The sequence below is a fragment of the Lutra lutra genome, chromosome 11 (genome assembly GCF_902655055.1).
Source record: "Lutra lutra chromosome 11, mLutLut1.2, whole genome shotgun sequence".
Taxonomy (NCBI): Eukaryota; Metazoa; Chordata; class Mammalia; order Carnivora; family Mustelidae; genus Lutra; species Lutra lutra.
In genome coordinates, this window is record NC_062288.1 from 9,553,899 (window position 1) to 9,842,256 (window position 288,358).

Here is a 288,358-nt window from a genome sequence, read left to right on the forward strand (position 1 = left end):
ATTGAGTTCCGCTAATACCTATTATACTTGTTCATAGGTCCCTATACATTGCATAATTTGATTAATGTCTCTTCCTCAATGAACTATAATCTTGGGGGGAGGGCATGGAGATTGCTCATCATTGAGTCCCAGGGACAAGCACAACATTTTGCACAAAGATGATATATGGGTTTTTGTCAAATTTATTTCTCAAATAAATAAAATCTTTTAAAAAAATAATATCTTTTTTTAAATTTTTTTTTAGTAAAATCTTTTTAAAAGGCGAGGGACAGTGCCTTCTTAGCACAGTAGGCAGCGCGTCAGTCTCATAAAAGGCGAGGGAGAGGGGTGCCTGGGTGGCTCAGTGGGTTAAAGCCTCTGCCTTCGGCTCAGGTCCTGATCCCAGGGTGCTGGGATCAAGCCCCGCATCGGGCTCTCTGCTCAGCGGGAAGCCTGCTTCCTCCTCTCTCTCTGCCTGCCTCTCTGCCTACTTGTGATCTCTGTCCGTCAAATAAATAAATAAAATCTTAAAAAAAAAAAAAGGCGAAGGAGATTTGGTGTTATCAGTAGAGAATATGTGTCATTTATTTATAAGGCAATAAATTTTTTTTTAAAGATTTTATTTATTTGACAGAGCGTGCACAAGCAGGAGAAGTGGCAGCAAAGGGGAAAGCAGGCTCAGGGTCCCAGTGCTGAGATTTGATCCCAGGACCCTGAGATCAGGACCTGAGCTGGAGGCAGATGCTTAACTCAGGTGCCCTAAGGCAAAGAACTGTTTATCTTTAGATGTCTTTGACTTTACAAAGCTGAGTCATTGCTAATGACTTTTTGTTGTGATTGTTGCTAATTTGCTAAATTGTATTGCCCCATTAACTTTCAATTCCCTATATAAAATAAATTCACATTATAGAAATTTAAAATAAGCTTTATCATTTTTTTTTAATTTGGACAAAAGTGCAGTTAACACGGCAGCCTAGTCTGTGCTAAATGCTGTAGTATTGACGGCAATTTTGCATAGATCTATGATCATGTCATCAGCTCCAGGCAAGTCTCTCCTACTCTTACGTCCAACTTGTCTTTCTCCAATAAGAGAGATTTCCGAAGGCCTGAAGTCCATCCTCAACAGATTTAGGTTGCTAGAGATGGTCCAGCATCCGGCACTCCTTATCAGTCTGCCTGGTTGGGGTGGCACTGACCCGTCCCCAGCTCTGGGAAGGGCGAGTGACCCCTGTCTGATCAGAGTACAGCTTCCCTTGGCCAAGGTGACTGGCACACAGACGGACCCAGGCAGGCCAACAGGATCCAATTCTATTCTCTGAACTGAGTGGGAAGGAGAAACTCTGCTTGAGAGGAGAGAGCGTGCCATGGCTTTCTGCCCTCTTGCCCCCACAAGATGAAAATGGAGCCAATACACAGAAAAGCAAAAGTGGGAGACGGTGAGATGATGGCACAGGCATAATTTGAGTGTGAGTGCCAGCATGGATCTAGGGCAGGGGTGAAACTTTTTCTGTAAAGGGTCAGCTAGTAAATAGGTTAAGTTTTGTGGGCCCATGGTCTCTACCCGTGACTACCCTACTGGCCTCGCAGCACAAAACAGCCACAGACGATATGTAACCTAGTGAGCAAGGCTGTGTTCCCAAAATTTTATTTACTGGATGCTGAAATTTGAATTTCATGTAATTTGTATGTGCCCTGAAGCATTCTCCATCTTTTGATTCCCCCCGAACCATTTAAAAAGTGCAAAAAAACCATTCGTAATTTGCTGGCTTTACAATAGGCCATGAGCCAGACTGGCTCCCAGACTGCACTTGCCAATGCCACTTGAGGCTTTTCAGTAGCCCGTAGCCCAGCTTGTAAATTCTCTTTTTTTGCCTTAAATCAATCAGAGTGTGGGGGTTCTTCGTTTTGTTTTTTTTCTGTCATTTGCAAGTGAAAGAGTCCTGAACTTATCCCACACCTGGAATTTAGTTTCTCTTTCTTTTTGGCTTGAACAGTTCAGAGGTCTAGAAAACTCCTAGAAATGAATGTCTAAGAAACTCTTTTCACAGGAGCTAAGGTGGGAAAAAGTGTTTAATAGTATCTTAGCGGGGGAGTTGTAGGAAAGCTGGGACTTCCGAGATGCCTCGCTTCAACATTCATATGAAAAATTCATTAGTAAAAATAACAATGCAGTTTGTTATATATTTACTAACTTAAAAAAAATACTAACATAAGAACCTGAAATTGGAAGAAAAGAACTTATTTCAGTATGGTGTATTTGTGTTTGACTCTTTCCAGATCAATCTCCCCTGGCTAGAAAATACTATATTTTAACATTAATATTTTCACAATGGTCTCAGGTGGAATTTATTACCAACCCAGAGCATATGGCTGACACAGTTTTTGTTCGTTTCTTTGTTTGTTTTGAATATTTTATTTATTTATTTGACAGAGAGAGATCACAAGTAGGCAGACAGACAGAGAGGGGGAAGCAGGCTCCCTGCTGAGCAGAGAGCCCAATGCTCGCTCTGAGGTGCTCGACCCTGAGATGACCTGAGCCAAAGGCAGAGAGGCTTAATCCACTGAGCCACCCAGGAGCCCCATGGCTGACAGTGTTTTGAACAGTAACCTACCCTCAATCATCTACTGCTAATTCCGGTGTTCTCTGTCAGTCTGCATATATCTTTCTTTCTGCCAATAACCTCTTTATTTGTCATTAAGTTGGTTTCTGGTGTGTTAAAAACTGATCATTTAATTTATTTATTTATAATTTTATTTATTATTATTATTAATTAATTAATTTTAATTTATTTTTATATTATTAAAAATCTTTTTTTTTTAAGATTTTATTTATTTGACACAGAGAGAGGCAGTGAGAGAGGGAACAGAAGCCTAAGGAGTGGAAGAGGGAGAAACAGGCTTGCAGCCAATCAGGGAGCCCAAGGAGGGGCTCGATCCCAGGACCCTGGGATCATGACCTGAGCTAAAGGCAGACGCTTAACGACTGAGCCACCCAGGCACCCCCCATCATTTAATTTAAAGCAAAGTAGCAACAAAGAGAAATGAGCAAATATAAAAAATTGATCTCTATGCTAATAATTAACCCGATATGCTCTACAAGCTTGAAATACATGCTTTAAATTACTTCTGAGAAGAGGAAATTGATTTTATTGCCACAATGTGACTCCTGAAGTTGAAGCTTTAATTACCCAGATGTGCAAACGAATGATGAAAGGAGGTTTAAATCCTATTGAGACACTAACAGGGCCTTAACCTTTTACAAAGTATCCACAAATGACACCTTGCTCTTTGTTCTAGCCTAACAAAATCACTGCTTACATGTTTGCATCTTATCTCTCAGGAAGACAATTTTTATACTTAACATTGTTGTCATTATCGCATCCAAACTTCTGCTCATGAGGGACGCCTGGGTGGCTCAGTCTGTTGAGCATTGGAAAGGCTCAGGTCATGATCCCAGGGTCTGGAGATGGAGCCCTGCCTTGGGCTCTGGGGTCAGTGGGCAGTCGGCTTGAGATTCTCCCCCTCTGACCCTCCCACCCTCCCGCCGCCCCCCTTGCAGGCTCCTGCACACACTCTCTCTCAAATAAATAAAAAATAAATAAATAAATAAATAAATAAATAAATAAATAAAACCTTCACATTTCTGCACGTGTTTCTATTTTAACTCGCCATTGAAATTCTGCATTGCTTCCTGTTTCTACAGTCTTCACCGTGACCATTTTATTGGCAACATTATGTTACAAAATATTACATTTCCTTTATAGAGCAAGCAGAAAGATTGCATTTCCTTGATGTTCTAGAAAATGCTTGGGCCGAATATTCCCACGGGGTCTCCGAATCCATTTAGAAGCCCTGAGGACCTTTTAGGAGTTCCTTCACCATTTCCTCCTTGGATAGGAAGCAGTCCCTTCTTTTTTTTTTTTTTTTTTAAGATTTTATTTATTTATTTGACAGAGAGAGATCACAAGCAGGCAGAGAGGCAGGCAGAGAGAGAGGAGGAAGCAGGCTCCCTGCTGAGCAGAGAGCCCGATGCGGGACTCGATCCCAGGACCCTGAGATCATGACCCGAGCCGAAGGCAGCGGCTTAACCCACTGAGCCACCCAGGCGCCCCGGAAGCAGTCCCTTCTTGATTTGGTGACTGTTCTCTCCGGTCCAGATCCTATAGGTTGTTCATCTACTTTATGGATATGCCAAAAACAAAAGTAGTAATTCCATTACAAGTCCTTTAGCTAAATATAGATTTCTTACATTTAACTAAAGGCGGTTGTTACAATCAGAGCACCAAGCTCATCCTCTGTGAAGACAGACTTGGTGGGGGTGGATGTGACCTGAGAGGTTTCCTGACTTCACAAGCACCTCCCCTTCTCCCCTTTCCCTCCTCCCCTCTGCCCTGCAAACTGAGAATGGTCAGACCTCCAGCTGGGAGGGCAGCCAGTGCAGCAGCAGCAGCCTTGGTGAGCTCAGGTCTGGAGCCAGTATCCCTGCACTGCATAAATAGCACATTTTCTTTCATCAGGTCACTTCCAATCGAGGACGAGTCAAGCTCCTCTGGTCTCTAAACAGTCAGAAAGGAGGTGTGAACAAATTCTAAGCAGCAGGAACATGAGACTGAGGACTCACCCAGACTGGGAAGGCCAGGAGGGCAGGCGGGCCTCTCCCGTGTCATTTTTGAGTGATCCAGTTCTCTGCATAAAGGCTAGGTTATGACAGGTGCAGGTTGATGTTCCCCCCTCCCAGGTTAGATGGCAGATGGCACGCTTTGGTGTGTCATTTGTGTATTTGTCCCATACGTTGAAAGGTGACATTTGGATGAATGTGACATATTGTATTGTTGCCTTAATTGGGTCTATACATTTTTAAGATCCTGAAGTGGGTTGTTTTTGTTTTTTGTTTTTTGGGTTTTTTTTTGTATTGTTCTCAAAATTTTAGAATGCTACTGTAAAGGAATAAATATCTAGCTTCACCCTAAACGCACTGGCCCTATGTATCTATATCAAAGCCACTGAAAAGTGATTAAGTTTTCTCTTCTTTGATTCCCAAGAAAGAAAAATATTTTTCATATCTATTGGTTTTATTCCCATTTGAGTCATACTTTCATGTTTCATGTGCCACTTATTTGGATGGGTTTTGTTTTGCTCTTCATTGTCATTTATAATTCTCTTTGAATCCTTCTCTGGGGGCCCCTGGGTGGCTCAGTTCTTAAGCGTCTGCCTTCGGCTCAGGTCATGATCCCAGGGTCTTGGGATCGAGCCCCTCATGGGGCTCCCTGATCGGCGGGAAGCCTGCTTCTCCCTCTCCCACTCCCCCTGCTTGTGTTCCCTCTTTCACTGTGTCTCTCTCTGTCAAATAAATAAATAAAATCTTTTAAAAAATAATTTAATGCATTTTTCTCTGGTTATCTTTCTGTTCTGTCCTTCTCATTTTAGATTTTTATGTATGGATTGTGCTCCATTTCCTTTCATATTTTCACCTCAGTTAGGTGGTAAATATCCTTATTTTTAATACCGTGTATATTTACTTTAAGCTCTTATAAAAATATTACTTTTTATATCTAGTTTATCAAATATATTAGGGATCCTAACTAGGTTGGTAATTAATGTTGTAATTTGTGTGTAGTTTTTCTAATCTTTATTATTTTCATTTCAGATACAGTTTAAAGATTTTATTTATTTATTTATTTGAGAGAGAGAGAATGAGAGAGAGAGTGAGAGAGTATGAGAAGGGGGAGGGTCAGAGGGAGAAGCAGACTCCCCGCTGAGCAGGGAGCCCAATTAGGGACTTGATCCCGGGACTCCAGGACCATGACCTGAGCCAAAAGCAGTCACCCAACCAACTGAGCCACCCAGACGCCCCAATTTCAGCTACAGTTTAATATTTTTAAGTTATTTTATTAGTGTTTTATGAGAAATAGAGTGTGCAGTTTCATTAATATTTAGTATGTCCATGTTTCCTCAAGAAGTCTGAAGAAAGTGCACCCCCCCCGAAGAGAGATTGATCTCCAGTCTTAATTTACCAATTAACATCACATTCTTTTTTTTTTTTTAAGATTTTATTTATTTATTTGAGAGAGAGAGCATGAGCGAGGAGAAGGTCAGAGAGAGAAGCAGACTCCCCGTGGAGCCGGGAGCCCGATGCGGGACTCGATCCCAGACTCCAGGATCATGACCCGAGCCGAAGGCAGTCGTCCAACCAACTGAGCCACCCAGGCGTCCCTTAACATCACATTCTTAATGCTTAAACAGAGTGTAGCCACTCTTCTGGTGAAGTCCAGGTGACTTGTGTTATAAATGAGTCAACGTTATTTATTACAAGAGGCATCCACTAGGAACTCCTTTCCTATTGTTTTCTTGGGGCAGGTTGAGTCATGGTAAGGAAACAGCAGGATACACAGCCCTCCTGAGCTGTCTTAGTCATGCCAATAACTGTTATCATGTCCAATCTCACCTCTAGATTCCATCCAAACGGAAATTATAGCAAGTCTGAAACATCAATAAAGATTATTGTTATGTTAAGCTTTTAGAGTTTGCAAAAATACAACATTATTTAGAGCAATGTGTCACCAACCTCTTCCCTTTTCTAGCTGTGGGCACATACATGGAGAAACGAGGGTAAACACAACTGTAGCATCTGAATGTTTCAAGTTGTCGCCAAGACACTGTGTAAAGAACATCTGCTTTACCTTAAAATGCTTAGTTATTCCTTGCCAATGATGGCAGAATTGTTGTGGCAGCCCTACCAAAATACAGCAACTTGAAGGCAGACATGATACAGCAACAGAAGAGGAAAAAGAAGCAGTGAAATAAGCATTTGCCCAGCAACTCAGCAGTTCTGCTCCTAGGTATTTACCCAAGAGAAATAAAAACATATGTCTACACAAAGACTTGTACCTAAATATCCATAGCAATTTTATTGATATCGATAATGAACAAAAATTGGGAACAACCCAAAGTCCAACAGCAGAGGAATGGATAAACAAAACATGGCTTATCCATACAATGGAGTCCTAACTCAGTAGCACAAGGAACAAATTACTCATAAGCACAACAACATGAATGAATCTCAAAAGCCAGACACAAACTACGTCATACTGTATAATTCCTTTTGAAGTCTAGATTCCTTCTGAAGTTTTAGAAAATGCCAATTCATCTATAGTGACGTAAGGTAGATCAGTAGTTGCCTGAAGCAAGGGACAAAGAGAGGGGTCTGCAAGGGAGTACGTGAAACCTTCTGGGGGAGATGAAAATTTCCCCTCTCTCTCTCTCTCTCTCTTTTTTTAAGATTTTATTTTTAAGTAATCTCTACACCCATTGTGGAGCTCGAACTGACAACCTCGGGATCGATAGTCACACACTCCACCTGCTGAGCCAGCCAGGCATTCCAAAATGTCCCCGTCTTGATGGTGGTGGTGACTTCACAGAGGTTTGTAATGTCAGCAGTCATTGAGTTTTGCACCTTATTTATTTATTTTTTAAGAGTTTATTTATTTGAGAGAGAGAGAGAGAGAGAGAGAAAACAAGAGAGAGCACAAGCGGGGAGAGGGAGAAGCAGGCTCTCCAGATGCAGGACTCGATCCCAGGACCCTGAGATCATGACCTGAGCCAAAGGCAGACATTTAACCCACTGAGCCACCCAGGTGCCCCCTGAATTTTACACTTTAAACAGATACAGGTTATCCTATGTAAACTATACCTCCATCCAGTTGATAATAATTTATTTTAATAGGCAAAAGATTTAAAACAGATACATCACAAATGGTCAATAAGTACATGAAAAATCTCATTAGACAATAGAGAAATGCAGATCTAAGACATACAGGCCATTTAATGCATACATTTTACTGCATGCCGGTTGTACCTTGATTTTTGAAGTGCAGATCTTAAAAAAGAGAATTAAAATAAATTTTCTTTTAATATCAGAAATAAAACACTCAGAAATTTCACTTGCAAATGTGTGAAATCAGTACTCCAGGTTATTCCTCCAGCATTGCTTGGAAATACTCTAAATGTCTTCCCATAAGGAACCAGGAAAATAAATCACAGAACTCACATGGGAGGAAACACAGGGCTATGGCAAAAAGAATCCCATTCATGTACCTGCACGTTCTATGTAGCAGATTAACCCCTCCCCACTGGAACATGCTCTGGACTTGCTTCCAAGACAGTAGACCAGGCCACTCCTCTCTTTGCCCTCTCCTCCTTATCTCCTGTTTTACATTGGAGGCCCCAGGGCTCAGGACTCTAATCATTTGTCTGTAACCTGTACATTCTCTACTAATCCCATTATGATCTCTTTGGATCTCAAGACTTTGAGTAGTATCTGTACACTGATGATCCCGATTATTATCTCTCGCCTGGACCTCTGTCCTAAAGCCCAAACTCCTCAATCCCACTCCTTACCTAGTATCTCCATTTGAAAATCTAAAAGATCTCACGTAGGCCAAGTTCAAAACCGGATTCTTAGATTTCCCCCTTCCAAACCTCTCTTCCTCTTCTGTTTTCCATATCAGAAAAGACTACCATCTCCTCCTACTCGCCGACCAGGGCCTTGAGGTAAGCGTTGGTCTTGTGTTTCTCTCATGACCCAGATTCAACTGATCCGTAATTTGTGCCCGCTCTTACACTCGAACTACAACCAGAACCTGGCTACGTGTCATTACCTCCACAGCACCCAGCCAGGCCCACGTCTCACCTGGGTTATTACAGCAGTTTTTTCCCTACCTTCATTCCATGCTGGACACAGCCCTTGCCCCAGAAGGGATCCAGTTACGACCCAGGTCAACCATGCATGTCACTTCTCTGTTCAAAGCCTTCCAATTTTTTCTCCCTTTACTTTTTAGTAAAAGCTGAAAGGACTACAACGTCCTCCCAAGGCCTGGCGGTCGCCTTGCTCCTCTGACCTCAGCTCCCGCTCCTGTCCCACTTCCCACTCCATTCCAGCCATACTGGCTTTCTTGCTGCCCCCTGCCAAAACAAGTCCTCCTCATGCCTGAGTCACTGACTCTCCTCCATGCATTCAAATGCTCCCTTCTGGGGCGCCTGGATGGCTCAGTCGGTGAAGCGTCTGCCTTCAGCTCAGGTTATGATCCCAGAGTCCTGGGAGGGAGCCCTGCATCCGGCTCCCTGCTCAGTGCAGGGCGGGGGGTTGCTTCTTCCTCTCCTGTTCCCCCTGCCTGTGCTCTCTCTCTGTAAAAGAAATAAATGAAATCTTTAAAAAAAGAAAAAAGAAAGAAAGAAAAAAAAATGATCTCTTCTCAGTGAGGCCCTCCACACCATTTCACTTAAATTCATTGCCCTTCATGCTCTTTCCTTCCTTTGTTGTTCTCCGTAGCACTTAATCCTGTAACATATGTGAGTACTGGCAGTCTGCCACCCACTGGAGTATGTACTGGGAGCTGTTTGAACAATCTGGGGACGGAACCGTAAGCAGGGCTCAGCACACAGAGGTCTCTCGACCAAGTGCGTGTGTATGGTGATGATGTCTAAGGAGCTGACTGCACGTGTAACAGGAACTCACTGAAGGACATCTTTACTCACTTTTCTCCTTATTCCCAAACAAGATATGCAAAAGAAGGCAACAGTCTCCCTAAGTCTCCATAGCTGGGTTTCCCACTCGTATAAAGGTGACAAATCAATGAACTGTCTCGGGGGTGGTCACCAGAAGAGCATCCCGGCTGCTGCTGGAGAAAAAGAACTGGTGGTTTCTGTGGTTAAAGCACCTCGGAGGACACTTGGGGGGGCTCGGTCGGTGAAGCATCTGCCTTTGGCTCAGGTCATGACCCCCAAATCCTGGGATCCAGTCCCACCTGCGTAGGGCTCCCTGCTCAGCCTGCCCCTCCCCCTGCTTGTGTTTGCTCTCCCTTCTCCGCTCTCTGTGTCAAACAAATAAAATCTTAAAAAAAAAAAAAAATTTGAAAACAGGCCTTGGAGAGGGCACGGCATCCTGGAGCTGGTCCTGGTTTGTCTGTTCATAGCAGAGGCCTAAGTCCTCTGCCTTGGGGTCAGGTTACATTCTAACCAGAATCCTGGAACTAGGAAAGGGTTTTTTCCAAAGGCATTTTCCAAAGGTAGTCTCTTCCCGTCTCCTGTGCCCATAGAGAGAAGCCTGAGCTTAAACACATCATGGGAAAACACATCATGGACCAGACTGGTCCATGAAACTGCCCAAAGCCACGGAATTTATCTTAATCTGTTATGGAGAACTTGGGGTCATTAGATCTTCCAGGGATAGGTAAAGGTGTTGTACGCCAGGAAAAACACAGCTGGCTGACCTACCCAAGGGCTGGCAGTAGGGGAACCACAGGGACCGGGTGACAGGGAGCAGATGAGAACATCTCTGCTTCCCAGTTTCAGCAGGGTGGGGAGGTTGTTTCCACCAGATTTGGCCATGGACTAGGGCGAGGGGAATGGGTGCTGGAGGAGAGACTTGGCTGTACACCAAAGGAGGCTGACCAGGAGAACCCTGGCTCTGTGTAGGGTGATCCTAAAGCAAAATAACACGCTGGGGAGGAGAGGCATCTCTGTGCGTGGCTGGGGAGCCCCGCATCTTGGGGCATGCCCTCTCTGGTGGCCGGCCAGGACCCCTGTGGTGGAGCTAGGAGCTCAACCCACTGCTTCTTTGGTTCCCTGAGGCCCCAGGGGTCCCCATGGCCCACTCAATGCCCAGCTGAAAAAGAAACTACCCCAGCCAGCTTCCCTGGAGATATCTGGGACCTCCCTCTTCTGCAGGTGCTGGGCAAAAGACATTGCCGGAAATCTAACTCACAATTTCAAAGAGAAACTTGAGAAACATCCCACGTCTCAGAAAAGGAGGCGGGGAGGGAACTAATATTCCCCTTCTCCATCCTTTGGAGAGCAGGGAGCGCCCCTCAATTCTCCCTGGCTCTTCCTGCTTCCAAGCCCTCATTTAAAAGTGAAAGATCTACAAACGGACAAAAAAAGCTCCCCAGGAGGAAAAAAAAAAGAAAGAAAGAAAGGCGGGGGGGGGGGGGGGGCAAACATAATAAAAGGAAGGAATTACAAACACCATACATACATATCCCAAGGTGTGGCTCAGATGCTGGGCCAGCTTCCCACGCATCTCAGGTGAAGCTCTCCAATGTCAAAATCCCACAGAAATCCTGGCCAAGTTTCCCAAGGGCAAGTGCCTCTAGTCTGTGCAGAGGCCCTCGGAGCGCTACCAGCCTCCTCCTGCCGCGCTCTGCACTTGGCCTCCAAACCCCACCGCTTGAATACAGCTAACTTTCACCTTCACAGCTGCTCTAAGATCGCAAGATCAGTCTGGAACCCGAGACTTCTCCCCACCCCCGCCCCACAGGAAGGGAAGTAGGATTGAAAGCAACCTTTGAAAAAAGGCCATCGGGGAGCTATTGTGCTGGGCAAGGCCTCCAGCCGGGCTCGGAGAAAGTGCCAGTTGATGGAGTACAGCGCGTGGTCCCTGTGAGCCCGGCCGTCCGAGCGTGGGTGCCAGCCGGCAGTGGGACATTCATTGCCCTTTTTTCCCTGCAGCTGCTACAACAAATAGCCGTTCCTTTGAAGGCCAGGAACAAGGCTGGTCCTCCAAGTTCATAATTAGAAATCTCACAGAAAAATTGCTGCTGCTAAGTCATGCCATGGGGAAGGGGGTCTCCTTTTCTTAAATTTAAAAAAAATGACGAATTCTACGTCTCGATTGTTTGCGGGACCATGAAGACCAACTAAGGGATAAGTAAGCGTAAGGGGGTGCGCTGTGTGCCGGGGGCTCAGAGCGGAGCCCGTGAACGGTCTTGGTCTACTGCTCTGTCTGCATGTATGGAAAACTCGGGGAAATGAAAGAATGTTACGTATGCTCCCCGTGGCTCCAAACACACAAGGACGTGGCAGTTTTTGTCAAGGGCTATGTGCTAGGTGCTTACATGATTTCAAGCCGTAACAGACCCGTGGGGCCAACATTTATGACAATTTACAGAGGAAAAAAACCATGGCTTTTTTTTGGTTGGCAAGGTTGAAGAAATAAAGCATGCTTGAGCTCGTATTTAGTTAATGACAATTTTTATTTTTTTAAGAGTTATTTATTTATTTGACGGGGTGGGGGGGATACAAGGAGGAGTGGGAGAGGGAGAAGCAGACTCCCCACTGAGCAGGGAGCCCGAATGTGGGGCTCGATCCCGGGATCCTGGGATCATGACCCGAGGCCAAGGCGGACACTCAACGACTGAGCCACCCAGGGGCCTCTAGTGAATGGCAATTTTTAAATTATATGGTTACTTCATGTCTCCCTCCACGGTAAATGTGTGTGTGTGTGTGTGTGTGTGTGTGTGTGTGTAGTGTATATATGTAAATATACAGAATATTAACATGTGTACATATTGATATATATATTGTTTTTAAGCAAACAAGCTTGAGCAATGGGACCCACCTCAAAATATCCATAGGCCCTAGCTGACCAATGGGCTGCTTAACAACTGGGCACAGTTACCCAAAAAAGGAGAATTCTGTCTGTCACCATACCTCCTCATCCTCCCGCTTTAAAAAACAGCCCCACCCACGAACACATGGCAGACAGTCTCTCCTCGGCCATCCTGTGTGCAGCTCCCTTGCTGCATATCCAAGACGCTTCCATCCTCCATCTCCTTGTTCGCCTCCCGAGCCACGGGCTTCCCTCTGATCATCGCCCCACATCTGGGAACCCCACATCCGATCGAGAGTCACCCCATTTAGGTACCACCTATATATGTTACAAACATATATATGAATGCTTATATATCAAACAGAAAACAATTTAACATAAAGTATGCATAAAATATGTAAATATTTAATTAGGGGGTGAACACTTCTTGTTTTAGTTAAAGCGTGTTAGGGTATAAGGGAGTAAGAAGCCAACTGAGGGGCACCTGGTTGGCCCAGTCGGTTAAGCGTCTGCCTTCCACGGTCTCAGGGTCCTGGGATGGAGTTGGGCATTGGCCTCTCTGCTCAGCAGGGAGACTGCTTCTCCCTCTGCCCTCCCCCTCCACTCCTGCACTCACTCTTTCTCTCCCAGAAAGAAATAAAATCTTTAAAAACAAAAATCTGAAAATCCTGATAGCCTGACAAAGGGATGACTTTCTCCATTTTTCTTCACGGCTGTTATGTAGATGTCACTTACGTGTCCGGCAGAAGGGTCTGCTACCTGTCATCGGTTCCGTTCCAGGCCCAGGCTGAGGAGGAAGCCGCTCTCTGGAGCATGACCAGCCAACAAGAAGGAGGGAAAAGGTGTCTCAGGGAAGCCTACCCAGCTTCTGAGAGCTTCTATCCAGAAGTGACACATTTCCCTCCATTAACGTGGCATACAGCTGACTGCCAGGGGACCAGAAAGTCCCATCTTCCCTTGGGGCTTGGGGTAGCCGGATCCTGAGGGACACACTCTACATTCCCCTGCTGGGCTACAAGGTATGGTTCTCCAGTGAGATTACTCAGAAGGAAAGGCAGTAGGCACTTGCAAATCATCTTACCAGATAACAAAAGTAAATGTCACTGTCAGAATAACTCTCAAATCTCCAATGTCACAGTGTTCTCCCCAAATGCAGACACTGAGAATTTATTTTTGTAAAAGAATAGTCAAACATCCTATTTTGGGTGATGTTTAGAAATCAGTGAAATCGATGATTAAGGTAGAAAGGCTCTTATTCTTACACACACACATCTGGTTAGTCTAGGTGACCTTTTGCAGGCTGACCGTAATTTCTAGGAGAGAAGGAACTGGTGACTGACCTCTGTCTGCCTGCCACTGCACACTCAGTGAATGTGGAGTAAATGCCACTTACTCCAGCTGCGAGTTTTAGCACAAGCGCTAACAGCCCGGAGAACTCCTTTGTGTTTTATTTTATTACAGAAATGTTATGTATTAATCCTTCCCTTCCCTGAAGCAATTCATCGGAACCAGGTGCTCACCCTGCCATCTGAAAAACGGCAGGGCCCTATCTCTGATGTCCCTCCCCAGTCTAAGCAGAAGCTCAGGTTTTCTTCTGGCTCAGATCTACAAAATTAACAACTGTAATAAAGCCTCATTTTCCATTCAGAAACAGAAAAGCAATTAACTTCAATTTCTCGAGCCCTGTTGATCATTTTTAACCTGCAAACCCCACCACCATCTAAAAATGCCACTCTGAGGGGCACCTAGCTGACTCGGTCCACAGAACCTGTGACTGTTGATCTCAGGATTAAGTTCAAACTTAATGTAGAGATGTAGAGATTGCTTAAAAACAGAAAATCTTAAAAAAATTAAAATGCCACTTTGAATCTAACTTTTGGAGACGTCCTTAAAAGTGATTTTCCCTTGTTTAGTGCAGATAAATCTTTTATTCGCTGCATCTATAGTCTTCGTAAAGAATTAAGTGACCCAATTCTCTTAATTTGTGAAGTCTCCTGACTTCCCATTTAGAAGAATAGAAGCTTGACCATAGGACTTTGCCATGTGACCTTTATCATGCAAGAAGAGACATAATTATATTAATTAAAATAATTAAGTTATGAATAGCTAAAATACCTCAAAATGTCTCTAGGTGCTTCCTAATAATGCACCTATTCTACCATTTATTATAATTAGAAACAGATAAGCTGGGGCGCCTGGGTGGCTCAGTGGGTTAAAGCCACTGCCTTCGGCTCGGGTCATGTTCCCAGGGTCCTGGGATCGAGCCCCACGTCAGGCTCTCTGCTCAGCAGGGAGCCTGCTTCCTCCTCTCTCTCTCTGCCTGCCTCTCTGCCTACTTGTGATCTCTGTCTGTCAAATGAATAAATAAAATCTTTAAAAAAAAAAAAAAAAGAAACAGATAAGCTGGCCAAAACTTGCTGATTTGCAAGATAAGCAGTAATATTTAGCCCAGGCACTCTCCTAAACCCCCACCTCCTACCCCCGAATTTCGACCACTGCCAGTTCATGGTCAGATCATGGTACATGGTTATTGTACATACACCAACCATTGAGAAGCAGGTCTTCTTTCTCTATCCTACAACAGGACTCTGTATAAACAATAATTTATAATTGTTATATAGGTAATATATATATCAATTATATATAACAATATATAAATTAAAATGGATATATATGTATATATGTGTGTATATATACATATCAATTAAAATACATGCCCGTAGAATGTCAACCATGATGATGGTATAAGTGTGAGCGTTGATAAACATGTACGTTTTTGAAAAAAATCGAAATGTGCTAGAATTTGAAATATGCTAATTTAAGGTGAGGTCTGTTGTGACATACAGTGTATTCTGACCTCTGGACCAAAATTTACCAGCAAATGCATATGCCCGCAGGTAAGGTGAGTGAGAGCGAGCTGGAAGGAGAAGGGAAGGAAAACCAGAGATGAGAATCAGACCCACCGCAGGGTTGACATGAGTGTTGTTTGAGCGGGAAGGGGGCGGCGGCAAACCTGAAAGCCTGCACTGGCCACACAGGGTCCATGAACTGCTGAATCACGCTCGGTGGTGTCGGTGTTGAGTCGGAGACACGATATCCTTTCTGAAGGGGCAGTTGTCACCCAGCATACTGCCATGTGGCTTCAACGCAAATGCAGTGGACCAGCACGTCCCAGGTTTCAAAAGAAACACAAAGTCCATATTTTATTTTTTTAAAGATTTTATTTATTTATTTGACAGAGAGAGAGACAGTGGAGAGGGAACACAAGCAGGGGGAGTGGGAGAGGGAGAGGGAGAAGCGGGGAGCCCAAGGCGGGGCTCAATCCCAGGATTGTGGGATCATGACCTGGGCTGAAGGCAGACGCTTAACGACTGAGACGCCCAGATGCCCCAAATCCTATTTGAAATGTGAAATGTCCTAATTTCTAAATGTTGCCATTAATTCAATTAAAAGAAATACTGAATGGGCCACACAAGTCTTCAGGCCACCAGTTGCAATCCGGAGGCTAATGTTTCTGGTCATAACCATCCCTGACACAAATAGTCATACCTTGGACAAAATTATTTAATCTCAGTTTTTTTTTTTTTTTTTAAAGATTTTATTTATTTATTTGACAGAGAGAGATCACAAGTAGACTGAGAGGAAGGCAGAGAGAGAGAGGGAAGCAGGCTTCTTGCTGAGCAGAGAGCCCGATGTGGGACTCGATCCCAGGACCCTGAGATCATGACCTGAGCCGAAGGCAGCGGCTTAACCCACTGAGCCACCCAGGCGCCCTTAATCTCAGTTTTAAACCTTTAACCTGGGCAAAGCATTGTGTAGGGGCCAGAAACTTCCTACGAGATCCCTGGCAAAGTAACTAACAAACGTCTCAACGACGCCAGAAACCAGCATTCTGAAATGCGATCCTGCTTTTTAAGCATGACGTAACCCTCAACCCCTAGAGATAACGAAGAATACTAATGACAGATAATGCTAATAAGAATACTAATGACAAAACAATGCCTCGTCAGTTTTGTGTCAGCGTATTATCTCTGAAGAGGCAGCTTCTTCCCTACTCGCCAGAGATAGGCCTGGATTCAGTCAAATGCAAATAACTTGACTCAAAGGGAGAGAATAAATAGCTGAAGAAAGGTCCTTACCAGCCCTGCCCACCCCCCCATCTCAGCAGGGGGCCTCCTGATGCCGCTGACCCTTCCCTTACAGAAATAGGTGATTAGGTGATGCCTCTTCACAGTACAAAATTGCAAGGTATAAAAGGACCATTGAAAAATAAGCCTCCTTCCAACTCCTACCCCAGCTAATTCTGGTCCCCAGAGGCAACCCCCTTTGTTACTGCATTTTTGCGTCTTCTTAAAATATATCTTCAGAAGAACTGTTGAATGCACAGCCATCGAAAAGGGAGCCCGTTTTAGAAATGCGTGTTCCTTCGGAATTTTGGGCTGGGAGGGACCTACCTCTGCCCTTCATTCACGACCTCGCTTAGTATTTCTCCTGCATACCAACCTTTCTAAGGATGAGAAACATTTCCACTCAGAGGCAGCTCATTCCACTTTTAGATAGCTCTGGTAGTTTCCTAAAGATTATTTTTAAAAAAATGTTGAAATCTGCCAATCTGGTGTTTCTTCCCTCACCGCTCTTTGCTTTGCCCTCAAAGGCCAGGGAAAACAGGTGGTCAAATGCCTCTCGCCTAAGAAGGAACTTAAAACATTTGATGCCCTCTTTTCTTTACCCTGTCAAATAACCCGCTTCTCCTCCCTTCCCACAGAATGTGTGGTTGCAGGGGACTCACCACCATGTTCTTCTAGAAAAGATTAAACTCTTACTTAAAATAGAAAGTTCAAAAAGAGGAAAACTGCTCATCAGAAGAGCAAAACGGTTTCCGATTTGTAGCTCGCAAAGGGAAAGAACAGGCTGTTACAAAAATTGATAGGTCATATGAAATTTAGTATGGGAAACACTACCGTCTCAGTACGTCCCCGCTAATACGATGTGCATGGATGCCTTATCCAGCAATGTTTCCAGCCAAGCAGAAATGTGGGTTGTAGCTTCTCTGAAAACTTTCCAAGACACATTCTGAGATAGAATTTGGAATCCTGATGTCTCTATTCAAAAAGTTGTAGCATCAGAGTGAGGGAGAACATGGTCCGGATTTGGGCTCGAGGCTGGCTTCAGGGCTCGCAAAGTCTACTTTGGGACATTGGCAAAGTTATTTATTTAACCTTTCCAAGCCAGTGTCATTTTGCAGTGTCATCTTGATATAAAAGGCAAGCGAAGTGTAACCTAGCTCATGGGGAGTCAGATGAGCTAATTTCCGATCAGTCCTTAGCATGGAGTCGACGCTGACCCTGCTTATTCCTATGGCGGTCGCCTTTGCGTGGGATGTGGCGTGGCACATGCCGTGGCAGCTGTCTCTGCAGACATTGGGTGCCTGAGAACCCTTTACGCAGGGCCCCAGTCTGGGCACAGCTCTGTTCTCTTAAGAGGATGCCAAACTTGCCAGATTGGCCATATGGTTTTTCACCTGACAAGTAACACATACATCACTAGACTCCACGTACCTGCCGAAGAGTACCGAATCATCTGGGATGTCACCCCTTCCATCACAAACTCACAGGAGAAACTCAGACTTGACATAGGTATCCCAGTAGGATGTTAAGGCCATCCATTCGTGTCCATTCCTTGGGATCAACCCAGGGCCGGATGGTGTGCCTGAAGTGTCCCCGGCCTCCTTGAGTAATTGTTTTCCTAAAGCTTGGCTTCCTGAGATGCCATCAGAGCAGATCAAAGGTTGCTGGGACAAAATATCACTATAAAGGTTAATACTATGACAAAGCAGTGGCCAGTGAGAACTCTGAAGTCTACACACTTCTTTGGAGGGGCCCGTGGAAGAGATTGCTATACAGCCTTAACAATTAGCTGTAGCTCTGGGGAGCCTTAAGCGTCTGCCTTCAGCTCAGGTCATGATCTCCAGGGTCCTGGGATCAAACCCCACATCGGAAAGCCTTTTTCTCCCTCTGTCACTCCCCCTGCTTGTGTTCCCTCTCTCGCTATGTCTCTCTCTGTCAAGTAACAATAAAAAAAATCTTCAAAAAAATTAAAAAATAATAAATTAGTTGTATCCTTAATCGACTGGTGTTTTAACATGTGGACCCTATGATTTGTGCCATCCCTCGGATTTCCTTGACAGAAGTGTCAGAGCCAAATCTGTGATCTTGTTAAGTAAATGCCCAGGACGTTGTTGTGTGTAGATCTTCTGTAAGACTCACTTTCAGATCGATCCTCTGTTCCACTGTGATGTTTCTGGTTCTGGTTTGCTCTTCTCCAACTTGGGTTACTTCCGTGGTCGTGTTTTTTTGCAAATGGCTCTAAGTCCTGTTTGGAACGTGGGGAGGAAACCAACACGCGGCCTGCAGAATCTTCATGGCCTTCTTCACCCAGGGCCTAAATGAGTCCAGAAGGCTCAGCGGTTGTTCTGAAGACAAAGGAACAAACAAGCAGAACTCTACATTCAGAAGAAAAAATGCAGGTTCTGTGGATATTGAGGAGCCCTGTGTTCTGCACCCTTCCTCCAGCAGCAGGAAAGTTCTGGGCTGTAACTCCACTTACTCTAGGTGGGTGATTTCTACCTCAAACAGTGGGGAGATCAGAGCTGAACCAGGCCTGAATGTCCCTAGTGAATCTTGGGAGGAGAGGAGGGAACCTGGTTGTAGGACAGGGCCAGAGGCTATCCGTCCTGTCTGGGAAGGAACCGTGAGAATAGGTCCCCCTTTTTTGAATAGCCTTTCTCCTGCTTGAGTTACCTGGTCGTCTCAGGGCAGCTGGGCACCTAGCTTCTTCAAAGTATCTCCCCAGATGTTCGTGTTAAGCCTTTATTCGAAGTGTGTCTTTGGTGAAGTAATTGACCACACGTGCTAGCGTTTTAGGTACTCTTGGCTGGTTCCCGGCATATGAAATGCTGTGCACTCTGGGTACTCACGCATTCATTCAACTGGTATTTTCCAAAGCCCCTTCCTGAGCCAAAGATGGGTTCCCTTATTTCGGTCAATTTCTAGGGTGCTTGAGACTTAAGAGCTCCAACTCCGACGCTTGGCACTCCTGCCAGGCGTGCACGGGGAGGAACACTGGGCTGCCAGACCAGCTTCAAACCCCCATTAGGATCCTGGGGTGCAGTGGAGGAGTTGGGGGCCAGAGTAAAGCAATGGTTTCCCAGCCCTGCTCTTATCCGGCCTTGGGCCTAAGGCGCGGCCAGTTTGCCCGGAGATGATGAAAGTCTTCTCCTAAAGTTGGAGGGACGGAAGGTGAAAATGGGGGGCCCTGGTGCAAATCTGACTCAACGGAGGTTGGGTCACTGAGTAACTGTGCCTGTCTACGAGGACTGGGTCCGGAGGGACAGCGCAGGGAACGTCCCCCTCGGAAATGAGCTCCTAAGGGCGCCGGCTCCGTTCCCGGACGTCGCCTCTTCTCTCCACCCCGGGCCTCCCCGGTGCGCTTGGACCGACAGAGGCCACCGCCGTCCGCCGCCTCTCCAGCCGGTGGCCGCCTGCGGTCCTCGCCGCGGACTCTTCCTTCTCCTCGCACGCCGCTCCTCGGCTCCTCCCGATCCCTCCTCCGCCGCCTGGTCCCTCCTCCTTCCAGCCCAGCCTTCCCGGCCCCCGCCCCCGCGAGCTAGACGTCTGGGCAGCCCCCGGCGCGGCGCGGCCGTAGCAGCCTCCGCCCCCGGCACGGTGTGCACGCCCGCGGTCAGGGCGGCCCGAGCCCGGCGCGAGTCCCGAGCTGGTCCCGAGCGAGCCCCGGCGGCTGCCGCCTCCCAGACCGGACGACAGGCGATCTCCGCGTCCACCCGAGTCCCGTCTCGCTGCCGCGGCCGTCCCCGCGCACGGCCGCCCGACTCGGTCCCGCCTGATTGCGGAGACCCCGAGCCGGCGCTTGGGGGCAACGATGCGACCCTCCGGGACGGCGGGAGCCGCGCTCCTGGTCCTGCTGGCCGCGCACTTCCCGGCGAGTCCGGCGCTGGAGGAGAAGAAAGGTAAGGGCGAGTCCCGCCGGCCCCGCGCCGCCTCCCAACGCGCCCCGACCCGCAGCCGGCCCAGCTCGCGCTCGCGGCACCGGCTCGGCGTCCCGCGCCGCCCGCCCCTCCTTTCCTGTTTCCTTGAGGATCAGCTGCGCCTCTGGCCGGGACCGTGGGAGGAACTGGACGTTTCGTTTCTGGGCTGGGCGATCGTTGAGGCGGCCCAAGACCGGAGGCTCCGTGCGCGGGGCAGCGGGGCTGCGGACGGGGTGTGGGAACCACCGGCCGGAGCTCGGCGCCCCGGAGCGCTCGCAACTTTCCGTCCTCACTTTCCTGGCCTCCTGCGCCGGGTCCGCCTACGGAGGCAAGAACTTGGCGCGGGGCGGCTCTGGTTCCCGCAGCGGCGGCTGCTCTGGTTCCCGCACGTGCGCCCCGCGCCTGTCCTCCCGCGGGGCCAGGCCCGGCCCGGGGCGCGCGCCCCAGGCGCTTGGGGAAGCTGGGGAACGACCCCCCGGAATCCGTCTCGCTCACTCCTCGGGCCTCCTGGGACGGGCGGCTTCCGAGCCGACCCCGCCGCGCGTCCTCCCTGGACCCGGGTCTCGGACTTGAGCCGTGGCCAGCCCGGGGCAAGGCCTGGGTGCGTCGCAGGACCCTGCAAGCCCTTTTCCCAGGTGTGGTGCTGCAGCCCTGAGCTGAGGGGCCCGAAGGTCTCGTGTCTGCCTCTACCTGGGGCCGCGGGGAAGGAAAGGCGTAGTTTCCTCCTAAGCAAAAAAGGGGGTGCGGTCGGGCCCGCCCCTTGGGCGCAGACCCCCGACGCTTGCCCTGCTCTCGGTCCTTGTGCAGGTAGCGGAGGGGGAAACCCATGCTCCTGGCCAGCCCAGAGCTCCCTCCTAGGCGTCCACGCCCCTCGGGCTTGTGGGGTTTCGCTAAATCGTCGCTTCCCGGGAACTTGTGAGATTTGCCCCCACCTGCAGCCCTTTGGTTGCGGATCCTGGCTTTAAGGTGCAGCTGGACCCAACGGTGGGACCAGCAGCGGCGGGACAGCTGGGTCCTGCAGCCGAACTTCATAGGGCGGTACCCATCCTGGTCAGGTCCCTACGGTTTGTCAAAAATAAGGCTCACACCAAACTTTCCTACTCAACATCCCGAGATTTTCTCTTTGAGATGTTCCTTTTAGCTCTTTGAAGAGTCTGACTTTGGGCCAACCAGCATTTTAATTTTTTTTTTTTTTTTAAAAAAAGGATTGCTGTCCATGGTTCATGGGTGCCAAATGTCCAGACTGAACATGAGCGAGTCTGGCTTCGTGACTACCGGCCATAAACCCACTTGACATGAGAAACATGCCTCAGAAGGTTTAATTACACAATTTCAAAATCAAGCAACCCGGGTTCCAAGAGTCAGGTCTGTACTTGCTGTTGATGTCATTGGCATAGGGAGTCGGGGTTTGGTGCTGAGCGAGTTTGTTAGGGGAACATTAATGCATAAACCAGTGGTTCCCAAACTTTGTTGGATGTAAGAATCTCTTGGGATTTTAACAAAACAAAACGATATCTGGCTCCGCACCCCAGACATTCTGATTTCATTGGCCTGGGATGAGCCCTGGGCATCGGGGTTTTTGAAAAGCTCCTCTGGTGATTCTGTGGGGCAGCCAGATTTGGGAGTTTTGGAAAGATGACCTGCCAGTGTATGGGACATATAATCTTTTGGAACATCTGGAATGTTAACAATCTTGCAAAATATAGGAAAGAGGAGGTGGGGGGTGATTTCAGTAATAAGAGGTTAGTTTTTTCACTGACAGAGCTGGTGGAAAGCTCCGCGTCCTTTAAGGGGTCTGAAGGGCTCCCCTTCATCTCTGCGGGGAGTCCTAGGGACCTGCTCCTGAATCAGCCGACGATAGAGTCCTCTTAGGCAGGCGGCATCTCTCCCTCTCTGCTACAGGGGACCCCTTCTGTATTTTAAATTGACTCTTGGAGCACCTCCAAAGCACCACTTTTTTTTTTTTTTAACTCCAGAAGTGTTCACAGCTCTTTGCTATTACCCCTTTGAACACTGCTATTAGTGCCTTGGAGATTTGTTTCTGAGAAAAATATAAATACCACTTAATTTGACTGTCCTGTATTTGCTTCGAACAGAATGCTCCTGAATAAAATTGTGAGAGTAGGCGAACAAATGTCATTCTGTTAGAGTAACGTTAAAAAAAAAAAAAAAACAGTTTTAAGGGGTAAATTATTAAAAACGTAGAATGAGATATTTTTATAAAAGGCGTTGAAGACCCATGTAAGATTCAGTGTGTTCAAGAAAATTTGCTCATTTTAGAGAGACGTTTTTGGTTCTAAGATATGGTATCTTCCATTCTGATTGCACTTAATACTGTCAAACACTGTTTTCAGTGTCCTTTTAATACTTAGGTTAAGCATATGTAGTGGGTACTCTATTTATAAAATGGGAAACTGAACAGAGAAGTAAAGTAACTTACACCTTTAGTAAGAAGCAGAGGCAGGATTCAAACTCAGGCCTTCTCCGCCTGGGGTCCTGCCTCAACCACCTGACTCCACCTGCTTGTGTGAGTTCTGTTTTTGGAAGAGCCAGCTCTGGTGTGTGCAATCACCTCATGTCCAATGCTGCGAGCCGGGGAGGAAAAGGACCAGGGAACCGGCCCCTTAGACTTGGTCTCGGTGTGAAACTTGGAGCCAACGTCAGTTTGGTGGTCTAGATCCTTGGTCATTTCCTCATTGGTCGCTCTGCTTGCCTTCTGTGGGGGCAGCTCTGTCATCAGAGCACGAGGGAGCCTGGAGATTGCTCGGGGATGGTTAAGCAAGCCCCTCCCTCTTGCAAAATGGAGAGGTCAAGGTGTTATTCTAGAAGAGAGCCTGGGTGGTATTCTGGACAGTGCAGGCATTCTCCAGTGGGGAAGCTGTCCTAGTGCCTCCTCTGAAGACAGTCTCGATTCAGTAGATCTGGGCTCTGTTGACGAGGAATAAAAGAGGATTTTGAATTCTATCCCAGGTGAAGAACCCCTACCCTTTTCTCTAGGGAGTTCAGATGTGAGGATGCCCTGTTCAGTCCTGGCCGGAAGCCAGGAGGTCTGTCTTCTCGTTCCAGCTCTGTGTCGAGGCGATCGTGTCACTTACCAGTTCCAGGCTCCCGCGTCCTCATTTCTAAATCCAAGGAGTATTTATTGAGGGCATAGAATGTGCCAGACATGAGTTAAAAGGGGGCAGGGGTGATCTTAGTAGTTTCTACCATTGCTTCCACAGTGGGATTCCTTAAGTCATTAATGAAGTACAGATGATCCTCGATTTACAATGGTTTGTCGTACTTTTTTTTTTTTTTTTTGAGATGGTGTGAAAGCAATGCACGTTCACTGGAAACTATACTTGAAATTTTAATTTGGCTCTTTTCCCCGGGCTAGTGGTAACATGGTACAGTCCTCTCCCGTGATACTGGGTGGAGGCAGCGAGCGGCAGCTCCAGTCAGCCCCGCAGTGACCAGGGTCAACAGCTCACACGCTGACAGCCATCCGTTTGTCACTTTAAGGACAGAATTCGGCAAACTACATGAGCTGTTCAACACTTCCTATAAAGCAGACTTTGCGTTAGGTTTTATCCACCTGTAGGCTAATGTGAATGTTCTGCATACATTTAAGGTAGGTTAGGGTAAGCTATGGTATTTGCTAGGTTGGGCGTATCCAATGTCTTTTCAACTTAAAATATTTTTAATTTATAATGGGCTTATGGGGACACAACCCCATCATAAATCAAGGAAGGTGCGTGGTAGTAAATTGCTTTCCAGATCTGAAAAGGAGACCCACGGTCCTTGTATCTGTCATGTACTCAAACCCGTATGGCTCTGTCTAGCAGTAGCTGGTTGATGGCTCCGGTAGGTTTCTGACCATTATTTCTGGCTTTATGCATTTAGTTCATAGTCTCTGATTTTTCAGAAACTCATTCTGAAGTTTGAAGAAGCTGATTGCCAAAATCCATTGTGCTGCTTGATTGGACTTGGTCCACGTGACAGCGCTAACATGTTTTGAAATGTTTAAGAGGTAGTGTCAGTGAAGATGAAGCAGTCTACCCTGTTTAAAAAGAAAATACTCTTTTTTTTTCCCCCTTTGATCTAAGCTTCAGGACCAGCAGCTAGTGTCTGAAACTTTCCTAACAGGAGTGGCAAACCAAGTCCAAGTATTAAATTGATGATTATGAATGTTGAGGGAAGAGAGCCCCAACACTGGAGCCCGAGGCCCCAGAATTAGGATGGGATCAGAATGCTGAAGGACCCACCTGGGAATCATTTGGCCCTTGCCCCATGGCTTGCTGTGAAAGTTGTGTGTTTGTGTGTGTTTCTTTTAATTTCTTTTATTTCTTTTTTTTTAAGATTTTATTTATTTATTTGACAGACAGAGATCACAAGTAGGCAGAGAGGCAGGCAGAGAGAGAGAATAGGAAGCAGGCTCCCTGCTGAGCAGAGAGCCCGATATAGGGATAGAACCTGGGATCCTGACCCGAGCTGAAGGCAGAGGCTTAACCCACTGAGCCACCCAGGCGCCCGTGTGTGTGTGTGTGTGTGTGTGTGTTTTAATTTGGACTTAATACAGTAGAAATGGGCTGATTTAAAGTTAGGTTTTATTAATAGGGGTATGTTTTGAGAAAAGCTCAAAGTTCTAGAATGACCCACCCAGGCATTGTTCCCACGTATACAATTTCAAAAAAACAAGACTCTGCTCCTCAGATCTGTACTGAACTACTTAAGTTTTGTTTTCTTCTGTCACTTTTGGACATTTGAACTTATCCCGAGAAACATTTTTGGCCTCAGTTATCACTCGCTTGTTCTTAAAACATCAACACACGTAGGGAATAGAATATAAACCTTGTTCTCATGGGCCATTCCTACTGACATCATAGCTTCTCTCTGTTCCTTCTTTTTCATTTTCCTCCTGAAAGGTTGTCTTTTCTAGACAATCCCAACAGTTGGCTCTTGGCATAACATCTCAGGGTAGTCCGCCATCCAGCCTATGGGTATGAGCAGGTTAGTTTGAATGCAGGCAAGGAGCCAAGCTTTTGTCAAATAACCGGTTTGACTGAAATTTTCACTTCTTCAGAGTCATTAGGTGCAGTCTCCTTCCTACACATTCAGATAGACACACTCAGTACAGTTGTCTAGAAAGTTCCCGGAGCCAGCTGGGAGCAGGAAGGGTGTTTAGGGCCAGTGAGCAGTGGTGGCTTGTTTACTTAGCCCTGTTAGAAACTAAGTGCTGGGTTTGACATTTTAATCTCTGCAGGCCCTAAAGTATAATATCAAATGCCTGAGAGTGTTGACTAAGCATCTGTGAATTGCATAGGCTTAAAATAAATTCTACTCCTACCAAATTTCAGCAGCTTGCTTCAGAAAGTAGTATGTGGAAGTGAACACAGGGGGATAGAATTTCCTTCTCCGCTCCAAGTTCTATCCCGTGCTGGTGGGCCAGCACACCTGGCCCTGATTTAGTAGAAATAATTGCATAAGTTAACCTCTGTTGTTTGTCCTTTGAGTATAAGGACACGAAGTGCTACCTATTACAACTTGGGCTTTTATTTTCTTTGTGTTTGAGCCACAGTGAGCAGTTTGCTCTGTCCTGTCTGCATTTGGAGACTTAGGAATGAATCGGGTTCGGTGCTTGCCCTTTAGTCGGTTAGGGGAAGAGAAATCTCTAGATAACAAAGTGTGAAACAGTGTCACAGAAGCAATGATAGAATTCTGAACGGGATGGAGTGTTCTGGTATTATTCTTCACTTTTAATTCCACCTGGAGAGGGGGTCGGCTATCGCCCCAAGCTGTGGGTGTTTCCCTGGAGAAGTCAAACGAAGGCATCCCAAGAGTAGGTCCCATAGTAGCAGAGGCCCCAGGAGCCCTGGTTATTCGGTGCGATGGGAAAAGAAGGGGAAGATGGGGAGGCTACACCTTACAAGAACTTCACTGTCCCCCGCTCCCCAAGAGGAGGCTCTCGGGGGGAGGTTAACCTGGGAACCGGCCGGATGGGTTGGGTGCTTGAGACCAAGGACTCCAGCAGGAGTGGGAGTGGCCTGCAGAGGCAACAGGGAAATAGGGAGCTGGGCGAGTCCTGCCAGCCAGGAGAGATGCGGAACGGGAGAGCAGGGAGCGTGCAGGACGAGTGACTCAGGCGGACCTGGAGGCCGTTAACGTGTAACCAGTACGAGACCTAGAGGATCCCAGGTGACACCAGGGTTCTGCCCTGAAGTCAGGATGAAACACCGTTGTCCATCACGGGGGCCGTGAATGCCCCAGGAGGAAGAGTGGGTTGGGTGGACGTGGGGTGCTCCGAAGGGAAAGGTGAAGGGTCGGTAGGTAGAGCAGACGGGTCCGGAGCCCAGGAGAGCAGTGTGGCCTTGACTTGTCATTTGATGTTTCCATTGCAGGGGTTGTCTTTGGCCATAAAATAACCCAGCCCCCAGCCTGTCTCCTGCTCCCTGGCTCCGGCCGCGTTGACCAGGCTGGGCTCTGGGTCACCTGCTGCTTTCTCTGCCCGGCCGCTGTGGTTGGGTCCGCAACCCGAGGAGTTGCGGTTAGAAGTGAGCGATGAGCAACACAGAGCATCCGAGAGCCCTGGGAATGCTCCTTGTATCCCGCCACGCGTCCTCAGATGGGAGTCCCCGTTTCTTACGGCAGCATCAGATCGCTCGGTTTGTACATTAGTGACTGAACTGAAAAGACAAGGAGGTGAATTTTTTTTTTTTTTTAAGCCGTAGCTTTTGAACCTTAGAATCACGTGGGGGAGAATGCAGAGGAGGATGCCTCGCAGCACCCTAGACCAGCCGAGTAAAATCTTCCGCGGGGACGGAGTGGCAGCACACACGTCTTTAGAAACTGCTTAGGCAGTCCCGAAGAGGGCACCAAGTGGTGTGTGTAGCTGTGGCAGAGAAGAAATTTTGTCATTGTTCTCAGACTCCTGTTGCTTACTCATTGCCTGAGCTTCCTGAAGGTCCAGGAATGATTTGATATTTCCGTAGTAAATCAGTCTCAAAGTTGAATTTTTTTTCCCCATGAATTCAGGAAAAGCCTATTACAGTGGCTTTCAGGGTTTGTTTCCCAAGAGAGCCACAGCAGCCCTTTGACGCTGCTAGAAATGCACATTCCTGCATTCCGTACCTGGACCTCTGAATAGGATCCTTATGGGGTGGGGCTTACAGGCTGGGGACGGGAGCCTTCCAGGAGATTCTGATGCACACCAGGTCTAGAACCACAGACACTACACGCAGACCTCGTGCTGGGTTCTGGATCTACGAGAGGGATAAGATAACTGCTTATCTTCAAAGCGCTCACATTGGGAAGAGCTGAACAGGGAGACAGGAAGAACCTGTGTAATCCAATGTCTTAGAACAGAGGTGATTTGGGATTTCAGCGACAGTCCCCAAACAGGGTTAATCCTATTTCTGTGATGAGGGCAGTTTCTCGGAAGAGTTAAGCTGGATCTCAACAAGGAGACTTTGTCCCATCTCCAGGCAAAGAGAAAAGAATGAGGACGTGCTGGTGAACTTGCTGCCCGTCCCCCCCTCCAGCAAGCCCACCATCAGCGGTCATCGCATAAATGTGACTGTCTTATTAGAGCACCTGCTAAGGTTTTAGAATTTCCTGCTTTATTTTCCTAAATGACCACAAGGAAACTTGCAACGTCAAATGTTAAGTGCCTGAGACATGACACATTTTATCTTTTAAAATGAAAATGGCCTTTTTTAAACTTACGGCCGGATGTGAAGAATCTGGGTTATAGTTGATAGTTTCCGCATTCTTCCCAGTAGCATAATTTGACCCTACAGCTGGTTATGAATAAGAAAAATGATTCCTTGATGTACTTTTTTTTTAAATTTTATTTATTTGACAGAGAGAGATCACAAGTAGGCAGAGAGGCAGGCAGAGAGAGGAGGAAGCAGGCTCACTGCTGAGCAGAGAGCCCGATGCGGGGCTCGATCCCAGGACCCTGAGATCGTGACCTGAGCCGAAGGCAGTGGCTCAACCCACTGAGCCACCCAGGCGCCCCTCCTTGATGTACTTTAACTCCTACCACAGAAAACAGACAAAAGTCGTCATAATTTTAGACATAGTCAATGCACGCTGAATCTCATGGAAGTCAGAAAATGTCTCACATGAAGTGAGCTACTGCCACATGTGTTAGAAGACATCCGTGTCCTGATTCGCTGGGGAAAATTGCACAGACTTACCTGTTTCTTGGCAGAGAGCATTCGGAAACAGGTGGATTTATAGTGAAGAATGAGTATTGTTGGTTGTGCTACCTTGGGTACCTATGCCTTTATGTAACAGGGAGTAGAGAAGTGGTTCTAGACCCCTGTACTTAGCAGTGGTTTTAAGAACATTTTGGAAGGATTTTACTTTAAAACTAGAAACCTGATACCTGAAGGTGTACCACTGTGCACACACGGGGGCCTGCCCGTCCTGGATAAGGTCATGGTTGCCTTAGTTGTGTGTCCTTACACATGATATAATGATATCATTATAACTGAAAGTTCCTTTCTTTCACTCCAGGTTTTGCAGAAAATTGATGCATTGTGTATAATCTCTCCGACATGACACACTGATGTTTTAAGGGGAAAAACTGTGCCTGTTTTAGTTCCTTTGCCCATGCTCATAAACTTACCACTATTCCAGAGTCTGGAATAAAAACAAATCACGTCTTGAATCTGGGCTAGTCCTCAAGGATGGGCATGGGTGCCTGGAAATGTTCTTACCGCCGTAAATGAGATTTCAGAAAGGTTTTCAGAAAGATTTTTTTTTGTAACGTCAAAAAACCTGGGTTATTTACTAGCAGACATTGACTACCTGACAACTGCCAGCTTGTCTGTGTTTACAGGCATCTCCTGGTTCATTCTTCTATATCACAAGCCATAGCAAAGAGTTAAATTGCACTGAGCAAGATCACTTAGACAAATTATTTGTGTGTGTTCTAGTACTAACTTGCGAGATCTGTTTTTAAAAGTATATTTTAATATAGTATCAGAAATTTAAATAATTATCATCTTTTTACCATGAAAAGGAAAAAAAAAAAAAAAAAACCAGAACACCCACCCCCCACCCCATGCCAGCGTCATCTACTTTTGATTCCAGATGAATGTCAGGAAAATGAAAGTGGTTGTTGAAAAATTATTATGCCACCTGTTGGCTTTTAAGAGACTGATTTTAAGGGGCTTTTACCTCTGATGAATTTCAGAACATTTTCTTGGCTTTGATTTGCTGCAAAGTTAATAGAGAATCAGAAACCTTATCCTTGTAGTTACTTCTTGATTTCTTTACCTCTGCTGGCATTTCCTGGTGGTTTAATAGACTGTATGCACGCAGTGTATTTATGAGTGAGAATAATGTATTGCCTTAATCTTTCCTCCCTCCCTTCCTTCCTTTCCCGCTTCCTTCCTCTTTCTTTTTTGCACGCTGTTACGAATCAATCTTCACCAAGAAAGAAAATTTTGATGTATGACTGTGAATGAAAAACTTTGACAAATGACTGCAAAATTATATTATGTAATTTCTTAAAGTTAGAATGTCAGAGATATTCAGTGTTTATGATCAGTTTTTATACAAATATGAATAGACATGTATCATTCCTTCAAAAGTTGTATTGCTAAAGGAGTCTTTCTTAGGACGTGGCTTAATGCATTTTCCCCCATGCAGTCTGTTGTTCGTTATAATAGAGAAAACAAGTTAGAATCTACCTCTCCAGTTTCCGCTTCCATAAAGTGACTCAACTAGATGGTTTGATGGCTTCTTGCAGCTGCAAACATCCATGAAATTAAAAGCAAACCTAAATGCGTGCAAGATCCATATTGAAACTTACAGATCGTAAGTGTGCTCTGTGATTGAGATGCTAAAAGACTGATGTCATAATAATAATAACACCTTGCTTTTGTCTAGGACTTTACCGTTTACACAGTGCCTTCACCGCCATCTCTCCAAGCTTCCTAAGAACCCTACGGGGATGGGGACACGTATCCACATTCGAAGGTTAGGGACTCAGGCTGTCAGCAGTTCTGCAGTTTGCCCCTGGTCACCGAGCTCATTGACACTGAGCTGCCGGGAGTTTTCCTGCTATAGGGCAGACTCCTGACACCAGTATCAAATGTCTCCAAAACTCTCTTTCCTCCTCCTTTAAGACACTGTTGCTTTTAGCCAATGGATGCCTCCTCTCCCTGGTAGTCCTATTCCTGAGTCAAAGACTAACAAAATACTCTCAATTTTTTTGTTACGTTTCTGTCACTTATATAACCAGTGCCCCTCATGATTTTGGTATATTCTGCTCCAGTTTTGTTCTTTCCCACTTTTTCTTGTGATGAAGTCTTTGGGTCTTTGTTTTTTAAGAGGACAAACTTAACAAGTTGTGGACACTCCAGGATTGCTGGTTTTCTATATCAGGTCCCTTATAAGAAGCCATTCTGCCTGACATTATATTTGGAAGCACTGACTTTAAGGAGAAATGATTACAGAAATCCCCTCTCACTTAGAGGACCTTCCTTGTTTGAATGAATCGAACCGGCAATGGGACCGTTCGTAGATCTCTCACTGATGGTGATCTACCTTTTCCAAAAGAAATGTCAGAATACAGTGTTTATTTTCCTCCACTGGGAAGGAATGAACTTTTTTTTCTTATTGTTTATTTCTAACATAGTGGAAACTTCAGCAGAACTCCGGCAGAAATTCCCCCCTCCCCCACGAAGGTTTATATTTCTTAATTATAAAGCAGAGTAGAAAGAATCCCCTATGTCAACGGGATAAATGATCTGTAGTTGTCATTGATGTCGTGGAGTTTTGGAGAATATCATTCAGAGAAAACATTGATTTTTTTTTTTTTTTTTTTTTTTTTTTTAGAGCCGAGTCTGATGCGTCTCTTATTGAATGAGCAAACCCTCCCAGTCAGCAGGCAGTTAGAGTATTGATTTTCAGGGCTTGCTTAGTAACTGGCCTCTATGCATTGCATAAGTTATTTGGGCAAAAGCTATGCCACTTCACCTTCAATCAACAAAAGTCCGCCCAGCCGAGGCAGAACAGAAGGTTGAGCAATTTGGTGAAATGGGTTGCTCAGTTTTTCACTTCACTTTTGTCTTCTAAAGACTTTCTCTCTCTCTTGTTTAAATGCAAACTCAGTGATGTGCCTGGTTTGGAGGCAAGGCATCGATTGGGAAAAGCCCAGATGGATTGAAGACCTGGGTGGTTATCGGAGTCCATCTTCCCTCATGCCAGAGTCTTGTTCTTAAAGTCTTGGCTAGAAAAGCTAGGCTTCGAGAGTGTTGGGCCATGACTGCTACATATTCATTGTGTTGCCCAGTTGCAAAAACAAAACGTTCAAACGATAGCCAGGAAAATCAGTAGTCATGAATTCAAGGCCTGAACCACGCTAATGAAGCCAATGGAAACGGGGTGCCAGGGTAGGGAAAGTTGCCAATAGTGTATATATACTTCTTTTGCTACTTGGGGGATTTTTTTTTCCTTTCCTTCTTGGGCCTTGTTTTGGGAGGAGGTCAAACTCTATTTCCCTTCTAGGCTTGCTTTCTCTTCTCTAGTGATAAGGGAAGAGGTAGAGCAAGGTGGTAGCTACAGGTGAAGCTGCCGTGTTGGTCAGCGCAGGTGGTGAAGCCACCATGTTGGTCAGCACAGGTGTCTGAATGCAAGCTTTTCGTTTAGCCGGAGTTTTATAGGCTGGGGGACTTTTGAACACTATTTACAAGGTTGAATTCTAATTAAAAGTGAACCACTAGGTACCACATAGTGTAACAAGTGTAGTCCTGATCTCATGGTTGTCACATGTCCTGTTCACAAGCTGTTCTGCTAAGCCCACAAAAGGCCTTGACTAAGTTTAAGAGTAGTTTTAAATAATAGTAATTATTACATTATTTATAAAATAACAGTAATTAATTAACACCCAGTGATTTTGAAAGGACCCACCCAACATGGCAACTTGGTAGAGTCCTCTTAGAGGTGGAGCAAGAATGGTGAGCTCAGTAAGCCCATCTCTGTCTGAGGAAGCAGCATAGCATAGCGGTCAGGGGTTCTGTGCGCCCCTCAGGGAACAAAGTCTGTCTGCAGATGAATCTTCTCACAAAGAGAGTTTGACTGGGTGAAGCCTCACCTGTGCACATTTCTACTGAGCCTTCCAATACGGGGTAAGCAGAACCTGGTGTGATCTGGATTGGCTCTCCTATTTGGGGGGCAGGGTGCCTCATGATGTGAGTGACCAGGGTAACACTTCCAGAGCAGCACAGGATGACTCCAGAGATAGGTGACTGCTTGGTCTCCTGGCCATCTTGTGGGCAATGGCATCTGTCTGGCCCTTGCGTTCCCCTGTACTCCCTGTTGGTATTACTTTTTGCAGAAGATGCTTCCAGTCGCTTATCAGGGGGGTTTGCCCACCTGCTGGTCTAGGTTCTCCCCAAGAATCTCTGTCCCTTTGCATTTTTTTCTGGCTGTAAAGTGGGATGTCACTGATTTAAAATGGGGAAAATACCTCAGGGTTTCATGACTCAGAGGAAAAGGGGCACTTCCTCAGTTGACTACATTTTTGGGGTACAAGACGTGACCAAGCCAGAGGTCAAAAAAGCCACCTATGCCAATTGTTTAGGGCCCTTGGCGTAACTCTGCTCTTAAAACAAAGGCTGCTCTAGGCGGACCTTTGGGAACTTGCACTGGTTCTAAGTGTGTCTGAAAGGATCATGTCTATAATTTTCCCAATGTGAACATTATTTTAATAGGCTAAAGAATGCATTAGGCCACTGATTCTAGACTAATCACCACTAACATTTGATGGATGCTTTTGTTGTTGTTGTTCCAGAAAAGGCAATAATAACCTTCTTATATCTGGCATCTATTTGATGTTGAAATATTTTGAAAAACCAAAATGTACACATGGGACTAAAATGAGTATACAGAACAGTAAGTATACCAAAAAAGTCTCTAGACCTGTGGTGTGGTGCTTTTCTCTGGATGGAGCAATGCATTAAGGCCTTGCGTCCTCCACATGTACAGGGCCGTGCAGGACGTCACAGACGGGGATGCTGTCTCTGGACCCAGGCCCTACTTTGGTTGCAGGGTGCTGCTGGCCAAGTTGAGCAACTCCTAGGAGTCCTGGTTTCCTCATTGGCAGAATGAAGATACTAATGGCGCTTATCTTGGGGCACCTGGGTGACGCAGTCGGTTAAGCTTCTGACTCTTGGTTTCGATGCCGGTTGGGATCTCAGGGTGGTGAGACCGAGCCCCGGGTTGGGCTCCATGCTCAGCAAGGAGTCTGATTAAGCCTCTCTCTCCCTCTGCCCCTCCTCTCATGCCCCCCCCTTCTCTAAAACAGATAAATAAATCTTAAAAAAAAAACAATGGCACTTATCTCATGGGGCTGGAGAGAGGATGGTGACGGGATGATGTGTGGAGGAGGAAGCACCAGGCCCGTCCCTGGAGCACATTCCAGAACAGGTGGATATTATCAGTGTTTGAAGCGCTGACTTGCACTGTGACCGCTGCCCCTCACCATGACCCTAATGATCCCTGTCGTAGGTGTAGAGGAACCTGGGTTGAGGAAGGTCCTGTCACTTACCCAAGGTCATCTGCCAAGGAAGGGTAGGCTCTGGCCTCTGACTGGGGAGCTTTGCGGCCGCATGCCTGTGCCCCAGATGTCTGCCCTGCCCTTGGGCCCTCCTCGAAAGGCCACAGGGCTCAGGCAGGGGAAGGCTCAGTTTGCCTTGCCTCCTCGCTCCCCATCTCGGGACTCCCAGAGCACAACTGCTTGACCCCTCTTTCCTTCCATGGTGGGTCTTACTTTCCCTTAAAAGAGGGTGGTTGTTTTCCTGCATGGCTCTGGGCCAGTCTTCGGGATGGCCCTGACTTATTCCTGCACTGTTTTTACTTTCAGACTTGTTATGGCTAATGTGAAGGCTCCTGTTTTGTCTGTTTTCTCCTGCTCATCCTTCTCCCCTTCCATGGCATACATGGCTGCAATGGGCACGCACGGTTTCCCCGTCCAGCCTTTATGTCTTCTTCATGTTCCCCAGACACCTGGACAATCTCACAAGGAGGGAGGCAAACACCCTTGAGCCCTTGGCCCTTTGCAACAGTTCAGCTCTCTAAAGAGCGAAAATAATGGGCCTGCATTCTCTCTTTTAATTATTACATGATCTAAAATTAATTAAGCTGTTTCAGGTAATGCTTGGTGCACTGGGGTTTTGAGCCTCTGCCTGCCCTTTCCCAAGGACTGATCCTTTCTCCCAGGACTCTGTCCTCAGAACTTCCTTTGGTTCCTGTTCTTCCCCTGGTTCATAATCACAGGGCCTACAGGTGTTTATATGGACCTCGAAAGTACGAGAAAGTCCGTCAGTCTCTGTCGTTGTTTCCAAATTTGCAAGGGAGCAGACTGGTCACGAGTTAACATACACTAGAGACTTGCTGTTTCCTACCCCCACAGTATCTTAAAGTTATTTTTAAAGTTGTTTTATATCTGCAAGTAAAAATAAATGGCTTTTGCCGCAAGAAACACCAAAAATGGAAAAGCTAACAGTTCAAAGATGATCATTTATCTTGTAAGAACCGCTAGCAGCCCAGCTGCTTTATTAAACAGTGAGACGATTTATGAGATTATGTGATTTACAAATGGGTTGAAGGGTGGTCTAACCTTTGGGCCCATTTTCTGCATCCGTGAGCTTTCTGGGCTCACAGCAGCGTAGTCGTGGAGATGGAACGTGCTTGGAGCACTGTATTTGGAAACATAAGAGACACAAAGGGAAGAGACTCTCACCACCTATATGTAAGGCTCTGGGGAGGCAAACTTTTTTTTCTTTTTGTGCATTAACTTCATGGTTAGCATTTATTTCGGGGGTCAAAGCAGCGGGGTGTGAGGGTAGGGTAGGGGGAATGTGTGGTTAGAAAGGAAGAATGAAGAAAGTTAACTATCATGCATACACTAGCCAGTATTTTTAAGCACTTTCAAAACGGTTTCAAAACACATTGTAGAGTAGGTATTTGTTTGAACTTAATATTTTGATCTTCTTTTCAGTATTTTTTTTAGAAATTAACAGAGAAGTTAAGGTTTTTTTAAAATTGCTGTAGTTCTTAGAAAAATCATACTAAAAACAAAATGCTGACCATGTTATATAAATAAGAATAGTGGTTTGCTGCGATAGCAAAGCTTTTTGTTACTAGCTTTTTATTTTGAAAGAATTACAGATTCACAGGAAGTTGCAAAATAGGCACAGGGAGGTCAGGTCGGCGCAGCCTCTCCCCAACCTCTCCCAGTGGTAACATCGTAGTAAGAAGTTTTAAATATTTTGTTTGACATCTTTACCTAATACTGACCTAGGCTAAGTGCTCACTGTTTTAATTAGCTAGTGAGATGATATTACAAAAATCATCGTCTTCACAATACTGTTTAGAAGTTCCTTTTTACGTTTTCTGGTCTTTAACATTTGGAGGCAGGAATGAGGAAAAGGGAAGGGAGGAGAGAGGAAGAACATAGGTAGGCAGACAGACAAACTGAGAAACAGAGATAGAAAAACAGTATAGAGGTTCCTCAAAAAAGTTAAAAATAGAACTGTCCTACAACCCGGCAATCACATGACTGTGTATTTACCCCCAAAATGCAAAAATACTAATTCGAAGGGGTATGTGCACCCCAACATTTATAGCAGCATTATCTATAATAACCAAAATATGGAAATAGCTCAAGTGTCTGTCAACTGAAGAATGGATAACGGATAAAGAAGATGTGGAGCGTGTGTGTGTGTGTGTGTGTGTGTGTGTGTGTGTGTGTGTGATGGAATAATACTCAGCCATCAAAAAGAAAGAAATCTTGCCATTTGCAATGACGTAGATGGAGCTAGAGTTTATTACGCTAAGTGAAATAAATCAGCCAGAGAAAGACAAATACCAAGTGATTTCATTCATATGTGGTATTTAAGAGATAAACAGATGTACATAGGGGAAAGGGAAAAAACAGAGAGAGGCAAACTGTATGGGAGACTCTATGGAGAACAAACTGAGAGTTGCTGGAGGGGAGTGGGTTGGGGACAGGCTAGATGGGTGATGCATATTAGGGCGGACACTTGTGATGGGCATTGAGTGTTGTATGTGAGTGATGAGTCACTAAATTCTACTCCTGAAACTAATATTACACTATATGTCAACTAACTAGAATTTAAATAAAAAATTTGAAACAAAAAAAAAAAACAAGAGAAACAGACTGGAGAATGGGTTTTCATTCATTGACTGGACAAACCAAACACTCTCTTGTAGTTTTGGGTCCGTTTACATAAGCTAAGTTTATATTCTATTCAAATCACGAATGGTTTGAGTTTCTGTGTATGTACCACCTGTTCAGCCTGTGTTTGTTTTCATCTGTTTGTCCTAATTGGCCTTCTTTATATTAAGTGTAGGTACCCTAGAGGAGGTCTTCTGGAATGCTGATGATTTTTTTTTTATTAGATAGTAATTCCACAGACATAATCATTTGGTAAAACATTCACAGAGCTACACAGTTTTGGTGTGTACGCTTTTCTACATTTACATTATACTGCAATAAAAGTTTTAAATACTGTACTCACAGTCACTTCGTGGAGATTAAAACCTTGTAGGCTAGGGGCGCCTGGGCGGCTCAGTGGGTTAAGCCTCTGCCTTCGGCTCAGGTCATGATCTCAGGGTCCTGGGATCGAGCCCTGCATCGGGCTCTCTGCTCAGCGGGGAGCCTGCTTCCCCCCGCCCTGCCTGTCTCTCTGCCTACTTGTGATGTCTCTCTCTCTCTCTCTCTCTCTCAAATAAATAAGTCTTAAAAAAAAAAAACTTATAGGCTAACGCTCATATTTTATAAGGAAATTCAGTATCTCAAAGAAGGTATCAGATTGCAGTCGAGGCGATGCACTTATTCTGTTTTAGTATATATAACCCAAAAAATGGCCCTTTAAAAGTGAGACTCCTCTTACTGCTACTTCAGTTTGCTCTAAGTTACAGGTTATTTTAAAACTAGGGTGAAAAAGAGTAGCCTGGTTCTCCTCTTTTACCTTTACCCCTAAATCCCTGGAGGGAAAGCCTTTCGTAACAGGTATTAACCAGCTGCAGAATCTTTGCAGAAAGAGTGTCCTCTGTGGGCAACTACAGCTTCCTTCCCTGTTTGTGACTTCCCAGGGTCAGGCTCTTATGGGGCTATATTCAGACCGACACAGGGGAAGAGAAGAGAAAGTGAATCCCAGGGTAAAGGAAAGTTTCCACTTCATTCAGAGGGCGCATACCCACACTGCAGGTCCTCTGGTGGAGTTTCCAGAGCCTTCCAGCTCTCCTGGCATTCTGAGCCCCAATCCTCACAGCTGTTATATCGCATAGCCATAAACCATGTTTGCAATATAGCAGGGCAGTTTATTTCAGTAGATTGGTATAATTTGGCAGAATCTTGTGCACATGTTTCGTTTTCAGTTTGGTTCGACTTAGTAGGCGTGCATTAAATATTTATTGCATAGTGTATATGAAAAAGCTGCTGGGTGCTGGGTTACATGGAAAATGTCATCTGTGCCCACAAGGAGCTGGTAGTCCAGAACCCCGTTCATTCTGTCACATTCATCAAAGTGAGAATTTCGTCTGATGTGGTTTGTGAGTACTTCAAAACTGAAATGGTCACAGAATCCGGAATGTGTATATATGACTGTTAAGTATAAAAAGATAATTTTGCAGAACCCCTTATAGCTTTCTGAGAACCTTGGACATACTTTATCTCATTTGAATAATCATGTGAAAATAGCCTGAGTTCCCTTTTTGATCTCTTGATCAGGGAGATCCCACTGATAAGGAGCCTCTGTGCCCACAGAAGGACTGAAGTAGCTCTGAAAATCTGTGTACTGTCTTCACGTTTCTAAATTGACATCTAGGGGTACCTGGGTGGCTCAGTCGTTAAGCGGCTGACTTCAGCTCAGGTCATGATCCTGGGGTCCTGGGATCGAGCCCTGCATCAGGCTCTCTGCTCAGCAGGAAGCCTGCTTCTCTCTCCCACTCCCCCTGGTTGTGTTCCCTCTCTCGTGTGTCTCTATCAAATAAATAAATAAAATCTTTTTAAAAAATTGACATCTAAAATTGTTTTAGATGGTGGCTCATTTGGTTGAGCCTCTGCCTTCAGCTCAGGTCATGATCCCAGGGTCCTGGAATCAAGTCCCGCCTCAGGCTCCCTGCTCAATGGAGAGCCTGCTTTCCCCCCTCCCTCCCGCTCCCCCTGCTTGTGCTCTCTCTCTGTCTCTGTCAAATAAATAAATAAAATAAAATCTTTAAAAAAAAGACCTTATTTAAAAAAATAATAACATAAAATTGTTTACCATAGGCTTGATAGCTATAAGAGATATTAATTTCAGCCATTTAAAGCAGCTAGTCAGTGGCTTTTCTGCCAGATTGATTCTGACTTTTTTGGGGATTGATTTTTTTGCCAGAAAGATTGACTTTTTTTTTTCCCGATTAAATAAAACAAAACAACGTGTTAATGCTTTCCTCTAAAGATCTATCTCCGTTCTGAACGCGGGTTCTAAGGTGGGTATTTGACCACACGGATGGGAAGATGGGGCAGAGGCACACATCGGGAGGCAGTCGCCTTCAGCCTCTGCTGAGCGAGGCTGCTGCACCCTGCCGTCCCTTTGTCCTGGGGGCCTGCTGCACTTCTGGTGGGAGGCAGGCAAGGAAGAGGACGGGGCAGCAGGAGGAAAGCCTGGGGCACGGCATACGCAGGCAAGTTGGCTGTAGGGAAGAGCACAGGTAGACGTGATACCCTGGCCGTTGTCCTGGAACCCACGCTCCCTGTAACCCTGGGTCCTGCAGCCCGCGGACGGCAACAGGGCAGTGGTGGGAAATGACCATTGAGGAGGCTGGAGGAAACACCTCCCTCCCGGGGCACTTGACACTGACCTCCAGTGAAGCTTCCCAAAGACGAAGGGCTGGTACCCCATGCACTGAGCGCTGCCCACAGGTCCCCCGCCTTGGCCCAGTGTCTGTTTCTACCGCAGCCTGGCCTTGAGCACCTGCGACGGGTGCTGACCTCTGCTTGCTTCCAGGATGCAGACTTTTATTTATGCTGTATCAGTGAGGCTATAAGGAAGCAGTGGGACGTTTATAAACCTGCTCCAAGAGCATTTCCTCAAACAGAGCTGCGAGTCTCCCCATGGGGAATGGCCTGAGCGTTTTATACTATTTTAAAATGTTGTTTATTCATTTTTGAGGGTAATCTGAATTCTTTTGAACTTGGGCACAGACCAAACCATTTTATAGCGATAAATCACGATCACCCCACCACACTGTGATATTCTTCTCAACAGTCACTTGTAACTTAAGGAAATTAAGAGGGGAAAAGGGGAAGCTGCTGTTTCATATTGGCTCACATATTTGACATGTGTTCCCTCCTCTTAGGTCACTCACTCCCGCACAGCCCCATTGTCTGTTGCCTGAAAACCGTTGCCCCAAATATTTTGCTTGGTTTTCTGGTTGTTTACAGCCCGGAGATAAGTCTGGGACCATTTTAGTAGTTGCTAGAAGCAGAAGTGTGTGGCTGACATTTTAAAACTTAAAAACTTCGTTCTACAGTCAGTGCCTGTCCAGTTGGGGATCTGTGGAGATTGTTTTTCTGGAAGAAAAAGGCCAGTATGTTATGAAATTTGAGAAGAACCACCATAAGGTAATATACATCCTACAGGTCATGGAGCTCGGAGGAGTGAGGAGATGGGCCGTCCTGTTCTGCGTAGCACGTAAGGGAGCTGCTCATGAAATGCTGGGTTGGCATTTGGTACCCAAAGTGAAGTCAGGACAGGGAGTGGTCTCTCAACCATATCCTTCAAGGGGAACTCGGGAAACAGGTGTGAAACGGTAGAGATGGCCAAGAGCAGAGGCCTGAAGCCAGTTCAGACAGCTGAGGAGATGTAATGGCGAGAAGAGGAACCGTAGGGCCACATCTGCCTCTGTCGGGTGTGGGGGAACAGGAAGAGGTGGTCAAAGGCACATGGATGTACACCTCATTTCACATCACATCCAGGAGGAGGAAGACCCTCTGTCTGTGGAGGTTTCCACAAACTGAGCAATCATTAGTTTCTTGAGATACACGTTCATTTATAGAGAGAGTAATAATGGAAGGTCTAGGGATACGCGAGTATGTAGATATTTAAGAGCTAAATTCTGTGTATCCACTTCCCTTCGTGTTCTCTTGTGTTGCTACACTGGCTGCTGAGGAAGCCTGAGCTGCACCCCAACAGACAAGGGACAGGAACTGTTCCTAAGCTGTTGAGAGTGAGGGGCTGTGGAGAGGACAGCTGGGACTCTCTATGAGTTGGCTCTTTTCTAAACCTGCTAGTTAAGCTCTGGCCCATGACTGTCCGCTGAGTTCATCCACTGATGGTGAAGCAGAAATTTAGAGTTCTCAGAATGTGTCACAGTTTATATGCATGTGTTTGTAAACAAGTTTTTGTACAGTTTAGAATCAGGTCTGCCTCCACGGGGGTCTTGTTCCAACAGAGAAAGTTGCTTATCATCAGGTTTGGTTGCCGGGATGCCTGGATTGTCTGCATCAGGCTTGGAATGTGAGGTCAGAAGAATGTCCCCCCACCCCAGGAAAATAGAAAGAGTAGATTCTACCTCTGTGGCTGTATTGCCTAAATTATTGCTTATGAACTTTCTGTAGAACTATCGTTATGTCTGTGTGTGTATGTATATCTCCTGCCTTTCTTCAAAGAAATATTAATCCTGAGACTCACAGCTAATGTCAAGTAGAATTCACAGGTAATAAGAAAAAGATGAACTTGGAACATCTGCATAACTAGGCAAGTCCTCTGCCTGACGTCACGGGAACATTTTTCCATCGGAGAGCAGCTTTGGTACGTGCACCAGGGGTGGCTGAAGACTTTTGTGATTTATGTTAACCCATTGCTATCTTTATATCAGAACTGATGGGAAATATGACAAAACAAAATTTGAAAGTGCTTCCTAAACTTTTCTTTTCTCTGCATTTCATCCTCGGATAAGTCAGTCACCGGAGAGAGAACTTTCTTTGTTTTTGTTTCTCGGGGTCTACTTAGTCAAACATGTTTTTTCAACTGCTGTGTTTTGGGGACAGCCTGCCTTTTCCCAGAAAACCCCAGGTTAACATTAGGCACTGGATGTTTATCTGATCTTGTTTACTGGAGCATGAGAAATTTGGTAACCTTTGTATATACTTTATGCTGTTAACTAGGTAAGAGGTCACTGGAACATTTAGAATTTCCCTATAAACTTCTGAAATTGTCAGGTGAAGTCCACTATGTCTGTCTCAGAAGATGTTTGTCACTCATTTAGCGACAACATCAGCCAAGCAAGAAAGAATATATGTGGTTCTTTTCTGGAAATGCGCGTTCAGTGACAGAAAGCCTGACGACTTTTCCAGAATTAACAAAGGCGGTCTGGACTGTTCACAGTTGCTGGGCGACCTTAGTAAATTCCATCTGAGCCTCTGTTGGGTAAATGTTGTCACTACACGTGTGATGCTAGAGTCATGGATTATGAGTGTGTGTGTGTGTGTGTGTGTGTGCGCGCGCGCGCGCGCGAGCCTCAGGTACCCTGAGCTGCTTTTATGACGTCTGTTGCATGGTCGTTGTTTACATTCTGGTATGGGAGTCTCACTAGATTGTAAGCTCCGTGCAAAAAGGAGCTGTCTGGTTTATTCAGCCTCATAACTCACAGCACCACACCGTGTACGCAGTGGGCACTAAATAAATACCAGTTGCATGCATTGAGCGTATCTAAGGTATAATTGCATTTCATATAAACCTCTGAAATCCTAACACATCTTTATTCACTGGTAAGCATGAATATATTTTAACAAAAGGAGGGAGAGACTTTGTTTGAATGAGCAAATTAGATTATAATAATCTCAGTTCATGAATTTCCTCACTGGCCTTCTTTATGCTTAATTTGTAGTATATAGAAAAACCAGCATGTCTAACGGAGTGTGACAAGTGTTTTCTTGTTTTACGTTTCAGAGAATTCATCTCTAAAATAAAGAGCATGCATTGGTTTAAAAGTACTTTGAAGGAATTAGTAGTTGGATTAAAATTGAATTAACAAGGAAGAGTGCATCTTAATTTCATGCAGTCATGATTAGATGTCTTGATATAGAGCAGTCTAAGAGTTATTTGCAATATTTACCATCAACCAAACAACACAGGGGTATAGATCTCTTTTTTTTTTTAAATTAAAATTAGTAGAAAGTATCAGGCAGTTCAGAGAAATGGATCATCTCCAGAGTCCTCGCAGTGATTAAAGGAGAACTGTTTTTACGTTGAATATGATAAAGCGAGTTTAAGTGCATAATAAAAGGTCATGACCGTGATAACTCCTAAATAGTACATCAAAGAAAAATAAGTTCGACTCTCATTTACTTGGAAATAATCATTAACTGTAACCTCGAGAAACACTATGAACAGGGAGCTTTCTGCCCACCAGAGTGTTATAAAAGTCAGATGGCTGGGGGCCGTTTCCTAGCGACTAGAGGCAGAAGTCATGTCCTATGTGTCTGTGTGTCTGGAACTGCCCAGAGTTGGCACAGGGATGATAGAGCCATAGGTACTAAATGAGGAGTTATTAGTGAAATAAAATGAGTGAAATCTTAAAAACCGAAGTTTTGACTGATCAACCAGGTGATAATTTGAATCTTCAAACCAAAAGACATAAAATTGAAGGAATCAGAAGAATTATTTAAACAAATAATGATAGTGAGTCTAGAGAGGAATATTGGTCTTGATTTTGGACATACAAGTTTATAACAAATGATTATTTTTCATTTTACCTCTGGAAATGTAATTTAGCATTGTAAATGCCTTTATTGGGATGCAGAGGCTGTCTGTAAACTTCCTTTTGCCGTTTTTTTTTTTTTTTAATAGACCAATACATTTAAATGTCAAAAAATTAGGATGAACTGTCGTCCTTTAGAAATATGAAGCACACCCCTCTAGGAGGGTACATTCTATCTATTTCAAATAGAGTTGTATCCTTCAAACTGCCCTTTAGTGGCTGAGTTCTATATGCAAGGTGTTACCCTCAAAGTTAGGACTTCAGATGTGGCCTAGGACTTGAGTCACAGATCAGGTTACTGCCTTTCAGGAATATGGAGGTCTAGACCTGTGATTGTCAGCTGGGGACAGTTTTGCCCATCTCCCTACACGTCCCCAACCCCCACCTTGGCAATGTGGAGGAGTCTTTGATTTCCCCCCAGGGGGGGTGTTCCTGGTGTCTAGTGGGTAGAGAGAATGTTCTTTATTGCATAAGACAGCCCCCCACCACAAAGGATGGTCCCCACCCCAAGATGTTGGCTGTGCCACCCCCGTAGGACCCCCCGGGCTAGGTGGAGCCAACCACATTCAGCTCTTACTTCCCTGTCTTCTTTAACAATGCAATAGAATGCACTTGTCTCCTTTATTCCTCTCGCTTTGGAGTTAATGATTCCTTTGCCTGGGTTCTGCGTGTGCACAGAGGCGCGGCAGCCTGCTCGGAGCTTGGCATTCCTGACGACTCGCTCCTGCCAGCATTCCAGCCTCACCTGCGGCAGCTTGTCCGACCTGAAAGCTTACCAAGTGAAAGCAGGAGTCATGCAAAGACGCCTTCATTATACTCACTCGTAAACTTGCTTGAAAAGGAATCAGTGAGGCCCTGGGAGTTAAAAATTGGCTCCTTCAGTGTTGTAGAAACAACATAAATTTAACATAAAACATGTGCTTTTCTTTCCCCTTCTTTTCCCCCATTCTGGCAATGTAAGAGTGCCATTTGGTAAAGAAACCTTTCACCACACCACTCTCTGAGAACCAGAAAAAAAACCAGCTCGGTTGAGGCCAGATGTGTCATGGAGAGAAGGTAGCTGCTCCAGTCCGAATACCCTTTCTCTGCCCAAGGGTGAAAATGCATTTAATAGTTTGAGTTATACAAGCGAACAGTAAACGTATGCTTGTTCTTGCCCTGTGGTCTGCCGTTTGTGCTAAGGTTTTAGATTACTACACCTAATGGCTTAGCAGAGGGAAGGAAAGCCTCTTACCAAGTCAAAGTCATCAGGTCAGGGTCGTCCCCGACCCCCAGATCCCCCAAGGGTTGAGAGGTCCCATGCCTTTTGCCATGCCTAAAGGGAGTTACCAGAGTCTCGTAACAGAGTCACACACCTGTGGGTGTTCCCGTGGTATTTGCACAAGACAGGGGACATCGGTCCTGTTGGAGGCCAGCTTGAGAAACAGATGTGCTTGTGAGCGGGAGTTGAGTAACACTGCTCTTTCCTCTATAATTAGGTGAGTAACCTAAAACACAATTTCTTGAATTTTATAGTCCCATCCTATAACAACGCCGGGCATACACCTGGTACTCAATAAATATTTGTTGGGTGAATGAATGAGTTCAGGACTAGATGGCATCTTGGCCCAGTTCTCTCATTTAACAGGGAAAGAAACTCAGGGTCCACAGAGGTGCTATGATTTCAAAGGAAAAAGGTTGTCTTTGTGGTCTGTGGTCTATGTGGCTCTGTGAATCACGTGCTGACACAGGACCCTCCTGGTCCTGCCCCCCACATTCTTAAAAAGGGCCTCCAGAATTGCTTTAGCTTTCCGTTTCCCCAAGTCTGCATCACTCCCAGTTGAGAAAAATCTAAAGAACGAAGAGTCAGGGCATTGAAGACCTCAGTATAACTCATAATTTTAAAACAATGAAAGAGCTATCTCCTAATGTTTGGCTCCATTAAATAAGATTTTTCAGGAAGTTTGAGTTTATCGTATGTATTGGTTACTGCTCTATGTAAATGCGACACAGGCATTCCTCTCTGTATAAGTTAATAAGCTCTCGAGACCCAAACATCATTTTTTAAACAAATTGGACACATTTTAATCCAGCTTAGTATGACGACAGCCAGGTCTGTAACTTAATTTGAACTTAATTTGAACTTGTGTATGATGTTTTTTATCCAACAAAAGAACCCAGTTTTCCCATCAGTAAAAAGGAGAGGTTAGACTGCTTGGTAGCTAAGGTACATTCCAAGTTGAAGAAAAGTAGCCTAAAGGGAGGGTTCTGGACAGTGTTCGGAGGGGCGCCTAGAGCCCCAGAGTTAGTACCGTCACTGTGCGATCTAGGGGAGACACCTCCGACAGCCTTAGTTCTTTGCCTGCCACTGGGACCCAAGGCCACAGGCTGTCATGGGGATTCAGAGAGGTAGTACATGAAAAGTACGTGGCATATAGAAGGTGTTTGATGAATGTCAGCCCTTTAATGCTACTGCTGCTGCTGTTTTTGTTGTCATGGTTCTAGATCACTGCCATCCAATATGGCAGCCGTGAGCCACATTTGGTCGCTCTTGGACCGTTGAGATGTGGCTCGTCCAAGCTGAGATGTGCTGACAGTGTAAGACACCTACTGGATTTTGAAGACTTAGTATAAGAGGAAGGGTGTTAAAAAAAACCTCATTGAATGCTTTTCTGAACTAATGATACTTTGAAATAAAAATATTTGAGACATTGCATTAAGTGAAATATCTTGTTAAAATTAATTTTGGCAGTTTCACTTTTGTTGTTTTTAAGGTGGCTGCTAGCAAATTTTTAAATGATGTATGTGGTTCTCATTGCATTACTAGTTGACGCAATGGGCAGTACACATGGTGAGGTTCCCAGAACGTGCTGCGTGTTTCATTATGACCTGAAAGTATCTCCTAGTCTCCTCTGCTTCCAGCTCTTGCAAGTTGGACCTGAATCTTTTATTTTTTTAGGCTTTATTTCTCTGAAAGGTTGGCCAAGACTGGAAAAAGAAAAAAATAAGCATCTAGGCAAACATGAATTTAATTTGCTTTCTGACCATTCTGTTCTGGCCAAGAGGAAGTACTATCTAGGCATGAATCTGCCTCCAGTAATTGAAGGGAGATCCGACCCCTTATTTTTCAGAGAGCCCACTGAGAGCACGTGGCACTGAATTTGCTGGGTTATCCTTCATGGCAATGGATATTGTTATCAAGGGTAGCACTTTTCTTGGTGCTCCTTCAATCAGTGGTTCCCAGCTGTAGTCCTTAGACACATGTTAGTCTTAATAGATGTTCTTGGGGGAAAAAGCATTCTGTAGTCAATACGCTGGAGAGGACTCTATCTACACGACCACTCCTTGTGTACATTTCATATTAAAGATTCTGAAAGGTCCTGCAGTAAAGAGACCCATCTAACATGTTGCAACTCACAATTACTCAAGTTTATTTGACTGTAGATCATTTTTTCAAACAATATCTGTAAGACACATCCCACAGCCCATATGGAACACTGTTTCAGAAACACTCTTAAATAACGAAAAGGATCCATTCACCTGAGGAATGTTTTTAGGGAGGGACAGGTGGAAACAGTTTCTCTGAAAATGTTTCCAAGATCACTCTTTACTGATTGTCTTTGTAGGAAGAAATCGCTAATATGGGTCTCCAAAAGGTGGGAAAGTGAAAAAAAACAAGAGGAATTGCTGTCTTGTAAATACGTCAGCTTTTTGAAAAAGAATGCCTTGTTTAGATAAGTAAAATAAAACATTACAAAAGTTATGCCTTACGTTTATATTTATTTATAGTCTATTTTCTGCAAATGGTTGAGACATAATCATAATTCATGAGAGTATGAGAGCTGCAAATATGATAGGGCCATTCTTGCAAAATTGTAAAGTTACAAGAATGCAGTCACAAAGGAGTAGAAATGGCTTTGCTAGCATCTGGAGGCTAAAGGTGGAGAGCCAGCCCTGAGCCTCACAGATACAGGGAAAGCCTTTGTGGGTTCCTGGTCCCCACTCCAGATGTGGCCTGATTGCTGCCTAAGTCACTGTGTACAAGGCCAGCTCTGGGAGCATCTCCTGGGAACATGTAGTTACTGCAAATTTCAGTTTAGAAGATTTTGCCTTCCTGGAGAAATTGTTATGCAGAAAAACTTCTTTAAAAAAAAAAGGGGGTGCCTGGGTGGCTCAGTGGGTTAAAGCCTCTGCCTTTGGCTCAGGTCATGATCCCAGGGTCCTGGGATCGAGCCCCGCATCAGGCTCTCTGCTCAGCAGGGAGCCTGCTTCCCGCCCCCTCTCTGCCTGCCTTTCTGACTACTTGTGATCTCTGTCTGTCAAATAAATAAATAAAATCTTAAAAAAAAAAAAAAGAGAGAGAGAGAGAGAGAAATGGAAATCTAATGCCTATAAAGAAACCTTTCAAAGCTTTGTTTGCTTTCAAACAAACAAACAAAAATTTTAAATGGAAAATGCATGGGACTCCTGGATGGCTCAGTCGGTTAAGCACCTGACTTTGCAAAGCTCAGGTCACAATCTCCGGATCCTGGATTGAACTCCGCATTGTTAACTTATTTATAAATAAATATATTTTTTTAAAAAAATGGAAATGTACTTGATCCAGCCTACTGTTTTCCAAAGATTAAAACCGAGGTCAAAGAAACTGAAATAAAATGGTGTAGCTGAGGTTAATTTCTAGGGTTAATTTCTAAAATATATAGGGAACTCATAGAAATCAATAGCACCCCCCCCCCATAATCCAATTCAGTATGGGCAAAGGACCCAAATAGATATTTTTCCAAAGAAGGCATATAGATAGTCAACAGGTACATGAAAAGATGCTTAACATCACTAGTCATAAGGGAGATACAAATCAAAACCACAATGAGGGATCACCTCACATCTGTTAAAATGGTTATTGTCTGAAAGATGAGATAAATACTGGGGAGGATGTGGAAGAAATGGGTTCTTTTTTTTTTTAAGACTTTATTTATCAGAGAAAGAAGAGTGAGCACAAGCAAGGGAATGGCAGGCAGAGGGTGAGGAAGAAGTAGGCTCCCCATCAAGGTGAGGGGGGATGTGGGACTCGATCCCAGGACCCTGGGATCATGACTTGAGCCGAAGGCAGATGCTTAACCGACTGAGCCACCCAGGTGCCCCAAACAGGGTCCTTTTGTACTGTTGGTCCGAATGCAACCTGGTGCAGCCCCTATGGAAATTCAAAAAAAATTAAAAATAGGACTATCCTATGACTCAGGAATTCCACTGCTGGGTGTATATCTGAAGGAAATTAAATCAGAATCTGAGAGAGATGTCTGCACTCCCGTGTTCATCGCAGCATTCTTTGTAACAGTGAAGATACGGAAACAGCCTGTGTCCATTGACAGATGCACGGATAAAGAAAAAGTGATACCATGGAATATGATTCAGCTCTAAAAAAAGAAGGAAGTCCTGTCATTTTTGACAACATGGATGTCCCTGGGGGCCATCATCCTAAGTCAAATAAGGCAGAGAATGACAAATATTGTATCTCACTTATATGTCAAATCTTTAAAAAAAAAAAAAAAAAAAGTTGAACTCCTAGAATCTGATAGTAGAGTAATGGTTGCCAGGGACTGGGGGTGGGGGAAGTGCGTGATGATAGTCAAAGTGCACGAACCTTGAATTATAAAATGAAAGATGTCTGGTGGTCTGATGCGCAGCATCAGATTTTATTATTGTAACGATATTTAACGATGTATTATTGTAACGATAGTTAACAATACTGTATTGTACACTTGAAATTTGCTAAGAGGACAGATCTCTGGCGTCTTCACAAAAGAAAAAGAATGGGAGGTGATAGGTGGGTTAAAAAAAAAAGAAATCTGTATGCTGAATCATCTAAACACATATTATGATATGGCCATAAAGTAATCTGTCAAATAAATTCACTAACATACTCATTAACTAGGAAAATATCCCATTGGGGAGCAGAAACTTCTCTTTCTTTTGTAGCTCCTCATTTTCTGTTTCTTATTACAAACACGTATGAATACACTCTCTGCGCGTTATAGTTAAGTAACATTTATTAGAGGGATGTTTTCAAACTGTTTTTTGCAGACAAGGAATGGTCATCAAAAATAGACCTTCCTGCTCTACCAGGTCTGCTGACTTTTGAATAGGTAATGAGGGATATTTGTAAGAAGTTTTTAAAAGGGCATATGCTCTATTCTGGGGTGTCGTGTGAGTCATAGGTGACAGCATGTGTGTTGTGTAAAGCCGTGTGAGCTGGTATCTGGGTCCTGCGAGGAATGTGAGTTATAAGCAATGATGAAGTTGGCGCAGTTTAGGTAAACACAGCTGGGACTACCCCATGGCCTTTGGGTGACCTTGGACATCACTGTAATTCACCTTTGGGGATGCTCACATGCTTTTTTTTAGCATGATAGGACCTTCCATGATGCTTTTCAAGTGGCTCTGTTTGTTTGGTTTCTTTTCTTTCAGTTAACAGACTTTCATGGGATGAATAGAATACAGTGGTTAAAGGCATGTCTTTTACAGACAGACCAGGTTCAGACAGGGACTGTGGCTCACTGGCCTTATGACCTTGGCCATGATAGGCATCAGATTCTGCAGCTTCAGAGTGAGGGTAGAGCCTTCGCCTTCTGTTGGAGCGGTGACTGGGACAGTGCGTGCTGCTCGGGACTGACGTCCGTGGCGATCACGGGGCCCCGTCCGTGGCACAGTCAGGCCAAACACAGCAGCAGCCGGTCCAGAATTTCAACAAGGAGAAAAATGAAGTAAGGGGCCTAGAAGAGATTTCCGTTTTTTGAATGACTTTAAGAATTAAAAGAGCATACGGTGCTGATGACTCCAGGAAGGAGTTGTACATCAAGCCTGACCTGTCTGTTCATGAAGGGAAATCCCGACCATTAACATGAGCGCTGTGAACCGGCCATTCACACACATCCCATCGAGGCCCCCCCCCCCCCAGGATCGCCTTTTTCTGGTGATAAGTAATTCCCAGACTTTCCGCTCTGACTTTTGGCGCGGACACCAAGCAGCCCTGGGTGTGTGTCCTGCTCTCTAGAACACCTTCTAAAGACCAAGAGGGGTATCTTTGGCTTTATGGGCTGGATGTTTGAATTGTAATATGAAGTGACCATAAAATCAACCGACCGTGATTACCGCCCGAACTTGGAGCCACTTCAGTTAAATCTTCCCCTGAGTGCCCTGTGATACTGGTGATCGCCCAGCTCCCCACTCGGTATCTGGGAGACAAAGGGTGACCCTGTGTTTAAAATCAACTCCAAGCAAATTCTTGCTCTCCCTGCCTTTTGAGGCACCAGATTCTCTGCAAACAGTGTGACCGTGAAGGGTACATTGTCCTGGCTGTGCTTTCAATCACCCGATGCTTGAAATGTTCTCCGAGTTTAAATTCTGCAGGGTTTATTTCACTCGCCAAATGCTTATGACTGTGTCAGTTTCAACCAGCCTACCTTCCTAGAAAGTTTAACAGTCTTTATTTAACTTTTTAAAAAAACGAACATTCTCTGTTGTGAATGTATGGTGTGTCCACGTCCCCCCCCCAACTCTGCACAATTGAAATTGAGCACGTGTGGATGTATGTGATATGAGAGGTAGTCAACGGGTCTCAATGAACACGCAGACGTGCACACACGCTCACAACTTGACAAGAATAATAAATCTGAACAGCGGTTTAAAATCCTTCTGTTAGAAAAAAGTACTGTGCCAGTATTTTTATTAGCTGTGAAAGATCAGGGAAAGTGTGTGACCAGAATTGGATCATGTGTCTGGTGGCTTTTATAGACCTGGTCGCCACCTTCGGCACTGGTGTCCGCAAGGGAATGTGGTCAGAAGACCATGTGACAAGTTCACAGAGAATCAGGACCCAAATCCAGACCTTTAGACCTTAGTTGCTTCTGTAACATCGGGAAGAAGAACATCGCGTAGGAAAACCCCCAGGCTACGCGGATACCAGAAGCCAGCAGACTTATTTCTTACTAAGAAGACATTCCTGTGGCATCGACTCACGGAATGGCCGGCTTTAGTAATCGGGAGCCCAGGTATCCTGCAGTTACATCAAAGATAGACCTAGAAACTCAAAATGCTATTTTGAAATAATATTTTCTTTTTTATTTGAGTGTTGTTGACACAATGTTAACGCGAGTTTCAGGCGTACAACAAGGTGATTTCAACATCGCTGTACCTTAGGCCGTTAGCCACCCTCCGTCACCATATGTCACTATTAGTGTCATTGCCCATCCTCCTTACGCGGTAACTTTTACTCCTGTGACATATTCATTCCATACCTGGAGGCCCGTATCTCCCACTCACCTTCACCCACGTTGCTCCTCCCACCCCAGCCCTTCCCCTCCGGCAAACCATTACTTTGTCCCCTGTAGTTATAGGTCTGTTTCTGCTTTTTGTTTGTTTCTATATTGTTTGTTTCTCTATATTCCCCATGTGAGTGAAATCATATGGTATTTGCTTTTCTCAGTCTGACTTAGCATAATACCTTCTCGGCCCCTCCGTGTTCATGCAAATGGCCCGGTCTCATCCTTTTTTACGGATGATCCTTTTTTGCTCAAGTAATATTTTCAATTCTTTAAAATAAGCAGTAGTGCTGTCTCCTTTTACTATTATGCTTTAGCGAGATGAAGTGCTTGGATCTTGCTAATGCAGTACAGTATTATGTGACTTTTCATGCTCACACTGGTAAAAGCATGAATTCCATCCACATTATAAATCATAATACGATGTTTACAGATTGACCCTAGGAATAAGGATCGTTGATCTCTCCACAGAAAGCTCTACCCCATGTTTATAACCTTTGGCTGGAAGCACAGAGAGTAGAATTTTGATATGGCTTCAGTACAGGGAAAACTTGAAACGACTGCACTCTCCTGCCCCAACACATTCCTCTACCAAAGCCCTCCCATCTCCATCATTTCACCCTCAGCACAAATCCGTGGAGACCTCTGTGGCCGCCCAGACATCCGTCCCATCCCCCGCCCCGGTCCACCAGAGCTTCTAAGCCCTGGGCCTTGCTTACATCAGCCTTTAAACATCTCCCGAGAAGGAAATTTGATACTTCTTTCGCAGTTTGTTTTTGACAATTGGGGATTAGGTGTTTCTTCACATCCGGCTTCGCTTTCTCCTTCCTTCCTCCTGCAGACCCTTTCCTCATCAGCTCCTAACGGAGGCCCCTCACTGTTCTGTGCTGCTCCCGGCCCTGGCCGGCCACTGTGTCCCTTCCAGGGGTTGCAGGAGCCAACACCGCGGGGTCCAGCAGGGCCTGTCCTGGGAACGGGCCGACGGGGAGCAGGCAGAGCTCTTTGATTTATATATGGATGAACCCAAACAAAATCTGGACTGTGTATCCACACGATCAGAGGGACACAGATCCCTTGCTTACACGTGGTGCAGAGGGCAACCTTTAAAACTAGCCTGGGGCTGGCATCTGGGCATCGTCTTAACTGGAGAACCCCCACCTATGGCCTCACACCTACATTGTCTCTGCAAATGCTGCTTGAATCTTTTCCCTTCCTGCCCCTGACTGGTCTCAGCGGAGCGCTGTGACAGCCTCCCAAGTCCTCTTACAGCCTCCTTCGACCAGCTCCCCCCTTCTGTCTGTCTGTCTGTCTGTCTCAAGCTATTTTGAATTGTGATGAAATACACATAACCCAAAACAGGCCATCTTGACCGTGTTAAGTGTGCAGCTAGTGGCCAGAGCCCAGCTGCACCGTTGGGCAGCCATCGCCACCGTCCGTCCACAGAGCTCCCTTCACCTTGTCCCCACGAAACCACAGCCCCTGGTGCTTCCCTCCCTGCCCGCTCCTGGCAACACTGTTCTACTTTCGGCCTCTAGGATTTTTCGCTCCTCTGGGCACCTCGTGTGAGTGGAATCCTGCAGTATTTGTCCTTCTGTGCCTGGCTCATGTCACTTTGCACGATGTCCTCAGGGTTCATCCGTGTCAGAGCAGGTATTGGAATTCTCTTCCTTTTTAGGGCTAAATAGTCCACTGTACGCATTCACCACGTTTGGGTCATTCGTGATCTGTCTCTTGATACTTGGGTGGCTTCCGCATTCTGGCTGCTGTGAACAACGCTGCTTTGAACGTGGCTGTCCACTATCCTCTTTTAAAGCCCAAATATGATCACGTCACTCCTCGGCCGAAAATCTTTGACAGCTCCCGGCACCTGTGGCACGACATCCAGGATCACCTCAGTTTGCTCCTGCCAGCCCTCTCTAGGTCTTCTTGCTCGACCGTCCTTGGCCAGGCCTTCCATTTTCAGAGCCCTCTGCCCGGGTCCATGCTCTGCCCTCCATCTAGAATGTGTTTCCGGCATCTGCCCGGTGAAATCTTATTTCTTCTTGGAACAAAACAAGACCTAAAGAGCTCAAGTGTCCTGGCCTCGGGCAGGGCATCCAGCAGTGCCCAGGGCCCTCTCCACATCCGTTCTTCCGCTGTCACACCTTCAGGCGCATCCATGTGTCTGTGTCGCCTCTAGGATCTGAGCTCCTGGCGGGTGGGCAGACCGTCTGCTTCGTTTTGGAAATCCTAGAATTAGTGTATCCTCTTCCCTGATTAAGGGACAAACTTACTGGGACTAACTCACTTCAGCAGTGTGACAGATGGGACAGAGCCTGACCCCCAGGCGAGCTGTTCTTGTCATTTTGCAGACCCTGGTTGCTGCCAAGGTCAGAGGTCTTTGCATGAGTGTGCCTGGTCACCGGGCACAAGAGAAATGATCCGTGTGGCAGGTGTGACTCTAGGACCCTTCTACACAAAGATCGGGTTTTAGCCTTTTTTGGTCACGTTAGGGTCGTGAACCTCTGAAGTCTGCTTGTCCACTGTTAAAAGGAACTTTTCAAGAGCTGCCCTTATGTGCTCTGCCCCCCCCCCCCACTGCCCTCCTCTCCAGTGCACTGTCCATGGCTCCCTTGGCTCTGGCCTCCCTGGCCACTGCTTACTCTGTCAAACCAACGTTCTTACTCTCGGGGCCTTTGCACAAGCTGTTCCCTCTGCCTGGAAAGCTCATGTTCTGAGTCTTTAGTTGTAGGATCTTTCTCACCTTGCAAGGGTATTTGTTTGCCCTTTAAACGTCTCTCCAGCCAGACTGTCAATGCCACGAGGGCAGAGCTGCTGTTACCCGCTTCTTTGATCCGCGAACCCACAGAGCCCAGCGCTGACTAGCAGCTCACTTGACACGAAATGCACTGGGTTGAAGTGAAAGAACCTGGATCCCCAGCTCTGTGGCACCTCCTTTAGCTGTGTGAGTTTCGTCGAATACCTCATTCTCCCTGGGACATAGTTTCCTCTTCTGTAAGACATGACGACAGTCCCCCTCTCTGGGGTGACTTGGAGGACGCACGTGGAAGGGCACTGAGCCAGCGCCTGCGCAGTTAGGACAAGGAACAGCCAGTTCCAAGCCCTACAAGGGAGACTTACACGGAATTCCTCCCTCGTGCACAACTTACTCATGAATTAAATAGGGGTGGAGACATCATTTCTCAGGAAGGGATAGTGTCAGCCCTGACTGGATTGTGCATCTTGGTCCTTGATGTCCTGGCCCGAGTCCTTTTTAACCCTTGCCGTTCTTCAGAAATCAGACTTTTCTTTCAACAGTTTCGGGAATCTGTCCATCAATTTTTACCAATCATTGTCATTATCAGTGATTGTAGTTATATTAGTAGTAATAATAATAATAATAATGAGAGTAATTCTGCCCCATGCTGGCTGTGTTGTGTTGTAGTAAAAAACAGATTCCATGCTGCCCTCCCCAGAAGCCTCGGGGAGCGTGTCATGCTCAGGTGTGCGGATCGTGGGGGGATGAGGACAGGCAGAGGCGGGCATAGAGGGGCTCCCGGCCTCCCCTGCATTCGCAGCTGAGCTGTGCTGGCCAGACTTTCGCACAGGAAAGTTGAAGTAAGTGGCCCAGAATCAAATGTTGGGCAGGGCTGTGTGGTGAGGAGGGGGCGAGCTGCCACATTGTAACACCACCGACAGAGGTGACTTTTCCAGAAAATGAGCTGGTGAGAACTCGGGCTTCTCTTGGGTCTCCTTGACTTCAGGTCAGCTCCCCAGTGTTCCTGAAGATAGTGAAGTGGTGAGGAAAGGAAATCCCCTTATTGGAAGACGCCACACACACCCCTCCCCGTACCGTATCTGAAAATAGTGCCCGTCAAACATTTGGGGGGTGAGAAAGACGTTATGGTAGCTTTCTCATTCGCAGCGGATATCTGCCTTTCTTAAGTCAGGGAGAAAATGCAACCCATTGCACATTCTTCAGGGCACACTATTTTAATTATTACCAGTTTAATGTGTGTTTTGCTTATTTAAGGAAAATCCCTGCGGTTCCCTGACATGCTTCGGTGTCATAATTTTGTGTCTGAGTAAATAAGACTTCACAGCCGGGCTCCTGCAAGATCTAATCCTTGGGGCTGGGGAACCTCCTTGACCACTGGGTAGAGGGGGCCTGTCTCTAGCAATGAGGCCAGTCACAGAGCCAAGGTCACCGTTGGCAAGAACCAAGTGTGTTCTCAGTTCCAGAGGATGGGGCCCGGTCGGCAAACGTGTGTATCTGTGGCATTCCATTTGCCTGTGGCAACTTTTCAGGACCCGCAAGTTGGGTGTCTTTTGGCCTTCCCTGAAATGTTCCAGTTTTAGCAGTCACCGGAGCTGCCTCCACCCCCCGCCCCCCAACCCCCGTGCATGCTTTCCCTTCCCGAGAGGTTCACAGAGCGATTCCGGGATGACAACGTTTCATTAGAGAGCTCCATTCGCACTGCTTTCCGTTTAGGAACAGTGCTGTTGGGGCGCCTGGGTGGCTGGCTCAGTGGGTTAAAGCCTCTGCCTTAGGCTCAGGTCATGATCCCAGGGTCCTGGGATCGAGCCCCGCATCGGGCTCTCTGCTCAGCAGGGAGCCTACTTCCCCCTCTCTCTCTGCCTGCCTCTCTGCCTACTCGTGATCTCTGTCAAATAAATAAATAAAATCTTTAAAAAACAAAAGAAACAAACAAAAGAAACAGTGCTGTCCACCTGGGTTGAAGGGACAGAAAGCAGGCAGCAGCCGTGTGCGGGGAGGCCTGCGAGCCAGGAGCTCGGAGAAGCCATCCTGAACCTGTCCCCGTCCCCGGCAGACCTGGGAGAAATGTGGATTATGTAATTACTTACTAGTTTCCCAGGGCCGAAAAACCAAGGCTACAATTAAAATTCGAAGGTTGATGGACCCTAGAATTCCTGCCTCCCTCGCTGGGACAGGCCTGTGCCATCCACTCCCCAGCCCAGCCTCCCCTGTGTCCCAGGTGACCTCAGACGGGCAGCATGTTTCCTAGGACGACATTTGATTCCCAGCCATTCCCTTGAGGTGATTCACATGAGCTCACAGTCTTTTTTTTTTTTTTTTTTTTCTGAGCTCTTAACTGATCCTACAGTGAACTAGTTTTGTTTGGAGCAGACAAAGCCAGTGCTCAAGGGGCGGTGATGATTTCTTCAGTCTCAAGGCAAAAGTTTTCATTTTCCCCAACTTGCAAAAAGACAGGTACCCTCCCTGCCTCTCAGTGGAATGTTTTCCATTTGCACTCCCAGTCGCTGAGTACGGTACATGTCAGAAACTCCTGTCAAGGCTGGGAGAGGAGAACATTGCCTAGTGGCTGCCTGTTCTTACTCACTCCCTGCCTTGGGTTCCCTACCCTCCCACTTTCTGGAAGGTCCGATCCAACCTGCTTCCAGGTGACATTTCCATTTCACTACCTCAGACCACCTGACCTGTGTCCCTCAGCTCCCCCCAGGGCCCGATGCCTTGTAAGAACGCATCTGTGCCCCAGCCTGCAGCTAGGACCTAGGCATTCTGGTCTGGTATTCAGTGTCTGCGTCTGGGTTCACATTCCTCATGAGGCTATGAGTCCTGCGGTTCTTCATGACATTATTGCTGTTATGTTCACGGCAGGATCCCTCCCACCCCCAGCCTTGAACTTCCCCTCCTTGTTCTAAATGCTCTTCTCCAGGCTCACGTCTGGCCCACAGAAGGAGAGCTGGTCCCACCGGCCCAGGTCCCGGAACCACTTCTAGTCCAGCTGTGTAGAGGGATCTCGTCCTTCAGTACAGTGGGGGAAGTTCACCCCTATTCATTCATGCACCTGAGTCACGCACTGGAGCCACCCAAGAGGTCCCCAGTTCCCCTATGAGAACAGTCTCGGGTCAGCCCTCACTGTCTTCCATATGACTGGCTCAAATGCGTCCTCCTCATCTCCCCGGGTCTGTCTGAGAGCTTCCGTACGTTGCTGCTAGAACCACCTCTAGAACAGAGGTTCGCAACCTCGACTGCATGTTGGGATCCCTTGGGGAGCCGGGAGACATCGGCTCCCGCCCCTGAGGTTCTGCCATAGTCGGTCTGGAGTGGGGCCTTACAGGAATCTTTTGAAAGCTCTCCAGGAGGGACTGTGTAGCTGGGATTGTTCTAAAATGCCACTCTGATCATTTTACTAACTTTGTAACTTTTTGTAGTAGCTCCTTTTAATCTGAAATTCAGAATGGAACATGTCTGGAGTCGGGATATACATTTCCACTTGTGCGTTAATTCATTCAGCCCACAGGCATTATTTAAGAACAGTTTACTATAGGTGTAGATTACATGAGATATGCGTAATCGTGCGCACGACTATTTTCCTCATAAATGCGTGACAGATGGGTCTGTCCTTGAAAGGATCCACACCTGGTCGTCCAGCTTCCCCTCTTATCTACTTCCCTGAACAATCCCACCAACACACACACATGCACACACACACATGCACATGCGCAAACACACATACACACGAGGATCCATGTTACCTACATTGAACTTTGTCTTGAAGTCCCTTAAGTTTGAATGATTTACTCTTTTTTTCCCCCAAAGATTTTATTCATTTATTTTTTTAGAGAGAGCGCACACAAGGGCATGGAGGGGGGAGAGGCAGAGGGAGAGGGAGAGAATCACAGGTTGACTCCTCACTGAGTGTAAGCCCAACATGGGGCTACATCTCCCAACCTTGAGATCATAAGCTGAGTCAAAACCAAGAGCTGGACGCTTAACTGACAGAGCCACCCCAGTGTCCCACCCAGGTATCCCACTTTTTTGTTCCCCTGTCTTTTCTCTTGCCAATCATATTTCCACCCACTTGAGCGTCAGATTTCACATGCTTAGTATGGAGCTCAACACACCTGAAGGAAGGAAAGGCAGCTTCCAGGAGCCTCACTATCCTCATTTGTATAATAAAGCCTTGGGTTGGCCAGTCCACTGGGTTTCTCCAGCTCGAGCCTGAGTTTGCGCTCAGTAATTCAGTGACTCTGCGACAGTTTGTCGATTAAAAAGAGAATACAGGGGGTGCCTGGGTGGCTCAATGGGTTAAAGCCTCTGCCTTCGGCTCAGGTCATGATCTTAGGGTCCCGGGACTGAGCCCCGCATCGGGCTCTCTGCTCAGCGGGGAGCCTGCTTCCTCCTCTCTCTCTGCCTGTCTCTCTGCCTACTTGTAATCTCTCTCTGTTAAATAAATAAATAAAATCTTAAAAAAAAAAAGAGAGAATGCAAAAGGTGAGTTAGATCCTTGGTTTAGAGCAAATGACTCACAGAACATGGACAACCAGATAGATGAAAGCAGACTGAATACAGGCATCTTGTAATTCTTTAGCAATGCTGGTCACTGGAGAGTTTTATGGAGAAGATTTAAGGAAAATGAGAGTTGCCCTGGGATTATGTGTAGCTAATATCTGGGAAATTAAGGAGCTTGTCTGATGTGTCATCGTCAGTAAAGCAGCTGGCAGAGCTACTTATGTAATTTCTGTGAATAATCTTTTCGACCTAAAGATTTTATTTCCACTGATTTTCAAAGTGGCGCTAGCTAGTCAGGACCTGCCCCCCAGAAATACGCTTTGTGCCCTTCTGAACAAACTCACTTGAACGTGACGTGAGACACGATGGAGTTTCAGCTCATTTGTCTGTCGCGGTTCCCATCGCACGTATCGCCGGCACTCGCTGCGGTTTCTTTGCCTTTGACAACACGCTGATAAGTGATACAGCTAAGTGTCCAGTTAACATGGAAAAATTTAATTTCAGGTTCACTTGGAGGTCGACGTTCTCGCGTTTCCTTAATATGTTTGTCGCCCAATCATCTTATGGAAAAGTGTCAGCTTTTGGTGTGGAAATAATTTTCTTGAAGGCAATATTTGTCGAATGACTGACGGAATGAAAAACACCGATTGCGTAAGTGTGAGAAAGATCTGGGTGTTTTAGTTGGCTGCGAGTTCCATGTGAGCCCACAACGGTGTGACGTGGAGGCTGGAGTACGTTAATAAGAGCACAGTGTCCTGAATTCAGGAGGCGGTCTTCTGGCCAGTGCCATGTGCTGGGCACAACACATGTGCAGCGCCCTGTGTGACTCAGGGCATGTTTTAAAGGGACTGCTGCCTGCCGGAGCTTGTGATGGGGGCAGTGGCTGGGGGGGTAGAGAGAGTCCGTGTAAAGAGTGGCAGAAGGCGAAGCAATTCTCCGCACGGTGGACAGACTTCTGGGTGCTGGGAAAGCTGTCCCCCAAGTACTGGAGATGCCGGGAGGCGGCGAGTCGAGTAGGCTTATCCTCCTGGCTCATCCTCCTGGCTCCAGAGTGGAGAACTGAGACAAACGGTGTGAAGTTGGAGGGAGGCAGATTTTGGATCCACATAAGAAAGAATTTCATAAACAGCTAGCATGATTCCTAAAATGGAATTTGCGGTTCATAAATCTGTGAATGCCTCGCCCTGGAAGCCTTGAAGCCAAGCTGGGATGGGAGTTGTTAGTAATCTCCTCTCCCCAGCGGAGATGCCTGCCTTCACTCGCGCGGGGCTTCCTGGCCTTTAAGCATCTCGTAAGTGAACAAACTCAGGATTTCAAACAAGCCGTTTTTATTTCTGGTAGTTTCTGCAGCTTGGATTTCTCAGTAACACCGTTCAGTACAACTCACCTGCTCTTCTGCAAATACTATAAAAAAGGGAAGATTTTTGGTTCGAGTGAAACTGGAGTGCCAGAGAAAGGATATTCATGGTGGGCGTGGCTCTTCTTAAGTATTTCATTGGATTTCCCTTTGAACTGATGCTTATGTGCAAAATGCAGTTTCACCAGCTTTCTTCTGCATTTGAGTCATTTAATGTAACATCTCAGGCCATGATTTTCTTTCTTACAATGAGGGCGGAGCTGGAACATTTGAAGGTCTTGTGGTCTGCATCCTGAATGCTGCCAGGTTGGTAGCCGGTGGTATGGTGCATGTCCCAGGAAGCCAGGGGGAAAGACACTCTTGCCTTAGGACAGTCATGGGACCTCTGTTTTGTGGGCAGCACTACCTGGTGAAGAGTGCCCGAAGATTGATGACATAGAGGCACTCAAGTTCATTTCACTTAAGAAATGAATTCTTTTTTTTTTCTTTTTGAGGAAATTATTTTTATTAATATTGTTAAGTCGTACACCAGAAAGCTGCATATTTAAAGTTGTGGGCAATTTTTTTTCATTTTATTTTATTTTATTTCAGTGTTCCAGGATTCATTGTTTATGCACCACACCCAGTGCTCCATGCAATACGTGCTCTCCATAATACCTACCACCAGGCTCACCAAACCCCCTACCCCCCTCCCCTGCAAAACCCTCAGTTGGTGTCTCAGAGTCCACAGTCTCTCATGGTTTGTCTCCCCCTCTGATTTCCCCCAACTCCTTTCTCCTCTCCATCTCCCCATGTCCTCCATGTTATTCCTTATGCTCCACAAGTAAGTGAAGCCGTGTGATAATTGACTCTCTCTGCTTGACTTATTTAACTCAGCACAATCTCTTCCAGTCCTGTCCATGTTGATAGAAAAGTTGGGTATTCATCCTTTCTGATGGAGGCATAATACTCCATTGTATATATGGACCACATCTTCTTTATCCATTCGTTCCGTTGAAGGGCATCTTGGTTCTTTCCAGTTTGGCGACCGTGGCCATTGCTGCTATGAACATTGGGGTACAGACGGCCCTTCTTTATGTTACATCTGTATCTTTGGGTAAATACCCAGTAGTGCAATTGTACGGTCATAGCGTAGCTCTATTTTTAATTTTTGGAGGAACCTCCACACTGGTTTCCAAAGTGGCTGCACCAACTTGCATTCCCACCAACAGTGTAAGAGGGTTCCTCTTTCTCCACATCCTCTCCAACAGCTGCTTACTGTCTTCTTAATTTTGGCCATTCTGACTGGTGTAAGGTGGTATCTCAATGTGGTTTTGATTGAAATCTTTTAAAATAATTGATCAAAATTGCCTAAAAGCAAGTGGTAGTTTTGATACTAACCAGATCAAGAATTGCCTGTATATAGTATATGAAACAGTACGTCAGTTAAGAATTAGACTGGGCACATGTTGATTTAGTAGTCTAAAGAATAAGTGTCGGGAGGACTCTAACCAAAAAAAAAAAGGAAAGAAAAAAGAAAGAATGAGGTTTTCATTGATGGCAAAGCTGAAATAAATCTGTAAGAATCAGAATTTTAACCCTTCTTTTTTCTGTTGGGCTTGGTGTTGTGTCCTGAGGTTTTCGATGTGTGAGTGGACACGGGAGTCCCATGCACACTAACATGAAACACTGAAATGAACAAAGGATTAAACGTCACCTATAACATTCTGGGGGACAAGTCTTCCAGACACAGATCATGCAGCTAAGCTTTCCAGAGGACACAAGGACCAAGAAGCAAGTTCTCTCGTTTGTGATTTCCCCCACTTCTCTGTGCTTAGCAGTGGTCGTCCTCCCTGGTCGCATCAGGGTGGGAGTGAAGGACCTTTCTCTTAAGTTCCTGGAGCAGTTTTAAAGTTTCTAGAAGAACTGAGCCCAAAGGGTTCTTGCATACCTGCTCTTCCTCTCCAAACCTTCCGCTTTCCCCTTTTATTAAGTCCCACACCAGCAAGGTGCATTTGTTACAATTGATGAGCCAAGATTGACACATTATTAACGAAAGTCCAGGTTCCCATGAGGGCTCGCTCTTGGCCTTCGTCTTGTGTCTTCTGCGGCTTTTGAGAAATGTCTAATGACACGCGTCCACCATCACAGGATCATACAGGATCGTTTTCCTGCCCCCAAAATCCCTTGCACTCATCTCCATCTACTCCTCTCTTTCTGCTCCAAGCCTGCTGGTAACCACTTAACCTTTTACTAAATGTATTTATTCTTACACTTTGTGTTACTGTACACTTACTGTATTTTGACAGTGTGAAACCACTCTGCCTGTCATAAGTGTTCCATGAATCTTTGTGGAGTATTTGCATGAATGCATGAATAACCAGAGTTTTGTAAGACTTCTTATCCGTTACATCATCATCATGAGAAAACAGCACTCTCACAGAGATGGACTGAGGAGACGCTGGATGTGCTCTTGACCTAGATAGCTAGCCGGTTCTGGGTGAAAGTTGAGTGGAGGAACCGAAAGCCAGCTCTCAGTTCCAGGCACTGCTGAGCAGATAGGGGCTGGGAGCGTATCTGCTGGCAGCTTCAGGGGATTACGGGCTAATCTCTGTTAGCTACTATTAGCTAAACACACAGGTGCGTGAGAAAGACTTGCAGAGAATCCCTCTGCGCACCCCACCCCCAAGAACAATTCCATTCCTTTTCTTTTTTTTTTTTTTAAGATTTTTTTTAAAAAGATTTCATTTATTTATTTGACATAGACAGAGCAAGAGAGGGAACAACAGGCAGGGGGAGTGGGAGAGGGAGAAGCAGACTTCCTGCCATGCAGGGAGCCCGATGCGGGGCTTGATCCCAGGACTCTGGGGTCATGACCTCAGCCAAAGGCAGATGCTTTAACGACTGAGCCACCCAGGCACCCCTAAAGATTTTATTTTTAAGTAATATCTACACCCAATGTGGGGCTCAGACTCACAACCCTGAGAACAGGAGTCACACGCTGTACTGACTGAGCCAGCCTGGTGCTCCCAGAGGAACAGCTTAATTCGAATTTATTTCTGTTGCTTTAAGTTTTTTTTATTTTTTTCAAGTGCACAATCTTATGAATTTTTAATGATGGAGTTCTCATTGATAGTCATATGATTTTATTTCATTAATGTGTTCTAGCTTGTTCTACCTTCCTCTTACTGGGCCAGTTTGTGTGGTTGTGTGATAGTTCTGTCTTTAAGAGTGCGTAAGTTGTCTTACATACAATTATTTTTCTCTTCTGCGTTATTTCCATGTGGTATATAGTTGAAGAAGTGAAGCTAATGCAATCTCATGATAAATTTTTGAGCTTCACAATGTCACACCGATTTTCAAAGTCCCATCTTTTGGGAGGAAAGTATACTGAGGCACCAAAAAAACTTTCCAAATTGACCTTTTCTTAGTATCTTTTCCATTTATCTTTGAATATGGAATACCTGACTATTTCCAGAACCCAGACTCTAATAAATACCCCTACATAAGTATGGCCACCGTGGGTTTCTCAATATTTAACCTCCATTTCAGGAGAGCATTTTATAACTTTTCACCTTGTGTTTTGGGAGCCATAGATGGTTAGGGGCAGGGGGACGGCTGTATAGTAGACACCACACTTTAGGTGATTATTTGGGGTCAATCCCAGTGCAACAATGCAATTCCCTCTGAAAAGTAGGTGAGTAGGTTTTTTGGAAGTCTGGAAGCTGTATGGCCTGGAGAAGAAGCCTGGGCTTTGGAGCCCAAGAGACCTGGGCTAAATCCCCATCCTGCCTATTATCAATCACATAATCGTGTGATCCTTGAAAATCATGTGCTTGTTTTGGTTAGCATAGAATGGAAGCTCTGTAAATTATTTTTATTCTCAATTGTTATATGGATGTGGTCAAATCTGTATTTTATCTTCCACCACACAGCAGTCTTTTAAAGTGAACCTGGGGTGCCGGGGTCACACCATCGGTTAAATGTCTGACTCTTGGTTTCTGCTCAGGTCATGATCTCACAGTCCTTAGCTGGGACCCTGCGTCAGGCTCTGTCCTCAGCACAGAGTCTGCTTGACATTCTCTCTCCCCTCTCCCCCCACCCCTATTCTCTCTCAATCTCTCAAATACATAAATAAGTCTTAAAAAAAAAAAAAAGTGACCCTAAAGAAGGTAGATGTATTTTGGGAATTATTCCTTGTGCTGTTTAAACAAGGTGGTGTGAGCCACAGGCAAGGCACCCATGAGCTGCTCCTGACCACATTTCCACCAGCAACATTTGTGTTGAAAAACAAAATGTTCTGCCGTGAACCATTTAAAATGAACCCAATGGATTTTTGTTCATTTTATTACTAGGCCACTTAGTAATGCACGTTAGGTCTCTTGTGTGTGGATGGGGATTCTGCCTTTTATGTAAGATATGTGTTGCAATCCAGTGTTCAGGTCCCAGGCCTGGGAAGTTTACGGCGCCTTTAGAAACTGGCCCACCCACGGTAAGGAAAGCAATTGTCCAAATGTAGATAGCTTTTCCTCCCACTGTTCTCAGCTGTTTCCAATTAGCCCCAATATCCATAACCCCGGGTTGTGTCTTTATCAGTCCAATTCTCCCATGTCGATGCAAATTTTAAACCACAGAGGGAAAGGAGACAACAATGAATATGCTTTTATAACATAGCTTTCCCTTTAACTGCAGCTCTGGTACTGCATAAATTTCTCTTCTCTGATTAAACTAGTGCTTCACAGGCCAGATTCGGTGTGTGTGAGGCAAGCCTTTCCCTGCCACGAGTGAGGGTCTCAAAGGATGCCAGAGGGATAAATCACCACATAAATATAAACATATCTCTGTGTGAAACTTCATTTTCCATATGCAAATTTTTGGAACCAAGACAAATGGAACTGAGCCAAAAGACTGAAAAAGGTAGACCAGCTATGACCTAATCTCCTTAACCTACTATGGAATTTATTATGACTTGATTGGCACAGTTTATGTGGCATTCAAGAAATGAGTCTACTTAAGTATTGCAAACACCAAAATCACTAAGGGTATGGTTTTTGGAGATGAGTGGTTTGGACTGATTGTTCTCAAAAGATCGAGTGTTTCATGGTCACTTTTCATTGTAGGCTGGAATAGGGGGGCAGGGATCCAATTGCCCAGGGTGATGGAGCTTTATTCTCTAATTTAGGGGAATTTAGGACCCAGGAGAGGAACTCAGTGCTGGAGAGATAAGTGAAAAGTAATAAATCCAGCTTTTAGGAAGAACAAGAGAGCCCCAAGGCTAGAAGCTAGGGGTGGAATGAGGGAGGTGAGGAGGGACTGTTCTCAACCTAAGTCTCAGCCCCAGCACCAGCAGCTTCTAAGACTTAGTAGAGAAGGAAAATTCACTTCTGAGTTCTGTTTAGTCTTCAGAGACATGATAGGATGGAGGCACATTATCTCTTGCATTCGTGGTCCACTGTGTACTAAAGCAGGAGTTTTGGCTTTGGATGTGTATAAGTCTAAATTAGAGTAATATGTGGACATGAAAAGGTTAAACAGCAGAGAAACAAAGGACTCCACACCCCATGTACCCTTTCTTAACCCTTTAGTTGAGATCATAGCCCTACTCGGTCACATCAGTGGATAGATCATCCCAACAGAAAATCAGTAAGGAGACATGGGCCTTAAATGGCATGTTGGACCAGGTGGACTTAACAGATATTCAAAGAGCATCTCATCCAAAATCAACAGAACACACACTCTCTTCCCAAGCATCCGTGGAACATGCTCCAAGATAGATCATATATATATGTTATACCATAAAACAAGTCTCAGTAAATTTAAGAGGATTGAAATCATATCAGACTTTTTTCCTGATCACAGTGGTTTGAAACTAGAAATTAATTACATAAAGAAACTTGGGAAAATTACAGATAAGTGGATATTAAACAGCATGCTACTGAACAACTACTGGGCTGAAGAAGACATCAAAAGAGAAATTAAAAAAAAATACCTTGAGAGATATTAGAATGGAGATGGAGCATACCAAATTTTATTCTGTGCAACAAAAGCAGTTCAGAGAAGGAAGTTTATAGCGATGATAGGCCTACCTCAAGAACTGAGAAGAGTCTCGAGTAAACAAATGAATCTTACACCTCGGGGGACTAGAAAGGAAAGAACAAACAAAGCCACAAGTTAGTTAGAAGGAAAGAAATAACAGAGCAGAAATAAATAGGGGCCAAATAAATCTTAAAAAGTAAATAAAAAAATAAAAGGGGCACCTGGGTGGCTCAGTCATTAAGCATCTGTTCAACGCAGGTCATGATCCCAAGATCCTGGGATTGAGCCCCATATCAGGCTCCCTGCTCAGCGGGGAGTCTGCTTCTTCCTCTCCCTCTCTGTGTGCCCACACACACACATTCTCTCTCTCTCTCTCTCTCAAATAAATAAATAAATCTTAAAAAAAAAAAAGAAGGAAAGAAATAGGGGCTGAAAAGACAATAGAAAAGGTCAGTGAAGCCAAGATTAGGCTCTTCGAAAAGATAGAATAAATTGACAGACCTTTAGCTGGACTCCTTGGGGGCAAGGTGTGTGTGGGGGGGAGGATCCAAACAAAATCCAAAATGAAAGAGATGTTACAACTGACAAAGGATAAAGGATCATTAGATAAAGGGTCATAAGAGACTGCTATGAGCAATTGTACAAAAATAAACAACCTAGAAGATGTCCTAGAGACATCCAACCTCAAATCATACCAAGAGTGAATCATGATGAACAGAAAATCTGAACAGACTAATTACTAGCAAGGAGATTTGATCAGTAATCAAAAACCTCTCAACAGACAACAGTTCAGGACCAGACAGCTTCACTGGTAAATCTACCAAATATTGAAAGAAATAATACCAATATTCCTCAAGCTCTTTAAAAAAAAAAAAAAAGTAGAAGAGGAGTGAATTCCTCCAACCTTATTTTATGAGGCCAGCCTTAACATGACCTTAAAACTGGACACGGACACCACAAAAAAGAAATGTAACGGCCAATACTCCTGATGAACATACATGCAAATATCCTCAACAACATATTCACAGACCAAATTCAACAATACAATAAAAGGATCAGACAAATCAAGTGGGATTTGTTCCGGGGATGCAAGGATGGTTCAACTTCCATAAATCAGCCAGTGTGATACACCCCATTAACAAAATGAAAGGTAAAAATCATATCATCTCAGTATATGCAAAAAAAAAAAAATTGACAAAATTCCAACATCCGTTCATGATAAAACTCTCAACAGAACACTTGCAAAGGGAAGGTACCTCATTATATTAAAGGCCATATATGAGAACCCCACAGTGAACTTCATACCTAGCAATGAAAAACTGAGTGCTTTCCTTCTAAGAGCAGGGACAAGATGAAGATACCCGCTCACTGCTTTCATTCAACATAGTGTTGGGAGTCCTAGCCAGAGCAGTTAGGGAAGAACCAGAAATAAAAGGCATCCAAATTAAGAAGATGTAAAACTGTCACTAAGTACAGGTGACACGATATTATATATAGAAAACTGTTAAAATCCCATCCAAAAAAATGGTGGAACTAATACACTCATTAAAGTTGCAGGACAAAAAAAAAAATCAATACACAAACATCTGTTGTGTTCCTATACACTAATTATGAACTATCAGAGAATTTAAGAAAACAATTCAATTTACAGCTGCCTCAAAAAGAGTCATGAAATGCCTAGGAATAAATTGAACCATGGAGATGAGAGACTTGTGTATTGAAAATTATAAGACATTAATGAAAAGAACTGAAGAAGGTACAAATAAAGGGAAGGATATTTTGTGCTCATGGATTGAAAAAATTAATGTTGTTAAAATATCCATACCATCCAAAGTAGTCTACAGATTAAGGGCTTTTCTTATCAAAATTCTGATGGCAGTTTTCACAGAAATATGATACACAATTCTAAGATTTGTATGGAATCATAAAAAACTCTACATAGCAAAAGCAATCTTGATAAAGAACAAAGCTGTAGGCATCACGCTCCCTGATTTTAAACTAAATTACAAAGCTGTAGTAATTAAAACAATATGGCAGTGGCATTAAAACACAGGCCCATGGGTCATGGAGCAGATTAGAGGATCCAGAAATAAATGCACATATATATGGTCAATTAACTTATGACAAAGAAGCCAAGAGTGTAGTGAGGAAAGGACGGACTTCAATAAATGGCCCTTGGAGATGTGAACACCCACATGCCAAAGAATGAAACTGGGATCTTGTCTTCCAACATATACACAAGAACTAACTCAAAACCGATTAAAGACTTGAATATAAGATCTAAAACCATGAAACTCCTAGAAGAAAACATAGGCAGTAAGCTCGTAGACCTCAGTCTTGGTGATGATGTTTTGAATCTGACCATATAGATAGATAGATAGATAGATAGATAGATATCTGCTCTGCAGGCAAACAGCCTTGTATCACTGCACATTGTTTTTTTAATTTTTTTTTAAAAAGACTTTTATTTATTTACTTGACAGAGCTCACAGGTAGGCAGAGAGGCAGGCAGAGAGAGAGAGGGAAGCAGGCTTCCGGCTGAGCAGAGAGCCTGATGCGGAGCTCGATCCCAGGACCCTGAGACCATGACCTGAGCTGAAGGCAGAGGCTTTAACCCACTGAGCCGCCCAGGTGCCCTGCATTGTTCAAGAACAAAAATTGAACTGAGTAAATGGAGCGAATGTAAAGATCTAATTAGCCTTATTTAGTGATTGATGAATCGGGGCTTTATCCCCTCTAACAGATAGATAGGAGCCCTGAGAAGTGGTATAAAATGGAAGCTCTTACAGGTAGGAATGGGGCAAGATCAAGAGGAAGAAAAGAAAGGGTTGTTTCAAGCAAGGTCACCAGTGGGAAGGGCAGGGGATCTTACCAGGCAAATTACCATGTAGCTGGTGCTGATCAGGAAATTCCAAACTGATGGGCTGAAACGGCGATGAGGTTAGGTATTAAGTCTGGTCGGGCTTAACATAAGCAACTCCATTTTCAGTCTATTTCTTTTTCACAGCGTTCACATTATTTTACATGCAGGTAGGGGGTGGTGGTCTTGTGGATTCCCAGCTGCCTTCTTTCTTTCTCATTTCTTTGGAAATGCCAGAAACTGACTTTTGGCATCCTTGCAGGGCTGCTTAGAATGTAATGCTGTGCTCTGTGCTTGGAAATGTGCTTTTCATGCACAGTTTATGGAGCCGGGGCTCATCTTACCATGTTGTGGATGCTTGTGTCATGGCAGCCCCTGGGCTTTGAGCCCATCATTTCCTCATTTTAGTGCTTCTAATTAGCCTCCAAAGAGACACCATGTTTCCTTTTCACGTGATCCCCCCGAGGATCAGAGAAGTGAAGGGATTTCTCTAAACTCAACAGAGCTAAAACCCGAGCCCAGGGCTGTTGCCTGCCCAAGTGTGTTTACTCCTCTCTACCATGTTGCTTCTCCATTCTCATCAGCTAGGGTCAGATGGAAAGAACAGATGGGGTCAAGTTTCAAACAATGAGAGAAATTAAGGAATCTGTGCCCGGAAGCAAGGATGCCTGCCCTCATTAAAACGGGCTGCCTTCACCTCTTCTCATTCCCGTCCTGTTCTGCCTCTTGGCAGTTTTTCTCTCCCCCACGTTTCCTCCTTGCTCTGGTTTGAAACCTCTTCCCTGGTGAAGTCATTAGGCCCAAGCTATTATTTTACTTTGGTCCATCATTTAGACCGAACCACATGTGCTGATGTGATTATGGAAATCTCTGGACAGCCGTAGAATCGTGGAGAGGTTGAGTATATGTATTTGAGATTAAAAGACCAGGTGTGGGGGAGGAAATATAAGAAACCCAAAGTAGATTTTTAAAAAATACCAAACCTACACTGATGGAAAAAGCTCTCTTCCCACGAGAGCCTCTCAAAGTATCTTACCATTGACACACACCGAGGCTGCCGTGCTCAGTCCTCTGAGCTGACGCCATCTTGAAATCAACTGGAGGACACAGAGCATGGGCCAGGCTCGCAAGAAGAACATCATGGGCACAGAAGGCAGGTGCTGATTTCAGGTTCAGATCCATGTCGTGAGGGGAGCAAAGCAAGTAGATGGGGTGATCTAGGAAGGTGTGCTGTCCCTAAGAGAATAGACACAGTGCGGTGGACCAGTGCCCCTCAAGATAGGAGGTGATTCTTGTCCTGGATGGTAGATCCCAACTGTTCCCTTCTTAAACTAAACAATAAAGCTAAATTAGTGCCGTGGTTCTCAAGATTACTTGCTTAGTACGACACATCTGTCTTGTTTTCCTTGGCTCTCCACCTCCACATGCAGACCTCAGAGAATAAAAATCTTAATGTGAAAAACTGCCACGGTTTTTCATTGCTGATGGGAATGGAAGGTAATTCCTTTCAGTATTCTTATTTCAGAAGTGCCAGAAAAATTGTATTAAGCATTTTAGGTTTATTTGCCTGAACGTAATAGATTTATTACTATTTTTTAAAAAAATATATGCTGTAGACCCATAAATACAGAGAACAAACTGGAAGTTGTCAAAGGTGGGGGGAGTGGGTAGAATGGGCGAAGGGGAGTGGGAGGTATGGGCTTCCAGTTGTGGAATGAATAAGTCACAGAGATGAAAGGTACAGCACAGGGAATAGAGTCGATGACATTGTAATAGCATTTTATGGTGACGGATTGTAGTTGCACTCACGGTGAGCCCAGCATAAACCATGGACTTGTCCAGTGGCCATGTCGTACCGTTGAAACTAATGTAACCTTGTTTGTCAACTATATACTTCGAGAAAAAACAAAAACAAAAAACAAAAAGAAGTTGTGTCTTTCATGGACCAAAGAAACTTCCAAGCCCCGGTGAACATCAATTTTTGATGTACAACAGGGATACAGTTCTTTATGTCCTTCATATTTAGATTTTATAAAAGTCCATGCAAGCTTATATATAAACCAACAGATAAAGAATGAATGTTTAATAATGGGTTATGTGTGTTATTCTCGGGACATATTTGACTGTCAGAAGCAATTTTAATTTGTAATAATTGTGTCGTGTTCTTCCCCATCAGAAAGCCACTTATGCAAGCTTTGCCATCACACCAGGGAAATAATTTAATGGAGTGTTCATTGCAATTTCACGAGTCCGAAATTGGATGTTTTTTTACCGAGCAGCCTGTATTGCTTTGTTAAGGAGGATGTATTACTATCCAGACCTCCAGAAAGAGCCCCTCTGCTTTTTTGGAGTCTGCTTTTTTTTTTTTTTTTTTTTTTTTTTAAGAAGTACAGCAAATTTTTTTTTTAAAGATTTTGTTTATTTATTTGACAGAGATCACAAGTAGGCAGAGAGGCAGGCAGAGAGAGAGAGAGAGAGAGAAGGGGAGAAGCAGGCTCCCTGCTGAGCAGAGAGCCCGATGAGGGGCTTGATCCCAGGACCCCAGAAATACAGCAAATTTTAAAGTGATCCACTGGTGGTAAGCACTTTCTTTTTTTCCTGTTGGGTCCTTCAGATTCTTAGTCAATACCATTTGCTCTTATTTTAGGTACAACTCAAGCCTAGTTAGAAACCAGAAACACAAGTCCACAGCAGATTTTGAAAGCTTGACAGAAGCTTTTTAAAAAACAGGTAGCCAAGCAATTGTACAGCAAGGCGAAGGCTATCTCACAACACAAGCATAGATTTTCTCGTTAAATTTTAGCAATTCTCATGTCAAATTCTGCAACAAGGGAAAGGTCAGGGGATAAAGGACATGATGGAAAGTAGACACAACCTAGTAGGCGAAGTCATTTGTGTAATGGCAAACATCACGCACGTAGCAGGAGCCCCAAAGACCTGTGTGCCTTGGCACTGCTTAGACACTGTAACCGACCGGTACCAGCACAGCAAAGTTCATTGGCATGCCATACCACAAAACAAGTGTAGTGACATTGCAAGGCATATAGCAAAGGTTTTAGATATGCTTATCCAGAAGCATTAAGTAAGCCTCCTCAAAGCTCACAAAAGTCAACCAGAGTTATCTAGAAGGTGACTTTTTTTTTTTTTTAAGATTTTATTTATTTGACAGATCACAAGTAGGCAGAGAGGCGGGTGGGGGGTTGTTAAGCAGGTTCCCTGCTGAGCAGAGAGCCTGATGTGGGGCTCAATCCCAGGACCCTGAGATCATGACCTGAGCTGAAGGCAGAGGCTCAACCGACTGAGCCACCCAGGCACCCTAGAAGGTGACTTTTTTTTGGCGGCGGCTTGATCCATAATAAACGGAAAGAGCCAATGAGGGAGGATTTCCCCTTCTCCTTTCTCAGAAGTGTAGCTCTGGAATTCCTTAGTCTGCCTGGAGATTCTTGCTGTATTCTGGAGTTTTCATGCATCAACACTTAGATGGTCTCACTAAGTAACTCCCTAGAGAGGAGAGGCTGAACAAGGAGTAACCTTGCCTGGTGACTCATGTACTGGGTGGAAATTCCCTGGGCATGAAAGCTGTGCTGGGCAAGTCTAAAGGGTTAATGCACTTTCCAAAGCCTCTAATTGACTCTTCCTGAAGAGTCATTTACTCACCAGAGGTATCTGGGTGGCTATTAACACATTTGTAGCCTTGAGAAGATCGCTTCTATTTTAAAATGAAAACTACAAAGCAAGAGCTGGAAAGTCCTTAAAAACTGACAGCCGGTTTCCCATTTTTTGAGAGTAGTCATTAAAAGGTTCCTGTTGCAGAAAGAACAAGAAATAGCTTGGGGTCACCGCAGTGTGAATTATACTCTAAACATGTTCCCTCTGGCTGGGGAGAGGTCTGCAAATAAAATCGGAGGTGAGACAGAGAGGGTCTCTGGAAGGTATTGGAAGAAGCAGAGGACTGGGACCTTGTCTCCCCTCTTCTCTCCACTGACAAGTTTTTGATATACGTGGCAAGGCTGAGAGACACTGGGGGACAACAGAATAGCGAAATAATTTTTCTACCAGATGAAGTCGAGTCCCGTAGCTTCTGCCAATACAAGACAGTCCTTGGCTCCTATGTGCCCCTCGCTGCTGCCTCCCTTTGTAACTCTGGAGGGGGACTCCTGAAGGGCGTCCCTACTCTGCATTATGAAAAATGTAACCACTGTAAATAGTTTCACGTTGTTTCTAGCCTCCTTGCTTCCTAGTAGTGACTGCATGGTTAGAGTACATGGCATATGTGTCACCTGCGTCTGGTGCTACAAATGTCTCCATCAGTGTTTGGGGAAGTCACTGTGTGTGTTCCTTTCTGGCTTTCCTTTTTTGCAAGTTAACATTTTCCCACTCTTTAGAAAGACACTTTTATCTTTCAGCAAGTGTTGTTCTCATCTTCAGAAACATAAAGTAGCACATGCAGAACACCATAATCTAGACTGATTTGGGAGAATTATAGCCCGTGTTTAAAAACAGAATCACAGAATCGGTACCTGAAGTATTAATACTGTGGTGATAATGTTGTGGCATTTGCTAGAAAATGAGTCATTGCCATGATTAATACTATTTCAGGCTTTTGCTCTACTGCCCTTTTTTTTTTAAATACAAAGCAATGTTTTTGGTGACCTGTGCTCTGGCAAGTTGGTGGAGGTAGAACTGGGGGCGGGGGGAGCTCCGGTCATAATCTCAAATACATACCAGCCAAGGAGTGCCATCAGCCTTCACCAGACCAATTTCAGTTCTAATAAAGTTTGAAACCAAGATTCCTAGGTGCCGTTTAGTTCGAAACTCACCGTAAGAAATCACCTTGTGCTTCACAGAGACATCTCTTTTTACTGTTGAGTTTGGTTTGCTTAGTTACAGAAAAGGGCTGTTCAAAAACTCTGATTCTTGGATTGATATTAGGAAAATAAGATCACCTTTTCCTCCCTGTGGGACTGGAGGCCAGGCTCGAGTTGAGTGTCCCCCTGTGCTCAGTGCTGTTGGTCTGCAAAGGAGAGGGAATCTCCCAGGTCAAGCTTCTGTGCACCTCTGTCACCTTCTCTGGCTTTTGCCTGAGATTGGCTACACCGTCCTCTTCTCTGAAATACACTGCTGCATAAGCTAATTTTTAATATTTTTAAGCAATCTTTACACCCCCTATGGGGCCTGCATTCAGCCCAAGATTAAGAATCGTGTGTTCCACCAGCTCAGCCAGCCAGGCATCCGATGTGTGTAATTCATAAGCTTGAAAACTAATACAGCGAGGAAAAATACATGATTTCACATTTACATGGATGTCTGACAACCTGAAAATCAGTCCTGTACTCGTGCAGAGTTGACATTCTAGAATTTGATGGAGATGGACGGTGGTAGCCTCAGGAGGCAGGGTGGTGAGACGCGTGCTTATGATCTAACAGATTCGCGGTGATGCCTCTGTATCATCACCCAGGAGCTGACTGGGTGATCTTAGGTGATTCCGACCTGCTGCTGGGATGACCGGAGGGGAGGGGGCGTGGCACCCACTAGGGCACCTAGCCCACAGAGGCCTCATCAGATTGAGTACAGTTCTGCAGTTTTAGAGTAAATGGTGAAGGTCAGGGGGAAAAAAAAAAAACTGAAGTTAGAAAAAGCTGTTGTACCCTAAAATGCTTTCAAGGTTAATTAAGAACACAGTATGAGGAAAGAAATAGGAGGGAGAAAATTATTGAAAAGTATTCCATTTAGGGACACCTGGGTGGCTCAGTAGGTTAAACATCTGCCTTCGGCTCAGGTCATGATCCCAGGGTCTTGGGATCGAGTCCCGAATCAAGCTCCCTGCTCAGTGGGGAGTCTCCTTCTCCCCCTGCTCGTGCTTGCACTCTCTCTCCCTCTCTCTCTTCCCCCCGCTTACTTGTTCTCTCAAGTAAGTAATATCTTTTAAAAACAGTATTCCATTAATTAGAGAAAGTCATCAGTACAGAAAGCATACAGTAAAGCAAAAACATGCCTGAAGAAACAGGCAAAATCATGATAAAAGCTCCTGAAATGTTAATTCCTAGAATATGGTGTTCCTAACCTACAATGGGGATGCTCCATTGCTTCTTTAATCAAGAGCACAGGGGCATCTGGGTGGCTCAGTTGGTTGGGCATCTGCCTTCGGCACGGGTCATGATCCCAGGGTCCTCGGATCAAGCCCCACATTGGGCTCTCTGCTCAGCGCAGGAGTCTGCTTCTCCCTCTGCTCCTCCCTTGTTCCCAGCTCATTCTCTTTCTCTTTCTAAAACAAAACAAAACAAAAACCCAGTCATTGTTTTGGGTTGGGTTTTTGATCTGAAATATCAGAACAACAGTAATTTTGCACAGACAGAATTCCTCAAAGAACACTATCATTCTGTTTCATGTGTTCCTTATAGAGTTCAGGCTTGATACTGAAATTTTTTTTTTTCTGAAGGTAGAAAAGGATACAAAGACAACATTCAAAAACATCGATGGCGGCCACATTCTCTCTCTTATTTTCTTCGACCTCGAGTTTCCTTGGGTTGGGTGTCCGTGGGCGTTGCTTGTTTCTGGTAGTAGCTGGGTCAGATTAGGCGATGATTTTCTTCAGCCACAGTCTACGGTGAGTGAGCGGTGAGCAAGGTTCAAGAGGGATTGCCAGTGTCTGCGAGTGCAGGGCACGGTGGCACGGTGGCCATCAGCTAGCTGGATGCACCCTGAGGTCTTGCCCTTGGTGGTTACTTTTCTTCCCTTAGGCCGGTCCTTCCAGAAGCCAGGCCACAGTGCCCAGCGGGGGCCATCATGTCCTGTCAAGGACTGAACTATGGAAATGTCCCATCAAGCCAGGAAGCAATATTCTGCCAACCTCTGAGAACAAACTTGGATAAAGCCTTCAGCAGAGTGAGAGGAACCCAGGAAAGGCCTCCTCCACACTTACGAGCTCTGGGAGTAGCGACGGGAAGGGGAACATGGGAAAATATATTTGGCCACACATTTAGAGTGGACAGGTCTGGCCTTATTATGAACTTGTAGGACCCTTTGGGAAGAGTATTTGCTTCTTTTTGCCACAATTTCTTCAAAGAAAAATCATGAGACTCAGTCTTCTTGTAAAGCAACTTGAGACATTCAGTTCTAGACTGATTACAGAGGAGCGTGAAACTTTATTTTTTTAATGTACTTTTTAAATTAAATTCTTATTTCAGGAAATGCAAAAAAAAAAAAAAAACTGTGAAAGCTCTACAGTTCGTTTTCCTTCCGAAGTTCAGATAATTTAAGGCAATTGATTCTCCTGAAATTGTTGTGCTTATGAAGAAAAGCAGTTTACACGGGTCTCTCTTGAGTCCCGTGGGCTCAACTGCAGAACAAAGTCATTTGTGACTACCCAGCAGGGGGTGATTTTTAGCCCTTGTGGGGTGCTGCTGCACATTTTGTCCAGTAAGTATTCGTTGAATGAATAATAAACAGCCTCAGTAAAAGAAGCAGTAGGTGGTCTGCGAGGGCTTATGGTGCCATGCGTGAAAGACCCCCAGCTCCGCCTCACCCTGACTCCTCCCCATGGGGCCCCACGTGCCCTGGTGACTACATACGTCAGACCTGGGACCTGTCCCGGAGGCCACAGAACTCAACAGGTGTTTGACCTGCTAAGACTGAACTCCCTCCGCTCAACCTCATCCTCCTTTCAAAGATTGGAGACCTTCTAGAGCATGATCCCATGATGGGCAGAGACCTTCCCCTTTGCCTCCAGACTGTTCCAGCTACCTGAGTCACTGTCTGTGGGAATTTGAGTAACAGATCCCTGACAGCAGAGTTGGGTAGATGCTGTGAACCCAAGGAGATTTCCCTTGTTTTGTTTTGTTTCCCTTGTTTTCAAGGAGAAAAATCCTTATAGGGCACCCCAAAAAGTCACCTGCCTGAAACCTCCACCAGCCCCAGAGATCTGATTATATACACGTTCGTATTCTCCCTCCCTCCCTTTCTCTCTCTCTCACACACACAATCTTCTTGCTGAACTTTAAGATCCTTCTTTCAGAAGAGTGTCCAGGAATATATCCTATACCAAGCAGGAATTACTGAAGTTCCTTTAGATCAAAACAGAGTGATGCGGGTTGTATTTTTTTTCAAACGTCACACCTGAAAACACATGACCGTACATATACTTAGAAAAATAGGTTTCAGATTATTTATTCATTTAAATGTTTTTTTAAATTTATTTTTATGTAATCTCTATACCCAGCGAGGGGCTCGAAGTTATGCTTTACTGACTGAGCCGGCCCAGTGCGCCTCAAATTATTTAAAAAGGACAATAATGCTACGTGGCCCATCCCACTTTTCTCTGAAGATTGTGTTTCTCCCTTGTCCCAGGCCGTGTGCGGGACGATGAAAGGGGATGTGCTCTTTTTTGACTGCTGAAGCTGTGGTCCTCGTCCCACCTTTTTGGGTTGGGTGACAGACATGGGTCTCATCAGCTAAAATTAGGCTCTTCTGAGTCTGCTAATATCATGGATTTATTATTCTCTTTTAGGTGTTCATAAGAATCACTAACTTTCCTGCCTCAGCAAGACCTCCACTGCCTAAAATACAGTCAGGTGATCCGTTTGATAAAGGATTGCCATAACTAGAACACAAAAAGGACCAAAGTGTGGAACTTCGTTTCTAATTTCCACGTAGACTTCTGGGGTGTAAGTACAGAGGTCCACACATACATAAATGCATACGGCGGAGAAAGCAGCGCCAGCCTTTTAGGTGGCGGCGAGACGCTGGACTTTGCAGGCTCCGGTTCCGTGGTCTCCTTTTTGCAGACGAAGAAATCCAGACAGATGTGGATGGTTCTCTAGTCCTCTAGGGTATGCGGTGATTCATGGCTAGTGCCTCTTGGCAAACAAATATGTGCAAGAAGAACTCACTCAAGCTAGGGCTTCCATTTTTTCAAAAAGGTTTTATTTCTTTATTGGAGAGAGAGAGAAAGAGAAAGGGCCGGAGCAGCAAGGAGAGGGAGAAGGAGAAGCAGGCTACCCGCTGAGCAGGGAGCCTGATGCGGGGCTCGATCCCAGGACCCTGAGATCATGACCTGAGCTGAAGGCAGACACCTAACTGACTGAGCCACCCAGGCGCCCCCAGAAGAATCTTATTTAAATCCCAGTTTTCTAAACTGTTGCTTTATTCCATGATAACATGGGTAGGCGCATCTCGCTGGATGTTTTGGTCACTTGGTGCAGGTGAGGTCTGTGCCACATACTTCGGACTGGGGGCGATACGAAGATGAGCCCAGATGTTAAAACGCTGGCTCTTCGCTTATTCCCTCATGTCTCAGCAGAAAGATCTCCCTAGTACCAACCATTGAAGCAAAGGAAACAGTCTGGGCAGCTTGCAGCCCTGTTAGGAAGAAGTGGCAAGGAATTCAGTGGGTTTGTGTTAAGGTTCAAAGGCAGGAAGAGCTATGTGAGGGCGAGAGAGAGCTGTCCCTCCCATGCCATTAATTATATGTGATAGTGGAAAACTCAAAGAAGATACAAATGCGTATGCTTCTTTCCAGAACTGACTTTGTGCGTTTTTGTGTTAACACTTTCAGGGGCGAGAGGAAAGAAGCCATCATTCTGAATACAGGCTTCAATTTGTCTTCCGTTCTGTAGAATTCTGTTTTAGCTATTCTTTTTTTTTTTTTTTTAATTCAGAACCTTCTAGCAAGAAACGAAAAGTTCTGTCAGAGTTTTTTTAAAAAAGAAAATTGGAAACAGGTAGCCTGAGTGTCTCAGAACACAGGGCCTAGGTTTTTCTGTCCCTCACAGCCTTTCCTGTATAAATTCGCAGAATCGTGATTATTAATCTGTTTCCTTCAATATTATCATCTCTTTCCAAGTGTGGATGTCCTTCCTTTCTGAACAGTCTTACTAATGTGTGCGTGTGTGTGTGCGTCTGCAAACACTGGGCATTTCACAAGGCCTCGAAATAGATCTGTTTCTGCTTAAGTACTAATATGTTCGGAATCTTTATTTCTCACTGGTACAGAATCACACAGTTCTCTACAAATGGTGTAAGAAAGAGAAAATGGTGTAAGAGAAAGGAAAAAAGCAAAATTTATTCTACAAGAATAACCCCAGCACGTTTAGGTCACATATACAAAGTCGTTCCAGAATGTAGCTTCTCTCTTTAAAGACAACACTGTTTTCTGGGCAAGTCAAGGCAAAATATTCAGTAACTTAGCACCATAAACAGAATAGAGGTGACAGTGCAGGAGGGTTTTTCTCTTGGATTGTACCAGGAAGTACCACAGAGGAAACAGTGACGAGAACCCTGAAACACATCAGTGCCGTTAGTGGGTATCCTGCAGAAATCTCTGCGCGTCCCCCCGAAACCCCCCTACGAGGACTTCGAATGCAATGCTTATTTTGTATGTAACCTACAGGAGAGAGAGATGTGCATATTTTATAAACTGCAGATGCAAACTTATTTTTAAAAAATTACGTGACATTACTTTTAGTGTCATAGTTGTTACTAGCCAAGTAACCTGAGACTTTCTTCTTCAAGGCACTTTGCTCAGACTTTGACACATACCGCTCACTGACAGCGGACTGATGTCAGCGCTGTATCTTTTGTAGAATTTTACCACAGTGGCAAAGCACGTACCTGGGAGTCAAGTGAATGATGAGGTTCAAATCCCAGCCCTCTTCCTTAGCAGCTGTGGGATTTTAGTCAGTTCCTTAAGTCACTTGTGCCTGCGTTTTCTTGTGGGACCATGAAGCTGATCAGAACACTTCCCTCAGGGGTGGGGGTGGGGGCTGTGGTGTGGGGAGTTTGCTAGTGGGTGAGGAGTGGAGTAGTGCCGGGCACATGGTATGTTGGCTACTGTCATTAATGATGCTGCTGATGGCTTCCCCGTTTAGGGAAGTGACTTCTCTTTGCCAAGGCACCAACCACATGAGGACAGTTTCATGTCAACTCCATTCATTGTGTTCATGAATAGGACCAGAGTCAACTACTCAGTTATGTTACATAAATACTGACAAATGCCTTTAAAAACTTGGTGTTTTGTCTCCTTTGATGGTCCTTAAAGGGGTCTCTGAAAGATGACAGGGCAATGAAAAGATGTCAGGAGTCTTCCCATATCTCCAAGTGAATGAGTTTTCTTGTGTACTTGCCAGTTTCTAAAATGTCACATACAAAGGACTTTCACTAATTATTTTAGGCACATGGTTACAGTTCCGTTCATTTCACCATCTGGAAAGTTCTCTAATAGAATAAAATCTCTCATGTTAACGTCTTATTACTTTTTAGATAAGAAATATTCAGGCTTCGTGGTATCTGATAACCCTTGCTGAGGCTTTGAGCTAATGACCTGACCAGTTTTGTCATTGTTTTCCCTCCCTTGTGATGAGGCAAACACCTAACCTCTTTTTTTTTTCTGTTATTTAGCCATTCAGTTAATGGTTTTTCCAAATACTCAATTCAAATACATCCAGGATCCCAGGCTGGGTGATCAGTTATCGGGGAACATCGTAACGCGATGACTGAGTGCCGTCACCCGCAGCAGACAGATTCTGTGGGGCCACTGTTCCCGGGTGTGAGTATCGTGCCTTCCTAGGAAGACTGCTTTTTGTGAGAACAAAATCAAACACTCACCGGGAAACTTCAGCACAGTATGTGGACAAGGCATGTGCCATAATGTTTCCATAGTCACTGGGATTGATGCCATGCCCAGTGTAGACACCGCAATGATATGTGCATAGTACCCTAAACTCCCTGACTTGGACTTTGAATGCAGCTCACAGTCTGTGTGTGGCCCCTGGGCAAGTGAAATGTGTAACATTTTATAAAGTTCAAGTGTGAACTCGGTTTTGAATTTACAGAACTTTATTGGCTCTTTGCCACTGGTAAGAGAACGTATATCTATGCACTCTGTCCCATTTTCCCCTGAGGAAACCAAGGAGCACTCATTACTTTCTAGTCATCTGAATCCCATTCCTGTCTTTGCCACACTGTTAATTATACAGAGCCATCCACACCTACATCAGATTTGGTTTTCCCTACCTCTTAGGATGTTATCAGCTTTGTATTAAAGAAAAAAAAAAAAGCAAGCAAATGAGCTATTTACTCTGTCCCTTAGTCAAGCAATTATAACAATTATAACATTTCTCTTTCAAGACTGTGTACTGACAGGGATGTATGCCCTCTCCAGGGAGTAAGTTTTAGGCACATTATAATTAAAATACTGGTTACATCTCTTTCTCTTTAGAGTGGAAATAATGATTTCTCAGACCAAGTTCAAGCAGGCATGGGCACAGGGAGGGCTTGCTCTGATCGCACGTTAGGCCGTGGCTGGGCGGCCATCAGTGGCTCCCTTGTTCACCATTTGTGGTTCTCTGATGGTACTCAGCACACTGTGTGACTCCCTCGGTGCTGTGGCTCGTTCTAAGGTACACACTCAACCCCAAGAGAAAACAGAGAGGCTGCCGCCCCACCCTTTCTGCCTGCTCTGAGTCACGCTGCCAATGTTTCAGAATATCTGTTTTGACAATGAGTCCTCGTCTAGATCCACGAACAACTCCTGGAGAACCATCTGCTCACTATGACCTCCCATTTTACTCCCCTCCTCCCTACCCCCCACTGATCGATTACTTCATGACTTTTTTACTCCTGCTCTGTTTGCATTCTCGCTGTCACCAGGTAGAACTGAACATAGGAAGATGTCATCCAGACAGGGCATGGGTTAACAGCTGGTTCCCTCATTGGGTTTGTGTAGATAAAATAGAAACAGAAAGTGTAAGGAGTAACATCATATTGTTTCCCTCAGGGTGAAAAGCCACTGAAAATTTTTTCAGAATTATTTTTGAGACTTATGGATTTTTGGAAAACACCTAATTATTTTAGGAGCACCTGGGTGGCTCAGTCGGTTAAGCATCCAGCTCTTGGTTTCAGCTCAGGTCGTGATCTCATGGGTGTGAGCTAGGCCTGCTTTGGGCTCAGTGCTCAGCGCGAAGTCTGCTGGAGATTCCTTTCCTCTGCCCTTCCTCCACCTGCATGTGTGCTCTCGTGTTCTCTCCCTCCCTCCCTCCCTCTCTTTCTCTAAAAATAAGTAAATTAATCTTCTTTAAAAACCTAATTATTTTAAATATCTTGACTGTTCCCCAAACACCTGGTGTTTATACCTAGGGTATATGGTATTATTAAAGAATATAAAACATTTAGGGATGCATTTTTTTAATTAACATATAATATATTATTTGTTTCAGGGGTACAGGTCTGTGAATCATCAGTCCCACACAATTCACAGCGCTCAACGTAGCACATACCCTCCCCAATGTCCATCACCCAGCCACCGTATCCCTCCCGCTCCCCCCGCCAGCAGCCCTCAGTTTGTTTCCTGAGATTAAGAGTCTCTTATGGTTCATCTCCCTCCCGATCCCATCTTGTTTCATTTTCCCCTCCCTTCCCCCGACAACCCCCAGCCCTGCCTCTCAAATTCCTCATATCAGAGAAACTATATGATAATTGTCTTTCTCTGATTGACTCATTTTGCTTAGGGAAGCATTTGTTATAGTATAAACTACTACTACAAATTGGCCCATTCACTGAAGTCAAAAAAATTTGTAATTAATTAGTAAGCTGCTTAGCTGGCAAAATCAATGTATTTTTTCTAAAGGTAGCTGAGGAATAATCCTAACCTGTCATTCTAATTATTAAATAAGGAGTTCTCTTTGTAAGGGTGTTTCAACAGAACATTTTCATCCAGAATTTGAAGCTTACGATTGTAAGGTATTTTTGAAATCTGTTTTACACATTTTTAGTAAAGAAGGTTCTTACCGAAAGAATCAAATGAATGGAAAACCAGTATATAAAAAAGCGACTTGGGAAGGTATCTAACAATACTGGTGAAATCATTTTGTCACCAACTTAAAGCTTTTACAGGATACGTGTAAGTACACAGAAGGTCAAGGGTATGTGGGTAGCCCAGAACTTCAGCTAACTCCTAGAGTGGATCAAGGGGTTCTCCTCTTTATTCCACTAAAGGGAGGAGCAAAGTGACATAGTTGAAGGTAAAGCTAAAAGAAGTACATGTTTTAAATAGTTCCACCAAGGGACGCCTGTGGGCTCAGTGGGTTAAGCATCTGCCTTCGGCTCCAGCGTCCTGGGTTCCAGTGCCACATCCGGCTCCCTGCTGGGCAGGAAGCCTGCTTCTCCCTCTGCCAGCTCCTCCTCCTGCTTGTGCTCACTCTCTCTCTCTCTGACAAATAAATAAAATCTTAAAAAAAAAAACAAAAACAAACAAACAAACAAACAAAACACAAGTAATTCCACCAAGCAGAGGGCCCCGACTATGACAGACTGGACTTCCCTGCCCTTGTGTTGCTTCCCCCTTGTTTTAGGACGAGTGGAGCCTCCAGCTTCTCCAGCGCCCAGAGCCACGTTCCTTTGGGTCTTGGCCCTTTTTAGGGAGGTCATTTTGTCGGTTGAGTTATAAACACAATGACAGAAGTTCCTGTCTTGGGGCTTTTATAATAGAAACATTATACTGAGTTTCAGAATATGCTCTCCGGGGAGAGGACATAGCAACAACAATGCCACAAACAGAAAAAAAAAGAAAAAAAAGGAAACCCAGTGGACTTGGGAACAAATGTGTCCATCTGATTTCCCCCCAGATTTGGTCACACGCACATCAGAGCCTAAATAGAGCCGTGTCTCTCCCGAGTCTTGGGAACACGTGTTCCGGGCCAGCCTGTGACTACAGCCTGTTACCTGAAGCTGGTGTTGCTCCGATGGGGACCCTTGAGGAGGCAAAGCCACGGCCGTGAGGACAGGGCTTCAAGGCTATCACAAGCGTGCCGCAGCTGCCTTCCCTGGCAAGCTCCAAGCGACACGATGTACTCTGGAATTGGAATGCTTGATTTTTGTTTTTCAGTTGGTTTGTAAATAGGATTGCACAAAAATCCATGCAAATCAACTCTCCAAATCTGAATTTGCTCAGCTGAAAAGACCGTTAAATTAGACGGGCTGGCTTTCTGTTGGTGGGGGTGCGGTGTCATACCGCGTAACGGTCCTTTAAAAAGGACCAACAAGCACATGACATGATAATTTCCATTAAACTGGAAATGTCCAAGTCTGTTTACCTCGATTAATTGTCCTTGTCCACTTTCCCAGCCTCGCAGTTACCCATCAGTAATTAAGTATGAATGGGGCATTTGATATTAAGGCAGCTCATTTAAGGTACTGTTGCTGTTTAGTACAACATTCTATTAGAATTTTTTTTCATCAGCTTGAAATGTCCTCAAACCCAAACTACATGTGAACTTTATTTAGTCTTTCACATGGCATACCTAACTGAGATTCCGAATTGAGATACGATTCTCATCCTAATAAGGGCCACCACAGGACAGTTTTGTCCTCAAGACCCAGGGGTCCCAGTCAAAGCAGGCTGCGTGGGTTAGAGAGATTCCTGATAACCATTATGCTTTTTCATTTTTGTGATTAAAATTTTCAGGATATTGTGTGGACTCTGTTTAGGAACACATTGTCAACAATAAGTCTCTTCTTTTTTAAGGATTTGTTTATTTTGTTTTATTTTATTTTTTAAAAGATTTTATTTATTTATTTGTCAGAGAGGGAGAGTGAGCACAGGCAGAGGGAACAGCAGGCAGAGAGAGAGGCAGGCTCCCTGCTGAGCAAGGAGCCCGATATGGGTCTCCATCCCTGATGACCCGAGCCGAAGGCAGAGGCCTAACCGACTGAGCCACCGGGAGTCCCTGTTTATTTATTTTAAAGAGAGCAGAGAAAGAACGTGACTGGGGGGAAGGGCAGAGGAACAGAAATCCTCAAGCAGACTCCTTGCTGAACAGAAAGCCCGAGGAGCTCAATCCCAAGACCTCAAGGTCATGACCTGAGTCAGAACCAAGAGTCAGATGCTCAACCGACTGAGCAACCCAAGTGCCCCAATACATCTCTGTTTATTTCTGTCATTTAGAATACCTGTTTACACACACACACACACACACACACACGCCCCACATGTACATCAGCCTGAAATCACCAGGCAAACACACACACGCACATGGTTACCTTCATCTGTTTCATTTGTGTGAAATACAATTGTCTGAATGTGACCTGCCTCCGGCTTGATCCCTGCTTCTCCCAACAGTCTTCCTGCAAAGAAAATTTCTTTTCCTTCGAATTTCTTTTGCATAATATATGGCCCCTTCAGCCGTGAAGGAGTTATTTGTATCTACGTGGTCCCTTCTCTGCTAGGATATAATGTCCTGAGAGCTCTGAACATCCCTTGAAATTTTTGGAGCTTCGTGATGCCTGCTGCCTGGGCGTTGGCACTGTCCTGTAGGCTGTTAATTAGTCTGTGACGAATAAAACCATGAGGAAAGGAGGGAAATTAACTAGTCACCAAGGATCTGAACCTTCTCTGCTTTGGTGTTCGAAAACTGAGTTCACTACCATTATAGGACATAAAAGGCAGAATGAAAATATGTCCAAAAATTCATGTTAATACCAGTATGTCAGTAGAAGTGAAGTTGATAAGCCATTCAATGTCTTGATGAGCTGAATTACAGGTTACTATTTAGACGCAAATTCCAAAAAGGATATTTAGATCAGATCTTCATCCTTTGTCAGTGTGGGTGAAAATGGGCCATTTCATATTCTGCAGCAGATGTGATATATTTTTTTAAGATTTTATTTATTTATTTGACAGAGATCACAGGTAGAGCAGCAGGCACAGAGAGAAAGAGAGGAGGAAGCAGGCTCCCCGCTGAGCAGAGAGCCCGATGTGGGGCTTGATCCCAGGAGCCTGAGATCATGACCTGAGCTGAAGACAGAGGCTTAACCCACTGAGCCGCCCAGGCACCCCAGATGTGGTATTTTCTAAAAGACACCTCGGTGTGCCTAGCATAGAACCTCAGGCACATGGAAATTCTTTGATAATTATAGAATAAACTTTTAAGGTGAAAGATCATTTTAAGACTGAATTTTTCCCCCCGGGTGGTTATCATAAATAAATATATTGCATAAAGCAAGCTGTATAATCTTATCACTAAATTTTCTGATCCTGGTCTTGTCATTTCTATAGACAGCAAAACCCCATCTTCTGTGTTTTCCTCTGAAGCAGCGAGAAGTATGTAAGTGTTGTGTGTTGTTTTGCCTGCTCTACCATGCAGTCCCTTGTCTTAATATCTAGACTGATTATGCATGACTCCAATGTAGTTAAATGACAAGCATGGACTTCTGAGTGGAACTAAGCCAGTGTTCGGACCCCGGCCTGCCTGAGAGCTGGAAAGCAGGAATATCAGGTCCCTCCAGAAATGTCCTGGGAGGCCACACAGACTCCTTGGAGCTAGAGTTCGTTAAATGCTCATAAAAAGAGGCCTTGGGGAGATACTTTTCTGGAGGTGGCCTTGGTTTTTCTTTTCAACTAAGGTAGCAACAGACAGCTGGACATTGTCCTCCGGGCGGGGACTGGAGAGCAGGCTGTGACGCCACTGGGCTTTGTTTTGTTTGGCTAGCAAAGCCTCACACAATTGTAATGTTTTACCAGCTAAACACTATCGTGGTAAGCCAGTGGCACTGTGGGTGTGGAGGGGAGGAGGCGGGAAGGCACTTGAGCAGGCTCTCTTGGGGTAAAGTACACAGTGGGCCTGGCTTCCCACTCTCGGCAGAGAAATTGTCTAGAGGAAGGCTGCATCTGTCCCTCATGGCTTTCTAGAAACTTTGGAATGTTTACCCCATTCTCCTTTGTGATGTATTCCAGTCCCTGAGCCTTCCGTTGCTTGTGGGCTTGTGGGCGTGTGGAGAGGGGAAGGTAGGGGAACAGGGTGACAGCCATGGGGGCCAGGGTGGGAGGGGAAGTGAGGACCCTGCCCTCCGCGCCACCCCCATACCTTCCCTAACACCCACAACAGTGCCAGAAAGGTTTCTCTCCACCACCATACCTGTAGGTAGCCCACTGTTTCCAAAGGTACCACATACATTTTAAAAAATACCTTTTTCCTTTATTTTCCTTAATACTTAGGATAGATGCTGAAAGGACCGTTCCAGGTAATACCTACAATATGCAAAGAGTTTATAAACTTCCTCCCCCTTTCCGCCGATCTCGGCACCCGAGGAGAACTGTTTATACACTACTGTGTGTCTTTCCACACCTGGAGAAAACGTTTGTGTGGACTTTGAGGAGCACATTGATGCCACAGTGGATGAGTCTGTGGGGCCTGTGTGGGCCGGAGTGATGAGGGCTTGGCTGCTGTGACGGGTCCACAAATGGGGCTCCGCTCGGGACAGAGGTGTGGGCTGCTCGTGGACAGTACGAGGTTTCTGGGTCCCAGACTATCTCCTCCCCCACCTTGGCTGCCTCCACAGAGAAATGGGATGAGACAAGGGGAGAAAAAAAGGTTCAGGAGCCCCACTGTTGTGTGAGCCCCCTGCACATCTTGGGGTGGCCTACGGTGTGATGCCCACCCCGGGCACTGCACACTCCCTCCTCCTCTGCCTGTGCCCACCTCCAGGTACCAGGCAGGGAGTTTATGTTTGGGTTTGGGTTTCAAAAGGGAGAAGAGAAAATAAGGTCACTACTCAGGAGTTCCTCACGCTTTCCTGCTCTGAGCAACAGGCGTTCCGGGTGCAGTGAGCCTGGCAACAGGAGAGAGCGTGGGTCCTGCAGGAAACCAGGGGTAAATTAGCCTGACCCCGGAGACCGTGCTGAGTGAGGCCAGGACAGACACAAGGACAGACGGGCCCACGTCCAGGGTAGGATGGAGCAGAAGCACAGAGGGGCTTCAGCTGGAGCACCCAGAGAGGCTAGGAGGAGAGCAGGGACCACCGTGTTGTAAGAGGGACATGCGGGTGGGTGAGGGGACACTCTGGGGAAGCTCACCTATGCGGGGAGGACGAGGGGCACCACCAAGAGTGTGGCTGCCATTAGAGATGGGAGGCGCTCCAGTGGTTCTCATGGGCTGAAAATGACATAAAATGAACCGAAAATGTCAGGGTTGCGCATTTTGGTTTCTTCCCTGAGGAGGCCTGTTTTCCCTGTCGTCCTTCCTCTCATGGCCAAAATTAGGCAAGGAGGGAGGTGGGCGTTAAATGCAGTGTGCATTAAATTTTGGGATTTGGTTCATCATGGATTTTATGACATTTATTTGGGTTTTTAAAAAATATTGCAATAAATATCATTCCCATTACAGAGTCTTTGGGTGTCCCCTCAGGTTAAAATGCCTGAGGAGCAGGCCCTACTTGCCTCCGACTTTCCATCATGAAACTAGCCCTTTCTCCCCTGGCCCACGAATCCTCCAAAGCTGAGAACATGTAAGCTGTGGCCAAAGTAAACATTTGTATATTTTGAGAGTTTTTTGTATATTCTCTATATGAGTCTTTGGTCAGATATGTGGTTTTCAAATATTTACTCTCAGTCTGTAGCTTGTCTTTCCAACGCCATGTACAGGGCCTTTGGCTGAACAAAAGTTCTTAATTATGAAGTCTAATTTATCCTTTTTTTTTCTTCTATGGCTTCTGCTTTTTGTGTCTAAGAACTTTGCATCAAAAGTCTGAATCCTGATGGTCTTGTGTTCTCTTCTAAAAGTTTCATAGTTTTGTGTTTTAGACTAAAAACTAGGATCCATTTTAGGGGCACCTGGGTGGCTCAGTCGGTTAAGTGTCTGCTCTTGGCTCAGGTCATGATCCCCAGGGTCCTGGGATCAAGCCCAGCATCGGGCTCCCTACTCAGCCGGGAGCCTGCTTCTCCCTCTGCTTGTATGTGCTCTCTCTTATTCTCACTCTTTCTCTGGTGAATAAATAAAATCTTTAAAAGAAAACAAAACAACTAGGATCCAGATTGAGTTGATATTTGTATAGTGTGTGAAGCTTAGGTAGAGGTTTTTGTTTTTTGTGTTGTTTTGGTTTGGTTTGGTTTTTAGGTTGTTGTTATTGTTTATTTGTTTTGGGCTTTTTTTTTTTTTTTTTCCTCAGATTCCCAATGGCTCCAGCACTATTTGGAGGGAAAAAAAATACCAATTTAGAGATTTATTATATAGCCATAATATTCAAGGCGCTCTTGTTCCACTTTGTTTTGTTTTTAACAACTCTCAGTCACTGCAACATGGATGGGGTAGGGACAAATATGGGGCAGTCCACTCTATTGAGCTACAAGCTAAGGGGACCCAGTGATATCATTTATCAGGAGGCAGGGTAAGGAAAATGTCCTGCAGAAGGTGCACATCAAGCAACAGAAGTTCAGTCCTGCTTCTTAACGACCTGAAAAGCATTCCCGATGCCACCTTATGTCACAGAGTTTTACAGGGAGAACTTTTCCTCATGGGAAGCCACAGCAATTTAATCTGAACAGAAAGCTTTTTGAAATGTGTTCTTGGCAGGGCTCTTGCTGATACACAGTGGAAATGATTAACAAGGGAGTTACCAATTGTGAACTCTTGGTAGCAGAGGGAACATTATCTTCCAGTGTTGTGGGCCTGGGACATGTACCCTAGATATTGGCAATTATGAGTTTACCCACTAACCTGGAATAGGAGTGACCAATTTCTGCGCAGATCCTGGATGCCTGCAGAACGGGCAAAGTTTGTTTGTTTCCAGTTTGCAAGCTGTTTTCCTCTCTCCTGAACACAGTTAGTGTTTTCTTGTCTATTCTGTAAGGAATCTTGAAGCCACCTGTAGACTCACAAAAAGGTGGCATGGGAAAGGCTCCAAGATAATATAAATGTTCCATGACCTTCAAACATTTGTAGCCTTACCAAAGTAAGAAATGTGTTTAAAAATCATGACTATACAGCTATATGTAAAGTTTTGGGTAATAGTGTCTTGTCAGTACCTCGTTGAGTAGAGACACACAGCCTTAACCTCACTGAGTAGAGGGATAGCCTTAATCTTGTTGAGTAGAGGGATAGCCTTAACCTCGTTGAGTAGAGGGATAACCTTAACCTCATTGAGTAGGGGGATAGCCTTAACATTGTTGAGTAGGGAGATAGCCTTAACCTCTTAACCTCGTTGAATAGAGGGATAACCTTAAAACCTCGTTGGGTAGGGGGATAGCCTTAACATTGTTGAGTAGAGGGATAGCCTTTACCTCCTTGAATAGAGGGATAACCTTAACCTCTTAACCTTGTTGAGTAGGGGGATAGCCTTAACTCTTAACCTCATTGAATAGAGGGATAACCTTAACCTCGTTGAGTAGAGGGATAGCCCTAACGTTGTTGAGTAGAAGGATAGCCTTAACTCCATTGAGTTAAGGGATAGCCTTAACCTCGTCAAGTATAGGGATAGCTTGAACCTCCTGTGTGTACAGAACATGCATCATCTCACATTATTCCCTGATTGTTTCTTCTCCCTTTTGCTCCCCCCACGACCCTGCACTTCCTTCATAAGCATCCTTGTTTTCCTTTCATTTCCTTTGTCTCCTGCCTATGACTTCATAAGCTTTTGGAGACTTGCACAGAGACAGTTTATTTAAACTTAGCTGGTGGCAGTCGGGGCTCAAGAGATTCCTTAGACACGAAGCCACCGAGGGGACTGAAGCAATGTAGCACCCTCACGTGGTTATTTTCCAGAACCTCAAACAAGGACTTATTTCATGAAAAATTATTGTCCAATAATTTTCATTGGACTTTTCATCCCCCTTACAGACAGTCCCTTGGTCTTCCTGCTCCGGAAGACACTCAGCCTGAGACCCCTCCTTGGAGGTCTGGTGGGGGTGGCAGGTCCAGGGCAATCATAGTATATCAGTTCCGAAGAACTAAGAGCAAATACAGCCAATCGGGTGGCTTAAAATCACTGAGATCTGTCCGCTAACAGTTCTGGAGATCAGAAGCCCAAAACCAAGGTGTTGGCAGAGCCGTGCTCTCCATGAAACCTGTAGGAGAGAATCCTCCCTTGCCTCTTTCTAGCTTCTGGAGTTGCCAGAAATCCTTGGTGTTCCTGGCCTTGTGGATGAACCACTCCACCCTGTGCCTCCATCATCATATGGAATTCTCCAGTGTGCCTGTTTCTGTGTCTTCACCAGACATTCTCTTCTCTGTACATGTGTTCAAACTTCCCTCTTCTTGTAAGGACGCTAGTCATTGGATTCGGGCCCACCCTAGTCCAGTATGACCTCATTTTAACTTGCTTCCATCCTCAAAGGACCAGCTTCCATCCTCAAAGTACCAGCTTCCAAATAAGGTCACAGTCACAGGTACCAGACAGAGATCAGGATTTGAACATGTCTTCCTGAACCATTCAACTCACAACACAGTCATCTGTACACTCCTCCCCAGGGACTTTCATGTTGGTGGTGTTAACCACAGCAGTATCAACAATGCCACAGACAGCTGACGTGTAGGACCTCGAAAGTGAAGGCCTTCCTTTGGATTTTCTTCATGACTCACTCCACGGAGTCCTTGCCACAGTCCAGGACTGTAGCAGATGCCTGTGGGGCCCTCCATGGAGCACTGCCTTTGGTGACTGCATCGTGAGAATGACAACCAGTCATTCTTACAGGCAGGAAAACCTATTTGAAGTGTAACAGTGATTCTATGAGGCACCAGATCTATCCTGAGCCTTGAATTTCTTCTAGGCCAGGGCTGCTGAGTGGCTCAGTCAGTTAAACATCTGCCTTCGGTTCATGTCATGATCTCAGGGTCCTGGGATCGAGCCCTGCATTGGGCTCCCTGCTCAGCGGGAAGCCTGCTTCTCCCTCTCCCTCTGCCCCTCCCACTTCCTCGTGGTTTCTCTCTCTCTCAAATGAATAAATAAAATCTTAAATAAATAAATAAATTTCTTCTACACCAAGTAGACCTCCAGTGGGTTTACCAGCAGTAAGTAAAAACTGAGGAAAGACAATTCTTTTTCTCCTGAAAAAAATTGTTCCTCATTAACCAAACTTGTGTTTTAAAAATATGTGCACTGATAGAATGCAACTGGTCATTAACATTTAATTAGACTGAGGAGTCTTTGGTGAAATGAAATCCACAGTGTCCGTATGTTGTGTGTGTGGGTCAGGGGCAATGTGCTAGGAAGGATTATCCAGGTTCAGCGAGTACCCAGGGTTTTGGAATACAAGAAGCGAGAAGAGATTATAATACACAAGTTGGCAAGATCGGGGTAGATAGATCTTGATATAGACCACTATACATGGAACGGAATTCGAGAATTTATTCATAACAAGGTCAAGGCAAAGCCAACTGCTGAGATACAGGGTGGAGGAAAGTTGGTGTAACAAAACACAACTTCGGAAAATCTTTGGTTTTGTGTATCATAATGGACTAAAAGTCCAAACTATGATGTTGGAACAAATAACCACAAATGTCATGGCTTAAAACAACCCATATGTCATCACATCGTCTCTATGCCGTGTTTTGGGGGACTCCCAAGGCTGGGTTCTCATCTGGAGCTCCCGCTTCTCCCAGTCACTGCAGGTTGTTGGTGGAATCCAGTGCCTTGTACGGGTAGGACTGAGGCTGGTGCTCAGAGAGGCTGCCCCTCTCTTTAGCCTGTTTACAGCAGAGCTGTTTGCTTCTTCACAGCCCAAGTATCTCCTACCAGGAACCGCGTAGACATCGGTCAAAAACTTTTACCTGATTGAGTCAGGCCCACCCAGGGGATCTCCCTTTGGATTGGGGACCTTAATGACATCATGCAAAATGTCTTCACCTTTGCCATTTGCCTGATTCCCAAGAATATTACCCATCACGCATTTGGGTCAAGTTGTAGTAAGGGATAGGCAAGACGTGTGAGGCTGGACGGGCTTCCGTTGATGAGAAGTGCTCATTTCCAAAGCTGCACTTGGGAAGGGTGTTTGCAAACTGGAACGGGCTAAGAGGTGGGAATGGCACTTGAAAAAAGTCACAACAACAGATAAAGATAGGGTGGGATGTGTTTGTTGGGGGAGACGAAGAGAGGATGTCATAGTTGTTTTCGGTATTTGGCGTGTTGATGTTCTGGCCTCAGACAGGAGCGATGAGATGTCCGGAGGCGCTTGGACCAGCCTGAGGCTCGCCTGCCGCATTCCTTCCTGGCTCCCCCCCCCCCACCCCCCCCCCGCTCAGTCCCTTGTCTGAATTCCAGAGGAGGACAGCCTGTCCGTAATCTTGAGCAATCAGACATATTGCAGATACTCAGTAAAACGGGGCATTCAGTTTTCCTAGGAATGGTGCACTGAAGGGCGTGCTTGAATCCACAAAAGGTATTTCCGTGCCCGTTCCATTTCTCTAGACCCTGAAATGATCATTTAGCAACAGAAAGTCAGGACACCGGAAGCCTTCAAAAGTGGACCACAGTCAGCCTGCCTTGAGTCAAAACATCCTCACAGGTATTTCGTAGTTCATCATGTAAAGGACATATAGCAGATTGAAAAAAATACAGCTACGTTACGAATTGTGTTGTGCCCAAGGTATGAGAGAGTCGGCATGTCGTTGTTCCCTTTCCACCGAGTTCTTGCAAATCCTCTCAGTATTATAAAACACATTCCGTGTTCCTGAAGTCTGCTGAATGCAGTGGTTTTTCCATCGGTTTCTGTGTGGTAGAGTGGAAAACACGTGGGTTCTGGGGTCAGAGCATCACTGGCTCTAGTGCTACCCTGTGCTCCTGGGTCCCGAGATGTCGTTCCATCTTCCTGAGTCCAGTGGGGGGTGATTCTTGTCTCTAAAGGAGCAGAAGAATGTAGTACATCATTGGTGCTTCCAAAGTAAAATTTTCCTACTTCTGGAAAAATTACATCAGAGGTAACTGGACAGGAATCCCTGAACATGAGGAAATTTCGTTTCAGCCACCCCGTAAAGTCAGTGGTACGAAATCTAGGTAAGGTTCGCTGAGTATCAGGGCAGAGGAGAAAACTGACATGTAAGGTCTGTTTCTGTCTCCCAGCTCCATACTGGGTTCTTGATACATCGTATCTTTTAATTCTCACACATGCCTTTTTAGTCCAAAAATAAGGAAGAGGGGTTCGTTGTGGCCCCGAGAGAGTGGGGATGCAGAGAGCAAGGTCACGTGTGTTCAGCTCCATGCTGCTCTGATTTGACCGCGTTCATGATTTGTGTTGGGACGTGACCCTGCCCCAGAAGCAATGACCTTCTTCCACGAATCACTGCCTTCCTCTCTCGTCCACAGTTTAAGACCATTATCAGTCGTGCTGTACCGCTGCTGGTTGTCAGATGCGTACCATATACCAAGACCTGTGCCAAGTGAATTTTATGAGTTATGTCATTTCTCTGTTGCCTCACGATTTCCCTGCTTGATCCCTGCGTTTTACAGTTCTGAGAGAAGAGAGAGAGAGAGAGAGGAGTTTGCTCAGGTTCCCACAACTAGCGGGTCAGTACAGACTCTGCGGCTTCCAACCCAGAACACTCTTTTTTTTTTTTTTAAACATTTTATTTGTTTGGGAGAGAGCACTGCAGGGGGGGAGGGGCGGAGGGAGAAGCAGGCTCCCTGCTGAGCAGGGAGCCGGACCCAGAACTCTGGGACCATGACCTGAGCCCAAGGCAGGCACTTCCCTGACTGAGCCCCACCCCAGGCTCCCAACCCAGAAGAACACTCTTAATGCCTTAAAACCATAATGAGGGTTTGTAAGATTTACAAACAAAACAAAACAAAACAAAAAACTGTGGTGATCCCAAAAAGTGATATTATTTTGCTCCCTTGGAGGAAAAAAGAGCCCTGGAAAGACGTATCACTAGAGTATGGGAAAAAATGAAGCTGTGGCTTTTCTGGGAGCTAGTTCTTTTCTGGCAGCCTCTTGGAATAAAACCATCTAGATCTCAGAGTTTTCTGGTTTTATAGGAGCTGTGCGGGGACTCTTGCTTTCATGCTTTCATCTTTCTCTCCCTTTTGCCCGCCCACCCTGCAGCTCGAGGTCTCCGGGATGAGCCCCCTGCCCTCCCCGGCCAAGGACCGGGGAGGGTAGGGGGAGCCCACGGCAGCTGGCTGGCCGAGCGGGAGGGATGTGTGGGATGTGGGGCTTTGACGGCCCAGGAGAGAACAGAATTTTTTTTCTTCTTGTTTTCCCTTCTGAGCCACGAATCAGTCTCTCCCTCTCCCCCACCCCCTGCCCCCCTCTCCCCAACTGTGCACCTCCTCTTGCAAGCTTGCATTCTTTGCACACAACGCTATCCTAATATTTCTCTTTTCTTCAGGCAGGAAACGAGAGACCATTTTTTTTTTTTTTTTTTTAGAGCCATTCAGGAAGTTGTCCAGAGTTATAATGGCCCATTATCTAATGGTCAGAGTTTACTTAGGCTTTCACTACTTCCACTGCCCACTTGAAACAAGGAAAACTGCCTCCCCCAGCACTGTGTGTCCTGTTCACATCTGACCACAGGCACTCAGAGGCTGCGCCTGTTCCCGTTCAGAGCTCCCAAGTCGGCAAAACTGTGCGGTGGTGCCCAGCGCAACCGTTCTGGTGAACACTATTTTATATTGTTTTCTTTTTTTTTTTCTTTTAAAGAATTTATTTATTTATTTGACAGAGAGAGATCACAAGCAGGCAGAGAGGCAGGCAGAGAGAGAGGAGGAAGCAGGCTCCCTGCTGAGCAGAGAGCCTGATGTAGGGCTCGATCCCAGGACCCTGGGATCATGACCTGAGCCAAAGGCTGAGGTTTAACCCACTGAGCCACCCAGGAGCCCCTTTATATTGTTTTCAAGATGCTTCTCAGTTATCTGCTCTGTGCTCGGAACCCGCACTCGCGATCCGTTTAAACCCAGCTGTTTCTTCGCGTGAGCGCCAGTGATTCGCTTAGTAAAAACTCGAATTCTTGCCTCTGCATGGTGCCTCCTGAGTGACATGGTGGGAGGGTCGATCTCAGGGACGTCCCTTCTAAGAGTCCGATTCCAGGCGACCAAAATAGGAAGAGCCATTGCTCTGGCAGAAGGGGGCTTGCACCAGAAGCATGGGAAGCATTTAAAAGGTGTGGCAACATGTGTTTTATGAGCACCAACGGGGCGAGAAGGGAAAAACCCCAGGGATTTTTATTAGGCATATTCAGAACAAGAGCAAACTTTGGAGGAGGACTAGGATAGTGGCATTTTCTCACATGTTTTATTTATTTATTTATTTATTTATTTATTTATTTATTTATTTATTTATTTGACAGAGAGAAATCACAAGTAAGCAGAGAGGCAGGCAGAGAGAGAGGAGGAAGCAGGCTCCCTGCTGAGCAGAAAGCCCGATGTGGGGCTCCAACCCAGGACCTGGGATCATGACCTGAGCCGAAGGCAGCGGCTTAACCCACTGAGCCACCCAGGCGCCCCTTCTCACATGTTTTTTGCGATGTTGTGACGAATTAGAAACTTTGCTGTTGGGTTTACTCGTGCATGAACACCCGTGTCTCCAGTGGAGACCCGGCCAGGCCAGGCTCTCCTCAGGGTGTAGGAAGGCTGCGCATGACTCACAGCTGACGGGAACTGGTGCAGGTGAGCAGAGAACATTCCAGCAACTGGTGTGCAGTGGCTTCCCCGCCCCCCTCCGCTCCGCCCTCTGTGTCGCAGGCCACAGAAGAAACAAACTGACGGTGGTAGTTTCTCTTGTTACTGTAATCAGAGAGAGGAAAAGGCGTGTATGCTGGTAGCTGATGGAGGTGGGCCCATGGGGAAGGTAATCAGTGGAAACAGTGATCCCCTCCCTCAAACCTTGATGTAACATAGGAGAGTAAAAAGTAAAAAGCTCTCTCTTCCCTGTGTCCTTGGCACCTGCTGTACCTGCTTCTTCCTCTCACATCTGGCTGAATGGCCCCACAAAGCCTGAGACCGGGGTAGTCCCCTCCAGGAAGAAGAAAACCCTTTCCCAGACTCCACACTCCGAGTCCCTCTGCCCCTGCTCTGAAGATGGGATCAGATCGGGGGAGGCCCCCCCTTTGGCACCCAGGACCCCCATGATGGAGCCCGAAATCGAATCTCGAAAGCAGCTGCGGGAAATGTCCCCGGACTCCTTCGTGAGTCAGAACACAGGTGCGTCTAACACCTTCACTAGAAGCGTCGCCCCACGGCCTCCCATTTCCCGCGCACCACTCTCCCTGAGCAGCCCCGGTCACACTTCTGTTTGTTTCAGATTGCACAGGGTAATTTCAAAGTCATTTTCAAGTCACCCAGCAGGCATCTGCACTTGCAAATTAAATGCCTGGTACAAGATTTTGCTAAGGTAATAGTTCATTACGCTACAAATTACAGGGGTGCGCCTGGGGCACGTGGCCCTCATGGTCATCTGACTTCCCTGTGATTACCAGGGGCAGCCATCCTCGCCCATCAACTCTGATGAAAGCCTCCCTCCTTCTGCTAATGGGGACCTGGCCACATGATGAACCCCATTTCTTTAATGCTGACACTGTTTTCTTTTTGGAATGAAAGACCTTTGCCAATTGAGCTAAAATGTTGTGTGTCTCACCCCTGCCCTTTGCCTATGAAGACGTCATCAGCGAGCTCTGGAATTCACCAGCGTGCTTTGCCATCCTCCATTCCTCTGTCCTTCTGTCCTCTTCCGCTCCCTCCATTTTTACCCTCCTGCCTTCATTTATTTATTCACTTGGCTGTGTTTTAATGACATGAGATGAGAACACCTCCTTGGGAAAAAGTGCACTGGTGGCAGGAAGTTGGAAAGTTAGAGGGTGAAGAACGGGGGCCGTGCTTTTCCTCCGCCCTCGGGTCCTGCTGACTGTCAGGAGCTTGGGAGGAGGTATCCTTCCAGAATTTGTCCCCTGTAGGTTACATGCCAATGTGTGTACAAATGAACATAGTTTAGGTTTTGTTCATATTTTTATACAAATGGGTTCATATACTGAATATCATTTTGCCTTTTCTTTTTAACTTGATTTCACTTCACTTGAGAGCTTTCCAAATTGCAGCAGGTAGAAAACGGCCTCATCTGTGTGATTTTGCCTCATCCTCCGCGTGGCCTGCCGCTACTGGATTTTTCAGTAATTTTTTTTTTCATTTCGCTTACCGAAGTCATAATACACATTCAGGGCCCCAAATCATGAAGCTTTTTTTTTCTCATCTACCTTCTCATTTCTGAAATATTTTAAAGCCAGTTATGTCACAGCTAAGAAGACGGAATGTCATTTCACCACTCTGTATGTGACTCTGCATCTCTGAAAACACGGATTTTTCTCATGTAATCAAACGTCATCATCACCCCTAAAAACTTAACCACCGATCTTATGTTATCTGACAACCAGTCTCATTGGCATTTCTCCAGTTGTCTCAAAAATGTCTTTTTAGTGGTAGATTGTTGGAACCGTGACTCCAAAATTGGGCCCACACCTGCCTTCCGTGATCATCTCTGATCCTCCAGCCGGATCAGCCCCTTTCCATGGTGTGTGGGTGACTGTGGGAACCCTGTTCTTTGCGCCTCTGCTGGGAAATACCCCACCTGCTGGACTGGCTTCTCGTGCTTTCCTCCATCCTGCTGGCCCGTCTTCTCCATGTCCCGTCAGTACAAGCTGCTCAAGGCGTTGATTAGATGCTCACTCCTCTTCTCAGGCTGACTTCTTCCTAGGTAATGCACTCTCCTTTGTACTGTGTCAAGGGTTACGTGTGTACTTTTGGTTTGACAAGAATGTCTATTTTTTTTTAAAGATTTTATTTATTGATTTGAGAGAGATCACAAGCAGACAGAGAGGCAGGCAGAGAGAGAGAGAGGGAAGCAGGCTTCCTGCTGAGCAGAGAGCCCGATGCGGGACTCGATCCCAGGACCCTGAGATCATGACCTGAGCCGAAGGCAGCGGCTTAACCCACTGAGCCACCCAGGCGCCCCAAGAATGTCTATTTTTTAAGGAAAGACTTTGGGTGACCTGTGAGGTGCACGCCCTTGTTTGCTGACAGAAAAACTGGGACTACAGAGGGGTGAGGAGACAGGCTAAGGATACACAGCCAAGAAGCCCCGCCTCCAGACCCATGCTTTGTCAGCCACCCCACAAGGAGCACTTTCTTTAATGCACTTTTCCCCCTTCCCACGGAATGGCCACATGACTTAGGATTAGATATAGTGATTCAATAGAAGAAAAACATAGAAGCATTTAAAAGAGTGGAAAACGTGATTTGCTACAACCACCGATCTTACAACTAGAGTCACCAGATTTTGAAAAGTGCGCACATTAAGCCCTAATTAAAAGTCCGCACTTGACTCAGACCTATACCTGGAGATACCAAGAAAGGACAAGCCTGCATCTTGAGGGAGTCATATGTTAATCCTCAGATTTTTAAAATGCTGTCTGTATCTTATCTTTTATATCTTTCTTTTAAAGATGACCATCTTGGCCTAAAGGAGTGAGGCCAGTAAAAAGGTAAAATTTTAGCGGCAGGGAGCAATAACCCTTCTTTGTAGAAGAAATCTCATTTTAACTCTGAAGAACTGAAAATGCATTTCAAGGACCTAACATAGAGTTGTGTGTTTTATAAAAGACAGGCTGTACTTTGATACAGGAGTTTTTTGGTTTCATGGATCTTTTTTTTTTTTTTACCAGATACGCGATACTCTTCTAGAGGTCAGGTGTCGTGCTTGGCACTTCTCCTTCGACCGTGATCTCATTGATCTTCTCAGCAACACAGCCAGAGAATCTCCGTCCCTATTGCCCGGGATCACCAGGCTGGCATGTAATAAAGCCAGTATTTTAACCCCAGTTTCTAATTTAAAGTTTGGCATCCTTTCCACAGGCTCTTGTGTTAAAGGAGGATGCTGTCAACTTTGCCGAATAGATCTTTTGAATTAAAGGATTGGCGATATGTAGGAAAAAGAGCTCTGATAACAGAGTATTATAAATGAGAGTCCTAGCTATAATTATGGGGTAAAAAGTGATAAAAGCTGCCATCCTGTGGAAGATTCTGGTGATTGTGGTTCCTAATACAGAGAGGTATGTGAGTTGAAAAACTAGTACCAGTTTAGGAAAAAGACATGAAGGATCGCCCAGCGAAAGCGCACAGTCGGCTGTCATGCCCTCCAGCCTTTCTCTAACACACAAACCTCTGATTGTCACCTGCCAGGGAGCACGGCTGAGGAGAATGGAATGAGTCAAGAAGTTCCAAGGCTGGGACGCCTGGGTGGCTCAGTCGGTTAAGCGTCTGCCTTCAGCTTGGGTTATGATCTTAGGGTCCTGGGATCAAGTCCCACGTCGGGCTCCTTGCTCAGCCGGGAGCCTGCTTGTCTGTGCCCGCTCGGTCTCTCCCTCTCTCCCTCTGACAAATAAGTAAATAAATATAAAATATTCTTTTTGTTAAATCATTGTTACTGTTATTTTCAAAGGTTTTATTTATTTATTTGACAGAGAGACACAGCAAGAGAGGGAACCCAAGCAGGGGGAGTGGGAGAAGGAGAAGCAGGCTTCCCGCCGAGCAGGGAGCCTGATGCAGGGCATGACCCAAGCTGAAGGCAGACGCTTAATGAATGAGCCACCCAGGCGTCCCAAAATAAAATATTTTTTTTAAATGCCAAAGCTGTCTGTTGAAAAAGCCCGTATTGTGCTTTAAACTCTGGCCCTGACAAGTGTTGAGCAAGAGGCCGTGAACTTGAACGACAGCCGAGCTGGCCTCCAAGAAGGGCCATCATCCCTCTGAAGAGCCACCTGCTGGTGGCAAGGTCCACCCTAATTCGGTGTGAGCCCACGCGGCAGAGGTGTGGCAAAACAGTGTATCCCAGAGCCAAGCTTTAACCAAAAACTAAGCTGCCTCTGTTCTCCCATCGTGCCTGCTTCCCGAGGTGCCAGGGACAGAAGGGCCCGTGACCCGGTGTTGTGGGTGAGATTTTGTACACTGCTCCTTGCTGCTTCCCTTTGCATTGGGCCTGGCAATTCAGTGAGATGCTGAGTCCTGCAGATTAATTGGAGGAGGGCAGGAAGTGCCCCAGAGGGTGAGATCAGCAGGCTCCCCATCGGACTGAGCATTCACCTTAATTACTGCAGCAAGATCTGCATCAGGAGGACTGGCTCCCGCCTCACTGGGAGCCCTGTAGTGACGTGCTCCCGTTTCTCTGTCCTCCCCCAGCACAGAGCACTTGCAGACCCACACTGGACCCCCAGTCCACCACCTTTACATTTCATCCACCCCCATCAGTGCAGGAAATAAATGGACCCTGGCGTTCATTCATTTCCACAGAACTGCCTTTTCGATATTTACTATGGAAGACTTGGTTCAGAAGAAAGCGTTTGAATTTTCTATCCCTTGAAATATCTTTATGGAATTGAGTTTATCTGCCCATTTTCACCAGTTCAAAACCTGCTGTGCTATCAAATGTCCCTAGGCACGGTGACGAGCAGATGGATGTCATTTCTGTGCAGGGCTAATGACGGGTGTCTGCCCTGGCGTCAGCCGCTGGGTGGGGTCAGTGGGGCCGGAAGCTCCAGCGATTTGCAGGTGATGTCTGTGTTCTGAGGGTGTTGCTGGAGCTGTTCCTCTCGAGACTGGAGCAGACACTTGGACTTTGGAGGCTTCTGTTGCACGGTGATACGACAGACCAGAGTGTTCAGTTCTAGCCCAGAAACCTCCATGGAAACCCACATGCCCACCGCTTCCTCAGTTGCCTACCTGTACGTGTCCTGCCCTTCTAACTTGCCCCGCATTCTCACGGGGGCCTTTTCATTTTAATCAAAAGAATCCCAATCCCGTGGGACCTTGAAACATCTGTTAGCCTGTGTCACCATTTCCTCAACTGACGTCTGGGGAGAAAAGATGAAGTAGATGGTCGAAGGGGAGGGGGCCCTTAGTCATGATCTGCTCGTGCCGGGATCAGGCTGGTGATGCCCCTTGGTCAGCAGTGCTCCCTTAGAACATTCGATCTTCTACTCTTTTAGTTCCCTGCTCTGTGTTTGAAGGATAGAAATCCTGCCCCTGTGCTCTGTGAAGGGAGTGGCTTTTGGGTTGGTGGTTGTATTGGCCGTGTTTACTCCACTTGCTTCTGGAATCGCTAGCCTGGCCCATTTCTAACCAAAATGGGTAAAAAAAAAAAAAAAAAAAAAAAAAAAAAAAAAAACAAAGGTAGCCGAATCCAGACACCCTTCCCACGGCTTATTTCTGGGTTTGAGTCCTAGTTCATGATAAAACAAAAGCATTTCTCACATGAGAGTGAGACACTTCTCCCCATCCTTTCAGGTTGTTACACAATTTCCTACTCTGGAAATAGTAACTTCTACTCATACCTGTGCACAGTCAATAGTGAAGGAGTGATTTTTTTGAGGAGGAAACTACATTTGTATACCCACTCCAGTTGGGATGGTGACTTTCTGCCACACGCCAGGGTTCTGTGTGTATAGGGTTTCTGTTCACTTTTTGCCTGTTCTGTTTTAACAAGTGAGAGTGTTTTTAATTTCGGGGCATGGAGACATGTGTGTCTGGGATCCAAGCACCAGCTTCTCTAAGTTTCTCGTAGGCGGTGGGGTGTAGGGCTTACTGTTCAAGTCCGGTCTGCTCGGGGTGCCAGCGTGTGGTGACTATTTCTGGAAGCCCAGGGAGTGCTGGGGACGCATGGGAGTGCGGAGGTGCCGACGGCCACGGAGTGGTGGGCTCCATCAGACGTTGTTTACTTTGCAGATGATGGCAAAACCGTACGTGGGACAGGAAGTGCAGCCACCGAGAGCTAGTAGTACGGCCAACGTGAGGCCTGTATAACACACACACACAAAATGAAACTTTTATTCAGAGCTGTGCACAGGCTCCTTGAAGTTACATTTTCCCCATTACTAAGGAAAATTTGTTTTCAAGAAGGGCTGCTGCACAGAATGACATCTGGCGATAACATTTATTCGGTTGGAAATTAATCTCAGAGCGAGTTTCCATTGACGGGCGAAGAGAAAAAGGAATTGGCCCGGCAGCATCCAGCTCCTTACTCTCGGGAGAGATAGCTCGTGGCCGGTCACGAGGGGCAGCTGGCTTGTTCAAGAGCCAAGTCTGCGAGGTCTGCACGCGGGCTTCCTGAGCATGGCCACGGCGCCTCGTAGGCGTGGGCCCCCAGCCCTTGAGGTGGTCGTGTGGGGCAGGCTGGCCGGTTGTGTCAGGAGGTCTGGTCATAAAGAGGTTTCCAAAGATCTGGTTTTGGGGCAGCCAAAGCCAAGTGCTTAGAGAGTCCTTAAGTTGGAGGCCAATGTCTGGGTCTGCGTTTTCTACTAAGAGTCCATAGGAACTAGGGAAAGGAATGTGCTACAGAACATGCCAGCAGTTCCCTTCAAACTTCACCTCTAACATATGCTAGATGCTCCGAGGCTGTGTATCTGCACCGTCTTCTCAGATCCGGTGTGGAAGCAGGGTGAACAGAAGTAAATTCACAATGCCCTACGCGTGTTTTTGGCCATCACAATTGTCCTGGTGCCATATTTTCATGAGTTTTATCCACGGGCTCTAGACAGACAGACTGCTCTCTGGCAGGTGAGGCAGATGTCTTTGGGATATTAGAAAGGCCTGGATGAATTTAGCAGAAGCGTTTTGGTCCATTCAAAACCAAGACTAGTAGGGGCGCAAATCCGTGGACTCTAACTTTAGTTAAGCAAAAGAAACAGAACTTTTGGGGGCTGTCCAGGCTTGGGAAACTGCTTTGCAAACTTCACAAGACATGGGGAGGGGCCTTCTTCCTGAGTAGTTTGTCTACTGTCCTTTCTCAACTGAAATGCCAGTAATTTGGAATTGCCCTTTTCCAGCTGAAATGCCTTCCAAGTATGAACGAAAAGACGGTCATTTCCTTTTTTTTTTTTTTTTTAAAGATTTTATTTATTTATTTGACAGAGATCACAAGTAAGCAGAGAGACAGGCAGAGAGAGAGAGAGAGAGAGAGAAGGAAGCAGGCTCCCCACTGAGCAGAGAGCCCAATGCGGGGCTCGATCCCAGGACCCTGAGATCATGACCTGAGCTGAAGGCAGAGGCTCAACCCACTGAGCCACCCAGGTGCCCCTGACAGTCATTTCCTTAGGGCACTAACTTGGTCTCCTTATTCTTTTATAACTGTCCCAATGCCCAGACTCACGGCACTAAAGGCGTGGTCTCTGGAGACCATCTCTGCACCATCGAACACTCACTGCAATTCATGCGTGCGTACGCTTGGGCAACGCTGGGGACATGAATTTGTGATCTTGGGAAAAGGATTATTTCCAGCTAAACAGGAAAGTCAGGGGTGAATGCAAGTCGACCCTGGGGGCTTTATCAGCTCTCAGTAATGATAACGGAAGCGTTTCTGGAAGATTTGGTTGAATGGATGTCACAGAGAAAGGAGAAAATTGGGTTTAAAACTAAAGTTTGTATTTTCCTTTAGTTTCAATTCAGTCAGTACTATAGAATAGCCTTCTTAGAAGTCATCTTGGGAGAACTGAATGTTGTAATCTTCAGTTCCTGGCGGTACTTACAGAGCCCACCACAGCGTGGAGAAAGGGGTCTTGTTTAGTTTCCTAAGCCGGCCCGTCTCACACGCCACTCGCTATGTCCATCTGTGGGGAGGTGCTTTCTCTTTCTGCAAGTGAAATCACTGACGTCTCACTTGTCTCCGCGGACACGGGGCCCATTTTCTGACAGAGGAGTCCACCTCAGAGAACCCACTCTCTGAGGTCCTTATCACAGGCGTCCTCCACACCTTGCACCAAGCATTTCTGCTGGGTGCCCGGATGGCCAGCCATTTCCAGGGTCCAGAGCTCGGGGTGGAAAAACAAAGGGAGGTGGAGAGCAGTCCAGGGTCAGCCTCAGATCCTGCAGGAGACAGCAGGGCGGGGCGGCTCTGGGAGATCCTTCCCCGCTGCTCAGCCCAGGGTGCACCTAGCACCAGCCGTCTTATCTTTTGGCTCTCTTATCTCTGGCTTTTATTTCTCCTAATAAAAGAGGAAAAAAAATGACTTGTCTCTTAAAGAAAGCCTGGAGGTAGGTTCCCTCAGAAGCTAACTGACACTTGACACTCGGGCTCCTTGGCCCCTCTTGTGTGGGCATACCTCAGGGTCCCATTCTCTCTTCACTGTTCAGCACTGCCTTCTGAAGCCCCCATCCCACACTTGGAACTTCAGGCCTCCTCAAACAAGGAGCCACCCCTGCAGGGACATCTTGTCTTTGGTCAGAGCTGTTTGCTCAGTTTTCCCTCCCCCATGCAAAATTCAAGAGGCCGAATCCCTTAACCTTTCTAAAACGCAATTTCCTTTTCTCTAAAGTAGAGAATTCAGGAGAAAGTTGTGAGGGTTCCGTACGGAGAGGAGGGCTGCCCCAGGGTACGTGTGCAGTAAAGTTTGCGGCCATCACTGTTGTTCACTGTTGTTCTCCATGTCCTCTCTGTTTTCCAGAAGCCATGCCATGGAGGATTCAGTTTAGTGGTTCTGGGGTGGGTGCTGGGGTGGGTGCTGGGGTCTGGGAGAGGCAGCCCTCTTCATATGACCGTTGCCCTGCTCTGTGCAGCTGTGGGAGTTCAGGTCAGCTTAGGCTCAGCGGTTTCCTGATTTGTGCCATGAGAGAATGAACACTCCATATCAGAGGGTCACATGCAGAGACACACGGACATAGGAGCACGTATACATCCGTATACACAGAGACACTCAGACTCACACATACATGTACACGCAGAGACACAGACACATGTACACACGTACACGTGCACACACACCATAAGCCTACAAAGAGACACAAAAACACACACGGGTGCCTGGGTGGCTCAGTTGGTTAAGGTCTGCCTTTGGCTCAGGTCATGATCCCAGGGTCCTGGGTTTGAGTCCCACATCGGGCTCCCTGCTCAGCAGGGGGTCTGCTGGTCCCTCTCCCTCTTCCCCTCCCCCTCACTCATGCTGTCTCTGTCTCTGGCAAATAAATAAGTAAATCTTAAAAAAGGAAAACACAAGGTAAAGTAATATTTACTAGTTAAGAGGGAGAAAGTGAAACTCCTTTCTCTCCACTTTTTCCTAGAAGGAAACATGGACACTCAGTTTGAGGCGAGTCAAGTCCAAAAGCGAATCCCAGGACCCACCTAACCCTTTTCTCTGTGACCTCTTCTCTTGCTCACACTAATCCACGTTCTCAAATATTTTCCAGTATCTTTTTTTCAAACTTAGTCTTCGGTGATCTGATAGCAGGAAATGATTATAATTACGCAGCTTACCTCAAAGGGACTGAGGATAAATGTGATGAAAACACACCAGTGTCTGAGAAACAGACCCTCTAAGTGGGGAAACCAAGTCCCAAGAAGAGAGCCAAGAGCACAGAAGCCAGTGTACGGAAAGCCCTATGAATGAAAATAATACCTTGCATGGGCCTCTGTGTTCATAATTAAAATACACGTGCACACACAGTAAATCTCACTTGGGAGCCTGTTATTAATATCCAGCAGACAGGAGCAGGAAGCAGCAGCTCTTAGGACCGAAGCCAGGTAGAACACAGACAGAAGTCAGGGAACCGTGCTCTCACAAGAACCTCCTTTTCCCTTCGCCAACCCAGAGTTCCACGGTCCTCAGCTCCAGCTGGCCACTGGGATCATCTGAAGAGCTTTTAAACACCAGTGCCTACCCCAGCGTGATCAGTGCAGACTCTGCAAAGAGCATTTCTTAAAAGCCCCCCAGTGCCTTAGTATGACTTACTGGATGTCTGACCCAGTCAGGCAGTTGACAAGTTTTTTTTTCCCTTTAGTCTTCTTTGTAGATGGAAGCTCACTGTGTCTTCTCGCTTTGGCACCTCTTGGTTCTAGTTCAAGGCAGTGCGGACCCTGTCACTCAGAATTCACCTGTTGACAACTTTCTAGACAAGTGTAGGGGGGGCTTTGTCTCCCCACCATGTATTAAAGTGAATTTGTACATTAGGAAGTTTCTACTTGCTGGTGGCAATTGTCTGATGGTTGTGTCATTGTTCTGTTTCTAAACAGCTTAGTGTTAAACTGGATTAAAAAATACTGTGTTGGCATGTCCTGGTGATTAAAGGATTCATTCACTCATTCACTCTAGGTGTCTGCAAAGTGTGTATGGGCTGTTGGGCACCTCCGGACGTGTAGACCTGCAGCAGGCTCTGTCCCACCTACTCCTTTCCCCCCGTTGGGACAGTCCTGTTAGGACACATCCAGCTGTCGGGGTTCAGTGGGATTTAATACACCTCTTGGTTTCATGACAAGCCCTGTTCTTAGCTCCCATGTTTGTTGTTGACCTGAACTTTACCTTTTGGGTTTAGTCTTCTCTTACGTGAAATTTAAATACTAACGGATGCTATTGGCTGGGTCCTTAACCTATTCTGTGACAGAAGACTTATCTTCAGTTCATTTGTGCCTCCCCAAGTTCGCCTCTGCTCTGTGCTTCCACACGCGTGAGCCCCAGGGGGTTGCATGATACTTCGTAACTCTCATATGCTCTTGTGCAGACGGGCGCTCCCTCCTCATCCGTGCAGCTTATCACTCAAAACCCAGGAGAGTGACTCATTCAGAACCCCAAAGACCTTCAACTCCAAGTCCCTTTTTCTGCCTGTTCTCAGGGCATTGGAGCTATTTCAGTTCCAAAATCTCAAAGCTTGGTATCACATACCCAAACTTAATACTGTCATTTAAAAAAAATTGCTAGGGTTGCATGAATAGCTACTTCATTTTGTCATAGTGAAGCTCTTGTCCCTTTATTGAAGGATGTGTCCCCTTTTTCCTCCTGGTTAAATTCTAGTATTCAAGCCTTCGTTCTGTCTTCATCGTCTCTCCAGAGGTTTTCCAGTGTCCTGGTTTAGGGGAGGACCAAAGCCTAGATGCGTGTAACTCAGCATCACAGTGGTTTCGAAGTCAACTGTCGGTAGTGCATCCTGGTGTTCTCAGGACACTGTTTCCTGTTCTGTAGCTACTTGATGTGTTGACTGTGTTAGCGGTGCTCCCAGCAGTGCTCCTCGTTGGCTGAGGGCTGCCCTGTGGCGTTAGGCTAAGAGAGATCTGGACAAGCCAATGAGACACGTTCTGTTCTCCTGTGTCCAACTGTCCAAGCATCCTCATAATTACGGTCATTCCTCCTGCAATTAGAAGCCTTTTTTTCTTTCTGTCAGTTTACATAAAGCTTACTCTGCAAATTCCTGCCAGAATGAAGACTTGAAACTCCGAGTCGAAATGACTTTTCATTTGTACTGACCAAAAGCACTTGGTAACAGTGAAGAATCCTGTAAAACGTGTGTTGAGATCTGTTTTAGAGTTAACCATGGAGTACCAGTGAGCTCAAGTCTGAATGTATGGAATGGAAATAAGGGATCTTTGCGATTCTGCATAGTTTTCCGGCTCCTGTATAAAAATGATAGCAAGCAGTGGAATTAGATAGCAGAGATCGCCTGCTATTTAAAAACAACAAATTCTGTGTATGGCTCCTTTACCTCCAGGAGCTAACGAAGCATCGTGATCTGAGGCACCAGGAAACCAAACTATTTTTCCCCGCCCTGACCTAAATTTCTGCTCTGATGGGTGTTCCGGGCCAAGTGGAAATACAGATCAAAACTACAGTGAGATACCACCTCACACATGTCAAAATGGCTGAAATCAACAACCCAAGAAAAAGGAATACTTGGGTGCCGTTGGCAGGGACGCAAACTGGTGCAGCCCCTGTGGGAGCCCGTATGGAGGTTCTCGGAAAGTTAGATCCGCCTTCTGGGGCACCAATTACACTACTAGGTATTAACCCAAAGAATAGAAAAACACTAATTGAAAGGAATATCTTTACCATTATGTCTACAGCAGCATTATTTACAATATTCAGGGTATGGGAGCAGCCCAAGTGTCTGTTGATTGATGAACGGATAAAGAAGGTGTGGTGTGTGCATGTAGATATGTAGATAATGGAATATCCCTCAGTCATGAAAGAGGAAATCTTGCCATTTGCAACAATGTGGATGGAGTGAAAGAGTGTAAGACGGAGCAAAATAAGTCCATCAGAGAACGACAGATACCATATGATTTCACTCATATATGGAATTTATTTTTTTTAAGATTTTATTTATTTGACAGAGAGAGAGAGATCCCAAGTAGGCAGAGAGGCAGGCAGAGGCAGGGGGTGAGGGAAGCAGGCTCTCGAATGAGCAGAGAACCCAGTGTGGGGCTTGATCCCAGGACCCTGAGATCATGACCTGAGCCAAAGGCAGAGGCTTAACCCACTGAGCCACCCAGGCGCCCCTCATATATGGAATTTAAGAAACAAAACAAATAGGCAAAGAAAAAAAAAATAAGAGACAAAGCAAGAAAAAGACTCTTAACTATGGAGAACACATGGATGGTCACCAGAGGGGAAGGGGGATGGGGGAAGTGGGTGATGGGGGACGAAGGAGGACACCCGCCGTGATGAGCACAGAGTGGTGTAGGGAGGTGTGGAATCACTCTGTTGTACACCTGGAAGTAATATAACACTGTGTGTGAATGCTACTGGAATTGAAATTAAAACTTAGAAAAAAAAATGAAAATGGAGAAAAACATTGAACAAAGTATTAAAATGATATGTGAATGCACACCGTGAAAGGTGTTCAGGTGTTTCCTGTGTGTCGATGTATCACGTCATTCAACTCCTGACTCCCAAAGTCGTCCGAGTCCCAGCGAAAGCCTTCTCTTGCCGCACGCTGTGCTGGTGGAGAGCCCGGGGCAGAACCTTGAAGATGTCCCCACAGCATTCAGAACCTTAGCAGGCTCTTAATAAATGTGCTTTCTCCCCCCCCCCCTTTCATTCTTCCTTCTCATGACCTGAAAGAGGACATGAAAATCAATTTCTCAGATATTCCCATGTTTTCATTCTTACCTCTTCCTTGCACATCTGCAGTGGTGCTTGGTTTTTTCCGTATTTGTCTCTTGATCTTTCCTCTGACATCAACTGAGTCATGATTCCATGCCCAGAATGCTGTGAATTGGGGGGTTGATCTCCCGCCACATCTCATTCACCCACACAGACATTTCAGATGATATCACAGGTGCCTGTGTTGGGGGGAGGGCAGCTCCATCTGACTCCTTGTGTTTTGTGGGGGCATGGGATAGGTGGTTTTTTTAAAAAATGCTACGTCGTTTTAAGAATTAAGAGGTACCATTTGAATGTCAGAGTTGGGAGTCCGTGGGACGGTACAAGCCATAAGTGAGGGCCATGTTCCTGTCTATGAAGAGGTGAAACAATTTCTTGAAATAGCTGAGCAGGACACTTGGTCCCAAAGTTATTGGAGGAATTCCCCTTTAGCTCGGAAAAGGGCCAGAGAGCTGCAGTCAGACATGGCAGGACTTACTGCTGCCAAAGCCACCTTCTCAAGGGCTGTCTGGCTGTCACCAGCTGTGGCTTCCCTCTGAGAGAGCAGTCTCACCAGGCTGCGGGGTGGGAGGCGTCCTCCCCGGTCTGATCCGTGAGAAAACGCAAGTGGGTTTCACAATTGTTCCCAGTGCATTCTGCCAACTTCTATGAACAGATGTGGAATTTAAAAAAAAAAAAAAAAAAAGGAAGGAAAGAAAGAAGAGAAAAACAAAAAAAGCCAAAGGACCTTCATTCTCAACTTCATATTGTAACTGGAACATTTTCAATAGAAGAGGACAGGTTCCTCAATTGTCTCAGATAGAGAACCGACGTCTTAAATGCACTGGTGTTTACAGGTATTAACAGGTGGGCTGCGTCCTGCGTCCTGTGATTTCTTTTTCCTTTTTTTTTTTTTTTTTAAAGATTTCATTTATTTGAGAGAGAGAGAGAGAACAAACAGTGGGGAGGGGCAGAGGGAGAGAGAAGCAGGCTCCTGGCTGAGCAGCTGAGCAGGGAGCCTGATGCGGGCGGGGCTCAATCCCAGGACCCGGAGATCATGACCTGAGCCAAAGGCAGACACTTAACCCATTGAGCCACCCAGGTGCCCCCATTCTATGGTTTCCATGTTTTTAAATGTTTTAGGCGTTGGGTCTAGGAGCGCTCCATTCAATCCAGCAAACCTCTTGTTTTGTCAAAAGGAGGTTGGTTTTCATCATGGGCTTGGTGGCCACTCTGAGTGGCAAGCTCGTCCCGCAGAGTGCCCCAGAATGGCTTGCCTCTTCCATGGAGCCAGCCTCCGCTGGACACCTGACCATGCTCGTGGAGAAGAGAAAGCACTAGAAGATCACACAGATCTCCACCAGGGCTGCACTGGGCCACCTGACCTAGTTTTTTTCTCATTTTAGTTATGTCAAGCCAGTAGCTCCCTCGGGCCGGTCCTGAGCTCAGGGTCCTGAGATCGCTCCCATCGCAGCTGCGTCGTGCACACAGCAATCCTCTGTGACGCGGCAGATGTTCCGTGTAAACAGTGGTGTTAATTGCATCTTGGAAACATCGTCCGCCTCAGATTCTCTGGGGTTGGGTGAAGCCTGAGGTGGGCGGGAGGGCCCTCCAGAGAGACATGTCTGCAGGAAATTCTCTCCATCCTATCGCTGTGTCCGAAATTGTCTTAGAGCCACCACAGCTGTTCACTGCAGAGTGACCCTGTTCCCGGGCATGGTTACACAAGGCTGCGAACCCCTTCTTGGAGCATCAGACAGGGGACTCCATTATCAGCCCGCGTGGGGCCTCGAGGTCCTGCAATCCCTGGGGCCCATGAAAAGGAACTGGCCACCCAAGGCCACTATAGACGCTCAGCTGTCTGCGGCCATAAGCCTTACACAACCCCACTCCCCCGGGCTGGTGGTCCCTTAAGTCCACTTGAATACTTCCAATGACAGGGAACTTACCACCACAAGACACAATCTTTGGGCTTTTTTTGTTGGGTTTTTTGGGGGGAGGGAGGAGGGGGAGTTAGCAGCTCTAATGGTTTTAAGAAAACTCATTCTGGGTCCCTGCCTCACCTTAATGCTGGCCCTCTACACCACATCCTGAGATTTTTTTCCCTTTGCGCCAGCTCCTCTGTTGGAGACAGCTGATTCTCCTCTTCCAGACGCTGAGCAGTCCCCTTCCTGAACAGCTGACAGCATCACTTTGACAAAGTTGGTGTGCGCTGCCCAGAAAAGAGCCCGGTGCTTCCTGGGCAGCCCAGGGAGACAGGCGTCAACTGGGACCCTGGCCCTTAGCTCTCCTGCCCTCTCCAGCCTGCTGCTCCCCAGCCCTGTCTCATCGGGGTTTGGAGCCTGCATAGCGCACCTGTTATCTGGCCTTCTACAGAATGCAGACTGCTGGGGCGCCTGGGTGGCTCAGTGGGTCACAGCCTCTGCCTTCAGCTCAGGTCATGATCTCAGGGTCCTGGGATCGAGCCCCGCATTGGGCTCTCTGCTCAGCAGGGAGCCTGCTTCCCCTCCTCTCTCTCTGCCTGCCTCTCTGTCTACTTGTGAGCTCTCTCTCTGTCAAATAAATAAATAAAATCTTTAAAAAAAAAAAAAAAGAAAGAATGCGGACTGCTGTCAACACTTCGTCACTCGAGCTTCTTGAGGTCGCCCCAGAGCCGATTTTGTCACCTGGCCCGCACGCCACTGCTCGACGTTGCTTCAGCCCGTTCCTCTGGCTGCATTTACGGAATCATGATGAAAATGTTGAACAAGGCCCCATTTTCCATTAACTGCAGGACCCCTCATCTGTTTAGAGAAATCAACCCACTGTCCACAGGCGTTGTTTACCCTGCAGGAATCCCGTGAGATCCTGTCAGCCACCACATCTCCCCGTTAGGCTGACTCGCCAACTACATTGTGTCTGGGTCGCCTGCTGGCCTCAGCGACTGCCTGGTCTGCCCCCAGACTCGAGCAGGTTAACCACAGAAGATCTACGCTCCAGGACTTCCTTGATGTCCCGGGAACAAATCCCTTGCCTCTACATGCACGTGCATCAGATTTTAATAACAGTGTTTTTCCCAAGATAGGTATTTCTCTTCGTTTTCCTTCCCTTTTTGAAAATGGGAGCATTTGCCTGCCAGCAGTTTTCCACAGCACAAGAGTCCCTGTGGTCGGACAGTGGTGGTTCAGCTAGTTTGACTCACGTTCTTCCCATCATGTTCCCTTTTCATTTGTATTTCTTCTTCTTCTTCTTCTTCTTCTTCTTCTTTTTTAAAGATTTTACTTATTTATTTGACAGATCACAAGTAGGCAGAGAGGCAGGCAGGGAGAGAGAGGGAAGCAGGCTCCCCGCTGAGCAGAGAACCTGATGTGGGGCTCAATTCCAGGATCCTGGGATCATGACCTGAGCCGAAGTCAGAGGCTTAACCCACTGAGCCACCCAGATGGCCCTCGTTTGTATTTCTTAAATTAAGGTTTAAAAAAAAATCATTCAAGAATTTTCTTCATGTTCCTTAGAACTTCACCCAAAGGAGTTGAAAATCTTTGTTCACACAAAACCCTGCACAAAGATGATTATAACAGCTTTATTCATAATTGCAAAACTTGCAGTTAAACTTGCAGGACACCAGCATACGCTTGAGTAGGTAAATGGGTAGATAAACGGACGCACCAGAACAATGAAGTACCATTCAGCACTCAGATGAGCTCTCAAGCCATGAAAGGGCATAGAGGAACCTTCAGTGCATGTTGGCAAGTGAAAGAAGCCATCTGAAAAGTCTGCATACTCTGTGATTCCAACCGTATGACATTCTGGAAAAGCCAAAACTATGGTGACAGTAAAAAGATGAGTAGTTACCAAGGGGGGTCAGGGGATGACTAGGAGGTGCACTAAGGATTTTAGGGTGGTAGAACTACTCTGTATGATACTACAGTGGCAGGTGTATGTCCTTACACATTTTCCCAAAGCCGTAGAATATACAACACCAAAAGAGGAACCTAAGTGAACTGTGGACTTCAGTGATAAGTACGTATCAGTGCAGGTTCAGCAGCCATAACAAATGTACTACTCTGGAAGGGATGTTGATAATGGGAGAAGCTATGCATGTGTAGGCCTGGGGGTATATGGGAACTCCCCTGTGCCTTTCCCTCAGTTTTATGATGACCCTTAAGCTAATCTTTTTTAAGCCATAATAACAATAGCCCAGGGGCTCCTGGGGGCTCAGTCTGTTAAGTGTCTGCCTTCGGCTCAGGTCATGATGCCAGGGTCCTGGGATCGAGCCCCACATTATTGTGTGGGGGGGTCCCTGCTCAGTGGAGGGCCTGCTTCTCCTACTTTCTGTGCTGCTCCCCCTTCTTCTGCTCCCTCAGTCTCTTTGTCAAATGAATAAGTAAAATCCTAAAAAAAAAAAAAAAAAGTAATAGCCCTGATAAAAATTTCCATAAGGCCCATTAGGTAGCTGTTGGTCGACATACTTAGCTAGAAGAAACTGTAAAATTTTGTTCAAAGCGTGGAGGATGGAAAATTAGCCCCTGCCGATTTTGAAGTCCTTCTGTTTGGAAGGGAAATTTCAGGAAGTGTGATAAAAAGCCACATGCTTTGACTCTGGATTTTAAAAACCTCTCTGTGGTTTTCTCTTTCCTTTGAAGAAACTGGGAAGTTTGGGAAGATGGAGAAAAATGGAAGGAAAAGAATTCCCAAGTGGGCCACAAAGTATCTTTTTTGCGCTGAAGTTTTCGTGTTCCGTTTCAGTATTTGGTTCATGGAGATGGTGAATCGCTTCAAACATCATATGCTTCTTTGAGGCTTGCTCTGTTCTTAGGTGTTGAGTGCATTCCTAGACAAGTGAGGCAGACAGACGACTTCTCACTAAGGAATTCTCTTAGCATCCAGTGCCTTCAAAGACTGAATTGCTAAATAAGAATCCCAAAGAAATAGTTAAGACTTTGATTCCTTGTGAACAGTTCTGAAGGAGAGGCAGAGAGTTTTATTAAGTTGATAATTGTTGCCAGGTCTGGACAAGTCCTTCAAAAGTGTCCTCTCTGAGCATTATCTGAAGCATGTGCTTCCTAGGTGGAAAAGGATATTTTATCTTGGCGTGACTTTTCAAAAGAAGGTACTGAGTAAAATGATGGTTTGGTCAACCAGATGGTCTCATTGCAAAAGTGCGTAATTGTGGTGTGTCTTAAAATATCTCTGCTTTTATTCCCCTAGCACTAACGCGTTGTAAAGGTAAAGATGTCCTTATGGAATTAATCAAATGTTCGTGAACGTGTAGTGTCCCATTAGGAGAATGAGTTGAATGCTGACATATTTCTCTGACATTCGGCCAAAGAAGAATATTTGTGTAGAGCTCATGGGGAGAAATGAGGTGCTAGCTGGCGGTGGTGTCCACACCTGAGCGGGGAATAGTATCAGGGGAATTCAGACTTCGGACTGTGTTCTTCCAAACACAAGTCTATAGAGTACACTGTGTAGAAAACCCCTGAATGTTCTGGAAACTGCCTCTTCCTTTTTATATCTTTGCATATAATGGAACCTAAACACCAAACATGATTTAGGAATATTCACACAGGTTTTGTCATCTCCGTTTGCAAGAAGAAAGAATGCAGTATGGGAAGTTTGCGTCTTTTAATTCATGAGAATTGATTTTTCTTGAATGATACGGTTTCTAAAAATTCATTACTTGCATTACATTCTTATTTTTCCATGCCAGACTATAGAAGTGCCTGTGCTCATATTAAAAAAAAAAAAAAATAGCAGTGTGGATCTCTGCCTAAATCAGACCCCAGCTGATAGGCTCTATCACGCATGCATCTGTCTGGAAGCACCTGTGGGCTTGCTGAGTCTAAAAGAACATCTGTTGCTAATAATAATAGGAAGTATGTATCGAATGCTTACTATGTGATGGGCCCTGCCCAGTGGGCTTCAGATTCTCATGAACAACCACGTGTGGCAGGGAGCATTTGAAGCGATTCAGTGTGAGGAAACTGAGGCATGAAACTAAGTACATTTCCCAAGGTCACACGGCCCCCAACTGGCCAAGCTGGCCTGAAGCCCGAGTCCATTCACCCCTGGGCCCCCATGGATGAGTGACATCTGGTTGATGTCACTGGATGCTGAGGTGGGCTGGGTTTAGATCCTAGTTCTCTCCAGGCTGTGTGACCTTCGAGAAGTCATTCCCAAGCCTCATTCCCGAGTTCTCGGTAGAACGAGGCTGAGTGTGCGAGCTCACACAGCCCCCTGTGCCTGGCCTGGCTGTCTGGGTGATTAGCCCCCTCTCCCACTTTGTCAGCTCCCCACACCCCATAGTGACGAAGGGCTGGGTTGGGTAATGGGGGAGGCACTGACTCCTTTCATTCAAAACCCATGTTAATGACCCTGGTTTTTTTCGTTTTGTTTTGTTTTTTCCTGTTGCTCTCCAATGAAGTAGGAAGTGGGCAGCCTGTCAGGGAAAGTGATTTAGAATCACTTATTGTTTCAACTTTGGCTTCATTTAATCTGATGCAAATCAGCTGCTCTCAGAAAGTTACTCAAATGAAGAAAAGGTGTGTTGGGGGGCTGATTTTGGTTAGTAATCCCCAGATTACTAGATTACTGGCCAAAAATCTCTAGTAGTCTCTAGATTACTAAACAAAAATCAGAGAAATATTATTGAGACAAATATTATTAAGAATTAATAAGAACCTTTTTTGGTGAATGTGGTCAACTTATAGTATAAGGTTTTTTTTTACTTTTTTTATTATATATATTTATTATATATAAAATATATTATTATATTTTTACATTATGCATTATTTGTACCATGAACGTTTGCTTTTGAGTTTAGGATTTGGAGTATAATCAGTGTCTTAAATTATTATGTGAGCTTGTGGTTGCTAAACATTCATCTTAATTGCTTACTTTTAGCTATCTCCCCTGATGTCAAATACTTAAGGCAGGAATAATACATTCAATTATAATGTGGCTCCTTCAGAACAAGTCCATGTACTTTTTTGGTGTGGTTTATGGCTGAGAAGAATAGAGTCTGTACACGTGGGAAACTGCAGAAAGTCTGTACCTTAATTGCTGCAAGTACTTAAGATGAAACCAGTTCATTCGCTGTTACTTTTTTATCTCATTCCAAGTGGTTTTGCAAGTCTTCCTAAGTTTTGAAAAAGGTTTTCTATGGCTAGGAGAGACAGATTTACTCTATAACCTTACAAAACAGAGTGTTAGCGTTATCTTCTGTGATCAAAGAGAAGTTGAATCTGGGGGAAGGGAAAATGGGGAGATGTAGGTCCAGTTTTAAGATGAGTGAGTTCTAGGAGTGCCTGGGTGGCTCAGTGGGTTAAAGCCTCTGCCTTCGGCTCAGGTTATGATCCCAGGGTCCTGGGATTGGGCTCTCTGCTCAACGGGAAGCCTGCTTCCCCCTCTCTCTCTACCTGCCTCTCTGCCTACTTATGATCTCTCTCTCTCTCTCTCAAGTACATAAATAAATTCTTAAAAAAAAAAAAAAGATGAGGGGCGCCTGGGTGGCTCAGTGGCTTAAAGCCTCTGCCTTCGGCTCAGGTCATGATCCCAGGGTCCTGGGATCGAGCCCCACATCGGGCTCTCTGCTCAGCAGGGAGCCTGCTTCCTCCTCTCTCTCTCTGCCTGCCTTTCTGCCTACTTGTGATCTCTGTCTGTCAAATAAATAACTAAATAAAATCTTAAAAAAAATTTAAAAAAAAAAGATGAATGAGTTCTAAAGATCTAATGTACAGCACAGTGACTCATTAATTGTACGGTAATATAGCTGTTTTGGTAGAAAGTTCTATTTGATAGATGGGACATCATTTAAAATAAATGTTCAGTTTACTGAACAGGTTTTTTTAAACCAAGGTATTTTTACTCTTTCCTTTGAAAGAAGTAGGGTGATGAGAATAAGTGATAAAGTTGTAAGCTCGAATGAGAAGGGTTGACCCATGGCTTTCTGCATTCTTCCTTGAAAACAGCAAAGTTCAAGAATTGGGTCAAGGAGGTGTGTCATGTGTCAGGTAGTACAGAGAATGCCCAGGAGATGCAGAGACCGGGGTCTGGGGCCAACTCTGAGGCCTGCAGGCTGGACCACTTCAGTAGAAAGCCATGGCCGTGGCCATTTTAAAAAGCAAGTAGAGGGCGCCTGGGTGGCTCAGTGGGTTAAGCGCTGCCTTCGGCTCGGGTCATGATCTCAGGGTTCTGGGATCGAGTCCCACATCGGGCTCTCTGCTCAGCAAGAAGCCTGCTTCCCTCTCTCTCTCTCTCTGCCTGCCTCTCCGTCTACTTGTGATCTCTCTCTGTCAAATAAATAAATAAAAAATCTTTAAAAAAAAAAAGTTAAAAAAAAATAAAAAGCAAGTAGAAACCTTGTGTCAGGAAGAGGAGCTCAAAGCCTGGGTAATTCTGGTAGCACAAAGCTCGATATTAAAGATAAACATAAACGCTCAGTGATCCCTTCCTGAACACCAATGGGAATTACGTGAGCCCCAGTGTTTTACTCTTTGCCCAGGCCCCTCTTGGCTTCAGAAGTGAGAGCTGGGAGCTTCTCACCCCGATTCAGAATTCATTCCGCATCAGAATCAGCTTATAGTGTCATTCCACCCAGGAAGTCCCCCCAGCGGGCCATATTTCCTTTCATCCTTGTAGCAGCTGATCTGTTTTTCGTAGTGAGTTTGCCCTGCTGCTAACATGAAATGGATGTCATTTCTTCGGGTACCGCATTGTCCAGTGGCTGTTCGCCAGCCACCTCCCCCACCCCCCCGTCACTTCCCTTCACACATCACCAGATGCATCTGGAATGCGGTGTGTGCCTCGCTGTCCACAGGTCTGAGACAAACTGTACCTTTGATGTGGAGACTTAAAGTAAAACTAACTATTCCAAATGGAAGTCTAGATCTCATTCATGCAAAAGAACCTTTTAGACTTTAATTCTAGGACATTCTTTGCCCGAACTCTGGAATTTTGTTGCATCCTATCAATGTGTGTCCTTGATGCAGTATTTTATCATTTAATCCCCTAAACCTGCATTTTAGAACGTATATTTTGTAGTCAGTTTTTTTGTTTTAAAATGGTATTTGGAGATCTTAAAAACCTAGGAGTCAGGACATTACCCTGTGAATTACCCTACGAATTGTTTTCAGTTCTCATAAGGCAAGTATTCCTAAATCAGATTTCGTGATAAACACGTTAAATAGGTATCTGTAAGTAGAAGCAGATGTTTATGCTTCTAACTTTGTGCCTTTCCCAGAAAGTCACGATACAGGAAAAGTCAGCTGTCTTGTCAGAAAGAAAAACTATGTCAAGAAGCATAACTAGGAAGCATCTGGTTTATTAAAACTCAGACATTCTTTTTTTTCTTTTTAAAAAAGATTTTATTTATTTGACAGAGACACAGTGAGAGAGGGAGCACAAGAAGGGGGAGGGAGAGAGGGAGAAGCAGGCTTCCCGCCCAGCAGGGAGCCTGACGTGAGGGGCGATCCCAGGACCCTGGAACCATGGCCAGAGCCAAAGGCAGATGCCCAATGACTGAGCCACCCAGCCACCCCGACTCAGACATTCTTACTGCTTACACAGAATAGTTAAGGTAGCAAATGTTTTCCTCCTTGCCCATGCCTCCTCTTCCTCCCCATTGTTTTTCTTTCTGATACAAGGAGCTTATTTTTTTCCCATTTCCACTGACAAGCCCCATGACAAGCAGATAATCACTAGAAAAATTTTATTCCCTCAGTGAAGAAAACCCCATAACATCTATGGGGTTAAGTGATATTTAAAAAAAAAAAAATCTGTTATTTCAGGTGTTTAATGGTTGCATGTGAAATACTGGCGATGTAGCCCTAACAGAGGGAATCCGTGAGGGGGAGGTGCTGGCGGGAATGGGGGAGGGGTACAGGGCCACTGTTTGCCATCTCCTGTCCCAGCAAGGTCCTACAGACAGAGTGTGTTATAAAGCACAGGGATGAATCGTCTTTATTTACACTATATTCGACTTCCAGATTCCTAAGGCTGCGGATTTGGAGACAGAGCAGTGTTTGCCTATGAAATTGGAAGACGATTTTTGCACAAGTGCCCACATAGACCTAGACTTTGCCCATTCGGTCTGTCTGTCCCTGCCCCCATTATCGGAAGCAATCTACTACCAATACAGGCCCACTAATAAGATAAATGATTTGCAAACTATTAAAAATATTTAAAATCCATATAAGTGGTTGTGCTATGTTACATTATACATAAAAATGGCCATAAACAAGGAATGAGTCATAAACAACTCCACTGCTGTGAAAAGGAAATCATCTTTTCACCAGATCCCACTGGATCTCCTAGAAGGATCTGTATAGCTCCCCTTCAATGATTATCCTTGAAAGATGAAATTGAAACAAAAGTTCTATTCTTTTTAAGTTGGCAGAACTTCTGAAAGGTGATTCTTTGCTGTGCTGTGATTCATCCCAAATGTAAAATTCTCTGACCCTGAGCTAGTTCTGTTTTTCTAGTAGGAGCCTAGGAAAGCCAGGAGTGATGGGAAGTGGCCATGTGTAGGCTCTTCGGTGAAGTGTGGGCCAGGAGACCTGAGGGACAGACCAGCAGCTGTGGCTGGCTGCAGGCTTCATGGGAGGCCACGTGTGGCATCTCCCATCCCCACCCTGGACACTAGTGCAGATGGAAACATGCATTCCAAAACAGTCCCAGAGTTCCTCTTTGGAATTAATGGGAGGTAGGCTGGTGTTCCCTAGCCAGACCCACTTTTGGAGTGACATTTTGCTTCTCTGATATTCAAGGCAACATTATACTTACATATATTGGTAAAAACCTTTAAAATTATAGAACTATATGGCACAAAGTAAAATATCCTCATAAGCCCATCCCTATGCTCCTGAGAAATAACAAGTTTATAGCTTTCCCCCCAATTTTGCCTTCGTACGCACAATATGTGTGCGTATGGATATATATGTATATGTATGCATAGATACAGATAATGAGTTTTCAATAAAAACAGAATCCTATTTGTGTTCTAAACCATAAATTGGAGCTTATAGCTCATGTTCATAATCATGGTCTAAAAGTTCCTTTCTCCTTTTAACTTCATACTACAACTTGAGTAGATTTCCAGGGCCCATCTCATTTTTTTAAACAGTGGCCCTGTACTGCAGTGTATGCTGATCCCCAGTTTGTTCAGTCCTCTCTTGCTGGATATTTGGGTTATTCCATAAACGGTTACAATGAGCATTCTCGTTTAGATGTTCTTACATACTAGAGCAAGTCTCCATCGGACCACTCCTAGAACTGAAGTCTCCAAACACATGTGATAGTTGTAAGTTCTACATTCTAAGAAAGTAAGAAACTAGAGTAAGACTGAGGAACAACAGTAGCCTCATGAGTCGTTGAAAAGGCTTTGGGGAGTTAGTCATGACAGCTGAGACCGGAAAGGAAGTTGCAGTATGAGAGCCATCCTCAAATTTTCAAAGAACCGTCATTCAGAAGCAGAATAAGATTGAAAACTTGACCCATAAGCCATGTGGGGGTTTGGGTGCCAACCATCCAAGTAGTCGAAAATCCGAGCATAACTCTTTTTTTAAGATTTTTTTTAAATTTATTTATTTGACAGATCACAAGTAGGCAGAGAGGCAGGCAGAGAGGAGGAAGCATGCTCCCTGCCGAGCAGAGAGCCCGATGTGGGGCTCGATCCCAGGACCCTGGGATCACAACCTGAGCTGAAGGCAGAAGCTTTAACCCACTGAGCCACCCAGGCACCCCCCAAGTATAACTTTTGACTCCCCCAAACTTCACTACTACTAGCCTACTGTTGACCTTACTGACAAGGTGAACAGTTAACATGTATTTTGTATATTACATGCATCATTTTTTTAAAGATCAGTTTATTTATTAGAGAGAACACACACATGCACGCAGCAGAGGGAGAGAATCTTAAGCAGACTCCCGACCTAGCATGGGACCTGATGTGGGGCTCGATCCCATGATCCATGAGGTCACGACCTGAGCCAAAACCAAGAGTCCGAGGCTTAACTGACTGAGCCAGCCAGGCACCCCTGTTACATGTATTCTATGCTGTATTCTTACAACAGAGTAAGCCAGAGAAAAAAGAAATGTCATTAAGAAAGTCATAAGGAAGAGAAAATACATTCGTAGTAATGTTCTATAATGATTGAAAAGAATCTGCCTGTAAGTGGCCCAGTGTAGTTCAAGCCGGTGTTAATCAAGGGTCATCTTTCATCTGTTAGGACCTCAGGGGGAAGACATGGTACCAAAGTTTGACTTCATACGCAACTTCCTCAGGCTTTGAATTACTTGACCTCACCAAGTCCCGAGCGCCAGTGTGCAGGAGGCCCTGAGAGCCGGGGTCTGCTTTCATGGACCTTACCCTTCACTGGGAAAAATGGAAAATGAAAAAGTAAATTTATAAAACAAAACAACAACAACAAAACAAAGATGTCCCATTGTGGTCAGTGCTCACTGGAAAAAACAAACAAAAAAAATGGGATAAGGTGATAGGAGAAGGGAGGAGGGACAGCAGCCTTTAATAGGATAAACAGCAGACCCCCAAATGGGGAACTGCCTTGCTGGAAGTCAGAAAGGGAATCTGTTAATGTTCACGGAGGATTCAATCATGAGGTCTGCAAAGTCACTTAAAGTCTCTTTCCACTGAAGATATACCGATGTCATCCAAACAAAAGGTATTGACAAGGGCTTGTCTTCTTCCCAAGGATCACATTTTACTGTAGTTAAGCTGGGTGCTTACATTCTTATGGGGAAGACTGTGGGGGTTGGGGGCGGTATCTACAGGAATAAAAGCTCTTCAGACATTGGGCTCTGTTCCCGGGGAACCGTAACTTTGGGCTGATGTTGCCCCAGAGGTGCGGCCTCCTGGCTGTCTTCACACCAACCAGGGCCCATCCGAGGCACAAAGCCCAGCGCTTGCTGCGCGCAGATGGGAGCCATCCTACTGCCAGAGACCGAGCCGATGAAAGCAAGACAAGACAGGTCCTGAAGCAGTAATTCAAAGCCTTCCTCTCTTTCCCATGTGAGTCATTGTTAGTCAGAATATTACCTTTGCAGAGAAGCTTAATTCCTTTCAGACTTTAGAGCGATACTTCCTCTTGGCTGAGGTGTCAACTTTTGTCTCCAAAGACATAATTCTGTTAATTCTCTGACCCTAGGATTGTGGACATTTGCTTATTTGCAAAACAAAGAGGTCTGTGTGGCATTTCAACAAATAAAAACAGACATATAATGCCATTCTTTTTTCTTTTTTTTTTCTTTAATAAGTACTAAAATAGTTCTCCTGTGAACTTCAGAAGAAAGTGGAAACCCCCCCGGGGCCAATCTGGGGTTGGCTGTGCATGACCTCTGAGAAGTTTCCCTTCCGCCCTGGACAGGTTATCTAGATAAATGAATGTGAAGTACATTAGGGGGCTCAAAAGGATAGAAAAATGTAGGATACAAAAATATGAACCTATGTTGTTAAGAGGTGTCTCACCATCATTATAAGATTCTGTTGGGGAAGGGGGTGGCTGGGGGCGGGGGGGGGCGGAGATTGACATGAATGTCGTGAGAAATGCCAAAGAGAGAGGATGGAGAAGTTTTCTGACTTTCATAGGAATGCAGCCAAGGTGAGAGATCGGGGTCTAGAGATAGATGGCTCTGTGCACTGATCACCACTCCTCCCAGTAGATGACAAAACCAAAGGGCCCCTGCAGCCAAGCCTGCCCAGCCTTCCAGGGACAGTCCCTCGGTGCAGTACAGCCCCCACCCCCTTGCTCTACAACCGCAGGAAAGGCAGGCAGAGGTTGGGCACAGCCCAAGATTTTCACTGGCAGCCTCAATGATTTACAGGCCTTTCTGTTACATCTCAACTGTCTTGAGATTTTGAAATTATTTATAGCTCGATGAACACGCATCTGTAACTAAGAAATTCATCGGAGACTCTATCCTCGTGAACAGAATCAAGGACCCAGGCCGCTCTCTATCTTGTAATTCCTGGGTTTCCATGCTGTTTCCTGTTCCTTTCCGGAAGTTGAATTTCAAATATTGCTTTTCAGACTTTATTTGGGACCGATTTTAGCTCCGCTTTCCCTTTCTCCTGCCTCTGCTGGCCATCAGCCACCAGAGTACACAACGGCCAGCTGGCCCCTGGTGGCTCTTGGGCCCAGGTGTGAAGGAGCCGGAGAAGCATTTTAAAGCCAAGAAGGGAGTGACTTCATTTTCCATTGACACTATGCAGAAATGAAGGGGATTCAAGTGCCTTCAGAAAAGCTTCCTTCCAGTGAGTGGAGTTTTGGGGGTTTTCCAGACTTACGCTGCTTTCATTCTTGGAAGCATCATTGTTGCTTCTCCCCCTTCCATTTATATCCCAGGAACTGATTCAGAAACCATAGAAATCGGATTTGGACTCGCTGAATGCTCGCAGACAGCTGACTGCACTCTTCCCCCAGAAATCCAGCCAGCTGGGCGAGGGTATCGAGTGTGGCGGGCCTCCTGGACCGTCCTGCTCGGGCCTCTAACTCCACCGACCCACATCTTACAGCAAAGTGCGCTCGAACTCAAGTGTTTTGCTTCATTCTTTAGACATTTTGTGGTTTGGGGCTCAATCAACCAGGGTATGATTTGCAATCCACAATAACCGGTTTTGGAGCAGCTGCCCAACAAGGCAGGTTTCATCTTGCTTTTGCTTGCTGCATTTTTTTTTTTTAACCCTCACACCTTTTTTTTTTTTTTTAATTAGACTTGGATTTTAGTTTCCTGAGCCTTTCAGTTACCACTGAATCAGATAGGCTTCCTGAATAAAGCCCAGCAATGAATGTATTTGAAGGTTCAAATTTGCCCCACAGGTGGTCTAAAAAAAATCACTAAAAATATGGTTACTCTCCGGATTGGATAAAATCCTTTAGAAATGAATGCCTTGACTTGTGAGAGTGAGCTGGGCTTTACCTCAGGAGTGAACGAGTTCAGTTAAATCAGTTAAATTAAGATAAGATCAAACTAGACGAGTGTGAACCTGAGAAGCGTTTTGGAGTCCTTTATATTAAAGAGCTCTTCCATAAAAGACCAGGTCTTTTCTGTTAGCAGCCCACCAGGCAAATACCATCTAAATAGCACATTTAGGAGGGTCTGGGATGGTGCCAATTAAAGGAAACTGTGTTAAAACAGGAAGGAGGTGAAATGGGTGCCCCTGCTCGTGTGTTACTGGGTGCCAGGCTTTGTGCGAGATGCTTTGTCTACTTTATCTCCCCTGTCCTGAGAGTCAGCCCAGGGCTGATGTTCGGGTGGGGACACGGGAGCTGGGAGAGGTTGAGGGACTGAGGGATAGGCTTACAATCTCCTGCTAATAATGCCTGACAGCTAGATCGGGAACGAGAACGAGGTGACTGGTGCCAACGCTCCTGGGCTGTCCCGCTGATCAGTGCCCAAGATTCAGAGGCAGTAAGGGCAGCAGAGACCATTCTGCCTGATGTCCAGAAGCTTCCTTTTATGCCCTCCTTCTCAGGCTGTAAGACAACCAACACAGGAGGAATGAGAATGTAGTCTGTGGTCTACAGCTGACTCCCCAGTCTTCTAAGAGAAAACCTTCCCAGAGGGATAACTTTCATTCCTCTGCATCTAATGATGCTCGTGTCAATGTCCACATGATTTTAAGGGTCGTTTAGTCATGATGCTTGGACCGCTGCATCTCAGGGTTCTTCCTGCATCTTGGCGTTTCCATGTTCCAAGTGCAGCAAAGACGTCAGTGTCCCGCATGGCAGGGAACCGAAGCTCGGGCCAGCTGTGGGAGCACAACAGCCAGGCGATTGAGGCAGCTGGTAGGAGGAGTCTATCCTCAAACCCGTAATTTGGGGTCAAAACAAACAGATGATTAGCTGGGGGTTGTCACTTTCAATCAAGGGCTTTAGCATCGTCTAGACATGGTCTCAGAACCTGGGGGCTCCCTGGCAGACGCCGTGGCAGACAGGGGAGCAGGAAGGAAGGGCTTCAGCAGGTCCAAATCAGAAAGCCAGGCTGCCCCGTCTGTGCATCAATAGCCTCACCTGAAAAGGGAGAGGGTTTTCCTACATGCTTCTCAGGCTTGCTGTGAGAATAGAGAAAGAAGAAACAAGGCATGTGAAGACTATTGAGAAATATGGTGTCTTAATGATCCTTGGAGAAGTGCTGAGATTGCTGTCCAAGGGGCTTTTGAAACTGGCCAAGGTCACACGGGCACTCAGGAGAAGATGCAGCATTGGCGTTGTCTCTTGACCTTCACTTTTCACTCCTTACCTGGGGCCATGCTTCTCATGATACCCTGGAACCTTCCATTCACACCATAGCCACAGCGGAAGTCTCTGGATCCCAGCCTTGGTCTCTTACGATGGCACAGAGAACTTGAGATAGTCCTCAAAGGGTGGTAAAATTCTCCTGGACAGACTCAGGACGTCCATGTAATTTTCTGTCCAAACCAGAACACTTTTGAGAGTGAAAAGAGAGAAACTGACCAGACTCTGGAAGCATGAAGAAGACTGGACAGATGGAACCGGGCTTCCCGGGTACTGCAGACTGTTCCAGAAGTCAAGTTGGAAGGGCGCCTGGGTGGCTCAGCTGGTTAGCATCTGTATAAATGGGTCCTGGGATTGAGCTCTGAGGCAGAATCCTTGCTCAGCAGGTGGGGTCCACTTCTCCCTCTGCCTGCCACTCCCACTACCTGTGCACGTGCTCTCTCTCTCTCTTTCTCCCATTCTCTCTCTCTCAAAAAAACAAAATCTTAAAAAAAGTCAAATTGATAAAAGGTTCCATTACTCAACCTCCAGTTAAATAGGAAGTTCACGGAATTCGAACAACTCATACATACACATTGTGACTAAGAGTGAGACAATGCTGATAACCCTGTTAACTCCATCTCATGGATGAGTGAATAAGATAATGTATGTGCTGGGTGTATAGTAGGCATTCGGGAAACACGTTAATCCCATAAAAATATTTCCTAGTCAAATCACTAGCACTCAGGCATTTTCCTTATTTTCTGAGTGAAATATGCACTCAAACATCTGATAGCTCTCACTTTCCCCATGGTGATTTTAGTTTGTTACCGCTGAAATAGTGGGGAAAGTCTGTGCTGTATATAAACATAATGTTTTCGTCCTGTAGATAAGTAAATCACCTTTCCCCACATTCCCAATATGTTTTCAATGGACCTTGTCCAATAAAGACATCAGTACAGGGAAATTCACTGAACGCTTCAATGACATTCACTATTGACCCAAAAACATAGCTCAGAAATCCAACTTTTGTTCAACATTCTTGCCGTGGAAGTTCATAGAGCTCCCGTTCTAGAGAAATATCCCTGAGTACATACTTTTGATGAAGATCCCAAGGTGATTTGCTAAGAAGCAGGGCTGTTTGGGCTCTGTAATTTTTGGATGTAATTTTGAGTCCTGTCCAAATATCCACAGACCTCCAGAAAGCAAGATCCCATGCTTTACTGCAGTGGCCCTGGGATGACCTAGGGAACTGTGCACAAATCCCAGAACCCACCTTGACTTTCTGATTTCCTTGGTCCAGGCACTGCTTTGAAAGCTCTCAGAGACTCTACCATGGACCCAGGGCAGAAAACTGTGCTCCAAAAAGATGCTACTAATGCCTTCTTCCCTTTTTCTCCACACTTAATACCTTCTCTTTGATTTAAAAAGTTAAGAGCTGGCCATTCAGGATTATTAGAAAAATACAGAAAAGCATGAAGTAGTAAATAATAGTTGCACATATATTGTTACCCAGAGACACCATGACTAACATGATAGTGTGTAGTATGATTTTTACTCATCCACAAGTATATTCTGAGATTTTTCTATGCCATTTAATATTTTTAAGAGATACCTGATGGTTAGAGTACTCAACTTTATGTGCAATAATTTAATAGTTCCTTTATATCAGACATTTAGCAATTTTTTAAAAAGGCTATTTTGAGAAATCTGAATTTTTACATTTTTTTAACAAGAAACTATTGGCTTTGATGGAATAGGAGAATTCACTCTGTTCTATAGTATCCACATCCAGTAGACTGGAAGTATTAAAATACATGTTTGTGGTTTTTTCCTGGCATTACCAAAAAATGAAATATATTGTTACAATCTATGTAAATGTCAGCTTTTGAGAGGAGGAGGTTGCACAGAAATAATGAAACATCCCAACCCTTCATTTATAATTCTTTAGGTTCACATGAAAAGTTAAGATGATTTTTTTTAAAATGCCTGAAGTTAAAATATCACCAAGACTCTACTTAGACAAAAGTACAGGGACGCCTGGGTGGCTTAGTTGGTTAAGCAGCTGCCTTCGGCTCAAGTCATGATCCCAGCGTCCTGGGATCGAGTCCCGCATCGGGCTCCTTGCTCATCAGGGAGCCTGCTTCTCCCTCTGCCTCTGCCTGCCATTCTGTCTGCCTGTGCTCGCTCTCTCTCCCTCTCTCTCTCTGACAAATAAATAAATAAAATCTTAAAAAAAAAAAAAAGTACAATAAAAGTGTGTCAGACACTTTACAGGTATGATCTCTTTTAACCCCATGGCAGGTTTGTAAAAAAGGATTTTAAATGCCAGGATTGCTGCTGAAGCATCATGCCTGTTGCCAGCATAAAGCAAATATCCAGTCAGTGGTTGCTATTTAATGAATTGTTTGACAAATACTCATTGTCCTCTGTCACATTGAAGAATTTATAACCTTCGGGGCGTCTGGGTGGCTCAGTCAGTTAAGGGACTGACTGTTGATTTCAGCTCAGATCATGAACTCGGGGTCATGGGATTGAACCCCACAGTGGGCTCTGTGCTCAGTACAGAGTCTGCTTGAGATTCTCTTCCTCTTCCTTTGCCCACCCCCACCCAGCCCTGCCCCACTTGCTGACACGTGTTCTCTCTCTCTTTCTAAAATAAATAAGGGGCACCTGGGTGGCTCAGTTGATTAAGTGTCTGCCTTCAGCTCAGGTTGTAATCCCAGGGTCCTGGGATAGAGCCCCGAATTGGGCTCCCTGCTCATGGGGGTCTCCTTCTCCTCTGCCTTACCCCCCTTCTCAGTGTTCTCGCTCTCAAATTAAAAAAATAATAATAAATCTCTAAAAAAAAGCTATATTTATCGTTACCTAAGATTTTAGCTATTCTGTCTTCAAATAAGTTCTCTTTAGACATCTATGTGTAGACAGAAAAACCAAGCTGGAGGGCGGGGGACCCCAGCCTTGGACAGCAGGCATCTGTCACGTGCTGTCAGAAACACCAGGAACCGCTCATCTTGTCTGTGTCCAGGAAGGATGGCACCTGAACTCCCAGAGAGACAGCAGTGTGAGAGGGACACTGGGAAAGAATGGCCTGTTCTGCTCAGGTGGACGGCTTTAGGTCCATTCAGGCTGCCAAGAAACAGAGAGGTTCCACACCTGCATCTAGCCACCCAGGTAGAGCAATCTCTGTACTTCCGGAGCTCCTCAGACCACTTCTCAGAACCTCATGAACACCTCAATGGCCCAGGACTTTGTTACAGTGCAGATTTAGAGACTGCTGGGGAACCTGAGACGCTGCACTTCTCACAAGCTCCTATGAAGCGCATTACCAGAGGCGTTGGGAAGATGATAGAGCCTCATCTCTTATTGGTCAAGAAATTGATTCCATAATCAATCAGGAGATGGGAGAGTGACTCACAGACCTCCAGTCTCCAGGGTTTCCTGGGAGAGACCGTTGGGATTCCATCAGCACGTTGGCATGGGGGTGCTGGGACAGCAGGGGCACAGCCTGCCATGGGGTTCACTTCTACCCACAAGCTTCCTTCAGGAGGTCAAGCTGCTGCTAGGGAGCTTTGAACAAACACTGACCTGGTAATTTATTTACATCAGTCCCGTCAATTACACGGAGAACTTCCGGTGTGCCCATCCCACTACAGTCTGACTCCACTGAGGACAACATGCCAATGTCTTTGCTGGGTCGCTGGATGGGCTGGCCCCTGATTGCAGAGCTGGAATGGAGAATGACATCAGTAAACTTTATAATCCTCAGGGCAATCATGTATCATTGTAATTTTACATTTTAAAAGACAACAGGTTATGGGGGCACACGGGTGGCTCAGTCAGTGAAGCGTCTGTCTTCACCTCAGGTCGTGATGGTCCTGGGATCGAGCCCCATGTCGGGCTCTGCTCAGTGAGGAATCTGCTTCTCCCTCTCTCTCTGTCCTCCGCCCCCCCCCCAAATACTGTGCTCGCTCTCTCTCTCACCCTCTCTCACATAAATAAAATCTTCCCAAAAAAAGAAGACAATAGGTTATGTATAGAAGGTGTGCGCGCGCGCGCACACACTTTTCCCAAGCAACATGGATAAACATCTGAAGTTGGAAGCAAAAGTATTCCCAAGTGAAGATTCAGTGTTTTTTTTTTAAGATTTTATTTTTTATTTATTTTTTATTTTTTTTAATTATTTTTAATTTATTTTTAAGATTTATTTGACAGAGATCACAAGTAGGTAGAGCAGCAGGCAGAGAGAGAGGAGGAAGCAGGCTCCCCACTGAGCAGCGAGCCCGATGCAGGGATCGATCCCAGGACCCTGAGATCATGACCTGAACCGAAGGCAGAGACTTAACCCACTGAGCCACCCAGGTGCCCCAGATTCAGTGTTTTTTATTAGCTTACTCAATTTGGAATAGAGGGCAAAACCCATGGGTTCATAGTTACTGTTACCACCTTTTTTGTTTGACTCCTGAAAATATACCTTAATTATGCTGGAAAAAAAAAAATGATTACCATAGAAAAAGGAAGACTTGGCAGCACGGTTGATGCCCTGATACCAGGTTCTGGGAGAATTCAGGCCTTTTATTCCATCTGCTTGTCCTCTAGGGCCCGGCAATTGAGATGTCGGAGCCTACACGGTGCTCCCCTTCCCCCCAGAAACCCCCCAGAAGGAGTCCAGTCATACCAAGCATCTCATCTTTCGCAGGTAACTTAGTGAGGGGCTGCGAGGGCCCTGAGCCAATCACACCATTGTGATCACCCCCGCTCCACCCTCCTGTTCATATACGCCGCCTGCCCCACACACAACTCCATTCTGAAACCCTGAATTTCCAACCACAGGATTCTGTTCCACCAGACAGCTTTTCTCATAGGGAGCAGCTGTCCTCGAATTTTTGCAACGAAACTTTCAATTCAAGTATAACAAAGTCAGGAAAGTCCACAGATCAGAGGTGTGCGATCGGACAGATTTTACAAAGCAAAGCTCCCTTTGTAACCAGCACCCAGATTAGGTCTTGGTATCTCCTTCCGGGATACAGTCATTGCTTTACTGGGCTCTGTGGGTTAGCTCCAACTGTTCTGGAATTTTGTATAAGCGGAATCATCCAGTATGTACCCTCATGTGTCTCATTCCTTCTGCTCGATATTGTGTTCAGATCTGTCTGTGATGTTCTCTGTGGTTGTGTCTCTCATTCTCAGCTGTGCAGCTCCCTGTAAGGAAAGACCACAAAGTGTTCATCCAATCTACCATGGATGGATGGATGCTGTGGTGTTTCTCTTCTTTTGCAGTTATGAGACCATGAAATCATCACACATGTCTCTTGGTGCACTTTTGTATGCCACTGCAGGGTTCTTCCTGTGGAATGCTGGGTCCTAGGATATGAATTTGCTCAGCTTTAGTACATATTGCCAAAAAGTTCTCCAAAGTGGTTTTAACAAACTGTGTACCACCTGTGGTGTTTAGGAATTTCCGAGGTCCTGGATCTTCCCCAATACTTGTATTTGTCCAACTTTTTCACTTTAGCTACTCTGATAGTGGGCTCCCTGGAAATCTAAGGATGAAAATTAATATTAATCAGCCTTCTTAAAAATTAATTACTTTTCTTAAATTCATTAGTATGGTCTTTCAGGCCTTGAAAGCAACGTGGGTCCTTGGACAGTGTATGAGTGTGTATGGAATCAGGTAGAAATGGGCTTGAATGTTGCTTCTGCCTCTTTTCAACTGAGTGACTATCTCCAAACCTTGGTTTCTCATTTGGTAAAATTAGAATAAAGGACATGATTGAGTGAAGATTAAATGACCTAATGTCTAAACCCAGCAAAACCCTAAGGCAGGCTAGAGTCCGTAACGGTGTGCTGTTTATACCCCACTCCCAACAGATTTTCTTTTTCTTTTTTTCTTCAATGATTTTATTTATTTGTCAGAGAGAGGTTGGGGAGGGCACCAGCAGGGGGAAAGGCAGGCAGAGGGAGAAGCAGGCTCCCTGCCAAGTAGGGATCCTGATGTGGGGGTCGATCCCAGGACCCTGGGATCATGACCTGAGCCAAAGGCAGCCGCTTAACCCACTGAGCCCCCCAGGTGTCTCTCTCTCTCTCTTTTTTTTTTTTTTTAACAGAAATTCATATTTGCTGCAGAAAAGCTTGCTTCCCTTAGCCAAGCACAAGGGCCGTGTGTGGCCGTGAGCCACTGCCAACCGTGACCAAGAACGATGAGCTGACACGAGGTCTCTGTTTTCTTCCTAGATAATACGAATTTTCATAGTTTTCCCATGGCCATTTCTAAAATTATAGAGGATGACACTTAAAAGAGAGATTGGAAACCATCCAGCCCAACAGTTCATTACACCGGAACTGAGCCTCAGAGAGGCTGAATGACTTCTCCAAGACCCCACTGGTCGCTGCGGTCTAGAGGCAGCTAGAACTCAGACCTGGTTGTAATGTGCTGCCAGTTTCACAGCATTTGGTGGCTTTAATAATTAGGACATGGACCTGTTTTTAAGTGATCATGAAAAGGAAAATTACTTCGACATATGCAGTTAGTGTAATTAATCAATTGCTCACAATAAATCCTAAAAGATTGGGCACCGGCGTGGCTCCGTGGGTTAAGCCTCTGCCTTCAGCCTAGGTCATGATCCCAGGGTCCTGGGATCGAGCCCTGCATTGGGCTCTCTGCTCAGCAGGGAGCCTGCTTCCTCCTCTCTCTCTACCTGCCTCTCTGCCTACCTGTGATCTCTGTCTGTCAAATAAATAAATAAATAAAATCAGGTGGTTTATAAAGCGGGATAGGTAGGATATGGTTAAAGGTTTTCTTGCTTCCTTCTGAGATCAGTAAATGGTGTTGAATGGATGGCAGTAATGGAGCTCTCAGAGTGTCCAAAGAAAGATGTAACAAACTAGGAGAGAGGAGCATTTCCTCTGGGAAAACCCATACTTTGTAACTCCCACATTTGGGAAGCATGTTACAGTTAAGCTGCAAAAAACAAACAAGGCAACTTGTCAAAACGGAAGAACTTTTGGCCACAGCGGCTGCAGGGGTTGGGGGCCAGAGAATGGGGGTGGGGAGGAAGGGGGACACTTGATCCCAGGGAAGCTAGGGCAGGCCTGGAGAAAAAAGGCTGTAAAGGAGCTGCAAAAGCCGCCCCCCGCCCCCCGGGGAACGCGGCCCTGCCCTCACCGAAGGACCTCTCTAAAATTACCCAGAGGACCACAGCAGGCATCTCACTGAGAGCACTCTGCACGCTGGTTTCTCAGGCTGCTCCATGAGCATTTTGCAGAATGGCGTCAACAGAGTGTGAAGGAAAATATCATCTTCTGAGGTTCACATTTGTGCATATATGTGCAACGGTGTTTGCGGGTGATAGAGATGCTGCAGAAAACCTCTGATGGAGTGCATTTGAGGTCTTGGAAATTTCCAAAGATGGGGTTCTGCAGACAGGAAAACAGAGAGGGTGTTAGACTTAGGGCCTCCGTACTCGTGCCGGGGAGTCTGAGGTTAGGGCCTCTGCAGACCTAGGACCCGGAGAAAGGAGAACAACAGGACCTAAATATGGATGGGCACCCCCACCCCCAGACTCAGTATCTGTAAAACCCTGTTAGAACTGCGTTCTAACTGTACCCTTACGGAACCCTCTTAACATGGTCGGTGGGAATGCAAACAGGTGCAACCACTCTGGAAAACAGTATGGAGGTCCTCAAGAAGTTAAAAATAGAGGTACCCTAGGACCCAGCAATTATACTCCTAGGTATTTGCCCAAAGAATATAAAAACACTAATTCAAAGGAATACGTGCATGGTTGTGTTTTCAGCAACATTATCGAGCAGTAGCCAGTTATGGAAATGGCCATCGACTGATGATGAATGGATAAAGATGTGACATATATAGACGGTGGAATATTACTCAGACGTCAACAAGAATGACATCTTGCTATTTGCAACAACGGGGATGTGGCTAGAGGGTAAAATGTTAAGCAACGTAAGTCAGTCAGAGAGAGAGGGATACCATGTGATTTCAGTCATATGTGGAATTTAAGAAAGGATGGACATGGGGAAGTTGAAGAAAGTGAGGTAAGCCAGAAAACAGACTGACCTGTAGAGAACAAACTGAGGGTTACTGGAGGGAGGTGTGGTGGGTGGTGGTGAGACAGGTGTTGGGCATGAAGGAGGGCACTGGTTGTGATGAGCACTGGGTGTTGTATGGAAGTGTAGGATCACTAAATTCTGTACCTGAAACTAATATGGCACAGTACGTTAATTAACTGGAATTCCAATAAAAACCTGAAAGGAACAAAAATAACCATACCCTTACATCATCCATAGCTTTAAAAGTCTCTCTTTTGTTCATGCATCCTTCTTCCTGTGTCTTCACAAATGCTTAGCAGGAAGTGGGGCACCTGGGTGGCTCGGTCAGTTAAGCCTCTGACTCTTGATTTTGGCTCAGGTCATGATCTCAGGGTGGTGAGATCAAGAGTCCCGTGTCAGGCTCCACGCTCAGTGCAGAATCTGCTTCCCCCCCCACCCCAAATACATAAAATCTTGGGGCACCTGGATGGCTCAGTGGGTTAAAGCCTCTGCCTTCAGCTCAGGTCATGATCTCAGGGTCCTGGGATAGAGCCCTACATTGGGCTCTCTGCTCAGCGGGGAGCCTACTTCCTCCTCTCTCTCTGTCTGCCTGTCTGCCTACTTGTGATCTCTGTTAAATAAATAAAATCTTTATAAATAAATAAATAAATAAATAAATAAATAAATAAATATCTTTAAAAAAAAAAATGCTTGGCCGGATTTAAGTTCTCCCTTCAGGTTTCAAGCAGAAATGCTAGAGTGTAGGGCCAGCCAGTAACTGAGGGTACCATCCAAACCCGGAGTGGGAAGGGCATCTCAGCCACACCAGCATGCCCACTCCCTGCTGCTCGGAAGGCTTCTCACCTTTGGATTAGTCATCCAGCAAACGCGGATCAGTCATTAGCCTCTCTCTGTGTGTTGGTGACCAGCAAGGCACTGACCATAGTGAGTTCAGTAGACAGTGGGCCTGCGCTCCAGAAATCTCACATCCACCCGACACATAGGTCAGTCAGCCATTCACAGCCGTAGCAGAAATCACGGGTGCTGCAACCAGGGGGAGAGTCTGGCTTGTCCTCTGGAAGGCTTCCAGGGACGACTGAATGTTGAAGTGACCGATTAGAAGGCCCCATAAATGTTCTTGCAGCACCAAACTGTCAAGAAGATTGGGTCACATTGTGTTACTTAAAAAACTCAAACTCGAGTTTTTGAAGTAAAGCAAAAAGTGCATTTCAAAGACATTTTTATTTTTTAACAAATCCTCCCCTTTCCTCCAAAGTCGAGGAGAAAAGCAGAGGGGTCCATCCAGGGATCAAGTAAGTCTGAAATGACTGTCCCCCACCTCCATCCCCACTGCTCATTTTACAGTTCCAGTGTGGCTGCCTGTCATACCCTAAGTGTTCTTTCTTTTCTACAGCTCTCTTTCCCATGAGATCCAGCAGAGTGACATTACAGACTCAGAAGGGGAGGTCAGAACCCCCTGTCCTTTGACACACTAGGATCTGAAGTAAGTTCCTGATGCCCACACGGCCTTTTGAGCGTTTAACAAAATATATGGTGGCTATAGTTCATAATTTGCAATTTGCCAGAAGAGTAGATCTTAAGTGTTCTTACCCCCACTCCTCCCCACAAAAAACTATTGGCAAGGAGATGGATGTGTTAATCACCTTGATTGTGGTAATCATTTCGCACCACATAAGTACGTTAAATCATCACATTGGACACTGTAAATAGATACGCTGTTCACTTGCCAGTTTTTCCTTAGAATTTCGGGGTCGTCAGAGATGATATTATCCCAGCGTGTGTTGTGAGTAGAAAATATCGCGATGCATTTTCTCCTCCTGGTCAGTGTCTGAATTTCTTCCGAATATAATCTCTGTTGTGGCAGCGCCACTGAAACTCACCGGAGAAAGGCTGAAGAATTTACCACTACAGTCACTCTGAGCTCAATCTGGCGCATGCCTTTCCCTCTTTATCTGCGAGATCCTTTTGCAGGATGTGACAACATGGTATCTGCTTCTGTCTTCTGCCTTGGGGCGCTCTCCCTGTCCTGGTTCTCCCGTCTCCTTGAGATCTCTCCTTGTTCGTGTCTTCGGCAGCCTCTCCCTTCAGGAGGACGCCGCTGCGGTAGTTGAGCTGGGTATAATCTATCATCTTCCTAACGCCTCCGGTAATGAGCTTCATCGGAGCTTGTGAGAAGTGCAGCGTCTCAGGTTCCTTGTGAGTCTCTGAATCTGCATTGCAACAAAATCCTGGGCCATTGAGGTGTTCCTGAAGCTCTGAGAAGTGGTCCGAGGAGCTCCGGATGTACAGAGATTGTTCTACGTGGGTGGCTAGATGCAAATGGGGAACCTCTCTGTTTCTTGGCAGCCCAAATGGACCCAGGGCCGTCCATCTGGCCGCTCTTTCCCAGTGTCCCTCTCACATTGCTGTCTCTCTCTGTGAGTTCAGGTGCCGTCCTTCCTGGCAGGAGGGCCATGGATGGGATGAGCAGCTTCTGGCTTTTCTTTCTTTTTTTTTTTTTTATTAAGATTTTGTTTATTTACTAGAGAGAGCAGGAACACAAGCAGGGGGAGTGGGAGAGGGAGAAGCAGGCTTCTCACCAAGCAGGGAGCCTGATGCAGGACTCGATCCCAGGACCTTGGGATCATGACCTCAGCTGAAGGCAGACGCTCAATGACTGAGCCAACCAAGCACCCCGCTCCTGGTGTTTCTGGTAGCACTCTACAAGATGCCTGTTCTCCAAGGCTGGGGTCCCCGCCCTCTAGCTTGGCTTGTCTGTCTGCACATAGATGGCCAAAGAGGGCTTATTTGTGGTGCCTGTCTCCTTCTTGGTATCCTATATGAAAAACTTACCTCACTACATGGATGTTGAGCAACGTGATTAATGGCAAAAGGAAGTACTTTTGGGTTTGATGTATAATCGTTTCCATTCTTTCATCTGAAAATCATTCACTTTCACAGGAAAAAGAATGTCTGACAACAGTGAGGACATTTATGTGGAAATGACCCACCTGAAAAGGCAAATACTCATTTTCCCTCTTAATCAGCGAGTAAGTGGTGATGGGAGAAATATTCACCTGCCGTATTATGTGTCTATCTTCCTTCCTTGACTATCTGCTCTGTGAGGACAAAGACCATTTGTAGCTCTAACAACAAGCCGGGACCTGGCACACATTCAGGGCCCAATAAACATTTGATGAATGATACATGAGCCCATTTGTCCTCCATAGAACACTGTTGACACATCTTCAAACACTCATTTGGACTGGACACTCTTCGTCAGGCGGTAGAGTATTATTATTTTATTTTCCACTGGTTACAGTGTCCTCAGACTTAAAAGGCATTATTAACATTGCTTGTAAGAAGAAATGTTGATGGAAACGAGTCAAATGGCATGATGGTTCGAAACTTGCCAGGTGTCATTTTTGGGAGATTAGATAACTCTGTTTTCTGGTAGAGTGAATTGCCTGTTTGTTGCAAGTTAAGACTTTGCTGGACTGGTTTACAGGGCCAGGGGGAGAGAGATAAGTGAATCTTCTAGTGAGAGGTCATCTGTTTGGAAAGCGGGGAAGATTCCATGAACCAGATCCAAGTGTTACAACACAGGGAAGTGTCTCAGACTGCAGGGAGATGAAGCCCTGGACGGAACATTCAAACAAAAGTCCTTCACACCATCCTCTCAGGAAAGCCCACTGAGTTCAAACCTCTGAGTGCCTGAATGTTTACAGCCATGAGTAGATTTGGGGGTAAAACTCTGAGACCAAAGGAAAAGTGAATCTTCAGCTGGTATTCACGGGAAAAATGGCTCCTTCTCCTTTCCTTGCTTCTGCACTTTCGGACGCCATTTTGCCCACGGAGGTGCAAGCAGAGAGGAATACCCCTCCCCCAGGCCTGGAGAAGATACATGTGTCATCTCAATGGCATCGTGTGCTTCCCTTCCTCTCAGGTAAAGGCTTGACCATTAGAGGAATGTCTCAGGCATCTTTTTGTTTTCCTTGACAGGAAGAACAAAAAGGTCCTTCCCGCCTAGAGTTTCATTTGTCCTAAGAGCCAGCTGGCTGGAGCCATGTTCTTTGTTGCGTCTTCCTCTTCATCCCCCTGCCCAGCCACAACCACTCTATGACTTTGCTTCTTTCCATAGAACTCACGGTTCAGAGAATTCCCATTAAGAACAGACTAGAAATACAACCTCTGCAGCAGAAGGGGCAGTTTTTCTCTTTCATTTTAGACGGCCACCAAGCTTTCCTGGATACCTTCAGTTCATGGAACTTCTTCATACTAGAAGAAACCTCCCCTTACAATCAAAAGGCATTTCTGTGATGCAGTCAAGTGTGTGCTGTAATGAATTCAGTCAGCTAACAGGTATATTTGTCATCCTGATGTGACTGGTGACCTTGACTGGAAAGGGAGCGCCTCCTGTTAGGATCTGTTCACTGCAGGGGACCCCTGGCTGTCTGATTCCATCAAGTCAGGCTGGATGGCACACTCAGAACTTGGTAGGAGGACCCGTCTCATGTTAAGTGTCTCACCACAGAGAAATGTTTAAAAATGAAATCGATGTATCATTTGATTTTTTGAAAAGTCATTTCCAACTGTTGAGTGACTTTAGGCCACATTAGGGAAGCTTTATTATCCAGGAAGGTTTAGAGGATGGATCTGAGCCCACTTTCTAGAAGAAATGATAACAATCTACTGAGACAGTCTTCATGAATCAGGTGCAAACTCACCAGAGGACTGTCCTCCCAATGAGTGCTTTGAGACCCTCCCACACCCAGAGGTCTCTCTCCCACTCTGCAACCTCAAACAGCCACGTTCCGCTCCCACCTCCTTCCTCCCTGCTCTCAGCCTGGCTCCTGGCTCACCAGACCACAGACACCCCTGTCCTCTGGTCGTGTGAATTTTCGTCTAGCAGCTGTCATGTAAGGCTCCTTTTGCCGCAGTCTTGCCCATCGGGCGGCTTCCCTCCCCTCTCACTGCCCCAGCTGGAGGCAGCCCCCAGCACTTCTGAGCACCCCTCCCTTCCATTTGGAGTCTGGCTCACCTGGAGAGTGGCCATTCCTACCAGCGGCCGATCTCTGATGCGACTTGTCAGCCAAGGTGCTTGTGTCTTCCTTCCTGCCTCCACTTCTGGGTCTTTCCATGCTCCGTTCCTCTGCACAACTGCAAGGTGTTCTTCACGGTACAGCTCGAGCATGGCGTCCCTTAGAAAGCTTTGTTGTAAGTGCCCTCTGTCCTCTCCTCACCGAAAACCAGCAGGGCCTGTGCTTGTTTGAACATCTTTTCCACCGTGTCCCATTCTGTCTCTGTCTTTGACTGAGTTCCTTTGGGCCAGGGGCCAGCGCATTGTCTTGCATTCCAGAAATGGCAGTGAAGGGGTAAATTGATTGGTTAATTAATTAATAGTTTACAGTAGCACACCTTCGGTGCAAAGATCGCCTTAAAATAATCCACACGCTAGGCTATTTTAGAATGATGACTAGGCTAATCTATGATCAGCAAACGTTTTAAGTCTAGGTCACAAATTCCTCTTTAGTCTACTGGCTTGCTCTAACTCTATGTTACCAGTTTCATCTTAAATTTCTTGTCTGGGAAAAAATGCGGCTATCGATCCTTCCTGGTGTGACCTAGTAAGTTTTAGGTTAATTCATGAAATTATGGGGACATGGCGAAACCAAGGAGTAAAAGAGGCATTCCTGGGCATGTAAATGTCTGTTCGAGCAATTAAGAAATTAATGTTCAAAAGTTACTTAGTTAGCATAACCATTCCTTTTATAAACAAATATAAAATATAACTAAAAAATATTTTATATTTTTGTTGCAGATGATATGCTCCAGGAAGGATGCATTCTTAAAAGCTTTTTGGTCTTTACTTTCCTTTTAACAGAGAGTCTGGAAAAATGCATTTCTTCATAGTCGAAGTGTACCTACTTGTAAAATGTGTTCGGAGTTGCCTTGTATACAAACGATTGCAGGCGACATCCTGAGGATTTTCAGCTTGTGTTTACCACGTGCCTCATTTCTTGAGGCTTTGGAAGAGGAGCTGAGCTTCAGACCTGCAGTGTCTCCCTGATACAAATGCCAGTTTGAGATGCTGTTTCTGAGAAGGAAAGCCTGCATTAGAAGACAGAGACGGGGATCAAAATGTGCAGGGAATGCAATAAAAGACTAGAGTGCATCAGACATGTCCCAGCTCAGACACAGAATTAGAGCTGCATGTGTGTGTATGTGTGTGCACCCAAGTGTGTGCGTGTGTGTGTAGTTCCAAAGTCTAAGTAGGGAGAGGACATGAAGGAACAAGGATATGAGCAAGAAAGCTATAGCTGAAGTTACAGGAAAAAAACTTTGCTCTAGATTATTCATGCTTTTAAAATGCTCAGACTTGTCCATCTTTTCCCCTTGTGCTATTGGCACAAAATGTCCTTGTGACATCTCATACTACTTCAGTCAAGTCTAAAAGCTTTGTTTCAGCATGTTTCCTTGATATCAGTGTGTTTCCCAGCTCTACCAGGTTTTATAAACATTAGGCGTGAGACTGACTAAATCATTCAAAACAGAAGTAAAATACGACGTACATGGACCAAGCACGGCTTCAGGGACTTCCTTGACTGTGTTGTTAAGTCTTCGGATTTTCCCGCAATTTCCAGTTTCAGCCCCAAATTATTGTGGTGTTTATGATACTCTTTGGTTGTAAGTTAGGGTTGAAAAACTATAGGGGACCCTGTGTGAATACCAAGGATCTTGGGATCTTGACAAAATCTGCTTTTTCAAATGCAGGTTTGGACAGGGCGTAACTAGGGCAAAGATGGGCCTGTCGTGGGCAATGCACTTTGCTGACTTGAGGCCAACAGAACGATGAGGAGCCTTCACCGCATGGTTGTCCCTTGGGCGCACTGCTCTTCTCCACGGCCCTAGTGGGGAGATGAAGCATGACCCAAGGCTGTCTGCCCTTCTCGCCCAGGACAGACTGAACTAAACTCTTGCCCTGTTATTCTAGGTCTTTGATATTCTCTGCTGCTCGAACATTCCAGATTTTTACCGGAGAAGGTCCATGGTTCCTGATGTTCTTTTATAGTCCTAAAACTGAGCCATCCCCCATTCTGTTGGTTCAAACCCCTTAGTACCTGTCAGGATTGTTTATGACCCTTTCATCATTCTGGTGCTTGCAAGGCTCCGTGCAGAGGTACCTCCTGGAGAGCTTGTGAAGAAGCAGAATATTAGAAGGCGGAGATTGTTTAATTTTACCAAGATGCTGCATGGCATAGAGAGAAAGAATTCTTGGTCATGAACCAAGTATGCACCATTGAAACCATGTGCTTTCCAAAAATGACGTCTATCTTGGGGCGCCTGGGTGGCTCAGTGGGTTAAAGCCTCTGCCTTCAGCTCAGGTCATGGTCCCAGAGTCTTGGGATCGAGCCCCACATCGGGCTGTCTGATCAACAGGGAGCCTGCTTCCCTTCTTGTCTCTCTGCCTGCCTCTCTGCCTACCTGTGATCTCTCTCTCTGTCAAATAAATAAATAAAATCTTTAAAAAAAAATGACGTCTATCTCTATAAGAAAAGAGTCACAGTGTCTGAAAATTATAAGCTATCATGCTTTACGCTGTCCATCCCACTTCGAGGGGGAGAGTTACCTGTCACCAGGGCACGGGCAGAAGCCAGGCTCACCCATTACCAATAGCACCACGGGCTCCCCCGTTAGGGTGCTGGCTCTTCCCACGAAGCCGACACCTACGTAGGGATGACTGTTCTTTGCGAGACCTCTGCCTTACAGCGTGTGCTTCTAAATGAGTTGTGTAATTAAACCTTTGTCTTGAGGAAAGTGTAGATACACTGTTGTTGTAGGAAACAATACGGAGAAGTCCCATGGGCCTCTCACCCAGTCTTCCTGATGGGAACGTGTTGCAATATCACAGCCAAGATAGGAATGCCAGTGCAGGATTTCTATCCCCGCAGGGAGCCCTCTGGTTTCGCTCTTACAGATGTGCCCACTTCTGGGCGCCAGCTAGGTCCTTCTCCAAAAAGCAGCAGGTATTTCAAAGACACAATCTAGGGTGCCTGGGTGGCTCAGTTGGTGAAGCGACTGCCTTGGGCTTGGGTCTTGATCCCGGGATCCTGGGATTGAGCCCCACGTCAGGCTCCCTGTTTAGCGGGGAGCCTGCTTCTCCCTCTCCCTCTGACCCTCCCCCCTGCTCATGCTCTCTCTTGCTTGCTCTCAGATACATAGAACCTTTGAAAAATATAAAAATAAATACAAATAAAAACACAATCTAAGGCAAATTCCTCCTTGTTTAGAACCTGCCCGTGATTTCTTATTGCTCTTAAAATGGAATCAAAACCCTTAGCAGCAAGCCCCTCACCGGGTGCCTCTGCCTCTCAGTTCCCCGTGCTTTCCCAGCTTCATCTCTGCTGGATTTTCACTTCAGCCAGGGAGCCCTTCGCTACCACGGCTCGTCCCACAAGGAAGCCCCCCAAACTCCACACAATTTGCTAGTAAGCTCCTCTTGCCCTTGAGGGTTGTGCTGAATGGCCATTCCTCAAGGAATCCTGCCATGACCCGTCAGACCTGGTCAGGTTCCTATACTCTAGAAGCTTCCACACAGCCATGATCACAACTGTAGTTCCACACAGAATTTGGTGAACGTTGGTCTTCCCTTCGGGGGTATAAGTTTCACGAGACAGGACCAGTGTCAGTCCCATCTGCACACGTCTCTGGACCTCAAGTGTTGCTGGGCGTACACTGACACTAAAGTGATGATGGAGATGACCATGACCGTGACAACGATGATGGTGGTGATGGTGACGATGACGATGACAATGATGATGACAATGACAATGATGGCGACCATAATGACCATGACGATGATGGCTTATGTGAGCCAGACACGTTCTTACAGATATTAACATCTTAACCCTAATGATGACCCCATGAGGGCACTTTTTACCCTCGTTTTCCAGGTGAACAAAGTGAGGCTCCACAAGAAGTAATTTGCCACAGGTGACACCTCTCGCTCCTTCACAGGCAGGCATCCAGAGCTGGAACCCATGTGCTTAGATAGGATAACTGTCCGCCCCCATGGCCGGCCTCTGCGCACTCAGCCACCATGCACATGGTGAGGTGTTCAGTGAACACTTGCTGGATGCATGATTAAGGGGAACGTTTTTGAGCTGGCTCTGATTAATTATGGGCATGGAAGTCACACGTGGACAGAGACTACAAGGGGCTATTCATTCTGGTGGGCTTGATTCGCAGTAATTTCCTTATTAGGGTTTTTTAAAAAATAACAAGTAGTAGGTGGTAGACATGAATTAGGAAGTCTGAATTATTTGCAAGTGCAAACTCTAAAGGATTTCGTAAATGCTTTTTTCTTTGTGCGTGGATGAGTGTATAATGAATATAGCATTATATATATTATGTGATATATATAGTATGTGACAAGTATGGTGGGATGTAGGAATTGTTTTATGAAATAACACAAACATCCAGCACAACACAAACATCCCCCATTTAACCTCAAATCAACACTCAGTAATAAATGAATAGACTTAGGGGGAAAAAGCAAGTGTATTTCTAATGGCAAAAACCATTCCCAGTGAAAATTAATTAAGTTAATAAGAGTTCCTCTGTCCTTTGGCACGTTAATACTTAATCCTAATTGTCATTTGATATTTTGGGTTTTGTATTTCTTTTGCAAATTGAGCAAGCATTTGATGAATGACTGGGTTCTGCCACCCAGCTTTTGGACTGTCTCCAAGCATGAAATTATAATTCCAGATAATCCTGTCCCAAAGATCTGGGTCTCATTAGGAGGCAGGGGAGCTGGGAGATGGCCCAGTTTGGCCTCCCCCAAACCAAGTCGCCGTGGCTTTCTCTGGTTCTACACACGATTTGAGTTTTTTAGTAATCCTAAAACGTGATGTGCTTTTTCCGTGAAAGGAAGCGTGGCCACATTTTCCAGAGGGGGAGTCATCTGCATCCTTTCTCCTTCATGCTCTTACCCCCAGCCCCTCACCCTCGCCACCACCCACACAACATCTGTAGTTCTTAAACTAAAAGCACAAATTATTGTAAAAGTTAATTGAGCTTACAAAGAAATGCTTGTGTAGAAAACTTTCTCAGCTTCAAGGAAAACAATCTGGTTTGAGTGGCCATTCAACAGAGTAGAAATTAGTTCACTGAAGGGCATTCCTACAGCCCCTGAGGAGTGACCCTGCTGTGGCCACCCCCACCCCCAAGATTTGGCAATCTGCCAGAATAAACAGCTTAAGGATGAGTTTGGTAAAGCCATAAAGTACACACTTAGTTTTTTACTTCTCTGGTTACTGGCCTCAACCACCAGACAGTCCGCTGAAAAAGCCCAGAAACAAACAAACAAGCAAGGGCTTGAGATTACACATTACTGACTGATGGAAATATGTCCTTTGCACTGGGCCTCAGCCTCCGGCCACCTAAAGGCCATTGGTTGCCACCCTCACACAGCACTGGCCTTGCAGAGACATGCAGAGCCCCAGGTTGCCAAGAACGACTTTATCTTCCTCAACGTGTTCTGTCAGATTGAATGGGACAGCCAGAGCAGCCAGGGCTGGCACAGACACAGATAGAAAGGTTTCCGATCCCCTGGAGTGCATTGTTGAGCCAGGATTTGGTCCTGAGACATAGTGTGGGGGTAAGCAGCTTTCATTTGTAGTGGTTTCGTAGGCCCGGTGACTTGGCTCCAGCCACACCATTCCACTCCTCTCCCTTAATTACCAGGAGTCTCTGAGACTTACATCACAAGCAAAGACATGAGGTTCCTTTCATCGGAGAGCATCCTGGTGGACGCCTTGTCACTGAACAGGGCGTGTGTTTTGAAAGATGCTCCCGATGATCAAAACCAGCTATGTGGCTCCTGGAGATTAGTCCCTAATTGTCCCTACACAGCAAATAGGTCCTTACTAAGCGATAAGAAGTCCCCTCTAGTGTTCTTTGGCCTGGAGTTTTTGTGCTGGTGGAGCAGTCCACCTTAGTCGTCATATTTAAATGTGAAGGCTGTTTAAGAAAGCTTAACAAAGAAGAAAATTATAAAATACTTCCAGTAAGCCAGATAAAAACATAAAAGTTGAAGGTAGGAAATTTTTCAAAGGAAGATACGAAATAGGATTTGGTAACCACCTCTGTGAGTGACTGTTATGTATTCTGTTGATTAATAGTTAATAATGAGGCAAGGGCGGCCGTGATAGGTTTTCTTGTTTGTTCTTCTAACAGACTCATGGTTTTGGAAGACGTTGCTCTCGTTAGATCTCAAACAGGTTTGATCCGAAAACGGGCATTCGGCCACCGAATGCTATATGTACAGTCAGGAGCCAAGTTAATTCTCATAGGCTGGTGCGATGTGATAGAAAACTAAAACCTGAGAGAGACCCAAGCAAGGAAAAATACTTCCTCATCCAAGCTGGCGAGGAATTTACCGTCCTCCCTACTATTAATAGATGCAGTGGAGATTCCATTTTCATTGCTCAACTGCCATATTAGTTACTAAACTTAAAAGAAGTGAATCACATCTGCCGAAGACAGACATACGATGCTAGCGCAGAAATTTGAGTAATTTCAGCATTTATTCATCTTTTATTCCTTGCTGAATTTCTCAGTGTAATGAGCTGAAGGGAAGCCACAGGAAGCAGAATGTTTGCTGTTGTTCTCAGATGACACGTTATTCTTTAAAGAGACCAAATGCGCTGTGAAACAGAAGGCTTTCACCACCCAAGTGTGAGCAAGTCCAAGGCTGTAAGAGGCAGCCACAGGACCAGGAGACCGGGAAGAGGAGCCGGATGGGGTAGTGTCTTTCTGGAGGGTGTCTCTGTGCAGGGAGGCCACACACATGGAATTCCCAGGAGCACTGAGGAGGAGGGAAATCTGGAGCAAAGTCCCCGGGTGGGAAAAGCAGGGGTGAGAAGTAGTCGTTGTCTTCCCGTATCCGCAGGGCTGTAAGGTTGAGGAGGAATGAGACGCATCTCTGTTAAGCCAGAGGAAATTCTCAGGGGACTAACTTCAGATCACTCGAAGGAATAATTACATTATAAGAATTATAGGTAAATATAAGAATATTGCTTCACAAACTTGGAGCAAGATTAAAATTCAGAACGGACAAGCAGGACTTGACAACCGTTTGTCCTGAATACGGAAGGCCAGGATTCTTGGGTGTGATGGGGATATATGGGGTTGGACATCCAATTCTAAAAGGAAATGATGCCTAGCACAGAGCTGTAATACCCACAACACAAAACCATACACGAATGACACTTCCCAGCCCCTACACTTCCCTGTCAATTTTCAGTGCCTTGTATCTTCCATTCCCCTATTTAGCTAATGCTGGAGGAGGAAGATCTCAACCCTAAGAAAGCTCTTTCAGAGTTTGGACTTAGAGGAAAATGATTCTGTTTAACCTTTACCTTCTAGAAAGTACGGAGTGAAGGGAACCCTAGCCATCTACCTTCCGACCTCTTGTTGGGCCTTCCTCTAAAGCAGAGCTTGATGAAGTATGGCCCACGGTTCACATCCAGCTAACACCTGTTGTTGTAAATAGAGTTCATGGGCACATGTCAGGCCCATTTATTTGCTTCTGGTCTGTGGCTGGTTTTGCACACTAGCAGCGGAGCTGAGAGCTTGAAACAGACCCCATGTGATCTGCAAACCTGAAAATATTTACTCTCTGAGTCTTCTCAGAAAGTTTGCCAGCCCTGGCTCTGGAACGTCATAAAGGGCGTTTCAGAATCTCTCTTTTCTAGACTTAGGTCTGTGGCAAGGGAAGGCCAGCCCTGGCAGCAACACTAAGTTACTTGGCTTGGGTAGGTGACGCACCAGATAGCGAGCGGTCTCGTATGGCAATGGCTACTTTGGATTGACAGCTGTCCTCATGGAGGGGAAAATATGTTCTAGAAAGAATAGTGTATGAGCTAAAATTACAATTCCTTGTGACAGAAACTTGGCTTGGGCTTCTCCTGAGGTAACATAGTAGGTGTTAGTGATTTTCAGGTCAGTCTTTCTTAGTCAGTGAACCCAGGAAGTGGGCCTCGGAACTCAGAGCTAGCTAGGGAAAGAGGCTTTGGGCCCCCGTGCCCTGGGACCAGGTCTGTCCTCTGCACTGTTCTGTTCTTTGCACTGCTACTTCCTCTTCCCATTTGAAAGTGAAACTTAAAGGGAATATTTAGATTAAGTAAGAGTAAATGAAAAAAATGTCCATTTTAAAGCATTAAATAAAAACATATGCACGCACACAGCACTCAAATCCAGCTATGCTTACGAAACCACCACAAAGGGGTCAGATGAGGGCTTTTTCTAAGTGAAAAATAACAGGAGAGAATGTTCTGAGCTCACAGCAAGCTGGGAGTTCTCTTAAGGGAATTCTGAAAGGCATGTACGAGGCGTGGCTTCCTCAGCTCTAAGGGCCCAGCACAGTCTCCCTGCTCAGGGATGGGTCCAGATGGCTTCCTTTCCAGCCACAGACCCGTCCCCGCGACCTCGGCAGGCTGGTGCGCTCCGTGGCGAGAGCTCACAGCTGCTCTCCAGGCCACACACAGCTTGCGGGCAGAAGACAGAGGGGTCCACCACTCAGAGTGCTCGGAGGAAGGAAGCAATTCATTCTGCTGGGGTCCCATCCAGATTGAATTCAGATTCAAGCCGTAGTCATATTTGCTAAGGGTTTGCCATGTGTCAGGTGCTTTGGCCAGAATTCTGCCATCGCATGGAGTCCTCCCCAGTCATAAGTCCTTGTTTTATAAGAAAAAGAGACTCGGCACGATCAAGAAGTTGCCTTGGTAGTAGCAAAACCAGGGTTCTAATCCAGACCTGGTGACTTCAGGGTCTTGATCATTGATAGGTGCCTATGGAAGTTTGATTGTTTATTGTTCTGTGGTCAAAATGGCGGGCGGGGGCGGGATGCGTAGCTTTCCATGGTTTTCTTTTTTTTCTTTTTTTCTTCTCTTTTCTTTCTTTTTTTTCTTTTTGCTTTCCTTTCTTTCTTTCTTTTTTTTTTTTTGCTTTTTTTTACTTTTCAAATCCTTCATGACATGAACATGAAATATTGGTTCAAATAGTTCTGCTGAGAACCTGACATGTTCCTGTGACTTGAAAAAAAACAAAACAGAACAAAACAAGCAGTAGGCTCCCCTCATTGGTGAAATCAAGCCACTGATCTTTGTAGGCAGATGATTTTTCTTCCTTTCACGGCTTCTCATTTGTTCCCAGCAGCAAAAGGGAGGAGGCGGATGACACAGAGGATTCTAGCACGCCAACTGGCTCAGACGAGCAGTCGGGAAACCTCCGCCGTGCCTGGCAGCTTTGCCCCCTCCGTGCACTCCGACCCCGACTCCCAAATCCAGTTCTCTCCCAAGTACCCCATATAGGCTGGCGGAGCTTTTGCCTCCATCATCTTCGCCTCCATCATCTTCGCTTCCTTTCCCCAGCTGCTTTAGCTCCTTTAGGTCCTGATTGTTCTGTGTTGATGCTTGGGGCAGATTCCAGGTCCGCCAGTGCTCCTGGAGGTTCCCCGGTAGAAGAGCTCTTTGATCTCCCCGCACTTCGTCTCCAGGCTTGCCTGGGGTTCTGGAGGAGCCAGACCTTTGGAAGTCTTCACACCGCAAAGGCTCGCAGGCTAGCTAAGGAACTAGACCTTCCCATGGCAGGTGCCGCCAGGGGGGCGGGTGGGTGGGAGGGGGCCTGGGACTATCCTCCTTTCAAGAAAAAAACACTGGGGGCGTCTGGGTGGCTCAGTGGGTTAAAGCCCCTGCCTTCGGCTCAGGTCATGGTCCCAGAGTCCTGGGATCGAGCCCCACATCGGGCTTTCTGCTCAGCGGGGAGCCTGCTTCCTCCTCTCTCTCTGCCTGCTTCTCTGCCTACTTGTGATCTCCATCTGTCAAATAAATAAATAAAATCTTTAAAAAAAAAAAAGAAAAAAACACTGATATAATGGCCTTTTCCTGGCATCTTAGTGATTGCCCCCGTGTTTCAGATTTTTACTGCCGTCATTTGTGGGGTGGGGGTATAGGGTGGCTGTTTCTGTTGTTTGTTCTTTCTAATGCTCATCAGTAAACTGAAATGTGTGTGTTATTCAGAGACAGCCTTAAAACAATTGTGCATTAGAGACTGATTTTTTTCGAAACCCGGATAATAACAGAAAGTTTAAACGAACATTTAAGCTACCTTGGCATAGGGAGTAGGCAGGCACTGCCCCATAGAACCCAGAGTCTTTCTGCAGATATATGCTTGCAACAAAGGTCCTTGTCCCCCGTTCTGGACTAGAAATGTTTTATTTCCTTGCAAATTACAAATCTTTTCCAGAATTTTTTCGGTAAGAATGGATGGAGACACAGTCCTTACAGATTACTGAAAACAAACCCAGAAAGGGTCACTTGGAACCCCCGAATTAGGATATGGGCAGTGACCCAGAGGAGAGGAATCCAGAAAAACAGATAGCAATGGAAGAAACCTCTTTTGTGGAGTGTGGTTTATTGTGGGACGGTGTGAGGCAAAGTCACGGGGCTCAGCACCTGGCACTTGTTGGCGACTTGTTTTTTTTACTCTGAAGGTGAAGTATCACGTTTCCATTTGCCTGGTAATAAGGAATATTGGAGTCCTCTCCCCCAGATAACTACGGGCCGGCATTTCTCTGCTTTCTGACTTGGGTTCCTTTCGTACGTCTCTACCCTGAGTGGCTTTAGGACGTCCTGTGATGATTTCATGTGTAAAGTCATCTCCCCAAAGGGCTCCTATATTCCTGCAGGGCCATGAGTACTTCTGATTCATTCTTGGCAGCCGTGGCTGCACTAGTTTATTAAATATGCTTTAGTTAACTAAGTGAATGAACAAAAGAACAAACAGCCCCTCACGGCCCAGGGGCAGGTCCCAGAGCATAGGTGAGTGAACGCTTTCTGAGAGGTTCTGTAGCGACACCTAAGGCTAATGACTCCAGCCTCCACGAGGCTTCTCAGCCATGCAAGGCATTCACACGAATTCTAGAAGGACAACTCAACCAGCAAGCAAAGAGCCCAATGTGGGGACTATTACTCAGCCTTTGTCATTAGAGAATGAGTCATGTGGACCTGAGCAGAATACAAAACAGAAGGTATGTGAGTCGGGTGAGGACTGTGCCCAGAGGAGTGAAATCTTGTCAGCCCTGCCTCACTTTACCTCCACGTCACCTTGCTGGGAATGGCAGATTGTGAAGGTGTAAGTAGGAAAAGAAAAGCTGCACCCTGAGATGCAACATGAGACATTAGGCGGTGAGAAGCTGTTGAAAACGTAGCAAGTTGCCAGACCACACGTGCCAAGGGCTTTGGGAATGTTGGACCCCCCTAACCCCCCACCACTGTTTTCTGCTCACCAGTTCGCTACTGAACTGAGTCAAGTCAGAATGGAGAGTTGGTAGGTAGTCAACCGAAGGCAGCCTTTGGTCAAACTCTCATCAGCTTTGAAACCCGGTTTTCAAGCAATGGCCTTTGACACCAACCCCTTTTTGGAGTTTTGTATTTTTGTATGTGTATTTATATTTTGTATATTTGTATTTGCATTTCCCACGTCCTCCCACCAGCCCTTCTCTGGGCTTCACCATCTGTGACAATCACTGGTGTCCCTTTCCCCGGCCAGCCCCGCCCCGGAAGTGCCCCATCCCTCCGAGTCTCCTGGCACTCTGGGAGGCAGACAATGGATCAGACTGGCAAACCCATCCTCGCTCTTGAAGAACAGTGGGTTCTTCTGTGTAACTCGCTCCTCAACTCCTCTTCCTCATCTGGGTAACAGGCAGGTTTCGGGGCAGCCTTGGAACCTGGGAAGGACTGTGGAGATGGCTGGCACCAACAAGATTCTTGACTCTGCCCTGCCCTGCACTGGTAGGTCTGAGGGACCTGAGTCTGAGAAGGCAGCAAAGCTCGCAAGAAGTAGGTCAGAAGCAGACACTGCAGTGGAGGCAAGGATAGAAGCAGTGGTTCGGCTACTAGACTTTTGGAAGGGAAGTGGCATTAGTCACCTCAGAAGTATTCCTGTCTGTGAAGAGAGAGCCCCTGCACATGAGTAAGCAGTCGTCCCCAGCTAGGAGATTAGCAAAACAGAACCCGGGCCAGAGAGGAGGAGCTTGCTCATGGTATCTCTAGAAAGGAAAAACCAGACACACTCAATTCACTCTTGTTTATATTTTCACATAGAGAGATTTTTAAACCAAATCCAGTGTTCTGTCCTTTCTCCTGTGCGCCCTGCTCAGCGTTCAATAGTCAGTCAAAGTATATGTTAGCCACATATAGACCTAGTTCTGTACAAGCTGATATAAATGGTGATATATGTAATTCCTCCACCCATGAATTTTTGTTCAGTACATAGCCATATGTTTAAAATACAGAGACACTGGCCACCAAGACAGAGTGTTGTCTAATACATACTAGGTATTCAAAAGGGATTTATTGGATAGAGCAAATAAAAAGTTGGTATTGCTTTATGAAATCTTTTTTCATCCAAATCAGTTTGTCATAGTTCAGTAATATAGGTCAGATTCATCTCTGACTAACCAATAAACTACCTATAAAAAAAAAAAATGGAATGGAGGGGCATGCCTGGGTGGCTCAGTTGGTTAAGTGTCTGCCTTCAGGTCAGATTATGATCCTGGGGGTCCTGGGATCAAGCCCTACATCGGGCTCCCTGCTCAGTGGGGAGCCTACTTTTCCCTCTCCCCCTTCCCCCACCCATTCTCTGTCTGTATCTTGCTCACTTTCTGTCCTCTCAAATGAATAAATAAAATCTTTTTTAGAAATGGAATGGATTTCCAGCCCTGTGATTTAAGATACTTGGTTTCCATTGTTAGGACCATTCTCAGGATAACAGCCTTATAAAACAAAGTGATGACTTTTATTTCAGAATCTTTTTTTTTAAAAGATTTTATTTATTTATTTGACAGACAGAGATCACAAGTAGGCAGAGAGGCAGTCAGAGAGAGAGGAAGGGAAGCAGGCTCCCCGCTGAGCAGAGAGCCTGACACGGGACTCAGTCCCAGAACCCTGAGATCATGACCTGAGCCAAAGGCAGAGGCTTTAACCCACTGAGCCACCCAGGTGCCCCTTTATTTCAGAATCTTGGAGCTATCCCAAATTTCAACACAACTCATCAATTCTGCCGAGACTATTTAAAAAAAAAATTTTTTAAGTTCCTGGGTGGGGGGGTAGGAAATGGTTTTTTGGTATCATGAAGATGTAGGCAGAAATAGATGGCCAAAGTTTGGTTGCTAGGTTAAAGCCCCAGCGTCGGACGTAATTTATATTCAGAGAGTTGTGAATTATGAAATACTTCCATGTCCATGATCTTATAGCTGCTCTGTCAAGTATGCTGAACTGGTCCCATTTTTAACCAGTGAGAAATGTTGAGACCCAGATAATTGGCGGGAGACCATCCCATAATGGTAGCATCACCATCGCCACTCTGACAGGTGTTTGATGATGTCACTGGACGCATATTCCACAGTCCCTTGGAGAACTGGACTTCCTGGGGCTCAGACACATCAGTTAACTCCTGAGAGAGTAGACATGATATACAAAGGTATCCTAACTCCGTCTGTTGTTTAAAAATCTTGGGATTAAGGTAATGGCTAGGAGGAGAACCATGGGGATAGAAACCAACCAGCTTAGGTGTTCTGTTCCCTAACTCAAAAATAGATGTTACTTTAAAATCTTCTGCTTATTAACTTAATTGGAGTTCCTGTAGCCTGCAGTTGTGTTGGACAGGTCAGAGCTTGGCATGTTTAGTCCAGTAGGGATGTTAGATGCACGTGGCAAATTATCAAATATTTAAGAGAACCTTTCGACTATTTCATATGCATTTCCAGGTCACAGTGTAGATTCAAATTCAGCTTGACAACCATCTTTGGATACCTATAAGCTGAAAACTATGTATTAGTTAAAAATCAAATAGGATAGAATAAGGAACTAGTGATAAAATATTAAGTTCTGGAAAACAAAGGAAAATCTTCACAATTGTGAGACTTTTCCCACTCTACAAAAGCTTTGATTAAACCCACAGTGACAGTGTAAATGCCACTTTGTTTTTACTTTTATTTTTTTGCTCAATGATTTCATTATGACTCAACCATACCTTTTCTACTTTCCTATTACCAACTGTTAATTAAATAAGTTCCATAGGCTTGTCTGGTACTGTAATCACAATTTATAACATTTATCTGTGGGATAAATTACCCTGTGCTCCCCCAAACCAATATTAAAAAAATGTATAGATCAAGGGGAAAAAATGCAGCTTGGGAACTCTTCAAGCACATCTCCCTATGAAGCGAGACTATCTCTTTGCAACGCATTGTGTTTTCCAAGAGCTGCTCAATGCAAGTATTAAGAACAATAATGAGTTGAACTATCTCCAGCTTATTCTCCCTCCTAACATTTTCTGTCTGGAGTACTTCGCTGCTCATCAATTATCACTAATTTTTAAAGCGCATTTACACAGGTTCTTAATGTGGACAATGTAAAACTTTGAGGATCTTAATAGTTGTACTCGATCATTTCTCCATTAAAAATGTATTATATGAAAATGTCTTTCTTTTGGCCATGTTTAACACAGATGTTTGTAGACGTACCCCTCAGTAATGTTTTTTAAAAAGTCATATATGGTCACTGTAGAAAATAGGAAAAGCTGAAAACCCATGAGGAATAAATAAAACACCCAAAATCCCACTATTCATCAAAGACAGTTAACAACTTGGTGCATTTTCTGGGCATTTTTAGCATAGTTGAGATGGATAGACATACACATTTTGAAATCACTACACAATATAGTTTCAGTAAGGCAAAAGAAATGATAAATTCTGATACAGTGAAACTTACTGACGAGTTTTCTGAGTGTCTTTGCCTTCTATATTTTTAAATCTATTATATAAATATCATCTTATTTGGGATTTCCTTAAACCTTGTCAGCATGAAGGTGGTTAAAAAAGTCCTCCTCTGGCTTTTAAAGCTTAATCATATATGTTAGACTAAAAAGATCTTACAGTGACCAACCAGAAGGTTTGAGGACTGCCACTCTTGTAAGACATCCTGTCTCCTCCCCTTCCATTGGATGTATGAAAACAGAGGCAAAGAGACCCCATCAAGTCATTTAAGACTTTCGTGGTCTCATCCCTGTCATCCATGGTCCCACGGCCCCTCATTGCTTCCCCATCTAAAATGGAAATGCAGTAACACACATACACACATCACAGCAGTCAGTCCAATGAGATACACATGTATCAATCAGAATAGGCCTCTGGGGGTGGGGTCTGAGGAGCTCAGTCAGTTAAGCAGCTCTTGATTTGGGCTCAGATCATGATCTCTGATTCTGGAAGATCATGATCTCAGGTTCTGGGATTGAGCCAAGCCACCCCCCCCCCCCCCAGATAAATAAATGAATCTTTAAAAAAAATTTTTTTTAAATAAAATAAAATCCACCATCCCCGCCATATAGATGAATGAATAAATAAATACATATATTTGCATAAGCAAATAATAGTTCGAAGTAGTGATCAGTTTACTAGGAAGTAAAGAGAGCAGGGGATATGATAGAATTTAATGGTGAGAATTTAAGCTAATCTGGTTCCAGGACAGGCTTTCCTGAAGGGAGGACCATTGAGTTGGAATCCCAGTGATAACAGGGAGACAAAGATGCAAACATCTGGAGGGAAAGGAGATGGGAGATGGGACAGCAGATGGGGCAGCCCTGAAGTGAATTAGAACCAGGCCAGTTGGAGAGAACTAGGGGAGTGTGGCTGGGACAGTGAGCAAGGAGAGGCCGAGAGAAGTAGGGATGATGAGAAAGGAGCTTGTTGTACTGTGTTCCGATTACACCGGGAAACGGGGATGATGCACGCTGAGGAGGAGTGTGATATGCCTTCTGCTTCAAAATGAAGTGTTCTGTGGAAAATGGGGCAAGGATAAAAGGACAGACAATTTAGGAGGCCAAGGGGAGAGAATTACAAGAGCCCAGCTACTTTGGCAAATATTCATACATAGTTGAGAAAACAACAAATTAAAATAATTATAAATTTTCCTAGGTGATTTCAAAAGTGTCTAAGTGGATTTTGGGAAAATCTGGAGAAACTTGTTTTAATGTTGTGTCTTAATCAGCAATACAGATTTGCCCAGACTTGTGGGGAAAGAGAGGTGTACACCCCCATAACGGGGCGGGAAAACCACAGACCCTACCCCATAAAATCAAGGGTATTCTAAGACTTAGAGGAGGCGGAATGTCTTCATTTTCAGTTCAGATAAATTGGGGGGCTTTTAAGGAAAAGAACACCCGAGGACGTCTGGGTGGCTCAGTCGGTTAAATGTCTGCCTTTGGCTCCAGTCAGGATCTCAGGGTCCTGGGAATGAGCCCTCTGTCATGTTGGGGCTCTCTGCTCAGCGGGGAGCTTGTTTCCCTTCCTCTCTCTCTGCCTGCCTCTCTGCCTACTTGTGATTTCTGTCAAATAAATAAATAAATAAATATCTTTAAAAAAAAAAAAAGAAGAAGAAGAAGAATTTGTCTTCAGATTTGTAACAGGAAAAGCAAATCACTAGCATCTTGTATGGACCGTGATATACCTTAATTGTCTTGTCTTCAAATAGATAGCCCTAAAGTGATACCACGTTTCTCTTTGAATAAATGGCTTCAACCCCTAATCCTCAATGGATATTTTAATGAAATCATTGAATATGTTCCTTTTTCTTTCCTTTTCTGGTAACTAGTCTACAGACAAAGTAGTTCTATTTAATGCCCAATATTTGAAGAAAGATGTTTGCAGATCCCAACACTCTCAGTTTAGATAATACCATGGGGCAAATGTGTTCCACAGAGGTCCCCTAACATCTGTGCAGTTGGGTCTTGTGTTACTGTCACCTTTCTCACTAGCTAATTTTAACAAAAGCAAGTTGAAAGCTGTTGTGTTTATTCAGTCTTGAAAAGAATTCTGGAAGGTCAGTATTATTTTCACCGCGTCTACTGCTTGAGGAAAGCACGCGGTAGAGAGCTTAGAGAAGTCATTCAGGGTCACGTACGGAGGAAGGGCGAAATGAAAGCTTTCTCCTGAATGAATTAAAAAATTCTTGCCCATTGCAGTTTTGTCTTAAACCTGCCTAACTTGTTAATCTGATTTTTTCAAAAATAATTTTACTAATTCAGTGGTCTCACATTTAAGTCTTCCTATTACTTTATATTCATGCTGCGAGACCTTTGGTGTAAATATGGAACGAAGCCGATATTTTGTTGAATCAAGAGGCATCGGTCAAATCAGTCTGATCCTTACTCTGGACTTTTAAGACACGGTCATCTCCTTTGTGGCAGACGGCAGGAGATAGCCTGAGAAGAAACAGCTTTGTAATCATTTCTTTTGAGACTTTAGCAATTAATCCTGGAATAGAATTCAAGATGGATTTGCCTTAAATGGAGTCACACAGTGTACCAACTGCTCTCTTGTTCTCAAGAATGCACGTGTTGGACAAGATGAGCATTTAGGGCTGTTTGGAGTTGTTTGCCATATTTTAAAAAAATGAACAACATTTTGCATGAGGTTTTCTAAAGCATATTTAGTTGTTCACACAAGTTGTGCACTTGCTTCCCAAAATGTTTTTTGAATTAATGTTCACATCAATAATGTGTAATGTTGCTGTTATCTTCCAAATATAGCATCTCTTTTTCTGAACGTAGAATACTAATTGTAAACAATGAAGGATCATGATAGGTATTCATCAAATAAATATTTTTGGAGCTCATTTAGCATCTTTCGAATGAATGAATGAAAGGGCAACTACAATCTTTTTGAAATTATTTTTTCTATAATGTAACAGGCTAAACTTAAAGGGCATGTTTTCCTTTTTTACTGACAAAAGTTTCTTTGTCATTGATTTAGTAATAAAAATTCTTTGGTTGAACTGAGAGAAATTTACAAGCTGATACTTTGTATCATTTAAAATGAAAGCAACTGGGGGTACCTGGGTGGCCAATCCGCCTGCTTAGGGCTCAGAGTCCTGGGATGGAGCTCCTCATCGGGTCCCTGCTCAACAGGGAGTCTGCTTCTCCCTCTACCCCTGCCCCCTGCTCATGCTCCAGCTCTCTCAAGTAAATAAGTAAAATCTTAAAAAAAAAAAAAAATTCTTTAAAATGAAAGCAACTGTTACAGTTTTCATTTCTTTGGATACTGAAGAAACTCTTCTGAGGTGCGCTCCAACCCCAAGTTCTAGGACACTGTTCACCTGGCTGGGATGAAGGGTGTGACCAATACTGTGCCACCGAGATGACAGCCAGTCAGTTTTAGGCTGAAATGGAGTGACCATAGTTTGCCAGCTGGGAAAACAGCTTTTGTTTCAATGTGTGCGAGCTGAAAGGTCATGGGTTATTGTCACAACCCTGTATCTACATTGGTGGTGGCATCTTTGAAGACCTTGGAACTGGGAAATCAGTCTGGCCCCATCTGCACGCATTGCTGCCAGCTGTGTACAGATTTTCCAGATTGAGGTTGCAATCGAAGTAGCCCGTACCCCCGAGTGAGAGCAGCCCAGAGATGTTGGGTCATTCCATCCAGTGTTGTGGTTGGGAGACTTATGGAACCCTTCTGCCCCTGGAGCAGACGGGGGCTCGGTATTGTCGGGACTGTTGTAGTTCCCATGTGAGAGTTCTCGCTACCACCAGATTTGAATGAGACCACAAAAGAGGAGAAGAGGGAAATCCCCATAGAGTCAAAGAGGATGTGGCGATTGCTTCACACTGAATGTTGGTATAAATGCTTCGGGTTGATTAGGGGGTGTCTGAGCTTGGGCTCGCTGCTGTGGCCCAAAAATGCAAAGGGCAGATGGTCAGACGGTGCTCTTCTGGGCAGTTCCCATGAAGAGGGAACAAGGAAGCCTATAAAATATAAATGTAAATTTAGAAAGTATTTCTGAGGAAAGTACCGGCATATTGACTTTGGCCTTGTTTTGGCGTTCAACCACCTGGCCGCTGATGGCAGTCATGCCTTTGCAAACATGTGGCAGAACCTGGCAGGTTCTAAACCTAACCTCCAAAGCCAGAGGCCATATTTCTTCACTCTTACGGTAATTTTGGTTCAAAGTGCAGTCTCTTAACAAGCTCCCTGCTTCAAAAGCCCCAACCTCTTTGTTTTGGTATGCTTGCTTAAACATGTCTTTCAAAGAGCTGGGTTTGTAAGTATGACTTTATTATAATCTCCTTTGCTTTTAAATATAGACTGTCAAGTGTATTTCCATAGGCTAACTTTGTCCCCTACTTCAAACTGTTTCTTGTATTAAGTTAAAACATTGGGGGGTTAAGTGTGCCAAGGCTGTGTCCTGCCAAAAAATGCAAAGCAGTTCACCTCCACCTGTGGTCCACGCGGTCAAACAGAAGGACCCATCGGTTTCTTAGTAGCTGAGTGTGTTTTTAAACGTATGTTTCCATTTCATTATTTTCTAGGTATATAATTAGTCCTTTGATTTATTCTTTGATGCATTAGTATAGACGAATATTTTTAATCTCTAGCCAGTTGGATTTTAATTGACACTCTTGTCACTGATTTTAAGTTGTACGACGTTGTAGTCCGAAAATATTGGCCAGCCTATGTTATGTTTGTAAATATCCTTCGGACACACAGTAATGTGGTATTCTATCTTTTTTGTAAAGTAAGAAGTGCATTATATAGTTATTAGCTCAACGTTGTCATTATATTATTTAAATACCTTATGACACATTTTTTTGTTTGTTTGTCTCCCGAAGCTTTAAAGGACTGTTTTGTCTTGGGGTGCTTGGATGGTGCTGTCGGTTGAGCCTCTGACTGTTGGTTTTGGCTTAGATTATGACCTCAGGGCCTTGCAGTGGAGCCGTGTGTCAGGCTCTGCGTCAGACTCTCTTTCCCTCCACCGCACGTGCTCACGCTCACGTTCTCTCCTTCTCTTTCTGAAATAAATAAATAAATCTTTGAAGGAAAAACAAAAAGACTATGTTGTCTTAAAGATTTTCATAGAATTCCCGCTATTTCCCCTTGAATTTTTAATAGTTGAAAATGACCTCCTGCGTTATATATATACATTATATATTATGAACTGTACCTTATATAGACAAACATTTTCTTGTCCCATTCGTCTTGAGTGACCTTTTATCAGAATTAATACTGCAAGTCACCGAAACTCGCAAAGTTAGTTGAAATGTGAGACCCTTTTATTTTACCTTTGCTACTTTACCTGGTGTTTCATGTGACATCTTTTTTTTTTTTCCCCTTTTCTTTGCAGTTTGCCAAGGCACCAGTAACCGGCTCACCCAGCTGGGCACTTTTGAAGACCACTTTCTGAGCCTTCAGAGGATGTTCAATAACTGTGAGGTGGTCCTTGGGAATCTGGAAATTACCTACATGCAAAAGAATTATGACCTTTCCTTCTTAAAGGTTAGTTCCATCAATTTGACCGTCTTACCCAAATATGATAAGAAATATAACCTCAGTGTATTTGCTTTTGCTCTGGCAACTACAAGTCCTGGGGAGCTACAGATGCAGTTTTATCAGAAAACCACTCCTAGTGTCAAGTTACAGCTATGAAATAATACAGAGAAACAGGCCGGCCTGGCGTTCCACCATCATCGTACACCCTGATACTAAACGTCTAACCATTGTATTAGCTGTCTTGGCTCTTTAATTGGAACTTTATTTTTTTTTTAAGATTTTATTTATTTATTTGGCAGACAGAGATCACAAGTAGGCAGAGAGGCAGGCAGAGAGAGGAGGAAGCAGGGTCCCTGCCGAGCAGAAGAGCCCAATGGGGGCTCGATCCTAGGACCCTGAGATCATGACCTGAGCTGAAGGCAGAGGCTTTAACCCACTGAGCCACCCAGGTGCCCCTAATTGGAACTTTAAAATAAGTTCCACTTTGTAGCTTTTTCCTGTTTCCTTAGTACTCCCACTACACCACTTCACACATTTCCCAAATATTTCACAGCAGGCTCTAGTGAGCCAAAAGGACCCAGCTCTGAAGGCTTCAGAGTTTCATCATAGCTGAATTGGTCTTCTGGGTTATTTATTTTTTTTTTTTCTAATGAGAGAGCATGCAAGACAGATACAAAATGAATTAATAAAATGTTCTCCTTTTATTCTGAGTGTCCCGAAACCACGTGAAATGAGAATCGCAGCATTCCTGAATAACGCACTTCACCCTTCATTCCTGCCAGCAGGCTCAAGGGACAAAAGTGTAGGAGTCATTGGAAATCCTGTCACCCCTCCCCCACCCACGTCCCCACTGTAGTCCTCTACCTGCCTTATGTCCGTCAGTCACTTGTGTGCGTAGTTCACTCAGGTGCCCTAGGCTTCCTGGACGCATGTTCGACCTTGCGTTCCGGAACTCCTCACAAGAGAAACACGTGGTCCCGTTCTGTCTCCTCAGACCATCCAGGAAGTTGCCGGCTATGTCCTCATTGCCCTGAACACCGTGGAGAAGATTCCCTTGGAAAACCTGCAGATCATCCGAGGAAATGTGCTCTATGAAAACACGCACGCCTTGTCCGTCTTATCCAACTACGGCACGAACAAAACAGGGCTGCAGGAGCTTCCCCTGAGAAACTTACACGGTGAGAGGCCCCGGGCGCAGGGACACTGTGCCTGCAGGTGCTCAGCGAACCGGTCACCTTTCTGAATGCCACTCAGAGAAGTCTCGTATCCGTCCAGTACAGATGCTCCGCGTGCTAGCTACGTGCCCGAGACAGTAGGTGGAAGTTAAAGAAGACGGTCAGTGATGGGAAGGGAAGATTTAAGCCAGGTACCACTTGCCCTGTATCCCTGCGGAGATACCCAGAGAGTTACTAAGAAATGGCAGTGGTTCCTGGAAACAGAGACCAGACGACCTTGGCTGGGCTTTTGGCTCTCTGTGCCTAGGGAGGGAGTAAACGGCCAGTCCTGTTACCTGGACCTCGGGTATAAGGGACATGCGTTAAAAACCTCCCCTACCTGAGGCCGCTTTCAGAGCGATGCTGTCACACAGAGCATGACTTAAGGACAGAGACATTGACGGTAAGGACAGAGAATGACGGTGTTGCAGAGTTTGAATTCCCGTGAGTGGGACACTCATGAGGGTCCTCCAAGTGGAAGCTAAGGAAGAGGGTAGGAGAGACAGGAGGTTGATTTAAACAAAAGTGAAGATAATGGAAGTGTGCCCTCGCAGTGTGGTGGGTGCAGTGCTGGTGCCAGTCCTGTTACTTCGAGAATATCAGGCCCAGCCCCATCCTCCACCGCAGGTGTTTACATTGCCACCGTCTTATACATAGAGAAATGGTGGCAAAGTGATCCTCCTAAGGTCCCAAATTCATTAAAAAAAAAAAAAAAAAAAAACGCCAGGAATGGCCACTGGAGTCTTTACCCTTCCCCTGTGCTATGCAGTTGTGATGGGAAGGGGGCCCACCAGGAAAGGGGGAGTTGCCAGCAGAGGGTGCAAAACAGAGGGAGTCCTGGGAGTGGTTGGAGCCTGGCAGACAGCAGCGCTGGAATAAGGCAAGGCGTCCAGACCCAGGCTCCAAAGTGGCTGGCACAGCCCTCTAGTCGGGGTCCTGGGTTCGGCCATCCTATGAAACGGCCCTAAGACTTTCCACCCAGCACGTTAGGTGCTCACAGCACCCACGCACATAGTCCACGTTTATGCTGATACTAATTTGTGCTATTTACACATTTTCAAAATGGTACATGCGTCCAGCATGCCTCAATCTGCCCGTCTAGCCTCACGCTCTGTCGTGGTGACGGGCAGGTGTGGTTAAGAGCGTGGACCCCGGAGCCAGACTGTCTGGGTTCCAGGCCTGGTTCTATCACTCCCCAGCCAGATGCCCCTGGAGCGGGTTCTCTCTGTGTCTCAGCTTCCTCTGCTTTAAAAATGTGGGTAACAGTGGTTACACATTTCCTGGGCACGGGGGGAAGATTCAGGGAATGACTATGGAAAAAGCACTGAGGAGTTCATATTCCCCTTGCTGGTGTTCTTTTCACTTTGGTATGGGGTTGTATGCGTGCCCATGGTTTCTTGTTATCAAATAACTATTTAATGTGAAATTTCCCATACTAATCAAATACTGTTACGAAAGATTAACTCAGTGCCCACCACAAAGAATAAAATCATTAAGTACTGAAAGTAAAAATAGAAGAATGGCGGCGTCCAGGCAGATGGCCTCTTTCTCTTCTGAGCTACCCTGTCAGGGGCACCCGAATCGTCCGGCACCTTTGCTGCCTTTTTACTTCTCACCGTGGCAGACCGAAGGTGTTCTGTAAGGGCCGACCATGACCTTCCATCGTACGTTCTTCTTGGCACCTCTCTGTCTTCACGAGGGTCACAGCAGCCTTGATGCCCCTACTTTGTGGTTCCAGTTCTGACCTCCCATTAGAGATTTACCCTCTTGACTCTGGCTGCCTCCTGACCGGATGTCCTCTCCTGATTGTCCTGCTGTCATCTCTGACTTTAAACCCAACGCCACACACTTTGGCCCTTCCGGACCTCCCAGCCTTCCTTCTGCGGTTTTCTCCACCGTCTGCCAGAGAGAACTCCCGCCTGTCCCACTGACACGCATCGGCTCCGGTCTTCTGGCTTCAGAAAGCCTGCTGTCCCCTCCCCTCCACAGGCCACATGATGCTCCGGGAAGTGTTGTTCTCTTCAACAGCCTCGGAGCTCCTCCTGGGGAGGACTCTCTCTTTCCACGTCTGTGCTTTGTCCTTGGGGCAGGTCTGTTCCCTGCCTGAGGAGTGGCTGGACGTTATCTATGTGGTGGGACCATTGTGACGATTAGCTAAGGTTGTGTGTTTCAATAAACCAGCAGAGTACCTGGCTATGTCCTGTGTCCCACGGGGTCTCGGGGGGGCACGAGCTCGCCAGCCACATGACCCCTCGGGCTCCCCTGGCCCGTCAGCTCCTAGATCCGGTTCACCCCTACCCACCCCCAGCTGCGGTGTTTGTGCACAGAGTCGGTCAGTAACCGTTTCTACCGGCTGGCATCGAGGCAGCGCTCTCCCTACGCTCACGCTTGCCTTTTTCTAATCATTCCCGGTTTTCCGTGTTGTGTCATTTCTTCCTGTGAAACAATCATAGTCTTTCCTGCCAGTGGCATTCCTGGCGCCTGCCTTCTCCTCCCCGTACCTAGAGAGCCTTCTCCCCGCCCCGCCTTCGCTCCCCTGCCACCATTTCCACTGAGGACCTCACAGCATCAGCCCCTTCTCCTGGCCTTGCTGGCCACAGTGCGTGTCTGCCACGCCCGTCCCGAGTACCCCATTCACTTTCACCCCACACAACTTCCTTCCTTCCCATATTTCTGCATTCTGATGGTTTGTGCTCCAAGGCCAGTTTCATGGGGAAAGCCTAACTCCTCTGTGACACTACCACCCCCTCATCATTCAGCTGCCTCCCCCACCCCCCCACCCTAGCTCTGTGGGGGGTCCCACTTTAGCAGAACTCCAGATGTAAAGAAATGCATGCGTGCTTTGCGGGAGTTTATAGACCTGGCCCTGTGGTCACCAAGGTTCTTTCCCTGCACAGAAATCCTCCAAGGCGCCGTGCGCTTCAGCAACAACCCTGTCCTCTGCAACGTGGACAGCATCAAGTGGCAGGACATCGTGGACGACAGTTTTGTAAGCAACATGTCGATGGACTTCCAGAACCATGCGGGCAATTGTAAGTGCTCCAGAAAGTCCCCTCTGCCTGTAGCTCCTACAGTTGCGGGGGAGTGGGGGGAGGTGGACACAGAGTTATAGCATGTTGGGGGGTGGGGGAGGTGACAGAGAGCAGATTAACCTAAACCAAAAATAACTAGTAAACAATTGCTCTGCCTGCTAGAAGAGAGCTTATTCAGGACCTAGGGGAAGCCTGTCTCTTGTGGAGACAGTCGGCGTGCCTGCGAACTGGGCAGATCACCCCCCGCCACGACAACGGAGCCCTCCTGTGGCTGTTGACAGGAGCCGTCAGTGCTGGCCCCAGGGGCCTCTCCCATCTTGCCCAGAGGAGACAAGCCACGCTTTTGTGTGCTTCCGACGGGCTGCTGAGCAGTGCCAGGCCCTCTGGAAACACGGGAGGCTGACCTTTGGCCTCCAACAATAGAGCCCCAGCAAAGTTGGGCGCAGTGCACAGCGGTGGGGGTTGGGGGGCTGTTTGTCCATATTCCCCTTGGTGCCCATAACCTGGTCCCTGCCATTCATCGGCAAAGTGGCCCGTGCCAGGGGGAGGCTGGCGGGGGGCCAGGTTGTAGGTCAGGGCTGCACCACTTGGACCCTTGGCAACACTGTGTGGGAAACTCTGAAGACACATGCTTACAGTTACCAGGCTCCTCTTAACTTCCCCCTCCCTGGTCTCCCTGGTCTTTCAGTCCTTTAAAATAAGTCATCACCGTTTCCTGCTTCTCTGTTTCCCTAAACTGTGCATTGCATACGCGTTTTTGTGTGGGAGGTTTCTTTATGGGGTTTTGTTTATTTATTTTTGGTCTCAAAGAATCTGGAGCTCCTGTGGATCTTCAAAATTGACTAGAACCCCCTTCTTGTTACTTCATTGTATCTTATTTTATTTGTTTACTTGCTTATCGTACTGAAATACCCTTAACCTGAAATTTCCCATCTGAACCATTCTTAAATATGGTACAGTTCGGTGGTGGTAAAAGTACATTCCCGCTGTGGTACAGTCATCACTGCTGTCCGTCTCCGGAACTCTTTTCATCTTGCAAAACTGAAACTCTGTCCCCGGTCCACAGGAACTCCCCCTCCCACTCCCCCAGCCCCTGGCAACCACCAGGCTGCTTTCCGTCGCTATGAGTGTGACTGCTTTAGGAACTTCACAGAAGGGGCGTCACATAGTCAGTCCTTGGCTTTCTGTGGCTGGCTTCTGTCACTTGGGTTACTGTCTTCAAGTTTCCTCCATGTTGTGGCATGTGTCAGAATTTCTTAACTTTACATGGATGAGGAGTAGTCCGTTGTCCCCTGGGGGGATATCTGTGTGCAAGTGTTCTGTTGGTCCATTCATCAGCTGGTGAGCTCTTGGGTTGCTTCCACCTGTTGGTGGTTACAAATAATGCCGCTGTGAACTTGGGTGTCGAGCCCCTTTGTTTCCTAAATACAGGATTCCAACCGGTGGTCAGCGTGGCAAGAAACTGCAGACTTTATCCTATAACGCAAAATTTTGTATTATCCATGATGTCTGGCTTAACCTTTCCTCGGCTTTCTGATGGACAATGGGGAGGTTGAATTGTGGACATTTATAACAACACCCAAAATATTGACACTGGACGGCTGTGAGGCTAGTATGGGTTTGCCATAGACTAGAACCAACAGCCCAAATGGCACACCTGTCCTCATCACACCAAGACCATGAGGAAGACCCTGAAAAAAAATACTGGGAAGGAAGGCTCTTCCAATAACAAGATTCAAATAAGACAAGGCTATGAACTGCAAACCAGTAGAGTGCTGGGTTACGAAGAGACACGTAAGAATAAACTAGAGACATAGAAGAGAAAGACAGTAAGAATAAGCCTCACTAAATTAAATGTCCATAGGGGAGCCTGGGTGGCTCAGTGGGTTAAAGCCTCTGCCTTTGGCTCAGATCATGATCTCAGGGTCCTGGGATTGAGCCCCACATCGGGCTCTCTGCTCAGCAGGGAGCCTGCTTCCTTTCTTCTCTCTCTGCCTGCCTCTCTGCCTACTTGTGATCTCTGTCAAATAAATATATCTTTTTTAAAAATTAATTAAGTGTCCATAAAGGAATGACATTTCAAGCAAATGAGGGAAGAATTTATTATTCAGTAAATCGTTCCAGAGTGATTGAACTATTAAGGGGAAGATACCAAAGTGCCAGAACTATAAGGATTTTTTTTTTAAAAAGAACAGTATCCACCTGCCACTTGCATTCTCCTCATTAATTACCCGACCAGTGACAAGATGAGGAACCTGCCATGCTCCTTGTGGGAAGGGAAACCCTGCCCTTGCCTAGAGCTTTTCAAGCTACACATGCCTTCTGAGAAATTGTCGCATTTAATTTTTATCCAGGAAAATCTCATAAGGTGATTTAAGTATTGTATGGGCAATGGATTTAAGAATCAAAAAGGTTGGGGCGCCTGGGTGGCTCAGTGGGTTAAGCCGCTGCCTTCGGCTCAGGTCATGATCTCAGAGTCCTGGGATGGAGCCCCGCATCGGGCTCTCTGCTCGGCGGGGAGCCTGCTTCCTCCTCTCTCTCTGCCTGCCTCTCTGCCTGCTTGTGATCTCTCTGTCAAATAAATAAATAAAATCTTAAAAAAAAAAAAAAGAATCAAAAAGGTTACCCAGTGTGCCCCCACATGATGTTACGGTTGATGTAGTTCAGAATTTGAAGTTCAATTAGGTGGGTTTCCTTAAGGGGAAATTAAATCAATCATCCGCTTTGCACACCAATATAAATTCCAAATCATATTATATACAATAAATTACTGAATATATATGTAAGTGCTAGAAGGAAACATGAAGATGCTTATTGGTATTTTCAAGCTGAAGAAAAGCCCAGTCAGATGGCATGTAAGAAAACTTCCATATTAAGAAATCTTAATGACAAACAGGAAAATATTGTGCATCATCTGCTTACCTTGGAAAGGGTTAATATTCTTGATAATATGATGGTGTAAAGTAGTCTTAGGTATCCCAAGAAGGTGAGCCTCCCAATTAAAAAAAAAAAGGGGCCAGGCTGCCTGGGTGGCTCAGTGGGTTAAGCCTCTGCCTTCGGCTCGGGTCATGATCTCGGGGTCCTGGGATCGAGTCCCACATCGGGCTCTCTGCTAGGCAGTGAGCCTGCTTCCTCCTCTCTCTCTCCCTCTCTCTCTACTTGTGATCTCTCTCTGTCAAATAAATTTTAAAAATCTTAAAAAAAAAAAGGGCCAAAGACATGAGCAGTTTGTGCTCCTCCAACACACACACGATACCTAAGAAATAAAGTAAAATGTTATTCCTTACCATGTAACTTTAAAAAGGTCAAAATAAAGAAGCATCTTTTTTGCCTTTGCAAAAGATTTGGATTCCTTTTGACTTTTAGATACCTGGATGAGGAGAAGTGTCGAGAAGCAGAAATCCTCATCCTCTTCTTGTGGGCAAATACACCAATAAAATACAGTCAGGGGTAGAATTTTAGCAATATGTATTAAAGCTTTAAAGTATGCACTCCTCATGTCTAGGAATACGAAGTAAAAAATAATAAGGCGAGTGAAAAGCATAAGGATATAGAAAAATGCTTTTGTGCGAGAATACTCCTTGCAGCCTTACCTATAATGGATTTTAAAAACAACTTACATACCTAAAAATAAGAGATTAGTTAAAGAAATGATGGTATAGCCATGCCGTTGAAAATCATGTTACGGGAGCGCCTGGGTGGCTCAGTCGGTTCAGCATCTGCCTTCAGCTTGGGTCATGATCTCTGGGTCCTGGGATCGAGTCCCGCATCAGGCTCCCTGCTCAGTGTCGAGCCTGCTTCCCCCTCTCCCTCTGTGCCTCCCCCTGCTCATGCTCTCACTCTCTCTTGCTCTCTCTCAAATAAATAAAATTTTTTCTTTTTTTTTTTTTTACAGGTAAAACTTTATACTGTGTTTAATTAACCCTGATTTTTTTTTAATTTTTTTATTTTTTTCAGCATAACAGTATTCATTATTTTTGCACCACACCCAGTGCTCCATGCAATCCGTGCCCTCTACAATACCCACCACCTGGTGCCCCCAACCTCCCACCCCCCACCCCTTCAAAATTCTCAGATTGTTTTTCAGAGTCCATAGTCTCTCATGGTTCACCTCCCCTTCCAATTTCCCTCAACTCCCTTCTCCTCTCCATCTCCCCTTGTCCTCCATGCTATAAAATCTTTTTTTAAAAAAAGAAAATCATGTTATGTAAAAGGATATTTAAACCCATGGAAAAATTGCCATAACATTTTTATTAGCTTATTTTAATTATGATACAAAGTACAGTGTGACGTCAATTCATATATATGCATATACTTGTATATGTATATTGATTACCTCTGGATGATTCTCATTTCCTCCTCTTGCTTTTCTCTATTATCCATATTTTATGTAATTTGCCTACATTTCCTTTTTCGTAACAGAGGGTTAATAATAGAATTAGAAGCAAACCTTGATTCATGGGTCAGCAGATGTTGTCTTCACTACAGGAAGAGGCCATTAAGCATTTTCATTGTAAATGTTTTTGTTTTGTAAACCCATTACATGTTTATAAGGGGTTCGAGAATTATGAGGAAAGATAGGGTAAAGAGAAAAAAGAATGTCTCATGGTCCAGACACAAGCACTTTCACGACTTCCGTGTACTGCTTTGTTCTTCCCATCTCTCTGTCTCTGTCCTTCTGCTTCACAATGCACAGCCCACGCCGTGCATCTGGGGTTTGGCCTCCCCGTGTCTCCTGATTCCTAGGAGCACCAGCACTGCACTGCCAGCCTCCACCCCTGGGGTGATGGGAAGGATATTGAGTCTCATGAAAGGGGTGCCCTGGTTCCACAGTAACTTAGGAAATCATCAGCTCTTCCCATCTGAAATCTAGATTCTACCAGGAATTAAATTCTTCCTGACTGTGGGAGGCTTTGGGACATACAGGAACTCCTGTAGGTTCCTGTGTCTTTGCTGTGAAATATACCTGCACACCTGATGTCTTTTTAACAAACTTTGGTTGTCGACTTGTTCTCTCAGTCTCTCTCTCTCTCTCTCTCTTTTTAACCTGACATATAATGTATTATTTGCTTCAGGGGTACAGGTCTGTGAATCATGAGTCTTACATAAGTCACAGCGCTCAACCATAGCACATGCCCTCCCTGATGTTCATCCCCCAACCTGTTCTCTTTATACAGGTGAGAGGCTTTGGTCTTCAAGTATCTCCATGCTAGTAAAAACAAAAACACAACTAGTGAGATTAAAAAATCTCTGCAGCTATAATCTGTAGTTGATTCCTGCAAACACTGATTGATTGACATCAAATATTTCCACGCAGTTGCTCACAAATTTATAGCTAACGTTTAGCTGATCAGCAAGGTGACACACACTGTGAATATTTGACCCTTTGAGCCATGTTCCCTGCCTCTGTCTGGCTTTGGGTCTAGGGGTCTTTATTAGCAGGATCCCAGGTCCCCCAGGATCACTGACCCTCAGGTCACTCGAGACGGGCAGAGTAGGAATGTAGTGGGTCAGACCCACCCCACCAGACTGGACACCCTTAACACTGTTGGAGAGGCTGGAAAATTCTCCAAGCCTAAACACATGTGGAAACTGGACCATTTGAACCCCAGTGTTCACAGCTGTGAGAAGTGACTCATTACTCTCTGCCTCAGTTTCTGCTGCTGAAACATAAATAAAAACAGAACGCGGTTCATCTTTTTTTTTTTTCCATGAAAGTCATTTGAGTCACCTTACCAACCAGCCAGCAAATAGACAAATGGAGAATTAAAAATTTGGGAGCTGCTCCTTGTTTCTGGAACGTCACATTGCTCAGGGGCTTGCCACCAGTTTCCCACCTCCTCCCCCCACCGTTCTCTTCCCCTGAGATATGAATTTAACTATTACTTTTACATTTTAGGCCAAAAGTGTGATCCGAGCTGTCCCAATGGAAGTTGTTGGGGTCCAGGAAAGGAGAATTGCCAGAAATGTAAGTCAGCAAGCAGCATTTCAGATCAACGGTGTCTGCTTTCCTCCCCTTCCACGTAGCAGACTGTGTGCCTTTTCCCTTGGGAGACTCCAGAAGGTCGGATGGGAGCAGTCGTGAGAATGACGGTCTTGCTGATCTCGGTGCACGCGGTTAATCCACTGTGGGCTGGTCAGGGCACCCCCGTCTGCCATAAATGAGCGGAAGGCAGCCACGCACAAGCCAGCCAGTCTCTTTGAACCACAGGGTTGGCATATCTTCCTGGGAACAGAAGATTTGCCCTTGTTACCTGTCACCAGCCCCTCTAGTTTCCTTTCCCTCGGGGGCGTGTCTACAGAAGCAAGAGCATACTTTGCAGGAGGGTTTTTCTACAGGAACCCTCATTTGGGAGCATGGGCGGCCAAGGGATCTGGGGACCTCTGCCTCAAATTTCACCGTCTGCCCTTCGGTTTAATTATGACGTGACAGTTTCATCCTTTTACTCACCACTTTCCGACAGGCACATTTATTATCGGGTAGTATTTTCCATATCACCACAAATCTCAGCCCTAACTAGCGCATAATTATTGAGCGGGTCTAAAAGTCTAGCCCTGACCTGGGCAGTCCTCCGAAGTGACTGAAAATCAGTGGGAAAAAGAGGCGGGATACAGAAAGGTCACAATTCTGGGGCGCATGGGTGGCTCCGCGGGTGAAGCCTCTGCCTTCAGCTCAGGTCATGATCTCAGGGTCCTGGGATCGAGCCGTGCATCGGGCTCTCTGCTCAGCGGGGAGCCTGCTTCCTCCTCTCTCTGCCTGCCTCTCTGCCTACTTGTGATCTCTCTCTGTCAAATAAATAAGAAAAAAAAAAAAAAGAAAGGTCACGATTCGGTGTGATTTGGCGGAACGCGAAGGTTCGGAGCCCTGACAAGCTGGGGAACCGCTGAATTCACCCCCTGTTGGCTGCTTCACCCACCGTTTGCAAGGGCTCTGCAGGGTGCCTGAGGGGTGGCCCTTCCACCCTCCCTGTCTCTTGAGCTCACCGGTGACCTTTGCTCCTTTTCAGTGACCAAAATCATCTGTGCCCAGCAGTGTTCGGGGCGCTGCCGCGGCAGGTCCCCCAGCGACTGCTGTCACAACCAGTGTGCTGCCGGCTGCACGGGGCCCCGAGAGAGCGACTGTCTGGTAAGGCTGACCCCGCCCCCCACCCACAGCCAACCACCCCCCGGGGGGGGGCTTCTCTTGCCATGGCTGAGAGGGGCTTCCTGTGGGAGAAATCACCAAATCACACTTGTGGGAGCACTTACGGGGGGACAAATCCTCCTCTATCGTCCCGCCTTCACCACTTACTTGGTGACCTCAGGCAAATACTCTGACCCCTCCGTGCCTCAGTTTCCTCACCTGAGCATGATGTGTAGTAAACAGCGCCTTTTAAGTGCTCCGATGACACGGTGCAAGTGGCGTCCGTGACCGGGGCCTGGGCGTGGGATGAGCATCAGTACTAAATACGAGCTGTCTGTCCTTAGCGTTCTTGGTGGCCATCGGCTCTGTTGTCACACTCTCTGTCGTTCCATCTCAGTCTAAACCCACGGAGTTGACACCGGAAGGCCCCTTAGCATAAATACACAGAGACGGTAAGGCACGTCCCCGGAGCCGCATAGACTTGAACGCATGGCTGGAGCTCTTCTGACCCATCCCCGCCCCAGGGGTGCCCGAAGCACTGGGTCTTGTCCCTGTTACTGCAGAAAGCCCTGACGAAAGCCTCCTCGCTCTGGTGGGTGGTAGGCACCACCCAGAGGTGGCCCCCATAGTGCGCACCTTGGGCGTCCTAGAGACACGAGGGCCGGTAGACACGAGCCCTGGACGCGGCCCCAAGTGCCAAGAGACGCCCATGGGCTCCAGAGGAGGAGGCCCACCTAAGGTGGGATCCAGAAGACTCCCGTTTCAGGGAGGGAGAGGTTTTTAAATGCCAGAGGCTGCATCTGGCCCCAGGGGTTTTGACCTGATTGGTCTGGGCTGGAGGGGAGACTGCCTGGGGGTCTTCGGGTAACTGTGTTTGTGGTCTGGTCGCCTCTGCACAGCAGCCTTCCCCATTAGCGTTTTCTGCAGTTTGGCAACACATTCTAAGACCCATCCTCATGTGTCCTCTATGAGGGAAACCCAGGAGATTGAGTTTAAAACTAATTTCACTCCACAGGGACCCGTCACTCCACAGGTGAACTCCGTCATCATTTGTAAATTAATAAAGATGTGGGTTTTTATCATCATAATTGTAAATTATCACAGCTAGGACAGTACAAGAACAATCGTACTTTTAAGGTCTTTCCGACTCTTCTGAAAGTGTTTCACTAGTTTTGTGGGGCGGGAGGGCAGGGATTGCTTGGTTTTGCTTTAATCAAATCCTGGACGTCAAGAACTATAACCCGAGCTTTGTGCCCGGAGTCAAAACAGCCCTGAGCATCCTTGCCCAGCCTGACCAGGGCATGCTGTCCCTGCTGTGGCAGGTGTGCCGCAAGTTCCGCGACGAAACCACGTGCAAGGACACCTGCCCGCCGCTCATGCTCTACAACCCAACCACCTACCAGATGGACGTCAACCCAGAGGGAAAATACAGCTTTGGCGCCACCTGCGTGAAGAAGTGCCCCCGTGAGTTCATCACATGCAAAACCCTTTCACTTATCAGGCATCTCTTTCCTCTTTGTCTCCCCCTGGGATCCTGGAGTCCCTTGTCTCGGGGAGTCTTTGGGTCCATTATGTTGGCCTCACTGTGAGTCAGGACACCACCACAGGTGACAGGTGATGGCTGGTGCCCTGTTGACCAGCGTCTGTTCTGGAGTCTGTGGGGGCCAGGACAGGGACTGAGGTCCAGCTATAATAACCGTCCAGATATTCGGTTGTCTGTTTGGGCCACTTCGCTGTTTAGCTCTTATGCCCAGCAGGTCTTGAAACGACCTAAACGAGAGAGCGTGTCAGAAAACCTGCCTTCTTTAGTGGTTAAGAGTCTGGTGAAAATTGTGCCTCTTAAGGGAACTAGAACTTCAGAGGAGTCCCTTTGTGTGTTGTTTGGTTTTGTTTGAATTGTTTTGGGTTGGGTTTTGCTCATTTGTGTTTGCATCAACAGGTGGCTCTAATGTTCAGGGAAATGATGGGAATTTTGTCCTCATAGAGAAAGTGTAGAGTTGTCGAATTAAAGGAGCATTAGAAACCAATCTTGATTTCTAGGAGGGGAGATCAAGAGAAAAAAATTGGAAGCACAGCTATGAGGGGGAGATTTGCCTGGCCAGATTTGTGGACACAAAAACTTTTTTAAATCCTATACAGGAAAAAAAAAAAAACAAAAACCACAGAAATAGAATGGAACGAACTAAAGTCTTACAAAATTGCCACAGTGATGACACAGGTGTCATCTTTGAGGGAGAGTTTAATAGATAGAGTTTAAAAACCCACAGGAAACCAGAGTCTGAGAGCAAAGGCAAACAATTTATAGAAGGAAAAATCGCAAATGTCTGGTAAATATGTTTGAGGATATACTTGGGGAAGTCAAAACGGGAACACATAGAGCCCCAGAAACATATTGATATTTGTGTTAATGTTAACACAAGTAGGTTACTCCAAAGGGAGGGGAGGCTCAGGAGATGGTGAACGTGCGTGGCTCGACACAGAACCCAGCTGGTGGGACCGACCCCCCAGCCAAGGGAAGCTTGTTGGGCTGGACGGGACCATAGAAGGCAGCACGTTGGCCACAGGAATTACATCCATCCTCAGATACGGAATAGTGGGCTTTGTTCAAGGTCACGTATTTTAAATAAACATTCAGACTTTAACCACAGGTCGTGAAGGTCGAGTTGACAGAAAAATGAGCTGCAAAGACATGTTCGAACCTGTGAGCAGACCCCAGACTCTGTCTGCCCCATCCGTTTCCTGCCTGTGATGAGCTATATTTCTCTGTACCATGGTTTGATAAGCTGTTAAAACTCTTGAACTTGACTCCTTTTCTGAGGGCAACCTTTCATTCTTTGTCCTTCAAGTAAATAAAACCAGAGGGTTAGAGGCCCTTTTCATCGGCCCCTTTGTAGGAGAACATGAGGCAATTGTGTGAGGCCCAGGAACACCTGGTGTGGCTTTCGTCACCTTCCTTCCTTGTCCCTGCAGGTAACTACGTGGTGACCGACCACGGCTCGTGTGTCCGTGCCTGCAACTCCGACAGCTACGAGGTAGAGGAAGATGGAGTCCGCAAGTGTAAGAAGTGTGAGGGGCCTTGCCGCAAAGGTAGGAAGCCTATGGGGTGTGGGGACAAGGCTTTCCGTCTGGTCACGAAACTGGGGTCTGCCATGCCCCCTCAGCATCACACTTGGAAGAGATCTGAGCTCATCTCTTCCTTCAGGCTCAGAAATTTCTTCCTGCCTTCATATCATGCCCTGTTCTTGGAGGCTCCTCAAGGCCAATTTACTCCTGCTTATTAATATGCCTTTTACTTTATTTTTTTTGTAAAAACTTCCCAACACCCAGAAATGTTGCAAGAGCAGTGCAGTACTCACCCGTATGCCTTTCACATAAATTCCCCACTTTGTAATGTTTGGCCCCATTGCTTTCACTGTCTTCATACTTGTGTCTGTACGTGTGTGCGTGCTCGGGCACAAGTTTCTTCTGAATTAGAGGACAGTTACAGATATTGCAACACAGCACCCCTGCATTTGCCAGCATGTTTTCTTACAATTGGCGACATTCTCCTAAGTAATGAAAGATGAGTTCACATCAGGATCACTTAACATCAACTCAGTAGTCATTTCTAGTACCCAGTTCAACTCAGGCTTCCCCTTCCTGTCCCACGTAAGTCATTTTTAGCTTCTTCTCAGTCCAGAACCCAGTCAAGGATCAGGTTTCATGTAGATGTCCTGCCCGCATTCTCTTTGTTGGTCAACCGCTGTGTCTTAGTCCCCCTCCCCTCACTTGCTTTTCTTCTGTCTTCCATGACCAGCCGTGAAGTGTCCAGCCCAGGTGTCTTGCACAGTGTCCCTCAGTTTGGCTTCATTGACTGTTTTTCCTCATGGCCGCCTTCCAGTTGGGTATTTGGGACAGGAGCATTGCCTAGGTCATGTTGATTTCCTCTCACTGTATCAAATCAGGTGACATATGATGCCATGTTATTGCATTACTGATGGTGACAGATTAGATAAGATTTCTTGGTGGGTATAAAAGAGTGATTTTCTTTTTCTATCATCCCATTTATTTACTGACATTCTTTTTTTTTTTTTAAATTAGTTCCTATGTGAGGTAATGAAATCTTCTTTATTCAGTTTCTTATCTGTTCCTGTCATTCATTTGGGTACTTGGATTGTCCCACATGTGGCCAGTAGGAGCCTCTCCAGATGCCTCCTGTGTCCCTTTTACACATCCCAGGTCCCAGTCATGTCTTCTACTCAAAAGGTACTACCTACACTCTGAACTTTGCTTCTTAACCTTAATAGGCCCTGGAAATCACTCCAGATAAAGTCATACGAATCTTCTTCATCCTGTGGTGCAGCTGTGTAGGCTCCCTTCTGTGGCCGTACCATGATTTATTCAATGGATCTCCCTTTATGTGGCCATTTAGACTGTTACACTCTTCTGCTATTACAAATAACATCTGAGTGCATAGCTGCTTACCTTGGGTGTCCACTTCCGGGGCCACCTTCCCTGGGAAGCCATCAGTCTTTTCAGTCAAAATGGATCACTCCCCTCTTTACTCCCTTTTCACATTTCACAGGTGTCCCTATGGGGCAGAGTCACCTTCCCTGTTCCATGTCATTGAATCCTCCCGACACCATGGGGAAGTCTGTTATTAGGATCCCCATTCTACAGATGAGGACACTGAGTAACAGAGAAGTTCAATGACTTGCCCAAGTTTCAACAGCTAAGAATGGCAGTCGAGATTTGAAGTTCGTGCAGTCGAGGTCCCAAGCCAGACCCATGAGCTTGTGGGCCAAGTCCATGTCTTCCTGGTCTTGTAACTCCTGTGGGGCAGTTGGGGCAGGTGCCCTGATGGAAGAGTATCCTTTGGCTTCAGGAGACTGTCTGGCAGAGCAGACATGGAAGAAGGAAAATGAGAATGTGGGGTAGTACTTGGCACAGGGGAAGTACGAGAGAGAGGGTTACTGTCAGCATCCTCGAATGGACTGATAGAATCAGAGATGATTTTGGTTTGGTTTTGTTTATTTTGTGTTTAACAAACAGTTTGATTCGCCTGTAATTATCATTCCCTATTTTTCTATACATCCCCGATTCCAATCCCTTTGGCTATAGGGCAGTACCCCTGGGTAAGGAAGGTGGTGCCAGGGAAGTCTAGGGGTGAATATACAATTGGTCTCTGGATTTAGGATTTAAGTAACCCCACCACACTGTCACACACAAGCAGAGAGAGAGAGCCTGAGTATTCTCTCCAACCCATGGAATTCTCTGCCAGACCTCTAATTAAATGGCAAGTCCTCATAGGGCCCCCTCATTCTCCATTGTCAGCCAGACCCTGTGAATCCTAAAGAAGCCTGGCCCCGAGTCCCATAACCTACAGTGTGTTAGATACAGCCCGAGAAGGCTGATTGAGCCCTTCAACCCAGGACTCCTTAGAGCAGTTCCTCAGAACCAGAGAGAAACATGGCCCACAGGGTGAGCCTGGAGACCCAGTCTTGGCCACCGGAGTCAGCGATGGCCGGTTTCCCTACAAGCAACAAGGGACTCCCAGTGGAGCGGAGCACAAGGGCATGGGGGACGGGGGGCGGGCAGCAGAACTTAACTGCTCCTCCTAGAACCCGGGGCGAGGAAAGAACAGGACCTTATCCTGAGCAATGAGATTTCCAGTGATTATACTTCAAAGTCAAGATAAGTCTGGAAGATAGGTACCAAAATTGCTCTGCAAATTCTAGAGGGAGAATTACAACAGATAAGCGGACTTTAGGGTGGAGATGGCATTTGAGATGGAAATTTAGGAGTGGATATAAATTAATAAAGGGGCTTGGAGTGTGGAAAAGGGCCTTTGAGACTGATGTAGCAATAGGACACAGATCAAAGCATTTGGTTCAAGTAAACACAGGGGAAGAAAAGCAGTTTATCTGATGAAAGTTATTATAGTATTCCCTATGACGTAATGTAAGACAGCCATTAAAAATCATGTTCGTAAATAGTTTTTACAATATGAGGAACGTTCACAGTAGAAGAAGTAAAAGAAACAAAACACAAAAAAAACTACATAATCTGGTATGACATAACCCTGGAGGGTAGCTGGAAATAACTTTTCTCAAAATATCCTATAGTGGAAACTCTGGTCATTTCGGTCCCTTGATTTTACTTTGCAGCATTCTCAAATGAACACATCTTGCTCTTTTTAATAAAAATAATCCAGGTCCATTGTTTCTTTAAAATAGATAATGGGGGCACCTGGGTGGCTCAGTGGGTTAAAGCCTCTGCCTTCGGCCCTGGAATCGAGCCCCGCATAGGGCTCTCTGCTCAGTGGGGAGCCTGCTTCCCCTTCTCTCTCTGCCTGCCTCTCTGCCTACTTATGATCTCCGTCTGTCAAATAAATAAATAAACTCTTAGAAAAAAAATAAAATAGACAATGAGCTGCAGCCCAGGTTAGGACTATAGATTGGTGTCAAGTTTTAGTCAGAGGAGTGGCCTGACGAGAGCTGGGCAGAGGCAGCCCTGGCTTCAGCAGCTGGATCCCACTGCCAAGGAGGGATGGGGGAGAGCAATTGGGCTAAGTCCTAAAGTGGGAAAATTGTGAGGAGGAGAACGCAAGCCCAGCTGAGGGCATCACCAGCCATGAGGACGCCATTGCCCTCTCCAGCCACCCGAAGCCCAAGCCCTCACCCTCATTACTGGTACCAGCCGGCCTGCATTCCTGTCGAAGGAACGAGTGATGGCGTGCAGTGACGGGCTCATGGCTACAATTCTCTTCCCGCTCTCCTCTGCGCAGGGAACCCGAGCTCTTCTGAATTCAACATGTGTGAAGGGAATAAACATCTCCCTTATCTTTACAGTGTGTAATGGAATAGGCATTGGCGAATTTAAAGATACACTTTCCATAAATGCTACAAATATTAAACACTTCAAAAATTGCACGTCAATCAGCGGAGATCTTCATATCCTGCCTGTAGCGTTTAGAGGGTAAGTAACAGAGGAAGTGACTGGAACAGGGAAATGCAAAATCCACTTTGTTCACGGGCAGACACTGTTAATGATCATTCTGTTACTTGTTCCAGTGACTCCTTCACGCGTACTCTGCCTCTCGATCCAAAGGAACTGGACATTCTAAAAACTGTAAAGGAAATAACAGGTGTGTGCGGCTACCATGTCACATGAACATGAATGGGAAATGGGTGTTTTAGAGAGAGAACTGGTGGCTGCCTCTGCTTCTCTCTCAGCATCATAAAAACATTTCTTCTGAACTTCTACCATTAATGACTAGTGAGTTCTTTGATAGTTTTCACAGTCGCAATTTCCCCTGCATGGAAGGGGTGAACACTTTAATCAGAGCCTTGAGTCATCCCTGTGAACATGTTTCATCCTCGCCTCCTCGGCCCTGGCCAGATGTCCTGATGGCCCAGTGACGTTTGAGGGTGGGGGGAAAAGAAGGACAGAACCCCGAGGGAACAACACAGGCTCTTGGGCCCACAGACTGGCCCTCACATGCCTGCCCTCCCCCCTAAAAATGGAGTAATTGAACCTAAATAACAAGACTGTTTTGAGGATTGGAATTAAGTAAGGAAAATATGTGAATCTCCTTCTGTGTGCTGATAGCTCAAAACATGGCGGTTGCCGTCAAGAGCAGAGAGAGTTTGGGTCTTCAGCTTTGGAGCCCGGCCCAGCTGTCAGGGCCGTGGCACCGTGGGATGGCTGTGGGGCAAGTTGTGTGGTAGGAGAGATGCAGCAAGGGATGGGAATTCTATAAGAGAGGCAGGTGCCCGCTATAAAATTACGCCTTCGCTTCTATCTACCCATGGGTAGATTCTCAGTGAAGATAACAAAAAAAAATCAAATCACATCTTCACCTCTCCTGACATTGTTATTTAACAATGTCTCAAGAATCCTAAAATGTCTCCTGAAGAAGACATTTCTAATTGGTGGGTGTCTGAGCCCTCCTCTTGCCTTTCTAGGGTTTCTGCTGATTCAGGCCTGGCCCGAAAACAGGACTGACCTCCATGCTTTCGAGAACCTAGAAATCATACGTGGAAGAACAAAGCAACAGTAAGTTGACCCTGCGCAAAGCCTGGTAGATTATTTATCTATTCTGAAAATAAGACCGCATGAAGAGTTCGAAATTAGACTTACACAGCTGCTATAAAGACCCTCCAGAGAGCTTACACGATTGTTAACCTCTCACCTATGCATGGTACGAGGGCAAAATGGCGGAATTACCATCGGTGCCGTGGTGTTGACTCCAGCACCAGACATCACTCAGATTTAGCCATTTGCCTGTGAGTGCCATGTTGCACTTAGCTGTTGCGTCTTCTCAGTCCCTTCTCATCTCTAACCATCCCAACTTCTACTCTTATCCTTTATAGCCTTGACAGTTTTACCAAGTGCTGGTCAAACATTCTGTAGAATGGCTGATGTTTCCTCATGATTCGATTGAGGTTGTGCATTTTTGGCAAGAAGAGCACTGAGGTGACATGTCCTTATGAGCACATCTTATCAGAGAGAGTGGAGAGACTTTTTAACATTAAGTGTTTTGTTCAGGATTGCCCCTTTTCCAACTCTGACAGAAAAAAAAATCATATATAAGTATCTTTGATATGGAAAGAGTAATGAGTTTTGTGGGGAGGAAGAGTTTGAGAATCTCTTTGTCAGACCTGCCTTAGAAACAGTCTGATGTGGGGGCGCCTGGGTGGCTCAGTCGTTAAGCTTTTGCCTTTGGCTCAGGTCATGATCGCAGGGTCCTGAGATCAAGCCCCACATCGGGCTCCCTGCTCAGCAGCAAGCCTGCTTCTCCCTCCACCCTTCCCTCCACTTGTGTTCCCTTTCTCTCTGTGTCTCTCTCTGTCAAAATTGATTTTAGGGGCACCTGGGTGGCTCAGTGAATTAGAGCCTCTGCCTTCAGCTCAGGTCATGATCCCAGGGTCCTGGGATCGAGCCCCGCATCAGGCTCTCTGCTCAGCGGGGAGCCTGCTTCCCTCTCTCTGTCTCTGCCTGCCTCTCTGCCTACCTGTGATCTCAGTTCATCAAATAAAAAATAAAAAATAAACCTTAATAATCTACAAAAAAATTATTTTAAAATCTTTAAAAAAACAAAACAGTCTGATGCTTAGAAATATTACCCGTTAATTGACCCTAAAACATGATATTCAATATTAAAGAATATCAGAACAAGTACACATAAAATACATATTGCTTTTTAAAAACCATCTTGGCTGTGCATCTCTGATACTAACTGCACAGAAAAACCCTTTTGTTCTGAGTTCTCAAAAATACTTCTTTTGCCCAAGATTCATGCAGAGACAAGAGAGTTAGATCAGTTTTTTTGGGTGACAGGGATGTACCACTTGACTTAGTTATAGGAATTTAAGTAAAATTAGAATCACTTTTTTTTCTTTTCACATTTAATGAGGAGTCCAGTGATACACAGGGACAGGGTGACCACCAGCTCCAGGTGTGGCTCACCAAGGGAAGGGGACTCCGGCTTTGTCCCAGGGTCTAGGCTTCTGTGGGCACATGGCAAGAGAAAATTTCTAAATGGTAGTGCTACAGGTCTCCTACACAGGCCTCCTCACTTTCTTCAGGAGCCAGGTTGTGGGAAGGGAGCAGGAGGAGAATGGTGCCGGGATAGAAAGAGAAACAAGGAGAGAAGGAATCTCCACTTTAAACTTGTCATCTTACCTGATATCTCCTCATTCAGTGCTTTCTCCACTGGTCCATTTTCTGTCCTGGTGTCCTGTGAGCTTCCTAAAAGTATAGATCTCTTTCCTGTGGTTTCCATCATTTGCAGACAACAGCCAAGCTCAAGGTGTCCAAGGTCTTCTGTGCTCTGGCCTCCTCCACCCTCCCAGACCTCTTGCCCAGGCCTCCCCACTTCCAGGTTTCTGCTCCAGCAGAAGCCCCTGGTTCTCAGCACCATCAGCTGCTTTCTTGCCTTCCTGCCCTGCCTGGTGGTTCAAGACTTCCCTCCCTTCAGTGTGAATTACTTTCATCCAGTCACTTGATGAAAACCCATTGATAGCCATATAGAGTTCTAGCACAGATTTGGGTCATTTAAATGTTTGTTCAATAAATGGATGGGTGGTGAATGGATCAGTGCATCAGTGGATGGATGGATGGATGGATGGATGGATGGATGGATGGGTGGTTGGATGGATGAATCCATGAATGAATGGATAGATGAGTGGATAGATGGATGGATGGATAGCTGGATGGGTGAGTGGATGGATGGATTGTGAATCCATGGATGGATACATAGAAGAGTGGGTAGTTGGATGGATGGTTAGCTGGATGGGTGAGTGGATGGATGGATTGTGAATCCATGGATGAATACATAGATGAGTGGTAGTTGGATGGATGGGTGGATGTGTGGATGCTAGATGAGTACATAGATGGGTGGAGATAGATGAACAGAGAGGTGGATGGATGGATGGATGGATGGATGGATGGATGGATGGATGGATAGATGGATGGATGGACGGACTCATGTATCCATAGATAAGTGGATGGACAAGTTGAGAGACAAATGGGTGAGTGGGTGGATGGATTGTGAATCCATGGCTGAATAGATAGGTGAGTGGGCAGATGGACAGATGGGTGGATGGATGGATGAACAGAGAGGTGGAAGGATGGATGGACGCATGCACGCATAGATAAGTGGATGGACAAGTGGATGGATAGATGGGTGAGTGGATGGATGGATAGATGAATGGGTGGGTGGGTGGATGGAAAAAATGAACTTGTGATTTTTTTTTTGAAGTATTTGGATATTTAAAAGGTTATAACATGTTTTCAATCCCCAGGCCAAAAAAAAATGCAGTAAATATAATAATGATATTAACATTTATTCAGCCCCCCATATGCCACTGAAGTTAAAAATACTAAGTGAACAAGGAACTAGCTTTTCCCTAGAGTTGCTTAAAAAAACCTCTTGTAAGTTGCAATAAAGACGTACTACACTATGACTTACAGTCACTGGCAAGCAGTTTGTAGTAAACATAAAGTGGTCCAGAAAATAAAAATAAGGTTTTTAGTGATAGAATCTTTTTGTAATTGTTCACAATGTTATGTTTCTTTCTCCACTGTAGTGGTCAGTTTTCTCTTGCAGTCGTCGGCCTGGACATAACGTCCTTGGGCTTACGCTCCCTCAAGGAGATAAGTGATGGGGATGTGATCATCTCGGGAAACAAAAAATTGTGCTATGCAAATACAATAAACTGGAAAAAACTATTTGGGACTTCAAGTCAGAAAACCAAAATTATAAACAACAAAGATGAAAAAGGCTGCAGTAAGTAATCACTCTAGCTGATTGTGGAGATGGTTCCCTTGGGTCGTTTATTTTAATCTAGAATATTCCCAAACATTTCAATTACATTTTCATTCCTGAAGAAGCAGATTAAAAGAAATCTGTGTATTCCTAATTTGTGAAGTTATCATACGAAATTCCTTGGAATTGTTTCCAGTTCGCGCACATTTCACAGGATGAATTTGCCTTGAGGTTTAAGTTATCGATTTGTAATTAATGGAAATCAATTTTGTATTAATTATTTTACCTGTTAGCCATAGGTTTCTCCCTGTTCATTTCAGCCTCTGACGACTGTAGCTAGCAACACACACACACACGCACACACATGCACACGCCTGCAGATAGAATGAACATTTTAACTGACATTTCCTAGTCTGATTGGGGAGCCATAGGCCACTGTGGAAGCTGGGCATGCGCACTGCCTGGTCACTGGGAGAAGCAGGTCTGCGTTCAAACCCCGATTCTAGCCCTTCCTAGCTTCCAGACCTTGATTGGTTTGCATAGTTTCTTCAGGCTTTGGCTTTCTCAATGATTCTTGCTGCCAGTGAGAGAATGAAATGAAATTTTTACATGTAAAACTCTTGTCCCGGTGCTCAGCACATGGCAGGAACCACAACCCTTCCCGGTGTTTCCATCAGCTGTGACATTCATCAGTGGAATGCTGCCTAGGTCCAGTCCAGGAACCCTTGACTCCCAGTGGGGAGAAGGGAACTTGCATTTGGCCTCGAGAAGCCAATTGGGTGTCCCTACTTCTTCGCATCCCTCCCCCTCCGCACGTCCATGCTGCTCAAGGTCACAAAGAACCCAGCACCTCATTTACCGGTGTGGATACGTTCACACTTGGCCCCTCTAGTCACTGTGCCGCATCTGACCCTTTGTCTTCCCAGAGGCCATGGGCCACGTCTGCCATCCTTTGTGCTCCTCAGAGGGCTGCTGGGGCCCAGAGCCGAAAGACTGTGTGTCCTGCAGAAACGTCAGCCGGGGCAAGGAATGTGTGGAGAAGTGCAATGTTCTGGAGGGGTAAGGTTCTTTTGTACCCCCTTGATTTTGCTGAAAGATAAGGAGATTGTTTTTATAGTTTTACGGTTGTTCACATTGATCCTATTGCTTTTTTTTTCTTTTTCCTTTTTTTTTTTTGTCGTATATTTGTTGACAGCTGTTAATCACAAAAGGAAATGAACAAATGTTTTTCATGACTTACGCCAATCCACCAATTTATAGAGTCTCTGTTTTGGAAATCTGCTATTTTTCTAAGCCACACAAAGTTCCCAAGACAGACGAAAAAGTCATAAGTGGTTCATATGGCCGAGACCACAGTCATCTAGACTTTTCTTTGCGAGACACTCTCCCTGCTTTGTCAAAAGCAATATAAATTACATTTCCTCATTAATTTTTTGTTTTATGTTCAAGAAATATTGAACCGTGCATATAACTTTAAATGTAACCATGGACAAAGGAATAAACCACCACGTAACCACTCTTGAATTCATCTGCAATCAGTAGAAAGTACAGTCTGTCGATTCTCTGGGAATCTTGAGATGGATATAAAGCTTTGAAGGTCCTCGAATGATGACTAAAAATAAATTAATAGGAAAGTACAATTGAAGGACAGAGGCAGAAGCATTTTTTTTTTTTAATTTAAAGAACGGGAAATTTTGTCAGAGAGAAGGAGCCATAGGAATTACAGATGAGTACAGGAAACCTCCCTTCTTGTTTCACTCTTGGGGTCTGGGCCATAGCACAGATCCAGAAATATTCAGGAGCAAGATGAGAAGACCAAGTCCAGTTCTGTATGAACACTTTAGCAGATCAGCTCAGTAACCTGATCGAGTATGTTGTATAATTGACAGTGCTGTTTCAACAAGAAATATCCGTGCAGTCCTTACTGCTCCAAAAGAAACATGAGTCTCATGGTTTCCACATCTTTTTAAAGAGAGATGGAACTGGGGTACCTGGGTGGCTCAGTCGGTTAAGCGTCTGCCTTCAGTTCAGGTCATGATCCCAGGGTCCTGGGATCTAGCCTCACATCAGGCTCCCTGCTCATTGGGGAGCCTGGTTCTCCTGCACCCCCACCCCTGCCCCATCACTTGTGCGCGCTCTCTCTCTCTCTCACATAAATAATACAGTCTTTTTTAAAAAGAGAGAGAGAGAGAAAGAGAAGGAATTCAAATAATCATGTTGGTGGTGCCTTTCTGTTAAGAATGTCGGTGTCTGGTAGCAAGTGCTCAGCCCACAAGATAGGCTCCTCCCGCAGACATTGTAACTCAGGGAAGAAAGGAAGGAAAAAACCAATTGGGCATATTTGGTTTAATTGAGGACATGAGGGAGGACTTAGGGAACATGTTGTGGGGTGTAAACACTCCTCGTTCACTGGAGTGAAGACCTGTAGTTAATTCCCAGGCAGCTTTCAGCCTCAGTAGCTGCCACCACTGTTTTGTCTTTTCAATCTAACGTGGTCTTCTTGGTTAACATTGATCTGGACATCCCTGAGGAATAGCGAAACTCTTACAAAATTTTTCACACCTGTATTGCACACTTACGGTTTTTGTTAAGAACCATGGAGTACATTCTAACGTCTCTCCTTTCTTTTCCTGTACATTAATCTACAGTTAATCATTTCTCTCCAGCTTGCATTAAATATCCACGAATCTGATGTTGGGGACGAGGTCACCTCTTAAGGACTATGACCTTTTTCATGTATTGGCTTGTTTGCCTAAGAGACAAAAACTGGGCCTTGTAGAAAAATGCAGGGAAGATGTTTGGATTATGAATGAAGCTTGTGTATTTGTTGAGGGGGAAGATGACCAAGGATTCAGTTAATACAGTCACTTTCTGATCTCACAGTAGTGTCCCGATTCCCCACGGCTGCATGTTGACCTGAAATTTTTTGGTATTGCTGGAAAAGAGGATTTGCATCCTCTGAAATTTCAGATGGATTAACTCAGATGGTTGTAGCCACCCAGCATTTTGAAGCAGGATCTCTAGAGACAGTGCTGATCAGTTTCCTTTCTTCTCTTCAGGGAGCCAAGGGAGTTTGTGGAGAACTCCGAGTGCATACAGTGCCACCCGGAATGCCTGCCCCAGCCCATGAATGTAACCTGCACGGGACGGGTAAGGAGTGCGTTTGATGTTATCCCCTCCTATATCGTAGAGAGAAGGCTCCCAGCAGTAGAACCACAACACTGAGCCAACATGTGACCTCACAGCTGCGTCCCAGAGAGGCTGTGGTTGAGCTGGCATCATCACACACCCCATCGCACAGGAGCACTCACCCTTCCTGTCCAACACATCCTAACAAGTTTAATACTCTTTCACCAAGAAGCCTGTGGTAGACTGCATACCTGGTCAGCCAGTTGTCACCATTTCTGACATGTGTTGTCATTGCTTTGTCACTTTAATCAAACATCCTCAAATTCTGATTTAACATCAGTTCACAACTATTCAAAGCATTTTTTTTATTTTGTGTAAATCTTTATCTTTTTTATTATGTTCAGTTAGCCAGCATATAATACTTTGTTAGAATTTGATGGAGGGTTCAACAATTCATTACCTGTGTATAACACCCAGTGCTCATTACATCACGTGCCCTCCTTAATGCCCATCACCCAGCTACCCAATCCCCCCACCCCCTTCTGAAATCCTCAATTTGTTTCCCGGAGTCCAGAGTCTCTCATGGTTTGTCTCCCTCTCTGATTTTTTTCCCATTCAGTTTTCCCTCCCTTCCCCTGTGGTCCTCCACACTATTCCTTATGTTCCACATATGAGTGAAACCATATGATAATTGTCTTTCTCTGACTGACTTATTTTATTTAGCATAATCCCCTCCAGTTACATCCCCTTCGACGTAAATGGTACATATTCATCCTTTCTGATGGCTGAGTAAATTCCATTGTATACATGAACCACATCTTTCTCCTTTTATCTGTTGAAGGGCATCTCAGCTCCTTCCACAGTTTGGCTGTTGTGGACATTGCCACTATGAACACTGGGGCGCATGTGCCCCTTCTTGTCACGACATCTGTATCTTTGGGGTAAATACCTAGTAGTGCAACTGCTGGGTCATAGGGTAGCTCTATTTTTAACGTCTTGAGGAACCTCCACGCTGTTTGCCTGAGTGGCTTCCCCACCTTGCATTCCCACCAACAGTGTAAGAGGGGTTCCCCTTCTCCACATCCTCGCCAACATCTGTTGTTTCCTACCTTGTTAATTTTTGCCATCTAACCAGTGTAAGGTGGTATCTCATTGTGGTTTTGATTTGTATTTCCTGATGCCGAGTGATGTTCAACATTTTTTCATGTGTCTGTTAACCATTTGTATGTCTTCTTTGGAGAAGTGTCTGTTTATGTCTTATGCCCATTTCTTGACTTTTTTGTGTGTGTTTTTTGTGTGTGTTGAGTTTGAGAAGTTCAGAGCATTTCTAAAGAAACACCTAGCAAAACTTTCCAAAATTCAGTCTTCTATCTACATGATATTTTAAAGAATAGAAGTGAGAATTCAGGTCCCCCATCACACCAGTGTCCTAACTGTTGTTCATTCTTAATATTACGTATAAGGACGTGTGTGGATTTGAGCTTCAACAGCCATACGTAAATCTACTAATTAAAAATGTTTTTCAGAAGTTGTCTCTGAATTGGGCAGAAGGCTGTGTTTTGAGGCATAGGCTGCCAACATGGCGGGTTACAAAGTAAACCAATGGTTTATAAGTTCATATGGTGTTAGGGTACATTTTCATCGAGATAAATCAGTTGGTGATACTGACTTTAGTCATCTGATGGCTCTGGTTCTGAGAACACTCAGTCTTTGGACAAAACAGGGACATCCCTCCCTGCCCATTTCATTTCAGCCCCTTTGTGAAGTGTGTGGGTACCAGAATCAAAGTTAGCACAGTCCAGTGTTCATTGTGCCACCACCTTGTTGTCCCTAAAAATACAGAGATGTAGGCTTTCTTGCATTTGCCTCAGCAAGTCTGGCTTCCCACAGTCTTCCTTTAAGTTCAAACGTGTTATGCAAGAAAGTCCATCTGAGCAATAAAGATGTAAATGTACTCATAGACTAATTAGATGGTTTTGACAAAGACGGATGCCCATAATCTGTTAAGCAAAATGTAATGAAGTATTTAGTATAGTTATATATGAAATGTCTTTAAAGTTGGTAAGACTTTATAGTGAGCTGTTAGCAGCAGTCCTGTCAAGCGATGGCAATCCCAGATGAGTCTGTCGTTTTTCTACTTGAAGAACTTCTATTATTATTTGGCTGTTTTTCACAATAAGTATTTTAAGTAACAAGTTCAGTTTTTAAAGAGAAAGAAACATATATAGAGAGGTTGTCCTCGATCTTGACAGGGACCGGACAACTGCGTCAAGTGTGCGCACTACATCGACGGCCCACACTGCGTCAAGACCTGTCCGGCTGGCATCATGGGAGAGAACAACACCCTGGTCTGGAAGTTTGCAGACGCCAATCGCGTGTGCCACCTGTGTCATTCCAACTGTACCTACGGGTGAGTGAGAGCACACATCAGGTGAAGAAGCAGGACAGAAGTGTTTCTTGTTCTAATTATATGTAACCGAAAAGAATGAATTGAGTGGAGGATAAGGAGCAATTTTTCTGACGCAATTAAAAGGATAATATGCGATGGCCTCTTTTACTTCGTATTCAGCAATCATTTCTGCAAATCAGCTTTCCCAAAGACCTCTTCATCTCGCTACTCAGATCGACTCTCTGCTAGCACCCGGCCTGTCTCTGTCCTTGCCAGTCACCTCTTCAGATGTAAACTGGCCTTTCTCAAAAATCCCTGCATGTGGTCCCCAAATTCACAATTTCCATTTGCACTCACTCTGCATAGTGTTCCCTTTTGGGGGAGTGCCAGGCATGGCGGGTAGGGGATGAAGCGAGTGAGCAGAGATATTTTGAGTAGGGTGTGAGTTTATCAGTCAGTGGTCATTCATCAATGATGCCTTTTGTCTTTGACTTTGGTTTCCCTAGGAGATAATAGAGTGTGCATCCCACAGCCTGAAAAAGCGTGTGTGTGTGTGTGTGTGATATAGAGAGGAATGCCCAAAGGCCTTGGGGGGAAAGGAGCAGGACAGTGTAGAAATGAGGGCGGAACAGACCCTCTCCCTCCAAGAGAAGTGTACAGATCCCAGCCCTTAACTAAGAAAGGAAATGGGGTGCTCGAAGGCACCCCCATCCCATTCACAATTTGAAATGTAGTCCTTCATCCTTTCCCAGGCCATAAAATGGTCATCTCCCCTGCCTCCTTTTTCAAACTAAAATACAGCTGACACACAATGTTATATTTGTTTTAGGTGTAGAACATAGTGACTCAACAATACTATTCATTGTGCAGGGCTCACCACAAAAAGTGTAGTCACCACCTGTCACCAGACAGAATTGTTACATTATTGACTGTATGTTCTATGCTGTACTCCTTATCCCCGTCACTTAGTTGTTACAGCTGGAAGTTTGTAGCTCTTAACCCCTTCACCCATTATGTCCCTCCCCCTCACTCCCTTTCCTCTGGTAACCACAGGTTTGTGGTATTTATGTATTTACGTGTATTTATGAGTCTATCTCTGTTGTTGGTTTGTTCATTTGGTTTTTTTTTTAGTCCCTATATATAGATGAACTCTTACGGTATTTGTCCTTCTGTCTGACTCATTTCAGTTAGCATCACGCTCTGTCAGTCCACCCATGCACAGCAGCATGAGTTGTCTTTTCCGTTTAGAGTAGTTTGCTTTCCTACTGATGTTTGTATTGGCAAACGCTGCTGTTCTCAGAGCCCACGGAGCCTGCCTTTTTACATCATCCTGTAATCGAAATAAGGGATAGTGGCCTCCCCCACTAGAATGGGAGCCCAGCGGCTCAGGGGTCATGGAAGACCAGGGCTGTCTCTGCTCAACATTTCAGTTGTGTGGGAGGGGATGAAGCCAGCTCCTCCCCTCGTCCCTGGCTTTCTGGGTCTGAAATCATCACTGTCATTTCCCTGCCACCGAGACTTGCCTTCCCTCATCTATTCCTCCCTACCTGCTCCTTAATCAGTTTGGCTCTAGTCTTGGGCCCTCTACTCCCCAGCCCATATGGACATCCTAGAGCCCGACATGAGACAACTATACCTGTATCACGAGGTGTACATCAAAGCATCTTAATAACAAAGGCCAGAAACTGTCCCCTTGGCTCAATGCTAGAAGAGTCCCTGTCACAGAGTGCACACTCAGAAATACTTGCTGGGAAAATGAATAAATGAATGCAAAGTAGATTAACCACTGCCACAAAATGGGGATTGCTGGTGATCTTAATGATTGGAGAGTAATTTAAACATGTTGCCTTGTGACTTAACTAAAAACTCTCTAAAAGCCACCTGGGTGGCTCAGTCAGCTAGGCATCTGCCTTAGACTGGGGTCATGATCCCAGGGTCCTGGGATCGAGCCCTACATGTCTCTCCTTCTCCCTCTGTCCCTCTCCCCTGCTCATGCTTTCTCTTTCTCGCTCTCACTCTACACTCTCTCTCAAATAAATAAAATATTCAAAAAAGAAAAAAAAAACTCAGACAAAATACTGAAGAAGCAGAATGATTCAAAATGTGTGTTCTTCTCTCCATTCCTACAGCTGTGATGGGCCAGGTCTTGAAGGCTGCACGATAGAAAGGTAAGTGTCGTAACGGTGTCCAGCGGACCTTCTCAGAAATGTCCAAAGACTGTGTGGGCAGAGACAATACTTTCCCGTGTTTCTTTTCTTTTCTTTTCTTTTTTAAGATTTTATTTATTTATTTGACAGCCAGAGATCACAAGTAGGCAGAGAGGCAGGCAGAGAGAGAGAGGGAAGCAGGCTCCCCACTGAGCAGAGAGCCCGATGTAGGACTTGATCCCAGGACCCTGGGATCATGACCTGAGCCAAAGGCAGAGGCTTTAACCCACTGAGCCACCCAGACACCCCACTTTCCACATTTCTGATTGCCTTCTGCATTGACAGGTTCTTCTCTGGGCCAGCATAACATCCCTAGCTGACACCACCCTGCGGATTCCCCCCACCTCTCCCCTGCCTACTTGTTGGTGTGTTCGGGGGAGGGGACTCAGGGTGTGAGCACTGGGACCTGCTCTGTGTGGCACTAGCACTCAGTGCCCAGTGCTTCTCTTTACATTGAGCCTGTCTCTGACTTCTTTGGTTACACCAGTTTTCTCAGATCTTTCTCCTAGCTTCTCTTCTTTTCGACCTTGCTGACCCAATGGACCGCATCTCAGACCTTCAAGTTTGATGAAAGAGCTCCAGCTTGAGGTCAATTTTCTCCCTGACTAACCTGTTCTAAACAATGACTTCCTTTAGCATTTCAATTCTGATTCATTTGCCATCATTACTTGAAATGCTGCACTAAGAAAAGCAGAACTGGGAATTCCTGGTCAGACTCATCAGGAAAGAGTGTGGTATTATCAATTAACAATGTCAAGCAAGGAATCAGAATTAGGCACAAGGCACCTCTTTGCCATTCCTGACATAACCCAACACTACCGAATTTCCAGGCATCTCTTCCATTTCTAGTAATGTCTACACAGTCCCTTCTTCAACGACCTGGCTTCCGTGTTGGCTGACTCTTCTGCCCCAGATTTAGCCATGATAATAAATCCTACCTACTATCAAGTGAAACATGAAAGACGAGTAAGGCAGTTTCTCAGAGATAAAGATTTCCTTTCATCCCTTCCTCTTTGCTGAGCCTACATCAGCAAAATTTGTCCTATCTTCACACTATAATCAGTACATTCATAATGAGGTTTTTCATCAAAGCCCCACCTTGAAACTAGTCCATGACCATTCATTGTTATATTGACTCTTTTTATTTTTTCTTCTCATCTTATTCACTTACCCTTACTACAGCTCCCCACGGAACCCATGCGTACTCTGTAATTATTCTTTGTATCATTCTAGTGTTCCTTTCAATATAGTAAAAACTCATTAATGCAAACCGCATTAATTGAGGAGATGGCATAATGCAGGAGACAAGTTTTGCATTCACTAAGGAGAAAGTGTTGTAGATACCATTTTCATGGAGCACCTTTGACCCACTTACAAGAAATTTGTAAGGATGCTGGGATAGTTATGTGCTAATGATGCTAATTAATCTTTGATATTCTTTAACATTTCCTCCAGAAAATATGAAGCTTGCCAGAAGCTCAAAGGGGATAGACACTTGAGAATAATAATTTTATAAAGATTCTGAATTCAGAATCCACAAATCCAGATAGCTCTTTTCCCCCAGTGAACTCCAGAACTTTTGTTGGAGGTTTTGCCGTCCCTGAAATCAAGCACACCCATAGTGGGAAAAAGGAGTGCTGTAAAGTGGTTTGCTGATACATGGTGACATCACTGATTTATGACAATCGTTGCTTTTTATGGTGAAAGCCTATCACTTTATAACCTCCCCCATGCATATTCATAAAGCATTCCACAGGGCTGTGGTCCCATCTTGAAAGCCAGGGACCCTTCAAAGAGGCTGAATGTCATGGAAAGGGTGCCTTCACCCAGGCAAGCCAGGAGACAATGCATGTCTTTGGCAGTGGCCTTCTAGGCTTCGGATGAATGGAGAGATTCTGGGGGTAAATGCAAATTCATATGAAAAGCATTATGGGAGTCTGAGTTACTTTTTGAGTTTTGTGGTTTCTTAATCAATAGATTAAAATACAGTTGTCATGTGGAGATGTCCAGAGGATACCTCCATTTACAAAAATGTAAAAAAGCTGGGAGGGAGGACCTTCTAATGCTCAAGAAGGTGGAAATGCTACCCTAGAAACTCCAGATGTTCTTTCCTCTCTTTAGAAGCCACATGGTACCTACTTTCTGAGATGACATTGAATGATGTCAAAGTGTCAAAAAATGTCGGAAATCATAAAATGCCAATGTAATGGGGCGCCTGGGTGGCTCAGTTGGTTAAGCAGCTGCCTTCGGCTCAGGTCTTGATCCCAGCATCCTGGGATCGAGTCCTACATCGGGCTCCTTGCTCGGCAGGGAGCCTGCTTCTCCCTCTGCCTCTGCCTGCCGCTCTGTCTGCTTGTGCTCGCTCTCTCTCCCTCTCTCTCTGACAAATAAATAAAATCTTAAAAAAAAAATGCCAATGTAATGAAATCTGTCCGCAAGCCTCACTTTGCCATGTCTCCCTCTCATTCCAGGCACAAGATCCCATCCATTGCCATTGGGATTGTGGGCGGCCTCTTCTTGGTGGTGATGGTGGCCCTCGGGGTGGGCCTCTTTTTACGCCGGCGCCATATTGTCCGGAAGCGTACCCTTCGTAGACTGCTGCAAGAAAGAGAGGTGAGTGGGTGCCCAGGCCTGGCATGTCCTGCCTGTGCCCCTATCCTAGCATCCTGGACAGAAACAAGGGCTCTCCTGCCATGTCTTGCCCTTCAAGATTTTGTATTTTAAATATGTGTATTATTATGTTTTATTTCTGATGGTGGAAAAACCAAAAAGAATCTCTGAATGTCCCATTATAAACAATTAGTCACATTTGGGTACAGCTCTGGAATGAATTAAGTCTCACAACATAGCTACCAAGCTGTGGAGAGTCCTGTGTAAATACAACACGCATATATGTGCACGGAAAGGCTTGTGCATAGGTGTTGGTTCCTGGGAAGGCACATGGTTGAGAAGTTAACTGTGGAAAATCCCATTGTCTGCACAGTGCTATTGCCTTTTGAGCTCTGTATGTGACTCACTTGAATGGGTCCTCAGCCGGCATCCTTGTCCTGCAGAGTGTCAGAAGCCAGAGTCCCTGGGAGGAGAGACCCACAGCAGCTCATAGCATAAAGGCATTTGCATGTTAGGATGCCCAACAGGCTACCAAAATGACCAACCCTCTAAAAAGTTTCCTTACCAAAATTCTCTCAATCCAGCTAATTGACTGGAAGTAGAAAACGCATTTGTTGAAATGGAACTGTTCTGTTCAAGGACTCCTGTACCAGGGAGTCCCTTTGTCAACATACCTTTCGTGAAGTTCTTTGAGAAGGCGTGCATTTCTTCTTTCGAGTGAGTGTGGCAGGTTCTTTGGGCTGAAGCACATCCACGCGTGGCTGTGTCTGGGCTTGGCCAACGCCTGCCTCCACACAGGCCTGACCGTTGACCAGCGACTTTTCTCCCTTATCTCTCACAGCTTGTTGAGCCTCTTACGCCCAGCGGAGAAGCTCCCAACCAAGCTCTCTTGAGGATCTTAAAGGAAACAGAATTCAAAAAGATCAAGGTGCTGGGCTCTGGAGCATTTGGCACGGTGTACAAGGTGAGGCCACCAGGATGCCAAGACTTCTGGGGATGTGGGTTGATGCGCAAATCCAGAGTCCTGGGTTGTCTTCTGTGTATCAACTTTATCTACTCTTTGTGTTGTTCATGGTTTGGACATTCCAATGTCTTCTCCAAGTTCTCAAGAGGAAATCTTGTATAATCATGGTGACAAATTAAATGGTCCTGTGGGACCCATACACAGTCATCAAAAGTTTCCAGGGATGATAGTGGTGACTTTGTAAAGGGGTGGGTAGCAGAGAGGGAGTCTGAAGAAGGGGCTGCCTGTCACTCTGTGACAGTGTCCAAATGAAGTCCAAGTCAAAAACAGCTCCTCTTAATTTGTTTTTTTCTGGATCCTATTACATCAGGTCTGATTTCAGTGAGCCCAACACCCAGTATCTCAGAATGCTGGACAAAATGATCCACACTGGTGTTGTAACTGACACGGGCTTAGGGTTTTTTTAAACTAATGACTCTGATTCATGGAACATGGTAGCAGGAGAGCTGCTGAGATGTCATGGCTCCCAGCTCTGATGGCCTCAGAATACAGAGCTGTGCTCAAGGTCCCTCGCCCTTCGGGATAGTGTCACTGGTAAAGTCCGTCTGTCTCACGAGTCAGCATATTGCATAGTATGACAATTGCCAGTTAATGTCTTTTCTCCCTCTTTATCACAGGGACTCTGGATCCCAGAAGGTGAGAAAGTTAAAATTCCCGTGGCCATCAAGGAATTAAGAGAAGCCACATCTCCGAAAGCCAACAAGGAAATTCTTGATGTAAGTTTCTCCTTTGCTCTCTAGTTTTCCACAGGCCTGGACGTCAGAAGCCACATTTTCTGGTGTCTAACAGCTCATTGCCCCATTTTAGACTTCTTTTCATCATCGCATTCTAGCTGTTCACTTTTCATGTCTTTTTTCTTTCTAGCTGCCGTTGGTATAATTCCCTCTCAGGGTTTCTCCTGTAGAGAAGAGTCACATCTTCAATTCTGCTCTCTCTCTCTCTCTCCCAAAATGATAGAAACTCACAGTCGTTGAATGTCCAGCAAGGGCCAGTCTCAGGACTAGTTGCTTTGTACACACTCTCACAGTGAACCCTCCTGACCAGCCTGTGGCGTTAAGAAGGTTGCTCACGTTTATGTGGTTGGCGTAGGATTCCAGCCCATCGCTATTTCTGCCTTCGAAATGCATGTCCATTTGGCTCCACCAGGTTATCTTTGAAATGGCTTTTTTAAAGGTGCCTGGGATTACAGTATGATGCTTCATAAACTCCAGAAGCAGTTGCCCATCTTCCGTACTTGCCCCCAAATAATGTGTATGTTATTTCTGGTGTCCTTTTTTAGTTTATAGAGTAAGACTTAGGAATGTTCCACAAGATTATTTTCATTTCTTTACTTTGAATCCCACTGAACTTTCTTCACCTTCTCTGAACCCTCACTAGCCAATAAGGGGGCTACATCCTCTTAAACAGAGGTTGGCCAAAAGAGGGGCCACCATGGAATGTGGGAGAGCCCGCTTCAAGGGATACTCAGGAAAATTCACTGGACAGATGGGATCTTGTTGTTAACACCGTTGGCCTCTGAGTATGGTGGAACAAGCCAAACATTTGCTCTCGTCCCAAGGCAGAGCCAGAGAAAGAGAAGGTAGGGAGGCTTAGCGGGAGGTTAGGGAAACAGAGTCAGAGAAAACAAAATGGCCGCCTCAGAAATCTAGAGAATTTAGTTGTCCTGTAGTCGGGAAGGACAAGAGCCAAATGTAATATTCCCCACTCTTGCTTCTAACCCACACAATATGTACCAAGCAAGGCCTTTTAGAAAACTGTGTTTTGACACAGTGAACTTCCCAGTGGCAAGACCACTCTAGACTCCAAATTCCTCCCGCCGGCTTCTTTCCTTTACTATTATGGGGAGAGCCCCATTCTGGCACGCTTCTCAGGGAAAGATGACATATTAGTACAATGCAACAGCCAACTGGAGATATACTTACCAAGCGAAGTTATCTTTCTTTTTAATGGCTTACAAGTTCACGTGCAGTCCTGTTAGCATTACATCAACTCATGTCAGCATAACTGCGAGAAATACATTTGGGACATCTCTTCACCTAGAACCTAGAGCTGCCTCACCTATACTGTTAAACAGAAAATATTTTTTTGCCAAATTTGCTTCCTTAATTCATTCTTCTTTATTCAAGACTTTCTAAGAAATCTCACAGAACAACGCTGAGGTGTGGGTTTCAGCAATATTTGCGACGCAGAGTAAGGGTCGCTTTTGAGGACAATGGCTCTGCTCTGGGAGGGAAGTAGTTTTCACTGCAAAGGACCTCCCAGACCCCTAAAACTGGGGGAGACCTCTTTTGTAAGGTACGGGGGGGGGGATAAACACTGAGAAGTCTAAAAAGGGAGTCCCTCTTTTCCTCTTGTTTCGTCTCTCTCCGGCTCTCTTCTGTCTCCAATTTTTGGAGAAGTTTTGTTTGTTTTGTTTTGTTTTGGGGTCCCCACCCCCAGTATTCCTGGGATGTAACGGGCACACAGCACAGTATAAGCTGAATTAATACAGCAGGATGGCTTGACTTACATGGGGGTGACTGGGGTACACATCGCTGGCATCCCTCGCTGCCTGTAAATCCAGTAAAAAGAAAAAGCAAAGGAAGAAAAGAAGTGTCTCCCTGCTGTGAGAACTCTTACGATCTCCTCTCTTGAATTTCTCATATACTTGACCGCAGTGAGAACTGCTTCTTCTCTCCCTCCATTATTTTATTCCCACCTTCTATTCTGGTTTCTGCTCAACTCTTGTCTTCTCTCCTATCAAACATCACAGCTGTTGCAGTTCCTGGGTGACAGGCTGGACGGCTTGTCATTTGCTTTTCCTGAAGCTCAGTGTGCCCAGAACTCAGCAGTCCCATCAGTGCAGCGTGATGCCTGGACCATGGGGAGCCCCTGAAGGAAAGGAAGGGCAGGGAGAGTCTGCTACATTTAGGAAGCAAAAGCCAGTGAGTCCAAGGCCAGTTTCTTTTTTCTTTTCTTTTTTTTTTTTTATTTAAATGCAATTAGCCCACATAGATGTAGTGTTCAGGAATTCATCCGTTGTGTATAACACCCAGTGCCCAGCACGTCACGTCCAAGGCCGGTTTCAGCAGTGAGCCAAGGAGCAGGTGAATTCTGAGACCGGACAGCCCATCAGGCTGCATGCTTCCATTGAAATGCTCACACTCACTTGTAAATGGTTCTGCTCCCCAAATACTTGATACTCTGATTCCTGTGCTGGGATCAGGCCCCGAGGTCCGGCATGCCCATGTGGCAGCCTCTAGTTTAAGCCACGGCCTGAGGTTTAGCTAATTGGTACAATTTCAAGAATGTAGGGATCCTTTCTCTTCATTCCAAAGGCTAATCATATGCCTCTCCTGAAGGAGTGGAAAATCTAGAGGAGTCCTTTCCCCCCATCCTCAACCTAAAGTAGTTCACAGAGGAGGGAGACCAGCAAGAAGGCAGGCACCAAAGATCATCTTGGCAACGGGGACAAAGTCATAGACTTTCAAGGTCACGGAGCCTCCGAGCCATGTGACTGAGACATCAGCCTTGGGGTCTCTGAACAGGGGCGCCTGGCCAGAGCGCCCGGGTCAGAGATTGTTGTAGAATACCAAGCATTCTTGCTACGGGCCACAGTACACCTTTGAGATTCCAAGATAAACAGCTAAGAACAAAGCTAGCTTTAACTTCTGCAGCGCACCAAACAGGACATACGACGGAACAGCGTCTCCATTGTCCTTGGGGGTGGGGCGGAAGTGATGACCTCGTTCTGCGGCTCTATCAGATTTTAAGAGGATGGGGATCTGGCCAAGCTCCAGGCTCTGTGTGGCCCAACACCCACGCCCGATGCTCTATTCCCCGATGCCCAGGTCCAGGTCAGCTCCTCACAGCCCCGCAACAGATGGGCTGCTCAAACTTGCTCTGGTTTGCAGATTTTTCTCTCCTCCAAAATGAATACAATATGTGTCCAAATCCCAACCAGATCTTGAGAAAATAGGAGCGGCCAGAGGATTTCTTTGGTGTTATGGTTGTACGGTTTCCCAGACTTGGGGGAGAGACGTGATTTGTGCTTTTCTGGCAATCACATGGCCTATTAATTTTTCCATAGACTTTCCAGTTTAAATTTAGGGCAGGCAGTGGAAAAAGAATGGAAACGTTTGTGTATGTGCTGTGTGTTAGGGAGGTCCCGAGCTCTCTGGTAGCCCATTCAGCGGAGCACTGAGCAGGGCACCACGGGAGGCCACAGGACCCGTGGGGTGACGAGGGGCTTGCAGAGGGTGTCGCCCTTGTGGGGAGACCCACATGCGGCCCCAGATCTGACACAGTGTGTCTCCAGTTAGCCATTCACATCTCTGGGCCTCATTTCCCTTGTCAGGGCCTCAGAAGAAATGCACGTATGGGGCTTTCCAGTTCCTACTTTTTATCAACAGCCCTGATGTTTGCAGGTCTTTCAGAATCACAAGTCTGCTCTCTGATTTTGTGATATGATGTTTACAGTACAGAAGAAGAAAGGCCAGCCCAACTTGCAAGGAGAGGGCCGAACGACTCAGGAAACTTCCAGACAGCGAACGTTAAAAGCTACGGGAATTTTTGTTGTTGTTAATGGAAGTGTGTCGTCTCTGACTGGCTTTAAATTTCTGGCTTTGTGTGACCGCAGTGTAGTCCAGACCTAACATTTTGGAGGCCGTTCTGTGCCTAAGTGTTCGGTACCTCTGCAAAGACAAAAGAGGAAAGACGTGGGGCCGAGGTAGTCACTTGACTTGCCCAGGCAGCAGGAACATGTAGGGGATACTGAGGCAGTAAATAGTTGTGTTTGCCAGCAAAAGAGCGTGCCAAAAAGCACTGAGCAAATGCTGGGAGCTGAGAATGCAGTCCTTCCCCCAAGGAGCTCAGTGGGGAGGGAGGACATTTTACGAAATCACAGAAGTATTTAAGTGGAGATTATGGCGAGAGCTCCAAACCCCTCAGAACCCCATGGAGGTTTTGTTCAAACGGAGGGCTGGGCTCCACCTCCTTGCCTCTCACACCGTAGGCCTGGGTGGGGCCCAAAAATTTGCATCTTGAGCAAGTTCCAGGCCAAGGAAAAAGGACAAGATGCCAGGAGAGGTTAAGACTGGGGAATCAGGAAGGCCCCTTGGAGGAGGAGGTGGAGGAGAAGGAGGAGTCATCAGACGAGGAAAGCAGAGGTGGAAGGGCATTCCAGGCAAAGGCCCTCTTATGGGCGAGGGCCTGAAGGAGGTTTGAGAGAGCTGAGAACTAGGAGGGGCGGGAAGGGGGCGTTTCTGGAGGAGGGTCAGCTGTGCTAGGCATGGGGCTGCCCAGGAACTGTGAGGCCAGAGGAGGGCTTAAGGCAAGAAACAAGGTGTGGTCTGGCTTGTGTTAGGAATCCGTGTCTGTGCCTCCACCCCTAGCCCCACTCTGTCTTCTCGGTCACCTCAGTGCTCTCATCCCAGCCACGCCGCATCCCCAAGTCCACACCCCACCCACGGCAGTCTGGAAATACAAAAAGGAACCTCAGAGCTCCCTCTTGCTGGCCATGTGGTCCCTTTCACAGCTCAATTCAAGGTCACCGCCTTTTGTGTTTGAAAGGGAGAATTTATGGGAGGAAAGCAAGGGTTCCCTAATTCTCGGTCTGATGGAAGAGAGGAGGGCCCTTGCTGCGTGCACACTTGCTCTTCCTCTGCCCAAGAATAGGAGGAAGGTTCACATAAAGCCCACAGGCATGGGTCTGGGTCCACAAAGGCTCCTCCTTTGGCAGCCAGTCAAATGAGGGGGGCGCTTCGCAGAGCAGCGTGGTTTCCCATCTCGAGACTGAGGCAGAGGGCAACACAGACCACCTCTGTCCAGAAATGAATCCTGAGCTGCCGGCAGAGCCTGGGACTCCGGTTAAGGGCTGCCCTCCGTCCAGTTCAAACCCTGAAACAGGCCCCCTGGAGGGGCGTCTCCAGCCCTGGTGGGAAGCGAAGTCTGGCTCCAATGACCCCCGCCGGCCGGGAGCTTTCCTGCGCCCTACCTCTGTGTGTGTATTTCAGTCCAGTGGGAAAGTCGAGCCTTAGGGACCCGAACGTGGATGTGTGCAGGTGCTGACAACATCTTAAACTGCAGCAGATTTATTTAGCCTTGGGACAGGGCCTTGCCAACACAGGCACCAGCAGCGCTCACACCCAGAGACATCAGGTCCCGTTTTCATTCAATATTGTGCCGCTAGGGCACGCAGCCTGGGTCTCTCTGTCCAGGCGAGTCCTTGCATCGCGCTCAGAGGGTGTGCTGTGCCACATAATGACAGTCCCGGCGTAAATGTCCATTGCACTGAATGTTTCATGGGACACCCTGTCCTCCCCCGGTACACATTCTAGAACTCAAAATCATGCCTGCGCTTTGCTTTTTTTTAAATGTTTTTAAACCTGGAAAGGGGTCTGCCTTCCTCTCCCTTTAGCCACGGTGCGGAGCCCTTCTAACGCTCTCCTCTCCTCTCCTCCCCGCAGGAAGCCTATGTGATGGCCAGCGTGGACAATCCTCATGTCTGCCGCCTCCTGGGCATCTGCCTCACCTCCACGGTCCAGCTGATCACTCAGCTCATGCCCTTTGGCTGCCTCCTGGACTACGTCCGCGAGCACAAGGACAACATCGGCTCCCAGTACCTGCTCAACTGGTGTGTGCAGATTGCAAAGGTAAGTCAAGGGGGGCTCTACCCAGAGCAGTGTGCACAGAGCAGGCGCCCAGCTCTGAGAGTAGAGCAGAAATTCCCACTAACAGTAGGTGCAGCAGCCTCAGCCGGTTGCCCCCCGCTCCCCCACCACCCCCATTCCCCTGGGATGCTATGCTCGTTAGTGAGAGCCGTGAAGAAAAGCAGCAGTGGGGGGAATCAAGACATCCCAAAAATCAGCAGGTTCTCCATCCTGGGATAACTCAATCCTGGGTATGTGTGTGTGTCAGTGTGTACCCACACACACCAAGGGCATTTTGTTTGGGACCCAGTCAAATGAATTGTGTTTTGCATCCAATCAGGTCCTGTCCCGCTGCATGGGGGAAATCTAATTATTCAGCTCCATTTACACACCGTTCGCTTTATTAGGTGCTTGGTGTGGTGTGAGGCTAGTGTTACTTCCCGGGTGTTCTTTGTGTTGAATGTTAGGGTGATTCGTAGTAGGGGCAGCTGTGGCTTCTGCCCCATCAGGACTTGCTGTCAAGGCAAGTGAGGAGACTGGGGCTGGGCTGGGCAGCCCCAGAAGACAGGGGGCTGTGCAGGCAGGGCAGGTGCTGGGTGCGAGATCTGCTGTGCAGGTTGGAGGAGCACTAGCAGGGGAACAGATGTGTCTGCTTTGCTGGGATTCCTCCCATGCCTCTCCCTGTCCCTATTAACAGCCTCGTACTAGAGTGAGGGACGGCTGAGAACGAGCCTGCGGACCAGGGACCCCACCTGCGTACTAAGGACACGTGCTGGGTACTTAGCCATTCCCATGGCCTCCCAAGGAGTTCTTACTTTAATCTCCAACTTCTCCCTCTTGATCCCAGAGCTGCACCTGTTACTTGCAACCCAAATGCTACATTCTCACTTTCTCTCGCACTCTTACCCAGTCGAACGCAGGGGACTTGTGGGCGGGCCCCTTTCTGAGCGTGTCTGTCATTGCCCCTTGGTTAGTTCCACCGTGGAGCAGGGTGTGGAGGGGTGTGCCAAGGCTCCGGAGTCAGAAAGCCCGACTTCCACCAGGCCTTGTCTGGGCCCTGACTGCCCGTCCCTCCCCTGGTCGTAGCGATAGTCAGTTTATTCCGGCGCCGTCTGGTGTTGATTTCTCCGCTGTAGCCCCTGGAGGCTCCTGGCACCTCCTCCGACCACCGCCAGTCCCCTGTGTTCTCGTCCTTCTCGAAGCCATCACCAGGTCACAGGGTCAAGGACGTTTTTGTCGGTAGTAGACAGGGGTCCTGGAAGAGGGTGTGTGCTTCTGGTGCTGTGACTTCATGAGAAATGTTCATTATTTCTGTGTGTGACTGGATTAGGCTCCTAAGGCTGCCACGAATTACCACAGATTCGTGGTCGCTGACCACAACAGAGAGGTATCCACTCACGCTTCTGGAGGCCAGTCCAAAGTCAAGGTGAGGCTGGGCCTGCCCCCTCTGAAGGCTCGGCTCCAGGTCCTCCCCGGATCACGGTCCCTCCCATCAGTACCTAGGTCTTCACACAGCTGTTCCCTGTGTCTGAGTCTAAATCGAGTTTTCCTTTCTCTTAAAAGACACCAGTCATCCCTAAGTGCAGGATGCTTTCTTTTTTTTTTTTTTTTTACATATATATGTATATACACACATATATATTTTTAAATATTTTATTTATTTGACAGAGAGAGAGAGAGATCGAGAGCACAAGGAGGCAGAGAGGCAGGCAGGGCGGGGGGGGGAAGCACGCTCCCTGCTGAGCAGAGAGCCCAGCTCAGGCTCAATCCCAGGACCTTGGGATCACAACCTGAGCTGAAGGCAGAGGCTTAACCCACTGAGCCGCCCAGGCATCCTGTAGGGTGCGTCCATCCAGGACCTTTGCCTGATGCCATCTGCAACACCCTGTGTCCAAACAAAGTCACTTTCTGAGGTTTCTGGTCGACCTGGCACTTAGGGCCCTATTCAGTGCAGGACAGTGGCTGATCTGGAGGAGGTGATGGTCAGCCCATGCAGGTTTTACCGAATACAGCATTACTCCTGAGGATCTACTCATACATGGACGCCTGAGCCCAGAAGTCCTTCCTTAGCTTTCTTCCCTGATTATCTCTGGCAAGAAACAGAGAGTATGCCCCCGCCCATGCAGACAATGTTACTTTGCTTTGTTTGCTTTCTTTTTTTTTTTTAAGACTTTGTATTTATTTGAGTGCAAGAGAGAGCAGAGTGAGCAAGAACACAAGTGGGAGGGAGAAGCAAGCGCCCTGCTCAGTCCCTCCCGATGTGGGGACTCGATCCCAGGACCTCAGGATCATGACCCCAGCCAAAGGCTGACACTTAACCGGCTAAGCCACCCAGGCGCCCCCTGCTTTTCTTTTTATCGCAAATTGCTACCTTGGAAGATCTGGCTTATTTACCGGCTCACTTGAGTTTGTGCCCACCTACCCCAGCTGGACGGTGAGCTCCGTAAGAAGGGTGTCCTGGGGCGCCTGGGTGGCTCAGTGGGTTAAAGCCTCTTCCTTTGGCTCAGGTCATGATCCCAGGGTCCTGGGATCGAGCCCCACATCGGGCTGTCTGCTCAGCAGGGAGCCTGCTTCCCCCTCTCTCTCTGCCTGCCTCTCTGCCTATGTGATCTCTCTCTGTCAAATAAATAAATAAAATCTTTTAAAAATAAAGTGGGGGGGGGGGGTGTCCTGGCCTGTCCCTACCCTGGGCCAGGCTTCCAGGGCTCCGCATACCTGCGGCCAGCTTCTGCCTGATTCCAAGGCCCGGTTCCCCAGAGGGTGCCGGGTGAGCTAGCACTTCTTCTCTCATTATGTCATGTCAGTCCACAGCTCCACGAAGGTGACACTAGTTGGGGTACATAGCCTCAGCGAGTTCTGTTCAGCACGGACCTGTGCTTACGATTCCAGAGGACGACAGAGTCCATTCTCACTCCTGGCATTTTCAAAGTGGGATTTATTGACGTATAAATGACCTGCCTTGATTCACAAAGGCATGGACTCTCCTGTGACGTTTTCTAAATGTTGACGGAGAGCCGGCCACTGTTAGGCAAGCTTGTTGCCCTGCCTGATCTGCTAAGAGGACACGTTCTAGCACCTGGGCAAAAGGGAAAGCAAAGCCAAGCGAGTAGGCTAGGAAGGAAGTCTGGATGGGACGGAGAGCAGAAGAGAGCCACGGCCTCTCGTCCAACGTGCTGGAGACAGATTCTGTTCTCTGGCCGCAGGAGCTCGTGGAGACACCCCCTGCTCCCCCGGCAGAAAGATAGTTGCTTCCTAAGCTCCTGGCTCACGGGGCCCTGGGCGGCCCCACGTGCTGGGACTTGGTTACTTCAGAAAGCGTATCCACTCTTTTCTGGCTACAAAACCCAGCCAGTAAGTCCCCAACGATATCAGATGGCGCCATAATGTCATAAAATGTTCTAATCTGGAAGATCCTATCGCCTTATCATCCCGTCGCTTGGAAAACGCTGCTGTTGTGCGAGTTTCTTCCCCTTAGAGCATCCGCCACAGTGAATGTTACTATGAAGCTCTCTGGACGGATTAATCTGACATTTCCCAAACCTCTGGGAAAAAGAGCTTGCTTATCACCTAACCCAGATTAAGATCTCACAGAATTGGGGTTTTTGAGTAATTGCCAGAAGTTGAGGACCCTCGAGAGCAGGCTCTGGAGAGGTCTGGAGACAGACGGCAGTGGGGGGAGAGGCTCCCAAACACGCTGTGCGGCCTCATCCTCCAACCACAACTGTACATACACCAAACTGCATTTAAGTCGATCTACAAGATACAGTTTGAATAGGGCAAACTTAAAAAGTTGGTTCAAAGGATTTGTTTTTTTAAGCATGCGGGATTACTTCGTTTGGTCTAGGTTCATTTGAAAAAGCCTCGGGTGTTTTCATTGGCTGCGCATTTGTCAGAACAGTCAGGACATGGGAGCAGTTAAAAGGGGAGGAGACGGGCTGGGCTGAGCTGTTTATAGGTTATCATGTCCGAGTGGGGGGCAAGAAGGGGATCATTGTCCCCGGATGTAGCCAGAACGGTCCGGGCCGCCTGTCTTCCGTTCTGGGTGCCCTGTCGTGAAACCCATGTCGACACACTGTACTGTGGTCCTGATAGACAAGCAGGGGTGTGAGAGAAGGAGAATCATGCCCGAAAAGGAACTCAAAAAGGGGCTACAGTCCGTCAGTCCAACCAGGCTGTGGCGGCAAGGACACACTCACCTCTGTGCACAACGTCCTGCTCCCATGTGGGCTCTGGCCTTCCCCACTCAGGCTCGCTCCTTCTAGGCTGCAGGTCAGGACTTATCAAGGGGAGGGTCGAGGTGCAGCCCAAGGGAGGGTGCTGATTCAGGAAGGAGGACTCTACTGGAGCTGATTCCCCCGGAAGCACACGGCTCCATAAACTTCAGCCAACAAGGCAGATCAGTGACAGAGCCCAGCAGCATCCTGTTACCAGACATTTCCCTAATTTGGATTATTTTTTTAATTTATTCTTAAATGGTCCACTAAAGATTACAGGTGAACTTAATCAGCCTAAATGATCACTTTGCAGGGTGTCATTAAAAAGCCAGAAGTTATCATTATGTTAAAGTATCAGGGCACCTGGGTGGCTCAGATGGCGAAGCGTCTGCCTCCGGCTCAGGTCTTGATCTCCAGGTCCTGGGATCAAGCCCCATGTCGGGCTCCCAGCTCAGTGGGGAGTCTGCTTCTCCCTCTCCCTCTGTCTTTCCCACTGCCTGTGCTCTCTCTTCCTCTCTCTCTCTCTCAAAAAAAAAAAAAAAGTATCAAAATATCAGCTTTTATAAATATTTCACTTAGTAATTTCTTGGGCATTTATCTGCCAGTGTTAGGAATCAGGTGCTGTAGATAAATAAATAAAACAAAATTTCTTTTCTCCCCAACTTACACACCAGAGAGGGAAACAGATCCATACAGAGCTAGCAGTGCTGTAGGGAATGGGTGGTCGGAGCAGGAGAGCTGGGAGCATGCAGGGCACAGGGCAGGGCTGGGGTGGGCAGGGACCAGCTAGCGGAGCTCAGTCTGTCAGCCGGACCCCAGATGCTGGGAGGATAGCGGGGCGAGGAAGAGGAGGTGGGCAGGCAAGCCAGCAGCCTGTCTCTTAGCCTCCAGAGTTCTGTGCTGGAGACGTGTGTGAGATGCACACACTGGGACGGGACGTTGCCCAGGGGTGAGAACACAGAGGGGCTCCGTGGCTGAGAGATGTTAAGGGCTGCTGCAGAGAGAAACGGGTGCCAGTGCCAAGCCGGGGACGACAAGCCGACACCCCGCGGGGCCCTGCGTGCCTGCATAAGAAGACAGCTTCATCTCACAAGCAAAGGCTTCTCAGGAGTTGATGCAGGATTAGACTCTTCGGGAAACTGTAAGCTATGTAGACTATTACAGTGACCTAATTCAGGCTCACAGCACATGCGTAGAGAAAAGAGGGGGGACTTGGCATCTAGGAGGAAACTGTGATAAACTAGCTCCTACGGAGGACTCTCGCCGGGCACCATCCCATGTTCTGCGTGGCTTAACTTACTTAACTGTTGGATTAGCACGCTTTACATGCAGGGAAACTGAGGCACGGGGCTGTCTAAGTAGCTTGCCAAGGTCTTGAGCTAGTACGTAGCAACATCCGGACTGGACCCCACGCAGCCAGGATCTCAAGTCCATGCTCTCGCACTTGCTGGCATGACTCAGAGCAGAAACCATGAGCCAGTGAGCGTGGCTCTCCCCCGTCCCTGCCACAGTACAATATTGGTGCCATATGACTTTGTCTGGGGTGGGAAATTCTGACCCTTTTCTACCTCTTCTGAGGGCAGGGGCCCAGGGATGGGCGAGACATATTGTTGATGGAACTCAGCCAAAACCATCTGCCAGCCTCTCCACTTCCTGCTGTGTCCCATTTCTGTCCTCACGAAGTCAGCGCTCCCCCAGCTTCTCCCCGTGGCAGTTTATGAAACAGAACAGAGACGGAGCCCATTCCAGCTTCTCCCTCTGGACTCCCCCCAAGAGTTGTGGGATGCTGCAGCCCTCTGGAAAAGTCTGTAAATGTCCAACCCAGCCACCCCCAGTCCTTCCTTCAGTCATAGGTGTCGGTGCCAGAAAAATCTTGAAATCCATGTGAGCCATACCCCCGGGCTTCTCCTTGGTGCTTTGAGGTTCCAGCCAGGCTCTTCACACCCCCTTCTAACCTCCGTATTTCAGAATTCATCCTAGCCGTCCAGTAGTCATTAACACAAATAAATACGTTGATTTCAATTAAAGTGAGGACATCGGAGAGGAATCAGGAAGGAGCTTCCCAAGGGGCCCCACTGAGGCCCCCTGCGGATGCCGCTTCCTGTTTAAATGGGCTCTTATCAGGGCTCTTATCTATGCTGACTCGTTAAAATATAACTGGTTGTGGAGATGGCCTTTTAAACCGCCTCACCTCCGTGGTGTGGAACAGAGACTGATGAATAGAGTTTTATCTGAGTTCAAGTGAGCCTCATTTGGCCGCCTGGGATCTCTGATGTAGACCCCTCTGACTGATTGGCTGGGGGGGCTCCAGAAGGCCTAAAGGGCTCTTTCCCAAGCCCTCCCTGAAGATGGATATTCTCCGGAAATAGCACGATTTAGTAAAGCTGTTCTGGTCCTTTGCAGACCCAAGGGGGGCAGGGGGGCGGGGGCTCAGGTCAGTTTATTAGGTTTGCACAACAACGTGGACTTACTCTGCGGCATGGGGCCAAGGGGCTGGGTGGCTGGGTTTTTTGCTTATTTGGAGTTTCTTTGACATCTCAAGCAGCCTCTGGGCCAGCAGGCAAGTTTCACGTGGAGGCCCCAGCAGGAAATTAGGACCGAGTCCCAGCAGTGGTCTTGGGGACTCAGCGCACTTGGTCTGACAGGCCTCTGGACCCGCTGAGGCGGCTCTTGGGGTGGTCCTGGGGGCAACAGCACTCCAGCCCCAGAGCAGGCTTCTTGGAAGATGGGTTGGAAACACCCACACATCGTCAGTGCTCCAAACTGTCAGCTGCTATTATCACTCATTGATTCTTCCGTTCGTTCATTTTGCAGCAACCTTGGTGAAAAGGTGGCCAGTGTCCAGACTGTGGGGCATTCAAAGAGGCAGAATGAGAAGTTTGAGATGGTAGTGAAAGGAAGCTGGTGGTTCCCTCTGAAGTACCCCCTGTCCACCCTGGGTGGCTTGGAGGAACTCAGAAAACACGTATTTGAAATAAAGCGAGAGGGACAGGGCAAGATTGGACTGGTTGCTGTGTGTCCAGCACTGACATATGATCATTCTGACACGGCCGTGCCACGCCTACACAGATCTAGCCCTGAGGAGGTCTTCGGGAAATGTCTGCAGAAGCAGTGCCAGCGACACTGGGTGAAAGGAACAAGAGAAAACCGGGGCGAGAGAGAGGCGGGAGGAGAGAGAGAGCAAGTGAGCTAATACAGGCGGGAGTGCACATGTTCGTGAACCAGCAAAGAGGCCAAGCCCAATTAACCCTTTCTGAATGGGGCAGAGCACACCATATGTAATAGAGGCCTTGCTTTTTTGTAAGAGCAAGGTCCCAGGAACCAAAGGAGAAAGGAAAGCTGATTGAATGGGGCACCCAGTGACGGCGTCGTGGGGAGAGGGGACACAGAGTAGTAAGTCAGTCCTCTGTTTGGAGGAGTTTTCTCAGCTTCCGCTCCTTCCCTCTCGCTCCCCACATGCCATTCCTAAATAATAATCCCTAATTTAGAAGTGCTGTGCCGGAGAGAACCTGCTGGTTTCCTCCTGAGTAGACGTGAGCCCTGTTAACCTTAATTTGCTGCATCTGAGGACTCTTAGGAGGGGAGCAGTTAAACCCAACAGCATCTTAAACATTCAGAACTTTCTAGATCATACGAGGGAGAAGGGAGACATGGGAATTAATCATCTTTTTCCAAAGAAAGAAAAATGAGAGTCCTCAAAAATGACCCCCAAAGGCTAATTCCTGGTCGCATCTTCCTAAGATCCTAGTTTCCTAGGAGGGTTAGTTCTGCTCCAGAAAGAAAATAATTTTAATTTCACCTCACGAAGAATTTTCACGTACTATCTATTACCAAAGGAAGCAAAGAATTTGCCAGCAAACTGGGGACTCCATCCCTAGTGACAGGTTCTCCCCGCCGTTGCCCTCCCAAGGAGAGTCCACCACAGCTTGGAGAAAGTTAGAGACTAAAGCCGTGTGGGTGAAGCCCGTTCGTTTGCATTTCATGCACTTCAGTAAGCTTTTCTGAGCTGTCTTTGCTGGAGAGCTCTTGAGTGTCAGCCAAAAGGGAGGTTGGAAACGGGGTCCACGCCCCTGGCCGGAGAGAGCGAGCCACATTCGTGAGTAAGTGGCAGAGAATGTGGCACAAACACAAGATACCTGCGGGGCTTACGGTGTCTCCTGCCTGCCAGGCTGGCCCTGCACGGGGCGGGAGCTGCCAAGCTCATGTCAACGGTTGGAGCTTGGTAGGGTCCTAGGGAGCTTGGCTGAACGAGGCAGGACAGAGCAAGGAGTCGTCAAGGCTGGAAGCAACCCCCGCCTGCCAGCCCGAAGAGCTCATGACGGCCGCCAAGAAGACTGTGGGCAAGGACCGGACTTGAGGGGGAATAATTCCGGAAATTCACGTGTCAGGCACTGTGCTAGGCACTTCTCAAATACTCTTTCTCTCAGCTGTGATTCTGATCAGGACAGGGTTAGGGTCAGCGGAGGAAAGTGCCACCTGTCAAAGCAAATTCAACGTCCATGTGATTTCAATTTTAAAAACGAGGAAATAACACTGGAAAAAAAAATGTCATCCATTGGTAGCGAATCACAGCAGGTAGTGTGGGAGAGCATGAGGGGTGCAAGGCTTCCCAGCCTGGGGAGCGGCTTTACCTTCCCTGTTTTCCAGGTCAGCTGCGCGTAGGGAGGCAGGGGCATGGTTGCCAAGTTCCAGACAAGCTCCCAGCCAGGTCTCAGCCCGACAGCAGATCTCCTGCTCCATCACTACCCTCCAATACTTGGTTCATCTGGGTTTAAAACGAGTTACTGGCTGGAGGAAAGTTAGCAAATCAGCAGCTCATGATATCCTCCTTAATTTGTCTTTGCATCTACTCAGTTGGTAGTTACTAGTGTTCGCAAGGCGCAAGGGACTGTGTCCATCAGGCGAAGCACAGAGACGAGGGCAGACACAGCCCCCAGTTCGGAAAGCTCCGAGTCTGGGGGGAACAGGACGTCAGAGCCCTGTGCACAGGCGCCCGCTTTCCACAGAGCAGAACCGTGCCATCCGTGCTGGAACCCCGCTCTGTGCTCCCCGGGGCAGTCTGCTAAGCCATGCGTTCCCTCACTGCATGGCCCCGTGTTGCAGGGCATGAACTACCTAGAGGACCGGCGCTTGGTGCACCGTGACCTGGCAGCTAGAAATGTCCTGGTGAAGACACCACAGCACGTTAAGATCACAGATTTTGGGCTGGCCAAGCTGCTTGGTGCCGAGGAGAAAGAATACCATGCGGAAGGAGGCAAGGTAAGACGTGGCTCGTAGATCGGCAAGCATTCACTCGCCAGCAGACTGACCGATGGAGGGGACGTTCTCAGAACATTCTGGGTGAGGTCACAGCAGCAGCCATGGACACCTGAGTCTAGCCAGGGTCCTCTTCTGGAAGTACAGACCAGAGGGGCTGCTCTAAGAGCAGGATTTGCAGGGAGAGTGAAAATAGATGTTTCTATCACATCCAGAGGCCAAAGCCAATAAACACGAGCTCGGCTCCATCTTTGGGTGACCATTAGCCAAGGTTGGTTCTCCGCGCCCACTCCCTTCAGAAGAGCAGTTGGGAAATATCACAGCTAATTTGGTGGCATGCAGCTACTGAGAACATCTCAGAAATATGGAAAACTCCCCATGCCATTCCTAGAGCTCCGAAGGCTCCCTTGGGAGCCTCCCTAGACTCCCTCCTCCCAGACAGACTTGGAGGTCCTCCAGGGGACTCTCTCCCAGCATGGGGGGAGATGCAAGTGCCCATGCTAAGCCCTCCAATAGCTCTGAATCAGCTGTACCCCTGTTAAGTTTCACTCTGACCTGGATGGCTCCAAGCAGCTGGTCTCTGCAAACACCCATAATCGAGGGGTGGCTGGGACCACCGTGCACCACCAGAAACCCCAGCCCCTGGCATGTTCACCCAGTTCACCAGAACAGCCCACAGACCAAAGGTCCTCAGCGAGGCCTTCATGAAACCACACCTGGGGCTGAACAGAATAGCCCTGTTTTCTACCAGCTTAAAAACATGCTCCTCCTCCTGAGAGGGAGCACTCATCCTGGGGTATCAAGGTGGGGTGCCCTGGCTTTCCCACATTTGTCGCTTGTAATTTGTTTCAACGTGATTTAATTTTTTGCAACAGAGGGAAGCTAATGCTTATCTTATTACTTCCTCTCTCATCATTCCAAGGTGCCTATCAAGTGGATGGCTTTGGAATCCATTTTACACCGAATTTATACCCACCAAAGTGATGTGTGGAGCTACGGTGAGTCAAAATCTTGATGCTAATGAATGCGTACTGAGCAGAAGCCTGCTTGAATTGTTTGTTGATTGGCATTCTATGCTCTGTCATCCAAATACTTTCTTCCAAGACAGGAACTAATAATAGCGTAGTAGTCACTGTCTATTCTACTAAGAAAACATGACAAAGAAAATTGGGTCTAACTAGCGCATTACGTGTCACTGGAGAGATCAGTGAACTTGTCAAGAGCGGGTAACGGAGGGAGAGAGAGCTTGGACTTAGGAAATGTGTAGACCTGCAGCAGCAGACCAAACTTGACCTCTTGTCATGGGTTTGATGAAGTGAACCAAAGGGAGATGACAAATGGGGTTTTCCGGGGAGAAGCATGAGGTTGTGTGATGGACTAACTCAGTGGCCACTGTTTCGTGCAGTGAATGGAAGTCTGTGTGTGTTGGGGAGAAGGGCTTGACAGGAGTGCACTGGGAGATGTGTCTGTGGGGGGGAACATAAGTAAGGGAAATAGTGATTGCTTGCAGTTCTAGGGAAGACATCTCCTCAGGACAGATTCTCTGCTTCACCCTCCAAATCCCACTGTGGCCTTGCCCAGGCCTGTGCCCCTCCTCCCCAACACGCCTTTCCTCTTCTTGCCTCACTGCCTTTGCACAAAGGATGTCTTGAGCCTACAAGGGCCTCACCATTGAAGAAAGTGTCACTAACCCACTGTCACAAGTCCAGCAGTCTGCTGGAAGCCTGCAAAATAGCTCATCTAATGCATATATCTGTGAATTAGCATCTATCCCCACTACTCAAGGATGAGGAGGGGCCACCCCGTCTCCGCAGAAATGGGTGTTTGGGGAGAGTAGTACTGAGGCAGATTTCCAAGAGTTGTTATCACAAAAAAACAAATCATTCAAGACATCATCTACTTAGGTTCTTTTTTTCCTTCATAGCATTATTAACTTCCTGATATTCTAAATGTATTTCAATTTCATGGATCTTTGTCTCTTCTGCTAGGATGCAGGCTTTACAAAGACAGAGATCTTTCTCGCTGAACAGGTGAATTTTTACACGTACCTGTGAGCAGAGCTGCCTGCAACCAACGAACTAGATAAGGACATAAGGCTATTCTGATGCCTTGTTGTTTTAGTCATTTTCACAGTGTGTCTGCTCCCCAAGAGGGACAGGGAAAAATGCTACTTGTCCCGCTCCCAAGTCCCGTCCAGAGGCAACTCCGCTGTCACCTCCTTCCCTCAGGTTCCTGACGGGTCTTCTCTCTCCTCGTTCTGCACACATTTGTCTATTCTCCAGACAACAGACAACAAAATAGTTTTAAACCATAGCAGACTTTTAATTCTCTGCTTAATAGCCTTCTTTGGTTTTCCACATATGTTCCAAACAAAACCCAAGCTCCTGAGCGGCCTGGCTCCTTCGGCCTTTCCAGAATCATGAGGCTGCATTTTCCTCCTTCCCCTCCGTGCGGCAGCCAGCATGGGCCAACCCACCGCCTGTCCGGAGTGGGTCCTCATTTGTTGAGTAAATGAGAACTCTCTTAAATTCTGCGACTTCCTGCCTTTGGATGATTACAAGCAGTGTCAGAAAGTTAGCATCCCTCTAGTGATTGTGTGTTGTTTCATTTCGGTGGAAATCGTGTTTTTGGTGATTATAATCTGCTGTCCCTGGCAGTAAGTGTAATTGTTAAACCACAGACCTGAAGTTCTAGCTTAAGAAAACAAATCTTATTGGGGCACCTGGGTGGCTCAGTCAGTTAAAGTGCCCCACTCTTGATTCCAGCTCAGGTCGTGAAATGGAGCCCTGCGTCAGGCTCCGCACTCAGCGCAGAGTCTGCTGAGAGAGTGTCTCTCCCTCTGCCCTACCCCCTGCTCACTTGTGCATGCTCAATGCTCTCTCTCAAATAAATAAATAAAAATCTTTAAAAAACAAATCCTATTACTCCACTCCCTTGTCTCCAGTCAAGACAGAATATTTTAATAAATTAGGTACGTATGCATTCCACTTAGGAGTTGAAAAGAGAGAATGCCTGCCTCGTTCCAGGCCCTCTCAAAAGCCACCACCAGGTATGCACACCACTTTCTCTCTTACCATTTGTCCCCAAACCTGGAGAGCTTGCTGTCCCACAGGAAGGCATTGTACGTGTTTAACATAATGTTTAAACCTCGTTAGGATGAATTGACTTCGTGGATCTGGAAATGAGATTTTATTTTTTCATCAATTCCATGTTGACGCTGTAGTGAGGAGGGACAGGAGAATCTATGTTCTTGCCCTTGGACCATGACTTTGCTTCATTCTTCAAAGTTGCATGCTCTGTATTCAGGTCATTCAGCTCTGGGATGGCCTCTGGATAATCCAGGCTGACCTGTGGGACTATGTATCTAGAGGCCAGCTCTAGAGAAAATGAATCATTAGACCAGCTGGAGATCAGGAAACTGGCAGGATCCTGTGTCTGGTCCCTTCCTGTGTAGTCTGGGGACCCAGGCTCAATCCCACTGGGGTCACCTCTAGAGTCACCCCAGGGCACCTTCATGGTGGGGATTTCTAGAGCAGAGAATCCCAACAAGAAAGGCATAGAGATAGAAGAATCATCAGAACTCAGGGATGGTCTGGAAAAACACCCAAGTCTAAAAGTACTGCTTTTTTTTTTTTTTTTTAAATCATGACGATGGATTTTATTGATTTTTGAAACAAAAAGTATGGGGTTTTGATGTTTTTTAAAAGGAATGTAGAGTTTTCTGGTTCCCAATTTTTATTATTATTTTAAAATATGCAGCGTACAACCTTGTCTGCGGTCTCCATCTTCCATAGATACAAGTAGCTTAGGGCAGATGTTCTGAGTGTGTAACTCCTGCTCCTTATGTCATTATAGTGGTTGACTTGTCATTGTTGCTATCACTCAAGTTTTAACATTTATTGGCCACTTACTATCTGCCAGGCATTGTCTGAACTTTTCAGTTGCTTTTTCTTCTTTGATCTGCACAACTATCCCGTAAGACAGATACCGTCATCATTCCACTATACAGAAAGGTGTACTGAGGCTTCTGGCAGTCAGGCAAATTGCTCAAAGCCACAGAAACATAGGTTTTTAAAGATCAGAAACGTTTAAATGATGACTAAAGACAAGGCGTGGTGATTATTACCAACTCATAAAGCAACTATCTCATCCTCTCAGGCGTCACCGTTTGGGAGTTGATGACCTTCGGGTCCAAGCCTTATGATGGAATCCCCGCCAGCGAGATCTCCACCATCCTGGAGAAAGGAGAGCGCCTCCCGCAGCCACCCATATGCACCATCGATGTCTACATGATCATGGTCAAGTGTGAGTGACTGCCACAGCCATCCGTGCTAGCATACCTGGATGTTAGCACTCAGAGTGCCTTATGGTGCCTAGAAAGGTGTTGCCGCCCTTAGCCAAAAGATTGAGACCTTTGATTCCCTGAAAAAACCTTGTCCCGTTCTCTACAGCGGCACTGAAACCCAGAAACGTCTGTAAACTCTCCCCCAGCATTCTTCAGGAAGCCTTTGCTTGACCCATTGAGCGCAGTGCCCTGGCGTGTGCCCATGTTTGCAAGCAAATAAATAAAGCTAAATTCCCCCAGAAACCATTACACCAAAATATTCTGTTCTCTGAGTTGCTCAATGAAAACAGTGCTGCACACTTTGAAACCTGTTACTGGAGAGACCGAGTGTTTTTAAACACCTAACGAGGAGAAGCCCACGAGGCTGGTAGAGGCGACAATTCTGCCTCGACTTGACCCCTTCAAATAATAGATCTACGTGAGGTCTTTCGCAGCGCAGCAAGTAAACATCTTAATCTAAATAAGAGTGTGTGACTTGGGTCAGTGCTCTTGTTCCACCAGAAGGACAAGTTCAGCAGGCTCTGAAGGTGACATTCCACGTGTCACGGGCCCTTGCAGGAGAAGGTAGCACACGGAGTAGGACGGGGCCAAGTCCATGTAAATAGTAATGCCTTCCCAACTTCAGACCACAGAGTTAACCTACTTTTAACTTCCTTGCTGTGGATTGAGGAAGCTGGGATCCAGAGAGGTCACACGGTTTGTCTGAGGTCACATAGCAGTCTGTCCTAAAATAACCTGACATCCTGCTGATAAAAAATAAATGTGAGCCTTCGAGAGAGATGAGGATTCCCAACTGATCGCTGTTCCTCCAGCTGTTCAATCCGGACTTTGATCCTAGGGGAGGCACTGCGACGCCCCCTCACTTGCGTGCTCCGTTACTGAGGACGTAAGACAATGAAAGCATCAGCCTCCCAAACCTGGAGGCTCTTCAAGAAAGTCCCTAACTTTCCCTAAATTGAGTCTAGTTTCCAGTTGGCAAGACGGCTAAGTGAGTCTAGATGAAAGTGGATGCCCCGTGAGGACTGAGCCAGAGAGCCTGGACGCCAGGCTCCCTGCAGTCTTAGTAGTCCACAGACAGCGATGCATGCAAGGCTGCCGGAACACTTATGGTGATAATTCCAGAACTCCGGCCCCAGGAAGAATAGGCACTGAAAATTAGACGATGTTGCTGTCATTCTGATTCAAGTGTCATCATGGTCTTTAAACTGGGATCAGCGCTAGGGTGCCAGGACTACAAAGCCCGTCACAAAGATTTGGTTTCTGCATCCCTTACTTGCCTGAAAGGATCTCACCACAAATGCCTTCTGGAAGCAATGCCGTCTTTACCATTTCTTTCGGGGTCTAATCGCGCTGTTTTCCTCATTCCTTCCCCAGGCTGGATGATAGATGCTGACAGTCGTCCCAAATTCCGTGAACTGATCATTGAATTCTCCAAAATGGCCCGAGACCCCCAGCGCTACCTTGTCATCCAGGTACCAGATCACAGCCTCTGAACTTGCACGGGGAGGAGTCCTTCTCATGAGCGTCCAATGTCACTGTGTTCCACTGGGTGCCCATTCCATTTCCTTGTCTTCCAGGCCCCGTACTTTTAACCCTCAGCACCTTAGAACTAGACACGGCCCCACTGAATGGAGTGGAGTTCCTCTGTGGTGCCCCGCCCTTCCCCGACCCCATTTGCCATTCCCAGCTGAACCCTAGCGTCCAGACATGCTCATTCCATGTGCCATCATCATATTCCGGTCAGCCAGAGCCTCAGCTCCATCTGATGGAGAAGCAGGCCCTTCGTGGCAGCAAATCTGCCTTCAAACCCCTGAGTCTCCACTTAACGCTTTAGGTCAACAAAACCAAACTCACAGGGCTGTGAGGTCATGTATGCAAAATAATTTGCATAGCCCCTGAAGATTCTGCTCAGCAATTCCGGTGAGTGGTGGGGGAGTGGGGAAAAGGGGGTCTCCGTGCACCTCCCAGCAAGCAATTAATTCCCTTACTCACGCTGGGTGGCTGTCGCCAAACTCCCAAGTGTTCACCAACCTAGAAGCTCTCTGAACCCAGCCCCTATGGGGTTTTATGGCGTCTTCATTAAATGGGCATTGCTGGTTCAACTAGTGGCCAAACGGTGATTGAGTCCACCTCCAGCCCCTCCCCCGTTCCAGGACATCAGGGGGTGTGGCTCACCTAGAGGTCCAGTCTGCTCATCTCTGGGTTGGCCCCCCCCCACTCCCCCATCCCCAGCCCCCCAACCACCCCCATCCTTAGGTGTGGGCCTAAAGCCCCTGGTTAACATAACAATGACACCTTTGCCACTCTCCTCCCCTAGGAGATCCCAGGGGTTTAAAAGGTCTCTGCTGGGAATTCCAACACATTTCTTACCATAAACTGTAAGATGGCAGCACCTAACAGCAAAACTCACCCTACATAAATTCTGCTCTATCCCTTTCTTCTTCCTCTTAAGCTGTTTCTGTTTCATTTAGGGGCTTTTAAACATCGGAGAATTTTTTAATATTTTCCTGTCATGTGGGGGAGGGGAGGAAGCTGCTACTCTGCGGAGAATCGGACTGATTTTATTATAAACCAAGTGCCCAACAAAGAGGCATCTGCCCAAACAGTGGACTGGCGCCTCTCAGGGCCCTACTGATCGTCTCAAAATGTTCTGCACCAGGGAGATGAGAGAATGCACTTGCCGAGCCCTACAGACTCCAATTTTTACCGCGCGCTGATGGACGAAGAGGACATGGAGGACGTGGTGGATGCCGATGAGTACCTCATCCCCCAGCAGGGCTTCTTCCACAGCCCCTCCACGTCCCGGACCCCCCTCCTGAGCTCTCTGGTACGAAATGCGCCCCCTTCTCAAGCACGGTGTCTGCTGGGTTGAATGAGTTGCTTAGAGAAAACGGTACCCCCTCCCCCCCCCAGCAGAACTCACAGGGAGACGAAGAAGTCCGTTTTAAGCAAATGGTCAGGCCAGACTCAGAACGAATCAGTCAGGTGTATTAGTTCTTTTATGGCCTTGCAGTAACTGGGCCGTAGTCTTTTCAGGTCTACTGGGGACCAGAATTAAGTCCGAACTAAACCTAGTTTTTCTAAAGCTAATGGGTCAGGACAACGTTAAGCCCCCATAGTGACACCCGCCCCGTGAGGCCCCAGGTCCTGCATTTGGTGGGCATGGGTGAGACAAGGCACGTGGACCCTCAGCATCTTCGATTCTTTTCCAGAGCGCCACCAGCAACAACTCCACCGTGGCTTGCATTGACAGAAACGGGGTACGTATGAACACCTCATAAACCCGAATTAAGTAACAGCTCTGTGTCACGGCTCTATTGCACATAGAAAATGCCCATCCTACCCCCAACAAATCTTGGTTTTCCTTCCTGTGTTTCCTTCCTTCCTTCTCCTGTATGGTTGCCCTGAGCCCCTGCCCTAAGGCCAGCAGGCAGCTCTCACCAAGGCCAGTGCTGTGCAAAATGGGGTTCGTGGGACCTCCAGCAGCGTCACCTGGCGGTTGGTTCCAAGTGCGAACTGCTGAGCCTCCGACCCACACCTGCTGAAGTAGGAATGCGAGGGGCAGAGCCAGCCCCGCTCCACGTCCAAGCCAGCCTTCCGGGGGTGCTGATGCTTGCCATGAAGCCTTGATCTAGACCGACACTTCCCAGTATAGAAGCCCCCGGCCCCCTGCATCGACTTCAGTTTAAATCCGTGACCGTCTGGGAGGGCACAGATCATAGAACATTTCTGTCATTGCCAGAAACCCTACTGCACGGCACCGACCAGGTCCTTGCCACTCGGCCTGTGGTCTGTGGGCCCCCAGCATGGACATCCCCCGGCATGGGCGTCCCCTGGGGGCTAGTCGGAAATGCAGACTCCCAGGCACTTTCTTGGACCACACTGAATCAGAAGCTGCAGTTTAACAGAAGCTCAGGTGATTTTTATACGCGTTGAGCAGCACTGACTGGAGTGACCTTGCCTTATTTCCTCCCCTCAGAGCTGTCCCCTCAAAGAAGACAGCTTCCTGCAGCGGTACAGCTCAGACCCCACTGGCACTTTGACTGAGGACAACATAGATGACACTTTTCTCCCAGCACCCGGTGAGTGGCTTACCCTGGACAAGGAAGGTCACCCACCTTGGCCCCCACATCCAGCAGGGCCGGCCTCCATCCCCTGGGCCCAGGCCGCTTGCTTCCTCAAACCAGTCCGGAAGTGGAGACTGTGGCAAGCTTGCAGACACCTGTGGGGAGGAAGAGGCAGAGAAACACAAAACAACTGAGCACGCGCTCGGGTCTTTGTGTTGGACTCAAGTCATGTCCAGCTGGGAGGTGTGGTTTTAGGACCAGTTCACAGATTTTCTAGAATTTGAAGCAAACATCAAAGGGGTGTGTGTGTGTGTGTGTGTGTGTGTGTGTGTGTGTGTGTGTGTGAGTGTGTGAGCAGGAGTGTGTGGGTATGATTGTGTGTGTGTCCGTGAGTGTGTGAGCATGTGTGGAGGAGTGTGTCTGTGCACGCGTGCATGTGACACATCTGACCCTGGTTCCACTCTTGGCCTGTGACACATGCATGTGCCTAGACTCAGCTTTATCCCTGATGTTCCCGTGGGCACACATGCATCTCAAGGCAGGCTATCCTTCTGAGAACGTTAAATTGGCAAGAGACCGATGTGCCCATTGCTTTGAGAACTAGAGACAAGGACACGGTTTCCCTTGCAGCACCAACGAGCTCGTCGTCTTGCCAGACGCCCGATGCTCTTTGGTCTTGTGGGAGAAAACTATCAGGGTTCAGATGCGCCATGGAGTCCGCTGGGGCTGATGCTTGGTCGATCGCTTCACCTGTGATTTCTTTTCCATTTCAGAGTACATAAACCAGTCCGTCCCCAAGCGGCCGGCGGGTTCCGTGCAGAATCCTGTCTATCACAATCAGCCTCTAAACCCCGCTCTTGGCAGAGACGCTCACTACCAAAACCCCCACAGCAACGCCGTGGACAACCCTGAGTATCTCAACACCATCCCTCCCTGCGTCACCAGCGCACTTGGCGGTGCCGGCCTCCGGGCCCAGAAGGGCAACCCCCAGGTCAGCCTGGACAACCCCGACTACCAGCAGCACTTCTTTCCCAAGGAAGCCAAGGCCAACGGCGTCTTCAAGGGCCCTGCGGCCGAAAACGCAGACTACCTGCGGGTAGCCCCGCCGAGCAGGGAGTTCATCGGGGCATGACCATGGACGAGAGCATTGGCCGTAAGAGTCTCGGATGTGTCACCCGCCCTGGGACCAAGCCACAGCATCGACTCCAGTGCTGACAGTCCCGCCCTCGCTGACTCCTGGGCCCGTGGACCGGTTCGGCCATATTTGCTCCTACGGACCCACCTTTCACCCAGGAAGTGCCCCTCCTCGGACGCACTTTGGGAAGTCGCTGGGAAGTTCCTTTGTCTTCAAACTGTGAGACCGCCACAAACAGGCATCCGGCAAGGATATTCTCTTTGGGCAGAAGTTCGCCTTTCAGTGAGGTATATTTGATACAAAAAAAAAAAAAAAAGAAAAAAAATCTGCATAAGGAATTTTATTGCTTGGGAACCCTGGGGGTTTTTAATTGTCATTATTGATTTTATTTCTCCTGGGCGTTTCCAACGAGGAAGGAGCTTCTTGCTCATAGTACTGGCTGCACTGAGTTGATCCAGGCCCAACTGTGACCAAGAAGCAAGGGTCAGAGCCTTCCAGCTAACACTTGATTCCACTGACTCTAGCTCCAAGATTCTTCCACTGCAAGACAATTTTTTTAAAAACTAGGAAGTACTCTGTGTCCTAAGCAGGACTGGTTGGTACTGTAGCAAATCATAGCACGTTCAAGAGGATAAGCCACTTTGAACCCTTCCCGAACGCAAAAGAAACGGAAGGGGTAGAATTCTTCTTCGGACTTCTCTTTATATAAATGTCTTCATGGTACTTACTCTCCATTGGTTGGCCAGCGTTTTCTAGCTATAAGTATTGGACTTACTTGTTTCTTTTCCATTCCACTGTTTGGAAGCTCGGTAGGAGTTCCCTGTTGGTGAGAGGAGACGGTACATCACACTATAACCTGGAGCAGCTCACGTTTGATCAGTGTTCAATCCGGTAGCCTTTAATCACGATGGAACGATAATGCAAAATTCACAAGAGAACGTGGCTCCCAAATTTGAGTCTCAGAGGAAATACGTCAAGTCCTCTGGGGGTTGGGGAATGAATGGGCATCTGTCCGGACACTGCAGAAATGAGACGCTCCTTCTCAAACTCATGGAGCCTCCCACCCCACCACCCCCCCACTACCAAATTAGGCTTATGGGAGACAATTTCCTTTTTATTTTACTATAGAAGTTTTTTACTCAAAGGGTACTTCCCCCCCACTTCTCTGGTAGGCTGTCCCCAAGGCCCCAAAATGAAGGGATCCAGGCTCCGGGGCCACCAAGCAGGAACTGACAGCCCTCGCTCCTGGGGGCACATTTCACAGGGCGAAATAAAGTTAACACTATGCATCGGGGGAATTAGAGCGGTAAATATTAAATCAGAGCTTGAAATCCATGACAATGCCTTAACAATATCTACAGATCATTTTTTGAAAGAAAACAAATTCCCTCCTAAAAGTTTCCTTAGCATTGGAGGATCCAGCTAATTTAGGACCCGGAGTGCTTTTCCACCTCCCGTGTCCTCACAGCCTGACCGGTTCGTGGCAGTCCTTTGTACACAGGTGTTAAACCCTCTTAGTCTTTCAAGGAAAAGATGTTTCAGACCGTATTTCTGACCTATGGATGTGTTCAGCCCTACACACGTACAAGATTTCCCTTTCGCTGTTAAAGTATTTATTGACTCTTGGATCAGGGCCCTACAGTTTTGTTACCAATATATTGACTTTGTTCCAATGGAAATATAAACTCTATTTAGTTCAATTCCGCTGTGTTTTCAGATACTCTTAAGCACCTCTACCAGCCCAGCATAGACTCTGAAGACCTAAAAATAAATAAAACATTATCCCCGATTCCAAGAAATTCACAATTTAGCAAAGGGAATTGACTTAAACACAACACAGTACGACAGAGGGTAGGCAAGACGGGTCAGCCAAGCACACTCAGCACAGAGCAGGGAAGAGTGCGTCCTGCCTTGGGAGGGCCTTGGAAGGCTCGTCAGGGAGGGAGTGGTGGAGTTGGGCCAAAATATGACCAGGGTCTTAGCCATGAGGGAAATGGAAGTGCACTCCCGACAGACGAAACCTTGACCAAGAAAGCATCTGCCAGAGAAACTGCTAAAAAAAAGTAGGAGAAAGGCCACGTTCGTGCATCTTAACAAGCTGTCCCTTTAAGCCTGGGAACTAGCTTGTGGCATTCCCCCCAGCACCCCACATGATGGGGGAGGGGCCACCCTGGGGATCTGAAAATGATTCTTGAAAAGATTAAACATTTCTAAGACTCTCGAATTTTATGCCATTGTCAGTAAATCACTTTTGTTACTTACTCGCCTCAGAACATAAATATTTTAGCCAGAATCTTCTTTGGCCCTGGGAAACAGACTGATGCACATTTTATTACCACTTTTTCATCAAGAAGCAAGTGATTGGTGAGGGAGAGCAACTGTATGTCAGTCCGACTGTGGCAGTTAAATCCTAGTATTTTTGTAATTTGCAATATTTTACTATAACATAATAAAACAGCAAAAACTATTCAAGCTTTTTCTCCTTTGTATTTCAGTTTTCCTGCATAAAATCTAGGTGCTAAATCCTCAATTTGAAAACTGTGTTTCCCATGATATCCTCCCCATGGTTGTGCAGGGGGGGCTTGGAGATGCCTCAGAGCCCGAGACAGCAGAGCCCACCAGTCAGGGACCCCCACCATCACTATGGGCGGACAAGGAGAGGAGGGCCCCCCAGAGCCCCAGTGTTTCCACCTCATGGCCCTGCTTGGCCAGAGTTCAAAGTTTATACCACATCTCTTCCGTTCCTCCTTGTTGAGCCCAGGTCCTAAGACCCTACAAAGAGTCCGTTCCTTCCTCAGTCGGCCCATGGCCCCGCCTGAGATCTGGCCTTTGGAGACAGTTCAGGTGACGCTGACAGTGGGCCCTCATCCTGACACCTCTCCTATAAACTCAGGAGTCCCTGCACTCATGCCCTGTAAGTAACACTTCTGTCACCTCATGAAGTAAAAAAGATGAATCTTCCAACTTCTAGATATGCTGAGTCCCAGTTGTCGCTGATTTTATTGTAACAAGGAGCACTGTGGGGACATCGTTTGATGACAAGTTGAAAGTTCTTAATTTGGGGCTTTAGCCCCCCACCCCCCAACTGCAGACATAAATGAACTGGCTCTCAAGCTTGGCTGCTCTCCGGGATCTCCCGGGGTCCGACCTCAAAGATTCTGATTTGATTTGCCTCCTGTGCAGCCTGGGCCCAGGGGCCTTTCAGAACTTCCGCAGGTTATTGTGATGAGCTCCAAAGTTTGGGGAACCACTGGTGAAAAGGAAAGGCCAGTGGGTGGGTGGAGACCTGTCCCTCGGCTGATGGCATCTCACTCACCTGTCACAGTCACCGGACCTCAGGTTCCTCAAGCAGAGGTGAAGCCGTTGGATTATGGCGACACAGTTCTCGTCCTCTCTGCCAACCTTAAAAAGAAGGGGCTGCCATAAACAATGAATCTTGGAACAGTGCATCAAAAACTAATGATGCGTTTTATGGTGACTAACATAACACAATCAAATTTAAAAAAAAAAGGGGGGGGAGCCAGTCTCCCCAGACCGATACAATCAGATGCAGGGGCTCCCCGTGTGATCCTAGTGGGCAAGCAGAGTTGAAACCCGCATCTCTGAGGTGACCCGCAGGCATCCCAACCGGCCCCCCAGCGGGGGAGGACAGAGAAGCCTGAGTCAGGTAAAGGTTCCCAGAGGAGGCGGCGCAAGGACGGAACGATGAGCTGTCCTTAGTATTCCTGAGACTTGGCTACTACTGACTATTCCAAAGCCTCTAATTCTTTGTCCCCAGCAGCTTATCCTGTAAGTGGCAAGTATGAAACCTGAGCCTTGATAGGGCCCTGAAATTGTGTGGATTTCCTAAGAAGTTAGAAAATGAATGAGGGGCTTGCTGGAAGTGACAGCTGGTGAAATTGCCCTTAACGTCTACTTTGCATTCCTTTCTTTTGATAAGTACACGTTTTTATTACAACATAATGATCTGTTTGTATGTCCTTGCCTAGGGCTGTAAAACCTTACCGAAAAGAAATCCTTGCCCCGTCGGGCATACCTTTTTGTACTACGACGAAAGACGCGTTCAGATAGGATTTTTAAAAGGTAATCTATTTTTGTAACTTTTTTGAGGACGATTATCCTCTCATGTAGCACTGAACTTTGTATGTTTTTAGGAGAACTCATTTTTCTACGAAAGGTTCGAAAGACAAATAGAATCAAAATTCAAAACTGAAATCTTTGTTTAAAGGGATTTAATCCAAGCAGGGGAAGTCTGTCTGTCTTATAAAAAGGGCACAGCCTCATCGCAGAGCCAAGCTGGGTCATGGTCCTAATAAAAAAGAGCACTTTTTGTATTTGTGAAATGAGAGAAGGTAAAAAGCACACGTGACGTGGCCTCAGTCTTGCTCTGAAGCGGGTTCTGTCAAGTCGGCAGCCGTATTGGAGGGAAAGACTGTCTCACTGTGAACACAGATCCTGTCGGTGTAAAGAAAAGCAATAATATAGCACTTTGCTGGCTTATATATACTAATCTGACTTTGATACAAATTATTTTTATATTTACAGTTGCTATGCATTTCCCAATAGACTAGAAATGCCTGCAGAGCCCTAATCACGGTCAGCATGTTTTGGTAACGTGGTAACTCAGTATGTTGATGAAGCCCACGTTTCCCAGGCCCGCGCACGATGCTCCCCCCGCTGCCCCCCCCCCCAAGCCCAGAAAGGGTGTTCTCGGCCCTGGCTGCACAGTGAAATCCCCCAGGGAGCTTCTGAAACCAGTGAGGCCCCGCTGGACCTCTGACTCATTAAATGCAAATCTTTACGGGTGAAATCCAGGCATTTCTGCTCTGGAAAGCTCCTAGAGATCATTCTCGTGCACAGCCATGGCTGAGAACCACCAGCCTAGGGTGGCTGGGCTTGCAGCAAATTCTGCTGGTGCAGGTACCTGGAGTTGGCTCCCAGGAGGGGAGACATGGTCACCTGGTGACCTTTCTTTCCCAGAGCCAGAGGAGACCCTGAGACATCAGTTACATTACAAAGGGGAGACATTAGAATGATTGTATAAGCAGTAGGATGGCTTTTATAAGCAGGAGAAGATTCTTGCTTTAAGAAACACTTTTCTATTTTCCTCAAAAATTTTATCTGGGAAGATACCTGAAGTGATTTGTACTGTTTTCTCTCCCATGTTTAACTGTACAATCACGGTGTGACCTCCGAGGTCACAGGTCTGTCCTGTTGGATTTGCCCACAGAAGTGCCACAAATCCCCACCTATCACCTAGCAAATAAAACTGCAAGGAAAATAGGTGCATTTATTATTTCTTCAACCCTTTTGACCTGATTTGGCTACAAAATAACCTTACAGTGTATAACACCATCTTTTGGAAATGAAGAGATCCTACAGATCTGATGGCTGACAATCAGAGGTGACCATGTAAACAGGCTAACAACAGACAGCAGTAACTTCATTTTTGAAATGAGCAAGCAAGAGCTTGATAGCTTCTATGTATGGTACGTCTTAACATTGTAAAGTTTTGCTGTGATGAAAGCAATATTTGTACAGATGGAAAGCAAGACTCTTTTTTCTGTGGTTTACACTGTTGATCAGAACATGTTGATTGTATATAAAAAATTAGATGTATATTATTCATTGCTCTACTTATTACCTTATAAATCATATTGTATCCTTTGTTAACAATGCAGTGTTGACAGTAATTGATAATCATATCTGGCCTACTGTAGATGTTCTTCTTGATAACTTTTTAAATAAACTTTATTTTTAGAGCAATTTTAACTTCAAAAACTGAACAATTGAGCAGAAAGTACAGAGTTCCCATATCCTCCTTGCACCCCTCCAGCCTTTCCCACCATCATGTCTACACCCAAATGGCCTGGTAACTTTTATTTTTTTTTAAGATTTTATTTCTTTTTTATTTGAAAGAGAATGAGAAAGTGAGAGAATGAGTGGAGGGAGGGGCAGAGGCAAAAGCAGACCCCTGCTGAGCAGGGAGCCCAATGTGGGACTCCATCCCAGGACCTGGGGATCATGACCTGAGCCAAAGGCAGACGCTTAACCCACTGAGCCCCCCAGGCACCTGTCTGGTAGCTTTTTCAAGTTTGGAGGTTTCCTGTGTGTGACTGGAACACTCCTCAGTGCCATGCTTTGTAGCCACGTGTGTTCTGACCCTGGTGTGTAGATACTGCCCAGGGAGGGAGAGTAATGCCCCCATCTCCCACCACTGCCTGGCTTCCATTGTGGAGAAGCTCAGAGCCAAGAGGAGAGATTTTTCTATGGCAGGCACGAAAGCAAACAGGAGTTTTGTTTTGATTCTGCTAACTGCTAGAAACCTGAGGAACTAAGAAGCACACCCTCGTGTGAGAGGGGCTGGGCTCCAAGGCTCACACCTCCCCACCACCCGCCCTTCCAAGCTGGGGACCTGCCACTCCATGAGGCTTTCCTGTGGTGGGAATGCCGGTAGCCTAGGCTTCATGTAAGCCAGGAAAGTAACCATCAGCCCCAGAGGGAATTGTTCTGTGCAGGTTGAGGTAAAAGCCCTATAAAAACCGGGTTCTCCGGTAAAGTACTTGAATGGGTTAGTGAATAAGTCATCCTCTTATCTGTTCAAACCCGAGTCAGAGTCAGGAGCTCTTAAAGCCATCCCAACAACAGAGGAAATGCACACAGGTGATGAAGCAGGTGACACCGATGAGCAGGAGAGGTCAGCTTTAGGAAACTGGGACCAGCATAGCAGCTGGGTGGTGGGAGTACGCAGGCAGGAAGCCGTGGGCCTGCACGTCTTAAGCTGGCTTTGGAGAGTGGAGCTAGCACCCAGAATCCGCCCCCCTGGCCTGGAAGAGTCCACAGGGCTTTAGGTTTCTTTGACTTCCGTGCTCTGACTCCAGAGAATAAAACTCACTCCCCGCTCCCCCCACTTCTTTCCTGGGACCAGCTGCTCAGCGCACAATGCTCCACCTTGTTTCTGTTACACAGGAGGACTGAGAGCAGGAAGTCGGCCTCTGCCAGCTCACAGCCGCCCCTGCTGCTCAGTGTCCACGCTCATCATCTCCAGGGAGATTACAGCCTTGTTTTTGCGTTGTTTATTCTGAAGATCATCAAGCGCCTACATGCAGAGGGCTGGGAGCACATCGCAATCCACGCTGAAGCAGGACTCCAGGCTAACGAGGTCCTTGAAGCATAAGCCAGTTGGGAGCTTCTCAGTGTCCCCATGGGAGCTCCAGGCTTCACCGGCTTCCTGGCCTCCTGAACCCCCACACCCTGGCATAGTCAGGTGCCTTGGGAAGGAATAAGCCTCTTAGAGCCCCAAGCCTTTGATTAGGGGGTTTTGCCCCATATAGAGAAAGACAAGTGTCAGCAAACGAGGAAGACAAGGAGTATTATGGGGCACTGGCTGCCTCAAGCCTAAAGCGTCACCCACCAAGGGAAGGCCATGGCCATCCCACAGGAGCATCCTCACCTCAGGGCAAACTCACCAACACCACTGTCTCCACTACGCCCACTATCCCGCTCCCCATAATTCCAGCCAAAGCTCAAGGCAGATGGAGTTTCAGCCTGAAGAGATTTTACTCTGGGCCAATAATCTCGTGAAAGTAATTATAACTGTCTGGCCTCCACATCCAGAAAGGACATTTAAAAACTTGAGTAGAAAAGCCCTAAGATCACATCTGATCTCCGCCCTAGTTTCAAAAATTGTAAACAAAATATGGCAAAGATCCTACGGGCACACATTTGTGGTTTCTAAATGAAACCTTGAAGCAGCCTCCCCCTCTGCTCCCCATCAGTCACACTGAGAGCCCTGAGAGATACAGATCATGGGAGGACTACCACATCTATACTCCGACGTGCTTCTACAAGTTCTACCTTGAATCCCCTTCTCCCTGCCTGGGACACTGAGCTAGAAAAACTGGATTCTAGGGTCTACAAGAAACAAAGATATATCCTCTACCTCATTCTTTTTTTTTTTTAAGATTGTATTTATTTCTTTGTGTGAGAGAGAGAGCACACGAGAGTGAAAGGGCACAAGCAGAGCGAGCAGCAGAAGGAGAAGCAGACTCCCCGCTGAGCAGGAAGCCTAATGTGGGTCTCGATCCCAGGACCCCGGGATCATGACCCAAGCTGAAGGCAAATGCTTAACTGACCTGGGTGTCCCATCCTTTACCCAGTTCTTGAAGGCAAATCCAAGCAAAGAGCATTCCTCAGCCTCAATCCGTCACATGTGTAGTCTGGAACAAGACTACAGGAAGACCTGGCATGCCCACCACTCTGTTCTCCCCCAGGGCTCAATCCTGCACCATGTAGGTCACTCCGGGGCCACTCCTTGGCATGGAGGTCTACACAGGTGAAGATGCTGAGCAAGCTTCCAGTCCAGGGGCACTTGGGCAAAAAGTCCCTAGAATCCCAGTACCTGAGTAAGTGCAGGAGGGGGAGGGCAGCCTACGGGTGGATGCTTCCTGCCCGGGAAAGTATACAGTCCATGGATTGGGCGGGCGGGGAGGGAACAGACTGGGGAGATTGGGGAGCTCTACAAGCCAGGGTCCCCAACACCTGGGACTGAAGATGATACTGCTCAAGCAAATGGGACCTGAAACTTTAATAGAAAATGGGAGGCCCAGAGTTTCTAGGAGCCTTAAGGCCAATTCAGTATCCTAAAGTACATAATCCTTCCTTTCTTGAAACAGTGCTCTTAAAAAATCTAGTGATGCTCTATCTAGGTGGAGAAGGTTGGAAAAGGAATAGCCATTTTCCCTTCTACTCCAGAGAGAACTTGGGGGCCACTCCTTGCCGATTGTTTTTATTTCTAAAGAGTTTGCTTCTTTCCCCTTTTCTACTTCTCCAGAGCCCTCTTCTTTAATCACTTTTTATTGTATAATTTAAAATCCTTTGAACTTGGCAGTCCTAAGGGGGAAATACATAGCCATCCAAGCTTCCCTCAAAAAAGTTGAAAAATCCCGAGTACACCAACTCTCTTTACACCTTAAGGAACTGGAAAATCAACAACAAACTAAGCCAACCCCATGCATAAGGGGGAAATAATTGAGATTAGAGCAGAGATCAATGAATTAGAAATTAGAGATATAGTAGAACACATGAAACTAGAAGCTGATTCTTTGAAAGAATTAGTAAGACCAATAAAACACTGGCCAAACTAATCCAAAAGAAAAGAGAGAGGACCCAAATTAATAAAATTATGAATGAAAGGGGAGAGATCATGACCAACACCAAGGAAATAGAAATTATCATCAGAAATTATTATCAACAGTTATATGCCAGTAAGTTAAACAACATAGAAGAAATTGATGCATTCCTGGAAACCTATAAACTTCCAAGACTGAAACAGGAAGAAACTTACAACCGGAATAGATGAATATCTAGTAATGAGATTGAAGCAGTGATCAGAAACCTCCCAAAAAAGCAAAAACCCAGGACCTGACGGATTCCCTGGGGAATTCTACTAAACTTTCAAAGAAGAAATATTACCTATTCTCCTGAAGCTGTTTCAAAAAATAGAAACAGAAGGAAAACTTCCAGACTCTTTTTTATGAAGCCAGCAGTAGACCCCAGGCAAAGACCCCACCAAAAAAGGAGAATTTCAGACAAATATCCCTGATGAATATGAATGCCAAGATTCTCAACAAGATCCTAGCGAATAGGATCCAACAGTACATGAAAAAGATTATCCACCATGACCAGGTGGGATTTACCCCTGGGATGCGAGGATGGTTCAACATTCGCAAATCAATCAATGTGCTAGAACAAGTCAGTAAAGGAGAGAGAAGAACCACATGGTCCTCTCAATTGATGCAGAAAAAGCATTTGACAAAATACAGCATCCGTTCCTGATTAAAACTCTTCAAGGTATAGGAATAGAGGGAACATTCCTCGACTTCTTAAAATCAATCTATGAAAAGCCCACAGTGAATATCATCCTCAATGAGGAAAAGCTGACAGCCTTCCTTTTGAGATCAGGAACCCACTCACCACATCTCATCAGGATGCCCACTCTCATGACTGTTGTTCAACATAGTACTAGAACTCCTAGCAACAGCAATCAGACAACAAAAAGAAATAAAAGGTATTCGAATTGACAAAGAAGTCATCAAACTCTCTCTCTTCACAGATGACATGATACTTTATATGGAAAACCCAAAACACTCTACCCCTAAATTACTAGAACTCATACAGCAATTCAGTAATATGGCAAGATACAAAATCAATGCATAGAAATCAGTTGTTTTCTTATACATTAACAATGAAACTATAAAAAGGGAAATTAGAAAATTGTTTCCATTTACTATAGAACCAAGAACCATAAGATATCTTGGAATAAGCCTAACCAAAGAAGTAAAGGATCTATACTCGAGGAACTGCAGAATACTCATGAAAGAAATTGAAGACACACAAAAAAAATGGAAAAATATTCCATGCTCATGGATGAAAAGAATAAACATTTTTTAAATGTCTATACTGCCCAGAGCAATCTGTACTTTCAAAGCCATCCCAATCAAAATCCCACTGGCATATTTCAAAGGACTGAAACAAACAATCCTAAAATTTGTATGGAACCAGAAAAGACCCCGAATTGCTAAGGAAATGTTGAAAAAGAAAAACAAAGGTGAGGGCATGATGTTGCCAGATTTCAAGCTTTACTACAAAGCTGTGATCACCAAGACAGTATGATACTGGCACAAAAACAGACACATAGACCAGTGGAACAGAGTAGAGAGCCCAGATATGGACCCTCAACTCTAGGGCCAAATAATCTTCGACAAAGCAGGAAAAAATATATGGTGGAAAAAAGAGTGTCTCTTCAATAAATGGTTCTGGAAAAATTGGACAGCTATGTGTAGAAGAATGAAACTCGACCATTCTCTTATACCATACACAAAGATAAACTCAAAAAGGATGAAAGACCTCAACGTGAGACAGGAATCTTCCAAAATCCTAGAGGAGAACATAGGCAGTAACCTCTTCGACATCGGCCACAACAACTTCTTTCAAGACATGTCTCCAAAGGCAAAGGAAACAAAAGCAAAAATGAACTTTTGGGACTTTATCAAGATCAAAAGCTTCTGCACAGCAAAGGAAACAGTCAACAAAACAAAGAGGCAACCCAGAGAATGGAAAAAGATATTCACAAATGATACTACAGACAAAGGGCTGATATCCAAGATCTATAAAGAACTCCTCAAACTCAATAACCAAAACACAGATAATCATGTCAAAAAATGGGCAGAAGACATGAATAGTCACTTCTCCAAAAAAGACATACAAATGACTAACAGACACATGAAAAAGTGTTCATCATCACTAGCCATCAGGGAGATTCAAATCAAAATCACATTCAGATATCACCTTACGCCAGTTAGAATGGACAAAATTAACAGGACAAGGAACAACAAGTGTTGGAGAGGATGTGGAGAAAGGGGAACCCTCTTACACTGTTGGTGGGAATGCAAGTTGGTGCAGCCACTTTGGAAAACAGTGTAGGGATTCCTCAAAAAATTAAAAATAGAGCTACCCTATGACCCTGCAATTGCACTACTGGGTATTTACTCCAAAGATACAGATGTAGTAAAAAGAAGGTCCATCTGTACTCCAGCATTCATAGCAGCAATGGCCACAATCACCAAACTGTGGAAAGAGTCAAGACACCCTTCAACAGATGAATGGATAAAGAAGATTTGGTCCACATATGCAATGGAATATTATGCAGCCATCAGAAAGGATGAATACCCAACTTTTGTATCAATAGGGACAGGACTGAAGATTATGCTGAATGAAATAAGTCAAGCAGAGAAAGTATATTACCATATGGTTTTACTTACTTGTGGGGCATAAGGAATAACATGGAGGACATTAGGAGAAGGAAAGGGAAAATGAATTGGGGTAAATCAGAGGGGGAGATGAACCATGAGACACTGTGGACTCTTCGAAACAAACTGAGGGGTTAGGTGGGGGGATGGGTGAGCCTGATAGTGGGTATTAAGGAGGGCATGTATTGCTTGGAGCACTGGGTGTGGTGCATAAACAATGAATCTTGGAACACCGAAAAAACTTTAAAAAAAATTTTTTTAATAAAAATAAGATAAAATTCCTTGAACTCTAACAGAAATAGAGAGATAAACCAACAAGGATATTTTAGCCTATGACAACTTTTCTTGTGCTCTTACATTTGACTGACCAATTTCCACAAGGGCAAGTCTAAGTGAAATTGACCCAATACAGCACACAGGCTTTAACTGTCAAGGACAAAGGCATTTGGAGGGGAACACTGTTTCTCATATAGTCCAATAACATAAGATAACTTAAAATGGCCATCCCTAAAAAACTTCACTAGACCTAAAGAGTTTGGGAGTGTTCTGGGGAACCTGAAAAGAATAGTTAAATTTTATACACTCAAAATATTTCAGAACAAGAAGAAGATGGGAAATTTCTCAATTCATTGTCCAAGATGGAATAGTATAAAAATCAAAGAAATACTACAAAAACACATTATGTCTTCATTCCTGGTGAATATCAAATGTAGACTGAATGTGGCTCCCCTAAAATTCATATATTGAGGGCCTAACCCCCAATGAGTAGGGTCTTTGGGAGGTGATTAGGTTTCGAGGAGGTCGTAAAGCTGGATTAGTGTCCTTGTAAGAAAATAAAGAGACCAGGGGCACCTAGGTGGCTCAGTGGGTTAAGCCGCAGCCTTCGGCTTGGGTCATGATCCCAGGGTCCTGGAATCAACCCCCGCATCGGGCTCTTTGCTCAGCAGGAACCTGCTTCCCCCCTCCCTCTGTCTGCCTCTCTGCCTACTATGTGATCTCTGTCTGTCAATTAAATAAATAAAATCTTTAAAAAAAAAAAAAAAGAAAGAAAGAAAATAAAGAGAACAGAGTTCCCTCACTCTCTTCCAGCCTGGAAGTAAGACCTCACCAGACCCAACCATGTTGACATCCTGATCTCAGACTCCCAGCTTCCACAACTATGCGAAGTAAATGTGTGTTGTTTAAGCCACTCAGTCCATGGTATTTTGCTTTGGCAGCCTGAGCTAAGACAAATCTTCAAACAACTAGGCAAAGATGTATGAATGAGGATGTTCACCAAGACATTATTTGTAATAGGCAAAAAACAAAGTGTTTAAGGTCCATCAAAAGGGAAATTATCAAATAAATCATGGAACATGATAGTACAGAATTCTGTACAGTTGTTAGAACAGAATAAATCTACGTACAGTAGCATGGAGGCATATTCTCATGATGTAGTTTTAAATGAAATAAAGCAAGATGCTGAATAATATTTCTGGTTTTTCAAAAACCTTCTGTTTGTGTATATACCTGCCATGTGAATGTGCATGTGCACACACACACATACACAGTCTGGGGGCCGTCTGGAAATATTACTGTCTCCCCATTATGGCGGAGACCTGTGGTGAGTGGGGAGCAAAACATCAACAATGAAGTGGCAAAGAGGGAACTTTACTTTTTATGTTCTATACTTCTGTGTTGTTTGGATTTTTATAATGAATAGATTATTACTTTAGCAATCATGTTGGGACAAAATTTAATGTATGTCATTATATTATCTTTCCCTTCCCTCCAGTCACAAGGAGACATTTAGCAATTTCTACTTTAGCATTCTCTTCTTCCTGATCTCTCTCCCCAACAAAAAGCCCGTGGCAGCACCTCCTGGGAAAGCCATCAGTGGAAGGAGAACGCAGTCCTAGGGCACCGTGGGTGGCAGGAATGGATGTGGTGGGCAGAGAACACTGGGGACTGAGTGCATGGGTTCCTGTGATGACCAAGGATGGACACACAGCGTGGGATGACAGAATCCCTCTAGTGTGACAGTGCCTTTCTCAGCTCGGGCTGCCACATACACACACAAAAAAACCCCACAACTTACACAAAAGACATGTGTTTCTCACAGTTCTAGGGTCTGAGAAACCCAAGATCGAGGTGCTGGTTGATTTGCTTCTCGTGAGCATCCTCTTCCTAACTTGCAGAGAACGACCTTCTCGCTGTGTCCTCACATGGCAGAGAAGTCAAGCCATCTGTTGTCTCTTCTGATAGGGACGCTAATCCCATCCTGAGGACCCTACTCTCGTGATCTCACCTAACTTGACCTCCTGAAAGCCATCTCCAAACGCCATCACATAGGGGGGGAATTCCACATACAAATTTGGGAAGGACAACAGAGTCTGTAACAGAAAGTCTTCTTTGTTTTAGGAGCAAGAGATTAGGGAAGGACAGAGGCCTTCAGTGAGAGGACACGTCTTATCCAGTTTGAGGTCCAACTATAACCTGAAATTTCTGTTTGGATCTTGTATCCAGGTGTTGGCCATTCTAGATCAAATTTCCAGTACAAAACATTTTAAAACTTAAGACATAAAACAATATTTTTTAAGTTTACTGGCTAGAGGCATCAGCCACAGAAAAATATGGAGGGTGTTTTGGGAGGCACCTGGGTGGTTCAGTCGGTTAAGCATCTGCCTGAATTCAGCTCAGGTCATAATCTCAGGGTTCTGGAATCAAGTCCCGCATCAGGCTTCCTGCTCAGCAGGGAGTCTGCTTCTCCCTCCCCCTCTCCCTCTGTGCTCTCCCTCTTTCTCTTTCTCTACCTCAAATAAATAAAATCTTTTTTTAAAAAAAGATAAAATAAAAGGTGAGTTGGAGTTGGAGGAGGTTAGGAAGGCTTTCCTTAAATATATTCATTTTAAGCAGAGCACCCCAGAGCTAGCGTCAACCCCATTCCACAAGAAATTTAACCCTGATGTTGCAGGAATCCATGGTATGTAAAAAGTACAGACCATAACACAAGAGATACAGATGCAGAGTATAATTTGACATAAAAGGAAAGAAAAGTGCATTTCAAATAAAGTCTCATTTGTACTTCTGGTAAGGACTTCTAGTGACAGCCTTGCCCAGCACACCTCCTCTTCTTGGCATGTGGGAATTGCACCTGTGAGAGGAATGGACCATATGATTTTTCTGACCATCGGGATAGGAAGGAAATGACTCCTGAACCTTCTAGCATGAAGCATGACACAGCAGTGTGGAATCTCCAGCACAGTCTACCCAGACCCCAGTGTGAGATGAAGTCCCCACGGAGATGGGCACAGGGAGCTCAGTTAAGGTTCTGTCATTACCCAGAGCGGTAACGTACTATGCCTTTGCGGGCTGTGTGGTCCTTTAGACCTGTTACGTGGTATCATCCAATCCCATCACTCCGCCACCTCGGTGCCATCCTACTCCTACAGTCTCTTATTTTCAGCCCCGAACCTGAGGCTGTTGAGTTGGAGGGTCCACAAAGGACAACTTCTGTTTTCCAAAAATAGTCTTAAATGTCCACGTTCTTTTTTAGCTTTTTCTACAATACTCATGTAGGAGATCACCCAGGCTGAAACTATTTGTTTAGATCTTACCACTAGGAAATTTCCATCAATCCATCATCCACCCCTTTTCTCAAGAAATATTATTGAGCACCTACCATGTGCCATGCTCTCCTCCAGGAGCACACAGCTTATTTGTTTATATATATATTTTTTGTGCTCCCCTTTTAAATATCTGGATTTAAAGGTACTAAGGAGTTCCCAGAACAGCCATATTGGATTCTTTAGGTGGTTCCTTTTTCTCATTTACTCATTTTGAGGGCCTCCAAAGCTTCATCAAGGAACTTTACTTTAAGAAGCTCATGACGGTTAAGCATCTGCCTCCAGATCAGGTCATGATCTGAGGGTTCTGGAACTGAGCCCTGCATCTGAGTCCATGCTTAGCAGGAAGTCTGCTTCTCCCTCTCACTCTGCATCCAACCCCCCCACCCACCCCGGCTCCAGCTCATGCTCGCTCCCTCTCTCTCTCTCTCAAATAATAAATAAAATCTAAGAAAGAAGCTCATGACTTAAAAAAAAATCTGCCATACCAGGTCTAGTATTATCTAAGCCCAGACTTCCTTTCCCTCTTTATTGCAAACCCTAAGGAAGTAGAGACCTTACATCATTTCTCATGTAGACCCCCTAGATTAGCTCCCGGCCTACCTTCCTAACTCCAAAGATGAGTTTTTTAACTACATTGCGACACCACCATGCCAGGGTGATTTATCTGAAACCCACATCTGACCAGGACGCTTACCTTAACCCTCTTCACTGCCCACGAGAATGAAGTCGAAGCTCCTCCACATGACACCCAAAGCCCTCATGACCATCCCCGTCTATCCACCTGCAGCCCATCAGTCCCCTCGCTGCTCTGTTCAAGCACTGCTGAGGGGCTCCTGGGGCCCCGCACTCCAAACAGCATCACGGCATCTTTCTCTCTGAACGTACGACTCCTCCCACCTTCCTGACCAAATCTAATTGGCACTTATCCAACAAGACCCCTCACACTATCTCCTCCAGGAACCCCAGGCGGGGCTAGTCCTCCTTCCCAGGGCTTTCATAGAACACTGCAACTCTACCCTTACGTATCATATTAATACTGACAATCCTATGGTACGGAATTTTTCCTCTACTAGAAAAAGGCACTTTGGAATTAAGGATTGTTCCATAGTAATCATTGTTCTGTGGTGCCTGAAAACTTGAATCATTTCCAGTTCTGGTCCTTGAAAGTGCTCAGTAAAGGTTTGGTGAGCTGAACTAACACAGCCCCTCCTTCACTTAATAACCAATTTTTCACTGAGATCCAGAGAAGGGAGACACCTGCAGTGACTTTCGACTTGCTCCGTAAGATTAATTTCTCAGTAATCAAAGGGGTAATTTGCAGAATGGAATGACCAACAAAATTCTAGTTGAAATCTCTCTTCGTGAGATGTTCTGTATCACTCTCTCTTTCATGACCTGTATCAGGAACGCTTCAGTTCCTTTCTTTCTTCCATGCCATTCCACATAAGCCTCCTCTTTCACCCAACTTCCGTCATTTCATAAATGCTGTAATGTTTGCGTATAGCCCTTACAGCTTCTATCCATGTAATATGTGTTTATGTGAATTCATCTTTCTTTTTGAAAAGCGAAATATTGCAGATGGTAATGCATTTGGGGTTTTTGGCTGGGGAGGATTAGTTACCCTTTTTATAATTCTGTAGCTTGTTCTTCTGCCTCAGCAATATGTTTTAGAAACCTCTCTCTATAATGACATAGGAAGTCAGCCTATTCTACCTAAATATTTCTACAGTTAGTGACCATAGCTTTTCTTTTTTTTTTTTTAAAGATTTTATTTATTTATTTGACAGACAGAGATAACAGTAGGCGGAGAGGCAGGCAGAGAGAGAGAGCAGGAAGCAGGCTCCCCGCTGAGCAGAGAGCCCGATGCGGGGCTCGATCCCAGGACCCTGGGATCATGACCTGAGCTGAAGGCAGAGGCTTTAACCCACTGAGCCACCCAGGTGCCCCCATAGCTTTTCTTTAAAAAAAAAGAAGGGCGCCTGGGTGGCTCAGTGGGTTAAGCCTCTGCCTTCGGCTCAGGTCATGATCCCAGGGTCCTGGGATCGAGCCCCACGTCGGGTTCTCTGCTCGGCAGGGAACCTGCTTCCCCTTCTCTCTCCGCCTGCTTCTCTGCCTGCTTGTGATCTCTCTCTCCCTCTGTCAAATAAATAAATAAAATCTTTAAAAAAAAAAGATTTTATTTATTTATTTGAGAGAGAAAGAGTGCACACGTGAGCATGAGCAGAGAGAGGGGCAGAGGGACAAAAAGACTCCCTGCTGAGCAGGGAGCCCAACTTGGGGCTTGATCCCAGGACCCTGAGATCATGACCTGAGTCGAAATCAAGAGCTGGCCACTTAACCAACTGAGCCACCCAGACACCCCACAGCTTTCTTTAAAAGCAGCTATCGCCCTGTTGATAGAACTTTGGTAGTTTTTTTTTTCCAGTCCTTTACTATTCATCATAAACAATTTTGTGATGAATTTCGTTTTGTATCCCCTCCTCTGTACCTCTGCAAGGTTCTCTCAGGGGTCCTGCAATAGGGAATCGCTTTGTCAAATGGTGGGATATTTTAAATAGATAGTATCAAGTTACTGGAAAAATATGAGGGACCCATTTCTTCACATCCTTGTCAATTCTTAATATTATCAAATTTTATAATTGTGTCAATTCAATGGAGGTTAAATAGCTGGTTCGTTTTAGTTTTGCTTTCTTTGTTTTGGTTTTTTTGCACTTTCCTAGTGAAGATCAGCATCTTTTTAATTTTTATATTTGCATATAAAATATGTTCTTTTAAATAAAACATGCAATATAAATAAATATAAAAGGAAAAATACAGGGATGCCTGGGTGGCTCAGTCAGTTAAGCGTCTGCCTTTGGGTCAGGTCATGATCCCAGTTTCCTGGAATCTAGTCCCACATCAGGCTCCTTGCTCAGCAGGGAGCCTGCTTCTCCCTCTGCCCACTGTTTCCCCTGCTTGTTTTTCTTACTATATACACATACAAATTTCATTTGTGACCTTTTTCTATTGGTAGGTCTGTCTCCTTTTTATTGACTTAAGGAGTACATTATGTATCCTAGATTCTCACTTTTAATTTTCTAATCATGTACCTTATGTATTATAAATATTATCATTGGTGAAATATAATTTTAACACTTTTCACATCAAATTTATTTTATTCTTTGTGGTATTTGCTTTGTGTGTCTTGTTTTAGAAAGCCTTCCTTTCTCCCCAAGGACATAAAAATGTTTTCCCATATTTCTGTCTGTCTCCAGGGTATTTTTAGTTTCAGCCTGAAGAGTTTCAGTGGAATATCTACCATTTCTGGTGCTAGACCACACATCCTGCTGACAAGGTCGTTTCTTTTATCCTGGGCCCGCCGCAGTTGGCACTTCCGGGCCTCGAGCCCCATCCCACCAGGTCTGCTGTCCTCACCAGCTGCTCACACCCACCCTCACAAGCTCCTAGTGCTCCCACAGTCCCAGCTCTTGGTGAGAGAAGTTGAGGGAAACATTCTCAGTGACACCACTGCTTTCAGTTTCCCAGTCCTGACTTCAGAGCTCCCTCAGGGAACGAGACACTCCCTTGCCACCCTCTGAACTTTGAAACCAAGGAGCAACCCTGGGACTTAACTGATAGGAGGTTCATGCGATTCCTGGACCACCTTTACAAAGGCTAGTCTGGTGTTTCCTGGCAGAGTAATATGTACCTGCATAAGGTAGCAGGAAGGGGAGTACGGAGGGGATCTGAAAAATCTTGGCAAGATCTGTGACAGCCTGGACAATTTTTCCAAGAACTCTTGGATGCTGTTGGTCATGACAGTGGTGCTCAGCTGACTCCATACTAAGGAATCAACCCACGTGGCCATGCCTGTCTTTGTCCTAGGACCAGAAAAAAAAAAAAAAAAAAAAAAAAAAAAAAAAAACTCCCTCACACCCCCAAGTGCCTATGAATTTTGTTAGGAGCCCCCACTTCTCTGGAGCCATCAGGCTTCAGGCCACTGCACTTTTTCAACAGGAGAGAACTTCCTCTGTGTCAAGAACCTTCCCTTTTGTCAGAAAACAACCTAAATTCCAAGACTTCCAAAACTAAACAAAGAAGAATTTAACTTCCCTACTTACAGTAAGCCTGGAGGTGTCAACTCAAGGCTGACAGCCGCTCAAGGATGCCTTCGGGCACCAGACTCTTTCTTCCTACTCAGATGTCCTTACTGCATTGGCTTTCATCATCATACAAGTTTGCAGGATGGCCGCTCTTCCTCCTGAAAATATAGAATGCCAGTCAAGGAGATGGGGAGAGGATAGAGAGGTAGAGAGGAATTTCCAAATGCCTTTTGCTCAGGAAATTTAGAAGATTGGTTGTATGGCATCTGTCAGAACCCTGACCAAGGGCTACAAGAGCACCAAAGCCCCTGTAGGGCAATCATGCTTCATTCATTTGGGCTATAGCAGGCGCTTGCCCTCCCAGGATCGAGGAATTTCGGCCAACCACCTAAACAATTGGGGTTTCTATAGCAGGCAATGAAAGGGAGGAAATGCTGTTGGGTAAGTAATAACCAGTGCACAGAGCAAAGAGAAATTTGTGGGAAAACAGGACTATGGTATAGGATATAAATACTCCAGGGTTGTAATCAGTGGCCCTATCACAACTTCTATCAGATAGACCCATAAACTCAGAGTTCTTATAGGGAGAGCCCAAGGTGGGATGGCATGTGTTTCTAGAATGTTGGGGATTCCAGGGCTGTTGGAATCCTATATTCTACCCAGTGTAAAGCAGAACCCTGGAAAGTTAACAGGGATAAGAAGAGCAGAGTTCAACCCATGGAAGAGGGGTTAGAAAAACTGGAAGAGGGTGTCTGGGCTCAGCTAAGTGGTTTGAAGAATGGGGTTCAACAGTAGCTTCAGGAGGAATCTAGGAAATGCCTGAGAAATAAAGGCACAGATGATTGTATGGCCCAGGCAAATGCAGCTAGCATTAAAGAGGAAAGCCCACACTTGGTAGACATACAATGACACAGAATTGCCTCCAGGTGTACCCTAGGAACTCCAAGAACAGGGGTTAAGCAGGAAGACTGAGTCTAGCATAAAGCCACTGCTTAGAGTGAGGCTCTCATAGCCTACCGGTCCCTGCCCTTGATGGGAATGCCCAGGCCTATTAGAGCTGACCCCAGGTTCTTCATCCATGTTTATGGCTCTAGAGGAAAGATGGAAAAAACAAGCCTCCCTCCCTTTTATCCCCCATAACTCCCTTCTGATTCTTTTGACTTGGGTTTTGATTCTTGTCAATTATGCCAGACTTGGGTACCCTCTGGTTTATTTATGCATCATTGCTCTCCATTTCATATAGGAGTACTGTATCCACTGAGTTAACCCGGGGCATAGACGGACATGAGAGCCCTGCACACTCTTTATGCTTCAGGCCCCACACAACCAGAATCTGAAACCCTATGACGTTTTTTCCCCGACCCCTTTCCCACCTGGAATTGTAACTTTTTGCCTGGAAGCACAGCAGCCATCTTGCAGCCAAGAGGGATGTCAAGCATCTTAATGCATTTATTTTGTTACCTAAAGACTTTCTTTAAGGACTCTGTCATCTCTTGCATACAGCAGCTCAGCTTTTACTCTCTACTCCTAGTCTCCCAGCTTACTCCATCTAATGGAACATAAGATGAGTAGCTATGACGATCATTTACAGAGCAAGAATCAGTGCAGCACTGTGGTACATGGTTTCACTTATTTTAGGATTCTTATTCCTAAACAATATGGAGTATCTTCTTGCTAGTAAATTACCTAATTATTGGAATAAGACATCTTCCTTAATAAAGGCTGACAAGATTGTTGTGAAGTCAGAAGTTCTATCCAGAAGTTGGCTTAATATCTTACCCTTCCCTTGCTTTTTTGACTCACCACCCAATTTATAAACAAGGACATCACCAATTCTTGTGTCTCTCATCAAATTCCCCCTAAGGCCTTCTCAGATACAACCACCATTCTGAATTCTGTTAAATTATTCTCCTGCTTTAAAAATAAAAGTATTTAAAAAAATAAAATATATTAAAAAAAATAAAAGTTTTAGCACAAATGAGTGCATTTCTAGACAATATATTATTTCATCCTGCTTGATTGCTATCACTCTAAAAATGAATCCCCAGTTTAGGTGATCTCCTGGGGTTGCTTTTTCTAGGGTACATTATGTTGGTGAGACTCCTCAGGTTTTGTTAGACTGGAGGGAATTCATCTTCAGTGCTGTGGTTTCTTTCATATTCAGCAAGAGATGAGAATTACAGGCCCCGTTCCTCCTACTTTTAGCCTCAGCAGCATTTTGCCTTCCACAATGAATTTCGTGACGGCTCACCTCTTCATGATGCGATGTTGGGGTATCTGGCCTGCCAGGCAGGTGAGGACTGCTGCACGTGTGAGGATTGCTAAGTGGGACCAGAACAACTTTTGTAGTTCATAAATGCTGTCATCACTTCTCTGGCTTAGAGCAGTTCTTCAGAGAACAGAAATTGTCATGTAATTTCTCAAGAATGCATTTAGTGGGTTCTAAGATGACATTGTCACAACCTATACTGGTAAGAGTGGAGGTGACCCCATTTTTTTGCTCAGTGCCCCCAACACATATCTCATGAGAGTCACATTTCTCTTGGTCTTGAATGCATGCATATAATGTGAGCCTTAAATGGCTTTCCATAGGAGCTGAAGCAATAAAATTCAACCAGAAAACGAGAGCAGCATTATAGGCACTGTGGGCACAAAGCTTCGTCAGGAGCAGAAGCCACAACATCTCCTGTGGTCCTGAGTCGCTAGCCACTCACTGCATGCCTTTGAGTGGGCTTTCCTTCTGGACCTCAGTCTGTTCATCTCTGAAATGAGAGGACTGGGCCAAATGGTCGTCACTAATGTCCCTTCTGGCCCCACAATTCCACCATACCTTATCTCAGGAAGAAATTAAGACAGTAGAAGCCTTGGGGGAGGAGCAAGATGGCAGAGGAGTAGGAGACCTAAATTTCATCTGGTCCCAGAATTCAGCTAATTATCAAACCATTCTGAACACCTACAAACTCAGCAGGAGATCGAAGAGAAGAGCAGCAATTCTGTGAACAGGAAAACGGCCACTTCCTGGAAGGTAGGACATGCAGAGACCGTGGGGGGAGGGGCCGGCTTCTGGCAAGTGAGAGAGCAGCGGGGCACAGAGTCCGAACTTTTAGAAGTCTGCTCCACTGAGGGACATCAAGCAGGGACCCCACAAGCGGGAGGTCTGGGAGACTCACCTTCCTCCCATGAGACTAGCGGACAGGAGAGCAGCGCAGGAATCGGCTGGGTTTGGACACTCCAAACGGGGACATGCACCAGAGATAGAAATGCTCAGTCACAGGCCAGGTGAGCTCAGAGCAGCCAGAGACCAGTGAGACGGGAGGGACTGCCAGCTTTTCTCTGAGAGCTCACGGAGAGGCGGCCAGGAGCTCCCAGCCAGAGACCAGGAGGCCGCCATCTTCATTCCTGTCCTCAGAGCTCTACGGAAAGCGCTTAGGGAACAAAAGCTCCCAAGTGCGAACCCAAGCGGATGACTTAGCCCGGCCCCTGGCAAGGGTGGGGCAATTCCGCCTCCAGGCAAAGACACTTGAGAATCATGACAACAGGCCCCTCCCCCAGAAGATCAGCAAGAACATCCAGCTGAGACCAAGTTTACTCATCAATGAAAACGGCAGACTCCAGTGCTCAGGGAACCCAGCACACAGAATTCATGACTTTTCCCCCATGATTCTTTAGTCTTTCAAAGTTCAATTTTTTTTTAATTTTGTTATTTTATTCTTTTTCTGTTTTTTAAAATTTTTTCTTTTTCCTATTTTAACCTATTTTAACTATTTTATCTTATCAATACCTTTTTATTTGACAGAGATCACAAGTGGGCAGAGACGCAGGGCGGGGGGGGGGGGGAAGCAGGCTCCCCACTGAGCAGAGAGTCTGACACAGGGCTTGATCCCAGGACCCTGAGATCAGGGCCTGAGCTGAAGGCAGAAGCTTAACCCACTGAGCCACCCAGGTGCCCCTTTATCAATATTTTTAAAGATCTTTTTAAATTTTCATTTTTATAGTCATGTTCTATCCCTTCATTGTATTTATCTTTATTTTTTGTATATATATAATTTTTTTCTTTCTTTAAAATTTTGAGATACAGTTTCTCCTAACAGATGAAAATATACACTAAATCTAGCATATGACTTTGTTCTAGTCTCTAGCCTGATCATATTCTTTTTTTTCTTTTTCTGTTTTCAACCGACTGCTTATCTTATCAATTCCTTTCTTAAAAATTTTTTAGTTTTCATCTGAAAGTCATATTCCATCCCTTTAACATGTTTACCCATATATGTATATGTATATATATATATAACATATTTTTTTTCTTTAAAATTTTGGGAGGCAGTTTTTTCTAAAAGACCAAACTACACCCAAAATCAAGTGGCTCTGTTCTATTCACCAACCTAATTATATAAATATACACACACACACATATACAATTATTTATATGTATTATAATATATTATATTTTATATAATGATATATAATATCTGTAGTATATATAATAATTATATATCAATATAGTATATAATATAATAATATATTAAATAATAAAATGATATGAATAATGCTTGTATACCATATTAGTATGATAAAATGATATATTTAATATATAATATATTTATAATAAAACAAAATTAATAAAAATATAAATATATTATTGCATATAAATATATAAATTGCATAATTATATATAAATATGTAATAAATAAATATAAATATTTATATATTTACATATTTATAATAAATATTACATATTTACATATTACATATAATAAATATTACATATTTACATATTACATATAATAAATATTACATATTTACATATATATTTTATATGTTATATAATATATTACATATATTTCATATGTATATATATTTTTTGCCCCTTTCTTCTCCTCCCTGTCTCAGGTCTTTTTTGATTTGGTTAGTGTATATTTCTCTGGAGCCATTGTTATTCTTTTAGTTTTTTGTTCTCTCATTCATTTGTTTTTCTCTGGACAAAATGACAAGGCAGAAAAAACTCACATAAAAAAAAAGAACAAGAGGCAGAACCAACTGTTAGAGACCTAGTCAATATAAACATTAGTAAGAGGGGCGCCTGGGTGGCTCAGTGGATTAAGCCGCTGCCTTTGGCTCAGGTCATGATCTCAGGGTCCTGGGATCGAGTCCCGCATCAGGCTCTCTGCTCAGCAGGGTGCCTGCTTCCCTCTCTCTCTCTCTCTCTCTGCCTGCCTCTCCATCTACTTGTGATCTCTCTCTATCAAATAAATAAATAAAATCTTTAAAAAAAAATAAAAATAAACATTAGTAAGATGTCAGAATTACAGGTCAGAATGATGATTATAAAGATGCTACCTGGGCTTGAAAAAAACATAGAAGATACTAGAGAATCCCCATCTGGAGAAATAAAATCCCTTTCTGGAGAAATATAAGAAGTAAAATCTAACCAAGTTGAAATGAAAAAAAAAAAAAACTATTAATGAGGTGCAATCAAAAATGGAGGCTCTTACTGCTAGGATAAATGAGGCAGAAGAGAGAATTAGTGATATAGAAGACCAGATGATGGAGAATAAAGAAACTGAGCAAAAGAGAGACAAACAACTACTGGATCATGAGGGGAGAATTCAAGACATAAGTGATACCGTAAGACAAAACAATATTAGAATAATTGGGATCCCAGAAGAAGAAGAAAGAGAGAAAGGGGCAGAGGTATATGGAAGCAAATTATAGCAGAGATTTTCCTTGATTTGGTGAAAGGAATAAGCATCAAAATCCAGGAGGCACAGAGAACCCCCTCAAAATCAATAAAAATAGGTCCACACCCTGTCATCTAATATTAAACTTATAAGTCTCAGTGACAAAGAGAATATCCTGAAAGCAGCTCAGGACAGGAGTTCTGTAACATACAACAGTAGAAATATTAGATTGGCAGCAGACCTATCCACAGAGACCTGGCAGGCCAGAAAGGACTGGCATGATATATTCAGAGCACTAAATGAGAAAAAAATGAAGCCAAGAATACTATATCCAACTAGGCTCTCATTGAAAATAGAAGGAGAGATAAAAAGCTTCCAGGACAAACAAAAACTAAAAGATTTTGCAAAGATCAAACCAGCACTGCAAGAAATATTGAAAGGGTCCTCTAAGCAAAGAGAGCCTTAAAGTAACAGACCAGAAAGGACCAGAGACAATATACAGTTAACAGTCACTTTACACTCAATACAATGGCACTAAATTCATATATTTCAGTAGTTACCCTGAATGTAAGTGGGCTAACTGCCCCAATCAAAACACACAGGGTATCAGAATGGATAAAAAGTCAAGACCAGGGGTGCCTGGGTGGCTCAGTGGGTTAAAGCCTCTGCCTTCAGCTCAGGTCATGATCTCAGGGTCCTGGGATCAAGCCCCGCATCAGGCTCTCTGCTCAGTGGGGAGCATGCTTCCCTTCCTCTCTCTCTCTCTGCCTGCCTCTCTGCCTACTTGTGATCTCTGTCAAATAAATAAAATCTTTAAAAAAAAAAAGTCAAGACCAATCAATATGCTGTCTAAAAGAAATTCATTTTAGATCCAAGGACACCTCCAGATTTAAAATGAGGCAGTGGAAAACAATGTACTGTGCTAATGGACATCCAAAGAAAGCTGGGGTGGCAATCCTTATATCATAGAAATTAGATTTTAAGCCAAAGATATGAGGATAAGAGATGAGGAAGGACACTATATCAGACTTAAAGGATCTGTCCAACAAGAAGATCTAATGATTTTAAATATCTATGCCCCTAACATGGGATCAGCCAACTACATAAACCAATTAATAATAAAATCAAAGGAACACATCAACAATAATATAATAATAGTAGGGGACTGGGGCACCTGGGTGGCTCAGTGGGTTAAGCCTCTGCCTTCTGCTCAGGTCATGATCTCAGAGTCTGGGATCGAGCCCCACATTGGGCTCTCCTCAGCGGGGAGTCTCTCTTTCTCTCTCTCTCTCTCTGCCTGCCTCTCTGCCTACTTGTGATCTCTGTCAAATAAATACATAAAATTTTAAAATAATAATAATAATAATAGGGGACTTTAACACCCCCTTTAATGAAATGGACAGATCATCTAAGCAAAAGATTAACAAGGAAATAAAGTCTTTAAATGACACACTGGACCAGATGGACCTCACAGATATATTTAAAACATTCCATCCCAAAACAACAGAATACACATTCTTCTCTAGTGTAAATGGAACATTCTCCAGAATAGATTACATCCTGGGTCACAAATCAGGTCTCAACTGGTACCAAAAGATTGGGATCATTCCCTGCATATTTTCAGACCGCAATGCTTTGAAAGTAGAACTCAACCACAATGGGAAAGTTGGAAAGAACTCAAATTCATAGAGGCTCAAGAGCATCCTACTAAAGAATGCATGAACCAGGAAATTAAAGAAGAATTTTTTTAAAATCATGGAAACAAATGAAATGAAAATGCAACTGTTGAAAATCTTTGGGACAAGCAAAGGTGGTCTTGAGAGGAAAGCATATAGCAATACAAGCCTTTCTCAAGAAACAAGAAAGGTCTCAATTATACAAGCTAACCCTACACCTAAAGGAGCTGGAGAAAGAACACCAAAGAAAGCCCAAACCCAGCAGGAGAAGAGAAATCATGAAGATCAGAGCAGAAATCAATGAAATAGAAACCAAAGAACAGTAGAACAAATCAACAAAACTAGGAGCTGGTTCTTGGAAAGGATTAATAAGATTGATAAGCCCCTGGCCAGACTTATCAAAAAGGAAAGAGAAAGGACCCAAATTAATAAAATCATGAATGAAGGAGGAGAGATCACAACCAACACCAAAGAAATACAAACAATTGTAAGAACTTATTAGGAGCAACTATACACCAGCAAATCTGGAAGAAATGGATGCATTCCTAGAGACATATAAATTACCAAAATTGAACCAGGAAGAAATAGAAAACTTAAACAGACCCATAACCAGTAAGGAGATTGAAGCACTCATCAAAAATCTCCCAACAAACAAGAGCCCAGGGCCAGATGGCTTCCCAGGGGAATTCTACCAAACATTTAAAGAAGAATTAATACCTATTCTTCTGAAACTCTTCTAAAAGATGGAAGTGGAAGGAAACTTCCAAACTCATTTTATGAGGCCAGCATTATCTTGATCCCATAACTAGAAAAGATCCCATCAAAAAGGAGAATTACAGACCAATATCCCTGATGAACATGGATGCAAAAATTCTCACCAAAATACTAGCCAATAGGATCCAACACTATGTTAAAAGGATTATTCACCATGACCAAGTGGGACTTATTCCTGAATTGCAAGGTTGGTTCAACATCCACAAATCAATCATGTGATACAATACGTTCATAAAAGAAAGAACAAGAACCATATGATACTCTCAATAGATGCTGAAAAAGCATTTGACAAAGTACAGCATCCTTTCTTGATCAAAACTCTTCATAGTGTAGGGAAAGAGGGTAGATACCTCAATATCATCAAAGCCATCTATGAAAAACCCACAGCAAATATCATTCTAAATGGGGAAAAAATGAGAGCTTTTCCCCTAAGGTCAGGAACATGGCAGGGATGTCCACTACCACCACTGCTATTCAACATAGTACTAGAAGTCCTAGCCTCAGCAATCAGACAACAAAAAGAAATTAAAGGCATCCAAATCGTTAAAGAAGTTAAACTCTCACTCTTTGTAGATGATATGATACTATATGTGGATAACCTAAAAGACTCCACTCCAAATCCGCTAGAACTTGTACAGGAATTCAGGAAAGCATCAGGATATAAAATCAATGCACAGAAATCAGTTGCATTTCTATACATCAACAGCAAGACAGAAGAAAGAGGAATTGAGGAGTTGATCCCATTTACAATTGTACCCCAAACCATAAGATACCTAGGAATAAACCTAACTAAAGAGGCAAAGATCTGTACTCAGAAAACTATAGAATACTCATGAAAGAAATTGAGGAAGACACAAGGAAATAGAAAAAAGTTCCACGCTTATGGATTGGAAGAACAAATATTGTGAAAATGTCTATGCTCCTTAAAACAATCTACACATTTAACCCAATCCCTATCAAAATACCATCTATTTTTTTCAAAGAAATGAAACAAATAATCCTAAAATTTATATGGAACCAGAAAAGATCCTGAATAGCCAGAAGAATGTTGAGGGGAAAAAAAAATTGGTGGCATCACAGTTCCAGATTTCAAGCTCTATTACAAAGCTCTCATCATCAAAACAGTATGGTACTGGCACAAAATCAGACACATAGATCAATGGAACAGAATAGAGAGAAATGGATCCTCAACTCTATTGTCAACTTATCTTTTACAAAGCAGGAAAGAATGTCCAAGGGTTTTAAAAAAAGACAGTGTCTTCAACAAATGGTGTTGGGAAAATTGGACAGCCACATACAGAAGAATGAAAATGGACCATTTCCTTACACCACACACAAAAATAGACTTAAAATGGACGAAAGACCTCAATGTGAGACAGGAATCCATTAAAATCCTAGAGGAAAGCACAGGCAGCAACCTCTTCAACCTCTGCCACAAGAACTTCTTCTTAGAAACATCACCAAAGGCAAGGAAAGCAAGGGCAAAAATGAACTATTGGGACTTCCTCAAGATCAAAAGCTTTTGCACAGCAAAAGAAACAGTCAACAAAACCAAAAGACAATCGACATAACAGAAGATATTTGCAAATGACATATCAGATAAAGGGCTAGTATCCAAAATCTATAAAGAATCTAAAAAGAATCTAAAAAGAATTCATCGAACTCAACACCCAAAGAACAAATGATCCAATTAAGAAATGGACAGAAGACAAGAACAGACATTTCTGCAAAGAACACATCCAAATGATGAACAGACACATGAAAAAGTGTTCAACCTCACTCAGCATCAGGAACTACAAATCAAAATCACAATGAGATACCACTTCAAACCAGTCAGAATGGTTAAAATTAACAAGTCAGGAAATGACAGATGTTGGCAAGGATGTGGGGAAAGGGGAACCCTCCTACATTGTTGGTGGGAATGCAAGCTGGTGCAGCCACTCTGGAAAACAGCTTGGAGGTTCCTCAAAAAGTTGAAAATAGAGCTACCCTATGACCCAGCAATTGTACTACTGGGTATTTACCCCAAAGATACAAATGTAATGATCCAAAGGGGCATGTGCCCCTGAACATTTATAGTAGCAATGTCCACAATAGCCAAACTATGGAAAGAGCCTAGATGTCCATCAACAGATGAATGGATAAAGAAGATGTGAGATAGATAGATAGATAGATAGATAGATAGATAGATAGATAGATAATGGAAAACTATGCAGCCATCAAAACCCCCAAAATCTTGACATTTGCAATGATGTGGGTGAAACTAGAGGGTATTTTGCTAAGCAAAATACATCAATCAGAGAAAGACAATTATCATATGATCTCACTGATCTGAGAAATTTGAGAAACAAGACAGAGGGAGGGAAAAGTGAAACAAGATGAGACCAGAGAGGGAGACAAACTGTAAGAAACTCTTAATCTCAGGAAACTAATTGAGGGTTGCTGTAGGGGAGGGGAATGGGAGTGTTGGGGTGGCTGGGTGATGGATATTAGAGAGGGTATGTGCTATGGTGAGTGCTGTGAGTTGTTTAACACTGATGAATCACAGGTCTGTACCCATGGAACAAATAATACATTATATGTTAATTAAAAAAAAAGAAGAAGAAAGAAAGTAGAAGCCTTGCTGCCCAACCCCAAGGTGAAAATAGGGTTGAAGCTGCGCTGTCTTTTCTGCATGCATATCCATTGAAGTTTCTCAGCAGCCAGAGATGCCCCATTGTTTTTTTTGATCTGCTTCACTGAGTGCAAGTTTGGTTTGGAGATAGACCAAGGCTAACTGGCAAGTGACAGAGGCTTCAGTTTTCCTTTCTTCCCAGCAAAACAATAAAATCCACCGCCTGGGTTCTGCCTATCCATATGGATTTTCCAGTAACAAAGGCACTTTGTTACTTCAAAAGTTCGCTCCAAAAGCATGAGCTTATGCTGACTCTACAGATTCTAAAATTAGGAGGTAGAAGAACTCTCTGCACTTATCCCATAAGTAAGTGTGGTTTTATCTCAGAAATGGACAAGGAACATAACTTCCCTTACTCATCCAAGGAGCTCATCTGGGCTCTGCCACTCACTGCTGGTTGTGACCTTAGGTCAGTTCTACATCCCGCCTTACAGTGAAGAGGCTGGACCTGCGGTCTACCACCTCAGAAGCCCCAAAGTCAGGCAGTCTGTAATAAAAGAAACACATGCAGATACCTATTTGAGGAGAGTTCAACATACAGAAAATCAAATTTGGATCCCGATGTTACCTTCCTTCATGTCTTGGGTATTCACTGAGCATCTGCTCTGCACTGGACACAGGCATTGTGTCTTGATACACCCTGCCAAGGTCAGGATGTCAATAATAGTTTTCCTATTTAACAGATGAGGAAATTGCATCTCAAAGACAGTAAGGACCTTTCTTAGTAATACACTTATTAGTCCCACAAACAGTGCGTGTCAGCACTAGGGTTTGAACTGAGGCCAGCTCTGAAGTCTGTACTCTTTAAGCAATAGATCCTAGAGGTCTTTGCTTAGTCAGGAACAGTAGAGAAACTGCCTATGCTTTTCCTGGCGGCATGCGGCTGCAGTGTCTACACACGGTGCCCCTGTTGGATGTGCGCACTTCCCAGCGCGCCAGCTTCTCTCTCATTGTCCCTGCTTTGAAAACTTAACTGGGGAAATGGGAGATTGAGGAGTGTCTGAGCGGCAGATGGAGGGCGGGAAAATTCTGTTTTGTTTACTTTGTTTTATGTTCTCCAAAAAAAAAAGGAAACCAACTTGAATTGCACTGGAACAAACACTTCCTCGGCAGGGAGAGTTTCCAACTAGACATTGGTGTGATGTTTCCAAGCTTCCATGAACTAAACACCAGGCCGTCTAAAAATGTGCAAGGAATCCAAGGCAATGTAATTCATCATTTTTGAAAGACTCGTCTTGAGGAAAATTAGACCTTTTCATATAGTAGCACAAGTATTTTCTCACTGATTCTAAGGAACTAGTTTATAGAATGCCTACATGGTCTGTTCCCAAATGTTAGGAAGCCATAAGCCATAAGAGGTCCCCAGCGGTAGGTACAGCATAATATAAAATGAGATTCTCTTCCTATCAATGGGGAAGAAGTATAAGTGGAAAGAACATACAGAATGTATAGAAGTATAAGTGGAAAGTGAATTTGAAGTTGGGGAAGCAAATGTGTCCGTCTTATAGGACACCTCCAACTCTAGTCGAAAGTGATCTCCAAGTTATGACAAAACCAGAAATGAGAAAAATAAAATGCAGTAGCTGCCTCCACCTGCTTGCCCCCATCCCCCACTCGCCCTGTCTGACCCACAAAAGAGGAGCAGAGCGTGGCGGGAGAGGCAGACACCACAGAGGCCTTGGGCCAAATGTCTCCCCGGGACAGCACTAAGCCATTGGCTTACAGGGCGGTGCTAGACCAAACCCCCGGCGTTCCAGCAGGGATTCTGGAACAAGGCTGAGTTTCATTAGCTGATTTTCTGAAGGCAGAAGTGTCTCCACGAGGTGACAGGAGAGCCAGGTGGCTCTGTCTGCGGAGAGGAGGGGAGCTGGAAAGGCCAGCCTTAGCGCTTGTGTCTAACTGGACTCCGGCCAACGCGGTGCCCGCAGGGCCTGAAGAGCAGCGAAGGCCTCCAGCTGCCAGCCTGAGACCTGGCGAGGGCTGCCAGGCCATGCAGGAGACACGCCGAGCTGCTCTGCAGCCATGCCCCAGTGTTTGTGAGTGAAGAAACGTGTCTGCGCTCAGAGGAGGGATAGAACTTGCCAGAATCTTCATTCTGTCCACCGTGCCTGCACAAGCCTCTCTCCTTCCATTCCTCTTTCCAGTCTTTCTTTCCTTTAAAAAAACACCTTCTCTGGTGATAGAAGAAGAGGAACGTGGCTGTAGACATGTCTGGGCTGGAATCCCTACCTAACTGCATGGTGACCCTGGGATGGCGGTCAATTACTTTGACCACGCTCCGCCTCACTCTGTCCTTCAGTGGAAGATGATAACGCCCCGGAGGCATGTGACAGAACTGTGGGCTATTCCAGGAGAAGGTGGCCGGCTGCAGGAGTGGAAGTCCAGACCTGTGCCTCCCCCCGTCACTGATGGGACAGCTGCCAGGTGTCTTTCTGAAGTACGGCAGCCCGCTGTGCCCCCACTCGTCTTCCTGGGACCTGTCCTTGAGCACATGGAGAGGACAGCGTCTCAGCAGCAGGCTGCCCGATTCAGAGACATACAGGCTTGTTGCCTCTGCTCAGCCTCTGCTCATGCACCCATGAAAGCAAAGGGTTTTCCACCTCATGACTCAGCCCGTCATGCTTCCTGTCACCATGCACTGAACCGGCCCAGTGCCAGCCAGCTCTGCAGGCACCGCGCCCTTGCCAGGGCTCGTCTCGGGAGCTGCTGCAAACGCAAGCTTTCACCAGTACTGTTTCGGTTCTTATTCGTGGGAGGAAAGATCGTACAAACAGGGCTGAGACTCTGATGCATTCAACTCTAAGTGAGGAGCACGGGTCCATGCTTCACGGGATGGCCGAGATGTCGCTGGAAATCGTGTATGTGAAGAGCCCAGTGCAGGACCTCGTGCTAGTAAGTGCCAGGAGATGTCACTTTCCCTCTCCTATTTTGTCATTACTTCTTTATGCTTGTCCATGTCCAGATGTCAGTGGAGAATAAATAACGAAGAGAAATAAAAAGATGAAGGAGCACAAAATGCATTAACCAAAAGCTTCCCTCTTGCAACTGCGACTCCGCGAAGACAGGGACAGTTTCATTTGGTTTAGCAAGTACATTAGGAATGCCAGGTCCAAGGTCAGTATCACGGAGAGTTTAGAAACGGCATCTCTGCAAAGGAAACCCTTCTGGGTACACAGCCTGATCTTTTGTTGAGCCAGCAATCTGTGAACACAAACTTTTCAGTGGTACACGGGCTGAAATTCTGGAACATTATTAATATTGATGAATCTCCTGACATGAAAAGAGTGCATGACAGACTGATTCCACTCCAGGCAATGAATGAATGAAGCAGAAGTTTGAAAAATGCTGTTACAAACACAGATCCCATGTCTGGGCTCTGAGGAGGGCTCTAACCTGAGCTGTTTTTCTTTTTCATCAGAAGGACACATACATGTTTTCTAAAAATCAAATAGTGTAGAGACACTGAGAAGGAAAAGCAATTGTCCCCTGCCAGTCCCCCACCTTCCATCCTGCTCTCCAGAAGCAATCACGTTTCCTAATTTCTGATCTAGATTTTCTGTGGCTCCCTCTGAAGTTCTCAATAACAAGCTCATGGAGCTATTTCTGGATTTATCAGCTTTACATATTATCTTTAAACTTTCTGTTATGCTAAGTGTTGGTTTCGTTTGCTTACACCCCCAATATCTTCCTCTATAACACACTCACTTACTATATACATGTATATGCACATGAAGTATATGTTTATGATACCTTTACAATTGATCTATTCTTTATCTCTATAACTTTAAGTTATATCCTTACCTATTTCTTTTTCCATTAATATTGATGGGATGTAGTTCCCTCTTTTAAAAATATTATCACTGTTAAGCCGCTGCCTTCGGCTCAGGTCATGATCTCAGGGTCCTGGGATCGAGTCCCGCATCGGGCTCTCTGCTCAGCAGGGAGCCTGCTTCCCTCTCTCTCTCTCTCTCTGCCTGCCTCTCTGCCTACTTGTGATCTGTCTCTGTCAAATAAATAAATAAAATCTTTAAAAATATAGTATCACCAATGTTCATTTGTTAATCAAAATCTAATGGGAAATGAAAATAAATATCAAACTACTGGACAAATCCTTTTCCTGCTGTGACTTGTAATTTAGGATTCCTAGCTGTTGGAGATAGTAAGCAGTCAGCTGATCATCAAGTCTACCAAAAAATGCAGATTATCTTAGCGGTGTGGGCTCTGATAATCCATCTACACAGATTATCCATTTATGGCTGAGCTCCTTTATGGGATCTTTTGGGCATCTTCCAAATATCCAAGGCCTGCAGTCCTGGAGCCCTGCTCATCCCACATCAGTGAGAACATACTGCTCTCTCAGACTGGGAATCATTGCTTTCCATCAACCTTCTTCAGAGCTCTCTTGAATGGGACTATTTCCTGGATCCCACAGCTTTTTCTTTTTTATTTGATCCTAATTTTTGCTAGAGTACAGTTTCCCAGGACAGACACAGAGGCATTAAGTTCAGATTTACAGTGATGTTAATGAAGCATAAAAGCTTTAACGCCCCTTCTCCCCACGCCCCCCGCCCTGAGCAACTAGCATGAGCTTCTTCTAAGGCCCTGGGTAGGAAGGGTCTTTGCTTTAGGATCATGATTCTGTGCTTTTATAAAACCGGGGGGGGGGGGGGATAGCTTAACAGCAATTGTCTAGAACAACATCTCCCTCCTGCTTCCCCTCTGTCACACACATGTTGCTAAGTGATGTTGCAGGAGCCCAGAAGCATGTTGAAATTTAGCAAAGGGGAAGCTGAGTCAAGGATACACTGAGTTTACGTGTAAGAGTCATGGGTACCTCTATGCATAGTTGAGTACTTGCCAAATCAGAGAAATAATGGCTTTCAGAAAATTCTTCTCTCTGTGTCTCCTCCCTCCCTGTCAGGCTCACCAGCCAGGGCCTGAGGTCATATCCACTATGAACGCATTAATTTCCTAGACTATCAATAAGAAATAATAAATCTTGGCCAACCATAGTACAGAAGAGACTGAACATTTCTATTCTCTCTATAAAAATATAAAATTGTCATATGAAGAAGCAACCAAGAAGTATGAGGAAAATGTAGGATGAAGTAAGATAGAAATCAGACAGTGAACGAAATTTTTTTGGATTTTATAGCACTTATAATATTTAAAGCTCATAGTTTTGTTTAATTGCAATTTCTTCATGATTCTAAATACTCACGTTGTACCTAATCGTGGAGTAGTGATTTTTAATGTCTTTCTTAAAGAGAGCCACCCCCCCAAATTGCATAGGCTCTAGGTCCCACAAAACCTGAACCCATCACTTCACTGGAGGTACATTTCCTGAGGGCTTGCAAGTCTGAAGATGACTTATATTGATAGCTAATGTGGCTAAGGAGAGAATTCTAGTTTGGTTTTTTGTTTCCCAGATACCCAAAGGTATTGAACCTGTGCCAAGAATACCGTTTTGATTCACTTGCCTCGTTTAGAAGAGTAGGGTAAAGAGCAGGCAGGTGGATAGTCCAAGGTTTCACAACAAAAAAGAGCTACACCCATTACTAAAATAAATTATTTTGTAGCAGTTAGTACATGCCCTGTGTGCTATGACCACCCCACTGCCAAAGTTTCCCAGGGTGTCCCAGCCACTGCAAACTCTCCTCTTGGATCACCTAGACCTTTCCACAACCCAAACAGGGAAGGGGTTAATGCTCAGGACAGCAAGATCCTCCTTACCTTGGTGCTACTTTCGGGAGCATCCGTTCTGATGGGTCAGTGCCCGGGCCATACAAAGTGTGAAATATTTTGACGGCTGCCACTGGATAGTGGGACTTGGTTGTTATTATTATTTGTTTATTATACTCTGGGAGCCATTTGTATTTTCTTTTGTCCTATGAGTTCTGAAATTTCACCGTAACGTGGCTCGTATGAGACTCTTTCCTCTTACTGGGTGCGTCCTCCACCCTGGACATGTCCCCCTCACCCCCATCGGGCCACCTCACACCCCCCTTCACAGGTCTGGCCCGTGACCCCCCTGTGTGTCCCCCACCAGCCTTCCACCCACTCTTCTTGCATCCAACCCTTTCCTTCCTCCCGTGTCTCCTTCTCTCTTTTTTTTCTCAAATTTTTATTTAAATTCTAGTTAGTGAACATAGAGTGTAATATTGGTTTCAAGAGTAGAATTCAGTGATTCATCACTTACCTACCACACCCAGTGCTCATCACAACAAGCGTCCTTCTAAGTGCCCATCACCTTGTAGCCCATCCCCCCACCCACCTCCCTTCCAGCAACTCTCTGTTCTCTATCATTAGGAGTCTCTTATATCTTGCCTCCCTCTCCTTTTTTCTCTTCTCCTATGATCATCTGTTTTATTTCTTAAATACCACCTATGAGAAAAATCATATGGTATTTGTCTTTCTCAGGCTGACTAATTTCACTTCGCATAATGTACTCTAGCTCTATCCATGTCTCTGTAAATGGCAAGATTTCATTCTTTTTAATGGCTGAGTTATATATATGTGTATATCACATCTTTTTTTAGCCATTCACCACTCAATGGACTTTTAGGTTCTTTCCATATTTTGGCTATTGTTGATAATGCTTCTATAAACATAGGGGTGCATGTATGCCTTCAAATCTGAATTTTTGTACCTTTTGAGTTAATGTCTAGTAGTGCAAGTACTGGGTCCTAGGATGGTTCTATTTTTCAGGTTTTGAGGAACCCCCATACTGTTCCAGAATGGCTACACCAGCTTGCATTCCCACCAACAGTGTAGGAGGGTTCCCCTTTCTTCATATCCTTGCCAACATTTGTTGTTTCCTGACTTGTTAATCTTAGCCATTCTGACAGGCGTGAGGTGGTATCTCATGGAAGTTTTGATTTGCACTTCCCTAATGGCAAGTGATATAGAGCAATTGTTCATGTGTCTGGCCATCTGGGTGTCTTTGGAAAAATGTCCATCCATATCTTCTGCCCATCTCTTACCTGGACTGTTTGGTTTTTAGGTGTTGAGTTTGATAAGTTCTTTACAGATATCAGATACTAGTCCTTTATCAGATATGGCATTTGTAAATATCTTCTCCCAGTCTGTAGGCTGCCTTTTAGTTTTGTTGATTTTTTCCTTTGCTGTGCAGAAGCTTTTATCTTAATAAATTCCCAATCATCCATTTCTACTTTTGTTTCCCCTGTCTCTGGAGATGTGTCTAGCAAGAAGTTGCTGTCACTGAGGTCAGAGGTTCCACCTGTGTTCTCCTCTCAGATTTTGGTGGTTTCCTGTCTCACATTTAGGTCTTTTATCCATTTTGAATTTATTTTTGTGTATGGTGTAAGAAAGTGGTCCAGTTTCATTCTTCTAAATGTTGTTGTCCAGATTCCCAACACCATTTGTTGAAGAGACTGTCTTTTTCCCATTGGATCTTCCTTCCTTCTTGAAAATTAGTTGACCATAGAGTTGAGGGTCCATTTCTGGGTATAACCTAAGTGTCTGTTTTTGTGCTAGTACCATACTAACTTGATGACTACAGCTTTGTAATATGGCTTGAAGTCCAGAATCTTGACCTCCAGCTTTGGTTTTCATTTTTGACATTCCTTTGGCTATTTGGAATCTCTTCTGGTTCCACACAAATTTTAGGATTGTTTGTTCCAGTTCTGTGAAAACTGCTAGGAGTATTTTGATAGGGATTGTATTAAATGTATAGATTGTTTTCAGTAGTATAGATGTTTTAACAATGTTTGTTCTTCGAATCCATGAGCATGGAACATTTTTCCATTTCTTTGTGTCTTCTTCAATTTCTTTCATAAATACTGTATAACTTTCAGAGGACAGATCTTTTACCTCTTTGGTTAGGTACACTCCTTGGTGTTTCATGGTTTTTGGTGTTATTGTAAATGAAATAAGTTCTTTGATTTCTTTTTCCGCTGCTTTACTATTGGTATTTGAAATACAATCGCTTTCTATATATTGATTTTTTTCTATATGTTGATTTTATATCCTATGAGTTCACTGAATTCATGTATTAGTTCTAGAAATTTTTTGGTGAAGTCTTGGGTTTTGTACATATAGTATCATGTCATCTGCAAATAGTGAATGTTTGACTTCTTACTTGTTGATCTGGATAACTTTTATTTTTGTTGTTGTTGTTGTTGTTGTTGTCAGATTGCTGAGGTTAAGACTTCTACCACTATGAGAGTAGACATAACTGTCTTTTTCCTGATAGTAGAGAAAAGCTCTCAGTTTTACCCATTGAGGATGATATTAGCTGTGGGTCTTTTTTATATGTGGCGTTTATGAGGTTGAGGTGTTCCATCTGTCCAGTTTTTTTGAGGGCTCTTATCAATAAAGGATGCTGTATTTTGTCAAGTGCTTTTTCTAAATCTACTGAGAAGATCATATGGTTCTTGTCCTTTCTTTCATTAATGTGGTGTATCACATTAATTGATCTGTGAATGTTGAACCACCCTTGCAAACCAGGAATAAATCCCATTTGGTCGTGGGGAATAACCCTTTTAATGTACTGTTGGAACATGTTGGCTAGGATCTTGGTGAGAATTTTGGTATTCGTGTTCATCAGTTATATTGGTCTGCGCTTCCTTTTGGTGGGGTCTTTGGTTTTGGGATCAAAGTAATGCTGGCCTCGTAGAAGGAATTTGGAAGTTTTCCTTCCACTTGTACTTTTTGGAACAGTTTGAGAAGAATAGGTATTAACTCTTCTTCAAATGTTTGGTAGCGGGGCACCTGGATGGCTCAGTGGGTTAAGCCTTTTCCTTCGGCTCAGGTCATGATCCCAGGGTCCTGGGATTGAACCCCACATCGGGCTCTCTGCTCGGCAGGGAGCCTGTTTCCCCCTCTATCTCTGCCTGTTTCTCTGACTATTTGTGATCTCTCTCTCTCTCTGTCAAATAAATAAAAAATAAAATCTTTAAAATAAATAAATAAATAAATATTTGGTAGCATTCCCCTGGGAAGCTGTCTGACCTTGAACTTCAGCTTGTTCGGAGATTTTTGATTCCTGATTAAATTTATTGCTGGTTGTAGGTCAGTTCAGATTTTCTATTTCTTCCTGTTTCAGTTTTGGTATTTTGTATGTTTCCAGGAATTTGTCCATTATTTCAGCTTGCCCAGTTTATTGACATATAATTTTTCACAACATTCTCTTATACTTGTTTGTATTTTTATGGCATTGGTTGTGATCACTCCTCTTTCATTCATGAATTTATCTATTTGGGCCCTATCTCTTTTCTTTTTGATAAGTCTGGTCAGGGGTTTGTCGATTTTATGACTTGTTTCAAAGAACCAGCTCTTAGTTTCACTTACCTGTTTACTGGATTTTGCTTGTTTGTTTCTATATCATTTATTTCTGCCCTAATCTTTATTATTTCCCTTCTTCTCCTGGCTTTAGCCTTTATTTGCTGTTCTTTTTCTAGCTCCTTTAGATGTAAGGTTAGGTTGTGTATTTGATACTTTTCTTGCTTCTTGAGGTAGGCCTGTATTGCTATACACTTCCCTCTTAGAACCATTTTTGCTGTATCCCTAAGTTTTTGGACCATTGTGCTTTCATTTTCATTTAATTCCTTTTATTTCTTTATTTCTCCTTTAATTTCCTGGTTAACCCATTCATCCCTTAGTATGATGTTCTTTAACCTCCAGGTATTTGTGGTCTTTCCAAATTTTTTCTTGTGGTTGACTTCCAGTTTCATAACATTGTGGTCTGAAAATATGCATGGTATGATCTCAATCTTTTTGTACTTGTTGAGGGCTGATTTGTGACCCAGTATGTGATCTCTTCTGGAGAATGCTCCATGTGTACTCGAAAAGAATGTATATTCTCTGCTTTAGGATGAAATGTTCTGAATATATCTATTAAATCTATCTGGTCCAATTTGTTATTCAAAGTCTTTGTTTCCTTGCTGATCTTCTGCTTAGATGATCTGTCCATCACTGTGAGTGGGGTATTAAAGTCCCCTATTATTATTGTATTATTATCAATGAGTTTCTTTATACTTATTATTGATTGATTGATTGATTGATTTGGGTACTCCCAACTTGGGGGCATAAATATTTATAATTGTTAGATCTTCTTGATGGATGAACCCCTTTATTCTGATATAGCACCCTTCCTCATCTCTTATTACAGTCCTTGGTTTAAAATCTAGTTTGTCTGATAGAAGTATGACAGATGGTTCTTCATCCCCTCACATTCCATCTGCAAGTATCTTTAAGTCTAAAAGGAGTCTCTTGTAGGCAGTGTATAGATGGGTCTTGTTTTTTGGGTGGTTTTCTTTTTGTTTTTGTATTTGTTTTTAGCCCATTCTGATACCTATGTCTTTTGGTTGGAACATTTAGTCCATTTACATTCAGAATGATTATTGATGTGAATTTAGTGACATTGTGTTACTTATGAAGTTGGTGTTTCTGGTGATGCAATCTTGTCCTTTCTGGTCTTTGTTGCTTTTGGTCTTTTCTCCATGCCCCACCTCTCAGAGTTCCCTTTAATATTTGTTGCAGGGCTGGTTTAGTGGTCATGAACTCCTTTAGCTTTTATATGAGAATCTTTCTCTCTCCTTCTATTCCGAATGACAGCCTTGCTGGATAAAGTATTCTTGACTGCATGCTTTGCCCCTTCAGCATGTTGAATATATCATGCCACTGTCTTCTAGTCAGCCAATCTTCTGTGGACAGACCTGTTACAAACCTGATCTGTCTTCCCTTGTAGGTTAAGGACTTTTTCTCTAGCTGCTTTCAGGATTCTTTCCTTGCCCATGTATTTTGTGAATTTAACTATGATATGTCTTGGTGATGGCTGGCTTTTGTTGGATTTAATGGAAATTCTCTGTGTCTCTTGGATTTCATGTCTGTGTCCTTACCCTGATTAGGAAAATTTTTAGCTATAATTTGCTCAAATAAACCTTCATTCACCTTTTTTCTCTCTTCTTCTTCTTCTTCTGGGACTCCCATGATATGAATTTTATTACACTTTCATGTTGTTGAGATCCCTAAGTCTACACTTATGTCCAGTGCCTTTCTTTCCCTCTTCAGATTCATTATTTTCTGTAATTTTATCTTCTACAACACTGATGCATTCCTCTGGTTTATCCATCCTCATTATCATGGCATCTAGTTGGTCTTGCATCTCAGTTACAACATTTTCCGTTTCTGCCTGACTAGATTTTAGTTCTTTTATCTCTGCAGTAAGGGATTCTCTAGTGTCTTCTATGATTTTCTCAAGCCCAGCTAGTATCCTTATGATAAATTCTGGATCAGGCATCTTACTCATATCATATTGATTAAATCCTTGGCCGTTACTTCTTCCTGTTCTTTCTTTTGGGGTGAATTCTTCCATCTTTTCATTTTGTCTGGGTCTATTTTGTGTGTGTGAGTTAGGAAAGCCTGCTGTATTCTTGCTCCTGAGAGTAATAGATATATTAAGAAGAGGTCCTATAATGCCCTGGGCCTGGTGTTTCAGAAGGTGTTTCAGAGTGTGCACTCAGCTGTTGTGTTCTGGCTGCTCCTTCCCTCGGGTCAGTCCTCTGCAGAGTTTCTCTTTCCTGCAATGGGGGGTGTTTGGATCTTGTCATCTAGGTGTGTTTTGACCTGCTTGTTAAAAGAAGTTAGATAAACAGGAGGAAGCTAGATCCTATTTCCCCTAGAGCTGAAGCTTTGCAGCACTCTGGGACAAGCAGACTTGATGCGTGAGAGGGTTTGTGCTGGTCTTCTGTGGGAGGGGCCTGCTAGGCTGTTTCTCAGGGGGACTTGCTCTAGTGGGAATGCACCTGCAGGGTGTGGGGGTGCTGAGCTTGGTGGAACTGATTCTTGCCTCCACTAGGTGGCGCTGTGTTGCTCACTGAATTTGTCAGTGCTGATGGGTGCAGGGGAATAGGAGGGAGATAAAAGGCATCTCCCTGCTTTCTTCTTGTAGTGGTGATTTCCTGCCTGACACTCTTCAGGAAGCCCCCAAAGAAGAGCAAACAATCACCCCTCCTGTATCCCCAGCTTCTGTCAGATCCCTGCCTTCACCCTGTGTCCGAACTGTGTGCCTGCCAGGCAGCAAAGTGCTCTTGTGTTTTATCTCAGGCGTTGCGCTGGGCTTCCAAATTCCAGATTTGATGGACCTGCACAGTGCAGACCTGTGTTGATCCTCTGGGGGGGAGGGTCTGGTCACACTGTGGTTGTTGCCACTTTGTCCCAAAAAAAAAAAAAAAAAAAAAACAGTCACACAACTGTGCACCCGTTTGGAGTTCATGGTGAAGCATAGCAAAAAGCTGGACCGAGGTTTGCTGCCCTCAGCTGGGGTCTCAGCTCCTGCGCGAGGGAACTGGACAGCACCTTGGTGCTGCCCTCTGTCTTCACCCTGGAGAGGCCACGCTGCCACCCCCAAACGCACTCCAGGCCTTACAGTTGTTTCTCCCTGGGTGACCCAGGGATCCTGTATCTACAGAGTCTTCCCCTTGGCCTTCCCCTTGGCCCTCCTTCCACACAGGAGCACCCTAAGCCATGGCAGGCTTACATGGGTCATACACCTGTAACCCTGGCAGTGGTGAGGGCCTCCAAACCTTCAGACTTTGAGCTCCACTGCTTATAAAGACCTGAGAGAGCCAGCGCCTCTCCTTCTCCTAGTCAGTGATTTTGGGAAGAGTTTTCCTTATGGAATACCCTGGGTGGGTTCTTACTCATTCTCTCTCTCTCTTCCTCTCTCTCCTTTCTCTCCCACTCCCCTCTCCATGAGTGGGACCCCTCACCTCCATAGTACCTGTAGCTCTTTTCTCTTCCATATCAGACCTCCACAGCTCCTACCTTCTATGATACAGCAATTATTCTACCTCTGGTTGTGCAGCTTCTCTCTCAGTTCTCAGATCAATTTCTTGGCTGTTCAAAATAATTTGATATTTTCTAGCTGTGTTTGAAGGACAAGGCAAGCTTCGGGTTCCCCTAATCCCCCACCATCTTAACTCCTCCCTCCCATGTGTCTTTCACTTGTGTTCTCCTTCTCATATCACTGACACCATGTGGATATTTTCACTACTAAATGGTCTGTGTGTTTCGCTCTCTCTTCTGATGCACAGAGGCTTACCTATCATTTTTGTCTTCCAAAATTATACAGAACTGTCCTTTGCATCCAGAATATTGCTTACATGTCCAAAGGTCTCTAGAAAGTACCCTCTGTCTGGTTTCTAGATTTAGCCTGACAATGTCCACCATCACTACCCCACCCGCCCCCTGCCTCGTACTCCAATCCCTGGTTGGCTCACTGTCTCCAGAAGCTTTTGCTCTGCCTGGGATGACCTTTCTCCCCAACCATCCTGTAGGATTTAGCTCACACCCCACCTTTTTCATAAGGCTGGCGCATACATCCTCCTCCCCACTGCCAAACCAATCTTTCCCATATCCATATCCCATTGACTCTTGCATGTGTAACTTTCTACCTTTAGATTCCCCATCTCTCCTTGGGTTATGAGCTTCTGCAGGCAGCTAAGTCTTTCCCCGCCTGCTAGCACAATAGTCTGTACATTATCTAATATTTATCATTTAATTTGAGAGAATGAAAAGACAGATGGTTTTGTGAATGGAAACTCATTAGGGGAAGAATTTCGAGAAGATCCAGAGAACCAGAATTTTGCAGATTTTTTATAATGGAGGCTTAATTCTATTTGCTGAGACTTTGAATCTCTGAATTTCAGAATACTAGAAGAGGAAAAGTTGGCATAGTTAAGAGGATTTTCCTCTGGTTTTACCATCAAGCCTTGTTGCACAACTGTTCTCTTTATTCCTGACCTAAGTTTAAGGTTAAGAGAGGAGGATTAGGCAAAGGGATCTACACATCCCACTAAGTAAAGGAGCTTGCAGATTATAAAAACAGGAGGCTAGCCCACACCATCCGAGAGCCTGGCCATCACTCCCTCCAGAGGATTTCAAGTGCTTCAGGCCCCAAAATTTGGAGGCGTATAACCCCACCTCTCCCTTGTGCGCAAGAAGCCCCATCGAAGGGGCTGGGCCTGGGGATGAGGAAGCTACGCACTTGACTCGCTCACTGTTTTCGCCTGTTTTATCAGGAGTGAGTAAAAGGCCCATCAACCCCCTTTGCCCTAGACAAAACATCTGATGACCTTCCCTAAATGCAGGAATACGGGAAAGAATTGACTACTTCCTCCTTTAACAACACCCTTTGCATGTGTCCTAATCATTGTGTCCTTTTTTCCTCCTATGTCCTACTTAAGGGAAGCCTCAGAGTTCTGAAATTTTGCAGGATAACAGGGCAAGGCAAATGTGAGTCTCAACTGAAGATTTGAGCACCTATAGAGAGAAAAATCAGGAGTCCAAATCTGACCTCTGCTACCAGTATCCCAATATCCTTTTTTACTTTTTTTTACCGAAAGAGGGGAATATTTTAAGAATCAAATTGTCAATTATTTTATTTATTTTCTCTGATATGAGAAAATAATTGAAGTCTTAAACCATAAGAGATTCTTAATGTCACAAAACAAACTGAGGGTAGCGGGGGGGAGGTGGGCAGGGAGAGGGTGGTGGGGTTATGGACATTGGGGAGGGTATGTGCTATGGTGAGTGCTGTGAAGTGTGTAAACCTGGCGATTCACAGACCTGTACTCCTGGGGCTAATAATACATTATATGTTTATTAAAAATTTTTTTTAATTATTTAAAAAAATAATTGAAGTCTTAATAGAGAAAGCAAAACTATAAATAAGCCTCAAATGGTGGAATTTTAGTTTGTTTCTGATTATAAATGTAATGCTTGTAGAAAAAATATAATAAAGAAAACTTAGAATTTTTAAAATTTAAATAAAATTTTAATCATCCATTAGGGCCATGTTTTTTTCTCTTTGGTTGCCCTGCCATCTTCAGCACAAAACTTCCGCCTCTTAATGCAAGATGGCTGTTCTTTTAATCCCAGCCAAGATAAGCACATTCCAGGCAAAAAGGAGATGAAGGCAGGAAAGGACTGTGCCTCTTGCTCTTAAGAACATGTCTCAGAAGTTGTGTCCATGCTTCACTTACACACCATTGGTGCCATGTTCTCACATAACTACCCCTTGGCTGTAATGGGGACGCTGGGGAATGGAGTCTATTCTGTGCCCAGATAAAACTCTTGAACTCATTAATTGTAGGAAAGTGGGAAAGCGGATATTGTATACTACCAACAGCCTCTAGCATGGGGAGTAAATTCCAAGGAGAATCTTGTTAGATCAGCAAAGGAGTGAATGTGAAGATACAAATGGAAATTTGTTCTATATTAGGGAAGAGATAGTGTGCAGGATCTGGAAAGACAGGGCTGAAGCCAGCCTCGCTGGAGAAGCCCAGATGCACTGACTTTTAGGTGGAAAGTGAGGCTGCTGACTCCAAGAAAGAATTCAGGTAAAAAGAAAAAAAAATGTAGAGGATTTTGTAATAGGGGTTTGCAATGTAAATCCTCTGAATACCTACAAATTCCTCCATATGTATCCATGCCTTGTTAATGTGGTGTGGAGTTGGGTCTGTTCAGGAGAAGGACTGGAATTTCTATGTCTTGATTTTTCCGAGGTATGTAATCAGGGTGCCCCGAGGCATAGCTGCTTAAAATACCAGAGTTTGTCTGTTTTCTTGCAGGGGGAAATTAACCTGTGAAGGGAAAGATTCATTCGTCCATCCTGGAATGGAGAAGTCTCTCTTGGCCTGGTCCCACAGTATGAAAACAGGGTATGGAGGATGTCTCCAGCCCATCACACTATCCACATGTGTGTTGGGGGACGTTTTCTCATTAGACATGGACTTTTCACACACCAGAGGGAGTTACTTCCTGGTGTCCTGGTGAATGCAGCTCTTCTACCTAGAGCTACAGGCAGAAGACAGTGTGAGTCCCCATGTTCTCTGCCTTCCTCTCTCCTATACTGATTAAGAAGGCAGGTGTGCACAACTCGGAACTACAGTTGGTTGCCAATAACAGCGATGTCAAAGTCTCCCCCCAAAATTTGGGTATGGCTCTTTTGCTGTCCTTCTACAGAGCTGTTTTTGTCTTTCATGGATACTCACTAGTTTCCTACTGGAAGAAAAGGAGGCATGACTTTGTGTTTCTCATCTGGCATCAAAACAACCTCGAGTCTGAATAGATGGGGTCTTGGCTTGAGGAATAGTTAGGTGGTGGGGAGACCATCCTAGGCAGAAATAACAAGATGAGAAAAGATACAGAGTTGGGATGAAGCCCCAAATCAATTAATAGCAAAGTAAGAACACAGGATGTTTTAAGTGCCAGGCTAGAAAGATCTGAGCCTCAGCAGGTAAATCTGTCCCAGTTCAAGTTCCAGTTTCCATCAGCTGGAAGCAACTGCCTACCAGGGGTCTGAGGCACTGTGGAAAGAACACCTTGATTAGCTAATGATGTTTGCCCCAAGTGTGCAGAAAGACAAGTGTCAGGAGAGGAGCCATGGAAACCTCACAATGAATCTGAACGAGAGTGGAGAGTCTTGGAGCTGCTGAGGGTCTGAAGTCTGTCTGAGGGGACCTGTTAGATAGCACATACCAACATACATCTAGCAATTTCAGAATCCTGGAGGCTGCTTTTGGCTGAAAATTAGACTGAAATACCTTCTCCTAAGAGTTGGCCAGAGAGGTGGTGGAGTGGCGTGTGATCCCTGGGATTGTATTTGCTTTGAGAACAGTAAAGAAGGTCAGGGGCAGGTGCAGGAGAAACCACAGGGACACATGGGCTGGGAGGGACGTCTTTCAGCTGCTTACCTGATAATGATAATAGTGAAGAAGCAAGGTTGCTTTGAGAAGCTGGTGGGAATGAGACAAAGGAGACTCAGAGAAGGACCCACAGTTTTGGGATTCCTCCCAACATCCCTCTCCATTCTACTTTGGTAGTTACCAGGAGAGGTTTCCAACCCCAGCTTCAAATCTCCGAGTGACCTCGTGCATTTGAAAAGGTGACTTTGCACTCCAATTTGCAGCCCTTCCTGTATATCTCACTGCAGTTGGACTAATGGCATGTTAGGGTCACCACATTCCCTAAGTGTTCTTTTCAAAAGTTGGTGTGTCTGGATGAGTGCCATGTTCTCCTAGTAAGGACAATGGAGACTCCTTAAATTTTTTAAAAGATTATTTATTTATTTATTTATTTGAGGAGAGGGGAGGGATAGAGGGGGGGGATAAAGGGTGAGGAAAGAAAGATACAATCCCAAGCAGACTCTGCCCTGAGTGTGGAGACCAAAGTGGGGCTCCGTCTCACGACCCTGAGATCATGACCTGAGCCAAAATCAAGAGTCAGATGCTTAACCAACTGAGCCACTCAGGTGCCCCAAAACTAAATTTTTCCAAATGAAAAGATGAATGGAATTTCTCATTTATCCTGGAAGCCACTCCTCCTTTGCTAATAATGTCCTTTGGTAACCATTCAGTGTTGCCTGTCCTCATTACCCATCTCCACCGTGACACAGTGTCCCAACTTTGGTTCACATCCCCCGCTTTGCTGCCAATTAGAATACTAACCTCAGAATGGCATGCTCAGATGGTTGTTGCAAATGGAGCCTACTTGCCTATTTATTGCTCAGAGCTTTTGTCTAAAGGGCACGATGCAAAGAGTAATCTCCTAGCCTTTGGTATCTGATTGCCCTAAACTGACCATCTGACTTCAAGATCTTTTACTTCCAAACATCCTACTAATTTCCTCCAGGCTAATTTTCTTCTGACTCTACATTCTCCCAGTTGCTTTTTGCCTAAGCTCATTTTGGACATTGCTTGTTCGCTTCTCACAGACCCTACTCCCCACCTTCTTCACTACCCCTCACTTCGACCACACATCTCTATAGCACCTTCCTGAACCTCACAGGAGTTGGGCATGCCACGATCTTACATTCAGTGGCTGTTCTCATTTACATTCCCTCCCTGACCCCCAAAGTCTTTAGTCTGTGTTTCCCGGAGTAAAGTTAAAGAAGATATCCAAAAACATAACCCTGGAGAGCACTAGCGATTAAAGGGGTAGACAGTGAAAAAGAAGTTGGAGAAAGGTACTGCAAAGAAATAGTTGAGTGGTTTTGCAGAAATTGAGGGAGAGGAGTTTCAAGGACACAGTCCGGGTCAGATACCAGTGAATGTCATGGACGATAAGGACTGAAAATGGTCTATTGAATAACTGTGTTAAGTGGGCAGCTGGGCACGGCCACAGAGGAACTGGCTCACTGAACAACGGACAGTCCAGTGCAGGGGGCATGCAGCATCTGGAAGGCAGCTGGGCCCTGCCAAAGGAATTCCGATTTTGGAGTCATTCAACTTGGCTAGAAACTGGTTCTACCATTTCTAGTTCTGTGATCTTGGACACATAGCTCAGTCTCCTCTACAAAATGGATTTAATTGTAACTTCCTCAGAGTGACTGAGACTGAAAGGGAAATGGCACACAGCGAAAGCAGGCAGGTCCCTCTGCCCTTCCGTCTCATTGCTTGAGTCACATTGGTTCAGTGAATAGTTCAGCTCATCCACACTCCACCTCACTTGTCCTCAGTGTTGACACGGGGTGACTTGTCAGTAATTTCAGTGGAGAAGAGGCTGCTTTTCCCCCACCTTCAGCCTCCAAAGCCCTGTACCTGGTAAGGATGGCAGCTCATCAACACTGCGCACCTGAGCTCCAAAGGGTGGGAACGGCCCACCCCAACCCTCCCCAGGCCCTCCCCTGCCCCCGCCAAATCCCTGACAGTCTCCTTCCCCACTGCCTAGTGCATCCCACACAGGTTTCCCTGGCCTCTTTGCTGCCTTCTCCTCGGGTGCTCAGTCTCCTCTTGGGCCCTCAGGGGAGCTTATCTCAATATTCAATCCAAGCCCCCTCTCGGCTTCTTTTTTTTTTTTAAACATCTCAGAGACTTGATCCACACTTAATTTATAACTTCCATATGGAAAACATCCACGTGTGTCTCTCCAGTCCCTTCCCCTTTCCTGAGGTTCGCATGCACATCTACTGCGTATAGAAACGACACATTATAACTTCCTCCTACCCCTGCTCCCCCTAAAAACAAAACAAAACAAAACAAAACAAAACAAAACAAAAAAAAAAACAATAAAAAACCAGCAGCCAGCTCTGCAGGTCGCTGGATTTGCAATGACCACCCCCGCCACTCAGCTTCATTTCATTGCCATTCTTCCACCCATTTCTGCCTACAGCGCCTCGCTGCTTCTGCCATCGCCACTTCGGCCACTGCCGCTTCCACAGGGACCCCCTGTTAGAGCTGAAATGTCACTGACACCATCTCTAACCTGTGGAGGCGTGAAGAAAAGGCAAGTGGGCAGAGGGGAGGGGCAGGGGAAGGGCAGGGGGGTGGAAGAGAAGGAAGAGGGAAAGGGTGGGCAGAGGAAGATGGGGAGAGAAGGGAAGGGGATTCATTTTAACAGAACCTACGTTGGGGCAGGAGTCTCCAGAGGCAATACCCATTTGGAATTAGAAACGTTGGCTTGACTGCCTGCACCGCCTGCAGACTCAGTCTGCGAGTCCAAGACCCAGGGTGAACACGGAGCGCTCAGCCATGTAAATCACCTTTCCCGCCCCAACCCCTCCCCACAATCGCACCCGGGGTTGCGCTCTCCCGCGCAAGCGTGCACGCGCACATACACGCACACGCACGCACGCACGCGCACTGACGCAGAGTCTAGGGAGAGCGGCCGCAGCTGGTGGAGCCAGGCCTCTGACCACCGAATTCCCACCTTATTCATGAGGCAGTTCTAGTCCCTCTTCTGATGAAGACCCTCCTGAGTCCAAGGACAAAGCCACGCTCACCACCTTCCCACGTTCCAAGCACCGGGCCTCCGCTTTCATCCTGACTCCGAAGCCCATTGCCCTACTGGGATTCCTGTTGGTCAAACATCGCAGACGACTGGCTGCCTCCAGTCCAACTTGCCGCAGGCCCTCACCTGGGAACAGGTGCTCTCCCCTCCTGTGTACTGCGCATCGGGTACCGCGCCTGATGGCTTTCCTACAGGGCCTCGTTTCATTCCCGGGACGGTCTTGGGAGGAGGTCTTACTGCCACCAGGTCAGACAGCTGGCATGTGCCAGGCAGAGTGGCGCCCCGTCCGCCTGCTGTGCTGCCCGGGGAGCCCTGCACCGTGAAGAGTATTTGTTTGAACTTGGGGATGGCGGAGGGATGAGTTCGTCTGAAAGAGGGAACAAATCAATTTTCCCACGTGTTGTATCTCAGTGCACATGGCAGTTTCTGGATGACATCGGGATAGATATGCTCAGTGGCTTCTGAGTTGCTCAGCCAATGCGGATACTTCCCTAAATCCGGCGTTTCAAAGAACGTCCACGTGTCATAGAGGGGTCTATCTCCAGGTTTAGAGCAAATTGTGATGTTCTGTATCCTTTTATAAAATCCAATACCTTCAAGCATTCAGTGTCTATTCTTAAAAATCTATGAATGCAATATCCCCATATTATATTTTATCAAGTATTCGCGCATTCCTTATAATGTCTGCACTAGAAACCAAAATTCTTGGAAACACGCACAGGTTAATGGTGCCCTCTGCTGGTGACGTGCGGCACGGACAACATAACAGGCCGACGCCCGTGTTCAGTGGCTGTTGAGATTCAGAAATGCCAGTGCGGTATTTTCAGAGTGCTAACTCGGAAATGAAGAAGCTAAGTTCCAGCCCCAGCCCTTCTGCCAATTGACTTCCTGACGTTACACGAATGACTCCCCGCTCCTGGGCCTCAGTGGTCTGTTCCAGAGCAAAGAGTCCCAGCCAGGTCCGGGGTCTCTAAATGCTCCCGGGTTCCTGCGTTCTGGACAGCGTGGCATCAGTTGCATACTCTTGCCAAGACCTGGGATCCAGACCCTTCCACAGCCTGCTGAAGAGGCAATAAGACTCCCCGAGCCACCATACCCTTCAGGTCAATAGCATGTCACAAACTTTACCATGACTTTTCAACTTTATACGAGACTGGAGAGCAGCGTGGGACAAAAGAGACGGAAGGAGGTGAATTCCTGAGCACATGTGTGAGGGGCATGCTCACAGGCTTCCCTGCGGTCCGACCTCTGGGAGGTAAGGAGCCCTGAGAACCAGTGCCCACTCCCCTCCCCGCAGGCATGGTTGTTCCATTGAGGGTCTCTTTAATTTTTTCGCTGGTAGGTGTGCAGACTGTGTATTAACCAAAACGTGAGACTCTTACTGCTGGTGAAGGTCATCAACAAGCTTTTTGCTTACTCCTCATTAGGGAAAGTCAGTCATATGCCCTCATCTGAGCTGTGCTTTGGTGGGTTTCCATATCCTTCAACAGGAGGAGAAGGAAATATTTTAAGCAACAGTTTGTCACAGGTACATGGGATGAAGATATCTCATTGTTAGAAGTAAACTCTATCTCTTAGAATGTATTCTATTTGAAAATATTGCAAACAGGAGAGGCTATCTAAAAGGAAAGAAATATCTCTAATATTTAACCCAAGTAAAAGATGTGTTTATTACTCAAGGATGAGTAATAAATTATTTTTTTAAACCTACAGTTATTTTTTTTAACCTGTTTCTAAAGGATCAGAGTAAATAGTCCTGCTTAACACAACAGTCACCTATAAGATAACTAGACAGAGCTTCATGAAAATAAGAATCCCTTTTAATGAAATGGCTTAGTAGGATGATTCAGACAGAAGGTGACTCTGAACAGGCTAATTTTTTTCTTTTTTGTCTTAATATTCCAGCTGCCCTCTCAGGACAATCAAATGCTCTGTTTGTCCTGCTCCAACACTGAGGTACTGAGTGTTGCCCAGTAACAAGAGAAAATATGCAGATGTTGACTTTTTTCCAGTGCAAGGGCATTAAACCATGAGGAAATCTTTAAGGACCCAGGGAATAACTGTATCTCGAGGGCCAACTGCCTCTCAGGCGCTGGGAAGCCTCGATCATTTTTGCCCCCTCAGTTCCCACATGCCAGGCACAGATTCATACCAAGTACTCCCAGCTCTAGACGTTTCTGTATAAGCCATTTCCAGACTGGAATTATTTTTTCTCATTTTGAATATACTGGAAAGGACAGGAAAGGGCATGCCAAATTGTCCTTACAAAACACATACAGATTATTCCTAAGAGAATATGAGGAAAGCAAATAAGAGTGATGACCTTTCAATGGTCACATAAACAAAGACCCCCAAATTCAAATTCTTTTCACTTACTCTAAAGGAATATCCTGGTAGGGAAAGTGTGGTTACACAGTGGCAAAGGAATCTGCCTTGGACCAGAATTTTTTAAATGGAGGCAAGTAACTGAAGAAAATATTGCTTGTTTTTACCTGATAGATTTTCACCATGACTTTGAGTTTCATGTGAGCTAGCTGTGTGACCCTGGGAAGATCATTCTACCTCTGTAGACCTTACTTTCTTTATCTAGGAAGGTAGGCAGCTGAACACAATGGGACAGGTCAGAGCAGTGCTTTCCAGGCCCAATCCTGCCATTGATCACTTGCTCGTGGGCACATCCCTGTGCCTTCCCGAATGGGACCATCATTGTCAGAGTCCTCCAAACACCAGCAACCTCACAGGCTTGCATCAAATGAGAAAATGAACATGAAAGTCCTTCAGAAATTACAAAGTAATGTACAAATGATAAATCAGCTTCATCTCATTCTCCAAAGTACCTTCCATCTGGAATGAATTAGTTAATCCCATTATTAATTAATTTACTAATTAATATTTTCAGGGCCTACTGTGTGCCATACACAGTGTAGGTCATCATGCAGTGATAGTCAACCCAAACACAACCGCTGTCCTCATGCTGCTGTGGCCTCATGGAGGAGAAACACATGAGATAATTGCAGGACTGTTTCTGTGATCCTGTTATACAATTTCTTTTCTTCCACATTCTTCCGTCCCAGTCACCTCTAACACCATGTGGTCACAACGGTGAGTGCTAGGGGAAGGAGGAAGCCTCACCCTCAGCCCCACCCCTCCCTCCACAGCAAGGAGGCAGAAGTCTATCACCAACAGTGGGCAGGATTTCTACAATTATTTCTACAATTATGACAATTATAAAAAGCCCATGTATTTAGCCAGCTTTGTGATGGTTTGTAAATTCCTTTGAGTCCTTATGGCCTGCACCCCGGAGGCCCATGTCCATACACCACAGGAACATCTGGCAGTGACCTCTCTACCACTGTCTGCGGTTGGATCCGGTTTCTCATCTCTGTCAGGAGAGCGTCTCTTTGGTGTAGACAAACCATATCAGTGCTCCAAATCCTAATTCAGCTCCAGTCTGCTCTTGCCAAAAAAATTGCCTACTGGCTCCCAGCTATCTTCGGAAGAGGTCCATGTCACGTTTCAAATTCAGAGCCTTTCAACTAGTAAGAGGCTTACATAAATATCTCAGCTCATGCAAACACGTCAATGCATGTAGGCCTCTGATCTCTTATGTCTCACAAGGAGACATAAGGAGAAGTATTGCTGCTCCCAAAATACATGAAAGTTAGACCAACTTTAGACCATCACTCCTGTGGTCAACAGAATAATATCCCCCAAAGATGTTGTATTAGTTTGCTAGGGTTGCCATAACACAGACTATGACACAGAAGTTACAACAGACGGGGTGGGTTCAACAGACACTTATTTTCTCATGATTCTCCAGGCTGAAAGTCTCTAATCAAGGTGTTGGCAGCTTGGTTTCTCCTGGGGCCTCTCTCCTTGGCTGCGGACAGCTGTCGTCTTCCCGTACCTTCACATCACCTTCCTTCTGTGTATGTCTGTGTCCAAATTTGCTCTTCTGATAAGAACATCAGTTATCTTGAATTAGGCCCCACCCTAATGACCTTATGTTAACTTAATCATCTCTTTAAAGACCCCGTCCCCAATCACAGTCACAGTCTGAGGTACTGAGGGTTAGGACTTCAACATGTGAATTCTGGAAGAATACAGTTCAGCCTATAACAGATGTCTATGCCCTAATCCCCAGAACCAATGACTACATTACTTAACATGGCAAAAGGACTTCATAGATGTGATTAAATTGATTTAAGGATATTAAGGTGGGGAGACTACTCTGGATTATCCAGGTGGCCTTAACATACTTGTCCTCAGAAGGAGGCTTAAGGATCAGAATCAGAGAAGAAGGTATGACAACAGAAACAGAAGTCAGAGAAAGACAGAGACAGACTTGGAGGGATGGACTGCTGGCTTTGAAGACAGAGGAAGGGGCTGTGAGGCCAGGAACACAGGTGGCCTCTAGAGAGTGGAAAGTGGGAGAAAAAGGATTCTCCTCTAGAGCCTCCAGAAGAAACACAATGCTGCTGACACCTTGATATCCGCTCAGTGAAACATCTGACCTCCAGGACTGTGAGATAATAAATTTGTGTTGTTTTAAGCCACTAAGTTTATAGGAATTTGTTACAGCAGCAATAAGAAAACTAATATAATTTTCTAGTCTGGAAACATTTTGGAAGCTCTGAGACTGAGGAAATAGAATAATCAGAAAATAATAAACTGGAGTTCAAGTGAAAGTACCAAAGGAAATGAGGAAGGAAGAGAAAAGGAGAAAAAGAAATTGAGAAATGCAGTGGGAGAGATGAGTAAGGAATTCAGAAGGAAGCAGGCCTTACAGAAGACATGCTGGCCTAGAGAAGTTTATAATATTAGAGAATTTGAACACAAAGCACAGAGCATGATAAAAATCAGTTGTGGAACCTGGAAAAGAAAGCTCTTCTAGGAAAGGAGCCCTATTCAACTGTTGGCACCCATGGCTCTGACCACACTGATGTGCCAAAGCTTGGGCCGAGCTCCCTCCGTAAGGACAGGCCACAAAGCCAGTTAGCCAGATACGAAAATGGCCCTAGGGCATGCATGCTTTAGAGAAGCCACTGACCAAAACAAAACCTAGCTCTGAAACCATCTAGGTGAACCATGTGGACATCCTCCATGCAGACGACAACAACAATATAGCTACTCTTTAGAAGTCTATTACGATATCCAAGCACTTGAGAGAATGAATACACAAACGGACAGCGGCTGGACCACATGTGAAAATAGAGGTCTAACCCACAACCTGCAGCAACCCCGTACCTACAGTAACCAGCTCAGAAGGCCTGGCTGCTGGAAGTTGGACCTGGAAGCAGTCAGGCTGTCCTCTGTAGCAACAATCCAGGAAACCAAACAAGAACTTCTGTAACAATTGGCCCCCAACGGCCAGAACTTGATTAATAATGGACAGCTTCATTAGTTTTTGTTCCTATTGCCAACTCAGGACCAACGCAAAGAAAGTCAAATATGTACGCCTAACCAGTCACGTAGGACGTCCTCCTCCTTTTAGATCCCGTCTCAGCTTTGTCATGACAACAGTCTCCAATCGGGGCACACCTAAGCCTTCTGTTTCTTTCCACCGCAGAGCGTTCCCAGTCCTCTTCTGAGTTCATGCCAAAAGCAAGTGATGGTCGCCGACTGCCTTGCTGTAGCAGATGGCCACTGCTTATTTTCATTTGTGTGGTCTTCATGCAAATGCTTAGGAAACACTTGCTCCCAGCGATGCGGTGATAACTTCTGTGACAGACAGATGGCAGCACCCAAAGGGTCACTCTCTGATTGGCACCTGAGACTCTGTGTTCGCTCTCTGGCATCTGAATACCCAGAGAAGTTTGACTAAATACTTTCTCTAGAGCTGACTACCAACCACGTTTGGGAAAGACTGAGCTAGAGTTTAGGAAGAAAAGTCACAGTTTGGGTGCCAGAAAATAAATGGTCGAATGCCAGAGTGGAAGGAGTCAACAGGGAAAACCAGGGAATAGTCAACATGAGATGGTCGGATGTGTCTGGCCCACATCAGAGGGATGTTTCTTTTTAGATATGAATGTGCTTTAAAATGTGTCCAAGTGTTCCTGAAGGTTCCCCAGGGTCTTCTCATTGCCAAGCCTGGTCCAGGCCTCCAGGCCTCCATGCCACCTCTGTGCTGGCCTTGACGCTCCTAAGACCCTTGAGCTGCTGGGCCCAGTAGATGCCACTCCTCTCTCTCTCTAGAAGCTGAGCACCCAACATGGGGGCCTGCATTCATCCCCGTAATGTCACATATCTCAGTCCCACAATCAGGATGATCCAGGCTCCCAAACATTAGCTCCTGGACCAAACACCCCCATCTCTGGCAGAGTAGAACTGTCTCCTGACTCTGTCTCAGGCTGGCCTCCGCATTGTCCAGCATCACTGTCATTGCATCACTGATTGACCACAAAACGTTTGCTTCTTTCCCACCATGATTCTGAAAAAGTCACTTAGTAATCTGATGTTGAGACATTCCCATGATTGCCTTGGAGCAAATAGTCTTCAAATTAATTCTACAAATACTACTCATATATTACACTATCCCTCTTTTGGAGGATGATGAATACTGGGGGAGAGGGGTGGGTTTTCATCCAATGAGCAAAATATATTTAAAATTCAAAAACCTTTCCTCAAGCTCCATGAAACCAGGGACAAGTTTTCAAAGAAAACAAGCTATCATCACTGCCATCCACCCCCACCCCCAACCGGAGCCCTTACCTGGCCTCCCTTTGCTGGGTGGGGCAGAATCTGAGAAGGGGATTGGGGGGGGGGGCATGCTGGAAAATAAGTAACTATGAAAAGAAAAGGATAAATCAAAGAAGACTTGCCAAAAAATGAGAAATGCGTTGGCAAAAGGCCACTGTGTGCTGAGCCAAAACACTATTAGCACTGTAAGATTATGGCCAACAAGTACCCCATATAGGGAGGGACTAACATGTGGGAGGTCAGGTTTCCTGTGTTTCCATCATTCAGGATAATGCCCCTCAAAACCCAAAGGCAGCATAGGTGCTAGAAGTATGATGTACAAAGGATGAAAACCAAGCTGCAGTGTTTTCTTAATGGAGGCATCAGGAGGGTATCTATATGTGAACTTGGCAGTGGGGAGCCAAGTGATCCCATTGTCCTGAGAGTAGCAGGTGCAGCTCCTGGTGCCCTCTGATGTGTCATCACATCCCAGCTAAACGTCCACCTCAAGTGTGTGCGGTGGAGAGGTTAAACAGCAGATGTATTTACACTTTGGTTTGTCACACATGCTTTGCTCATGGAAACTTCTACACTCAATATAGTCTCGTCAGGGCTGAAAGCTGAGAACTGCAGCCTCCTTCATCACAAGGCTGACCTACTGGTGTGCCCCATCCCTCCAGACTCTGATGGGTTAAGGGGTAAGATATGACCCAACAAAACCAACCAGAGTATTCATGGAGAGGGGTGAGGACATTGGGAGAAAACACATTCTCTTTCCTTATCAGATTGCTAGTTGTAGGAATCATGAAAGCCTGGGTCATCTGGAAGTCATCTTTCCCTGAGATGACTCCCAGAGCAAAGCAGAGCTGAGTGATAGAGAGAAACTGACTCCTGACAACAAGGGTTGAGAACCAGAATCCTGTTACTGGGAAGAAACATGCTGAATTCTTAGTTCTAAGAGTCAGTAAAATCCCTTGTTTTTTTCTAAGCAGACTCCACTTGGACTTCTGTCACCAGCCCCAGCTTCAACAGAGGGAAATCCACTGAGCCTAGACCTGAAATTGGGATGTACATTAGCAACAGATCTCCTGCCCCTTCCCCAGTGCTCATGTCACAGTGACTCCGGGAAAGTAGCAGGCAGCAGTACCTTTGAGAAACACGACTCTCTGCCAGATCTGAGCTGAGCCCAGTAAGAGGTGGCCGCCTTACCTTGGACACATCAGATGCCTGAAATCGTGCCATGGTGTCAGGAAGGCCAGAAAAGCACAAATAAAGTGGAAAGACAGTTGCTCCCCTCCAAACGGGCATAAGCTCGGGACGAAGAACCCCAGCCCGTGGTTCCCGGGCATGGAACTGAATAGCAGAACATGCCCACACTGATGTGTGATCCCAGAAATCCAGACAACCAAAGCAAGGAAGTCTGGGGAGCACCTGGGGGCTCGGTTGGTTAAGCATCTACGTTTGGCTCAGGTCAGGATCCCAGGTTCCTGGGATCGAGCCCCTGAGCAGGGAGCCTGCTTCTCCCTGTCCCTCTGCCTGCTGTTCCCCTTGCATTTTGCTTTCTCTCTCTCTTTCCTTTTCTCTCTCTCTCTGTAAAATGAATAAACAAAATCTTTTAAATATATATATATATATCTTTTTAATGAGCAGGGTTGGCCCCATGGAACCCTGAGTCAGAAACTCATACTTTGATGTGTACAGACATCTATCAACTACTTCTACTGCCCATTTTTGTTTCCAGCGCCACTGGGTTATCTGGTAGAGCCACCAAACGTCCCTGGACACAGTCTGTTTGGGACTCTGAAAGGGACTCATCATGTCCAGGCAAGGTTATAAGACAACTACAAACTGAATTGTGTCCCCTCCAAATTCATATATTAAAACCCAAACCTCATGTAGCTGATTAGAAATAGAGCCTTAAGGAACTAATTAGGGTTACGTTAACGTTAAGGGTAAAACCCTGGTCTGTTAGAGCTAGTGTCCTTGTAAAAGAGGAGGAAACACAAGAGATCTCTGTCTCTCTCTTCTCTTTCTCTCTGCCATGTGAGACACAATGAGAAGACAGCTCTCTGCAAGCCAGGAAAAGAGTTCTCACCAGAAACTAAATCCTATTCCACCTTGAGCTTGAACTTGCCAGCCTCCAGAACCGTGAGAAATAAATTTCTGTTGTCTAAGCCCTGAGACTTCCTCCGAGCCTCTGTGGTATTTTTTCATGGTGTCCTGAGCTGACTAAGACAAGGATTGTGAAACTCTTTGGATAGCTATGTCCCAAGATCTCTGGTACACACGACACCCATCTGACCCTGTGGTTTTCTGGACAAAACTTGAGATAACACCTCAGTTCGTCTTGAACTCCACATGCTAAAAGGACAGGGCCTATGTCTCGGCTACTGGCTGGCAGCTAGAGGCAGCAGCTGCTGGAAGCGCCCATGGCTGGTCAGATGCCTGCTGCATGTGGCTGGCAGACCTGAAGGGTAGACTTTATGGCCAGGAGCTCCATTTCCTCCTTGAGGAAGTCAAGTCTGCTGGCACAACCTTGAGGAAAATTAAGTGTTGGGCAAAGTCCTGCCTCACGGCCCATCTAGTCAACTAGCCTTAAAGTCTGGAATATGTCAAGAGGGTAGAGAGTGAAGCTGGCCTTCCAATTCCAAATGCTTTAGTTGTGTCAGAGGCTGGGCTGCCATCAAGATCTTTCTGCAGAAATAATTATTTAGCAGAGCAGCTACACTGGACAAGTGTATGGAAAATGGCCTTAGTGAAGGCACAGCCCTGTTGGCCGAGCTCACTGTTTCCTTCCCAGGGCTTAGTGTGGAAAGAGGCACGTGGCTGAGTAGCTGTTTCCCTGATGAAGGGAAATGCTGCAGCCCTTGGAAAATTCCTGGCTGCTTTTCTGCCTGCTTCCAAGCAGCAGTGACAGAAATGCCTGCATTTGTTCTTACACCATGGGGGCCATCTGTCCTGGATACTCAGCCTGGGTTTCCCATCCTGTTGCTTTCTTCCTAGGTTCTTAGAATATGGGCAGGTTTTCTGCCTCAGTGGGACTATTGCTTCCTGTCAGGGAGAGGGGCTGAGCAGCAAAGGTTAGTGTTACAGTCTTTCTTCTCCTTTATAACCATGAATCCCAAGAGGGCTCAGTCATCCTACCACACTTCTAGAATCCCTTTGCCCTCGCCCTTCCCCTGAAAGTTATTTCATGACTTGTTGGTGCTCAAACCAAGAGTGTCCAGCGTACCTAAGGAACTTCCCAGAAGACATGAATAGACTTCCAGAGAAGACATCCCGATGGCTAACAAATACATGAAAAGATACTCAACTCATCGTCAGGGAAACACACATCAAAACCACGAGGAGATACCATCTCATACCTGCCAAAATGGCTACAAAGAACATAAGAAACAACAGGTGTTGGCAAGGACGTGGAGAAACGGGAACGCTCTTGCACTGTTGGTGGGAGTGGAAACTAGTGTGGCCGCTCAGGGGAACAGTATGGAGGTTCCTCAAAAAGCTAAAAATAGAACTGCCCTAGGATCCAGCACTTCTACTACCAGGTATTTACACAAAAGATACAAAAATACAGATTCAAAGGGGTACGTGCTCCCCAGTGCTTGTAGCAGCATTATCAATAGCCAAACTATGGAGAGAGCCCAATGTCCATCGGCTGATGAATGGATAAAGGAGATGTTGTGTGTATACACACAATGGAATATTACTTGGCCATCTAAAAGAATGAAATCTTGCCATTTGCAATGATGGAGATGGAGCTAGAATGTATTATGTTAAGTTAAATAAGTCAGAGAAAGACAAATTCCATATGATTTCACTCATGTGTGGAATTTAAGGGAAAAAACAGGTGAATATATGGGAAGAGAGGGAAACTCTAAGAGACTCAATGATAAAGAACAAACAGGGGTGGTGGAGGGAGGTGGGTGGGTCAGGCTAGTGGGGGATGGGCAGTAAGGAGGCACTCGTGATGAGCCCTGGGTATTGTATGTAAATGGAGAATGATTGAATTCTACTCCTGAAAGCAACATTGCACTGTATGTTCACTAACTAAAAGTTAAATGAAATTCAAAAACAAACAAAAATAAGGAGCTGCCCAGATGACCAGTGAAACTTTTATTTTTGAGATGAAAAGAGTTAGGCTTACTCAGAATCCCTCCCACTTCCCCACCCACTCACTCCCATGTTCAATGGCCACACACAGTTGTGAGAGGTCATAAGGCTATTTTTCAGTCTTGGAAACATCCTCTTCCAAGGACAAGGGGCTAAGTTAAAGGTCTGAATCCATCAACGTGGCCAGGTGGACAACTGGTCTGGTAGGGATAAGAATGAGGGGGGGCCAGGGGATGAAGAAGTAGCCAAGAAGAGGAGAAAGGTACAAAACAGCAGTTCCTGAACTAACACGAGGGCTCCTTTATGGTATTAGAGCCCCCCCGCCCGCTTATGTGAGGTGGCCCATGGGGACAAAATCTTAAAAGAGTCCATCCCACCTGGACCAGGAACTAAGTACCCAAATGGAATAAAACTGTCCATTTCTATTGTGATCACCAGAATTGCTTTGGGAGACTAAAATTATAGATTCTAGGCCTGACTGAATCAAAGCATCTCAGGTGGCATCTGAGAATCTTTACTTTTAGAAGTCGCTCAGATGATTTTATAGATCATCCAGATTTAAGAACCACTGGAGCAGTGTGGGAGGAAGAGGTGATTGAGGCCTGTCATGACAGCCAGCTTCTAGACTGACCCCCAGAGATTCAAACCATCAGATAGTCATGCCCTGTGGATTCTCCTTCTACAATGAGTAGACACCTGACCCGTGTGACCAATAGGATATTGCAACAATTATGATATGTGGTTCAAAGCTAGGTCATAAAAGATATCACAGCTTTTCTCCTTACTCTCTCTGGATCACTGCTCTGACACCTTGCACAAGGACACTTAAGCAACCCTTTGGAGAAGTTCACACGGGAAGAAACCCAGGCCTCCTGCCAACATCTAACACTGACTCCCCAGCTACTTCTTGGAAGCGAACCCCCCAACCCTAGTGAAATCTTCAAGTGTTAGTCCTTCCTGACATACCAACTATTCACAAGAGGCTCTAAGTCAGAACACCCAGCTAAGCCACCTTTCAGCTACTGACCCACAAAATGATAAGAAATAATAAATGTTTATTGTGGTTTTAACCTGCTGAGTTTGGGGGTGATTCATTCAGCAGAAAATGAAAATCCATATGCCTGGAATGACTGGAAACACTTCAAGAAGGAACTTGGACTCTGAGCCCTGATATGAGAAGGAACGAGAAGGATGAAGAGACAAGAAGGGAAAGGCATTAGGTAAGACAGTAATCCAAGCCAGGAATGTTATATGTCACTGAAAGTGAAATAGAGAAGGGTACATTTATCCCTATTTTCCCAGAGAGAGTAACATCGCTCCCCCAGGGCGCAGAAGGACCGGTGTCATTACGCTCCGTGATGAGGCATGCTGGCACTGCCCGCCCTGCTCCAAGTTGGCCTGGGCGCTCACTGCCTCTGTCCATGGCTACACATTAAGATCACCTGGGAAACTTAAACAGATATTGATTCCTGGACCATTTCCCCCAACGATTCTGATTTAATTGGTCTGGGTAATAGCCTGGGTGTAAGGAACTCATGAAATCTCTCCAGGTGATTCTAATATGCAGCTCTTGGCTGAGAATCACTTCTGTAGACAAACCTTTGGTATCTGTCTACGTGGCTGGCCTAAATGTGTGTATGGTGAGGGGAGGCACCAAACTGTGGCCCTTTGTTCTAATGTAGCCTAGTGGATAGGGTTCTGGGACTGTGCGCACTGAAGACAGCCTTCTTCTGAAGGGCAATGATGGTCAAATAGCCAATGAGATTGCTATTCTGGTTATCCATGGCTGTGTGGCATAAACCACAGTACCCATCTAATTACCACTCTTGGTTCCGGGGGTTGACGGGCCTTGGCTAGGTGCTTCTTACTTGGATACTTTCATGTGGTTACAGAAAGACAGTGACTGGGGCCAGAGTCCTCTAAGACCTCCTCACATTGTCTGGTGGTTGATGCTGGATCTGAACCTGGATCTGTATGTGCTATTGGTGGAACATCTACATGAAGACTTTCCATGTGGCTTCCTCACAGCCTAGTGGCTGGGTTCCAAAAGTAAGCATCCCAGAGAAACCATCACAAGTCGTAGAACCTTTTAGACATCAGCCCTGGAAGTCATGCTACATTGTCACATTTTGTCATCAAGGCAGTCACAAAGGCCCAAGCTCATGGTGTTGTGGACTGACTTGTGTCACCCTAAAAATTCATATGTTAAAGCCTAACCCCCTACTGTGATGATATTTGGAGATGGGGTCTTTGGAAGATAATCCCAGTTAGATGAGGTCTGAGGGTGGGGCCCTCATAGAGACACAGAGAGCTTGCTCCCTCTCTTGGTCTCTGCCAAGTGAAGACACAGCAAGAAGGTAGCCATCTGTAAGCCAGGAAGAAGACACTCACCAGAACCTAACGATATCGTCACCTTGAACTCAGACTCAGTCTCCAGAACTATGAAAAATAACCATTGTTTAAGCCCCAGTCGATGGTATTTTGTTATAGCAGTCTGAGCTGGTGAAGATGCAAGAGGAGTCATTGACTCCACCTCGAAATTTAGACTTATTGATTTATCTATTTATCTAGAGAGCAAATGCATGGGGGAGGGGTAGAAGGAGAGGGAGAGAGAGAGTCTTCCAGCAGACTCCCTGCTGAGAATGGAGCCCAGTGCAGGGCTTGATCCCATGACCCTGAGATCATGACGTGAGCCAAAATCAAGAGTCAGAGACTTAACCGACCAAGCCACCCAGGTGCCCCAGACTCTACCTCTTGATATGACAAGTTTCAAGAAATTTGCAGACATATTTAAACACCACCTAAGATAAAATGGACAGGAACAATACCTCTTGGTATTGTTAGATAGCAAGATACAAGATAATTCTACCCCTGATTCTTGACCAAGAAGTTTCTGGTATTTTACAGAAGATCAGGGGTAGAATTATCTTGTAATCTATAGAGTTCCTGTAATTGCAGCTCCTGGACCTTTTTGTGCAGAAATGGGATGGGTGGAGGTTGACTTGGGGTCTTACCACGAAAGCAGCAGAAGAAAGCCTCAGTTATTTTAAAATTCCACATACAGCACTCTGCCTAGTACATGGGTAGTGCAGAATAAATGTTCGGTGAACTGATGAGTTTGGTTATCAATTAACCATTTCAGACACCCTTGATACTGATCCTTGATAACCTTCAGGAAAGGCTCTGGGCTTGAATCACCTCTATCCTATATGTGGCTTGGCTCTGCCTGTTGGGAAACAGAAGACATGAAGTGGACAAGGGGTCCACCTGCTGCCCAGTGCCAGCGACAGGAGCTGCCCGCAGAGGCTGATACTGTTTAGAAGTAGTTATTGCAACTGGTTTTTGCTCTGAGGGAACAGCGTGGGAATCTGTGAGGGGGATTAAGCTGTGGGTGAAATGTTGTGATTCGTTTCAGATGTGGTTGACAGGACACAGTGGGAATGGAATGCAGAAGAACTCTCAGAATTGCTCTAGCCCTTCAGCTGCTGTGAGGTGGCTCTGGGACAGGACATCAGGCCCTCGCTAAAGGTGCCTGGCCCTCTCAGGGGCCCCTCCAGCCTCACAAGCAAAAGTATAATACAGTGGCCATTTACCACGCTATGCTTGTGTCCAGCAAACTGGTGCCACTTGAGAAGGCAGCTAGGAGGGCCAAGCAGATAGGAAGAAGTCCACGAAGGAGCACGGAGAAAACAACAAAGGAGTCCCCACAGCGCCCTACTGCTGCCATGGAGGGTGTTGGCTAGGAGGGTTTGCTAACGGGGTGCAGAACAAAAAGGAAGGTGATCTGAGATGAGATGGAAGGGATTCCAAAGGATCAGGAGGCTGTCAACCATGACAACCCTGAAAAGCAAAGAATCTGCCCAAGTGAAAACTTAACATTTTAAGGGCTTGCTGTATGCCTGGCAAAAAGGAGGCATACCACTCTGGCTATCAGAGTGACTGCACAGCCATTCATAAAACACTATATTATTTAATTCACAGCAACCCCTGAGGTGATATTATCCCTGTTTTGCATCTGAAGAAGCTGCGTGTATTAGTTTCCTATGCTGCTGTAACAAATCACCACAAACTGAGTGATTTAAAACAATGGAAATTTATTTTCTCATAGTATGAGAAGCCAAAAGTCAAAAATCAGGGTGTCCGCAGGGTCATGCTCCCTCTAAAGACTGTAGGAAAAAGTACTTCTTGCCTCTTTCTCTCTCTGGGTGGTTTCTACCAACCCCTGGCAACCCTTGGCTTGTGGACATGACTCCAGTCTCTGCCTCTGTCTTCACAGGGCCCTCTTTTCAGTGTGCCAGTCCCCCTGTGACCTCTCCTCTTCTTATAAGGACATCAGTCATTGGACTGACTTAGGACGCACCCAAATTCAGTACGACCTTGTCTTAACTCATTAAATCTGCAAAGACCTTGTTTCCAAATAAGGTCACATTCTCAGGTTCCAGGTGAACATGAGTTTCAACCCAGCACAGTAAGTCTCAGAGAGGTTTAAGGAATTGCCTGAGTTTCCCACCACCAGTAAGGAGGTAGTTGAAATGAGATTTGAACCCATAGAGCAAAGCTGCAAAGCTGCAAAGCTGCTGCATTTGTCCCAGCAGCTCAAGGTTTGTCAGCAAGAGAATGGTTTGACCCATTATGTGAAACCCCTAAGAAACATCACCACCATTACCCTCACTTATTAACCACGGGAACAGAATTCAAGGACAAGTATTGCACTATCAGTGTGAACCCCTGGACAAATGTAAAAAAAAAAAAAATGTAAGCAAGGTTTGAAGAAAATGAGCTCTCAAAGGCCAAAACACACCATTGTCCTACCCGTTATGAGCTGACAGGACCCACAGGGAAGGAATGGAGGGAAATTTTGCCCTGTAACGTGAGAACATGAGAATGGCCTCAGCCAGCCTCCCATCCCACCCTCACTGGGGTTACCGAGTGTAATCCCAAACTCTGCCTGAGGCACCTGGGGCAGCCCCCAACCTGAAGAATTCTATGCGGACTATGGTGACCCCTGGTGGTCTGAAAGAGAAGTGCTGGAGGGAGGTTCGAAGGTTCAAACAGAAGGCAGGAGCCTTCATGGATGTTTACAACTCCAGGAAGAACCCCAGAATTCCAAGGAGAGGGAGCCTGAGGGAAGGCACACACTGGAGGGCCTTAGAATTACTGAGCTGGGACTGTGGCTCATGGGTGATGAGTAGGCAGGCCTTGAACAGTGAATAACCCTTCCTTGGCCCAAAGCTTACATACGACCTCCTGCACATTTTTTTAAAACGGCACAAGATGAAGGAATAAAGTCCTGCCCGCTTTGTGTACTCGATGCTCTTGGCCTTCATAAGTGAGGGGTTGGGATGAAGTCCCTTTGCTGACCAAACCCTTTACTCGGCCTCTTGCTGGGTGTCAGACCATTCCAAGGGTCCCAGACTGCAGGTGGCACAAAAACTAACCCTCTGGCTCCCATCTTAGCTGTCTCACTATTTAGCTGCTACCTCAGCCAAGTTGCTAGCCTGTTCTGGGCCTCAGTCCATTCAGTTAAATAAGGAAAATAATAATATTTTATTATTACCGTCTACCTGATAAAATTGTAGCTGGGAACAAATGAGACATTAACAAAGCATAACGAGCAGCTCCCCTTCCAAAAAAAGAAGAAAGTATAATGGATTAAAAAAAAAAAATGTTCCAGATAATCTCCAAGCCAGGGAGACAGGCTGGAGCTCAAATCTGGCTCCTCATGTGGCCCAGGGAGATGGCCTTGGCTGGAGCCTAGAATAGGTATCAGGGGCAGGGTCTCTGAGTCCGCTGCCCTGCCTGTGTCCCCATGTGGTAGCTGTGTGGCCTGGGCAGGCCCATCTAACTCTCCATGTTTCAGGGCTGATTTGAGTCTCAAAGGAGCTCACACAGAGCTTCTAGGCATCCCTAGTGTGTTTCAAAAGTCTGCAGATGTTCTCCAGATGATTATCTTTCCCGTAATTCTATGTTCTGCTGCCACTTTTCTGTTTCATATAATTTATCTTTTCAAGGATGTTTCTCAAGTCCTTTTTCTAGATTCCCCACCTTCTCTCTGGCTGTACCTCATTGTTCTTATACTCATTCCCCAAATGCTGAATTTTCCTAATTAGTAGGAACACTTTGCAGCTCAACCCTGCACTGTCCAGCAGAGCTCTAGGAGCTCTCTGCAGGAAAACTCACAGAGAAAGCACTCTTTGGGGCTGGGAGCTGGGTTTTGATTAGGATTTAAATTCTCACAGCATTGCAAACAGTAGAGGGCAATGGTTCCTAGTTATCCCAGATTTGGAGACGGGTCATCTCAGTTTGTTAGACTCAGGTTGAAACGGGGAAAGGAACCTGGGATTCTGGGATTCCCACCTGCCACTCCCATGCTTCGGACCCAGGCTGGAGAGGGAACAGAAGGAAAGAATTAGTGAAAGTTGAGAGAGAAAATGAAAGTAGAACAAGTTTTTATTTCTCCATCCATGTGCCTCAAAGAAATCTACCCCTGAGGAGCACTTACAGAACAACCCCAACCCCAGAGCAAGTCGTACCTCCAGGGGAAGCATAGAACCCTGTGGTGATTGCCTGGCAAGATTTCAGGACACTGCCTGCTCCCTTTGCCCTCCCACACTTCACCCTACCCTCAGCAAAGGAAGTGTCTGGGAAAGGTAATTAATCAGAAGTTGTATGGATTCAATATGTATAACTTTTTGTATATCAACTATAGGCAATGAAGTGTTTTTTTCTAAAAAGGCCCAAAGCATGTGCATATCATCAATTTCAATTGCAGAACTTTATTCTAAGAAAATAAATGAATATGTCAACAGGAATTATTACTAAAATCTAGTAATAAATGATACAATGAATTCAGTAATAAATGATACAGTGAAATACTATGTAGCCATTAAATCTTAAGGGAGAATATGTACAACATATATGGGCAGGTCAAAAGATTATAGTATATGATTATACTATAATCATAGTTTGCATTATTTAAAGGGGAAGGAATGAGAGAAGGAAAGAAAGGAAGGAAGAAAGGAAAGGAGGGAGAAAACAATAATTCTATTTTAAAAATGTCAACACTAATTCTAGTTTTCAGTATTATGAGTAATATTTAGTTTTTATAATTAACATATATAATCAGATAAAAATTATGTGTTCACAAAAAAGAACAAGAAAATTAAGCAAATTTATATATAACAATCTCATGCCTTGCATGTATTTTATAAAGGAAGAAAATAAAACAAATACTGGATCAAAACTCAATTTCATAAGTCAGTCAGAGAAAGATAAATATCATATGATTTCATTCAAATGTGGGATTTAAGAAACAAAACAGATGAACATAGGAGAAGGGAAGGAAAATAAGATAGAGAGAGGGAGGAAAATCATAACAGACTCTCAACTATAGAGAACAAACTGAAGGGTGTTTGAGGGGAAGTGGGTGGGGGATGGGCTAAATGGGTGATGGGTATTAAGGAGGCACCTGTCGGAATGAGCACTGGTTGTTGTATGTAAGTGATGAGTCATTAAATTCTACTCCTGAAACCAATACTACACTGAATTAACTTGAATTTAATTAAAAAAAAAAAAAGATGTAGCCTATCTTCCCTCAAAGAACTCATAATTTACTTGGGGAGACAAGAATTCCACACATTCAGACTAGCAAATAAAATAGTATAGAATTTTTAAAAAAACTTTAAATTTCAAATATAATCACACGAAAAGAGAAGATGTTTATGAGAAGTTTTCTGGCCTCCACAATTGTCTGCATTTCTTTTTTGAAATGTTATTAGGAATTGAGAGGAGAGTTTATGGTTCATCTATAATGTTGCTCCTTCATAAGTCTGCCATATACATTCAGGATTTGTGCTACTTACAGAAATTCTACTTACCACATTTAAAAATTATCGACAAAGCTACTCACAAAAGCTCTAGCACAAAGACACTTCTCACCACCCACAAGTAGCAATCAAGGTGTTGAGGATCTACAGAGAGAAGACAAGGGTGGCAGCTGTCCAGGAGAACAGAAATGTCAACAGTCAATAGCAGAAGTTCTCCAACTTTGATGTTCAGCTGTCCTTGACAGACATTTGTCTGAATGCATCAGGCATTAGCTCTTCTTTCCTCCAATGGCTACTTCCTCTTATTAACCCCAGAAGTGCCAGGAACCCAGGCACCAAGCCCTCTTGAAAACTTTCTGCAATTCCCTATAGAGGCTGCACTGACAACTACATTATGATTTCAAAATCTTACTGGGTAAAAAACCATCCTCCCTATGCTGAGTGTTAAGTTAGCTAACTTGAGTTTACTGTTAATTCAGTGACAAAAATTTTAAGGTGTAAATGTCTGTTTAAATTAGCAAAAGCTAATCAAGTCTTTTCTTATGTCTGTGGAGGAACAGATAGATTCTGGGCAACAGGTGAGGAAGATAAAGCAGGAAAGGAGAATTTACAGAGAATGCAGAAAGCTTCGGAAAGGCAGTACTGAGAATTTTAGAAGTGAACCTCTACTATCTCAATTTTATCTGGGATTTAAGCCAATTGCAGCTGTGTTCAGGGTGTTTTGTCAAATGAGTTTCTTGCAGCTCAGCGGGGACCCTCTTGGTTTAAACTAAATGACACATTCTGATAATGCATGATGATGAAGCTGTGTGCTTCTTATCCTAGCATACTCAACTTTGTTCTAAAGGAGCATGCAGACAATTC

At 45.6% G+C, this 288,358-nt stretch overlaps 1 protein-coding gene across 1 annotated transcript; it reads left to right on the forward strand.

Annotated features, from left to right (window-relative positions):
- The first annotated feature begins 20,018 nt into the window (after nt 1-20,018).
- On the forward strand, nt 20,019-221,287 carry EGFR (epidermal growth factor receptor). Its single transcript, XM_047694188.1, has 28 exons — nt 20,019-20,390; nt 159,050-159,201; nt 160,190-160,373; nt 163,307-163,441; nt 169,341-169,409; nt 170,449-170,567; nt 171,887-172,028; nt 173,535-173,651; nt 177,395-177,521; nt 177,617-177,690; nt 178,511-178,601; nt 181,637-181,836; nt 182,742-182,874; nt 184,875-184,965; nt 187,197-187,354; nt 189,463-189,501; nt 192,012-192,153; nt 192,992-193,114; nt 193,792-193,890; nt 199,621-199,806; nt 209,121-209,276; nt 210,196-210,271; nt 213,432-213,578; nt 214,993-215,090; nt 216,278-216,445; nt 216,831-216,878; nt 217,598-217,700; nt 218,459-221,287. The coding sequence occupies exons 1-28, from the start codon at nt 20,303-20,305 to the stop codon at nt 218,815-218,817; spliced, it is 3,624 nt and encodes a 1,207-aa protein (XP_047550144.1). The 5' UTR covers nt 20,019-20,302; the 3' UTR covers nt 218,818-221,287.
- Nucleotides 221,288-288,358: the final 67,071 nt, after the last annotated feature.

Bases quoted from the DNA above. Each gene is read 5' to 3' on its own strand.
- EGFR (XM_047694188.1), top strand. From the start codon at position 20,303: ATGCGACCCTCCGGGACGGCGGGAGCCGCGCTCCTGGTCCTGCTGGCC. The intron at 163,442-169,340 runs GTAAGTGCTCCA...TTTACATTTTAG, and splicing joins CCAGAACCATGCGGGCAATT to GCCAAAAGTGTGATCCGAGC. The intron at 192,154-192,991 runs GTGAGTGGGTGC...TATCTCTCACAG, and splicing joins GACTGCTGCAAGAAAGAGAG to CTTGTTGAGCCTCTTACGCC.